This window comes from Symphodus melops (genome assembly GCF_947650265.1).
Source record: "Symphodus melops genome assembly, chromosome: 11".
NCBI classification, from domain to species: domain Eukaryota; kingdom Metazoa; phylum Chordata; class Actinopteri; order Labriformes; family Labridae; genus Symphodus; species Symphodus melops.
Window position 1 is genome coordinate 20,968,139 of NC_136701.1, and position 285,306 is coordinate 21,253,444.

The following is a 285,306-nucleotide window of genomic DNA, read 5'->3' on the forward strand; positions in this document are numbered from 1 at the left end:
ATCTACTGGCAGACAGACTGGGCTGCACTGCTGCACAGCTGGCCATCGGTATAACCCACGCAGATAACAGTCTCCATAAATATACTTGTTCTTTATTTATCCATTCGTTTTATGACTGGAGCTCAGGGTTCAAGATTTTTTTCTATTATGTTTTTGTCTTCTTCTCAAAGTTTGAAAACTATATAAACAGTAGGGAAAGACAAGGCACTCCTCTGTAAAAAAAAAAAAAAAAAAAGTAGAAAGCCTTAGCCTGATAAAATTATCTACTTATTGTGAGCATACTTCAATAAATCTTTCTTTTTTACTCTGGTAATTTGATGTTATCAATTTGTACTTTGATTGTTAAAAAATGGCATGTTATCTGATTCATGCAACGAGACATGAATTAATTTTTGGATGAGTTTTCTGTGGTTTTAATTGATATTCAGTATAAACTGAGATTGACTTTAACTTTCTTTCCTCCTCTTTGTTGCAGCATGGTGCCTGCGCAGTGAGGGAGTCAGCTCAGTACTTCTGGGTGTTTCAAATACAGACCAGCTACTCGAGAACTTGGGTGCACTCCGGGTACTATTTTGTTTCTCTCCTCAGAACTATAGCCCAACATAGTTCGATGCAACTGATGTGCTACTTTGTGCCTAAACATTAACGGTTAAAACTCATCAAATATAAAAGACAAAACAAACTGATGCCATCTTTTCTTCCTCTTTGCAGATTTTATCTCAAATGACCCCTCAAACCGTTACAGAGATTGACGCCCTGCTGGGAAATAAACCACACTCCAAGAAAGAGTTGCGCGCATGAAGATGCAAATCTGAGTGACAGATGATGTTTCAAGAATCTGAGGAAGACAATGACATTGGGAAACATCACTTTATGCTCTGCTGTATACTCAACAATTTGCATGTCCACAGCAACATTATGCTTCCAGTATGTGCGCAGATCCATTTTGCGCAGTACATTTTGTCATGTATGAAAAAAAAGAAAATATCTCAATTGTGTGGAAAAAAAATAGGTCTTATATTGCTCACTGCTGATTGTTCACAGACTAATTATTTTCTTCAGCTGTGGCCAGAGCGACTTATCTCTAACCAAGAGGGAAAGCTTTTCAAAGCAGCTGTCTCAAAGCAGATTTAACTCTTAATTAACTCTAATATTACTGACTGAAACAAGATACCATAAAATCCACCTTTACAGTGTGAACGGTCCTTTCATAGGATATGTGAGTCTCCTCCCCTCGCAGCTGCCTGTTATTCTGTATGATGTGTAGTACCCAGCAGCCAAGGAGCCAAAGGTTAGTACTCATGTGTCTAGCCTTATGTTTCCCATAGTGTGCATGTGACTGGTCTGCCATGCTCACTGCTTTACAGGGTTGGGAACAATGGATCACTTGTGGAGTTGTTAAAGTGATCTGACTTAATCCGGTCTGGTAATAACTTAAAAAAAAGAAGAAAAGAACAGATCACATGCTTTTAAAAAAACAAAACACGCACACATATTTTACAAGTATTGAAATAAAGATAGATTTCTGCACATAAAAACGTGATCTTCATTTAAAAGAATGAATCGTGTTGCATAAATTTAGCCTTTTAAATTAAAGTGCATTATGCAAAATTGGCAATCATGAGTCATTCGTTAGATTTTGAGATTATCTTTCCCAACCCTGCTGCTTTCTCAGCAGTCTCTTCGCCTCCTCTGTTTGTAAACTGTGCGCATGTCCCTTTAAGAGAGAAAAGCCCTAACGGTGTAAATGTGGCATGGCTTTTATGGCTTATGTAGATTTGCAGTGCCCTTGTAAGCCATTTTTTTTACTCTGGCAGTTTGATCCAGGAACTGTGCTAGTGGGCACTCATGCTTTAAAGACTCTCTGCAGTCTGAAGACACGGCTGTGTGTCCGTCTGACGTACTATAATCTTTGTATTGTCCTTGCTAAACTGTATCAAAAGATGTTCATAGAATGATCTGTCAAGATTTCGTTCTTATGAAGAGCATCATTGTTCCTAAATCAAAAGCTTGAGGCTGTTGGACTACGAGGAAAAGTCACTGAGCATCTGACACAAAGATTTGGACACTGTGGTGAACTAGTAGTTTTCAAATGATAGGGCATACATGATTTTGTCTGAGTTTATCTAATGTGATATTACTCTTGCCACGAGTCACTTGGGGTAAGATTTAGCAAATGTAAGTTTTTTTGTGGAAGCCTAAATATAGCTTCTCTGCTCATTTCTCTGGGAGTTTCTCTCTCTGTATCATTTGTTCATGTGATTCTTGCACACGTGCACAAATACTTTTGTGCATTTCATGTTTTTCCCTTTAGTTTTGTATCAATTTCAATAGCCATGGGGGGGATTTGGTCCGTATGTGATTTCCCATGAAAACAGCACTAATCTACAGAGGGGTGTATTTTGATACATGAAGTCATTAAAAGGGGATGCAAGGTCACATGGTACTGTACATATACTAATATGTGTTTGAAGGTTGGATGTATGAACTATGGAAGAAATACTGAAGGAGCAGATGTTGCTCCCCTTTGTGACTCTGTGATTATGTACATTTCAACTGAGTGTAGCTTCTAGTGTACAAAGAAAACTTCAATCAAACCATGAGAAGTGTAACTTTTCCTGCATAACTCATATTTTACTGTCTTGCAACAAAGAGAAACCGTGAGAGAGAACAGACTCCTCACACTGAATGTATCATGTCTGTGGTATCTAACCTAAAGGGACAAAGCACATAACATGTTTAAAGGTAGTTTCTTTTTGTGTAAACAAATGCTGCTGTGCAAACATTTACATTCACAGATACCAGTCAGAGGCAGATAAGAGTCCATATTTACGCTGAACATATAAAATAATCTTGGAAGCTATGTGGAAAGCTACAGTTAGCTAACCTCCCGTCTCAGCTAACCTCTCATGCTAGCTTACATGTCACTCAAGCTTCAGTTACCCGTTAATAAAACTAACCTTTATTTGTGTAAAGCGGCATGGATATTAAACAGAATGCATAATCCCTTTCATTTTAAGATAGTGAATGACATTCACATGGCAGCCATGTGTACAGTGACATCACAGTCAGGGTGGGAAGCTCAAAGCTCATTGGATACTGTAGCTTAAAAATAACAGTGGAACTTGAAGGGAAATAGCCACATTATTAATGTTACACTGTTAGGTTAAAATACACCCAATACGTTTCACCTCAAGTTGGCATTAATGTGTACACATTTTCTATTGTATCTATGATTCTCCGGCATTAATGTTAGCAAAGAAGTGACTGAATGCTAACTTTAGCTGTGGTCTGTTAGCTAATGGGTTATCAAACTCTGAGAGGCGATTCATCTACAGAGGATCAGTATCCATTGTCTTTGTAGTTTATTACTGAGGAGCATTGCATTGAACACTGTTTTTCAGGTTCTTTACATTTACGACTTAAATGATTACATACAGGCTGAAGGTCCTGGAAGAAAGCAGTGCGACATGATGACAACATTTGAGCTTCCCACTCTGAACGTGTCTTCACAGGAACATGGCTGCTGTTTGAATAGTCTATGACTGTGCTCGTATGATGGTTTAAGCTTTCCTACTTATTTCACTAAACATCATGCTGGTCACTCTCCCTATGTGACTTATGAATGGTCTGGAGTTAATCACTACAATCCCTGAAATCCACAACTAAGAGTTTTAATTCAACATTTTTAAGCAGCAGAGCTTTTTCAACTACAGCCTGGTTGTGGTTGAACAGTCTCAGGTAGAAGAAAAAAGGCCAACAAGAATAAAAAACCAGAAAAGAACACTCACACCATAATGCATACTTTAAAAGCTTATCAAATGTTGGATCTGCCTTGAACTTTGGACACGTTTAGCTCCTCCATTTCTGCACAAACTCTGAGAGGCTCTTAATGTGCCTTTATGTCGCTGCTGCAATAACAGACCTGCCTCCTGGTGTCTGGAATAAAAAGATTTTTCTTGCAATTATAGAAAATTGCTGCAGTAGGTACTGAGCCTGGAAGTAGTATAATGATTTTCAGTGGCGTCTGAAATGTATATGAATAAGATAAATGCTCTTTTTGTTGTTCTCCCTTTTTGGTTCTTCAGTCTATTCTGGCAGAGCTGCTTTAGAAAAATCACACTGACAACTGTCTGTTCTTATGAAGTCATAGATAAGGCAGTTTCATTCTTTGTCTTTAGCTTTTATTCCAGCTAACTTTTAGCTTTCTTTCTTGTTGTAAATGTTGGCATTAGTTACAAACAGCCTCATTATGTAACAAAGGCCAACACTTATTAAATATGTGTGGGGCAAAAGCAATTGACCTTTCCTAATAATTATGAAGTTCACAACAAATTTACAACACATAAAAACACAAAGCATACCAAGTTGCCAAATTTTTATTTGAGCGTGACACAGTAAGGGATAATTTGTGGATTTGGTAAGTAGTGACTTGATGCTTCAATCAGAGTATGACCATTTATTGGAACTGGGAACTAATGACTGCTTTACAACAATGTCAAATAATTTGTTCAAGTTTACGTCGGTGGCCAAGCCATGCTATCCTTTCACTGCTTGAAATAACCCAAACTGACTCACTCCACAACTAAGGAGGACTCGTCATCCTCCCAAATGTCTGGCAATCCTCTGCCTTTGGGCCCCGAGGGTCGTTGAAATGGATGGTCCACGAGCAGCCGCGTGTCCAGCACTTTGTGTGTGAGTGTGCTAGTTAAAAGAGCAGAGCCTGCTGGGACACAAACACATGCTTGCCACAAACAGAAAACATCTGTGCCGCCCACACCGATAGCAGCTCTGCTCGGTTACTGGACTCCCGAATGTCATCAGGGTGATAGCTGAAACATATGTGTGTATCACTGCAAAACACCCTGTAATAAAAATTATCTTATGTGCTAGAAAACGTTGGATGTGTCACCGCCAACACAGCCGGGGAAAAACAGGTTTCACCAGATGATTCATCCTTGTTGTGAAGAATCTGGCTAAACAAGGTGATGAAAACAGAAACAAGAAAGAAGCTGGTCAGCAGATAAGCACATTTCAGACTCACGTGCCCCTTATTCAAGTAAAGCACTCTTGAAACCAGGCCTAGTTGTTACTCACTAGCTCAGTCATTACCATATTAGTAAACAGGCATCAGGCTTGAAGCCCCAAGTAGCCCAAAGCTGCTGCTGTGCACCCAATGGCACAGATGTCAACTGAAATTTCCTTACAAGTGTGATTATTCAACCAAACAGGGCAATCTATGTTAGTACCAGATGAGTCATTCATTGTTTGTAATGTGACTTCTAAAGACAGTGAAGTTAAGATCTGAAATTTAAACAGAGATTCGGTTACAAGGCCTAAGATGCTCTTTTATATCGTTTATACTGAGCTAGCAGCAAATTTACATCTGTTGTCAGATGAACAAAAACAACAGAAGATGTACTGCATGAAACAGTTACACCAGTATGAGATTATGATATGCCTAATAGATGTTATTAGTTCCTCTGTGCTGTTTATCTCCATCATCATCCAAATGAGGAAACACATTTTAGCCATTCCCACTGGATGATTATGCTAATGAAAATGTCCTCTGTTGTTAACCCCCTTCACCCTCCTGCTAATGCAAAGACTCACAGGACTGCCAAATGTGTGTTAATAAGCATATAGTCCTCATGAAACACACCTTTTACTCCTCAGGAAAAATTGTGGGGAAAAAAAAAAAAGTAAGCCCTAACAAAAAAATTAAACAATGTACTTAGAAGCTGGTGGAGCATCACATAAGACTCAAAGAGGGGGACAAACTGTCATATTGTTTGGCTTTAATTTATCTTTTCAGTATATTAAAAAAAAGATACATCTGTCTTTCAGATTTTAGGATTTCAGCCATACATGAATACTCACTACAGCAGCTGTCCAGTTGTATTTAGGAACGACTGTTATATTTACAAATGCCCGGATACTTGGACTTCTTGTCATCCTGAAATAGCCTGTTCATATTTGAAAATTGCAGTTCACAAAAAAAAAAAATGCTCCTGTAACAGGAACAAAAATTATTTAGAAAACGTGACAAATCCCTGATAGCTACACTCATCTCTGTCCTGAATTCATCCCCGCTTTCCGCTCAGCTGCTGAATCACCCCCCGAACTCCCCACAGGTCACTTTACAACAAGAGCTCTTCACAACATTGCAACATGGCTTAAGCCTCCTAAGGTGGCTGAGGGAATGAAGTACTCCCATGAAGTGTTTATTTATAGATGCTTTTAAAACCACACCCAAAGTTTACTGACTCTTTTCCCCCTGACCTTGATCTGCAGATGATTATGGCTCACCTCGTCTTTTAAATGCTTCGTGACGTGAAACGGTAAACAACAGTTATTTCAACTGCTCAATGAATTGTGCCCGACAAAAGATGAGTCAAGTGATCACAGGTTACTTTTATTTTCTACTAAAAATACATGTTTCATGCAGGTTTTGTCACTTTCCACAACAGTCAACAAAAACACAATGAAACTAGTGTAGATCCACCTCAAGGCTTTAAGCCACACACTTTTTAGGCAAAAGGAGGATTTCTAAGTCACTCAGTAATGTGTACAAATATAAGTGGCTTTTAAATAGTGAGTCTTCATCTGTCGATACATGCCGTTTCATGCTTTCATGAGAGAAGACAGCCAATCATACCTGACTTCTACAGTAGTTCATGATGCCAGGGGGGAAAGCCTGTTAAAAACAAAATGCTAAATGAAGTGGAAAACAGAACATAAATAAGCAAATAATCTAACTTAAGTAAGATATTGCTTTTTTAAAAGTATTTAAAATCAGTATACAATACAACATATCCTAAATGCTCTAGACAAAGACGTAGCTTGAGAATCTCCCTAAACTGTGTTAAGACTCATGGATGTGGTACAGTTATGTTGGTCTCTTCATCAATACGCTGGATGTTGTGAGAACAAAAAGAATGTCTTTCTCTCTGTACGGTCTTGTTGCAAACTTTGCGGCACGGACAGAAACGTTTGTGGCACAGCTTGAATCTAAACAGTGGAGTTGAAGGCATATGTGAATCAGTTATACTACATGTAAAGGAGAGAGCGAGAGCGTGGAGCAAACTATGCTCTACGACACAAGGCCTGCTATGAACTTTGTATGAAAATAAAAAGGAGGTAGGCAAATTCTCTCCACTGCTCAGGACACACTGACAGTTTTAATAAGAAGCAGGGATGGGCATGAAGAGCTTGTCAAACATGCTACACATACACACACACATCAAGCCAGTGTAAAAGATGACAGTTCAGCACAGCATGCTTGAAATCTGCCTCCTATCCTATTAAAATAGTTTCCTTTCTTACACAGCTGCTTGCATATTAATGCTATTAAGATTTGAAATCACCTTTCATGTAAACAAGGAGACAACAAGACACACGACTCATGCATGCATTATCATCTCCAAAAAGTAGAACAACAGTAAACACAGACAGATGTTACTGCACAGTATATTTAGTGGCTTTTACTTAGAATTTTAGGTTGCCGTATTTTAGAGAGCTTTTGTTAATACATGAATGAAGCAACCACGAATTAACGCATCTTCTTGTCTTTCTTACTTCCCGTCTGCATGACATCATTAAGCGTAAATGACATGAAAGCAATCTGCTCAAGTTCACTTTCTTTCCCACACTCCATCAGGCATGAGAACTGATCTTTGTCTCCATTGTAGGCCAGGTCTGAGTAGCCGCTGGGCCCCCTGTGGATGATCCGGGGCCTGTCCCACCCTGACGAATGCAGAGGGGATCGGTTCAAATACACGCCCATGTCCCTTCTGCTGGACTTGTTGGTTGGGTGGATGAAGAGGAGCCAGGTTTGTGTGTCTGGAGACAAGAGCGAAGTGCCGCAGGCTTTGCTTTCCGCATCATCGTTGGGGACAAATTCAGGGGCGGGGAAGCCAATAACGCTGCCCTGACAGCCCGAAGGTGGTTCCACGAGCTCTGAAGCCATGTGGGGTTTGTCGAAATACACGCCGCTGTTTTCACTCAAGGCCTCACATCTGTGCCCTCCAGAGTTACGAGCATTGCAGTAAAGGTGACTCCTGCCCTCATGGTCTATGATTTCAGCCATTTCACATTCACATGACTTTTTTCTAAGCATCTTTCCTACACGCCATGTCTGTCCAAAGTCCTCACTATATATAGACAAAGCACGTGGGTAAACTGTGAAAGGAATTGGAAAGGAACAGCATCTGTAAGGGACATAATAGGCGTAAGCAGGGATGACCAATCTTCCGTTCTCCAGCTGAACACCGTGGCCTGGACCCACTGCAAATGTGGCCCACTTATGGATAGCTTCCCCAATCACACTTTCTGTTAGGTCTCTTGCTTGAGTCCAGGTTTGCCCGTCGTCGCTGCTGCTAATACAGCAAAGACGGGCCTTGTTCTTACCTGTAAAGATCTGTCGCGCCTCTGTGGTGTTCCCCAAGATACAGATGAAAAATAAAAACAGGGTTTTGCTGTTTTTTTCGTACACAGGGCAGGGATTCATGGTGCGGTGGTCTGGGAGACAAGCTGTCGACAGCTCCTGACTGGATGACCACTGGAAAACAAAGCAAAAGATACAAAAATCCAAAAGATTTGAAGACACGATTTTGGATAATATCCATATTAAAGGGGACATATTATGAAAAATCCACTTTTACAGTGTTTTTGAACATTTATTTGGGTAACCTGAGTGTCTATCTTCCCACAAAATTTTAAATAAATCCATCCAGTCCTTTTTTGTGGCCTGCTTAAGTCTTACCACACAGAGAAAAATGCTCCATTTCAACTTTCTCAGTTTGTGACATCACACGTTGGATTCTGATTATAAAATCCCCTCCCCTGGTATTTCTAGCCATGGACTTCACCTCCAGCCTAGAGAAAACATTTTGTGCAGGTCTGCCATTTTTATTGTCTTTACAGAAGAGTGATGTCTACCAGGAAAACTCAGGACGAGCTCATTGCATTTAAAGAGACACACACACCAAAACAGAGCGTTCTGAGAGAGCTGGTTTCTACAGGGTAAAAAAACCTCCTTTGCTGCTTGATTCATGTTATATTTGGACCAAAGCACAGCACAAAAGTTTCATTTAGAGCACAGGGGACTGTTTAAAAAGGTGAAAAGAGGTATAATATGTCCCCTTTAAATGTTTCTTTGTATGGGAATAATTACCTGAACAGATCCATCATCTTTCAGTGTTCCTCTTCTCATTACGAGAATCTTGGCATCATGGTCACAAGGGGAGGATCTTTTTTCTGCAAAGGCGAGGAAGGTGTGACAGTGCCTCAGATAAATGAGAGCAGGAATTCTGTATGTAATCCCACTTGGCTCCTTTTCAAACAAAGTTGTTTTGACTGGCTCCTCTCCACTGCCACTCTTTGATGGTGTGTTCCCCATAATGGATCACAAGTTCTGCAAATAGACAATGTTAATCTTAATGTAACACAAATCACTGCTTCTTTAGTAGTCTTCTTAACATCTTTGACATAATAATAATAATAATAATAATCATAATCATAGGAAGAGTTTACACTCCACCAGCTCCACATAGACAGACATGTAATTACAGGATGACAAAGAGATTCTTATATGTCCTGTGCATACATAAAAATACTCACCTTTACTTGTCAGTCGTCATTTGCCGCCCTTGATCTTCGCCTGAACGGCATAATATCTTCTAATATCACGCCACAACAAGAAACCCTCTGATGTTCACGACACTGACGCTATAGGTTCACTGGAAACGAAGAAGCCACTGACGCGAGAGGCTACCCTCGCACGTACTTCCGGGTTCGCTTGGACGAGGTTTTGTCAGACAGAAGGACCACGGGTTCAAACCACCTCACTCAAGTAAAACCACACAGTCTGTGAGGTCTACTTTCTTTCACCTTAATAGTTCTATACTGAAAGGCACGGAAGCGTTCAGGTGAAATTGGAACAAAAGTAAATAAACCATCGGGTAGTTCCACGCATGCGCAATTAGGACACTTCAAAGCTAGCCAGCTATTTCTTGTAACCAAACAGAGGTCGCACATAAATTCGTCTGGCCACATATTTAGAAAGCGTTGTTGTGCACGCAAAGTCCACTGCATCCTCGTAATAAAATGTTTATTTACTCTTTTAAAGTTACAACTTGTTAGCGCGGTGGATTATTATCTTGTCATTTAATTTAATCTTTGACCAGCCAGGCTCTCAAGTTGCTTCCGCCTTCGCATGTAAAGAAGCACGCTTGCTTCTTCACCGCCCCCTGCTGGACAGGATGGCAACTAAATAATCGTCTTTTTCAGGTGGTTGCTAGGATACAAAGCACCACAGAGCAGCTCAAGATCAAATTAAATGTTAGAAAGTCGCAGAGCACAGTTTGATAAACCTTTGAATAAAAGTCGTTTCTTGATTAATGGATCACTCAAGACGACAGGATGAGCGCAGCGTCCCATAAACCAGAGGACAGACAGAGATATGCCACCAAAGGTTTCCCATCCCGGACATTACAGCATCGAGGAGTGGAAGGTGGGTTAAATTAAATCAGCATAATTCAAGAAACGTAATGAAAAGAACAAACAGCGCAGTAAATTGTGCAAGCCAATATCGTGCCTTTAGCACTATAAAAGGTTCAGGCCAATTTATTACCTCTTTAATAATAGTGTTAGTTAAAGCTTAAATTCTTTCTTTTCAATCAATCCATATAAAATACAATTGGTTGATTGATTTTCAACTATCATTTTGGTTGGACAAAGTTATTTAAATAAAAGCACATCAGAAGTTATTATTACTTTCTTCTGTTTTTCACTTCATAACAATTTAACCTGAGAATACAATTGGCAGACTATTGTAGGAATCAGATAATTGGTAGCTACAGACATATTTAACATGTGCATGAGTTAATCTGAAAGTAGTGTTTGGCCAACAATATTATTTATTAATTGGACTTTTTCTTGCAGGTGCTGGTCATTGGCTCGTGGCGTACAGAAAGGCAGAGGAGCAGAGATACAGGAGTTTGCACAGAAGAATAAAAGGGATGCATGGAAAATGTGACAACAAGAGGGGAAATGACGCTCACCATGGTAACACACTGGATGCACTTTTTCTGGTAAGTTCCTGTGATATACATACAAAACGTGCGATATCATGAGAACTGTTTTTGTGCAAAAGCTGAGTCATGGCTGATCTATGTATGTTACAGCCTAATCACATTTTCTATTGTAGCTTCAGTCACATTGTGTTGATAGACCGTCTGAACTCTGTACCATCAACATCAGTGAGCGGAAACTGAATTCTGTAAGAATCACTTTTTTCCTCCACATTTTTGTCAAAGTTATTTGTTAAACAGTTAGAATATTAACATTGTGTCTCTGTTGTGCAAAAGGTCAATCCTGACGACCTGAAGGAGTTTGTCAATGTAGCTTACATTGATGCATCGATCAACGCTCTCTCTATAGGTGATTGATTACTAATCAAGCAGGATTCAATAAGATTTCAATGTGTCTTCAAGTCTTAAAGGGTTTGTTTTGTACAGGGCATTTCAGCAGTTTCCTGTCTTTAAAAGAACTCAATCTGTCGTTGAACGGGCTCCGCAACATGACGTTTGATGCTGCTGGTTTCCCTCATCTCGAGGTGAGACGGCCGTCTTTGTCATATCAATTCAAGCTTCTCTGACTGGTTTTATCTTCGGTTATTTATGTTTGGCACCACTGCCTCAGGGTAGACGTCAAGGTGATGAATAACACACTGCTCTTTAAAAATGTTCCATGCCAGAGTTATGGTGAGTTCAGGTAGACATTTAAGATCAATGAGGATGAAATCTTTGATAATAAAACACTGCAAACACAGATACTTGACAATATCTGCAAACAGATAATTCTCTTTTTTGTCCACCAGGGGGCGGTAAAAATCCACACAACCCAAAAGTTTCTCACAGGAGCTTTAAATACACAAGTGTTATTATTACTTTAGATATTACGTTTGAGTTGTCAGTATGTCTAAGGAGTGGCTCATAACTTGACATTTAAATTCCCCTGGAAACTTTGTAATCTTCATGTTGCTGCTTATGTTGCTGTAATAATGGCGAAGCTTTGATATTAATGAGCAACAAACAGAGAAGATATGTGCTGTTTCTTCTTATGTCGACGTTTGGACTTTTCCGGAGCTGTTTAATGTTTGAACAGTGTTGGATGGTTTAGTTAACCTCGATAACTCGTTTGAATCCTTTCAGGTTTTGGATCTTTCCTACAACAATTTGTCAGCTGATTCTATTGTTGACGTTGGTCGGCTTCCTCGCCTAAAAGTCCTTCATCTGACTGGAAATGAACTTCATCATCTCCCTCCTTACATGTGTTCCTCCAACATGAGCCCGGCACAACTGTAAGTAACTAATCGTCTTTGATCTGAATGAATATCTCTTGACTTTCCCTCGGGATCAAAACAGTATCTATCTATCTATGAATTAAAAATAAGCTGTATTGAGCTTGTAGAGCTCTTTTTTAGTCTTATGGCGACTCAAAACACTGATACACCGCAGGTCACACCTACATATTCACACACTGATTGCAGAGGTTGCTCTGTAAAGTGACCATCAAACTAATAATTCGTACGCTCCTGACGAAGCAGTGTCTCGCCCATGGACACGTTGGACATGTTTCTGCAGGAGCTGGGGATCAAACCCTCGAGTGGGAGACCACGACTCTACCAACTGATCCACAGCCGCCCCTGATCACTCAACCTGCTGTGTCATCTCAAGTTCATCAGCATTCAAACACTTCTATCCGCTGCTACATGCTAATACTTTTTAGCCTTTCAACACAAATGAATTCACTTTACTTCACACTGTATTTTCCAAATTGTTCCTGCAAAAAGGCGATGATTTCGGTCTTTTATTCACGGGTCACTTGTGTCAGGCACTTCTTTGTGTAATGGCTGCAGAAGCCAACTTTCCACATGACAGCTTCTCCTGAAAACATTGATGTGAGTCACAGGAATCGGGCAGAATGAGAGACAGCTAATCCATTTAAATACAGGTTTTGGGGAGCAAAATGCTAATTCATTCTTCAGCTACAATCTGATGCTTTCCACAGTCTGCTTCTTCCTGACATTAGTTACTGCATATCACATCTTATTTTATGATTCAACAGCCAGTTATTGCCATGAATTTAAGACTACGCTTCAACATCAGGTTCAGTTGAATCAAATCCCTCGACCTATAGCCATGCAGTTGTTTTTAGCTCACTTCTAAAAATGTCAAATGACACAGCCAATGCTTCCTGACCATGTGTCAGTCATGAGCAGCATGGCTTATTGAGAAGTTACTGAATTATTTCATAAATTGACAAATTCTCTGAGAATATAATGACAAGAAAAGCCATAATATATTCTAAAAAGTGTCAAATTGACCACAAGGGTCACAAAAAAACGTTTTAAATTCATGTCCCCGATTCTGGTGAAGCAAATGTAAAAGTATGGTGTACACCTGCTCTGCAGCCGGAGAGATAAAGAACAGAGTGTTGAGCATGAATGCTGTAGTTACTGATCTTACACTGAAGTGCATTATAAAACACATTGAGTATATTTATAAAGTAGACTTAGCTCATGATGGATCCGTGTTGAGCCTTTGTAGATAAAATAATAAAGAGTACAGTCCAGAGCTGCTCTCTTTGTTCAGTGAGGTAACATTTGGTACAAATACAGACTCACTGACTGACTGACTGACTGTTTAGTCCTGCTGAATGTATTGTTCTTCTTTATGTACAGGCACGCTTCACATGAAGACGCACAGTTTGAAACTCTTGAGGTCCTGATACTGGATGATAACAGACTCAACTCAGGAGTCTTCGAGAGTCTATCACAACTAAAGAGGTGATTTAAAATCTACAAAACAAAGTAGATGAGGAAATGGTGGAAACATGAATTCAGTGTTTTAAAATGTTTTAATTACAGGTTGAGGTATTTAAACCTACAGGGGAACCGCATTTCTAAAATACCATATATGCAACAAGCGGGTTCGATAAAAGCAGCGATCGATGATCTAACCGAAGAAGGGGGACCAGGTAAGTGTTCGCTTTCAAAATGGTGATTTTAAACTGGTACGTTAGTGGCTTCAAGAAAATAGTCATCTTCCCTCCCATCCAGCCCACACTGGGACAAATCCTTTCACTGATGAAAATTTGAAGAGACCATCTCAGGTACTTGATTTTACAGTTGGCTCGTCACTTTGTTTCATTAGTTATTAGTGTCTGTATCAATCACCCTTAGAGTGAACCCACAGAGGAGTCCTGCGGAGGCTCTGCTCTGCCTCTACCTGCGCTGCAGTACCTGAATTTAGCCGACAACAAGGTGAGTCACATAATGTGTACCAAAGAACAATCCACCATGAGCTGTTTGAAGAAAAACGAGCTAACGTGTCTCATCAGTGTTTCATCATCAGATTGCCGAGGAGGACGGAGTGCTGGCTGCCGCCCTTTTCCCAGCGCTCCGAGAAATCGATATCTGCTCCAACCCTCTGACCACACAGAGAAGTGGTAATCCTTCTGTTGTCTCCCACATGAAGCCGAGCGTAAGGATGCTCAGTGAACATGAAAAGTCATGTCATGTCTTTGTTTGAACACAGGAGACCCTCCTTTACTCACATACTACCTCCAGGACAGACTGGGGATTACGATTAGGCGAAAGAAGAAACAAGAAGCCATGAAGGCGTCCACGGATCCAAAATGGAAGGTTTGACTCTCCTTCGCTTCGTGTTGCCATCGAAATTTGACTCTTGATATTTTGCTGTACGAAGCATTGTTTTTTTCTGTCGCAGGTAGAAGAAAGAATCCCCAAGGTGTCAAAGAAGACATCGTTGAGGGACGCACCTTATCCTGTTAAAACTCAGGGGGAGAGAAATGAGATGAGCTTAAAGAAAACAGCAGAATCCCTCCAAGAAGAAACCCAACACTTCTTTGTTACTCAGGTAGTCTTTAACCTGTGACTTTATCAAGGCTGTTCCATGAATACACTCAGAGCGATTCAAATGATTTCTTTCTTTGCATCATGTTCAGGCAACAGATTTTGAGTTGGATCTCCAAGACGACGAGAAAGAAACGGCAGGGAGCAAAGTGGGACAGAAGGCGGACACAGTACCTGCAGGACTCCCGTGTTATGAAATGTTGATGGATGCAAACCCACACCCTGATGTGTTGGAGCCCATTGGTGAGGATTTATATTCTCATCGGCAGCCATTTATTTTTGGACTTTTCCTCCAGCTCTTAAATAAAAAAAGGTCTGGCAATGAAATCAGCCCATAGTGAAGGAGATAGTCAAGGTTTTTTTTGTTTTTTTTTTCATTTCCACAGGAATTCAAACAGCTGTTCGGATGCTGGAGCACACGCTGAAGAATCTCAATGTTTACAGAGACTCCAAACCAAGGCTTGATAGCATCCAGACACCGTACAGAGAAAGAGAGAAAAGGGTTTGTTCGTTCTCGCTGTGTATATTTCCAGTATTACTTTAAAATGAGCGTCGAAGCATTCCTAACTTTAAAAGAGCCTTTCTGTATGCAGATTAGGAAACTTCCACCTATGAGGCCAATAAAGCAGCCGTCCGAGAAGGTCGATGAAATGATCAAGGAAATCAAAGAGAGCACATCGATCAGAGAAGTCCCTTTAAGTAGGAACATTTCTGATTCAGTCCACGTCAGCTCACAGTTTACATTTCTAAATGGTCACTATTTGTTTTCTGTTCAGGCAGCGCTGTACGCAACACAACTTCCACCAAGCAGGATTATAAGGAAGCTCGGTGTTTGCTGAGGGACATGAAGGCAAAGTACAAAGTGCTCCATAAGAAAACCATGGAACAAGTCGCCAGCATTGAGGCTGAGAGAAACACCAGTCACGATGCTGCGGAGCCTGTGAGCTCGGATCTCTAACTGCTGACATTAAAACGTGCTCAGCTAAGCTGCGAACTGTCTTCAGCAACATCTCGTTAGTGTTGGTATGCTATTGGTGTGAGTTGAATTAATAAGAGCAGAAAGCACATGTCTTTAATAAAAAGAAGGTCATTGAACCTTCATGCATTTTATTAAACAGAACTGACACTGATATATGGTGAGAGTGATTGATGATAGAGCAGCTGCAGCTCCATGGATACACCCAGAGCAGCAGTGTGTGTGTGCCACTAAGAGTTCAGATGTGACAATGAAAGTTAAAGTGGAGTTTATCGCTTTATGCTGTGTGTGTGTGTGTGTGTGTGTGTGTGTGTGTGTGTGTGTGTGTACATTCACATCTTCTCAGTCCAAACAGCAATTTTCATAGTTCTCTGGTTCAATCTGTTTTTATCAGCATACCCTTAAATCACAGCCTGTCATTAAACTGATGGCTTTTTATTCTGCTAACATGCCTTTGGTTCAGAGTCATCTTGGATTTATTCTTTTGATACAGTGGTTCATTCAGATAGACTGTTGTTTGTATATATTGAAGCTCTAGTGAGCGTTCATTGCTACATGCTACATGCTGGTTCAGTTGTTTATTCTCAGCATGTTTAGTCCATTTCTACCCGACTGAAGAGTCCGACTCCTCGTCTAAGCTGCTGTGGGACAGCCCGGAGTTCTCCTTTACACTTCTCACTTTTACAGCGTCTGATTGGTTGAAAAGACAACAGAATTGTGGACATGGATAAAACGTAACACATTCTACAACTGACCTGCAAACTGAACATATAATAATGTTTCATTTCATTTTATATAATACAGTCTGCCTTTCATTAACCACAGAGAAACCACAATATGATTTTGATTCAATGTGATAAAAAGCATTGTGTTGTCCGTGCTAACGATAACACAATACATTAGTGTGATTATATACTTATGATCTCATTCAGGGAAGTCAGCTGTGGTCTGGAGCATCAATTAGGTACACATCTCTGCAGCTCAGTATGATTTAAAGTCCACATATTGAAACACGTGGTTTATAAAGTCCAAAGGTTGATACGTCACTTGGGACATTTCCATACATACACACATATATTGGAAGCTTATTTATGTCATCTTCTGTTTGTGCTGTTCACTTCCTTTTTTTTATTTCATGCTCTCGTCCTTCATATGATTTCAATTATTTCCTCTCCAGCACATGTCAGACAGAAAGCACTCTGAGCACGGGTGGAATAAATCAATCAGGTGTACTCTGGAGAGCTTTCATGGGATTCTTCATGATCACATTCATATGAGCACCTTTCTCTGCTTCTGTAAGCACTGAAGGGTAAATAATGTTAAAACAATACTGCATAAACAGTGAATAACATCAAACATGAGACACCATGTGGGTGTCATGTTGCTATTTTAATGACATGCAGCGCTCATCTGAGCCTCAAACCTGATGCTCAATGTCATTGAATTAAAATGGTATCAAACCTCTTTGAAATCCAATTTTCTATCCACCATAATTCATGTCTTACTGCTCTATCCACGCTGAATGTAGCTCAAGTCGAAGACACATGAAGATTTGTTGGTGCTGTCAAAGTCCTGATGGACTTTGTTCTGCAGCCAGTGAGTCCTGGCATGAGTTTTTTTCACCTGCTTCTATCAGGTTTAGATCTACGTTTGCACAAGCGAAAACTTCCAATCTGGAAGTCTTTGCAGTTGGAAAAAAACAATGCACTATTGAGCAAGAAGTTTTTAATGCAGGTATGTTATCAGCAGTCAGTGATCATCCAGAGTCAACACTGTTAGATTGCAGGTAGAATCTGACCCACTCATCAATAAGTCATCAGAATCAATTCACTGTCGTTGTCTGCTCGTGTTTGTGCAAACTGCAAAGAAAACAACATAAACCTGTCAGAAAAGCTTAGAGAAGCTTAAAGAAAGCCCCAAAACACTTCATCGTCTTATTTTATAAGCTAAAAACTATTCACATTTTTATTGAGAACAGCGCATCAACAACGTGATAATAAAAAATAATGTTAGAAGAGAAACAGCAGTGATGTTGCATAAAAGTTGGGGACTAACAAGAAACCCAAAATGGAAAAAAAAAAAAAAAGATATATGTTGATATATGTGTATTTCAATCCTGAATCTCCAGAAAAAAACAGAAGCAAACAAAATTAAACACAATTCAATAAAAAGACATGGACGGTTTGAGACCCCCGACCCACATAGCACAGACTCTCATCCAGCCATGTGAACGCTAAATCATGTTGCACACTGGACTTGGATATTAGTAACTCTAAGTTTGTTTTGAATTTGGCGCTCTCTGTGGACAAAGTAGGTAGTCTCATTTTTGAGCATCAGTAACCAGGATTTAGTAATCCTTTAAAGTCAGTATCTGGATAATGATCCTGGAAAAAAGAGCCTCATAGTGCTCCTTGAACCACAGCTGAAAAAATCTGTTCCTTCACTTGATGTTTAAAATATGTCTAATACTCCTTAAAGAGCCTTCAAGTTAGAAACTAAGACCGACATGTGTGGCTTTTTACAATGTAACTGAGATAAAGTTCATTTTCAAACATACTTTGTTATTCGGCCTCCTATGTTTATTACTTACCCCAACTGACCCTCATTGATGCCAGCATACTGTTTAGTAATGTGACAAATGACTTCAAGGCTGAAGATAATCACCTTATCCATGTGTCTGTAATTTGTTGCAAACAACTGTGTAGAGTTATCCCAGGAGCGTGTCTGCATGAAGCACAAAGAACGTCTGCTTTGTGTTTGTGAAGGAATCAGATAGAAATGATGTCTCTTTGTTTTTATCTCTTCATCACTAAAATTCACATCAACACAGAAAAAACACAGATCATAAATCTCAGTGAAGAAACTTCTTCGTAAATCCTTTTGCTCTCACCAATGAAGAACTGATGAGGTGAGGAATTAAATGAAAACACATTTTCACCCATTCTTTTGGTGATATAACAGAGTCTGGCAGGAGAGTGAGATACTCTGTCCAAACGCAAAAATAACAAAAGACACGGAAAGGCATCCATGTCTTGTGTTTTGGGCAAGCCCCAGGCAGATTCATGTTTATGCGTGTGTGTGTGTGTTTTTATTCCTATATGGCAGCACATCTGGAGCATTCATTGCTGCAATCAGGCCTGAGAAATGTTTGGTTAAGACTTTCCTGACTCTCAAACTGAGGGCCAACAGTTAAACTTTGAGAATAACCCTGTGGAGACTCAGACACCATATTTGGCTCAGGAAGAAAAAGGCCTGAATACCTCATCAACACTCCTCATTATTCAAACGCCAAATGAGTTCACTGCCGACTGGACCTATTCATTATCTTCTTTTGATGGACGATTGAACTGTTAAACACTTAACATGTAATCCTGGAAAGGCTTTGGCCGCTCTGGCTGACATTTGAAAAGAGGTCTTTATTCATTACAGATCATGAAGTTGATGTTTATCGTCTTGATTCTGTGCAACAAAACAACTTGCTGTTCTCCATCTGTAATAGTTAATAGTCATTGCTAGCACGTGTTTAAAAGTCTGACCTTCAAACCGAGCCGCTCAGGATGAGGGCATGAAGTCCAAAGCGTTCATGACATGCATCCTGGTATTGTCTTTGTTTTTTTGGCCGTGCTCCAAACATGAGCTAAAATGATCAGGGCCAACTTAATTACTGAGAGGGTGAGGGTGTAAAAAACAGAGCCCTTGATAGATTTCGGAAGTATTTTGATGAAGCATAAACTCCGGGGTTCTGCTGAGCACCTTAATCAGCTATGAAAGCAAACACATCCATCAGACTGAATTAACTTAACAGAGTTTGGCTCGCTTTGAAACAAAAGGCTGCCTGATTGTGTTGCAATGCTTCAGTTCCTCACAAACACGGTATGCATCACGGAGGAACTCGGAGAAACATTCGATCCTGAAACTTTAGAAATAGGTTCAAAAAACGGTGGTGTCTATATTTGAGGCTAAAAACAAAGTAATCCTCATCTTCAAACATAGTTTGGTATTTTCTAAGTGGGGTTGTATGAGGCACTAGTAGTGAGTATATCAACCACAGGAGATGTCGGTCCCTTTAACAACAGACTGACAGGAGTGCTTTGACGGAAGCTATAGGCAATAATATGGACTGGGTTGTTTTCTCTATGTAGCATATGTCTGTTCACATCTTCAGTTGAAGCATCGTTCCCTGATACCTTCTTCGAACAACCGTCTGTTTACATATAGTTCTTTTACTTCTGTTTACATGCATATAAGTCTGTTTACATCTTAGTCCGATCGCTGTCCTTTGTATCTAACTTTGTCATTTTGTATTTTAACTTTGTACTAACATCTTGACACTTTTGTGACACTTTATTCTTTATGACACTTTATTCTTTGATGAAACTTTAGTCTTTGGTTGATTCTGTATCCTTGGTTACATTTTTTAACATTGCCCTCCGGGGACAAATAAAGTTTTTTGAATTGAATTGAATTGTAGTTTAATTTGAAGAGACACCGAGCTAAGAACAATGTTAAGGCTAGTACAGTTACACATGTTTAGTCATAATAGCGGTTGTGGTTGATTGGACTGACTGACAGTAATAATAATAACCGTTGCCATGAGGCTAGGCTTCACTTTAGCTAATAACTGTTACTGAGCTTTAACTGTCCGCTGTTGTTTTTATAGTTTGGAATAGGCTAGCTAGATAGTAGGCGAGCATGCTAAATTAGCCTGTTTCTGCTACCAAGATATTGATTTGCTCTGACTCAACCCCACCTCTTTGCATGCTTCTTGGTCAGCCTGAAGTTAGTTGGAGTCAGCATTTAAAAAATGGTGACTGCCATTGTTGGGCTTAGTAAGCCCTTTTCAGAATCCAGTGGTAACTCCACTCAGACTATGTCTATGTTTAAAAGCAATAATCTTAACATTAAAAAGTAATCTTTGGAATGTGATAAAATGACACAGTTTGAATGTAATGAAATTAAATGTATTAGTATTGTGGGCAAAGCCAGACCCCAACCCCAAGTCTCAACATCGTCTTTACTTGGTTCTTAATCTGAGTAACATGGGAAGCAGGACACATACACAGAGCTGACCGACTGTATGATTTATACCCACTGACTGCCCCCAGCTGTTACAACTGCCAGAGCCAAGACTGAGCATGCATAGCAGAATTGGCCCGTGAGACAAATTCAAACATCTACAACATTATCCAACATTATGTCTTTGTCCATTAAGAAATGACAAAGACAGACATGGAAACATGCAAAGTGTGCAACAGCACGCTGGCAGAAATCTTTGTTTAAACCTGCATATGTAGTACTCATAAATATATAGTCTGCATGGGAAAATGGCAACGTGAAAATGTTGATCACTAATTTATGTTGGCAGCAATAAAGTAGAACAGCCCCTTTTTTCTACCCTGTAACCATCTCTTTGGACAACCAAGGGAGCGACTGTTGGAAACTGCCAGGTCCAACAGTTTACACAAAGTTATGACGGCCTTTTTGTGAGAGTAATGAAGGCAGAGAGGGGAAGAGCGTCTGTTTCGAAATATTGTTTCATGCCCTCGGTGAGATTCAGACAGGGCTGTCTGGCCCAAAGTGTGAAAGAAACACAATGAGTCATTGTGGAAGGGGAGGGGACACAGAGAGCACATCGGGGAGTTCACAGAGGAGGGAAGCAATATCACTCTGAAGCGCCCACTCAGTCTACTAAATCTGCGGTTGCACACTGACTCATGAGAACCAAAGTGATAATTTGACACCTGTTGATCAAACAGGCCTGCGGACTGCACTGCACACTGCACTGCTGAGCAAAAGGAGTGCTCTCACAGACCCTGCTGATATAGGTGATTACTGTATTTCCATAAGGAAGGGAGGAACTTAGGTTCAAGTTGTTAGCCCTTTTATGACAGATTTGGCACCACCATTACTTACTCTGACATTCAAACTGAAGGGAGGATGTTACAGTGGCATACATATCGCACCTTGGACTAGTAACTGAAAAAGAAGAACTAAAAACATTTTGCTTAAAGGTTCTAAAAAGGTCCAAAGAGCTGAGATAGGTCGACCATCCGGTGAATGTTCTGAGTGGTTGTAATTGTCCTTAGACTTCGCCTACTGACCTTAACCTAGTTATCACTTCTTCTACATTTGGAATTAATTTAGACATGCAAAGTGTGCTGATGCCAGGAAACTGTTAGTATTTGAGCTCAGATGCATATTGCTTCATGGATCTGGAAGAAGGAGAGCTCAGTTTTTTTTTTCCATTGCACATGAGACTGAAGCCATCAGTTGTTTTAAGTGTTATAACTTTTTGGATACATTATAAAGCAGTTTCTGGCCTCTTGTTTTCCAATCTGAATAACTAACCCTTCAGAGGAGAGATTAAAAATGAAAAAAATCTGCACGTGAAACTCATGTTTCCCCTTTATTTTTTAGGAACAATTAGCATGACTACAAAGGGCTTGAGACACAAACAGTGAAGAAAACCTTTTCTTTGTCGAGGAATGATATTATGATATAGTTTGTGTGTGTGAACAAAGAGTGTATGGACTGAAAGGAGTCCAAAACGTATGCTTTTCATTTCCATGCCTATGATAACATTTTATCTCCAGCAGGAAAAAAAGCTGATCTGGACTTCCGGTTGGATGTAATGGAAGCCATGGCACGACAACAGGGTAAGACAGCTCCTCTGAGGCCGACCAGCAGACTATAAATGAATAAGTAAACCACCACGTCACGTAGAAGTTTGAGCTCTTGGCCACATCATAAGAAGCCTGGCTCAACATCTACAGTATCAACATACTTATGTCACCATCTTTCTTTCTTTATGTGGGACATTTGCACATGAAAATTACAGCCAGCAACAAACCGAACAACCATTTATGTGTAAAACTGTAAGCAGAGATACAAAGTGCAACAAGTTATATCAACAATAATCACTTCAAAATTAAATCCTTACTGGTAAGTTTGATGTCATTAGGCTACAATAACAAACTCAATTCTGTGGTTGCATTAAAAATAGCAGCGTTGCGTCTGTATTCTGTTTGCTTTCTTTCACACACACTCTTTTAACTGGCAAAGCGAACAATAAGGCAATGTCTGCTATGTCATGCAAAAACATTCACAGTCACATGTATTTACAGAGAAAACACACAAAAACCAAAACACTTCAAACAAGGCCTGTTTGTCTTTTCAATAAATATGTTAATTATCATTGAAAATCCTTGAAATGTGCTTTTCTTCTAAAAACCTCACGTGGCCCCTTTTCCATCATGTTCCAAAAATATTATTTATTATCATCTGCTTCTAGGCAAGGGATTTTAAAAAGTCCCAAAAGTGCAACTTGTATGAAAAAGACTGTACAGTATACTAACCATGTGGTTCTTGGGAATATTGATATAAAAAGAGACGACTGAGGAAGAACCACTAGGGTGGACACTGGTCTTCTATCTGCTTGGGATTTAGGAAAGTCACCATCTCACGAATGCCGTCTTCACAAATCGTGGTTTGAGAGCCTTGACTCAGATTTCCCCCCTCCTCTTTAAATTTTCTCCATGTCTCTGAAAAACAAGGGAAATGTCACTATCGCTGTGGCTAAAACAAAACGGGTGATAAAATCTAAAGTAAGTTATTAAAATAAATCAGGAAGACTCACAGGGAGCAGTCATGAAACTAACCTTCATCAAGTGTTGTGAGCAATGTGTAATTCTCTGGATGATCCACAATATCTTTTCGTTGAACGTCACCGATATCCATTAACTGTAAAGCACCTGTTTTAATAAAGATTTAAGAAGACAATCATACATTTTATCCAAACATACAGCTTTTAGATCTCTTGTCATTCAAACATGTTTTTTTAGCCTCTTTCACATGTGCTGTAATTTTACACACGCGCTGTATTTTTACCCCGACTGCCTCCAGACAACCAGTTCTCTCTCAGAATTTCTGAAAGAAAACTGGTTGAGCTGATCTGTGAACGTGGCAGGTTACATTTACTGTAAGGGTTTTCACACTTGCAGAAAACTGCTGAAAAAGACACATTTTTCCGCCCGAGTTTTTTCCTGCCAGACCCCTACTATTTTTTTCTGAGTTGGTGTGAGAACGCAGCAGGATATTATCTGCAGAATTCACTTTGAACCTCATATTTTATACTGTGACTGCTACACTGTGCATAGTGTCTCATGCTTATGCAGAGATGCACTAACTCTTTGCAAAAAAAGAAAACAACCTCAATAGAGTCTATCTGTCTGCTGGTTGGTTGAATATACTTGTGGATATTTCCTTTAGTTCTTTTAAAGTTTCAAGCTAAAAGACACACAGCTTTCAAGATGAAACATACTTAACTATAAACTAAATCAGGTACGTGATGATAAGCAGCCCAAAGACATCTTTATATGTTCACTTAACTGCAGAAAAGAGAAGCTTCATTTAAGCTTTTGTTTCTGACACCTCTCTCGTATACGAATAATATGAAGATACAGCCAGAAACCTGGTTGACTTATCTTAGCAAAGAGCTAAAAAAGGAAAGCGGGGCTCTATCTTATATCTCATACTTAACACATCTTTCAACCAAAGCTAACTAAAACATGCACTAAAAATGGTTTCCTGTTCTTACAAAACAAACAAGTGTGGATGTTCTGGTTGTTCAGGGTGTTTGTGCTGCACTTCTTCTTAGCGAGCTGTTTTTCCTTTTTATTCTGCATCCCAAGCTAAGCTCACTGGCAACTGACAGTTTCTCCAATTCAAACAGACAGATATAAGAGTTTTTCAGGCCTATTTTAATTTCAGAAAATGTTTAAATTCAACTTGAATAAAGTTCACACCACTGCCCACAGTACCTTCCACGGTGTTCCAGACTTGCACCTCAACCTCAGCAGTACTTTGTCGTTCTACAACGATGATCCTCACAGCGTTGGGTGAGTCCACTCTCAGCGATGATTCTACTTTATACACCAGGAGATTATTTTTATATCCAAGGTAACACTGGGTCTGGTTATTTTCAGTCTTACTTTCTGAAGAGGAAAAAACGCAGATATGTTTAGTGGATGATGTTTACAGCCAATCAACAACATGTCATAATAAACAGTACAGTTTGTTATGAGACTACCTGGACACGTCTTGCAGCACTTCCCTGCTTGTTTCACAGGATGTTGGCATGGATACTGGCTAGGACACGTGATGCGTTTGCAGTCCTGGAGGCCATCAGTACAAGTGCACAGGATGCATTCCAGGACCCTCCCCAAAACTGGGTGCCATATGTCTCCATGAGAGTACGTCTTTCCGTTGTATAAACAAGCTGTGAGAAATGGAAAACATCTGAGCGATGTGCTACACATGGAAAACATCGTAAAGTTGCGAAGGAACACGTCTATAAAATAAATACCTGTCGGGATCTTTCTGTTTTGACAAAGTCTCACCTCTTTGGTGTTTCCTCTGTAACAATATCTTCACTGTGGTCTCTGACGCTCCTTTGAGGTTCAGTTTACTGAGGCTCAGGCCTCTGGGAGAAGTCCTGGTCCACGGTGGTGTGGCTCGGTCGGACCTCGCCCTGCCCTGCTCCCCAGAACACTGGTCCACTGAGTGTCTCTTTTGAAACAGAAACAATAACAAAATCATCTTTTAAATATTGATATTATTTTCTATATGAAAGAGCATCTGATTTGTCCCTGAATCAAAGGAGGTTTAAGTCTGTCTCTGGATCCCTAAATTGCTGTGACCATCACAATTTCATCCACAATTAAAACAGAAAAATACAACTTGGACTTTTTACCAGGCACAGAATTTCATGAATATTTAATTATGGATGTATTAGATGCGAAAACATGATGTCAAAGCACAAAGAGCCTTTGCCTTCCTCAAGGAGAGTAACTCATTTCCTTGTCCTCTTGCACAACACTAGCTACAAAGAAGATCTCCTGAAGCCTGTAATGACCTCAGTGTCACGTTCAAGGACTCTTCAAACGTCTTCAAGCAATGACTAAGAAATGTTCATTTTCTATGACATCAGCAAGAACGTACAACTCCTCTGTTCAGCTGCTGGTTGCCATCCTCAGTGGATGAGGACCCGCTGGTGCCATGATCTGCAGAGAGAAACAAGTGAGAGGGCGGAGTAATTACCAGGACATCTATAAAAGATGTATATTTGTGCTTAAAAATGAGTGAAATAAGTGGAGCTGTGTCATAATCAGATGATACTGCCATTATTGCAGGGGTTTGTGTGACTAAGTTATGTACAGTATCAGTTCTCTAAGTGTATTTTTGCATCTAGTTCACTAATAATATGTATAATACAATAAGCTCAATATGCCTTGTTATTACTATGCTCCTGTGTAAAATGTCTCCGAGTTTACTGAAGAAGAAAAAGAAAGGAAAAAAGAAATTTTTCGGGTTGAAATGTGGTCACGTGATCAGCCGAGCTTGCAGGAGTTTGACTACCTTTACACACCAAACAGCAGGTGTCGGGAACTGTCACAGGGGAAGAACAGCTGATTGGTTGGCACGTTTTCAGAGCACAGAAGATGTTTCCATTCTGAGAAGGCAAAAAGCAAATTTCAGCAACAAAAAAAATTCACAAAACACATCAATAGCATCTCGACAGAAAAATGAAAAAAAATATATTTTAACAATCCCTTAAACAGGAAATTGATAATCACAGAAAATATTTAATATGACAATATTTTATAACAATTTATTAGAATTAAATTAATTGAAAAATTAACCAAATTTTTAAGTCTTTGTTTGAGTGCACTAAAGTTTAATGTAATAAAATAATGGAGACTGATAAAAACACTGCACTCTTCTCAATAGAGCACTGGTCTTCATTTTCTCATGAACTACATGTTATGTGAATTCACCTTGGCAACAGAAACACCTGCTAACGAACACTACTTAACAAGTCGTAAACTTCTCACATCTTGTCTTTTAGAGGACATCTTCAGGGTGATCTCAATATTGGCTTCACTAACGCTCGCTCCCCTCTGAAATCTGCCTTTGTTCTCTAAACCCCAGTCTTTTGAGCGGATCGTGATGATGCCAAGCCAGCACTCAAACCAATGCAAGATGTTTTCACCAGCTACAGTATTATTGGACAATAGTAATGGGAATTTAAGAAGTGAGGTCTCCACATTCACTGCATGGCATCCGCTGCTGTAAGTTAACTGAGAAGAAATGTTTAAAAAAATGTTGATATACAAGTGGCCTTCGTGTGATACTGTACTACGATAGCTGCTGTTTTGTAATTATTGAAGTGTTTGTAAAGGCTTGTATTCTTCATTGAATATTTGCCCTTTTCAGCGGCGTTTGTTTCACCTTCAAAATGGTGTGAAGTGAGAATGATAAAGTCACAGATGAAGAAGGATTGTAAGGAATTTATTGATATTTATCATAGAAATACTTTCATCGAAACACAGTCCCCACTGGCGAAGATGAACACTTTGTCATTGAAACATCTGAAAATTATTACATTTCTGTTATTCACAAAAGCAAAAAATCCGAGATGGGATTTCACTAAATCATTTCACGGCCCTGTCTTTAAATCTACTCCGCAAGGTCGATATTTGTACTGAACATCAAGCTGCACATTCCTGCACATTTGTACTGTTTTCCATCTATCTAATTGCATGAATGTAACATGCATTATATTTCTTGTTTAATGTTTGCTGCCCTGACAATAGGAGCACTGCTGTTGGCACATTACTTGCATTTGCAAACTGACTTTGAAGCTAATCTGACTCTAATGCAGGATAAATTCACCTAGGGACATAGACCTCTAACTCGTTCCATCATATTCTTTCTATGGATTAATAATGGTGGAGTAAATGAGATGTAACTTACAGAGCATGTGCACATAACACACTGATTGCTTTGCCTGGATGGAAAGAGGTCATGCTTAGTGAAGGTCTCCCCAGGCTGATAAATGGTCCCGTTGTGCCTGCAGGATTTCACTGAGGCTCTGAGTCCTGCAGGGATCCTGGGCTCATCTGAGGAGGAACATCACACAGGGTAGAAGTCACAACCACAAGAATTTCTCTCAAAAAAGTCCTGATTGTAGGACTACTTTCTACCTGTGCATCTGGGACAACACTGCTGAGGCTCAGTCACTGGGTTTTCACAGGGCAGAGGAGGACACCTGATGGTGTTACATTTCACATGGCCTGTCTAAAGAGAAAGCAGAGTTTACAAGCATTGGCCAGCTTCAACTTCCGATCTCTATCTCTTGACTAAGAGCTCAAATGTAAAGGTTGGACAGTTATATTCCTTTAGATCCAGTTTAGAAGTGATACAGTTTGATAAAAGTCACCTCTGTGCAGGCGCAGCGCATGCAGAACATAAATCCAAAGGGCTCCAGATAGGGATGCCAGCTGTCTCCTGGGCTGTACGTCTTGTCTTTAAAAGTACAAACTGACCCGGATCCTGAGTGTCAAAGTAAGAAAGATGAGTGTAATGGATGCATGTGGCGCAGATAAAAGAGACATTAAAACTATGTGAACAAAGGCTTTAAACGTGAGACATTAAGTCACGGCGAAAGTACTAAAATACAAAGAAAAAGATACGAAACTGCAAATGTCACTGACAATACAGTCTATGTAAGCACTGAGACAAACAGAAGTTTTAATACAATACTGTAATAGAGACGTCTGTGGCTGAATAATGTGATTGAAGTTTTCATTGCGCAACAAAGTTTGGTTTCATCCAAAACAGAAATCTTTAATATCCGCCAGCTACCACTGACTTCAGTTTTCCTCTTTGAGACACTCTTCATGTTTTATCAGGACTGAATAAAGCATCAGCAGGGAGTGCTCTTACCTTTCCGGAGTTTCAGCTCTGCATCTGCATACCAAATGATGAAAAAGAACAGCAGCCTGGACTTCATGGTTTTACATGTGCGTGACTGAGTCTGCAGCGCAATAAAGTTGTGATTCTGCGAGACAGAAACTGCAGGACAGTGTGAAACAATAATACAAGAGAAAAAAAAATTCTGATATTTTTCTGTGGGGGCATCTGGCGCCTCCCTGTGGACATAGAGGATAGCGCAGACTCGCACAGACGAATGATAGAGGGAAAAGTAGCCTAACCCCGATAGAATAGATGTGGACTGACCAGACAGCAACGGAGAAAAAACTACGATAAACGTGAACTGAAAGTTTTCTAAAAGTTTATTTTCGGACCTTTATTTGAGTAAGGGACAGTCAGATTTGACGTAAATTAACCACTAGGCCACAATGGCGCCCCTAACTTAATATCAAATTCTATAAAAGTACAAGAACTGAGGTATTTGAAGTCATTGTTATCAATGTTATTTGTGCAAGTGTACAAAGATACACTTAAATGTTTTTGTTAACTGAGTTAAAAGTATTTAAAAGAGTTGCTTAGCTACTAACACCGATGAAAATGCTTATCATCAAGAACAGGCCAAGATGTTGTACTGTTTGAGTCAAAGCCAAAGAATCCTGAGCTGTCTGGAAATTGGTCTGGCAGCTGGAGAAGTGCCAGTTCACTTCCTGAGCTCTGCCCTTAAGCAAGGCATCAAGTCACGTTGGGCAGCCCCCTCACTCTGAATTAGTGTATGTCCAAAGGATCCTGTTAGTGTACGTGAATGTGATTCTTCTGTGTGATCTCAAAAACATTAACAGTGTTACATTGAATTTCCCCTCGCTGGGTCATCAACGCATATCTTCTTTTTACTTCATATTTTGTGTGGTGCTTTTCTTGTACAGGTTGGTACAAAATAAACATTCTGTTGATGTGATCAGTTAAAAAGCAGAAACTGGGCTATTGGGGAACATACACACCAATTTCCTTTATTAACATACATTGGGGATAAAACAGTGCAACCATGTTAAAATAGACATTAAGATGCCTACAAACTTACTGAAGATATGACAAACAAAAAGGAGCTCACAAATACCCAAACATGTTCTGGATCGGCTCCCTATCATGACGCCAAAAGTAAACCAACGCAGGCTTCGTAACGATGCCTTTAAGTTCAGCAGAATACTTGTATTCACAGTCAAACAAACGTTCAGAAAATACACACAACAGGGTTTATTTCCTCTTGCAATGGAGGACATGGCAATGCTCCCAACCGAACGGAGTCTCTGAAACAAGTTCAGACAAAAAAAATGTTTTTAAAACAACAGCTGGTTCATATACATACACATCCCTGATCCCTTTATATCTGCAGTGACCACATGGGTCTTCTCAGCCATGCTTCTGCCTAAAATCTTACTTTCAAAATGAATCCGAAGCTCAAAGTCGCTCATTATTTAATGTTTAAAATGCGATCTAGAAATTTAAAATCGGCAACAAGCTTGCCAAAAACAAAATAAAATCTCTTTAAAATGTGTTTTTTGAATCACTGAACATCTGCCAGACACTTTTAAATCAAAAAGAGATAACTCCTAGTGTCCAATCATGTGTGTAAGAGCAGCTTTCATACGAGACTCAACACCTGCTGTATAAGTTATTCTATCACATGGATGAAGTATAGAATAATGCATTATTAGGATGATTTTGAGTGTTTACTGAAACACTTACACACCCACCCACACACACACATATAGACAGAGAGCGAAACAGGAGGAGACTCAGGAGCTGCTGCTTTGGGCCCCTGTGTCGTCCTCCTGCTTCAGCCGTTTCTTGGCTCTGATTTCGTTCATGGCTTCTTCTATAGAGCGAGTGTCCCTCTTGTTTGCAACCGGTACTGGGAGACAGAAACACAAACATCGTCAGTTTACAAAGAGGGTAAAATATTGGACTAAAAGTCAGCTAATGTTTTCAACAGGCTGAGTCAATAAAACATCATTCACTCACCACAGCCATAGGCGCTGTTGGCCTCGAGTGTGTGCGCTGCGTCTTTTGCAGCCGAGGTGCCGATCAGGTGACTGTACTTGTCTCTGTAGTTGGAGTTGGGACACGCCTCAGACTTCTTCGTCTGACTGGCTGCTGTTTCTTCCAATGCGGCTTGTTCCTTTCATGGGGAGAGACGAGAGAAATGTGAGTGTCATGGAAATTACAGTACACTTCAGTTGGTTTGCTGCTTGTGCAGCTCTGGGGACACAAGATGAAACAGACGAGAGCTTTAAAAACATCTGAATATTACTTTTTATCAGTGGAAAATGGAGTTCATAAGATGTATGGAGAAATGTCCGCTTTGGGCTTCCTTACTTAAGAGACGAGTATGAGAGTCTATTACAGTGGTCAAAGAAGAAATGCGTATCGGCCTCTCTGGACATGTTCTACTTTGAGATCTACTTTAACCATAGCTGTGTTGAAGGTGATCCAGAGATGTTATTTCAGTGATTGAGGAAGATTACGTTATTTTTTCAGACAAAAGACTGAGATGTTTAAGATGAATGTCAAGGTCAGGAGGTTTTTGAATGAAATCAGAAGAGCGTTAAGTCTTACTACCTTTAGTTTGCGCCTTTCCTCTGCCAGCTTTGGATCCCACTCTTCTCCTTTGCGATACGCTTCCAACTCTTCATCTGATGGAGCAAACTCCTGCCAGTCAACAAAGTCGACAGAAGTCAGATTATATTTCATCATTCGAATATCCGACAGTCCAATCAAAACAGAAACAATGAAAGTCGGACCTTCTTGAAGAGCATGACGTAACGGCTCTCCTCGTCCTCCCCGAACGAAAAAGAGGTCAAACCAGCCACCTCTGCGACATCGTGTCTACAACACAGAGGGAAGTGAAAGAAGTGTGAGTGAGGGCTAAAGAAGGCGTCATGATTGCAAATATCTGCGGCGACGATTTCTTACAGTATACTCCTTTCAATCTTCCCCATGGGATTGTATTTCCGTTTCTGCTGTGAGCTGTCCTGTATGAAATCTGAAACCTCCTTCTCCATCTAAGAAAGACAAACAGGACGTTTTCTGTTATTTAACTTTTTTTAAAAAAGGTACAAAGACGTGCAAACTGTAGTGCAGACAGAACACAGTAGCTCACTTTGTAAGTATCACCAGTATGCAAACATCTACAACTGCTTTGTCATAAATACTGCTTTTAACCCCTCCAACCCCCCCAAAGGAGAGAGAGAGAGAGAGAGAGAGAGAGAGAGAGAGAGAGAGAGAGAGAGAGAGAGTGTGGGGGAAGTCTGGCTCCAAGTAGAGTCAAGATCGGGAGACGACCCAGCGCCAAAAAGTGTCGTCTCTGTGGCCACCGCTCTACAAACTGAGGTTAAACATATTTGCTAAACTTGAGATGTCTCCGATTTCTTGACAAAATCACAGAGATTATAAATTGAGGTCATCGGATCATCTCCTAAAATGGCAACAGAAACTCAAAATGATGAACTTTGTGAAGGTTCAGGGTATTGCAGAACAGTTCGCAGTAAGAGTCGGAGGTGTAATTTATAAAGCCGACAGCACATAATCAACGTGTAATAGATGTGACCTTCAGCTTTTCACCTTTTTCCTGAATTCAGCTTTCTTTCTCTTCTCATGCTCCTCCATCTTCTTGAGTCTTGCAGCTTGTTCTGAAATGAACACGAGTCACATTTTTGTGGTGTTAAAAGTTATTTTGGTCATTTTAAAAGTTTCTGCGGTGCAAACAACCGTTTCACTCATATGACTTAAGTCACAAAAAGGTTCCTTTACTCTGAAAAACACTAACACATTTGAAGTTCATTAAGCCTGGAGAACTGTGACACGGGAATCTTTGACATGTTTATGTGCAGAAAAGAGGAAAAGAGTTGTTTATTTGTGCCAAAAGTCAAATCAGCTTTGTCCCAGTTTTACAACTTTATATCTTGACTGTCTTGAGAATTGTGTTTTGAAGGATACACAACAACCTGGAAAAATATTATAACACAGTTCAAACTGTTTTAATGTTGGCTTCAGGTGCTATTTACAGAAAGAGTTTGAATCAGATGTAAGTGTAATGGAAAAGTTGCAGCTCTTCCGATCTAAGAAAGGCGTTGTCATTTAAGTATAAATGTAATACAAGTTTTAGTTATTTACACAACTTATTGACGTCATTCAATTTGAGCAACACAGCAACTACCAAAACCTGTTCTTGAGATCAAGAAGAGCTACTTGTCCTTAAAGGGATACTTCACCCATTTACATGAAGCTGTGTAGAGAAACATATGTTTTTCTTTGCCTGGAAGTTTTCTTCATGTGATGCAATATGACGCTTTTTGCATCACATGAAGAAAACTTTCAAGCAAAGAAAAACACATTTTTCTCGTCTCAGGGCAAAATGAGGGCTGGATTCACTACCATTCAACACTACTACCATGTTTCTAATGATACACAGCTTCATGTAAATGGGTGAAGTATCCCTTTAAAATCTTCGCTTTCCATTCATGGGGAGATAAACCAGCTCAACATGAACACTCACAGATACATCTCTCACCCCTGAAGGCTGCAGGACTTTGAACAGAGGTTTGTGTTCAAGATGTCATTTCTGTTTTTTAGTAAAGTCTCAGCTTTGTATGCACTCTTTTTTTCAGTCTGCTACACAAATATTTGGTCAGCATGTGAGCTCCATTTTCAGGAGCAATTTCCTACATAAAGCTACTTAACAAGGACCCCTCACATCTTTGGTCCAGAGTCCAGAAGGAGGGTGACCCCCTTGTTTTGTTCTCGCGGGACTTGCTAACCACGGGACAACTGCGCTGTACTTGAAAGCTCAGCTGGCCAATGGCAGCCTCAGACATGCTCTATCCGCCTGTCTTTTAAATCGTTGCTGACTCCCTACTCATATCACATATTAACGGTTCTTTTATTGTAACAACACATCAAGTACCTCGTGCTTTTCGTCGGCTTTCTTTGTCCCCGACGGTCGGAGGCTTTTCCATGGAGTTTAAGATTGAACCTAGGAGGTCCGCCATCTTGGAATGAAAAGGGCAGCTCGTCCAATGTGTTGTTGTTTGCAGCTGTAAATGCTGCGCATGCGCAGATGGCAACGTTGTTCCTCGCTGTTTAAAAATCGGCATTTCAAACCTCTATTGCCCCCTTCTGTGGGAGGAAAGTAAATAATGAGCATCATTAAATTATGTGGCAGAATCCCAAGATTGTTCCTCTCTCTCTCTCTGATCTTTCTCATTAATATAAAGTAAAGTATTTGAGGAAGGCTCAGTAAATCTTTGGAAATCAGCCTGACTGTCCACGGATTTGAAGTTGCTGTCGTCAGGTTCAGCTTGCATGTAGGCCAAAGAAAATGAGAAACTCATTGTCTCTGCTGCTATCACCTTTTTAAATGACCAACTGTGTTGCTTAATCTGTTTCTTATCTACTGTATTTATTCATTGTCCATTCTATATTATATGCTGATTGTATGCTGATTGCTATGTATTTATTTTACTACTGACTGCAAAACAAATTGCCCTCTAGCAGGGATGGTAAACCTTTTATTGTTCAAATTCACATGAACCAAAAAGCATTTTTTTTTTATTTTGCATTGAAATGTTCTTGAAAGTGTATATTTATGCAAAAACAAGAAAACCATTTCATGCCATAATTTAACTGACACTGATCCACGTTTTTACAAATTCTCAAAGAAAGAAGTGTGCGTGGTTAGGATTGTCTGCTTGAATACGTTTCTGTTTCTTTCTTCTTTTTTGAAAACTTACATATCAATTAAGAAAGTTCTGACGCCCTCTTTCCTTATGATGTTTTAACATTCCGTTTTCTTCTTTGACCTATGATGGTAAACATTTTGAGTAAAAAAATGTTTTAAAATCACTTTTTATCTGCATTTTTCTTCTTTTTTTTTTAAACATTGATGCATTTCCAGGTTGATTAACCAGAGTTGGAGAGTAAACAGGCATGCACAATGTAGTCTACATCTTTTCATAAGCACTAGGGGGCATGCTGTGCAAGTCAATGTCTCTGTGTCCCTGCCTTCTATTGTTATTTTGTTAACAATCCTCCCCTGTGTCACTGGAGCAGTGTGTTTGTGCACTTTTATTGTAGTTCCACAGCATCAGCAATAACACATGAACTAGTGCTATATTCAGATGTGGGCAGCTCAGTGGCAGAACACAGGGCACCTCTGAAAACACAATACGACAGAAAGAATTGGACCCTTAACTGTGTCGAAAAGAAAAACATCAGCTAGTACTTTATATGTTTGTATCTTTTGGAAGACTTGTTGTTGTGAAGGACAGCTTTTGTGGTCTACAGTATGTGTACTCCTGTATCCAGCTATAGGGGTGTATAGGTAAGAAGGTGTCTTTTTGTATTCAGAATATGGGCTTGGTGTACAGTGCATAACATTTGCTGTACACCTGGAACAACTTGGAAAATAAAGTATTTTATCATTAAATTTTTTTTGTGTATTTGTCTGTGTTCAAAATGCCCCCAAATAACTGGAAATTCTTAAGCTCTAGCTGTTGACTAGGCTGAAAGTTGCTATTCCTGACCTTTATTACTCAGACAGCCATCACTCAGCCATACTTTGTTATTGTGATTTGCACACAGCACGACGGACTCCTCCCCCGTGGTGGAAATGCTGTATAAATGCAGCATCAGCCTGTCCACAGTGTCTGAAAGCTTATTGGTACCCAAACATGAAGGGACTGAGCTTGGTTCTCCTTGTGCTTCTCCTGATGCTCGCAGTTGGGGAGGGTAAGCAAAGAATGGATACAAACATTTTCTTACAGTGTGAGGTCGAGTCAAGCAAACCATGACATTGTTGATACACAAAAAACACTGTGCTGATACTGGTGTCGTGTAAGGTCAATGTTTGTCAGGAACATGAGAACTCATTATGCTAATTTTATTTTTCTAATTGTATACAGGAAATGATCCAGAGATGCAGTACTGGACTTGTGGGTATAGAGGACTCTGCAGACGGTTCTGCTATGCTCAGGAGTACATCGTTGGTCATCATGGTTGCCCAAGAAGATACAGGTGGGCCTGAGAACATCTTGAAAGCGATAAGTGAATCTATTCTGTTGAAGTTAAAGAAAAGAACTTACAACAAGACTCTTTTATGTTGCACTGTGATCATTTCCAGGTGCTGTGCTACGCGGTCTTAGCAACTGTTGTTGTCTGAAGATGTCCCAACACCTTCAGAAAAGGATCCTGGTCACAGACACAACAGTCTTCTGGAGTCTTTGAGTTGCCTTGAGATCTGACTGAATGCTCTTAAAGTTAACTTCTGACATGAGCAGCTTTTATGTGTGAAACTGCAACCCTGTTTTACCTATGGGAGTCATTGCTGCCTGAACACTTGTGAGATCAAGCCTGTATTTGATGATCACATTTAATAATCAACCCTGTGTGAACACTTTCCTCAACTGTGAAATGTAGTGTTTCCAATAAATGCATTCTAAAATACTCATGTTTGCTTTGTTGATATTTGGCACTGTCCACATGAAGTACACTAAACCAAATATAAAGCTATGCAGTTTTTCACTTTACATCAAACATCTACAGTGAGTGTTTACACTTGTTGTAAAGCCTGACCTTATATACGAGCATGGAAAGCAGTCGGAGTGGAGCCTGGCATGCTGTCGTTCAGCCCTGTTCCGATATGAGACAATGATGGTCAAGTGACCAACCCAAATAGCAGTGATGGAACAGAGCTTTTGTGAATGAAGTGTAATGTCTCTTGTCTGTGTTTATGTCATCTCACCATTCTGTCTGTCTGGACAACACCGTCTGGAACAGACAGACAACATCACAACCTGACAGTCACGATTGCAAAGCAAATCTATTGTCATATTGTCTGCCTATCTCTGACAGTGGGGTTGAATGTCTATGTTTGGGAACTTGCTTTGTGGTTTTATTTTTCTAAAAGGAGAGAAAAGCATCAAGCAAATACAATCACATAGGTTTAGTTAAACACCAATAATGCTGGATAAAAACCTGGCATTATTCATTTTAAAATATTAACTAATAGTCAAATCTTTGATTAGGATTCAAACACTTTTGTCAATGTGGTTGTCAGAAACAATACAGAATATTTTTTCCAGAGAGCCCGGACCTGAAGATGGTTGATGACTGGACCAGGCTATGGTAGGTGTTAAAGGCATGGACGCTATTTGTAAACATGAGCCACTGTATTGTGCCCTGCATTGTCATCTGGGTTGAATCTTTGTACTATTCAGACAGCGCAGCATGACCCAACCACAAAAGGCTAACTCCCCCCCCGACAAACCTGTTTACACGAGGCTGTCTGTCTTCACAAAGCTGACAGCTAGCAGCTTAGAACAGAAATGTATCACAGGGTGGAGGATTTTTTTTGAACGTATCCATGTTGACTTTCATTGAAAAGAAAGGAGGGTTGGTAGATGCAGTTGGTTAAAGCAACCAATTCTCACTAAAATAACTTTAACTTTTATTACAGCCCGAAGTAAGAGTCAATTTAATATGGGACCTGGTAAGAGTTTGTCTTGTGCCTGTCCTCATGTCTGACAGATTTGTCTTCGACTTGTTTTCCTGCGACAGATTGTTACTGTGTTGGAGAATCAATGTATAGCTCATAATTCACTGAGCATACATTAAATTGATTGTCTCCATCCTATAATTTCACTATTTCAGCATTTGACCATATAAAACTATCTTGTATGGATGATTTTTAAGATGAACTTGTTCTGTTTCCCATTAGACTTACAGTTTAATGGAAAAGAAAAGCAGCCTATTAAAAGAAAGGTCGGATAGAAAAATGAAGATTAACCCTACACCAAGGATACCCGATGAATGGAAACTACCAACAAGCAAAAGAACTTTTAGAAGACTGGCGTCAGAAGATCCCACGTAACGACCAATATGAAACCACCAATTGAGTGCAAATTGAGGGAGAAACCCCATCTAAGCTTGGAAAAAATAGGAGCTAAGACAATTAAAGCTCAGAGCACCACAGTGCTACAGAGCCCACCGTCATAGATGATGAAATAGAGGACCCACACAAGCTTTCCCAACAGGAAGAGAGGATGAGACAAAGAAATCCTCATGTTGGTAAAGGAATGACAGTTTGACTAGAAAGAAGAAAAGCAAGACCACCACCAGCAGCTGCAGCAGCACATCTGGCGTGCAAGTAGTGAAGCCACAACAGGAGGAACACCAGAAACCAAAATCAATCATCAAGAAATCATGGAGATGATCTGAGCCAAGTATAAACCCAATTCTCCAGAATTTGCTGGCCAGTCAACGCCTTAGGTAATACCATCTAAAAGCTCTCTAGAATCAAATAAAATGCAGATTTGAAATCTGAGGAAAGCAGATTGGACTGTAGAGGCAGGGGGTATGTAAAAGAAGACAGAAGATAACCTTTTCAAGTTTTCAAGATCAGTAAAGGCAGAAGACATTTGGGCTGTTTGGGACAGCTGCAGAGGAGTTGGAGAACAACTCAGTGACAGCAACAAGAATATCCCCCTGAACGGGCAACTTTCATAACATGGGCCAGCATGCGAAAGATCCCCACAGCTAGGCTAAGCTTCCTCATAAGGTCCACTTTAGATACCCTTCCAAGATCCTGAAATGTACAAATCTGGGTTGGCCCAAAACCAAATCTGATAGCTCTGGGATGCCCAGAAGCCCGGCCATGACAACATTTTAACAGGCTGTAATAAGCTCTAATCCAGGGTAGGTACAGATGTCCCCACAGCTGGCACTTAACCGAGCTGGGGCACGAAACATCAGCCGAAAGGAGTGGTGGCTAAACCAACACTTGAAGTTTCCTCTTAAGATCACCAGCACCTCGCCCTCGTCAGATTTGATCCAGTGGTTGATCAGGGCCAAAGTCCATGTCCCATGAGCTGTAGGCACGTAGCCTACCCATGTGAGGAAGGTGAACCGCTTGTGCAGCATAACAAAAGCAGGATGGAAAGCATCCACCTGGCCATGAAGGTCAGAGGTTAATGACAAAGAATGGTCCTTTCGTCCAAGCCTGATAATACTTGAATTTCCCTCAGGATCAATAAAGTATCTATCTATCTAGCTATCTATTAGCTTTGTGAAATGGTTAAGGCTCAATACTACAGGTTATGAAGAGATAGAAGTTTGATTTAAATTGAGGTTGAAACAGAATACCTGCAGGTTAATATGGAATACCACAGCATGATGTCTGACACTGGGCTATTGACATGCTTTAGTAAATGAATCTACTCCTACTGATGGCTGTTGACCCACATTACTTAAGCACCTTTACCAAAAAAAAAAGTAAAATTAACCAACTTTACAAGGTTCCATATAAGCAAATACTGAACAAGGAAATGTTGAAGCACTTTTAATCAATGAAAATGATGAACACAGTAACATTCAGATATATCTTGTTGTTCAGAGGCATAAAAAAAAAATCAAAAGTTCCCTGACAAAGGGAGGATGTTTATTCCAAGTCCCCCCCACCCCCAGAAAAGCTGTTCTACAAACGTTCATGTAAAACATGACAGCAAGAATGTACTCAACTACATTACCTCAATATCAGTGCAAATTCAGCAGGAAGAGGTGATCATACACTCCTTGACTATGTGCATTCGTTGTGCTCCAAGGAAATTTATATTTCATCCAGTTTTCACACAACTGATCCATTTTAAGTAATGTTACTTTAAAAAAAAAAAAAAAAAACCTCTCATGGTTGCTGTCAGAGCTGAATTGTTTCAGGTAAATATCGTCCTGCTAAAGCTGCTCTAACACTAGACGAGGGCTGCAGCTACATTTTACAGTAAAACTTGATTGAAACTGTGTAAAGGTGGGGCATGGACGAGAATGAAAAGCTCTCGTGTGCGGTACTCACACTACTGTCGCACCAAGCAGGACAACATCATTAACTGAAGGATGTTCAACAAGAACAGTTTCTCTCAGACAAACTCACAAAAAACCAAATCATGTCCTTCACTGCACCTACGTTTAACAAGGGTTCCCCCTGCATTAATGTATTTCCATTTAAAGAATGCAGGAAAAATAACTTTAAGGAAATAGTGCATCAGGTAGGGTCGCTTTCACTGCTATTTTACTTACATTTGATTTAAATGTACGTAGCACAATGGACAAGCTGAACTCTATCCTTTATAATCAGACAATGAAGATTATTTTTTGTTTTTTTTGGAGAATTTGGAAAGATCACAATCATCAGGGGCAGATTGTGCCCAAAAAAAAAATACAGTTTTATGATATTAATATCCAAATGCTGTAGATTTGACTATCACAAATTTGAAATAGTTCAAAGTCTGATTTAAATGAAATGCTGCTGAAACGAGGAGTGTTGACTTCTTACTCCTTAAGTCACTATTACATGCCGTACTGCAAATCCCCAAGGAGAGTCCAATATATAAAGCAATTTAGATGACAACAATTACACGTCAAGCAACAACATACTTTAGCTGGGCTACATGGGCTTGTAGTAAGTCCGGCCTGATGAGTTATAATCAGTGAGATTCTGCTTCTGAGCCATTAAGGTGCAGCCTTGAACACACAAAGCTGAGAAAAAAAACTGTTTATCATTTCAGGAGAAATGTGATCTAGGCTAAACGCAACCTGCATAAGGAACTACTTTGCTACTTTTGCATGAAGTTAAAAAGACGGCAGATCTAAGCCTGAGCGGACGATTGTCTGAGCCCGAGGAGTGCTGTGCTTGTTGCCCTGTGACGGATGAGCCACATCAGATTTTCAATGCAAAGTGGAACCTGAAGATTATTCTTATACACTCAGTGATTTTCAACTTGTCAATAAAAAAAAAAAAAAAAAAAAAAAGGATCTTATTTGAAGAATTGTAAAATATCTTTGATTAATCAAATGAAGTGAAATTGACAACAACACTCCTTTCAAACTGTTTATATAAAAATAAAGAGCCAATCTAACAATCCACGTACCCGCCATGAGAGAGCAAATCAAACACAGCAGAGCTTTGAAATGTACATATTCATTTCTCCACACAGAGCTGGATCAGTGGCCCATCTTCGGACAAAAACTCCGACCTGTGATTCACGACTTGGCAGCAAACATCTGAAAACAAGGCAGAAAAAAACAAACAAAAAAAAACAAAACAACAACTGGAAAATAACAAAAAAAGCAGTTATGAACTTAATATTGACAACAGTTAAAGAAAAATTGCCAACATATTTACATTGATCATTTAGTAAAATACAAACACAATACCATCCTTCCTTTATTTTATCATTTCCTATCCTAGAAAGCAAAATGATCTCAATGAAGCAGACGCCAAAACAGGGAAGATTTCATGTTCCAGCCACTGAAGATGAGCAGTGTCAGTGCACAACAGAGATACAATCACAAAGACTGGCTGGCCCAAAAGTGTCCTCTTGAAGACAGAGACGGAGAAGGTGATGGCATATTTTGTCTAATTCAGGAGCAGAAGACCCTCCAAATATTTTGGCTGCACTTTGAAAAACAAACAAACTATTATTAAAACTGAATATGGGTCATGTGGTTACTTTTCAGTCATTTTACACCCAATTCATTTTCTACGCATGGATATGTTTGTTCAGTGTTGTGGGAGTTGATCCAACTGAAGAGCAAGAACATGTGAATGCTGCCGTTTGAATTAGTTCATCATCTGTCCACAAAACAAATGCATGTGATTCACAGAGCACTACAACAGACCCTGTCGTACGGTGTTCTTTTAACTGGACTCTTGGTCAGCACCCAATGAAGGACATTGTATACAACACATTATGAAGGGCTATGGCTTAACTGTCACTAGAACAAAAAACAAACAAAACCATCACTGCATGCTGTGGATCAACTTTTCTAAATAGTCCTCGTCGTCTCCGTGCTGAATTTTTCAGAGCTGAGCTCCCACCTGGCCGTCATCGCAGCTCAAATATGCCCCCTACCCTTAGGATGGAGCATTAGTAAGGCTTAAAGGACCCATGAAGTGATTTGTTGCTTCCCTGACAGCTTTAAAAATTCTCAAACGGTTCTGGACAGTTCAGAGAAAGTTCACCTTCAAAACAGCCTGAAACTCGCTTCTTGAAAAAAAACGTCATGTTTGAGCTTTTACTGGAGGATTCTGGGTGATGGAATTTTAAAGCACCAAACTGTTTACAGAGTTAAAAAATGTGCTCAAGCCGTCCTGAACTTTGACATATAAATATATTTGACATTAGACTAAATGGTCATCTTTGATGGCAGATTTGAAGGAAATGAGAGTTACCAAAAAAGGAAAGGTTAATCATCACCTATGTCACTGAATATTTGTCGTTTGACTGTCTTGGATGGAGCTTTTTATTTTGTGCATTATTTTTTATCATCAGTCAAGACCCTCTTCACTTCATAGGCTCTCAGGTTTGTGCAATTTAAGAGCTTTTCATATCGTCCAATTTCAACATGTGGACTTCTTAATTCTCATAGCTCTGTGACAGATTGGGTTTCCTTCAGCTCTTTGGCCTGTAATGCAAACTGGTGACGGTCAGGGTTGGGAGATGGGAACAAAAACATCAACAATTTGTAATCAAACCGTCTGCTGCGAGTGTGTGTTTGACTTTGTCTTTTATATTCCCCCGAACTATGTGTTCGTGTCTTACTTAAGAGGATTCAAACACAAGTCAGTTTTCTGCTAAAAATAAAATAAAAATCTCAACGTGTCGGGCGTCTGTCATCAGTAGTTTGAACGTAGCGTCCATCTCGAGGCTTCATCGGAGTCATCAAATCACCTGACATCCGCCGTGGCTTTTTATCATGAGGGCCTGATCTGATGACGCCTTTCTTAGTAAGTCACACACTGCAGCTTAGATTAATTTGCCCCATCTCCCATCCCAAACATGTTAAATGTAGGGTGATATGGTGGTCCAGAAAAAAGTTAGGAAAGTGGAGCTATGTGGCCAAAGGGACTCAAAATCATTTATGGCCAAGGTTCAAACGTGGAGCATCGTTAGCACGAGGATAGTCCAAAGAAATGATCAGATCAGATGAGCAGCGCTGCTCACAGTCTGTGATGGTGAGACATTGTGGAGTCAGATCTGAGGGACCTACATAGTTATTTTAAGAATCTGTAGTCCCAGAGGACGACGACAACGTTTGTTTTCTCCACAAGACGTCACATCTTTACAAAATTAAATTCCACTTTTGGTCCTGTTCCCCTTTGTGAATTTCCTCCTCAGCGTCTGAGTAGCTGTAGAAAAGTGTGAAGGAGTGAGTGGGCTCCTTGCAGTCCAGGTCAGCTGGCTGGCTTGTTTGTCTGGTGGTGGTTCAGGCTACTCACATTCAATGATCATCAAGGCAGGAGCGGTCATTTGTGAAACAAGTAGATCGGCCTCTGAAAACCTGCGAGGAAGAACAGGACGGTAAAACATCACGCTGCAGTGTTGAAGAATAAAAGAATGTCTCCATGTGGACAGACAGGCGAGTGAATTACCTCTGATTGAACACTTGGGGGTCTCAAGGTGCTCAAAACTGGAGAAGCCCACTTCGGTTGTAAGGTATGAGGAGAACTGCTCAGGTTTGAGGCGGATGCTGTGATAATTCCTGTTAATGTTATCCTGTCAAGCGGGAAAGAGAAGACAACACATCTCTTATATTTAACCGGCCGAGTTTCAAAAAAGGTGAATCCTCATCTTTACGCTCTTTGTCACGATGTTCACATTTTGCACAAGTTACCGTCAGCTTCTTCCTCCTCACGTAGGACTCCCAGGGCTGCGGCTCCAGGATGAACAGGCCACCAGGACGGAGATGTCGATAGACCCTCTTGAACAGGCGTTTGAGGCCGCTGTCTCCCCAGTTCAGGTGGACCCACTTGCTAACGCTCAGGCACAGGATGACGTCGTACTCCGGCCGCTGAGTCACGAGAAGGTGATCGCTGTCCAGAACGTAATTGGCCTGGAGGAGAGGAGTATGGGCGTGAGTTCTGTGAATGCAAAATGCCTTCTGACGTCTTGACTCACGCATGGCATCAAAGAAGCCGAGTGTGCCGTGTCTGAACATCTTATTTCAGGTTTTATAAACGGCGTGGGCTCTACTGGAGAGCAGAGATGTGCAGCTCTAATCCTCCCTTGCATACCAGACATATCCTGTCCTGTTGGTTAACAACATTTCTTAGAACAACAAAAAACCACAGGAAGTCCTTCCATTCCATCTCAGACAGAGTGCTACTGTAACACCATTACACAAAGACATGAGCTCTCACGGTGGATCAACTTATTCCCTGAACAAATGGAAAAAGATCTTTATGATGCGTGAGTCCTGAAAGGAATCTGTTTTTATCATTGATAATAATATATATATATATATATATTTTTTTTTTAAATCAAGTTTTATACTAAACATTCATCTAATTTGCTCCAACCTAAGTACTAAGACTTCCTCATGTTCAAGATTTTTTCAAGATTTCTCTTTGTCACATGCTCATACAGATGTGCAGTGAAATGTAAGTATGTTCAAATCTCCACTGTTGAGTCAAATCAGCACATTGAAGATGAGTCACTGGGAAGTTGAGACTGGTATTATTCTTTATTATTGTTCTTATTTCGCATGAAAAAAAAAACTCTCTAACACAAAATTATTAATATCGCTTAAAAACAACAAGCGCAACATCAGAGAGCGATCGGCCTAAATTACAAACACCTGATTCGAAGACTGAAGAGGGGAGAAGGCTTCAACAACCGATGTTGCAGGATATAGACATATCCTTGAATTTCCCTCGGGATCAATAAAGTATCTATCTATATATCTATCACATAATGTGTGATATATCTGCAAGGTAAAGCATTAAGGATCAGGCACTCCTTGGTAAAAATGAGTGGAGGTTGATGTGAAAGAGGGTTTAGGAGAACCCCCTCAGGTAATACTGGACTAGGTTCACTCTGGGAAACTTGTTTATCCCAAAGTACCGCTGACAATTATATCAGGATTTGCACAGCTGTAGACACATGCTGGAATTTCTTTTTATCACACAATCCAAGAGAGGCGAGAGAGGCGAGGACGATGTTCCTCGTAACCACTGACAGGAAATGTGGTTTTGATACGTTTGAAATCAGAAAGTGTCTGCTGTTTTTAAATCAAATCAAAAGTCCACAATCTAAAGGAATTCCAAGCAAGGCGAGCGAAACAAATAAAGAAGGCACTCGTGCAACACCCCCCCCTAAATTCATGTTGTATTTTGCAGGCTGCGGGGGCTCAGGCACTCATCTTAAAGCTCTTCACTCACTGACAGGATAAGCTCCGCGCTGCTCTGCCATTAGCTCTAATGCTCCGAGCAGGGAGGAGGCAATTATCGATTTCAATCACAAACAATTCAGTTTCTGCATCCAACCGATTGATGCAGCCGCCCACACGGAGCGTGTAAGGCCCAAAGCCGTGACAGAAAACGGGAGAAATCCAAACTCGACTCTCTCTCTCGAGCTTTTGGAGCATTGGGCAGATTGTGGCCCGAGGGTGGCACTGATAGCAGGATGTCTACAGACACGTCACCGTGTCAAACTGGTGAAAAGAACAGACGGCCTCCTCTTAGCTGCTTCCAGATTTTAATTCCAATACTCACAGGAAGTTTCAGAGAAGAGTAAGCCCCTGGTTGGCAACGGACACAAAGACATGATTATGACACTCGAGTGGAAACTCCGTCCACAGAAAAAGAACGAACTATCACTGGTTGAAGCTGGTACACAAGCTTCCTTATTGGAGGTACCATAAACCAAACCGGCCAACACGACACTACAGATAATTCTTTATAGATCGAGATAAGCTGAACGATGCAACCTGAATACTAGGAAGTGAGAATGACAGAGCTAACAGAGAGCCTTAATGATCCTAAAGATGTTCAAAGGAGAATGAGTGGGTGCACACTTTGTATTAAGTCCTCTTTTGAAGACAGTCAGACCTCAGAGAGTTCTCCATAGCATGCAGCCTCGGAGTGATTGAAATAGATATGAAGGCCAGATTCCTCACATCATGCAGAAGTCTTACATTTAGACAACATGGGAGGTGTTCACTTGTGAGATACAGATTTAATCCCGGCTCCCAAGATGCAATAATGGTCACCTCACACATGCCATTTGTGGCCCAAATGTTCACACGCAGAGGAAGGGGGGGGGGGGGGGTGTCTTACCTTGACGAAGGACACGTTGGAAGGGAACTCCGCGGGCTGTGTGCAGGATGTCTCCGTTAGTGGAGGTGCAGCGATGGGCCCCCTGGAGATCCGCAGGGAGACGGGGAAAGAGCAGCTCAGAGAGCGCTCAGCGGGAGGGGAATCACAATCTCCCTGCTCCATTTCCTCTGTTTTGCTGTCCTGCCTCTGGGTCCCTGCTTCATCTGCGTGACAGCAGCCATTGTCATTTAGAGCCTCTGCAGGGCCACTTTCTTCTTTCACCGCTCTCCCGTTTTCCTCCCCGCTCTCAGCTCCGTTGTGCTTCTTGTCTGTGTGACTCTTGCTTCCATTCCTCTCCTCCTGTTTTGTGCCCTGTACCACCCGTCTGGCATCTTGGGTCTGCATTTCTGACAGATAATGCCTGATGTTCTTACGGGCTGCATTTACAAGACCACTGTCAATGTCCAGGCCTAGTATACGGGCTGGTCTTAGCATTTTGGCAATATAGAGGGTTAAGTGGCCTGAGTTGCAGCCCAAATCCAGAACATCTTTCCCTTCAAACCATTCAGGGCGAAGTATGCGGATTCGGGGGTCTTCGCTGGACCCTGGGTTGCGGTAGCCATAATACTTGTTGTAGTTCCCGTACTGGAACTTCTTCTTCTGGTGCTGATGATTCCCCTGGTTTTGGGGCTGCTGATGTGAGCGACATCCTGGCCCTGTCTTAGGACCACAACTCCTCGGTGTGTGGAAGGACTGAGAATTTCTCGCACTCCCAGTAGAGCAACTCCTGTCTCCAGCTCCCGACTTTCCGATCGGTGTGGAATGGGTGACGGGGGCCTCAGCTTTGCCGGAGTTGCGTCTCCTCTTGCGTCTGCTTGTGTGCTGGTTCGGCCCCCCTGGTACGGAGGAAATGGAATCGTCCAGAGATATGGACGTTATCTCCTCCTTGGAGCTGCCGGAGTTGTCAGCGGAGTGCTCGTGGGAGTCCCCTGTGACACTGGAGAAACTGTTGGACTCTTTGGAGATATCTAGTGCAGAACATGATGCCGGCGTGACTGGAAGCGGTGCAGAACTGCCGGCTTTAAACTCACTTTTTCCAGATTCTGAGAGGTTCATCTGCGTCGTTGAAACCGCCCCACCGCCTCCACTCCCACCTACTCCTCCTCCTCCTGCTGCTCCTCCATGGTGTCTGTTGCGGTGCCTCTTCCTGCCACCACCTTTGAAGGGGGAAACCAAAAAGCTGCTGTCTGCCATCCCGCTTTTCAGGTTGAGTGGATCTGTGATGTCTCTGGGGATGAGGATCTCCACAGGGTCACGGCTCTTCGCTGGCAGTGGGGATGATTTGGGGGTCTCTGCATTCAGCGCCTTGTTGACTTCCTCATCCAGGAGGCTGTTGAGATTCAGCGGGTCGAAAATGTTCCCACCCAGGAGGAAGTTGCTGGGCAGGACTGAGTCACTCTCCGAGTTTGCCCTCCGTCTCCTCTTGCCAGATGTGGGATGCTTGAAGCTCGAATTTGCCGTGTTGCGGCGCTTTGCTAGCTTGGTCTGTTGCTGTTGTTTGGAATGATGAAAGCTGTTCTTGCGATTGAAGTTATTCTCGTTCCCTCTGGCTTGCTGTCCAGCGCCGTCTGAGTGGGTGAGCGTGTCAGTGGTGCCGGTGTGTTTAGGTGAGGTCGCAGTACCCATCACGGGACACGCGGCTGCAAAATCAGGAGTGGCTGCTGTGCCCTCCACCATCATAGATATATTAGTGTAACCTCTGGAGCATTCTGTGAGCTGCAGCGGTGACGTCGAGCTGGCCTGTGGACTGCCAGTCTTTACAGTATCTTCATCAACAGACATCTTTTTTGTTTTGCAAAGCAGATGTAGACATGGGAATCTTTAAGGATCTGGAAATGACAGAAAATATTTGTCAATGAAAAACGACGATTTAGTATACATTTATAAAAAACTATTTAAAATCCTGTTTCAATTTCCCTCAGGATCAATCAAGAATCTATCTATCTATCTATCATCTTAAAATGAAAAGCAATGTTACAATCCACCACATTTAATATGAATTAAAACTCAATAAAACAATTATTTCAGCACAGGGATACAGTAAGTAAATATTATTTTGTTTAAACTAAAAGGCAGATTGCTTTTCTATTAAGTGTAGAATTCAGAAATTAAATATTAAAAAGGTCTCAGATTGACTGATTACAGTCCACGGGCATTAAATTGTTTTATGGCATTCTTTGTCATGCTGAATATTGTATGTACGGCGTCCAAATAAAAAGATGAAACACTTGACTTGCACCCATTTAATTCACATACTCAAAGAGGTGCAGTTAGTAACAAGGCAAATCTATAGCTTAAACACAGGCAAACCTGCAAACACTAAATGACACGTTTTATTATAGCACAGTGTATTTTACTTATATGGTCTTTGTGTTTGTTCATAGTTGCTATTGCAGTTATTGTTCTTAATTCTTACTGAGTCATTATTATCAATCCGCATATCTGTGTGCTTTACTGTTTGTATTTATGGATTCATGTCGCTCTCTGAACAATGTAAACATTAAATATTAATAATATAAACGGGTAATTAAAGACTAATATGTACAAGACAACAGTGCAGAGGTGAGTAGTGCAAATGCATGATGAAGTAAACAAGTTATGTTTTACAGTATTTACATGATAGTGTGCGGAGTTGATCAATCATTAAATAATATATGTACATACAGGGGCAGTTTAGTTCCAGGGTTATTTCACACTATATGACCAGGTTGGACCATGGTTGCACTTTAATCAGATGTAACAATGTTCTTGATAAATAAATAATAAGTAAAGTCTACCTGAATTATAATGTAAAGCCTGAGTCCAGAGAGCCCTCAATATACATTTATCAGGATATGTAGACGATGACGTCACGAGTAATCACTTTGTATTTACATTGGAGGATGAACAACAGTTTACTTTCCTGTTTCATTCACAAACATTCAATCATTTTTAAAATGGTCTAATATTTAAGATGGACACTACAGATAACATTTCGGATCTGAAACGTTACGGCTCCAGAGACAAGGGGGGGTTACTGACCTGAAAAGTTTAGGGGGGAAGGTCTCTCTCTGTGCTGGACTGTTTATCTTCTTAGCATGCTAGCTCTTAGCTGCTGTCTCGCGGGCCATACGTCGACTCCACGTTCAGCTCTACTTAAAAACACACACACATAAACAACATTATTAGGACACAGTCAGTCAAGCACGCACCTAGGTATGCAGTTTGTGTGAACCCCCTCTGATAATCACATCTATGAAGGTGATACTATGCGCCAGATGCCCACCTATATTCGCATACAGTCAACAGTGTAGTCACCATCAAAGTAACAGACTCACCTCTCGGCTCTCCTCGGCTATCTCCGCCTCTGGCCGGACCGTCACCGTCACCGCGCACTCTCCACCACACTCGAGCTAACGTTAGCCTAGCACACGCACACACACACAAGTGTCAACACAACGGTGGCGAGCGACGCAAACACACACACACGTAAACAGTAGCACGGGTGTCGCGTGCAAGTCTGTCCCCCGTTTAAGGCTCCCTTTAAAAACCTCCAAACTGTGTAATTGACTTCTCCAGTCAAGTCCTATCGCCCCATGTCAGGCAGGCTGGGTGAATAGATTATTCCATTTTGCTCGAAGAGTCGGCATGGCGGCGCATCCGGGCTCCGAGCAGCGAGCAGCAGCCTGAGATGATGATGACTGGGGCGGAGATCATCTGTGAATGGAGGAGGAGAAGAACTCCTTCTCTGAGATATTATAATGAGCCTCCCCATGCAGTCTCTCTTAAATCTGCATTATTTTTTCTGATCGATTAATGAATCGATTATAGATACAAAACATGAGTATTGATTCAAACCGAACTTTTAAGGTAATCAAGAAAATAGTTGCTTAAAATTAACCTATAAATTAGCAATTCAAATCAAAGTTGTTTAAAGTCAATTTTAGTTGTTTAATTGGTTTATTTATTAATGGTTCCAATGCTTAACCACATTTCATTATTGGATAATCGTAGGTTATCCCCATGATCTGACTGTGCACATTTAAGTTTGACATGCACCTTAATTCTTAATCAAGGGGAAACTATTGAAAAAAGGGGAATTACATTAAATGCGTTTTGTAGGCTTATAATGTAGCCTAATTGACTTTGAACAATCTTCATATGTTTCACCCCTGTTAGCTGAAATGTTGTGTTGGTGAATGCATGCAATGAACAGAAATTATAAAAGATTACATTTTTCATTTCAGAGTGCATTATGAGTAACCGTCACAGTTTGATCAGGGGAGCTTCATCCCCATCAAAGTTAATCATGTTCCTCCCACTTTGTTTTTGTTTGCATAGATGCAGTAGTGAGTGACCCATGCAATATGGAGGTTTCACAAATATCCAAGCACCTTCAGGCCATGGTGAGGTGGTTATCTTCATCCAAACCATTCTCTTAGTTCAGATTCATGCCATTAAATTCCTCTCTTTCGTTTTAATCCCAGCTCAGAATGAAGACTACAATCCACAAACCTGTTCTTTTGAGGACACTTTCACAGTGACATTCAAGGCCACGAGCTACAAGGTAGGCTTGTCTACCTTATCATTGCTTTCTGACCTGTGTCTAGAGTTAGCCTGAAATTACAGCTCTTGGTGTGAACTAAGAGAGAAGTTTGCGGAGGTAGCAGGCCGCCGTCTTGTTACTTTAATCTCAACATAATTGTGATCGTTCACTCCAAACATGCTGCTGGTAACAGGGTTTGACAAAGGACAGTGTTTAGGCCTCAGAAACATAGGGACCTCAGTTTTGGTCAAAAAATGCTATATAGCTATATTTGGCCCATCTGTTACATGAATTGTCTTTATTATATGGCTCCTTGCTTGCTGCTGAAGAATAACAGTTTTACACATTATTATGGTTAAGAGTTATTGGTGCAAAAATATTTTGTAAAGAGGGAGAGAGAGAGAGAGAGAGAGAGAGAGAGAGAGAGAGAGAGAGAGAGAGAGAGAGAGAGAGAGAGAGAGAGAGCCCGACCTCTGCTGCCTCCTGGGCTTTAGGGACACATTACAACATCAAAGTATTGAATACAATGATTTGTACAGAACACATCTTTCAGTTTAATGCTTTTAAGTGTTTGATCCAGGAAAGTAAATATCAGATAAATTAGATCTTTTCAACTCTCTGTCATGCCAACATGTAATCCATACATTCCCTTTTAGATAGATTTCAGGGCTACAACCAGTTTTCCTCTAATAAGGCTCATACACATATATACACATGTCTTTTTATCTTATTGTTGATTTGGTTTTTGGGACTCAGTAAGTATCTAAATTTAAATTATGCTAAAAAAGTTCGGAACCAGTGGGATGCCTGAACTCACTATAGATGCTGTGCTCATGAAAGCCACTAGGGGGAGACAGAATATGACAAAACTATTTCATACACTACAGTCTTTTGTACCTACTTTAGGAGTGTTTTGTTTCTCTGTCTATGTTTCTACATGTTGTGCCTTATCTTTTCAATCAGTGCGTGTGGTGGCATTTGTGCAGATCTTATTTTGGTTTTGCTGCGATTGCAGCGTACAGTGTTGCAGTTCAGTTTACCAAATGAGTTTGTAGGAAGAAAAGAGGGCATTTAAAGTATTATTATGGTTGTGAAAAATCACAGAAATTTGGTTGGTATGATAAAAGAGCTAAAACAACACAGCGGCCGCTGTCCACCCAGAGAGAGGCTCCAGCACTGTGGAGTCTGCAGCTGCAGCAACAGGACTGTTTGTGTGTTTTAGGTAGAAGACGCCTCCAGTGGCAAGAAAGGAAAACACGTCTAGCTCTCAAGGAATCTGACTAGCTTAATTATAAAGAGCTGGTGAAATCATTTAAAACAATTTTTTATACAATGCAAAGTGTAAACCTAAAGATAGATTACCTTAAGAAAAAGTTGGACAAATAAAAGCTACTTTAATGTCTATTGTCCATTATCTGCACAGCCATGTTTGGTGTTGCGGGAGACCATGCAATTTCCAAACAGAAAGGCCCTCATTTTCTCTATAAGAAGACAGCACAAACCTCTGCACCCCCCACCCAGCTTACTTTACACACTTCATTTTACTCTTTAACAACATGCAGTGAATATTAATTATTACTGTGAAAAAGCAGCCTTCATTCTCGCTTTCTCTTACAAACCATTGAAAAAGGAGTTACTGATTACACCACTTGCCGGCATGAAAACAAATAACTGCAATTATATCATAGAAGTGCAATCATTGGGCCTCTTAGTCACTCAGCAGTTACAGATATCCAGCTGACACCTTTAACACTGGAGCAACTGTAACCACTATTATAAACATTAATGTTTTGGGGGCATAAAAACTTTACTTTCAGACATGTTGTTTATACAAACGTTGTATTGAGTTGGTTACTCTTACAAGCGTATTCGTTAGAAGCAAAATGAACAGTCCTAAATGATGCTGATGAAGCAGATTTCATTTGCTTTAGAAAAAACTGGGATTTTTTTTATTCAACCTTTGTCTACCAGGATCCTCCAATTTGATTTTCTCAGCTGCTCCGTTAACAGCGTGCTTTTAATTGGGTTTCAAATCCGAGCCACAGACTTTGTTGACTGACTGAGTTACCCCCTCTTTAATCTCTACTGAGAGAAAAATAGGAGAGAGGGTACCTGTCTCTCTCCCCCCCCCCCCCCCCCCCGCCTCTGGCCCTCTCTTTTCTCATGGTAATATGGGTGCGGTCCTCGATCCCGGGCACCATCTGCCCTTCCTCGTGGTTTGGGCCCCAAGCGCTCCAGACGTGCACCATTGTTTGTGTGTGTCCAAGCAGAAAGTGGAGGATAGACGTGGTTCTTGAGGCCCTAAAAGGCTCATCCATGGAGAGCACGAGCCTGCTGTTCATTAGCCTGCATGTGACAGAGGGAGGGGGCTGCTCGCGTGCCCCGTGTGCACAAAAATCAGTTGGATCCAGCGTTTGTTCTGCTGGGAGGGCCGCCCAAGGATGACATTGGACATAACTGTTGGTAGAGGGACGACTCGACAGGTCAACATGCTCTTTGTAGGGACTTTTTCATAAGTAAATTATATCTATTATGTGTGATGGATTACAGATAATCCTTTAATTCATTTGCTGTGATTGGAAGACCATGCATAATTCATTTGTTTGTTTTTAATCTAATATAAAGTATGGTGGACAAAAAGTATGGTGGAATAGACATTTCATATTCAGACTCTTTGACAACATAAACTGCTCATTGAATGCATTTTCTTGCTCACAGATTATGAAGTGTACCCTTCATACAGTGCAGAGAGTCAAAGTAGTTTTTTCCTTGATTGCATTTGTTACGCCTTATTGACATGCATCCTCCCCACAAAGCGTCGTCCGAGTGGGGTGTTTGAGATGTGGCAGATGGATGAATGAGCTGAAGGGTGGAGACCAAGCTATTGTGGCCCATTACCAGTGACATTTCAGGGTCGGGACAATAACATAGTAAAATGATGAAGGTGGCATTTGCAATATTGTGAAGAAAAGTTTGGAAAATGCTGCATACATTTTTTATGTAAATTATTTGATCAAAAGGCTCTTTATTCTGGAGGAAAGTTGGAGGTTCAGAATTTAAACATTTGAAATAAAAAATAAAGTAGCCTTAAAAATATGCTCATGTATAGTAAAGAGGCTAAAGTCCTAGAAAGCGGGCAGCCTGGGTTTGAGTCTGACCTGTGGCTCCATTACTACATGTCATGTCCCACTCAGTCTCTCTCCTTGCTCTCTTCTTACTGTCTTGTTTCTTTAAATAAAGGCATGAAAAGCCTTTTTTTTTTTTTTTATGGAAAAACCAAGGACTTACACAAACTCAATCGGAAACATATTGACTGAAATAAAATATGAAAACAGCAACCTTCTGTAACTCAAGGTGTGGTCACTGTTTCTGCCCCACCTTTGAATCCTCGTGTGAACTGTCAAAGTAACCCCCCAGTTACCCGACATAACACAGACAAGCAGATTATGACTTTCCATCGGGCCTGCCCTCCTCATTTTCAAAGCTACACATGCTTCTGGCTGCATCTAGATTAGTTATTGAACTGTCCAAGCAAAGGGAAACAAGGCCGCTTCAGAAGCACGGCACACAATGAGCCAGCTGTCAGGGGGAGGGGCTTGTTCAGACCAGCGTCGTCATGGATAGGACTTTTTTTGTGGGTAATGTTGCCCTCTGAGAGCTGATAGGTGCACCAGTGTGCCGGGTGGCTATGCACTGATTAATATTGACACAATGCTTGATTGAGGACATGCGAGTAAGCAGAGTTGAAGCAGGGTGTTACAACACAGATATGTCAGCAAAGGTGAAGTGGGATACTCTGCTCTGCTTAGGAATGTCCGTGAGGGTTGGATATTTTTGCAGCTGCTTTAGGCCTGCAAAATATTAGAGAAATGTGCAATGTGTGGTAACATTGTTCAATCTTACAATGATGATATGAAGTGTGATGATTATATAACATAAGAGCTATATGTCTGTGTAGATTCTGAGTCATGTCATGGTACATTCAAAGCTTGAGCCAAAAGGAATGTGCTGTATGTGCAATAATCCTCGCTCTCTGTCTATATTTGCTGTTCTTCAAGTTTGACTCAATACCTGAGTTTGCCACGTCTCTCTTGTTACCAAAATAAATCCAGGAAGCCTCTTAATCAGCACAATCTGAGGGTAATTCACTGTCAAGCTCTTTGCTCAATCATGACTGTTTTGAATGTGCTGTGTAAAGAAAGTTGACTTAAAGGTATAGCTGATGGCCAGTTTAGCTTCACCTGACTGTATTAAAGTGGTGCATGATTGTTATACACAAGTCTCCATTCAATGGGTAAAGTATGCTTGGTAAAACAGCACTTCTTTTTTTACATTAAATATATTTTCTTATTATTGTAAGTTCATACTTTTGCAATGTGTTCATTGAAAATGCTCAGTTCCTCCAACAATGAGGAAAGACCAATTCACCATGCAGCCCTAAACTGTTGTATAATGACATGACGAAAAAGGAAAATAAGAATTAAGGCAATGAAAACTCAGATTTTTAAAGAAAAAATAAATGAACAACTCTTTTTTTTTTTTAATCTGCAAAATGATTTTGCAGTTTCACAATGCGTCCAATTCCCCATGACCCCTAACCCGGCATGTCCTCTCTTTAGTACATGTATAACAGCAGAATAGTAACTGACCTTTATAAGCAGCCACACAAACCCCAAAGGACTCTCATTTTCCACCCCCACACCTGCTTTACATTCATCGGTGTCTCCCTGAACATCTTCTCAGCAGCATTGAGAGCTGATGTCCTTGTAGTGTTTGATATCACTTGAGCTCTCACGGCCTGACACTGAATCATACGGAACTAAGGTTGTTTAGAGAATCACTGGCATGTCTTTTTAAAGGTGCTATGGTGGATTTTTGTTTCTCTCAGCTTTTGACGAGACATACTTTTAAACAAGGTGTCTCTAGGGGAATATTACTTATTATGCATGGCTCAAACCTGACGTACTTTCAATCTATAAAATATACAGCGCTAAGCCCGGTCAACTTTGTTTTACATTATGATAATGTTTAACAGTCTGTGCCTCATTTTAAAGTCAAAGATCATGCAGTGAAAGAAGGATTTGTACATTTCTGAAACCTCTTTGAAACACTAATGTCATAATAAAAATCCGCTGATCCCTTTTGAAAACAGATTAAGTGGAATGCTTAACAATCCAGAGATCATCCAGTAGGAAACGCGACATTGTATGACGGCAAAATCTGAGCCAAAAAATAATGAAACTGTGCATCCCTACACAAGAGCAGTTTTGGAAAGTAGATTTTGCAGGAGCCTCGGTTATTTTCACCCTATTTAATTCATCATATTTGTTTAATTATGACTTTAGCATGAATATAGTCCTGCACATTCTTGATAGATTGCAATGGTAAATAAATTACTCCATATGATGGGATTCTACCCTTGGTGCAAGTGAAATAGTTTTTAGCTCACATTTTATCTGCAGGCCATCCTGTATTCGTTTTAAACTGTACTCAGTTCACATAAAACACATCATACCGGCATGACAGCCATCAGAAACCGCAGACTGTAATACTGCCAAATATCAACAAGACCCCCCCTATGGGTGAAATCCCTCACCACTATCATTGTTAGCCTCCACAGATTGATGCTGTGAGGGAAAACGTTCCAAAACATCTGGTGGCAAAAGTTAGAGGAGATGCTCCCATTTAGTCAAAGCCATCCTCTTTTAGTAAGCAGGGCTGAAACATGTAACCTAACCTACATTTCAAATCCTGGCGAAAACAGCCAAGGTGTTAAGTGCACAACACTAAACCGTGCTGTAATCTGTAATTACTGCGCTCAGCTGTCAGCGCTAACGTTGGACTACTGTTGAGCATTTTTTATGGTAAAAAATAAGCACTAGACTTAACGAGTTCTTGCAGGACTGAGGGTAACCCATCAATAGGTTACCCAAAATCAGCAGGATAGAGCCCTACTAACCTCGATTAGATTTCTTTTTTTCTTTTTTTTTTAAGGGGGGGGGGGGGGGGGGGGGGTTGGGGGGGTAATCTCCACCGTGCACACAAAAAGTAGTTCCCTTGTGTTAGAGTGTAGCTGATGCATGGATGAGCGTGACCCATTATCTTTTACATGCCAAGATACAAGTGGAGGGCTTAGAAGTTAATCTGATGTGGTCAAATGTAGAGTATTAATACTTGGTCCATATCAACCATGTTTTTTTTTGTTTATCCACGAACATCAGCACACTAACAAATAATATACTGCTGTATACTCGCTATTTCCTAGAGGATTATTCTTTTTAAAATGTTGTCAAACTGTTGAATCCATCAGATAAGCTGAAGAAGAAATTGTTTTAAAATCCTAAATCCTTCAATGTAGCTTTTTTTTTTACACTGCCTTATTATCAGTATCTTTTGTGTTCTGGTAGAAGTGAGTGGTGAGAGATTTTACTGATTCATCAGAAAGTGAAGTTTGGTTCAGTCGAATTCACCTACACACTTTATGTCATCTCATATATCATCATTTCCTGCGAGGCTGGCACGTCTCTGTGAACTCTTCCTCTGCCTCTACACACTGAGCTCCACCATAATATCATAATCCAAACCATAACTTAATATAGGTTATACAGTTGTGATTGACTGATGCTGTGATTATTTGATTGTCGACTGAAGAACCATTGTCTCAGATTTCATATGTCCGTTTCTCAGAATATGACCTTCTTTTTGGGCTGATGAAGTAATATCATCAGGACACACTGCTAAACTCAAACCATAATGACATAACACACTTAGATTTCATTCATTCATTTTGGAAACAGAAATTGTCTTACGTTTTTGCGGCTGGATTTATGGTTTGCCTTGATGTTTTGGTAAACCCAAAAAGGATTGTGGCAGATTGAACTACATGGCTAAGAAAACTCTGTTTGCTGTTGTAATGACGGATATAACATTTTCCCCAATGAAGCCAACGTGGAAGTGCAAAATCCTGCAGTTCATCAAGTGTCCACTTGAGGCTGCCTGCAGAAGCACTGGAAGTCACATACACACCCATTAAGAAAAGCCTTTTTTTAACTGCAGAAATGAACATGTTTACATCCTGGTTCAAATAATAAAATTGGTGTATTAGCACACACTTCACATGGGGGGAAATTTTGAAAACGTATCTTTAAACTGTTATTCACAATGAGACGCATTAGCTGACATGATTGACAGGTGGGCGCGGTGTAGCTGTTTGTCAGGAGGCCAAAAACCCGCTGCAGCTCTTAGCCTGTTGTTAGGCTGACTGAAAGTTAGATTTTCAGCATGGAGACAGCCATTGATGGGAAACCTAAGTCGCCTGCAATAACAGACGTCACTCAGTCTATGGTTGGGCTGTTATGTGGTGCTTTATACTAAATGCTAATTCAGAATGCTTACATTTGGTTTAGCAGGTAGAAGGTTTATCATGTTAAATATCTAACAATTTAAGGATTGATTTGCCCAACCCCAAGTATGGTGTGTGTGTGCGTGTGTGTGTGTGTGTGTGTGTGTGTGTGTGTGTGTGTGTGTGTGTGTGCGTGTGTCTGTGTGTGCGGCTTGATTTAATAATCCTCAAGTGGGTCGTGTAAATACGATTATTACTCCAGATCATTATATTATGCTTAAATATTTTTCTTTACCTTCAAGTGGCCTGATTGTCTTTTAGATTTTTTTTGGATTTTAAATGTTTTGTGTCGTTTCAGTCTGGACTCAATGAAATTATAACGATTTGACAATTTTCCTCGCTTTTTTCAGACTTGCAACCGAGAACACATCAAAGCAGCGTTTTCCTCCTGATATCATTATTGTAACCCAGAGCTGAAGGTTAAATCACAGCTGTGTGGACAAGAATAATGACAAACATTCAACAGTTATATATATCAGTCTGGACTGGATGATCAACAGATCTATATTTCCGTCCATATAAGATAAACAGCTGCAAACTCATCAAAAAATGACAAAGTGTTCAAAATGACTCTTCAGTGTTGACTTCATAGGTTTCAGGGCATTAAGGTACTGTGAACACGCCTTAGATCACAGGCAGGGGACAAAACATGCTTGGTAATAACATTGAGAGCAGTTAGGGGTATGAAGGTTATGATTTTATTTGAAGTAATTTCCCTGACTCTGTACACAACACAAGGACATTTCACACAGGGCTTATTACAAAATGTCACCACAGAGATGTGCTGTGCCTCCGAGGATATTTATAGGATGCATTACATAAACCTGATCACTGACAGCAGCCTATAGATACAAGTAAATCAGAGCCCTCCTGGCTGCAGCTGCAGGTTGGTCTTTCTGCTGCTGAACTGAGATTTACCCACTAATGTTTGGTAAATGACTCTTTACTTGGCTTGACTGAATATCACACATTTGGTAGTGTGTGAAATGAAATGGTTATTGTGTGTAAATAAGTGTTAAAAGATATCTTCTGATGGTTTCTAATTAAAACTTGTACGTGTTTTGATTTTTTTCTATCCATGCTGCCTGACACTGAGAGGGTTCAGGTCGGCGTCCAGTACTTCTAAAAGGAACATGACAACAGCACACACGGACATGAAAGGACACACACTGGCTGTAGAAAGTGTGTAACCTTTCCAATCACTGTTTTCAGTCTAACAGAGAACAAAAAAGCGTCTCTTCTCAGTGATCAGACGCAGCACATTAATCCAGCTGAAACAAACAACCTGCTAATCTACTTGATTTGACGAAATGGCAAAGAGAAAGGTCAAAGACGACCTAAAGCGCGATGGGGCTACGTCACTGCATTCAAAGCGTGTATGTTTTTGTGAGTTTGTCTTTTCTTGTTCGCAGATTCTGGCCAGCACCACATGAGACGCAGGAGTGACCCTGTTGATTTGCTGAAGGAGACTTTAAGTGCTCAAAGCAACAGATGGGCTACAGTTAGTGAACTTACAACCCTTTATAACTGTGAAAGAAAGCTCATTTTGTCTTGGCATTCACTGTTGATAGCAACACAGTTGGCAAAAAGCACAAAGCTGTGGTTGCTTTGATACAGAGACAAAAAAGCTTGATCAACTCTGGTTCCTGTTTTGGCAGCCCGTTGGCTCATTGTGACCTCACAGTGGTGACTTCCTTCTGCTGGATTCTGTTTCTTGGTTCACCCTGGTTTCCTTTGAATCAATAGTCTTGTGAAATAGGCTAGTGGTAACCATAAGTTGGTCATATGTTTGACTTGTGTGCCAAGCCACATGTTGGATATGTGATGGACAGCCGACATGTTCGGGGTGTTTCCTCTCCGGCAGCCAAATGTCTGCATGGGAATCCATAGTGACAATCCCCATAATTAGTGTCACATGGATTGAAGTCACAAGTATAGAAAACTAATAAAACACTCGCTGAAGTCTTACATCATGGGAGGATTAGATTGGAAAAACAACAACAAAATAATAGCGCATAGATTCCCAGCATAACAACTAAGAAGCCAATATTTGAACGTTGTTCTCTGTCATGCTCTGAAGACGTTATCCCACTGCGTGCGTCAAAGCACGAGCACTGGACACCTTTCTGTATTACCTGTGCCTCTGTGCGTCTCTGCGTAGGTGTACAGTGATCCTAACAGTCTTGCTGACAGAAGTCAGAGCTTCTCCGCTCTTCTCTATCCTACCTGACATTTGAGACAGGTAACGTCGACTGTTGCCATCTTTACTGTAAAATATTTAAAATATCCGTTTAGATGTATATTGTAGAGTTTCCCTTAAAATGTTAATGCAATTATTTAAAACATCACTGAGCCCCAAACCCCCCTATAGATGCGAATAAAGCATCAATAGGAACACCGTCTTCATCAGGTTCTCCATTTGATCGAACGCTCTCGGAGAACAGCCATATTACTGTCCCTTGAGGAATCGACATGAACGGGGTTGTCAGGACAACCAGCCATGATTCAGGGAGCTCGGATAGGCCTACACCTTGAGCTAGAAGCACTAGCCATGAGACTGAGCAGATGCTGAGCCAGTCAGCCAATCCCAGGTGAGCTAGAGGAAAAAGATGACATCATAGGCAAATTAGGACAAACGCAGCGGGTTTTTTGTTTGTTGTCCCCGCCTGCTTCTGAACTCAAAGCTGATTTTATGCTCAGAGAAAAAGAAAACTGGAGGTGTTTGGAAGATAGATCTTAATATCCAGAAAAAATGCTATTTTAACAAATAGGTGTTATTTCCAAATGTGGAAGCTGTGAAAAAAGGAAAAGCATGAAATCCAGAGACTCAACACCAGTGAGTGAGTGTAACGTTTACCAGCCATTTATTTAAAAAAACACAAATAGAACAAACTCATGCCAAGGAGCAAACTGCAGCTAATAGCTAATTATTTAATTCACACCTGTAGCAAACGTGCACATGTGCACACAGGCCACGTTTTCTTTTCCAGTGCAGAAGATACTTACATTATGATCCCACGTGAAAGATTATAAAACGGAGGGCTGAGAATGAACTGAAAGAAAGAAAAGTGTATTTTCTTTGGAATTTACAGAAGAGGCACGAGATGACTCTCCTGAATAACAGCTACACGTTTAACAGGAAATTTCACTAAGGCTGACGTATGTTAATATTCAGTCATTAAGATTCAAATTTAAATTCAGAAAAAAACTTTATTTGTCCCTGGGGGGAAATTCAACAGTTTATGATCAAAGACTCTGTCTTCCTACCCAAACACTCGACACTTAAGTGTTTGTGATGAAGACAGTTGAGTGAGATTTTCATATACGGTACATTTTGTTCTGCTTTTTGTGCTCCCTACATGAGTTGTCAAGATGCCATACCAGACCTCTAAACTTTAAGACAAATCACGGCAACAAAATGTAAAGTATGTATCCAGTATTTCTGTGCAGACATAAATTCAGACACGCAAATACGTCTGGAATTTTCCGGCTCCAATCTGTGCTTTTTTTTAAGGCTTTGTTACTTTTTGATGCCATCAGTTATTTCTGTAATGGAGAATGAATCGTTTTGAAACAAATCAAAATTGTCAAAAATGAAGATACTTGAGAAGTATCTAAACATGTTCACAAGCTAACTCAGTACTTTAATTGTCGAATTACTTAAAAGCTATACTCGGTGATGTGTGTGTGCATTATAAAAGATACAAGCAACCAGTGCTTCAAACATATCCCTTCACAGCTGTAATAGTGTCAACAATAAATGTATTAACACTGTTTCATGCCTGTTCTTGTTATTTATTGCTCTTGTATATTTCTTTTTTTATGTTTTATCAGACTCTGTAAATAGACTTTCGTTAAAGAGAGGACCCTCACTCCCTCCCTCCTTTCTTTTCACTGAGCTGGTTCTGTCTGTGAAACAGGAAACCAAGAGCGTCTGCCTGCTGGCTTCCTCCTCCCCCAGACCTGCTGCCTGCATTAATATTCAGCCTCTCAGCCAATGACAGAGGCAGGGCGGATGACATCATGGGCTAGGGAACAGTGAGCAGCCAGTGAAGCATCCAGCCTGCCGAACAAGCTTGCTTTTAGGGTCAGGAACTGGTCTGACAAGAGAATGGCAATCCTGCCTCTAAACTGTCATTAGGACTGCACGGCTGACGATGAATCCACCCGAGCTCCTGGCTCAAAGGCAAAACACTCAGCAAGAGAATGTGAAGACATATTTCAGGTAATTCCCTCTCTGTGTATGCAATATGGGATGTGGAGGGGGGAGGCTGAGGAGAGGAAAAAGAAGGAGGAGGAGGAGGGGGAAGCTGTGTATGTAGGGTTTGCTTTGTAGCTGTCTTCTTTTTTCCTTCTTCTTCTTCCTCCTCTCTGCATTGTGCCCGGCTAAGGAGGCAGCTGTTTCAGCAGCACTGCCTGTGAGGGCAAGATGGAAATGGATGCCTGCATCACGTATTGTATGATCATATACACCCCCCCCCCCCCCTGCATCACATCATCTCTGTGTGCTCTCCCCTGTGCCTCACAAATAGCATCTTTATTGATGGGGAGGTGTTAGAATCAATGGTGGCGTTTGTACGGGGCCTTGAGAGTGTGTATGTGTGTGTGTGTGTGTGTGTGTGTGTGTGTGTGTGTGTGTGTGTGTGTGTGCATGAGAAATGCAGCAGCTGCAGTGGAACAAAAAAGAAGCAAGGCTATTTTAGGGCTGTAGACCCGAGGCTGACGGAGGGTTTAGAGCGGTGTATGCTGTGGATGGATGGTGTAGCTGATGGATGCTTAATATGCTGATGGATGCTCTTTTGTTTTATCTGCACTGCCTCTCTTAAGGTGGAATTTTTTTCAGAGACATGGCTTTTATTTCCCTTTTCAATGGGCGCACACACATGCAGGGAAGAGCCGAGACGTGCCCAAGTCTCCCGGCTATAACATGGACGTGTGCAGCAGCTTCATGGCGGCTGTAGTGACAGGGAGATATACAACATCTGGTCACCTGACTTCATTGGGGATCGGAGTGGGGGTGGGGGCTGGTGCTGTGAACGCTGAGCTATTCCATCCTTGGATTCTCCCACAGCCATCGCTGGTGGAGGAAAATTGAAGGATTTACTGTCTCTCCATCTCCTGGACATTGGGGTGTCAGAGCTGATGTAGAGGCAGGCGGGGATGGAGGGGGGGGCGGGGGGGGGGGAGGAAAAGATTCCTACCCCAGGAAGCGCAGTCATCCTCCGGTCTGTGAGAAGCAAGGCCTGATGGGAGACCTGTTGTCTGGCTTTCGTGTGAGGGAGGGATGTTAGGGAGTCATGTCAGTGATGGAGGGAGGGTTACATGATTGTAGAGGGGAATTGGGGGATGGGATACTGAAGGTGTTACTCCCTCCAATATTTCCCTTTTATGTTGATGATGGAAATACGAAAACATAAACTGTCATGTCCCCCCTTATTGCCCCTTCACGGTTCTTCAAAATCAATCCAAAGTAAACCTGTAAAATACGAGTACAGTATGCAATGTGCCAAATATTGTTCAATATTGTGAAAATGACATGAAGCGTGCTGAATTAATACAGATTTAAGAATGCATTGTGTTTTTTCCACTGTCCTCCACCTGTGTTTGCAACATGCCTCCCCTCAAGCCACAATAAATCCAACAAGCAGCCAGTCATTTTTCACCACTTCATTGCTTGCTTGAACTCTGAGCTCAGCAGGCAGCTACTTTGGGCTTCATCTCACTGCATCAAAACTTGCGAAAGCTCGGCCTATTACACTCAAGGCCTCCAACCATGAAGTAGAAAGAACACAGGCTAAGTGACAAAGCCTGGCTTGTTTACCAAAAAAAAACAATTATTTATTGCAATTTAGTCAGACTTTTGCTCATACAGTTAAAACAAGGAAATTGCAGTAAATTGCTCAGCTCTACCAGGAATGTTTGGGAGTACTGTTAGTGCATGATAAATATGTGTCTAAAGGTGAAAGGACCGTATTTTACAAAATGGCAAAACTTTTCTGTCATTTAAGTTCAATTCCATAAAGTTTAAAAAGGTTTTCCTGTGTGGATTTTGATTGTCTTCAGTCTCAAGTTCAACAACTGAAACCTAAAGTAATTTTGGCCAATGAGCTTTGTTTAAAAAAAAAACCCAAACAAACTGTATGTGTGATGCCAGTGTTTGGTATTACAGAGCACCTCGCCCAGTAGTAAAGATACGGAGCCTGTCCAGTAGTTAGAGAGACATCCAGACAGAGACGCTGGGAGACATCATTACAGCAGACGTGTTTGGTGTTTAACCGTTGCTGGATTATTGCTCTCTCTTCTCTTAGTCGTCGATGCTCTACATGCATTATATATTTAACACGCCTTTATCTACACACATCTGTTACAGGCAAATGGACAATTAATAGCTCTGTGTGTTTACTGTGTATGTATGTGAATAGAGCTGCATACTGCCACATACAAGTGTTCATAGGTCTTTGTCTCTGATGGTCACATGCACCTCGTGGAAATTATACATTTGCAATGAGAGCTCATAAAGCTACAGTCTGGTCTGATGAACCGCGTTACTTAAAACACAGGTAAAGCTGCACCCGCAGGCCTACAGTTTATAATGTAAACATGACGCGTGCAGGCAGAACTGAAGCTTTAATGAACACTGTTCGATAAAACATCCATAGAGGGGAACAAAGGTAAAACATTGTGCAGGGGAGGTGAGAAGTTAGGCTTTTTTGCATGTTGTGACATTTTGTTGATTGACAATTATTTCATTCTAACGTGAATGCAGCACTTGGAAATGTGGTTGCTAAGCAGCCCGCCTGGACCTCCTTCTCTCTGTGTGTTTATGTTTTGAATGTGATCATCTGTCTTGACCTGTATGACCAAAAAGAACACAGTTTAATATCTAATCTCCTCTCAAGTATGAATTGCCTCTCAGATGTTTTTTTTTCTGTTTTTTTTTTAAGTGATAATGCTGACCGTTATTATATTATATTGCTCTGACACAATGTGTGGTTCTCCAGTATGTTTCCACTGGTTATAGTGTACTGTTTTGGGCTTCCCCATGTTTTCCACTGGCCTGTGTAACCCAACACACACAGCTTCTCTTACTTCACCTCGGCTAACAAAAGCAGGAGACACTGAACCTCGTCTTGGCTCGTCGCCTGCTAACTGGACTGCCTGAAATGTGATAGTAGGACACACAGCACATGCAAGTCGGCCTCCATCTGTTGAGGACTTAGTCAGGATGAGTTATGCTGCTATTGTTCCATGGAGTTGTCAGGACTTTCCGTGGTTGACAGTATATACATGTGCAGTTGCCTCATGAGGAGTTTGTGTGCGTGTGTGTGTGTCTTTGTCTTTTAAGGGCATAGTGGTGTTAAGATGGACTGTAGTCTTGGTGGTAGGTGTGTGAGAGCTACAGTCTGTGTTGTGGATTAGCATGTAGGATTGGAAGCCATCTGGCCATTTTGTCTCAGAAAGGGGAGGGGGAGTAAGAGAGAGAGAGAGAGAGAGAGAGAGAGAGAGATGGATGGAGAGAGAGAGTAACAGAGGAAACACTCACACACTGACACATTGACACAGCTCCCTGCGTAATCTCCCCACTTGATGTGTGTTGCTACTTAGAATAGGGCCGCTTGTCTGTGTGTTTGCGCCTTTGTGAGTGCGTGTGTGTTTTCGTGACACGCGCCGTCCCTGTGTGACTTATAATGTTTCTGATGCATCAAAAAAAAAAAAAAAACGAATGCAAATATGGCTCTGGGTTAGTCAGAGAAATGTCTTGGGAGGATTGAAGATTCTAGATTACAGTAAGATGATTCGATGGGAGGAGACGTCCCAGATGGACGAAATAAAAAGGATAAAATGTTGCAGAGGAGGAGGAGGAAGAGGAGGGTTCAGGTGGTTTAAGAGATTAGCAAGTTTCACTGGGTCGAGAGAGCTGTAGAGGGACGCCTGAGCTTCAATGGGTTTTCAGGCTGCAAAAAAAGTCAGAGGCAGATTTTTCAGATGGTGAAAATGTGACCTTTAACCTCAGATGCAGTTCAAAAGGTGGCAGTGTCTTCTCTTGAGCACAAACATGCTCTGATTGCTCTGAGTGATGTTTTTTCTTGAGGTCTAGCCTTCACATATGTTGCAGCTGCAATAAGCAGGAGGAATCATGAAGTGGAGTAAAACCCAGGCACTGCATTTTTGTACTCCAGGTCGAGGCGCATTACTCATCTTTCACAAATATAAAACAGCATTAAGCTGAAGATCAGCAGAGCAGAGATGATGCGCTTGTTTCTTTGATCCAAATACACCAAGAGGAGCGCTGCTTCTTCCCTCGCTGTGTGGAGGTGTCACCGCTATGTGAGGCACATCGCCTCCCAGTTTGTTCACTCGTTGACACAAATATTCGGCTCATCATAGTAGTATTTTTTATTGCCAAACCTGCTCAGCTTCCTGTGTTTTGCAGGGCAGAAATGATCAGAATGAAATGCATGGCTGCGTGTAGCTCGGAAACAAGGCTTGGCTGTACTTCATGGAGGAGAGCTTTAGTGTTAGAGCCAGCTTTTCAGAATAAAGAGACACGAGGATTTGACACTATATTGAAGAGGATGACATAATGTACAAACGGTTCAAACTGTCTTTACATCGCTCATGTTCTCTGACTTTGGGGGCTTTTTTTTTTTTTAACCCTTTCAGCCTGACTCAGAGGAGGTGCACCAGCTGGCATTGCAGGAGGGACTCCACTCCCCTCTCTGCCTCCAGCTGGCTCTCACTCATGCCCACCCAAGCCACACTAATGCAGAAAACCCACATTTGTGTTACCTTACAGTGGACAAAGCAAGGCAAGCAACCTATGCTGTTCTTTGTGCTCACATTTATGTAAGACAACAACTGTATGTGACACAAAACATGTCTGTGAAGCCAAATCAGGCTTCAAAGCCACAGTTTGTCCTTTTATTTTTTTACTTTGTTGTATCCAAATAAAATGTCCTCCAAACAAAGGAATTAGCAGGAAGTCAAACAATTCAGAAGTTTAAACATAAAGTAATAACATGTTTGTCGTTGTCATCTTCGGTCAGTTTTTGAGTAGCACGAACATGTTGTAACATCTGTAAAGGTCACCGCATACCTTTAACATCATGTCAGTTCTCATATTTGGGCCAGACTTTCTGAGAACTTAGACTTTAGTGTCCCTCGCGTCCCTATAATCTCAACCCTGATCCGCTGCATCCTCGCTGTGTCAGTGTTCAGACGTAGTTTGATTTCTGCGTTTTTGAGCTCATGAAACCAAACCTCGTCCGTCTGTCTGGTTGACTTTACAATCCCTTTCTCCAGTTTGCAATAAAAAAAAAACACATGAAAGCAAAAATTCACTGTATATTATTTCAAACTAATTGATATTTCCTGTGAAGGTTGACGGAGAGCGTGTCAGCGTGAAGGACTGAGGAATCCCTACTGAGACATCAGACTTTGTTGTCAGTTTGAAAACATGGCTTTAAAGTACAGCTTGATACTTAAAATGAAACCCTCCATGAATGTGAAGTTTCTTAACATCTTAACAACTTAATGGTCTTACTATGACGGGTACTTGGAAGATCAAATGTATGACGATAAACAGTTTGATTGAGATCTTTGTGGTCTGGTGATACAAGGCCAAAATTCACAACTCTCTACATGTATTCATGAATTGTATGAAAACCAACTTTAGACAACAGTCAGTCCAAAAACATTAAAGATGCAAATGAAATGATGGTGATGTGAGCATTAAAGTGTCTAACTAGAGTCTGACTCTTTAGACAGCTGTGCAGACGAGAGTCCAAGATCGTCAAGTAACATTAATGTGTCAACACTTCATAAAGATGGACGATCTAATGTTGTGTTGAAATCAGACAGCTCATTTTGTGAGGTATTAATATGTTTTACTAGTATGATTTATGGCCTCTGTCAGACTGGGCACAAATCTCAATAAATGACAGCTATAGAGGTGTGCTTTAAATCCAATGAAGCCTCTCAGTTAGAAAGGAAACATCCCTCTAAATAGACGTCCAGCATTGTGACTGAGCTAAGAAATGAGCTAGCTTACGTTTATCAGCTTTTTAAAAGCTATTGTCCCCTTGGACAACTGAGCTACCTCATTTTAAAACACGTTGGTACGTCTTGTATTACATTTTTCCCACCTGACAAAACAAACCGCTTCACTTCTCTTCTACTTGTAACAGAGACAGCAGCTCAAACTGTCAGAATAAAAATGCACCCCAGTTTGATCAAGTGGGACCGTTGCACTTGTTTATGTCATGCTTTTAATTTAACGTTGATTAAATCTGCTGATTGCATGTTTTGATTAAAAATTGAGTGTGCAAACAGCTTATTTAAGAAAATACCAGAAATCACGTACAAAAAACGTTTGGGTTCTTGAGACAAGAATCTGATAAAAATAAGAAAAACGATCTTGACAGGCTTGAGACAGATGATGAAGTGGAGAAGTGTTTTTTTTCTGTGCGTACACGTGCATGTGTGGATTTGAGAAAAGCAGCACTGGGGGTAGGGAGTTCACTCAAACTAAATATTAAATGACGGGGCGAGCTCTCAAGCCTTCCCAGCAGGGGACTTAGAGAGGATCATGCTGGTAAAATGAGAGTCATGGTGGATTGTAGCCTGTTGTGAATAAATGGGTTTTCTTTGTTTTAAATATGAGGAACATTCTCCCACAACCTGATAGTTAAAAGTAGAAACCCAACCAGGGGGTTTGATGTGGTCGGACCACAAACCAGTTCAAGAGTAATTAGTCTTAGCTTGTTATCGACGTGTTTTTTTTAAATCTAATTTGTGTTTCTGTTGATTAGCATCAGACAAGATCAGTGTCGAATATAAAGAGCCAAACAAAAGGTAATACTTACTGCAGTAATCTTATTTAGATTAGCGGAGGATTGAATCAGTGTGTTTTCTGGATGGGGATCTTGTTGCTGGGAGAAAAAAAAAACATGACATCTCAAACACGCTCAACCTGAGGGACTCGGTTCGTCTGCCATCTTTAAATCCACTGCCACAGAAATCTAGTTTGGTAACTGCTGGATGACCCACTTTCTTTGCTGTGTCATTTTTTACAGGATATTTTGGCACTTTATTGAATTTTGTACTCAAGTCATGGTTTTATTCCTTATTTAAGAGGCTTATGTTTCATGTTATGTGCTTTCACGTATAGTTGTTGATGTTGTGTTTTTTTAATGCTTTTTGTGCAAGGCAGAGGTCAATCATCTAAATGGATTTGTCTTATGTTCAAGTATGATTGTATGAATGCGATATGATATCATCAGTTTCTGCTACAATCTCTCTTGGTACAGTGGCAGACGCAGACATCTGCCTGGTGGCTAATATTAGATCACTGGTTACTGATTATAGATATTAATTCAATTTGTAAGACGTAATTGTTTAAATTGTTAACATTTCTGAGAATGAATCTTCAAGGTCGATGTAGTTTTCTGTCTTAGCTGAAGTCATCCTGGCAGGATTCCTGTATGTGGATCACAGAGGGGTGTAATAGGTCAGCGTGCACGCACATTCAAAGTGTTCTCCCCGTTTGATATTGTGTAATCATGCTCTAGTTAACATGTTATGAACGTGTTTAAACCTTTTATGCCCGCACCATCAAAAGATGTGCACGCTCAACATATTCATGGCTTCCTCCCATGGCGAAGTGTGTCAGCTGAAAATATGGTGGATGTTGATAGAGGACGTTCTGTTTGATGTTGTTTTGTTCCACAATGAAATTTAATTTTACTATCAAACAATTTAACAGTTTCTGACATGTAACTGGAGATAAATGAATATTTGATGCAACTTATTTTAAGCTCTTATTCAGCCATGATTAAAGTCTAACTTATTTCATTTACTTTTTTTTAACATATATAAATCTATTTTGTTGCAGTTTTCTTCATCAACCATTTAGCGGGAACATTTGTACTTACTATGAACCCAAAAAGTTTGAATCCTTGCTGTGAGGTTGAGACTTAGCTCGCACACACTCCTGTCTCACCTGTCACCTGTTTGAAGCGGCTGTGTCTCGTTCCTGTCATGTATGCAAAGCAGAGTTACTGAGTTTTACATCAGAGGAATCAAAGCAGAGAGGTAGAGAAACATCAGACGAGAGCTAAAATGTAAGAGGTTTTATAGAACCCGAATGATGACGTCACAGCGAGCTCGGTGTTCAGCACTGTATTAATGCCCCTTTTTCATGGTGCAATAACATTTAATGTGCAATAACATTTTTGTTCGGTGAAATGATACCAAAAGGTGTTATCCAACAGAAGAAGGAGCACTGAATGCTCTACCTTTCATTTCGTAGCTACATGCATGGTGTTTATGTGATGATGAAAGGCAAGGCAAGTTTATATATATAGCACTGTTCAGACACGAGGCAATTCACAGTGCTTTACAGACACAGTGCTTTACAAACATAAAAGCATGGAAAGCATCCATGAATGTTATGAATGCTTTTTCCCCCACAACATTTAATTGTGTGACATGATAATAAAGACGTTTGTTTCTTTGGGGTTCTGCTGAGCTAAGCTAATCTAAGCTAACTGACGGGCAGTTGTAGTTTCTTACTTATGGATGGAATTTAGAGTTGCTACACACACATAGGCTGACATACACACACTTGCACTCACAGGATCACATGGACAGGCACTAATGGAGAGATGGTCAGAGTGAGGGGGCTGCCCACAGTGAGAGCTCCGGAGCTTGGGGGGTGGGTGGCCTTGACTGGCACCTTAGATTTGCTCCGCACCGGGGCTTGAACCGTCGACCCTCAGGTTCCCAACTGAAGTCCCCACAGACTGAGCGAGTTTAAGTTAGACGTTAGAAGTTTAAGTTCAAGGGTGTTGATTGTGTATATATTAAAACAGCTATTACTCTAGTTACTTTAGTTTAGCTACTTTTGAACAAAGACAAGATTACATATGATTGTCTTCCAAGTTGTAAACTTGGCTTTAAACTTGAAAAAATAAATAAATACATATATGCATTCTTCCTTGAAGACGTTTTGTACACACACACACACACACACACACACACACACACACACACTGTTGTATTCTGTCCTTGAGAGGCCAACCAGGTCACATCTGAGTGGCGCCATCCCCCTGTGCTTCAATGCGTTACATAAAGGTTGTCGTCAGGTGAACTGCTCTCCTCTTCCATTGCTTTAAAAGCAGTGGAATAGTCTGACTATTTTGTACGTACGAAACTGACCATATTGAAATGATGGAGATAAAGGTAAACTGCGGCTGTCGTTTCCCCTCCTTCCTCCTTATCCTTTGAACGTCCTCTAGCTGTCCATCCCATCCAAGTAATCAGCATCCTTCAAAGAAGCACAGCCAAAGCTGAAGCCAAGTCAAACAGAGTAGCGTGTCCTAATCAGGGGCACGAAGAGCCGGGCTTATGGAAGCCCTCCCCCACACTGTGGGGCCATTACTGGCCTGCCATGGGCTCAAGATTAGAGCCTCTTCCTGTGTTAGCCATTCAAATTCAGCATTAATGTTTGAAAGAGCAGAGAAAATGCCTGCTCTTCATGGCCAGATTAATATTTTATGGAAGAGAGATGTGAAAACATCTTCTGTAATATCTGAGAATCGGGGATGGGGGTGTTTGTGGTGGGTCTGTGTGTGTGTTTTGTACATATATATTTAGATGTCAAATCGTTACGTTCTACCAAAGAAATTCAAGATGAATAATTTTGGTTTTTGTCATTTCAGTCAAACTAGTGATTATTACATAAGTGCCACTCCTGCTGTTTTAACCGTGTTTGTCCTTGTTTGTCAGCTAATATTTGTAAGCCTAATAAAAGGATTTATTCATTACAAAGCGAGAGTCAGGCGTAGACTTGATTCATAATGTTTGAGAGACTGGCCTGTGTGTTTCAGAAATAGGAGCTGCTTGTTTCAGGGACAGAGCGCTCCCTGACTGCTTGCCTCCCTGTCAGTCTGAACAGTAAATAGGTCAGTGTTTTATGTGAGTGAAGACTCAGTAATGTCTGGGCCTCCATGAATCTGCCATCCTTAGCCGTCTGAGCGCTCTGCAGAGATGCTGCTGCTGCAGCAGTCAGGTGAGCAGCCGAACAGCCACACAGCAGGGGGGGATCAGAGTTAGAGATTTGTCATAAAAAAATCATTTGGCTACTTGTAGTTTTTCCCGTTTTATTCTTCAGCTGGTGGCACAGACTCTCATCGCTGCCTGATATAGAAACGACAACAGTCAGACGCTGAGGAGTTACGCAGCTACATTATTCATCCACTGTGTTCTCCAATGGCACTTGTGTACTGAAATTATCATATTTATGAGCATGCGCATTCTCTGTCTTATGTAGGTGTACTCTGTTTTGCGTGCCTGAGGACAGCAGGAGTATGGATAAAGCAAATACTAATAAAATATCAATGTTGTGTTTACAGGCTCTAAATCTTCCTTCATCTTTTTAATAATTTGATGTTGCAGACATGGATTTTTTCTCTCTCTCTCTTTCTTTTTTTTTTGCAGACCAAATAGCGACCTGATTGATTAGAACCCAGTTGCTGTCGGCAGATCTTTCTTGTGCCATGCACATGTGAATCCACTTGTGTGCATGACTTATAAAAGCTGTAATACACACTGTAGCTGGCAAAACATGTTCACAAGATTATATTAATGGATTAACAGAGGCATTGGTCACAGCTGCATGCGGCTAAACGGGACAGAGCGGCTTGTATGTGACTAAGTCATGGAAAACATCTCGAGACAAGGTGAACGCAGTTTGGACGGCATTATGCACAACGTCGTGAACAACTTTGATGGGATTTCATGGAGTGGAACCGTTGAAATATGTGTCTTTGTTCAAAATGTTGCCGTTTACCTGGCCTCCATTAAATGCTTTGACGTAGCAGTCCAGCAGAGCTCGCGTGCCAAAGTGGCACATTTGAATGCCAGAGAAAATGTTTTGTCTACAACGATAAGACTTTATTGCGGAAACAAATCTTTAGAAAGCAATAGGGTTTTTTTTTTTCAGAATCAGAAGTCAATGATATCCAACATTGTGGAAAGTAAACTTTAGCTGCAATGCTAACATACCAAGCTATGTTTCAAGTGTAGCAGTGGCACACATGGTGGAGCTTGTTATATCACCACATTTTGTTGTTGGCCTGGCAACCCTCCCTAGCTTTTTTCCTCTTTGGTGTTAAGATGAGCCATGTTGTCAGTGAGTCCATGTTGCTCTTGCTCTGGCACGTCAACATGGTGACGTTCTTTTGTAAACAGCAGAGTAAACAGAGTTTTACTGGGTTTTGTTGATAGTGACACACCTAACCTCCAACCTAAAAGAACCTGTTTGCTGCTGCTGCTGTCTGGATTCAGCTTGCAAGGTAGAAACTGACTGAAGAATCACCCTCACCCCAACCAGTGTATTTATGATCCTACAAATACGTTTTCTGCCCTCAAGCTGAACTGGATCGACATGTAAATTATATTTGTTCAGCAAACCACTCCGTCAGGAGGGACTGGTTTCAGGAAAGGGAAGCATGCTGCTTCTACATGAGTTCAACTGATGTAACCTTCATCCTAAACAGATTGAATCTACATTTTTTAAATATTATACAATTCACTTCTGATTCCTTGTCCAATCCAAATTCATATGTTTCACCACTGCTCAGATGAGACATGAATATTCATCTAACAAGCTCAGATATGAAGGCCAGCAAGTATGGGCAGCTATCTGCCAAATAATTCCCTGCAGTGATGATTTGTCTAATTAAAAGGATCACAGTGCAGTTTCTCTGTTACAATCTTTTGCCAAGGGAAAGCTAATTCTTCTCATTCTCATCACATGGCCAGCAGAGAGGAGCAAAATGACACTGGTTTTCAGGAAACAAGACTTTTGGTTGTCATTTATTTCAGACCCGTGTTTGATCTTTCCGATTTTAAACCTATGAATAAATGTCAATTATCATGTTGTCTATGAATAAACCAAAAGAATCAGCCTAATTATACACAAGGGGACTTTTTTCCCCCCAAGGGCAGAACAGCAGATCATATGAGAGACTTTCACACTCAATAGAGATAAGTTAGCTAGGTGTGTTAAGAACAGGGGATATGTTTTCTAAGGTGTATAAACTGCATCAACTTTTGTCAAAGTTTGGGATTCTAATTAAATACACATCAATAGTAATTTAAGTGCTCGGCAGGAGGGTTGACTAATTGAATTTAATCTGACTAATCAACATCTACAGGCCAGTGAAAGAGTCCCTGCAGAGAAGAGACAGTGAGTGAACTGCATGTATGTTTTTGATAACTCTGGTAATGCTATCTTTACAGATTCCTGAGGAAATTAAACTTTACTTGCACATGTTTTTCACAAGACTTTTAAAGAGGTCTTCTTTTCTAATAGGCCACATGTTCTACAACTGTAATTGTAATTTGTTTTCTAACCAGTCCTTTTAAGACGATAACAAAGAGAAGGGTGTCACCAGTCAGATTTTATCTCGTGCAAGAGACGGTTACATAAAGTTGTATAAAGGCCACTGTGAAGGCACATGTGTTCTTTGTCAGAGTCAGCCAGCGCGGTGTAAGAGCCGAGGAGTGGTCTTTGTTGGCTAATGTAGGTCTCCACTAAGGGGGCGGCCTGGATGGCCCGCTTTTCTGGGACGCTCGTGCAGCACATCACATGATGGGCCTGCCCTCGGGGCGAGGCAGTGAAGGAGTTTAAGATGGAAGTAGGATGTGGGTAGATGGGAGATGAGAGGGTGAGTGATGGGAGCGTTTACTCCTGCCATTTTCTTTTAGAATCAACTCCTGGTTCGTGTTTCTCAGCTGAACGGACTTCACCTCGCTTACACAAATGCTGCATTTACAGAAACACCATTTTTTGCATTGATTTTTTTCAGCACGGTTTCAGGAGTTGTCGTCTTCTAAATCTTAATGATATCTTCCCATTTTGTGCACATAATAGGATGTGTTATCAGAGAAATACGCAGTTTCATAAGAAACGTTCTAATCTGCAGCAGTAACGCAGCTTCTCTTGATGAAAAACTAAGATAGGCTGACACTGAATATGCATCATGTCATCAGAAGTGTTCAGTTAGTGTTTGATGTGTCTGAATTCAGCTATCATGTTATCACAGTTGTAGTACCCTACTTTTTCTAATGCTGCCACAGAGAAGAGAAAGTCTCATACTGTACTCCGCTGATAAATGTGGCCTAATTATAAACCACACTTATCAGCATTCATGTTACAACAGTAATTAGTGTCAGATTAATCAAACAGCAGACTTGAATTCAGCAAAAATTACTATCCAGAAAGAAGGAATAGATCGGAAAATAAATGTCAGTAACCAGTTAGGATGTATTTTTTCTCTTTTTCAGTTTTATTCAATATGAATTTAAGCTGCTTTTCTTTGTTAAATTACTTATTAGGAATGTAACTCAGATTTATCACATTATACGCTCTAATCAATTTCAATTCCTCAAGCCAATTTCTCTAAATGTAATGTCATTTTATAGATGATTTACACTTGTATAACGTTTATGTTATCCATTGATGTATATAAAGATGGACAACATGTGTACACTGTTGTAAAAGAATATAATCAGACAACCCTGTAATGGACACTGACATATTGTTCTAGTGATCTGACACAGAGACGGCACAGCAGGGATCTGACCAGTGGAGCTGTGAAATTCATTTTCTGCACCTTCCATTGAAACTTTTACCAGTAAAAAGATCCCTCAGTTCGATTGTAGTCAGAGCAGGATCCGACAGATTCCTTTGTCCATTTGAAGCAGACACTCAGTGCTTTGGAAAGTCGACTGACTTATGTCTGTGTGTGTCACCGTCTCTGTCACGTTTACTCATACAGTGCACACAGTGCCTCAGGTGCCAAATTCATCAACAGAAGAAGCTGCTCTGTTTGTTAATATTATTGTATTTTAATGCTCGTTGGGGAAGAACAATAAAAATGGATGTATCATCATCATGCTTCATTATCAATGGAGATTTTGTGGCCTTCTTGAAAGTCTAACCGATCCCTACCAGGACTTTTCTAACACTGAACTCTTCCATCTCCCTTCCTCCTAGGACATTGTGAGTGCTACTAAAGATGTCTGATAGTGTCGATATTGAAGAGAAACCACCAGCCCCCCCCTTGAGAATGAACAGTAGTTCCCGAGACTCTTCATCATTAAATCACGCCTCTAAACCTCTTCCAATGGCTCCTGAGGAGAAGAACAAGAAAGTCCGCCTGCGCTCCATCTTCCCAGGGGGAGACAAGAGTGAGTGTCCTCCTTCATACTCGGATAAATGCAATTTACTCATTTCCTGTGTATAAAAATACACCCAATCAGCATGTAATTAACTGTTGTTCGTCTCCTGCAGCAAACAAGAAGAAGGAGAAGGAACGTCCAGAGATATCCCTGCCCTCAGACTTTGAACACACCATTCATGTTGGCTTTGATGCTGTAACAGGAGAATTCACAGTGAGTAAGAGATACTAAAAAAGTGGGACTCGTTCTTCCAAAATTCTCCTTGCACACATTTCTTAAAAGATCCTCGATTCCCTGAGGCGATGGAGTCCACAAAATGATATATTTTTTCTCCGCATGAGTTTGTAATACAAGTGATTTGAACAACAATCACTCTATCTCGCCTCTCAGGTGAAACCTTTTCGAGAACCCGCTGGTGTTATTTTAGTCGATTGCTCCTTAGCAGCAGTTTTACTTTGCAGGTTATTTCCCTTGTTACTAAAAAAAATATAACGTGAAAAAATACAGAGCTTAACACTAAAACAATTCAGTGCTCTGGACAGATTTCTCTGACTATTTGACTTAATGTGTTATCACATCACATTATAACCCCCAGATATGGAACAGATAGTTTGAGGAAGGATTCGGGGGGGGGGGGGGGACAGGCCTGTAGCCTCCACTTAAAAACTCAATGCCATGCAAGCTTTAATGTCTGTCTGACAGAGGGCCCAAGGGGTTAGTGGCTTTAATTTTCAAGGGCACGTAAAGCTGCGTGTTGTCAGCATAGAAATGGAAAGAGACCTTTAAAGCATAAACCCCAGGGGAGGCATATACAGGGAGAATAGGATAGGACCAAGTATGGAGCCTTGGGGAACTAGTCATGGAAGAGGGGCAGTGTGACGTAAAGGCACAAGAAAAGCTGAATCCTCAGAATCAGCAATTAATAAAATATCATTAAAAAGTGCAGTTTCAGTGTTGTGACATTCTTTAAACCCTTATTGGAACACCTCAAGGATGCCATTTGAGTCTAAAAAAGTGTCTAGTTGACTAAAAAAAGCTTTCTTCAATATTTTATACAGAAAGGAAAGTTTGGACATTCAGTATGTATGAATTTGGATGGAACAGAAGGTGTCCTTGGGTTTTTTTTTTCTGTTCATGGTTTTCTGTGAGGAAACAATTATTCATTGTTATTTTTGTCTTTGATCCCTGTTTGAGAAACATCTTTCTCTCAATCCCAAAGACAGTTTACCGAAGACTATTTATACACAGACTGATTGATTGTACAAATATCCTGTTTACAGGGACGTTATGAATGGAACCAATTGTTGAAAGTCATTCAGGCCACTTAAATGATGTAATGACCGTCAATGGGTACTTAAAAACTTAAAACCTTGGTTTAAAATACAGAAAGCCTTACAAAGAATAGTTGAACATCCATGGAAACACATTTACTTGCTTAGAAGAATTCTACTTACCTACATGCTGTGTAAAAGATACTACTCTAATACATGTCAAACAAAGCATAGACTGTTTAAAACGTCTCATTGACATTAACCATCGTTCTCTGAAGTGGCGTTTTGAGGTCCAGTGAACGTGGATGCCATATTGTAAATGTTGAATCCACCGAACTCTCGGTCAATCTGGTAACAGTCAAACAGTCTGAGTCATGGCTGGCCTTAGACATGGACACAGTTTTGTATTTTGTAATATTGGCTGTTCATACCTGTTGTGAAAAGGACGTTTTAATTTGAGCTGTAATCGGGAATCCTTGTTTTTTGCACTTCCCCATTATCTCCCATTATTAACACTGAAGGTTTGTCGCTTCAAAGTAGTAGTAATAGTAGTGCTTATTGTAGGGTTAACACCACAACGTACTGTTCACACATTTACAGTAAAGATACATGAAGACAAACACAATGGACCGTATGGCTGGACTATTGAAAAGTATAAACCATTATCAAACTGTAGGTATCATAGTGCTGGTCCCGAGTTGTTGCAATACAAGCATTTTTTTTGTTTTACATTTGTGCTTGAGAATCTCAGTTCTGCTGGGAATTGTCCAAAGATAATACCCACAGGCAGACAGGAAACCAAACAAAGATAACATCAGATATAGTTTGTATGACCTTTTCACAGAACTGTTTTTATTTTCGTGTAACTGTAAAGACAGTGGAATAATGTGTCTTCTTCTTAACCCCATTTATGTCTGTACTAAATCCATTTACCTAAACCTGGTGTTGATAGTCCGTCCTTGTGCATCACATTCTTGGCCAGCTCTTCCAATCTACTTCAATGATCGCTAAAGACAGAACAGGTTTTTAAACAAACCATACATCTACATTTCCCAGATTATGAACAGCTCACAACTTCCTTTGATTTTGTTCAGGGTATCCCAGAGCAATGGGCCCGGCTCCTTCAGACCTCCAACATCACCAAGCTGGAGCAGAAGAAGAACCCGCAGGCTGTGCTGGACGTCTTAAAGTTCTACGACTCCAAAGAGACCGTCAACAACCAGAAATACATGAGCTTCACCTCAGGAGGTAAGCAAGCTCAACATACTCATCGAATGAAACGTCACCCGTTAATACAACATCTCCTTTTCATACTCGTATCTTATACACCTCTGTTTGATTTCAGACAAGTCGGCACATGGGTACATCGCAGCAAACACTCTGGTGAGTATCAAAGCATGCTTTGGTTAGTTTTCATTACATCCTTAATAACATGTTTTCTGACCATTTCGACTCTTTCAAAGAAAATATTCAAAAGTATGATCTGACAAAATAATTGTCATTTAATAACAGCTAAGTCATATATAAAGCTCCAGTTAAAAGGTTTGTGGTACTGCTGATTGAACACGCCCCTTTTTGATGATGGTGACTTTAATCCTCTTTATACCTATACCATATTTTGGCACCACATTTTTCTCAATATCCTTTATCACTTGTTTGGTTATCATAGCACAAACATTAGCAGTCATCGCAGGTTTTAACTTCCCACCATGCACTTTCTCGGTCATACGTAATTACTTTAGAAATCTCTGAAATCATTGTGATGTTTGGAGGGAAAAATATGTCATGCATGTCGTGGTGTTCTGATTCATGAGGTAAGTTGAAACATCAGGAGGATTTATTTCCTCTTCTTGAATGTGGGAGAAATGATACTTCTCTGTCGGCAGTAAACCTTGTCTCACTTTTTAAGTCTTTGTGGTAATATCTGTGACAGACTGCGTTACTTCCCTGCAGGTCGGCTTCACACACTTCTGCCTCTAATTGGCAAACCATGCTCGTTCTCCTCTAGAGGCTTACTGCGGCGTAGTGCCCTGAATTTTCCATACATGTGGCTCAGTTTGAGGCTCCTGCAGAAAAAAAAATGGAGAGCCGATGCTGCTCATTGTTTATTTTTCCAATCTGCACTACTTAAACTGATTTTGAAACTGCCATAGACGAGCTCCACTGGAGGCTCAGCGGCATCTAGAGGGACTCCCGCTGTGCTGACCTCATTCCTGGCTTTGACCAGAGTAATCTAAGCTTTGAATGCCTCGGCCCTGAACATGCTCAGCTGGGTAAAGGAGTGGAGTCCAAGTCTGTTCAGTGGGATTCACTGCCCCCCCAGGCAAACTACAATAGGCTCACTTAATGCAGGGCTATTGCCTGAAAGAGCTCTTTGCCACTGAAGAGCAGGCGGGTGTGGCAGTGTGTCTAAAAGGTTGAGCTATCCCAGTGAGGGTATTAAGAGCATCTCAGCCTTGGACTGTCACAGCGGTGCATGGCCTGCAGAGGTGACTCAGCTATTGGCTGCTTGTATTGGGCTGTACTGTCGCAAATAAGCAGAACTTTAGGAAGGTCTCAATATTGATCAACAATAGAAGCACTATTACTTTTCAAAGCAAAACGAACCCATCGTGAGCTACCTGATCTGGTAGACTTGCTTTTTGTTCCTATTTTGTCCCGTAGACTCCATAAAAAGATGATCTTTGTCTACAGTCCATGATTTTATCAACCCTGCTGTTTTGGATTTACAATTCCTACAACGTTATTAAGCTGTTTTATGATGAGTCAGAGGAAAACAAGTAGCCCTTCACTGGTGTTATTGTCAGATCTTTTTTAAAGCATGCAGCCAGGTCTGTCTGCCTCACCTTGACCTTAGTACAGCATACATTTATATCTGCAGATAGCAGCGCACTGTTTTGCATCTTAATGCAGTCTTGGCCGGATCACAGTGTAATAATTGAGACTTGAGAAAGTCTAAACTGTCCCTGATTTTGTCACTCTTACAGCCTCAATAATATTCTCTGTATCACTGATGGGCTGCTTGGACCAGACAATAGAGACATTTTTTTGTCATTTTTTTAATACACTGCCCCTGTGTTTGTGCCAATGTGACGTGTGAGGCGTCCCCTTGTTGATTTAAGAGTTTTTCTGGTTATTATATTATTTTATACTTCCTCTACCACCCACGAGGAAATGTTTAACTTAAGTGTCAGCTGTTCAGCCAGGCCGCTCAGCCTCTGGCTGTATAACTCTCTACAGCATGAACCTTTAGGAAATAGGAGTGTGAGGAGTGTGTGTGTGGGCTGTCTCTCTCACTGTACGTAATCTAAGATGAATTATTCCAATAAAGGTTGAATCAGTCTGTATGATTTGTACTTAATCAGTGAGCAGCTAATTAATAATTATCAAAAAGTTTTCTTCAAGTCTGTGCAAGTTGTAACAACACAGTGTGATTTTTTTATTTTGTGAGTTCCACTTGGCATTAAGAGCTGATGACTGATTGTTAGTGTTAATACATTTATGGAAGCATGTTTTTCTGTCTTTGTGGTTGTATCTTTACTATATATCTATAAAAGAAGTAGAAATTGTCCACCACATCTCTGCATTTAAATAAAAGACGATGAAAACACAGTTTTATACTTAAAATCTGAATAGAAATCATGATTAAGAGAGGAGGATTAAAGGAAGGTTGTCTCTTGGCTGGCGTCTTTCATTTCCTCTCCTCATGCTGAGTGTCTGGAGGACATTTACGGGCCCGATGTCCATCCCTCAGTTAGCGAACCCCTGCCCTCCCCCTCTCTCCCCTGAATACTCTTAATCATTGTGTGGGCTTGTCTTAAGTAAAACCTCCCATTCTCAACCTTCACATTCAGAACCGGCTGCTGTCATCCGGGCCTCCTGTCAGCCTTAGAACCTGCAGCGCATTATTTGACAAGGTAACTCCTCCATATTACTTTCCACATGATGTTTCTCTGCATTGGCTTTGGAGCTAAATTTGATCTTCTAATTTGGCAAAAAAAAAAAAGTACAATTCTTTGATTTTCGAGCCATTATCACTCTGTATTGAAATCACATGGGGGCTATGATTGGATCTATTCATTTTTCTATTTTTCAGATGTATTTATTATCTTCCACAAGAGCACCTCCTACCTTTTTTCTAACGGACGCTCTCTGAAATGGCAGGGCTGGGGCGCATGCCATAGAGGGTTGTGATGACTGTCAAACTGCATGTATGAGCTCATAATCCTTACAATTAGAACCACATTCCCAATAATGTGCCTGTCACTTCATCCCCATTGTAGACATTACGGCATGGCTCTGCGATTAAAAAACACATGGCACTGCTTATAGTTAGACTCATTTCTGCACTGCAGTCTTGGCCCAGAACCCCCCCCCCCCCCCCTCTCCCCCCCCAATATTGGAGCAGGTCAGAGGCCCAGTATGTCTGGATAAAGGACTGGGACTTTCCTTCAGCCAGACCCCTTTCCCTTTAATCACTACTACTAAGCTGCACCGCTTCATTTATGCATGACGAGACTGGAAATGGATGGAAGTGTTTCCATTCCAAAAGAGGAAGATGATCCAAGGCTCGCAGAGTTTTGGATGGGGGAAATAAAGGCAGAGCATTAGGCATAATAATTATGCCAGAGGCTTTTTAATAAGACTCGTTGAAAGGTATCTTTCACATACAGAGGAAGTCCATCTTCATATTGCACACAACTGCAATGTGGCTGCATGTTTTCTTCTGCAGCACGGTTACATAAGAAGCAGTTTGTTACTTATACCCTTAGATTAACTGCACTGAATCACACCTCTCTTTTGTTTTTAATGCTTTTCTTTGAAGCTCTAACTGGACTCATTAAACTTCCCTCCACGACTAACAGAAATGTTCCTGATGATTTAATCCCATTCACATGTGCTTTGATGATCTGTTACAGGCTTTACTGTCACAACAGAACTGTATCATGACCTGATGTGCTCGTTTTCTTTTCAATGATTTTGAATTACTTGCTGTCTGAACCTGATTCAGACGATAAAGTAGGAGAAAAAAAACCTTCACTGCAGCTTGAAATGATCGTTTACAACTTCTTCATGTCTGGTGTTTGGTTTGCCGGATGTTTACTCTGGTAACTACTCCAGATAAAGTGTTTATCTTCTTAAGTTTGGGGAAGAATTTCAGGCTCTGCACACACTTTTTTATTCCCTGCTGCTATATGCCACATGCTCCCAGGCTTACTTACATCTCTACCCTCCAGGGAGCCAAAACTTCATCGACAGAGCCCCCAATCGCTCCCCCTGTGTCAGAAGAGGAGGATGAGGAAGAAGAGGAAGAGGAGGAGGAGGAAGAAGAAGAGGATGATGACGATGAGATGCCTCCGGTCATCGCGCCTCGGCCCGAGCACACCAAATCTGTGAGTTTTTTTTTTTTTAAACAGCACGGTTTGGGGGACATCATTTTGCTGAACGTGCAGTCTTGTCTGCATCTATTTCATAATTCAATTTCGCCTGGCAGATCTACACACGCTCTGTCATGGATCCACCAAAGCCCCCCACCCCTGTGAAAGAGGTCGTGACCCCGCCGGAATCGCAGGTCCAGCCGGAGAACACGTCCAACACGATGTACCGCAACACCGACCGCCAGAGGAAGAAGTCCAAAATGACAGATGAGGAGATTCTGGAGAGACTCAGTAAGTGAATTTAAAGAAATGCTCATTTTTTCACATCTTTGAAATACTAAAAAGTCATTTTTCACTCACCAGAATGTATTTTATCTGTTCAGTTATATTTCCCATGAAGCGTGTCTCCATAAATGAACGTCATAATCTCTTTATTTGCTATGAAATCAAATCATGTTCTTAAATGTAGTGTCTCCATGGTAATGAAGCACACTGAAATCAATACTGATATCTGTACATGACCTCAAAAGCAAACACCACCCTCTTGAGTGGAGATTGATCATTTCCTCACGGACACTTTAAAGCCTGTCACCTCTGCTGTGGGGTCGGTGTCAGATGAGGCAATAAACATCCAGCTGGCACACAACCTTTAAAAAAACTTTCCCATGCCAAAGAGTCGTTGTGATTTGCATGTTAAAAAAGAAGGATTACATTTTGTCAGAAAACTTCACCGACTAATAACCAGGACAAGATCAGCAAAGAGATGCATCGTCCTGCTTTTTTCACAGGGGTCCTCAAACGTTCCTCACATGAGCTTAGAGAGTCAAAACAATAATTACATTAAAACAATAGAATGTAAAAGTTCTGGGTTTTTTCGGAGTTTGGGTGCTTATGTTAAATCAGTGTGTGTATGTTTCATGAGACAAGCTGGATACTTGGTGTACAATGTCTGTTTTCACTTCTGGAGCGTGAAATCAGCATATTTAGAAACAAAGATTTTAAAAACTGAGCAAGAAGTACAAATGTAATCAAACTCTGGCAGAACAGAACTTTTCTTATTGATTCTGGACGTCCCTGGACGGCTTGAGATTTGTATCTTGCGCAGCGAACTAGAAATGTAGCTGACCTCAGAGGCAGCGCATGGCTTAAAAAGAAGAGAAGAAAAAGCTTTGCAGTGATTTATTCTGTCTTTGCGTGAAGGTCGTCATGGCGGTTTGTTCCAAACCCAAGCTGGACCTTAATCATTATTTATCTTTATGTGCTTTCTCTCTGACTCAGGGAGTATCGTGAGCGTGGGGGATCCCAAAAAGAAGTACACACGCTTCGAGAAAATAGGACAAGGGTAAGTCCATCTTTGATCGGGAAGAGGTTGTCAAAGTTATTGAAATGGAGCGAAACTAAGGTTCAGTCAGACTCTGCGGGAGAGATGGAGCTGCGGTGACCAGGGAGGGTGAGGTTGGATGACTGAGGAGAAAGTAAAAGGAGAGGAAATGAGAACTGTATCCTGAAATGGCCAAGAGCCAGATTAGCTCAGCCATCTTCCCCCCTCCCTCTCTCTCTCTCTCTCTCTCTCTCCCTGTGTCTCTCCCCCTCTCTTCATGTCTTTCAGTTTTGAAGGCTACTCTCTCTCTCTCTATTTCTCTCTCTCTATTTCTCTCTCTCTATTTCTCTCTCTCTCTCCCTGTGTCTCTCCCCCTCTCTTCATGTCTTTCAGTTTTGAAGGCTACTCTCTCTCTCTCTCTCTCCCTGTGTCTCTCCCCCTCTCTTCATGTCTTTCAGTTTTGAAGGCTACTCTCTCTCTCTCTCTCTCTCTTTCTCTCTCTTTCTCTCTCTCTCTATTTCTCTCTCTCTCTGTCTCTTTCTCTATTTCTATTTCTCTCTCTCTCTTTCTCTCTCTCTCTCTCTCTCTCTCACTCTCTTTCTCTCTCTCTGACTCTTACTCACTCTCACTGTTCACCCCACATCCGCATAGAAGATAAAAACCGTGCACTTCTTATCTGTTCTCGCTCACTGTTTCTATATTTGATCAGGAAGCTGCTATCTGAAACAGTAGATAACTGTCTGCTTATTAGTACCAGGAACTGTGCTCCATTATTCAGCGCCTGTGACAGCACACAGGTGAAGCTGAAAACAGGAGGAAGAGAGAAGATTTTCAGTATCATGAGTTTCACCTCCAAATAAGGACTGCATACCATTCCTTTGAGCAGCGTTGTATGCTCTGAACTCTTCAGGTTTTCTAAATGCAGATATGTTTCTGAGGTACAAATTGCAATAATGTTTGTTAATGAGGAACTAATGAGAACTGAAGTCATTGTGTGCTGTGGCGATTCCTTGTTGGCTCATTATTCTAAGACATCAGTCCATATAGCGTGTGTGACAATTTAAATAGCGTGTTTTTGTATTTGTATTTTGAAAAGACATTAGCAGAGATTTTTTATTTTATTTTTTTTAACTGAACGGTTTCACAAAGTTCCTGTACCTTTGTATTCTTTCACCTCGCAAAGTGATCTTCAGCCGATTCATGCAGGCATTTAGATGGATCTGTGTTTGTCGGAGATATAATGAGCATGCTCCAGCAGATCATGAAGCACAAATCTGGGAGGATTTTTTTCAGTAGTTTAAATCAGGGCCTTTATTTGAGAGAGTGGAGAATGACCGTAAAGGAGCCACAGGTCAGATTTGAATCTGGGCAGCCAGATAGGTAACTAGGTACCAGCTCCCTAAATCAGTGATGATTTTAGATGAGTCATGTTAAAGTGTATTTTCCAGGTTTCTGGTAAATTTAAATGAAAACGAGGTACAGGGGCTTTTGATCCGACCATTTTAGGATAAATTATTCTCCATATTCCTCAATCATCAGTGTCTACAGGATGTGTCATTTATTTATCTGATGTGATTTGATCTTGTGTTTCATTAGAGCATCCGGCACTGTGTACACAGCCATCGACATAGCAACAGGCCAAGAGGTAGGTCAGAGTCTCATGTTTGGAGGACAACATTCACAGGCTGTATGTTGTTTCTTCCACCCTGCTAAGCCAGCAGGCTCACTCGTGCCTTGAGCAACACATTCCTCGTCTGTTTTCTCAGGTGGCCATCAAGCAGATGAACCTGCAGCAGCAGCCTAAGAAGGAGCTGATCATCAACGAGATCCTGGTGATGAGGGAAAACAAAAACTCTAACATAGTGAACTACCTGGACAGGTACGGTTCACATGATCAACCCCAGACCTAAGACTATTCATGCTCATTTAAAAGGATGTTCACCTCAGAATACAATTTGAAGGCCATCGCTGTTTCCTTTGTAACTTTTTTGAAGAGATCGGTTTTTTTTTAAACTGACAGAAAATCCAAAGACATCGATTAGGTTGAAATAAAAGTGAGCAAAATAAACAGATGCTCAAATTGTACACAGAAAATAGAACTTTTGGGGATTTTGGTTTCATTAAGACAAATTATTTGAACGTACATATTTTGGAACGTTTACTAATAGTTTCAACATAATCTAACATTTACATCTGTTTTGCTTCTTCAGTATTTACACAGCAGATCATAGTTTAAACAAAGTTCATTCAAACACTCACCCTTATTCTAGAAATTTGTACGTAAAGCATTTTAGTTTTATTAAAGTTGGCTAAAGGTTGAAAGCGAAATAAACTGCAGCGTTGTGCCTCTATGTGATGTTAATTTGCCTCTAGCGACTGATTTGTGGTCAGAACTCGGAGTTCAAGGTCAATTCATGCTGTTGCCATAGTGACATTGAGGGATCCTCTGAGCCTGCTTCACTGATCCTTTTTCTTTTCTTCTTCCTCATCATCTCTGTCTTCTTCCCCCTCCTGCCATTAATCTGGAGGCAGTAGCCCTCAAAAAGGAACATTACTGCCCCCTACTGTTGGAAAGTTTTTAATTTAAAGTCAGTCTGCGTACAATTTTTAGCATCTGTTCCAATCAGCTCGGCTTTAATGACTTTGATGGCTCCGCTGTTTTTCCACAGCTGCCAGTAACATGCTCGAGCACCTGCTGTGTGCTGTAACTGACTCTGCATCATAAAGCACAACGTGTATCATAACTGTAACTCTGTTCCTTTATGTCTCTATTCCACAGTCACCGCCGCCGTGCTCAGATTATTGATTTGTCGAAGCATTGACAGAAAACTTAAATGAATCACATTAGACTGACTTTACATTTTTTACATTAGAAAACAAATTTCTGTTTTTTTATTCAGTTACTTGGTAGGAGATGAGCTGTGGGTGGTGATGGAGTATTTGGCCGGCGGTTCGTTGACAGATGTAGTGACTGAGACCTGCATGGACGAGGGCCAGATCGCTGCAGTCTGCAGAGAGGTAAGAAGCCAAGTTTAGACATCAGAATGACTCTTAAATTCAGAGCATCACAAAGAGTGAAACAAAATGTTCAGCTCCTCTCCTTGTTGAGAATAAAAGATTACCATATGTGTGTTTGGTACAGGCCGCTCTTATGAGTGTGTGTCATCTTGATATATTGTATATTTATACTTCGGTTGCTCTCTGCAGTGTCTCCAAGCCCTGGACTTCCTGCACTCCAACCAGGTGATCCACAGAGATATCAAAAGTGACAATATTCTCTTGGGTATGGATGGATCTGTCAAGCTCAGTAAGTTGTTTTTTTGGGGGTTTTTTTGAAACATTTTTAATTTGTCTTTTGGATGACAGTCTAGAATTGAAGCACCAACGAATTCAAGACATTTATGGCCTGGTTTAATATGGGTTAAAACAGAGGAGAAGATATGTGACACTGGGGAATATCAAAAAGTAAACTATATCTCTCCCTCTCCCTCTCTCTCTCTCTCTCTCTCTCTCTCTCTCTCTCTCTCTCTCCGTCTACAGCCGACTTTGGCTTCTGCGCTCAAATCACCCCAGAGCAGAACAAGCGCAGCACGATGGTGGGAACGCCCTACTGGATGGCACCTGAAGTGGTTACTCGGAAGGCTTACGGCCCCAAAGTGGATATCTGGTCCCTGGGAATCATGGCGATAGAGATGGTGGAGGGAGAACCACCCTACCTGAATGAGAATCCACTCAGGGTAAGACAACCCACGAGCCATGATTTAATAGGGCCTCATTTGTCACGCTGTTTGACCTAAAGAAATGAAACCTCATTGACTTTGGGGGCTAACGTGAAGGTTTGAATGAACACCGACATCCGTGTTTCCAGGCGCTGTACCTGATCGCTACAAACGGCACTCCGGAGCTGCAGAACCCCGAGAGGCTGTCGTCTGTGTTCAGAGACTTCCTCAACCGCTGTCTGGAGATGGATGTGGACCGCAGAGGCTCTGCTAAAGAGCTGCTCCAGGTAGATTCATGCTCGCACACACTCTTTTGTGACATGTTATATCCCATAAATGTAAAAACAGAAATAGTTAAACACAAGCTAAAATAGGACTACGGTACTGATGCTTTGTCACAGTCCTTTGACCCCCCCAAAAAACCCAAACATGCAGAATTTCTCTTTTTATTTTTATTTTTATTTATTTTTTTATTTTATCAGACAGAGACGAAAAGATCTTAATATTGGGCACAATTCGTGCTGTGTCCTTTGTTATATCATTTAAAGCTTCTATGAGGGACTTTTGGTTTATGTCAATTTGAGCACCCTCTTTGGACTGAGGGGTAAACCTCGTGTTTTCTGACATCCTTTAAGCTTTCTTTTAACCAAATGCATCACTCAGCATGAATCTTTGAGGTGAGAAATTAGCTTCAAAACTCCTCATCGGAGCTCTAAAGGAAACCAACATTACTCCACCATGAACAGGCACATCTTCAGACCTTTGTTTCAGGCTTCATATTAACATCTTCTCTCCTTTTTTCCTCTGCAGCATTCCTTCCTGAAGCTGGCGAAGCCTCTCTCCAGCCTGACGCCTCTGATTGTAGCCGCAAAGGAAGCCATAAAAAACAGCAGTCGCTAGGGTGTGCCCTCTGTCCCCACCTGAGGCTGGAGCCCTGCCTGGGATGCGTGCGTTCATGGGGGCAGGGGCTTGGGTGCGTGCGCGGTGGGTGACGTGACGGTGACAGCACAAGAAGGGCAGGGGGGTTGATTGTGTGACATACAGTGACAGCACAAGGACAAAAGACCCCCAGGCCTCACATGTAGGACTGACATCTGGCCTTGCAGCCTCTCGGCCCCATGCTGCTGAACAGACTTTGCCTCCTTGTTTACTTCTCCAGCACTCTGTACATGTAGAGCAGTCCATCACAAGTGTGTGTGAGCAAGTGTGCGTGTGTGTACAAAAAACGGTGCACATCCCTTTGTGTGAAATGTCCATACAGAAGTGTCTCAGAAAAAAAAAGAAGAAGAAAATACCGTAAAAAATCAGAAGGAAAATGTGTTCAATTCAAGAAGGAACTCCGGGAGTGAACGGAAGAGAGCGATGAAGAGCCTGGTTTGAGAGTTTCTTTCCTCTGGTCCCTCAAAGGAGCACAATCAGGCCACACCTGCACCTGCTTATCTGAGAGAGAGAGCGACTCTGGGACCCCTTCCTGCATGACGCTGGCTCTAAGGAAAACCACGGCTTCTCCGCAGATTGACACATCTCGAGGCGGCATATTTGTGCGTATGTGCGTGTTTGTGTGTGAATGTGTGTGTGCGTGTAAGGGGGGGGGGGGTGCAGCTACAGCAGAAACAGTCAGGTGTGATGTTACATGACCTTTACCAGCTTTAACCATCTTCCATTAATCTGCTTCATATCACAGTAGAGATCCAGGTCTCACATTTATTCTGTAACAGAGTCACTGGAGTTCAGGTTAGCTTTTGTTAATCCGCTGATTTTTCTCTCTCATTGTTTGAAATACCGAAACACTGTTGTGTCACATTTTGCCTGCATAACACCTTGAATCTTACCATAGGCATACATGGCATCCATAAGACCTTTCAACTGAAGGTTACACCTGCTAATATTTAATTCTGGAAAATACGGTCGTTACAAAAAAAGGTACAGGGAATGTGACAGAAGTTATTCAAATGATAGAAAATAGTGCAAGCCTTACCACTAATGTCTGCAAAGTCAGAGGATCATTCATAACTGCTTGCCAACCTTAACTGTAACATTCATAGTGCACAAGAATCTCTTGGAGGATGAATATAAAATAGACACTCGGTATGTGTGCCTCACATTTTGCATTTTTTTTAAATATTGGAAATCAGTCAGAACTCTGAGACAACTTTAACAGCTTTCTTAATGAATATGAATCTCTGTGTGTGTTAATGGATTAACGTGCAAACATGAGGGCGGAATAATATCTCAGTCCAGTGGTTCTCATCTTGTCTAGCCTCAAGACCCATCACGACCTACATCGACAAAATCCACAAAAAGCAACAATTTAAATCTCTCAACGGCACAATTTACACCTGAGATAGAAAAAAAAAAATCAATGTAGCGTACGTAAAATCACTACAGAAAACAGTAAAACACTCAACGTATTTGCCTTTATAAGCTGATCTGTTCGGCTCTGAATGCTGTCTCAGTTTGATGGCTTCATGCTTCCATGCGCCGACACTTTGCTGCACGCTGACACACTGAGGTTTTTGTGCCTTTTATTTCTTAATCCGTTCAGTGTCACATTTGTCTAAACTGGCCCAACGATAGGGCCATATTAAAAATCGTACTTAAACTTACTTCTGGCAAATTTACAAACAAAACCAATTGAAAACGAGCGTCAGTGGGTCATCCTGGTTTATTAAGAATTAGCCTCAAGTGTTAAAAGTCAAAACACAAACTCTCCTTTTTAGTGTTAATATTATTGTTTGGCTTTGAATGGTGGCTGGCAAGCAGAGTGTTGGATTGGAAGAACAACCCTTCAACTGCACGAGAGCTGCTTTATAGAAAGACATGTCCTCACAGATTTTTGACCTGCAGCTTTTCCCCCTGATGCACACATGTCGTACCTGCAGTGATTTGGAGTTCTGGTGCCACACACACGGTTTCTTTGAATGCGCCATGCATCACTGTGACCAACATGTTCAACAGGAGAGATTTCCCTTTGACTAAAACGAAAAGAAAAAAAAAGAATATATTCTGAATTTATATTTAATTCAAAGGTTGTCTTCGATTGCAGAGAGCATGAAATGACTGTGACTTATCCGGAATGAGCGCCACAGATTTCCTCCCTACCTGACAAACACAATACCATCGTTTCTGCAGACGTCTTCTCCTCTGCTTTTTTAAAATGCTGCTCACACATGCTTCCGTGACTTTGAGTATCTTTCTGGTGTCTTATGTTACTTTTTTTTCCATGCAATCCCGATGTTTTGTAGTGAATCCATGGGACAGAGAGGAGGAATGTTGTCCACTGAGCGAGTACTGAGTGCCATTTCATGATTGTACCTTGTCCTGGTGAGCGCTGAAACTGTCGTCGCTGCTCTTTTAGTTCCTTCCTAACTTGTTAGCGTTTAAACTCACTCCTGCGCAGAGGTCGTCCACATTGAGTTGGAACTTCATAGCTTTGTCAGGCTTTTCCCGTGTAGCATCTTTCCATGTGTGTGCGTGTGTTTGTGTGCGTTAGGGGGCTACCTCAGTCTGCACTAGAAGATGCCTCACTCATGTTGTCCACCTTGACTCTGAGGTGCCGGGTAGCTGCTTTAGTCCTATTGTACCTCCATTTGTACAGCTGATGTACAGAAGATGAAGGAGTGATTTAGACAGGAGGATGTGACAGAATTCATGCATGTAAAACAAAAACTATACACTGTATCTCATCTTGGAATAGGTTAAGATTGTTAGGATATGTATGTATGTATGTAAATATGACGGGAAAACACCCCTTTTTCAGAAGTATGTAACTTTAAATGACCATGTGCAGGTTGCTCTATGGTATCAATAAATGTTTTGCACCCTGGATGAAAAGGAAAAAAACCAACACACACACACACACGCCGTTTCTGCACTCCTGGATCTCCTGTTTGGACTTTCTAGTGGACACTCCTTCATCTGGACAGAGAGCCCAAGAACGCAGCACTCTGAGTGTTGGTACATTTGTGTGCGTTGTGCGTTTGTGTGTGTGGCCTGTCAGGAAGCTCCGCTGACCTCCGTGACGTTTTTTTGGCCCCATGTACAGGTCTGAACTATGAGCACAAAGGTGATTTTTTTTTTTTTTTTTTTTTTTTTTTTCCCGAGAGACGCCGCTGCTGTGCCCCTTTTTTTCTGTGGTTGCTCCTGTACATTCCTCTCTTCTGAATGTGTAAACCTGTACATGTGGTGTGAAAATTCCTCTATTAATGTGTATCAAGAGAATGGAACAAAGACAAAAAATGTTGCTTTTTAAATTATTATCATCATTATTATTATTATTACTCTTATTATTGTCTAGCTTTGTAAAAACAACTGCTGATCCATCGGGCATACCTCAGCAGGCCTTTCCCCCATCTCTGAAAAAGGACAACTGAGCAACGGGGAAGTGAGGTTTTGGATAAACTATTTTTAATTGTGGTTGAAGCAATAGACTTTTTGAACTTTGAATTGTGCATGGCTGTGTCTTGAGTGTAAAAAAATATTGCAGTTTGGGAACTGGACTGAAATAAAAAGAGGAAGACCAAGAGTTGTGGTAATGATTGAAAGCTTTTATGATTCATGGGTTGATATTTATGTATACATTTCTTTAACGCTCGAGAGTATATATAAAAAAACAGTAAAATATAAAGCTGAGAAAAATATGATGAAAGTGTTGTATTTGAGGCAAGGTTTGTGATAATGAATGTTAAGACTTGAGTGACATGTTTTTCCTTTTTTTCTCACAGTATCGTGCGTAAAATATTTTAAACAGGAATGATTCTTTCACAAGTAACTTACAAAATATCAATATAAAATATTTTAAGTTATAAAAAATGAATGATAAAAACAATCATTCAGTTTGTCCTATTGTACTCCGCTCCCATCTCAACGAATAATACAAGAAAAATCAACAATGTGCAATTATCTGTGTAAAGGTTTGTTTCTTGTTGTGAGTTGTCCAGCTGACTCCTCCCACTCTGAGGTCACTGATGAGGTTACATGGCGGTTAGCTGCGTTGCCGTGACAATCCTCAGACTGATGTTCCCCGGCATCTCGTCAGCCATCTGTCGCCCTCTTTTCCTCAGCTGAAGCCTCTGAGGCTCGGCCGTGTCCTTCACCGACCCGGCCAGCACCACCTGACCCATGAACTCGTCCTTCACAGCGTTACTGTTCCACACCTGACCAAGACCGCGACATGTGAAATGTAGAGCATGATGAGAATATCATTCATAGAGGTGACTCGATTCAGCATACACAAACTTTACTCAAAGAAAAAAATGGTCCCTGGAACACTGTCAGAAGCTACAAAGCGACCAGGAAGAGTTACGCTTTCACTGTTGAGGGCCCCACACCATAACTTCTCTCGTAGCATTTTGTTTTCAGTGTTACAGGGATCAAATTATCCTCTGATAACAGTTTGTGGATAGGGTTATGAACATTTAACACAGAATCTGTACACTTCTCTTGGCATAAGTGTTGAGTCAGTCAAGAACAGTCACTTGATTTCAGTCTTCAGTTGTTCATGGGACCTCTGGGCTGAATATAATATACAGTATCTAAACACTGTCTTGCACTCTGCCTGTTAGAATTGGTTAGTGCCATTATAATCATGTATTCAGCAAGTAAGAGATCGCTAAGATTGTTCAGGAAATGACAGCAGGACCACCATTTTTTTTTAAACGTGAGCAAGACGCTTATTTTAGCTTTCAACTCCTACTGTATAAAGAGTTCTGTGACAGGTCGTAACGCCAAATGTTACTGGCTTGATCAGTCCTGGTTTATCATGAAACAACTGACTGGTCAATCTATCAAAGCCAGCTGTTGTTTGATGAAATTCTCAGCAAGACAACAAAAACACTAACATGTTTCAAGTCTCTATAATGCAATGTTAAATGAAAATGATTCATCTCCCTTTAAAAGCTGGATATTGAAAATATTTTCAGCCTTCCTGCTTAAAAGAAGGCCGTTTTTCTCAGTCTGGAAAGTCAACGTTTCGATAACAATCCGATTGCAATCTATAATCATTTGTGCCACCTGTCATTAGAGAATAAATAAAAGCCAGCAGGACCAGAGAGGCGCCCTCTTACCTCTATAGTTATTGGCTTTCTGGGCTTTTTTCTGTAGAAGATGGCACTAGTTGCAAACTCCGGTTGCAGGGTGTCCTTCTTGATGGTGGACTGGACTGAGCGGCCCTCACAGGATATGATCACATAGGGGTCTGCACCTGCATGAAAACATGATAAGATCCTTGTTTAGCAAACTTAACTGTGGAGTTTCAGGTAGGTCAAACTGAGCAGCAGATATTTTGGTGAAGTCTGGCTTGTGTGGAGTCCACTTACCTCCTGGACTTTCCTGGTTCTGCAGCCCCTCGGCTCCATGGACGAAGACGTGAGACACAGCTTGTGGATACCCGAGGAATGAACTCCAACATTTCACCTTTGGCTTATCGTCCATCAGCTCCCTGTGAGAGTAGAGGACTGTTAAAGAAGATTTTCTGTATCCTGGTACTCTGGCCTTGCTTAGTGAAAGACACAAGACGTGACATCATTCTTCTGTTTCACAGACAGAAACCTGGTTGGACTCTGACTTGGATGACCTTCATGTGAGCAAACATGATTTGGTTCTGTGTTTAGATCGGCCCAAGAGAAAGTCAGACACAAAACAATTTTTTGTCCAAGAATAGCAGTGTGAGAGATTTGTTACTTTATAAGTAATTTAATATTATGAGTATGATTCCATCATCCCTTTTTCCCCTGAAAACACTCATCTGAGCATTTTCTTTGGATAGCATCCATCCTGCAGAAATGAGCAGTCAAAAACCAGATGTGCTCTTCTCAGACTCTGCAGTCTCTCTTTAGATCTGGGAAAAATTCAGCTGCTCACTAAGTGACACAGAGTTCAACGGTTTGACACCACAGCTGTTCATACCTGCATCCTGAGTCCACGTCAGTGAAAACGCGGATCATGTAGTCCCCCAGTGTCTGAGGCGAGAAGGTGGTCGGGATAATGACGTAACGTCCCTTTGGGAGCACGCTTCTCAAGAACACCGTGCGAGCGTTGATGTAGGTGGACGTCGCAACACCCTTCTGCGTCAGGATGTCGTGCATGCGGTACTTTCTGTTCAGCTCCACCTGTGACGGGGAAAACATGTGGGCGTCATAGATTCTTCATTAAAAACACAGCTGAATTAATCCTTGACTTCATTCGTCAAACATATTGTTTTGGCAGGTGATTCTGACAATGAGCATATATTCACTTTGGGTTCAGGATTGGGTTATCTAATGCCGTGGTTATGTGTTTGCACACTCTAGACCCAGATCTCTCTGTGACATGAAAACACTTTAAGCTGTTGTTGGTAATGAACAATGTAGCTCCAGTGTTTAGACACCGAGACAAAACAGAAGTGTCTATACCGTCAGAACCAGGAGATGAATAATAAGATCAGTCAGGTTCTATGTAAACATCATGTACAGAATATGATCAGAACCAGAAACAAACTAAAACACTGGATTAAACATTTTGGGAGTTGACGTCTTGATTAGACTACATGTTATCATGTGACGCAAAGTCATGTCTCTTAACGCTCCAGGAAGGAAATCTCATTTTGTGCCATATTTGGAAAAAATCTGTATGTCTGATCACTTTGCTTATGTTGTCCTGAACATGTGTAGGGAGGGTTTGTTTTTCTGGAAAATAGCAATAAAAAATATCCTCCAGCAATCTAATGACAGTGTCAAAGGATCACTCAGGATCATCTTCACTTCTGACACCTCCCGTCTGACATTACAGGCGCAAAAAAAGAAAGAAAAAAACTTCAGAGAAATAATCGATATTGATGCTGACAGTTGTGTTTAATTATCCAGCTCAAGAAGAGACTTCAATATTAATTTTAGTCTGTTTTATAATCAGGGAGAAAACTCCTCACATGTGCTTTAAGTCAAGTTTATCAGATGATGTTATATTAATATGTTTTTATGAAACATGTTTGTAATATAGCGATGCAGAATTACACTATAAAGGCGTTAACAGTGTCCAGGACACTACACAGACTAGTCTGCCTCCTGGTGGCAGAACAATGAATTGAAGCTTGAGTTATATGGATGCGCATAGTGTGTTATTTAAGAGTCAGAGTACATATAATTCAGTGCCGTACTACACAGCAGTTCACATTTTTCTTCTCTTTACAACAGACAAATCATAGCTCTGAATAAACTGAAAGGTTTCTCTTGTCAACTGACCAAAAAAAAAAAGTTTGTCAATTGACCTTAACCACTAAAGTGCTAAATTACAGCTGCAGTCTGTAACCTGCAAGGTGCTCCCAAAAAAACCCATAACACTTGAATATAACATTTCAATACCTAAAAAGTAAATGTATTAAAATATACTGCCCTCACATGTCCACTGATTCTTTACTATTTTTATGTTTTTGCTGTCAAGTATTCAGCCTTAATTTTGTCTGACTGAAGTCACAGATGTTGCTGAAACATTTTGCTGTCCAGTCGGCTACTTCCTGAAGTATGAAGAAAATATAAGTGTAGTGAGTGACAACATTACAACAGAGCGCTGACACACTGTCTGGAGTTCGTCAGATGAAGAAGGAGGATTCATCACTTACATGATAACCATACATGACAAAGGTTAAATCCGGGTTCGGGCTCACAGAAGCACGCAGCCTCATTTAATCACATGCTCTTTGTGGCATTTCTGTCCTGTTTGGCAGCACTTACGTTGGCATGATAAGAGCGTGCAGCGTGTTTGTGAACTGAGGCAGATCCATGACGAGTTAATTATGCTACGGGAAATATGACGTCAGTTTCACCACAAAGGTTACAAGGCCTCATTATATAGTGACTATCTAATCCCAGCAGTGGGAAAAGGTCTTGTTTGGCAGGTTTATGCAGCTGCTTTAGCTGACTTCACAGTTTAAGAAAGAGTTTGGGCGTCTTCTAAAACACATGAATAAGTTATCCTGATTCAAATATAATAATGCTTACCATGCTAAACACAAGTATCACTAATATAAAACTTCTCACACTGGAGTAAGTTGAACTTTTTCAGCTTTTTCTGGGAGGTTGTGGTTTAAATATCCACATTGTGTTGTAACTTGGAAGGAATGTAATGGCATGCTTTTTTTTTTTTTTTTTTTTTTTTTACTCCAGCAACCACCAAGTTCACTCATCATTCGTGAGATGTCTGTAATGGCTGCAACAGAACACAGGAACACAAACTCCTCCTGGAAGTTTAACTGACTTTGGTTCCACTGTGTTTTTCCGCTTGAAACAATCAGCAAAGTATGTGCTTATATCTTCTTAAATCATGTATGATTTAGCCTCCTGTTGAAACGGTCTGTTTTAGTTGTGATAAACTTATCAAGACATGTCTGCCTGTCATTACAAACACCCAACAACTGTTAACTCAACAAATGAGGAGTCAAACAAAGCCAAGATCTTTGAACAAAATGAGAGCCAAAACATGATGAAATGACCCTGTTTTCCCTCAAAATAAACTGACCTTTGACAAACCGCTTTGTCCCAGACGAAAACCATTTCCTGTTCACTGAACCTATTGCTTGTTAGTCTCAGAGAGATCTTTTTGCAAACAAACCCTTCAAATATGTTCCTCTGAGAAACCCCTGGTTTAGTCCTTTTTTGATTATAAAGCCAAAGAGCACTTCATATGATCAATTAATGCTTTGATTCTGAGTTTTTAAATGATAAAAAAAATGTCATTTCAATTATTAACAGTATCAAAAAGCAGACCTTCATTCATATCTTCAACCCAAAGCCGTCATGAGAGCAGCGATGGTGTTAAACATCCAGAGGGCAGCACTGATGATGCTGCACAAACACACTGACAGGGGTTGGTTCTGGAAAGTTGCCAGCGTAGTTGTGCAATTAAGACAGTATGCGGGAGATTGGTTGCAATAATTGGGCAATTACCGTTAAAAACAAACCCCATATTAGTGCCTACAGCTTCTATTTTTGTTGCTGTGGTATTGGAAAAGGTTTGGATTTTTACAAGCATACAATCAAAGTTTCTGTTTTAATGTTGAAAGATTGTCACGCTGTGTTACCTGGAAGACAGTGAAGCCGATGCTTAAATTCTCTCCTTGACCAACTTTTCGGTGGATCCTGATGTCTTTCTGTTGCAGGGAGATGAGGACCTCATCCTCCTCTTTTGTAACATCAAACAAGAACTGTGAAAGACGCGGAAAATTTGAGTTAATATGACGAATAAAATATGAAATGAAATGATGTAAACATTTGCAGGAAGACAGGAAACAAGAGCAGAACTGTGTCCACTGTGTCGTACCTGTGGGTTCTGCAGGAATGTCCGTCTGTGGTTAGCACAGCCGCCGCAGCGGTTTAAAAGGGGCTCTGCATTCTTGGTCCAGCTCCCAAAGTGAACTACCTCATGCCATGTTTTATGAAGGCTGATCAAGGAGGTGTTGATGAGACGGCACACATCTGCATCCGTGAAGAACTTGCACCAGTCTGTGAATGACATCCTGTGGGTGTGAGCGCAGAAGGTCAAACACCCATGAGGAGTTTTTATCTGGTTATGAAACTGACCAAAATCAATACTGATGCCTCTTTATGGGCTTGAAAATCAAACCCAACACTCAGTATAATGCCTTTTCATTTTTATTCTTAATGCCCTGAAACCACTGCTACAGGGTTGGCGTCAAACAAAGATTATAACAGCACATTGCGGATCAAATATGTAGAGAACAAGTCAGCAAAGAAATAAGAGGATCCCATAGTTGACTTAAATCAAAAGTTCCTTTGAGCTTTGAGCATTTTAAAACAGGAAATAATTTTACCACACAGGTGTTGTTTTAAGTACACAAACGCGATCACTCACCAGAACTCTCCATCGTCTTCGACTGTGATGCCCAGGTTTCCTCTCTCCATATCACCCACCTTTGACCATTCCTCAGAGCTAAAAAAAAACCAGCAGAAAAAAAGGTAAATAAGATTCTTAAGTTATTGCATACGAGTTGTTTTAAAGTTATAATGACGTGTTTTAAAGTTATATGTCATCCACTCTCAATCCAACAAATGCAAAAAGCCCCAAATAAATCTTAAAACAAAAAGGAAAGACTCTTTTTGAGAGGAATTTGCCCTTTGACCTTTGCCTATTGATGCAGTGATATTAAAACAAGTAGCAGTTGTTGAAAAATGTGGAACGAGTGTCCAGTTGAGAATGGATCAAAAAAAGTAATTAAAAATTAGAGCCCATTTTAAAATTAAATTTTTACAATAGAATGAAAATGTTTACAGTCGGGTAAAACTGTACTTGGTTGAATTTGTTTGGTAATTCTTCTTCTACTTTAACTTTGTGAAATGTTGCTTAGTTCTGTGATTATATAGATTAACGTTTGGTCTTTGTAATAAAGCAGTGAGAAAGGTCTTTTATCTGATCTTTAAAGAGTATCTTCACATAACATATGAATTGTACTACATAAATTCAGATTGGCTGATTAATTTTTTATCATATTAAAGCTGATGGTAATGCATAATTTGGGATGGCCCTGATTTGGCTGACAGGTGGGTTTCATGCCAGCAATCAAGATATCTATTAAGTCCGGCTCATCTTCAACTCTTTGCCTGCGTCCTTGCTATTCTAATGCAGTTACATAACAATGAGTGAAGACTGCTCAAGTTGTGTGCTGTCCTAACCTGTTCTTACCTGTCACTCCAGGCTCCTTTCCACTCTGTCTTGCCCCAGGGGTTCCTCATTCGAATAAGAGGAATGGTTTCGTTTTTGAAGTAGGCTATCAGCCCATGACCCAAACGCACCTTCTTCACTGCAGTCACTGAGTACGCATGACCTTTCACCAACCCGTTAGCCATCCTGGCCTCAATTTCATGAGGCTGTGCCTGAAGACGGAAATCATGAAAAAAAAAAACATAAGTTGCAGTTTCTCTGTAGTGCAGACACAAAGAGGATAACAAGAAGAGCGCAGACCTTAATAGAGCAGCTTATAATTCCTCCACGGTCGTAGACTTTCAGAAGATCCTCAAACAGCTGGTCTTGTTTTTCTTGGTCCTTATAGTACGCATCTGCCTCCAGGTTGATGGCCTCAGCTACAGCCCCACTGAAATCCACCACAGCGTCTCCTGTGTTTCCCCCTTCCATGGACTCATAGCACCCAGACAGTCTGCACGCAGAGTTTAGTTAATATTTGTAGTCAAGGGGATGTGCCAGATTTGATGTACATCAGCCATTGCAAAAAAAAACCAATAACAACACAATGCTGCCGAAACAGTGTCAGCATCAGAATCTGATCAGCTGTGAACATTAGAAAAAGGGAGGGGACATCAAAACTGCTGCAGAGTCAATGATGGTACCAAATGCAACCAATTGCCTAAATGCTAACGTTATGCTCATAGTTAGTAAAGAGTACAGTTGGAGAAGGGAATGAACATGTCAGAATTGTGTTGTTTTGCTGAAAGTGTAAGTATGACGCTACATCAATGTTAATGTTAGCATACTTGGCGTAGGCCTTCTCTAGCAGAGCGCTCCAGAACTCGTTGTTGTCTTTAGAGTGACAGTAAATTAGCTCTCCGTTGATTGTGGGCAGTCGGTCGTCTACCACCACGTCCACCCACTCTCCGAACACCCAGAACTGAAAGTGGAAGATTCCTGCATAACTCTCCGGGTGTTTGGGATCCCACTCTTGATCCTCATGGTCAGGAATTACCTGGAAACATACAACCACACAAAGCCATAGATGTCAGTGAGTTTTTTCCAGTTCAGCTTTGTCAGCTGACCAAAATTGGTGAATATAGCCCATACTTTATATAGCTACTAGTGTGTTTCAACTGGAAGACTTTCAAAAGAAAGTAAGCAGTAACAGTAACCTAATCAGACATACAATTTAACAATTCCCAAATTGTTTTTCATAATAACAATGGATTAGGTGTAGGAAGGAGCATTAAAGCTCTTTAACAATTCCCAGCTAATCACAATGATTGATACGGTCACTATAGCCTAACACTTACTGACATTGCAGATGTAAATTAGCTTTGAGCTAACTAGGCTAATGCCAACATGCAGGTTTATGTTTAACAATATGTACAGTGTCATTAGAAAAGAAGATAATCAAATTGACAGATATTTAACAACAGTTTTTATTGGTCTGAGGATGAGGTGGGCAGGGCAGCATTACATAACAGAAACTGTAATGTAAGTTAGCATGACACAGCGAAAATGACTCATCACTAATAAGGGCTGTAGCGCTACAGTCTACCAACACAGCAAAAGATCATTTGACAGGCTCCATTCATAAAAAGCATTACAATTTTAAAATAAGTTGTGTTTCAAGGAAAAAGTTATTTCAGACACGTGCCCCTTGTTGCTAAACCAGGATGTGATTTTTAGCTAAGTTAGGCCACATAAATATACACTTTTAAAACAATTTTTTTCTTTTTTCCTTTTTTTTGGGGGGGGGGGTGTCTACACAGACCCACCACATGAAAAGTAGCCTATCTTTAGTTCAACAGGAAATGTATAGCTCATTGTATCTTCCTTTAAGACTATAACCGTGGTTGATAAGAACACTTTTCTTTGCTTTCTTTGTATCGCATTATATCTGAGGCTTATTATATATTAAATCAGGTACTGATTTTTAATTTATCTATTTAGTTTTAAACAGGGGACTTTTAACCAGAGGGAACTACTTGAGAGATAAGACTAAAAAATGTGACACTGGAAAGCTTCCAAAGACTCACACTGGCTTTATCTGTTACATTTTTTAATAGACTGATCTCTGAACATGAGACTGAACACCCTGTGCCATTTTTCTCACTAAACTTGCCACACAAAGCTGAACATGAAGTTTGTCACTGGCTTTTGAGTATACAATCTTAGGCCTTTATTTTCTCTCACATTGTTTCCCTTATTACATTGTATTTATGGGTCTTTTAATATTTCAGTTAATCCAGCAACAAATTATTAGTTAATAAAGTTTAGAGCTTTTTCAGTAAAGCATCCACACAAAGTTTAATTGTTATTTTAGGATTTCTAAATTGCTTAGTCGGCTTAGTTTTTAGATTTAAAAGCTCTTCTCGATGTAAATCTGAAATGAAAGCATATAAAATGAATCTATAGAAATGGTGTTAGCTGGTTTCTACCAGCAAAGACCAGTGATGTCATTTTCTCTGACGTTGTCATGTAAATCATGCGTGAACCCCTTAGGGAATTCACATTGAACAATCAGTTCTGCTCTGACTAAAGCAACCATTTAAACGTTCTCTCTTTTAACCAATGTTAATTTCTCCAGCTGCTCGTCTTACACATTTAGAATAAAGTTAACTCACCTTCTTCCAGAGGTTTGGCTTCAAGGCCAGACAGGAGCAAGCTGCAACAAACCAGCAGTTTCCCACCAGTCCTTGGTTCAGGTCGTGAGCGCTGATGCCCTCCACAAACAGACGTGGCTCAGAGCCTATCTCCTACGACAAATAACACAGTGTTATGGTGAAAAGTTTGAGCAAATTTAATTATTTATGGTCTTAGAAAACATATTTTTGAAGACACTATCTACGTCAAGTAGACGCCTCATAGACTCAGCTGCTCTTTCATTGGAGAGTTTGTCACAAAATAGTGCTACACAAATAAAGATTTATTGATTCATTTAATGATTAGATCATTACAACATTTATTATAATATTGATATATATTTTGCACTCTTGTCTTTTAGGCTTTTACAGATGGGTTTAATATTTCCTGTTTTATGATTTGCATGGAGAGCAAATTGACAGACGTCAAACTCCTTTAATATGCAGAATAAAATTTATTTTGATTCTGAATATTTCTTATGAACATTTATTTTGTGAGACAAATGCTATTTATAATAATGTACTAGCAAATTACAGAGTAGTTTTGACTAATGAGCGAAAAATGATCTGCTGTTAAAAATAAAATTGGAGAAAGTTATTTGTTTCCGTTTATCAAAAATGGAAAGTCAATCTCAGATTTTGTGTCACTGAACTCTGTGTTGATTTCAGACTGTCTGCACGTCATCAATACATGTTTGGACCTGCCTTTAAGAAGTGCTCCTGTATAGTAAAATGTAACACAGTTCATAAGCAGCAATAATTGCTTTCCCAGCTGGACCTTGTGCCACTCACCCCGGGTCGTTTCCACTCTACATATCCAGGAATTGCTTTCCTAAAAAACAGCGATGAATTGTTGGCTGGGAACTCTGGGTCCTCGAACAAAGTCTTGTCTCTGATACAGTCCCTCCTCAGGTCACTGTAGTGTTGGTTCTTGTACGGGACAGCAGAGGAGAACATGTTGCACACGCTGACCTCTCACAGCTGCAGAGTGAGGAAAGACAAGAGGCGGTTTCTGACTTTATATAGTGTTTAGTAGAACTTTGTGTGGGCAGGATCTCCCTCTAATCCTGAACATTTTTTGGACAAAGCCTGCAGACTGTACTCAAACTACTTCTTCAGATTTACAGCAGACTGGTCGCACTCCCTTTGGACACTACAGTGCTTGTATGAAAAAATAAAAGTTATTCAAAATTAAAGTTTCCAATGTCTTTTTTTTTTTTATCCCAGACGAGCCCTCAAATTGCTTAGTCCCTTGTGGTCAGCTAGATGATGATGTAAACAACAATTAAAGACTAACCAGGGGAAAGAAGGTGGACTGAGAAAGAACATGTTTACAAGAAGACAGAAACACACACAACATGGATGAAACCCATAAAAGGCAGGTAAAAACAACGTGAAGTTAGATGAAAACATGTGAAGGCACACAACAACACTTTTAAATACATGAAAACAAACTGTTCTTACATCGAAACACAGACGGATACACAGAGACCATACAACGTTCATGCTGGGTTAAAAGCTTTTGAAGCTAAATATGTTTTACGATTTGGTTCGTTTAACAGTTCAGGGGCCACTGATACAAAGCCTGCAACTTTATAGTGTTCAACCTAATCTGAGACATGACAGGAAGACCTTATGGAAAAGTCTCCTTACCAACATCAGGGGAACTTTTAAAAACGGCAGTACAAAATCCCACCCAAATGACACAGTCAGAACATTCATGTACTGTATGCTCAGGTTAATGTGGAGCAATCTACATTTGAAGAGAAATTCCCTGAAGCTGATTGTGTGATGAAAGTGTCTGACCTGGAAATTCACAAAAAAAAAATATATATATATATATATATATAATTTATTTTTTTATTTATTTATTTTAAATAAGACAATCATAAAATGAAAAGAAAAAAACTCTATACAGCTGCATTTCATCCTCAAAGACAAGTTTAACTGATAACTGTATTCACTGTGGAATAATTGATGAACAACACAGCTGTATTCCCAGGAGAATGAGGATGTTTTAACTCTTGATCCTTTGCTCTTCTCACTCTGACCGCTCAGGCCTACGTTTGGACAATATGAGCCAAAATAATTATATCCGATGAATCTTTATTTCATTTTTGCCAAGAATAACACACAGCAGAGCACTGTATTTAATTTACTGGGAGCATGGAGTCCTAACAGAAGGAGGAAGTTATCAAGAAGCCCCCAAAAGATGTTTTTAAAATGATGAATACGTTTAAATGAAAAAATTTATGTGAAAGCAAAACTTGGTGTATCAGAGTTGCAGATACATGTATAGTTAATAGTAAGAGGAGGATATTTACCAGATCAGGCAGTCAGAGAGAAGTGAGACATATAAGTTCAACTGGCACAGCTCCAAATCAGGTCATATCAGAGTTGAATTAAAAGAGAAAAGAAACAGCAACCAGAGAAAAAGAAAGAAGAAGGAACGTGAAAAGTCCTCCGTGCCTCTTTCACTCTGACGCTCACTCCTTCCTGCTCCACAATAAGGAAGTTTCCAGGTGAGTTACCTGCCTGCCTCGCCCTCCCACACACCAGTGGCCGACGTGTATGTGTAAAACAAAAGCCACACCCGTTTGCTCTTGATTTTATTACCTCCATGTATTGTTTAACTCTTGAAATGAACTTAAGGAAGAAGGAGTGAAGCACTTTCAGCAAACACGTTTTGTGATTCGGATAATAAATCATTCTGAGGCTCTGCGTTCAGGGGGAAATAAGGACGTGACTGAACAGTGTGTGTGTGTGTGTGTGTGTGTGTGTGTGTGTGTGTGTGTGTGTGTTTCTGTGTATGTTTTATCTGTCTGAGAATTCTTGCCTCCTGTGATCAGACAGGCTATTTGTGGTTGGATATTTTATCATCACGAGTGGATCATAATGTAACTGTGGAAGTTTCTTCGAGAGTTTTCTTTACCTTCTCATTAATCACTGTAACATATGTTAAGGTGAATTCAGCTCACAGTCCAGATGCTTCCGCCATACATACCAGTTTACAATGGTGACGTTCAGACATTGTTTAGTGTTAAGTGCTTTTCAGCGCTGTTTACAGTAAGGAAATTAATACGTACGATCAGATAAGACTGCTTACAATACCTTGCATGACTGTTCACCTGCCATGAACTTTTATACATGTCACAGTGTCCATATAGGACTGCAATCAGACTCATATGGGCTTTTTACTTTCATTAACAAACAAAGGCAGTTCTTAAACCAAACATCATCAACCAAACAACATTTTAAATAAGAATTTGAGGTTTAAAAAGCCAAGATTACTGATAGACTCTTTACACATGTCAGCACGGCATTTAGGAGACAACTGATTCAATGGTTCCCTCCAAGAAAGGAACCCACAAGGTCTCTGTGAGAAACAATAAATGGCAATCTTACAAAGAAAACATTTATCTAATAAATGACATTACCTGAGAACCATGAAGCCACATGAAATACATACGATTGGGAGAACAAAAAGACAAGCTTATAGTCAAGAAATATAGCAACACTCACCTGTAGCGAATTCTCTTTTCCTTAAAGTGATGAGTTCAAACACATTCAGCGTCCTCTCTGGCTCCTGTGATGTGTGTTCAAGTCAATCCCACATTTCGTTCAAAGAAACTCCTTCATTAACAACAGATGCACAGGAGCAAATCCTGTTTCTCCAGTTTGATCTTCAGTCTGCGAGGGCTTCCCAGGATACTTCACTGTGCACACAAACAATGAGTAAAACTGGTCTGACAAGCACCTCTCTGCAGCTGGAGGTGTTACCCAAAGACTGATACTGTGACTACAGACAGTAAGGAGAGGGGAGACTGAAACAGAACACCTTCACTCCCACCTTTAGAGGTGAAACAAGCACAAACTTGTCCCCTTTAACTGTCTGATCTTTCACAGTTGCAACAGAAAAAATACCATAAAATCCTTTAATAGTCTTTGTTAAATCTTTGTTTTGATTCATCAACAAAAGAAGAAAAACTCTGCAAGTTGACCAGAGGTGTACAGAGGCCCCAAGTTGACACACACCTGTACATTTTCTTTACTCAATGTTCCTTTAACAAATCATTTTGGGTTCATTTCACAAGATAAACTTCTATCAGAATATCAAAGCCGGTTTGCTCGTGATAACTCACTTCAGCTCTGTTCTGTTTATTTCCATTTGCAGTACAAAACCACATTGACCGATACTTTTCTGATGATGTAGAAACAAAAACAATAGGCTGACTCCTGTGGTCAGACCATGACATGCCATGCTGCCATTGCACACTAATGAGTTAAGTTTTGCCTATTTCTTTGATTGTTTTGTGCTTTTGCAACTTTGAACAGGAAATACATAAGTTAAGATTGAGAAACAACCTGAAAATTATTATCATCACAGGAAAACTGAGTAGATACTCTAATGTAAATTTGTCCACTTAGGACTTCTGTAGAGGACAGTCAAATTGAACACATGTGCTCACAAACTGTGGCACTAAGACAACCTGGCAGCCTCCAAGTGGTCCAGATTCTACTTTAAAGGAGCACTTTGTCCCAATAAATCACCTTGATAAATCTTGTCTGGATTATTCCTGCTTTGAAACAGAGGGCAAAGAGGGAGCTGCTGAAGAATGTCACAGAGAGCCAACAGTAATAAGGTAAATCCATGCAAGAGCTAAGTCGACAGGCTGAAGAAAATCCTAATATGAAAGTGCATCATTTGGATTAGTAGTGATTAAAGAGTGAGGACCAATGCAGCGCTTCGGATATGATGATCACAAGTTCATGAGAAACTGAAGGAAAAAGAAGACAGTGTGTGATGTGTAAAAAGAAGCAGCACTTGACTTTCAGTAAGGCCTCAACATGTTGCATTTACTGTTAGCATTGCTCATCATTTATGTGAAGATGAGGTCGAAAGTTCACTTACCCACATAAGACAAAAAATAGTTATGAGTCCTTTTTAAGTGGAGTAAACAAGGTTTCATCTCTGTGAGCCGCAATAATTAGCTTTGATGGATTTCAATTGAATAAGTTTTAAAGTTATTTTTTCCAAATAGTAAGACAAAGCCTTTGGGGAAAACATGCTTGATCACAATGCAACACAGATCTTTTCTTCTTTTATTGGTGAAACAAAAATATTTAACAAAGACTATTAAAAGATTTAATGGTATTTTGTCTTTGGCAGCTGTGAAAGATCAGACAGTCAAAGAGGACGCGTTTGTGCTTGTTTCACCTCTAAAGGTGGGAGTGAAGGTGTTCTGTTTCAGGCTCCCTTCTCCTTACTGTCTGTATTCACCACATTAGCCTTTGGGTAACACCGAGCTGCACTCAGCTATTGTGATTTTGTAGAACGAGGTGGATGGCGAGTGCAGCATCTATGGGTCCCATTTGTGACCCAATTGTTAAAAAATATGCATTAAAGTGTCCTACTGGTTGGCAAAATACAAACGCCTTCTTGGGGGGGAAAAAGCATGCTAATGTGCTACTATACTACTAAAAGTTTGTGCACACCACTGACTGGCGATATACTGCAGCCTGTGCACGTGCTGAGTGACTTGATGAGACCCTGCAAGGGAAACAGCAAACATGGGCAGTCGCAGAAGATTATGGCAAACTACTCACTGAATTATTTTGTGAGACTGAGTGACTTTTTAGCCTCATACGATTTAAATGATGGACTTTTAGCTCTTTTTTGTGTGCCTTGTTTTATCTGACTTGTATTCCTCTCTTTTAGCCAAGACATTACAAGTTTAGGACAATTATTTGTTGAATTTGAATTCAAATTAGGTGCAATTTAAGTGTGTGTGTGTGTGTGTGTGTGTGTGTGTGTGTGTGTGTGTGTGTGTGTGTGTGTGTGTGTGTGTGTGTGTTTCTGTGTATGTTTTATCTGTCTGAGAATTCTTGCCTCCTGTGATCAGACAGGCTATTTGTGGTTGGATATTTTATCATCACGAGTGGATCATAATGTAACTGTGGAAGTTTCTTCGAGAGTTTTCTTTACCTTCTCATTAATCACTGTAACATATGTTAAGGTGAATTCAGCTCACAGTCCAGATGCTTCCGCCATACATACCAGTTTACAATGGTGACGTTCAGACATTGTTTACAAGTAGTGCATTTACAAGTGCTTTTCATTGTGTTTGCAGTAAGGAAATTAATACGTACGATCAGATAAGACTGCTTACAATACCTTGCATGACTGTTCACCTGCCAAGAACTTTTATACATGTCACAGTGTCCATATAGGACTGCAATCAGACTCGTATGGGCTTTTTACTTTCATTAACAAACAAAGGCAGTTCTTAAACCAAACATCACAAGTGAATCTGAAGTTAATGTTCTCTTATTCAAAGCACAATAAAGCATTCAAAACTTCTACTATTTTAAGTTTGTCTGTTCCATAAAATCCTTTTAAAATATTGAAATAGTCAAGGAGGTACTTGATCCAAACTTTGCATGGTTTTAAATATCCTCGGGCTGCAGCTGTGTTTAAATATTTCACATTTTAAATGAGAATTTGACTCACATTAGTGAGGTTTAAAATGCCAAGATTAATGATAGACTCTTTACACATGTCAGCACATGTTAGACATTTTAGGATAATTATTCTTATTTTTTTTATGTGGGTTTTAATATGGTGCAATTTAACGACAACCTGGCTAATAAAAAAATCTATCTTGCACCAACACGTCTCTTGCTTATTGTCAGTGCTGCTCTCACCCTAATAACACAAACAAACACTGCTAATATTCCATTTATTCTTCTTTTGAGACGACCACGTTCGACCCCGTTAACAATACTTTACAGAAGAAGTTATTGAAATGAACACAAAACTCTTATTAATATTGGCAGTTCCTTTCCATCAAAGAAAAAAACATGCATTTGTCTTGATCTGACTAAAATATGTCTTTCAAGCCTGTCGAGGGTTCATTTCCTGGCTCCTGACGCCTCGCGTCTGTGTGGTAGGAAGGTAGGGACGTTTTGCAGCACATTCCCCGTCCACATTGATATCATAATACTATTAATTTTTACTCATTGATAGTGTCAATAATGATGATCCTGTGGATGAATAGTATCATTGCTATAACCAATATAGCCGTTTTTTTATTCCTCTCAGGAGCCCGCCTGCCCCCCACACACATGCTCCCTCTTTCCCTCTACCGGTTTAAAGGGGGGGGGAAATCCTTTTTATAATATCTTTTAAAATATCTGTACAACTGTAAAGTTTCAAAGACTTTTTACTTGTTTGTTTTTAACAGTTCATTTGCTGAACTGAATAGACTGATATTGTCCCCTTGGTGAAATTTGTCTTGGAAGTTGACAGAACTTAGAGTCTAAAATGCACCTCGTACAGTAAACACTGAGTTCTTCTCAGCAACCTTTCCTGCAGCTCAGCACATTGCAGCAAACAAAAGGGGTGAGAATGGCCTGCTGCAGGCCTCTTAATTGCTCAGGTGTGGCCTGATCGGCTAAAGTCAAGAGTATGCTTAAAGGGGCAGTGGGATCTGCAACAGACCTCTAATTGGAAGGAGGTGTTGTCAGGTGATTGTTATGAATGAGGCATGTCAAGTGTGAAATCAGTGCAGCTCGAGTCGGCTGCCTGAAAGGGCTCGAAGGCATCGCCTCATTTCAGAAACCAAAAAGCTCAGTCAATACAATGATTTGACTTGCTAGATCCTTGTCCTCTAGCGCCTCCTTGAGGACGAACTCTGTATCGTCATCATCAAATCTCAGTGTTTAACATTTTACCACATTGCTTTCGCAGTACAGCCTCTTTTTGCCTACAATAGAGTAATGTGAAGGAACAATGATGACATTTGGACTTTTGATTGTTTTTCCTCGTATTCCAGCTGAGACCGACGCTGTTACGTTTCATTATTCCTGTGATCCCCTGCTGAGAGGCGTGACTCATTATCCCTGTGTTGGAATGTAACAATAGAAACAGAGGTCATGGAAAAGATCTTTTCAGTCAATATTATAAACGTGAAACAATTTCTCTCAGACCCAGATGGCAGCAGACTTTAACCGATGATGTTGTCAAGATGTGAAGGCTGAAACTGATTTGGAGGCGGAGATGTGGGTTTATCATGAAAGCAAAGGGTATTTGGACCGAGGGCACATTCTCTGGAACAAAAGGAAATAGCTGGGAGAAAAGAATCCACAATTTTAACTGGTCCGCTCAGGAATATCAGGAGGAGTATTGTTCTCAAATATTGACCGTAGCTTCTGTATCTGACTTTGGGAATTACAAATATGAATCCATAGATAAGGTAACTCTAAGAGCCTGTTTACCAAAGCAGTTCTCCCAAGAAAAAGAAACACAGAATATTTGTTATATTTTGTGATTTAATGTCTTAGCTTTAGTGTCACATTTATATAAATGTTTTTTTTTAACCCTTCAGCATTTTGAATTGCTCTATAAATAGTGTTTCAAATGTGTGTTGTCAATCAATACATTTCTGACACCTGCTGAAACTTTTAAAAGGAGTTACAGAGAAATGACTTTATCTTTGTCTAAACTTTTAGGATCATGACTCTTAAAACACTCGTGACCTCACAGGACCCAGAAGAGTTCATAACAAAGACAGACATTGATCAGTTTGTGCCATGTTAAACATGTACTGAGTACATGGACTGTGTATTTAAGATAACAACTGATAACATTGAAGTTTCTTTTTCAATTAGAGTTCAAATGTTAATCTCCAGGAGCTTCAAATATTATAAGATTTGGGAGAGAAGTAATAATAATCAAAATATATTGTAGACACAATATAACCAGCAGATGGCAGGATATTCATGAAGATAAAAATGTGTTTCTTTATTAGTTCTGCTACACTGTTAAAGGAGTTCTTGTGCCTGTCTTCAATCCATCCTGCATAAACGCAAGAGAAAACACACTAAACACACACACACACACACAATTATATTTGAATTATTATTACTACAAATTTTAAGTTTTAATATATATATTTTTTTAATGTATCTTTTCTTTCCTCTGCCATGATGCTTTTGATGTCTTGTGTAAAGCACTTTGAATTGCCTTGTTGTTGAAATGTGCTATATAAATAAACTTGCCTTGCCTTTGTCCTGTTGTGTGACCCTGCTGGCTGAAAAAGAAAAAAACCCCTTGGGATAATAAAGGAATCCTTGATCATTTCTGAAAAAGGCATGCGTGTCCATACTTGAGTCATACAGTAGAGGCCGCCAGATGAAAACATACTCTATCAGCCTTGGGTGTTAAAAGTCTGAATCTTCTCCTATACTGTAATAACAGTGTTCAATAAGAGAGACCTTCTCCAGCAATGACACAAACATAAAAAACATAATATGCAGCAATGCGTTGCATGTCTCTTAATAAGTCTGCAACAAGAGAAGGCATTTTTTGCCAAACAGTGTGTAAGCTCGTCACCCCTCTCACCCCCTGCATGACACTATGGGGGCTCTGAGCAGCTCCTTTAGCAGCAGACTGAAACATCCACCCGGCAAGAAAGAGCGCTACTAGAGGTCGTTCATCCCATCTGCAGTCAGACTGTTTAACAGCCTCACCACCACCACATGACTCACTCATGCTTCACCTGACTCATAGTGTTCATCTTCATCAATATGCTACAAACTGTGCGAGTTTTTAATTATGACTGTTCTGTCTTTCCACAAGTGAAAGTGTAAATTTCATGATCATTGTTTGCTTGTTTGTTTTTACCTTTTCTGTAACAAAAACAAAGTCTTATCTTATCTTAAAAAGGCCTGAGGTCTATCTGTCAAGCACATAAGATATAAAATTGGGTAAATGAATATGGTCTTATCAATTGATACATGAGTGGATATATATATGTATATATATATATATCTCCCCGCTCACTCAGTCCTCTGGTCCTACCTTCACAAGTCCCTCTGAGCTGTTTGAGCAGCTCAAAATTATTAACCTATGATACGTATTAGTTTAATAGACACTCGAGCTTGACACATCATCCGATAAAACACCGTTTAAAAATGTTGACATTTTGAAACTTTCCTGATTTTTGACCATTGCTAAAAATGTGAGACACTTTTTCTGTTCCCATGGTGATGAAGGTTACGCAGAAATCTCTGAATGATCACAAACTATTTTTAACTCGCACATCTATTTATAGATCTATCAATAGAATCTTAACACATATTAAGAGTAGGTCATTGCACACACACAATCTGCATGCAGCTACATTTTCAGTCTTGATGAATCAGTGAATTAAAACCTGCCTGAGAAGTTTTTGCAGGTACATGAGATGGATAATAGTGTGTGTAATAATGAACTCACAGCTAGATGTGTAGTACAACTGTTTTAATTGCAAAAGGATACCGGTTAATACACTGAATGAAGCACTGAAACAAGCCACTGTGACATTGCAAATTACCACTAAAAAAGACATTGTAATTTCCAAGAAAAAGAATAAGTCATTCATTCGATCAGAAAGGCATACATATGAGAGAGAACAGGAGGGGAGCGTATTTACATCTTGATTAAGTGTCCTGTAACTCTACGAAAACAAAGCGTGTCGGAGGCCTCATCATTCAAGACGTTAAAAATGTTTTACAAACAGCTGTTAACAAAGAGCAAGCCTTCCATTCCCCGTTTAGTTTTTTTGTTTTTTATCAAAAGACGGTAATCTTAAAAAAAGGCACCACTGTAGGTGATGATTTCACACCACCCATCTTCCATGGTGGTGGGCCAGTTAACACAAGACAACAGTTTCTGTTAATGGTTTATATGCTGAATTAAGCTGCATTTAAATCAAGGAAACGAGAGGATTATTAGCATGAACGGTTATACAGAACTGATAGACAACAAATGGGGTTTTTTTGTACAAAATGGGCAGTAAAGTGAAGCGTCCCTGCTGTTGGATTGGCTGATATTATTAGCCGTGTTTGTGCTGCTGAGACAGCACTCCCTGCAGGAGAAACATTTACAGCACCGGGCAATTTTATGATTTTTGTCTTGGGCATTACAAGTATTGTTGAAAAAAATGTCTTATCCTGATCACTCCTAAGACCTACAACTTCCAGACTTTCTTCACATCATCACAATGGAATAATTAAATGGAGACTTCAATTTAAGTTCATTTCTTTTTATGCTATAGGGAATTCAAAATCCCTGCAAACAAAAACATCAGGCTAATTTCTAAATCCAAATGCATAGATTACGATCTAGAGGTTGCTACATGTGCAGCTTTTTTGTTTAGCACGTTAAGAAAATGAATTGCAGTCACGCATTAAATGCTGGCAAGTATTAAATTAAAGTGTCAGTCACCAGGGTGAACAATTATCTCCCTGCGTTGTGCTTCACTGACATCTGATTTAGTGATTCTCTGGCTGGATTCCCTGCACAAATCTGAAAAAAAAAACAAAAATGTTTACAGTAGATTTCCTGGACACACTACACAAGTTGTGATTATAGAGAAAGAAATGTGGCGGTTCAAAGTTGCACACAGAGGCTTGAAAAAAGTGTTCAGAGCTCATGTGAGCGAGATCAAACTAGAAAAAGAATCCTAGACAAGTACCCTTAGATATAAATTAATAGACTTTATAAAAATTTCAAACCCACACATAGATTTAGACAACCGTTGCGTTTCTGTCTCCCCTGTAACTGAGAACTACGCTGAGCCATGCAAAATAGAGGAGACATATCCCACTGCCTTTTTAGCGACCTGATAAACTCTAATGGCTTCTGATTAGCATGATTTCATTTGAATGCTGTTTTTGATCATTGAAAGTAAAATGCATAAATCTCCAAGTGAGCTCCTAAAGAACTTTACAACTGATACATTTACACCCATCTATAGTTCTAGGTTTAAAATCATACTTTGGCTTTGAGACCTTTATTTATTCATCTTAAATGTCACACTATAAAACATTGCTTAAAGGGGAATTATTGAAACAAGACCATGATAAAAACTGTATATTGGCTTTTTTTTAAAAATGGGTCCGATATTTTTCTTCCTTTGGTTGATTTTTTTATGCAAGTAAATCACTAACAACTTACTTGGTTTTTTTATGCACCTTAAGGTCCTTCGAATCAGCTTTTCACACTCCCAAAGTTTCGTTCTCAGTCATTTTTATCATGCACTGCAAATTGTGAAAAATCTATTACACACAGGGTAAACACCATGTGTAGCCTACTGTCTACTGTAGAGGATCAAAATAGAGGAAACACCAACATGGAGGATTCACTGAGGGTCATGTGGGATGTTATTTACTTGTGTCTGATTCGACAGGATAAATCCAAACTTTTGCCAACCATTAGGATTTGGAGGCCCCCCATCGTTAATGTGGTTTAAACGTTTCCTCTTATAGGTGGTTTTATAATCTCTCATATATTTATATATAAACTGTATATATTCAGCTGGGATCATGAATTCTCATTGTGGAGGCATTTTACTTCTGACCAATCATCCTCTTGAGTCAGGAGCGTCAGCCCACACATCCTCACCCTCTGCAGTGGGACTTCATTTTGGTTCTTCCTCTACTTTGACTGAACCCTGTTTCATGTTGAGCAAATGTTGGACAGACACTGTATGGACGTTATGGAAGAACATGAATGGACGTTGGGCTGAGATGCTATGATGGATAGCTATACACAGTATTTACAGCAGGTTAGAAGGACTTGATCTGGCGTTGAAACAGGAACCATTAGCTTTCACACCTTTAACCAAAGAGGGCAGGAGGACATGGAGAAACACCACGAATACAAGTGATACAAAAGTTAAGTGAGATCTGACTAACACCCCTAAAAGTATCCATTTGCTGCTTGGAATTCAGTGACTGAAACATTAAAGTCATAGTGCATCCTTTAAAAAAATGTTAGAGACCAAAGTGACAATTTTTTTTTATACTGTGAAATCTGCTGGTCAGTGAACAAGGTGCCCTTTTTGAGAACTTGTGGCTAACCTCCACATAGAAAGATATTCCTGAAACATAGTGAGCTGATAGTTGCAATGTGGTCAAAACTGACTTTTTAAAAAAGTGGTTTGTGTTATTCTCAAGCAGCAAATGGTGTCATAGCTGTGCTGGCTAAGGCCTTTTAAAAAAGAGACAAAGAGCGGTTCTCCTGGACAATGGGTGGCACTGTGAGTGGAGGTGGAAAGCAGCAGATGTATAAAAACTTCTGTTTTTTTCAGGCCAAATGGGAGGCAGGCTGCAGGATGAGAGTCTACATCGATTCCCCAATTGAATCATCGTCATCCAGAGATAGGGGCAAGTAGAGCTCCTGCAAAACACAGATAAGCAAAATCAAATGTGAAGTCACAGTTAGGTCTAAACCATGGTGAATTTGGAAACAAGAAGCACAGAAAGACTTAACGAAAGGACAGCATTTTTCAACTTACACAAAAATCAGGCACATCTTCCCTCAGCTCCTAAAAGCTGCAGCTCATGTTCCAAATACTAATTTAAAAGGAGGTTATACTCTTGTGATAGCTGTTCTCATCTGGCCCACTTTAAAAACCTTCTTTTTACCCAAAAAGCCCCAAATGGTAGGCACCAACATTTTATTTATTTATTTTAAAGGCGACTAAAATGCTTCTTCACCAGTCTACATCATTGTCCTCCCGGGATAAAAGCTGGCTTGTGGTACGAAACTATTTCAAAAGTAGTATGGGAGGTAGAGCCTTCAGTTCTTAAGCTCCTCTGTTCTCAGGCTCTCCTCATGTTTGGACCACAATCCTAGTTATGCAGCTTTAGATTTAGACTACCAGAGGTAACCTAAAGTGGCAACAACTGGTGTTAAAAAACAAAGATAGTGTGGCAGTGCAATCAGCTGCAGTTCCTCGAGTGTCCACTTGAGGGTGTCTCCAGACCTCAAGCGGACAACTAGCAGAGGATTACAAGCAAGATGGGCATGTTTTAGCAACCAAAGTATTTATTGGGCCTGCCTTGGTTCAAACTACTTGCATGCATCTCAATTAGCCAGAAGTTAGGAGGAGTCAGCATTTCCAATATGGCCAAACTATATAGTCTATTTCTATACTGAGCCCCTTTCTACACCTCCTTCTGCATCTCCCTGAACTCATTCATTTCCTGTTAATTGATGTATATCTACATCTTCGTATCATTACAAGCGACTTTCCTTGATAGTTTTCAAGTGCTTGTTCTCTGGTGTACTTTTGCTAGATCCCACTAAACAAAATTTCAAAAAGCATACTATATTTAAAGTTTCATGTGGACTTTGGTTTGTGGTTTTCCACTACAATAATAAAAATGTGACTGATTAGAAGATGACAGGTGAGGAGAGGGAGAGGTTGAAGTACCTTCTGCTTGTTGTTGAGGCCTGGGCTGTTGGGAGTGGAGGTGGGGGAATGCTGAGTGGAGAGCTGGCTGCTGGAGCCGGTCCCGTTGGCTGAGAGGAGAGAGGTAGGGGTAATGGACGAGGAGGAGGAAGATGAGGCGGAGGAGCGGGGCAGCAACAGGAGAAAAAGAGGGAAAAAAATTGTGGGGTTTAGAAAGAATACAGAGTTTTCTTTTCTTCGGCTCTGAAGAAAAGTCGTCCTGAACTGTGTCCTTGTTTGGCTGCAGTGTAGAGCGACGCCGAAGGTTTCTGTTTGTTAGGTGACATGTTATTCACTCACTCTGCAACCTACCATGTTGCTAGGATTCCTTCTCTTTTTGGGCATTGTGTTTATAGTGCAGGGAGAGGTGATGTAGTTGTGTGTGTGTGTAAAAGTGCTTTAAAAGAGGTTTTGTTTATTAGAGATGAAAAGGATTCTTAAGACTATGAGCCAGATGGTCAGTGTAAGTTTGAGCCAACGAGTGTGGAAAACACAACCCAGATAAAGAAACATTGTTAACAAACTTAATGCTGCTGGCCTCATTTAACCACTCAGACAGATAAACAGAAGTACCTATACACACTTAACGAGCTGTTTGAATACTTTGAAAAGACCTAAAAAAAAACAACACTATCTTGGATCCTAAAATCTAAAAATCTAAACATGAGTAGCTCCCCCCACACACTGAAAAGAGAGTGCAGCTGGTTTATTTAGAGAGCAAACATTCAGCTGCAGCAGAGGCAGCGCCTCCCTCTCTCTCACACACTGCCCAGGTCCTGCCTCTAGATTTCTACTACTGAGAGATTTATTCATCCTTTGTATATAGCACAATTCTAAAGTGACTTTTGAATGATAGATCACTGAGGTTTCAGTCCCAGGACCATGCCAAACACACTTCTCAGTGCATGCACCTCATTAAACCCAGTGAACCCCAAAAAGTTGGGATATTTTTAGAGTCCAGAGGCTGCAGCTAGAGACATGTTGACTGTGAAATACACAAAGAATGTCTGTCCGTGCATATCTATTGTTGAACTGTTGGCCAATAACAAGTCTCCACCGCAGCTCTTAACCAATCAGAGGCAGGAAAAATATGACAGATAGCAGAAGGGGTTCTTGTTTTTAATTCTATTATAAAATTCACATTGAGGTGTTTCAGCCAACACACATTTATAATAATATTGAAATAAAGTATGCTCTGTAAGATCACTAACTCTGTATAATCATCTGATCCATTTGTCAACTAAAATAATCTTTCTGTATTGATGGATTCTGCAGATCATAGTAATGTGACACTTACAATCATGGTAGGACAGATAACAAGAACTCCATGGATAAGCATACTGGTCTTTAATGGTCCCATGCACTTTAATATGTTTTGAAAACACTTAAACATGTCCCTAGATTGTCTATAAATCCCCAAGTGTGAAAAAAAGAGTGTATCCCCTCCGTCTTTTGCCTGCTTCACTTTTCAGAAAACGTGTGCTTAAACAGGTCGTTTGGACACTTTCCCTTTGTGACATCACAAAGGGTAGTAACTCAGGTGGGTGATAGGTGTTTCTTTTGTCCTCAGTCTGCCATGTTAGCAAAAACAGTAGAGCATGGTGCAAGAAAGCCAGAGCCTCCCAAACCCTTCCAGAGAGGGGCGTGGCCAGACACAGCTCATTTGCATTTAAAGCTACAGACATGGAAACAGCCTGTTCTGATCAGGGCTGAAATAGAGGGGTTTATAGGCAGGATTAAATATAGGATCAGAGTGGATTTATAACAAGAAACTTCACAGACATGTTTTTGGGAGCTTTGGGACTTATTTATTTGTGTTGAAAAGGAGAATAATATGTTACCTTTAAATGGCGTCTAATGTATGTTAAGTCGGTCCCGAAAGATTTAGTTGAGCTCCACATAGACTAAAAGCAATAGGTTTAAAGAATGAGCAGTTTAGCATAAATACTTGAAAATAATCCCCCATCCCTGGCACACACACAAAAAATAAAAACAAGGAGGATATATCCATAAAAAGAAAATCTCTGTTTGCACTAAATACTATTAAACCTGTTAATTATTGAAAATGCTCAACAGGATAGTTATGAGACTGATTTAGATTCTGACGCCATAAATAATTGATCTGATAGCTGATTCTGATTTTCATTTTAAATAATGGCCCCAACAGCCTCTTTAGCTGCCGTACAATCACAAATAAGAAGCAATACCTAAAAAACAATTTCTGTTATCACGCGGTCAAACAAAAACCTTCAAAGAACGTGACTCATACAATGTATCGCAACCCTAGTTATAATCTGACTGAGCATAAATCACACACGACCCCTCGACTTCAACCCCATTATCTCCCTGCTGACCTCTTTGGTGTCACAGAATTGTTTTATGTTTGACCCTTTACTGCCATCTATGCATGTAAAACCAGGCTTCTCCCCATTATTGATCAATCTTGATCTTGTTTTAGATCCTGAAGAAAGAAAAAAACAATCTCCTCTCCACCTTTCCCTCCAGATTAAGGTCAAACGTCAAGGTTAGCCACAGCCCAGCACTAACAGATCTTATTGAGATTTAGAGTTTCACAACACAACCCTAGAAGCTAATATTGTTCAACCTGTGGTTGTACGTTATGCTGCATTTGTGTTCACCTTTATTCCAGCAACCGTAATGATGTTAGTCAGTTCCAGCTGTCCTTTAAACAGAGAGTGTTATAAAATAGGTGAGATAGTAAGATGCTTACTTGATTCAGCAGGAGACTTGCTGCGTCTGATTGGACCGGGACTCTTTCCAGAACCACGTTGAGCTTTGGGTCCCTTCATCACCCTGCACTCTGTGAAGACAAGCACAAAGAAATCAGAACTGTTCCCCGAAAATCTTTTTCAGCACATTTGGTACCATGTTGTTCTTGCAAAGTTTATATTTCTTTCACTAAGCACAATGTTGTTGTATTTTATAACAGTATTGTTTGATTTTATATTATTGCTTTCTTTCTTTCTTTTAGCTAATGTACTGACATGTTCTTGATTGACAATAAACCTCCATGGATCAGCTCTCCGTGATGCCACAGGGCTTGTTGCGTGAAACCATGTTTGTTTGATTTGCTATCCTCTGGATTACGATCTTTTGAAAAATGATTCCGGCTGATAGTTGAAAGCCTGATCATAAATTATTATTATTATTTTTTTTTTTACTCAAGTCTGCTCGGTACTTGACGTGTTCATGACTGTATAAAACATGGACGTAGACTCAGTGACATCACCCTTTCGTTTCTGAAGAGGTGTTATGATGCACCATGCTGGCACTTTACAAATCTGAAATGCTGACTCCAACGAGCTGCCAATGACGGTTTAGCTGAATGCCAGACTGGCCTTCCTTTTCTATTAATGGTCAGATAAAATTTAATATTTGTGAATATTTGCTGTCCTTGTGGACTGAAAGAAAAGTAGGTTTGTAGAGATATGTTCTTGAGATTTTGTGCTGTTATAGATCTAATAGGAATCCATGCATTATATTCTGGGTCACTGTATTAATCAAGCTAGACAGACTCCAGACATTGCTTCTCCTCCCTCTGCTTCTCCCCCCCTCTGTTTGTACTGTCAGGCTCCCTCCCTGCTCTCCTCCTCCTTTTGATGCTAATTATACTATCTGTCCTCCCTCCATCTCCTGGGATCGCACCATGTCTGCCTTCTCTCTCTTAACCTTCACACACTGGTGGTTACGGACGCACATTCACACTATTGTTTGCAAGGTGTGTCACCATGGCTTTGACAGAGCTGCAGACTGGCAGCTTGTCGAGACTACTCAGTGGTCTCTGAATAGCCCTGAGTCTCTCTGCACACAGACTCCGTCTCAGCTTCCACTGATGCTGTCGCTGCATAAACAAGAGCTGCAGGTACATGTGTGCTCGTCTCTGTACGCACGTTCATCCGCAAAGTCTTGTGTTTATCATAAGGAGAGGGGAAATAACCACGAGGGATTTAAAGCTATTTTGGTCATTCTGCCAAACCAGGCATAAAAGACAGTTTCAGTATGAGTGAAAGCAAAGAGTAAATACATTTAACGATTATTCTCTGTGCAGATAAAAAGTATGGATGAACACTTCTTTGAACACGGTTTCTGATTTATTTTTTTTACATACTGTACGTTTGCATTGTAAGTTTTGTAACTCCTTGAAAGCAGAACAGATGTTAATATTACCAGTCATCTTTGTAGGGAGAAGGTCCTGAAGGATTGGACAGAAAATAATCCAGAGTGTAAAAAATCTACTTAAATACGTAATTATAGGGCTTTCACACCTTTTGATATTTTCACAAGGAGCAGCACGTTTGAACGCAAACAGCCGTATCTTATGCTCGAACTTAGCCCTCACTTTTTTCTGCAGCAAGTCCGAGTGAGCTGATGTGATAACGCAGCAGGTTATTATTCACCTTGGGAGGAGGGAGTGACAGTTATATCCTGTGACTGGAGTCAGTGCATAGACTGTATGCATGCGGCCGCTATGTTGTCCGTGCACAGCTGTTTTCTGTTCATCACTATGTTGTTCTCTGCTTTTTTGTTGATAGTTCATCTGTTGAACTACAAATTGATATGAAGGCAAATATTCTCATTGTAGCAGTTTAGAAGACTCTGCTGCTTCGTCCACTACGTATGCCCCTCCCGTCCTGTCTGACAGGGATAGTCTCCCGCTGTGAGGTGCATATGTGAACAGCCAGGTCAGGAGAATATCCGGAGCAGTCCTCCTGAAATTATTACTATTTGCTATTTACTATTTGCACTATTTGCTACTCTACAACGCACTACCTCACTTTTTAACTTAATCTGCACTCTGTTTATATTGTTACTACTTTAAATTTATCCACATACTACCTCCATGGTGAAATATTCACAAGTGCCTTGTCTGTCGATTGTCTGTCGTTCGTTATTTGTTGTCCCAAATGTCTTTAGTTAAGTTATTTGTTTTATAGTATCGTTTTTTAGTGCTCTTTTTATGCACTGCAGGTTTGCACTGGGGGTTGGGGGGGATTGCAATTTCATCTGTGCTGTATGTTTAACATGGAGCATATTTGACAAATAAACAACCTTGAACCTTGAACCTTATCGAGATATTTTGTGCATTTGTGAAAATGGCTTTAGAGAGCAACAAAAGCAGTCAAGCACGGAGAGGTGGCTTTACATGTCTGGTACGAGTAATTCTCTTTTTAACACATTCAGTTTTTGAATTTAAAAATTGGCAATTTTCACCCCGGCTTTAATATGGTTATGGTAAAGTTCACTGCTTGTCGAGAGAGAATGTCTAAGATTAATAAAATGTTGCTTCATTTCCAGGATAAATGACGGTGGCATGGTAAAATGACATGTTTGTTTTTAATAAACAACCATGAGGGATTTTTATCTATTTTGCATGTGAGTGAAATAAAAAGAATATTACATTTAAAGATCATCTCTAGCACAGACAAAAGGTAAACAAATTTCATTTCACAATACGTGTGGCTCATGGTTGTTTTTTTTTTTTTTTTTTTTTTTTTTTTAATAAATCAAACCCATCACTCATTTTATCTTCTTTATCGCGATAAGGCTTTAAAACCAACAGGATTTCAATATAAATCATCCAGAGTGTTCAGTGTGTAACCGTAATGTAATGTTCATTTGATGTATCACAGACTCTCTCTCTCTCTCTCTCTCTCTCTCTCTCCTCTGATCCACTCGGGCCAGCTCGCTGATGTCTGGATGCCGTTTCAGATTATTATAGCCTAAATCAAACAATTTACTTTCACTACAATGGAAGGAGTATGCAGGGAAAAAAAATAACCAGATCATTATAAATGAACAGACATCTCTGTCTGTACGACTTGACAATAAACTGGGGAGGAGAAGACATGAAGGGAACATAAAGACAGAATAGGAAAGACATTAATAAGATCCTGAATGATTGGAGGAGGGGGCATTAGGTGGAAGTGGGTTGTTAAAAATAGAGTTTCCAGTTCTGTGGGGAGCACAGAGACTCCATGAGAGAGGATTGGGGTTTTTACATTTTTCTCTCCTCTACTTCTCAGCAGTATCAGCACTCACATATCAACTGGCCTAAACCAGTCACCGGACAGATTAATGACTCCTGGTCCGCTCTACCTTTTTCTATCCCTGCTGCCTGCTGCTGATAACAGACTCCTCTCTTTGCCTCCATCTTTCTCTCTGCCTCAGGCTCACATACATCATGTTTCAGTCTATGTGAACATGTTCATGTTATATACACACACAACACCTTTGAGATACTTTAGTTTAATTATGAAGAGCAGGAACAGTGTTGAAAAACTTCGCAGCACTAATGCACCTGTGGAGTAAAGATTTACAGATAACTACGGTGTCCTGCCGGTGGAGTCAGGCTCACCGTTATCATCCAGGGAGAAGTCATCCTGGGCGTAGCGGAATTTTTCTGGTCCACAAGCGATGAAGACGTCGTCTTCACCGAAGAAATCCTGAAGGCAGGTCACCTGTGAGGTCACAAGAGAGAACACGTCAGACCCTTTCATAAACTAGAATCAGTCACAGGCATGCTAACAACGTCAGAAAGCTAACACACTCAAGTTCAGTGATTCCTTCAGTAAAAATCTGTGTTTTAACCCATGAAGGATCCTGTGGTGTCAAAAGATGTGCAGATAACGTGCGCAAATGTAAATAGTTTCCAGTTCTGTATTAAAACGACATGAACCCCAGGCTCGTGTGAAATCAGCTACTGTCTTGACTGTGTTTTTTCTGTCTGCCAGCCAAAGGATTTAGCCTTTGTGTTTAACTTGTCATGTTAACAGGCCTCCAGCTACAGTAGCTGCATGTAACAAAACAACACAAAGGGCACAAAAAAAACCAAACATGGAGTATAATGTTACACCTTTGCTGAACTGTTTAAGTAAATCAACTTCCTTCCTCAGGGTCTTTTCACTCTATAGCAGCTGTTGACACAATATGGCCTCAGTGGACAGATGTCTGCGGGATGCACCTCCTCCTCTGCTCTCCATTATACAGGCCTTGTTACCAGCTCAGGCACGCCTATTAAAGCCTTTTCAAACAGTAAGCACTGATTCCCCTCCTTTTTTTCATTCCCCCTGCAGATGAGATAATTTGTGTGAAAGCATCTCTGTCTCATTTACAGTTTGTCTGTCAGCACCAATTGAAATGAATTCTTCCTCTCAGGAAACATTGGATCAAGATACATTTACAGATTAAACTGGTGCACAAAAGACTCCAGTGCAGTCAATGTTATTTATATTGAGGCGAATAAAGTTCTATCATGGTAATTCTCACATGTAGCATGGTTAGACTTCTTTCACGTGGATCATTTTGGAGGTAGCTTTCTGCAAAACAACCAAAGACACTCACTTATTAAGACTTTCCGCTGTGTTCATGGGAGGGCTATCGCCTGAAAGTCCATCCCACGTTGGGATGTTTGCCAGAAAAGTCAAGATGCATCATGGTTTCCTTTGTGATACGCATCCAAACTATGAGCTGCAGATAATTTGGGACCACCGCACCCCAGCAGCTGCCATGTTGGTCCTCAGCCCTGCTAGACAAGCTAAAAGTGTGTGGTGGTGGTGGTGACACGCTGGCGAGGCATCCAACAGCTGTACCCTGTCTCTGCGTCCCACAAGATTCCCTGGATACAGGCCTGAAAGATCGGAGATGGTGCTCTGACTCCAGGGATCAGACAATAATTGGTTTTTCAGCCAGGGCTAACACACACTGCTAATTCAGTTTTTTTTCCCTCTGTCCATTATCAAGAGATTAGATACATGTAGCTTTCATTAGGTTTAACTGTTGTGAGCAACAAGGGCACCTTACAGTTAATCATAAGATGAAGGCATTAAGAGCGTTCTTGTTCCCACAAGACCGGCGGGTGGAGAGGAGGCGGTGGAAAATGGACTACAACAAGGCTGGAGTTTAAAGGCTAGTCCATGTTTTAATAGGTTTATGAAAAGAGCTGATTAAGGGGATAAAGTGTTTATCCAAATGACTGCTACTTTAATCTCTCCTAACAGAACCTGCGCTGGAAATGAAGACTCTTTCCTCTCTGCAGGTGTCTGTCTGTCGACATAGAAACTCATCCTGCCAGTCAGACTGCCGCTCAATATGCAATATTTAAATTCCTCCCACAGTGAAAGACATGGCAGGTTCGTTATGTCAAGGTTTACAAGTCCAGAAACAAAAAAAACACACCTGTTTGGTTTTCAGGACAACCATCCTCCTTAAGAGTCCTTAGACAAAACATTGAATCCTTTTAAGCAGTCCTACTAATCCTATTCCCTACAGGGGTCACTTAAGATCCACAGTCTGTTAAGTAACGGTGCCGGTCTGATCGTCTTCACATCTACAGGCCCACAAATAATGTATTATAGTACAAATGTCCAAGACACTACAAAACCTGCATGTACAGCCTTTTGACTCGCAATGTTATCATGCAGCATTTTTTCCCTCCCATGAGGGATGATTTAGTCCCTTTAAAGGTTCTGTGTCACTCAGTGAGTGTTGGCTCGTCTCCTCTCTGCATGTGACGGACACGTTGCTGACAACCGCTCTGTTTGAATGTGAACAGATCAAATGTAAAATGTCAGGGTCCCTTTCAAGTCTGCAGTGAGCCGGCTCGAGAACGTTTGGATGCAAGTTTTAAAAGGGCAATCAACTGCGTCATCCAGATCCGCCTGGCAACAACACATCCAACTTCAGGATGACCAGAACCCTGTCAAATTGAAGGTGGGAGGGGTTTCCTGAAAAACTGGCTCCTTCCAGACTCCAGGTGCCCACCACTCTCTGTCCCACCAAGCCCATCCCTAATCTGTGCCTCACCAGCTGTCAGGACCACATGACTCCACCACAAGACCACCACCACCAGCACCAGCAGCAGCTACGCAGGGATCCCCCGACTACAACTACTGAATTATTCAGAGTTCCTTTAGTCGGACTTCGGCCAATCAGGCCCAGGCTGTCATGAGGTCATGTAGTGTTGTGTAACTGTGAACTCTCTGCTAAGAAGAAGTTAGTGGACATGTTTGCAATTATTGAAAAGCTATAAGGAGAGTTGTTCAGCTGTTCTAGACTTTATTCATTAAATAAGTTATCTGAGACACAACAAAATAGAAATAGAGGTCGGACAAAATATCAAAATAAATCACCGTCCTGACTCCTGTGAATATTAAAATGTTTAAACCGACTTATTCACATCTGTTCATAATTTGGTCTGCATAGCAGAATCAATATCTGTAGTCTATAAGGTTTGATCAATGAACATTTGGTTTCTGTCGGATTTGTGTGAAGCAGCAGGAAACTCCTCCAAACAAAGCTCCTGCATCCTTTGTCTCTTACAAGCAGCTGCCTGCCTTCAGCTCATCCTGCCAGCAGCACAGTCAGAGTTCTTTCCAATGTACGGCCTCATCTCCGACTCTGCACAGCCATGTTAATTGATCTCTGACCAGATGCAAAGCTGTTACATGATGTTGCTGTTTTCACTCTGTCGTGATTCATGATCTGATTGGCTGAAAGGCTAACCCTCAGTGTGAATGAGGCAGCACATGGCCGTTCAGTAGAATCAAATTTAAACAATTACTCTGCTGGGAGATTACGGCAGATGAATTTACGTACGAATTGCGTTATCTTCTGCTTCCATACAAACTCTGCAGCAATTTCTGTACACAGTAAACGTGTTTTCTATATTTAAGCAGATCATCCTTGGAATAAAAGAGAAGGAATTCAACTAATAGTTACCAGCAAACAATAAATAAGTTAAGTTTGTTAGGTTCCATTAAATATTATATTGTGAAGTGAAGGATGACTGAGCTATGTGAGAGACAGTGAAGCCTAAAAAAAGATTTTAAAAAGGGCTGAAAAAGAGCCGGTAAAGACCGTGCTTTGCAGCCCATGGGGAAACTCCTACACAGTTTCTTTCACTGTAGGCAAACAGACCTGATCAATATCTGCTCTGCTGCACCTCACTGAGCAGAATATTCCTCCAAAACACAGTCTCCATTTTGCACCTTTCACCAGAGGGTGTCCACAGACAACACAAGGTAGGAAAAGAAGACACAACTAAAAGTGCTGTCAGGTTGTCTGTGTCTGTAACAACAGATCAGTTGATGGAAAGAAAACATTATATATCATTGAAAGAAAATACAAAAAAGGCTATTTCTTTAAAATCAAAGCTGTTACTATGGGAGATGTCCTGCACTGAGACGAACATCGCCATTGCAACTTGCCTCTTTGACCCGTCTCCGACCTTCATGCTCTGGCACAGTGTCTGTTTTTCGAGGTGCTCTGGGTGCATTTGGAGCACAGATGAGCCAGTCAGGCAGCGTTATATCTGCACAGTCATGGGGAGCAGCTGGTGTATGATGTTGTTTTAACCCCACCCCTCCCCAACTCAGAGGAAGCAGGCTTTCCATTTGTCTGACTGATGTGGCCTTAGCATTATTAAATCCTGCTTCCTCCTTTTTTCTCCCCCCTCAGGTCATGCTCACTTGTTGATGTGGTACAGGGGGGAGGGTGTGTGGGTGTGTGTGTGTGTGTGTGTGTGTGTGTGTGTGTGTGAGAGAGGATTTAAGCCCAGACGATACACTCATGTTTCCTCGAGATGCTTCACCATGAGGGACCACGCCCCTCTGTCAGCCTGATCGTGTGTCTCTGTTTAACAGTGTGTGTGTGTGAGTGTGGGGGTGTGTGGAGGTGTGTGTGTGTGTGCGTGTGTGTTTGTGTGGGGATGATATGTGGCTGCAGTGTTAAAGGCAGAGAGCAAGCAGGTAAGACCCTGTGTAAAGAGCACACTCAGCGTATTACAGCCATTGTCACACTCTGAATCCATCACGGCAGAGCTTATTGCCATGACAACTGCTTCTGCAGCATGGCAAGGGGCAGGCAGACTGTGAGAGTGCTGATAACGGAAGGAAAAAGCAGGATTTTGTTCCCTATTATGGATGATTTGAGTCGCTTAGAAGCCCTGAATCCACCCCTGTATCTATAGCCGATTGTTCAAATTATTTCTGTCAATGAGTTTTTAACTTTTATAGCAAACTGGAATCTTTTGTTCTCCGACAATAACAGTGTGACCTTGTGCCTGAAGCATCCACTTCTTTCTTTAGTTGCTCTCTGTCGGCACATTGAAAAAAACACAAGACTCCATTGACAGCCTCTTATCTAACCCAGGTCAGAATAATAGGCACTCAAATCCATTAAAGAGCCTGCATGTCTGCAGCAGACTCATCAAGACAATTTAAAAGGACAAATCACACATCACCACCTACAACATATTCCACACATGACATTTGGATTCAACTGTTAGACGAAGAATCTTCCCAAAGCGTGATCCAGAAAATCAAGCATTAGATCTTTAATGCAAATCAGACCTATTTCCCTCTGCAGACGCCTCTAACAAAAAGAAATTATACAAAATGGCTGCCAGCAATTAAATAAACTCTGATTTAAAGTGGACTTTAGAAGCAGTCAGAGCAACACATACATAGGGAGTAATTATTACCATCGGTGGAAACAAAATGATCCTAATTTGCTCTTAAAATGGAAAATGCCTCCTGAATCGACTGGCCCCACCCTTCCCCGATTGAAGTGAAAAGCAGCAGCATTTGAAGGGAAAATGGGAGTGATTTTGTTCACAACACTGACAAAGAGAAGAGGCAGGCTGTCTTTACAGTCGACAAAGCGCTACAGAAAAAAAAGGGACATTTAACATCAGCATGTGCAAAAACACTGAAAAAGCAAACCTGGAAAACATCACAGAGCCAATACTTAAAAACTATACATTCAATAATCCGCTGTGATTATAAATTAAAGAAAACAAAGGTAATAAAAACCCTGACGTGATGAATTTAATAACCAAACGGATTATATGGATAGTAAACTCTCACACCCACTACAGGATGTGGTTTTCTGACAGACCGGTCCACACCAGCTGGGCTCTCTTTGTGCCTGGGATGTGGTCTCCTAGCAACCAGTCCCAGCAGCTATCGCAATGGAATGGGAAGAGGAGGATCGGTGCAGAGTGAGGGAGGGGCGGGCACTGCATCAATATTACTTCTACCACCATATCACCTCCACCACAGAGCATCTGCAGTGTGCCTGCACACAAAGGCCCCGCAATAACGCATGCAACGATTGCCACTCTTCTGTGCACTGTAATGCAATGCAACAGCGAGTCCCCAGAGCATAAGATCAGAGGACACTAATCATGGGGTAATTAATCTGTATCCAGAGTGATGACAAAATAATCAATATGATCTTATTTGGGAAGGCAGCCATATGGTGGATATTGGATTTATTTAGGTGTAACACATTAATAAAAATGCATGCATGGGCATAAAGATCCTCAGTAAAGAATAAAATAAAACGTAACCAAAGAGATGACATTTAAAAAAAAATAGATATATCCATGCTAAGAACATTATTCCGAGCAAGTGTTTCTGTAGGAAAACCAGTCTAAGACCTGAGGCAGCCAGACTGCATCCCTGAGAGGGAGAATTAAAATCAAATTCCCCCATCCATCATCTCAGCACCCCTCCCCTCCTCCAAGACACGTGTGATTCAGGCCATTTTAATTCAGGGGGGGCGGGGGTGGGACTGAAGAAGCCCAACAGGGTACGATCCGTGGCCCATCTGTAATGAATAATACAGAATAAAAATGTCCCCACAGGAGAATTAGTGAACACTTAAGCATATCAAAGAGAGGACTGAGAAACAGATGTCCGTGTTCAAATCCACACGTGCTTTCACGCCCGCTCCACGTCCAAGCCTCTGTTAATTACACTGTGATTCAAAACAGTGAGGGAAGCACAAGTATCTGATCTACACACACAGTTACAGGTGTGAGAACTGAGATTTATCAAGAAAAATGCTTGATCAGTACAAGGCCTGCACCAGGGACAGCTGGTACAGTATATATGGGATCGCATAGATGAGAACTGTATTCTTCAGATAACCTATAACAGATTGTTTAACCATTCAATAGTCACAAGAAAACAACTCATTATGGGACCACTTTTTACAGCCCACTAACTGTAGCATCCTCTTTCATTCATATAGTGTGAATGAGTGACAGGTGTTAGGGCACATCCACTTGTTTTGGGCTCAAGTTTATTTAGTCCACAAGCCACCGACTTTGCTGCAGTGACAGGACTGTAGCATACAGACTGAAGAAATGCTAACTTAAGGATCTCTAAGCTTAAGAATCAATCTATATGCTTAACATTCCTCATTAAAATAGATGGTTAAAGTAAATTCTGAGATTGTGATGTTTTATCAGCCCATTAACAGCAATTTCTATTATGTGTTAACATCAAGCCAACAAACCTAATTGTATATCTTGACCCACAAAGGCCCGGAAAAATAAGAATATGTGACACGGGACAACATACCCTGCATTGGCCCAAAGTTATCTGTGGTTAGCTGATAGCTAGCTTAAACTTAGTCCATGAAAATGGTGTTACATCATGGCTATTATACTTGGGTGTGTTTATTTTAAACCACTTTGTAATCATCTTTTTTGTTATGAAAAGGTGACTACCTACTTCTAGTGGCTGCGGTCATCCCTCAAACTTTCTCTGATGGAGCATGATCATGAATTAAACATCCTCCCTTTTAGCTTCGCCACTGTGTTAAGTAAACAAAAGTCTGCCCAAGGGAGATAATGTTAGGCAAGATTTATTCATGTGTTGTTCTTCATATGGATGGATTGATGAGCTGTCAACATTTTAGTGCTTTACTATTGGCTGAATTAATCGCTGTGAGCAAATAATATTCTACATATTACCTTTGTGCAGTACACAGATCCCATGGTAATCATTTACTAGAGTAGGCCAACTAGAGTGTTTTCAGTGACACCATGGAATAAACCAACATCCCTGTTTGCATATCAACCTTCAGTATAGTTCAGATTAAAATCTGCTTTTTATTGTCTCAAAATCTTAACATGTAAATATTTACATCTGGCCTTTTAGAGAGGCCCGTCGCTACAGATGGACAGGCATTGCATTCCATCTGTTTTTTGGAAAACCTTAAAACAACACTGGACAGAAGTCAGAGAATAAAGAGAGAAGAGAACAATCTCGAAATCTCTTGCATGTAAATAAAAGGAATTCTCTGTTAGCTGACTTTAACAGCTGGCAAAAAGGGATGTTTGTCTTATCAGTTACAGTATTTTTTTTAATATTTATTTTTGGGCATTTGATGCCTTCATAGAAAGCACAGTGGATATAGTCAGAGACCAAGGGTGAGAGTGACTTAGGAATAACATGCGGGAGACGAGCCACAGGTCAGATTCCAAAAGGGTTGCCCTCTGTACATGTGGCATTCGCACTAACCACTAGGCTACTTGCAGCCAACTCTTTCACAGTCTTATGTTAACGTCTGATAAGTAATAATAGACCATAGAAGGTCTATTAATTTCTTTCTTACTTAATAACACACAAGATTGGTCAGTGGTACGAATACACTTGTTCCTCTATTTTGGAGCTTCTGTTTTATAACCAAGAAATGTGTACGTTTTAAAAAAGGGATTCATGCAGATGTTCCAGTGTCATTCATAGATTGAACGTCATATACACAGCAATGACGAGGATCTGATTTGGTCTTTTGTCAAGTATTAGACCTGAGGAATCTCGTCCAACTAAAAGCGACAGTGTCCTAGTTGACATTTGTTCCTCCAGATGTTGACTCAAATACTCTCTGCTTCATTAAAACACCCAAGTGCCCAATCCCAGGAAGAATCACAACAATGATTAAACACAACAATACAGGGCTTGGCCTTTTTGTTCACTACCATAAAGACAGAACATCCCAGGACTTTGATTCTTTTCAGTCACAGATGAACTCAGAAATTACCACTGACCTAAAAAGTAACCTGACAACAAAGGCTGGTGGACAGGAGGATCCTAATGACAGGAGAGTAGGTTGCTTCACACTGAAAGTCAGATAAAGAGGGCATACAATAATAGTCATTGTGTACACAGGCTGTTCTCATGGAGACTCACGGTTCTCATGAGCTTGCGTGTCATCTCTGACCGAGTATAGTGATGGACAATGACTTTTTTTTTTCTCGGTTACAATCAAAGTAAACATTTCAGTTTCCTGTTTTACTTTGATCCTGATACCTGATGGGATGTGGGTAGATGTATGAATGTCCATCTGTGTTCAATCCTGACCACAAATGTTCCTATTGTGTTGTTTTGTTTACTTACTGCTGTACCACTTTGCATGCCAGAGAGCCTTACAACAGACAGAGTTGTCCATTAACCAAAGAAGACAGTCCAAAACACTGCAGGCTTCGGTGCATTTAGTGGAGATGAAAAAGGTGGAGAATTTTCAATGTGCATTTAAAGGTTAGACATACCTGCTTGCCATCGAGCGTGTAGATCCTCTTGACCACGCCACTTTCAAGTTTAATGGCCTCTGTGATGTCGGTGAGCACCTGCTCAAAGGAGTGTGCCGTTTTCTTATTGAGCAGGACGCGCACAGCCTTGCGTGGCTTCACACCGCTGCGCATCACCGTCACCAGCTTGGGTCGAACAAAGTCCTTGGTCTCTCTGTTTTCACCGGCAGCCTTGGCAGCCAAGGATTGCATGTTCTTCTGGCTCGCTGAGGCCTTTACATTCACAGACCAGTTTGGGTTGACGTTCTTTGTGTAGTCGACCTTCTTGTAGAAGTTCTCCGATGCACACACGTAGCTTTCCCCTGTGAAGACAAAGAGAAGTGGGTTAGTGTGTTGTAACACACTTAGCTTTGATACCAGGGAGTCCCAGAGGTGTCTATAGAAAACATCTGAACCTGCCAAGCTCAAATACAGACCATCTCCAATTTCCTTTACCATTGATTGATTGTTACAGATTGATACAGCAACCAGTTTGCATTCATGTGAAATGTGTTTATTTTGAGTGGTTTGGAAAAATCAATGAAGTAGTGTGTAAAATTTTTGTTAACAAGGAAATCGCTGAGTCACTTTTTGATTCTTGTGATGTTGTTCAGGATTGCATGTCGCTGCTTGGTATTCAAGAAATACAAATAAGAGCTTCAACTTCGAGCTATCCCCTGAGACCACCTAAGGGATCAGTGTAACAATACTTAAAGCACCCACTGAGAATAAGTGCAGTACTGTCAAGTTACATCCTCAACCATTAAAGATTCATTGTGTTTGGATTTTAAAGCATGTTTCCCTTGGCTTGGTTTGACTTACACTGTATCAGCTATCCTCAGAGAGGGCTGGTATTCTGAAAGACTTCCTTGTTGGACATTAATGGAGGGCTCAAGCCTTTTAAGGATAATCTTTAACCATTTCTCTCAGTCTGTCAGAGTGTTAAAATATTCTACTGCCTCCCCCCAAAATGCACCTTCACAAAACTGGCTCATCTACCTTCCAAGTCTCAAATTAATCTTCCATTTTCACGACCTCCAGTCTTTACAGCAGACTGTGCTGCTCTGGCTCAGACAGGGAGATAATTTAAAGTCAAAATTATCAAGGAGGTCTAGGGAGGGAGGGAAAGTGAAATTTGAACAATAGGGGAATCCATAAGGCAACAATTAGGCCAAATGTGGAGAATTACGGCAAAGACAAAGGCACAAAAACGGGATAACAGTGCGCAGGAGATGGAGCAATTAATTATATCCTGCAAAAGAAAGCACAATGAATCCCCCCCACCACCACCCACAGTGCTGACTGTGCTGCTCCATCTTTACTGCACACACACATACATGCATGTAGAACAGCACAAAAGGACACACACACACACACACACACACACACACACACACACACACACACACACACACACACACACACACACACACACACATGCAGGCGCAACTCCTATCTTCCCTAAGCAGCTCAGAAAGCAGAGCTAATGATCTAATTTTGACAAAAAATTAAGCTGCAGTTTATCTTCTGGCTTCACCCCAAGTTCACCTTCTTCAACTCAACCCACTTTAGTAGAAGTACCTTGTGGTGGACCAAGAAAAACGGGGTCTAAACCAAGGTCAGCATCAATGCTACTAAACTAATTTCTCATAGAAACACTCCCTCCACTTCTTTGATAAACGATTTATATTGCTGAATCTTGGCAAAGATTTAACTGAAAAATGGTTTTCCTCAGGCAGATAAACGCGTCTCATCTTCTTTGGTGCCAAATAAAAACTACTTCATTTGATTTAAACCAAAAAAAAAAAAAGATTCCAAATCATCTTTGGCAACTTTTACAACATGACTCTGAAAGCACATTAATCACTTCTGATCAGCTTACTGATGCCAAATGTAGACTGCAGCAGACACAACAGGCATGATGGCAGCTGCTCATGAAGCGGTCCATCATTTGTACCACTGAAGCTTTCAGACACACAGACGAACTGATGAGTAACAGTGTGGAATATGTGGTAATACACCGTGAGAGTTTAATCAGTTCACCTGAAATTGAAATACAAAAAAAGCGCCATTTAAAAACTGGAATTTACATTCACAAATATAATACTATAGACACTGATGGAGAGGTTTGATGGTAAAAAAAAAAAAAAAACCTTGATCACAAGTCAAGGCTGACTCAAATATTAGATGCACATGTTCTCTATAATACAACCATTCATCCAGGCTGCAGCAAGCTGACATCACAGCTCTGTACGAAGGAGTAGGAGTCTAAAGCATAGAAGAAACAAGAAATGTCTCATACAACCTAAAATGGTAGACTGCTGCAGCATATCCATTATTCACCTTTTAAAAACAGTTGATGTTTATGCAAATGATGCCATGTTAGTAAATCTAACTTGTATAGTTTTAAGCTTTCTTGTTAAAAACAAAAATGTGACAAGATTTGCTTTTTTATCTTAATAACAAATAAAATGTGGACAAAGCAGCCCGTCACATCAAAAGCAGAAACATCATGCGAAAAGATTACAGGAGTCCAGACAATGAAGATACAACTTCTTAGAACTGGAAAAATTGCCATCTGAATCTTTTCAGCACAGAAACTGACCTGAACCTGCTGATTGTTTTTGGCATTACAGCTATGAGTGTCTCAATTAGACTTTCAGCTCAGCTTGGGAACAAAGAACAGTGTTCAATGCATCCTGGTACTTAAACTGCTTACCTTCCTCCAGCTCATCCAAGGTGCAGATCTTCTGTGAGCCGTCAATGGTGAAGATGAAGCGGACACCTTGTGGTAGGTTGATGTGGTCAGAAAGCGAGCGTGTGAGGTCAGCCAGGAGCGAGTCAAAGGTGCGAAACCGGTCATTGGCCACCGCATACACAATGCCCTTGAAGTAGCGGTCTCCGTTGCGGTAGAAACGCACCTTTTTGGCCTTCTTCTCGTTGGTGAGGGCCTGCAGAGTGCGTGTGCGGTAGAAGCTGCAGTGGGCGCTGTGAGTAGGGCTGGGGAGTCCATTCATGCGCCCACCCCTCGGGGTGCGGGTTGACTTGTCTCGCTCGTCAAAGTGTCCAAAGTCTAGCTCCATGATGACTGACAGCTGTGATGGTTGTGACAGATGTGTGGTGGTGGTGACCGGCTCTGGAGAGTCTACGAACAGGAAGAAAACAGTGTGTAAACTATTGCAAAGTCACATCCTGTAATCTGCTGATAACCAACAAGAACAATCTGTTTTACATTTTCCGGCTCACTCCAAAATGATGACCAAGACAATCTGCTTTATAACAGACAGGTAGAAGGTAGCCAATGGACAAATGATGTGCTCTTTCTGTATAGTTTATTGGCTATTTAGCGATCAGATGTATGTCTTCACTGCAACATGAGTCATCTAAACACTCTCAGCTACTTTTTCCTTCCCTACCAAGTCGGAATTTGATGTGAAACTACTGTTACTAATCATGAGTATTAGATCAAACACAGAGACGTGGTGAATGATGTCATTGTAAGCAGAAGACATCTGAAGTCTGTTATTTAGACATGGGAACTGACCTGTGTAAATCTACAGTGATGTAATGATATCGTCTGCATACAAGAGAACAATGAAGGTAACCCATAATGGTTTTTAGTGAGACCAAAGAACTGGTTTTGATTATCCTTCTTCAAACAAATGATGGCCACTTCAAAGAGCGCTGTGCTTGAATACCTGGATTCATGATTAATGCATACTTATTGTGTGTTCAATATCACTGTACCTCAATCCTTTGTTTTATTTAAAAAGCTTGAAAACCCACAATTAATATTTATCTTTAAACAGCACTTGGTGCTAAACTCTTAAGAGTACTAATGTCAAACAAGTTCCCACATTTCAAAAATCACAAATGTAGACTGAGGGATTCAATGTCATAGATTAACACATTTCAAATTCGTAGGGATAAGATAAACATGGCTAACACAGTCAAAATATATGGCAAACCTTCATTTGTTTTTTCTCTCTTTAAGGGACAGTCTGGCTTTAAATAACAGTATAATCCAATGTCCTATCTGCTTTGGTTGTATTTAGCATGGAGCACACCCATGTGAAGTCTCCGTCTCCCGCCTACATTCACCTGTGAGCAGTTTAACTTGCTCAGATGAATCAGTAATTGGCACATGGTTGCTAAAGAAGATCAAGGAAACAGATCTAAATGAACCGCTGATAATAATAACTGGTAACAGGTTGAAAGTGGGTCTAGACATCCGAGTGGACATTTTCAACAACCAACTGATGACAGTAACATACAAGCAACATTTCTTCAGCAATTTTGTTTCAGTGATTAAAACTGGACGGGTTGATGCGCTCAGATTAATCTTATCATCGTGTGTTTTTGGCCCAAAATGATGTCATTTGTATCGTATCATGAATATTTGTTTTAGTTTGAGGCACTATAATCTTAAAGATGGAGACAGGTGTGTGGACAACCCAGGAGAGAGTTGGGTGATATCCAAAGTGTACATTGCGCCTATGTTTCATAAACTACAAGAGAAAAGATGTGAATTATAAAAAAAATTAAAAAAAATTAATTTGAAGTCTTTAATTCATATTTAAGTAAGGATACATTTTATTGATCCCCCAATGGGGGAAATTCGATTAAACTGTTAAGAAAGAGTGATATTAAATTGGTTCTTAAAGTCCATCTTTCATCACTTGACAACTGAATATGAAGCGTAGTTGAAGCTTTATCGGGTAAAACAAATAGTCACCTTGTTTTTTGTCCTCATTTGGGATTTAAATGTTACAGGAGATTCCAGTACTTCCTGCTGCTTAGAAATTATGCTAACGATGCATCTGCTCAGCTAATAAACAATAAACCACTTATGCTACAAGGATGGATTGGCCAAAGGATGGAGCAGCCTTTCCGTTCGAGGACTAGTCTCTTCCTGTGAACTTCCCCATGACCACAATCAGTCTTAAAAAGCCACAAAAACTCATTTAACCATATCCTTCAAACTGAACACTGATTGGCTCACATTAAAGAAGCTATCTGTGTCCTGTTGCACTGACATAATCTAATTTTAAATATAAAGCTCTTTCTTAGAGAGTGGCTCAATTTCTATCCATTTAATTTTGCATGTTTATCTGTTTAGCAGTTGGCCAAATGAAGAGCAAAGCCTTTAAAACCTTTGACAACTGCCCACTGAGCATACAGGCTTTCACAATATTGACTCTCAGGTCACTGAAGGTCTCATATCCAAGTTACGACAATATGTGTTTCAAGATCTTTAACTTTCTATTATATTCATAATAACATACTGGACCAGAAGACTTTGCACCATTGTGTTGCAAATTTCAGCAGAAACCTTCAATGGAGAAGTGCATCCACTTGGAGAAGGACAACATTTATTATGTTCGTCTATCAATTTTAAATGAGAGCACAATTTGGATTTTCTATCAGTTGCAAATACTCTGAAGACTGAAACTCAAATGTCTCAAGAGTGTGTAGGCTGCAAAATGAATCATTTTTATTTCCTTATATAGAACTGATTGGATAAGTGGATTAACAATCTAATAAAGAGAAGACATACTTGCAACGACCTAACAACAGATGAATCGCTTCAATTGCTTTTCCAGCAAACATTTCCACCACCCTCAGAATGTGTCAATGTCAAGGCTTGTTCCTTCTCTCTTTCATATAGAAACATAAACTTGAGTCTCTTAAGTTTTTTGAGATCTGGGTCAAACATGAAGAAATTAGGAGATGTCAGCTCGGACTTTGTTTGCATTTTGTTGTGATATTGCCCAAATTTATCAATTGGCCAATGGATTAAACGATAGATGAGAAATGCTCCTGTCTTTGAATGCTGAAAGAGTATTTTACTGAGATAATAATTTCAAACATATAATGCATGATTGATTGTAACAATTATCTCCTGTGAAACTTGTAATGCCAGTTTTACCCTAAATTAACCAATAAATAAGAAAGGGTTCATTCGAGTATTTCCCCTTTTTCTTCTTCACTGTTTAAGGCCCTTCATGGTGCACACTCATACATTCATAATACTGTATGGAGGACCACATTGACAAACAGATGCTATTCAAATGGAATAGAAAGAACCATGCTGCTGCCGCCACCCATCCATGTGGCCAGGCCCCTCCAATCCCTTGCTAACCCCTGGCTGTGCTGCTGACTTGGGTTTTATGACAGGCATATACACACGCACACACACACAGTGACAGGGGTGGGACTTGAGTGGGATGGGTGCTCCTCAGCTGACAAAGGCCAGGTTTCAAGCCCATCTGCCGCACTAATGGGCAGAGCTAACAGTCACCCTTCCCCAGTGGAGCATCAACTAGGACGGTCCATTGTCTAAAACAGGGGGCCTGCATTCAGAGTGACATCACCATTTACTGCTCCTCATTCTGCTGCAGCCCCAGAAAGTAGATCTTCCAAAAGATCTGAGGACCCTACCTCAGCAGTTCAGGCTTAAAATACATGACATGTAGCTTTACATTATTATCACACATCTTTATGGTTCATCATACTCTGTAGACTTTGCCAATGTTTAAAAAGGAGCAGCAGAGACACATGTATTGGTTTAACAAAAAAAAGAAGAGCGTCTTCTGTTCTGACTATTAAGAAGCACTGCAGTGAAATTATTCAGCATCACTGACATTTCTTACCGGCTCTGTGTTCCTGAGCCACCCACACAACAGCCCGATGATTACACACTCCTGACTAACCAGCACCACATTGTGACCACCAGTCATCCTTATCAGAGCCAATCCACACCGATAAAACAGACAAACCATGCAGTCAGTTTTTTAAATTACACTAAGAAAAGGAGTAAAAAAAAAAAATTAAAAAAAAGTTTCAGGGAGCAACACATCTCATGTATGATGAATGAATGCGACCACATGGCATTGCAGTGGCAGAAAATGCAAGTTTGTCTTTAAGGAAAAACAGGCCGGTTGTGCGCACACCTTCTAACAATCCACCTGCTCAAATCTGAAAACCTAAAATAATCTCCTCCAAACATTTACAAAGTACAATGTCACCTTTACTTGCCCAGACAAGATCTAAACTACGATAAATCAAATCCTCCTATAATTAGTATTAAGTGTGTGGATAATCTCATTTAGAAGCGGACTCACCTGCGTCGCTGCTTGCGGAGTGAAGGGAGTGTGTGTGCGTGTGTGGGTGTGTGTGCTAGAGAGGGGGAGTGTATGTGAATGTGTGAGTCTATGCTGCAGGATAGCGGCACGCCGTCTCTCCCCTTGCCTTTGTCTGCTTGCTTCAGTCTGAGAGCCGAGCCACTGCCTTCCCTCGTTGGAGGAACCACTGGGTCCTAAAGCCAACGAGCACCGGACCCGCCCACTGCGCGTGGAGATAGTACTACCTACAGCAGTGCATGAAGGGCAGGAGTGGAGCTGCTATCAGCCTCACCCAAAGTATAAAACAGTGATCCCCAAAACCAAGCTGTTATTCAGGGAAGTTGGTGAAAGAGATGGGGATTAAAAAGATATGAAAGGAAGAGAGCCAAAACTGCAGTTCCTCAAGTGTCCACTTGAGGCTGACTCCAAAAAAACTAAATTCCCACTTTGGCCCTTATTGAAATATTCAATTTAACAGCAGAAATAAACAGCTTTCCAGCATGGTACAAAATTGTGGGGGTGGATTTATCAAGGCTAAGAATTATACATAATAAGGGATGTGGCTGATTTGACTGACAGGTGGGCACCAACAACAGGGCTTGAAGTGCTGTCTGTTCTTCCAAGTCGTCTGTGCCCAAGTTTTCCCACAAATGAAATTCTCCAGTTATCATATGTAGACTATATTACGACACTAGTTATAAGGTACACTGTGCCATTGCCACATACTGTACCTGGCTTGTTCAGTTATTGGGTCATGAGTTGTAAGTCTACAAGCTTTCCTTAGTTTCTGTTTTGTTAATATAAATAAACAGCTAAGATTTGTAATTATCACAGAATAAATTCTATGGGACTTAAAATATCTATTAAGACAGCTAATGAATAAATAGAAAAAATGGCCACTTGTTGATACTAAAAACCAACATAGGTGCAGCTGGCATCCCAAACTTGGGTGATGCCATGGTTGATATGTGCATTATGAATGCAGTCCATGGTCAAGAGGTGAAAGAAAATGTTCGGCTCTTACTCTCTTTGTGATGGTCCGTGGATTGTGTTGTTTTATCATCCTGAAAGATTGTGGCTTTTCACATGTGTGCTTAACAGTCAACTGAGTCCCTTTGAGACAAACCAGTTTGATGCACTCGGTCTGGTGGAGTTCTTTGTGGGCAGAAGATAAAAGCTTCAATGCCACACTGCTTTAGTCTGACCTTCCTTTCTGCTCCCCTTAAAAGAGTTTGTCTTTTCCAGGGATCCACATCCAAACTGCTTTAACTCTGGAAGTCAACACGTTTATACAAGTGGCACATTATCCTACTTTTTTTTTATTAGCTTCAAAGACCAGAGTATCAAAGAAAATATACTGCATTCTTTGTTAAATCCTACCTTTTTAAAAAGCACTCTGTAGGCTTGAGCTTAATGATAAAAGGAATCACAACAAGACAACCAATCTCCAAGGACAAATGTCAGTGGTTGATTTTGCGAGGACATGTGTGTAGTTATGTGATAGATTAAGCAAAGTGATCTGTCAGGATCATTCTCACAAATGGGGAACATTTTTCAGATTGAGGAAAACAAAACACCTCGCGCTCTAAAGTTCACTCTGGTCATTAGTTCATATTAAATTACAAGCTTAGGGATTCAAACTCCTCTTAACCTCATGGCTATGGACTGGTTGTGATAAAAAAGGCTTTGTGTTAGTTATTGTAGTGAGGTATTGATTTCACTGACAGCTCTGTCAGGTTTGCGGACACGCTGCAGGGAGCGTCATATCAGGGGAAAGGTGAGAAGTAGAGCTTCAGAGGCGTTACATGATACCCCCAACAGGCTCAATAATAGCAATAGAAACACTAATGTAACATCCCCAAACAAATGAAGTCCATTGTTATGAAATAACGTACACAGTGATGACTGCTGGGCGTCACAACTAGGCCACAGAGGTAATGTGTAAGGTTTCCCAAAGTTCATCTTGTTCTAATGCTTGAACAGTAATGTCTTCAGGAAAAATAATACATGATAATGTATTTCAAAATCCTCACTATCCCTATTTTCTACTCTGACATATTTCTAATCATAAACGTTTTATATAAATCGAACAAAGCTTTTATTCAGAAAAGTGAAGACAATGTCGAAAATTACAAAAGCTGCAGTCTTTCAATAAGCAGGAAGGTCTTTACTTGTTGCAAAAAGTCTGTTTTTTTTGGAAGTCTATTCATACAGCGCTGCTTTCACTATTACACATCCAAGACATTCATATCAAAGGTGAAACGCCACAGAGACACCTTGCTTGGACTGTCAGAGGTAGGGGAAGGATCAATGGAGAGGAAGGAAGCACTGTCTTATCCACATTAAAACAGACCTGAGATCACCAAATCGAGGGACTTTAAATACACTTTCTTTTTAAGAAGTCTTTACTCCACAATATATTTAAATTATGGATGTATGATTATTGTATTATTAAACATTTCAATTCATTTGTTTCAAATTAAAATATCAACCAATACTAATACTAAAAGTTTGAGTGCAGCTGTTGAGGTTGCTTGGCAACAGGGTCTGTTCTTAGAGATGAAAGGGTGAGGGCAGGGACAGCAAGTGACCAAAACGGATAATCCTTTGTAGATTTCAAACTGAGCGGACGGCATAGGCTGGACCCTCTGAATGAGACATAGTTTATATGTTGATTTAAAAACATGAGCAAGCAGACAATGCGTTGGAGCCTCCTGAACTGCACCAATACAACTTAAAGAGGGTTAGTTCTTCTACCAGTTATGTTAGCTGTATTTTTTTTCTAAGTACATTTTAGTTAAGCATGTTTTTGACTACCTTAGCTGCCAAATGATGAAAGTTACAGATCCCTATTGCTAGCTGAGGAAGCTCCAGCATTAGCTTGAAACTAAACACTCCTAAAGCTAACCCCTGAGCTTCCAACGTTGCAACATGCAATTTTATTTAGCAGACACTTAAAATCACACACGTCTGAGAGTAAGGATTTAGAAAGTATGAGCATCTTGAAAACTTTACCGTATATCACCTAAAAAAGCTTCTAAGGAACAGGTTAAAAAGTATTTGTTGCCCATTATGTCTTTATGGAATTCAACTGTTTAAGGTGTGAGAGTGTGAACAAGAGCATTGACCAGAGTTGATTTATATACTGTGGCAAACATGTTCATTATTTAGACGTTTTTTACTTTGAAGCCAAAGACAAGTCTGAATAGACCGCTGCTTCAAACCAGGAGACCGGTAGATAACAGGTCTGTGTTTTATAAGAGGCAACAAAAGGAGTTGACTCTTTTCAAAACAGGCTGCGCTCCCTTTGTCATCTATTCCTCTCCCCTCGAGCGGAAAAGCTTCACTTTAAAAAGTCAGCTGTTGTCACATTCTGGAGCCTCTCCTTTGCATGTCACACATAACTCTAATTCACTCTGATCACTGGCTGCTCTGCATCTCCCTCACTGGGCTCCCTGAGGAGCTTCTGCCCGCTGCCTGCAGTGTGCCAGAGAGGACGGGGAAGAAAGTTTCGATGTAGGAGGTAGTTTAACAGTCTGGGGGCATATGGGCAGGAAGGCAGATTTGGATATTAGGCTCTCGGGGGGGCTTCGGTGTCACATAATGTTTCTTGCCAAAACTGAACATGTACTCAGACTTTACAAATCTGGTCACATAAGTCCTTGTGTGTCCGTGTAATCACTGTAAAATTCTTTGGTAGAGTTAGACTGTCTGACTTGAACAGAATGTATACATGTTCACGTAAAAGTTGTTATGTTACCATATAAAGAAAAAGAGAGGGGCCGTTTCTGTAAGAGTGCTGCGCTGGCCGTCGACACGACAGGGCTGAGCGGGGTGGACTGCAGAATAAGCATAAGTGGTTCACAGCTGGTGTCTGGGGGAAACACGAGAGAGGGGCGGGGGAAGACCGGCCGGCGATGGGGAGGGGAGGGTGAGGAGAAGTCTGGTGGATGTAGTGAGAGGGTTTTGCACCCATGACGACTGATGGAGGAGGAAGTAAACAGATGTCCACAAGCTGGCAGACTGGCCCTGAGTGGCCAAGCCGCTGAGAGACAGGTGGACATCCAGGGACACAGTGGGACTGCAGAGACACTGTGAAACCAAGCAAAATATAAATCCCCAACACTCATAAATGCATCTGTCAATGCACTAAGTTAGAAAATTAACTAATTAAAGCCCACGTTTTACTTTTTAAATTAAATGTTAAACGTTACAAGTTACTCCATCTGCTCCGACAATATAACAGGTCAAATACAACACCTAACTGTCTCCTCAAATCTCTCCTAAGCCAAAATCATGACATAATGAGACAGTGATGATGATGCAGCGAGAGAGCCTTCATCTCCGCAGTCCACATTAATCCATCAGACTCCTTCTTATAACCCACTTCAGCATTTTGCAGAGTCACTGCACCAGCAGCAGAAGTCTTCAGAGTACACTTTAAACTGGAAAGCCATGAGTTTAAATCCCCTGTCAAGCTGCTGAATCAAAGTGCAGGGGATAAAAGGTTCACCCAGTCGCCTCTCTTGACACGAACTGTCAACGTGACCTTGAGCCAGACTCTTCAAACCCAGCTGCTAAGATATAAACTCATATGCTGGACAGACTTGGAGTTTGTGCTGAAGGACTAACAGAAGGGGAGAAAATTCAACTGTTGTGGCTGCTTCTAGGCAGGTTGAGGTCCCAACACGAAAACCATGTGATATTAAACCTATGATGTTTAGGAGACAATATTAACTATCCTACACATCGTGACCTATACTGCAGCCAGTCAGTAGGGGGCGCTCAAAATGTTTTGGCTTTACTTGTGAGAAGATGTCATGTCGTCCATCATTTTTCATACAGTATACATAAGCTCAAAAAACAGAGAAGTACATTTATGAATAATTAATATTATTGTAATGCTTATGTGCAAACGGTAAAGCACATACATGCATTTGGCAAAGAGGGGCTTGATGTGTTCATTTGATTAATGCGTTAACAAGATGTATCAAAATGAACAAGTAGGGTTGAACAGAATGTTGGCTGAGAAGCACTTTGCAATAAAAACCTGTTTAATATGAGTGTAGCTTTGATATATAAGACAACAGGTGCAGACCTGCCGACACCCACATAAAAAAGTGTTATAACAATGCATCTGTTGTGCTCTAGTTTTATTTTCATAAATGTTAAACACAAATAAACTATCCAGTATATTAAAAATTTCAAGTAGATTTTGTGGAAAAAGTACATGAATTGCATTGGGTTCGATATTAGAAGATGGGAAAGGCAATAAAGTCGCCTACTGCTAATTGTACTGACGTTTTATCAAAAAAAATCAATCACCTGTAGTCTCAGATGTTGAACATAGAAAAAATACAAAATGAAGCCTGTTATGTTGGTCAACACACCTGCTTTATGCAGGCTTGTTTTGTTCACATTAATTGAAGTAGTTTTCAGCTGTTTGACATTTATATTATTTGTAATTTAAGGGGATACCTTAATCAGTAACATCAAAAAATAAAAACGTGATGTTTATTTCACAATACACAATTAAGTTGATACATAAAGGAAAGAGATTCATGAGGATTTTTAAAGGTAGGATTTTTTAAAACTGGGTCATCGTGCTCACACAGTCTGACCACAGCATGACTCGTGCCCGAGGTGATATTGTTGTTGCAATCCAAAGGGAGATGAGCAGGACAGACTTCTGTAGTATTGACAGCATTGTTAAACAAGGCCTCATCAGTTACCATGGACGCTTATTCACAGCCGGAAAAAAAGCTTGAGAGGCTTATTGTGAGCCTAATCAGTTGCACACACTCCAGGAAAGCGAGCATGAGCAATAGAGGATGATGTCATGTGATGAGTAGTGTGTGAGGAAGCTTTTTCCTCCTCTGACACAATAAAACCTTCATCATACTCGTAAAATATGCTGAATCATAGATGTGAGTCATCTGCGTATGTATTTACCTTTCAAATACTTTTAAAGACCTTTTCCTCTGTACCTCTTTGTTAAGTTCTGTCATCTTTATTATAGAAAAAATACATCAGTGAGGCCTTTTAGTCCATGCGTCGGCATGTGTGAGTCTGAATAATACCAGAATATTTAAAACATGGCTGATAATACGAAACAGAAGGCTTTGCAGGTGGGCAGTTCAGCAGATAAGTGAAAAACTGAGGGGAAAAGGATCCAAAAAAGTCAAACCTGACCTGGATTCCCTTTATGCTGTTTTAAAACCACCATGTGGGGAGTCACTATTGTGCCGTCTCAAGTAGCTTTGTGTGCACGGCAGATTTTCTAATGAGGGGCTTTTGGAGGAGGATGACAGAGCGCTCTGCCCGCTCTGTCAGGGGAGGAGGGGGAGTTTAAAGGAAATGAGCAATGCTCAGTCCATGGATACGCCTAATACTAGAGTCCCCCTACTCAGATGCCCTGCTGGCAGCTTGGCAGATCCATTAGGAAAGAGAAGGGTGGCATTAGTCTGAAACTCTCATCATGTCAGACAAACTGAAAACCTCTAATCTCGGCTCCAAATGATAGGGGGGGAATTAAACCAAACTGGGCAAGAAGGCAGCAGAATAGGGCTGATTCAAAGTGCTGTTTTGTTTGTGTTTAATGGACAAACTTTATTTAGAGAGAAACCTCTCTGCTCAGAATATACTTCTTTGGAGTATTTTGAAGTATATTCCTGCATGTTACAGAAAACTGAACATTCAGATCTCTCTGAAATTAAAGGAAAATAAACTGATCCCAAATTAGCAGGTAATTCCTCCACTTTGCCCGTGAGCTCCTGTTCACAACTTCAGTTCCTGCAGTTTTTTATTTCACCAGAAGATGGACGTATATGACAAGAAATGACGTTTGAATGAAGGTTTAACCACAATGTCATTTCATTTTGAGGATTACAGAGGTGTGTCTAAAATCCTGCGGCTGTTTTTGGGGAGATATTAAACGCAAACTATGTTTCAATTGGATCAAAGCATTATTTCCCAAATGGATTAAATATACCAGCTAGTTCGGCCTACACACTGGCTGTGTAAAGAAGCCAAAACAGGATTAAGAGAAAATCCAACAAGCTCATAGACAGCTCTATTCTTATCGTGTCATAGTAATTTTCAAGGGATTCTCAGATTTTCTACATCTTTTGTTTTCTAAAATGTCCATACAGATGCTGCTGCTGCTGCTCATCAAATGTCATCAATCACACATCATTTCAAGCCATGGTGCACAGTATGTAGTGGCAGGCCCGCCCACTGAAATGGCTGGCCCTCTGAAAGGGCCAAGTGAATAGTCACTGTGCAGATGTCATTCAATAATGTAAATAGGTGTGTATTGGTAAGCGCTCCTTTTGAGGCTGTCTCAGACCAGCTGACTGAAAAATGCTTCTCAACAAGTTCTTGAGGTCAAATGATCCTTTCCTGTCAAGCATCAGACTGTTCTGCAGCTTGTGGACTGAGATAGCTGTAGACAGTCGGATGTTACTGGCCTAATGTTTCAGTTCAGTTATATTAACACAGCAAAGGAAAAAGGGTCAGGTTCAAATTATTCTAAGAAGAGGAGATTATGATACAGTCTCTTGGTTGTTGGTCATCACTGCTTTCTTGTTTTTATTGGTGGCCTTGTGTAGTGACACAAAGTTGTAAAAGCATGAACAGTAGTTTTTGTCATCATCAAAAATGGCACATGTCTGCCACCTGCTGGACCATCACCGCATTACAACGTTGAAAATAACCTCAAGATTCGGTTGATGTTTTTTGACCTTATTTGTTGTTATCAGTTATAACGAGTGGAAAGGTTTTGAGTGCTTTTGAATCTGATACAAAGGTGTGTGTGTGTGTGTGTGTGTGTGTGTGTGTGTGTGTGTGTGTGTGTGTGTGTGTGTGTGTGTGTGTGTGTGTGTGCTCATTGTATCGGGGTCTACAACACACGGAGCCTCTGGGACTGTAAGGTGTACTTTTGCAAACTGTGGTCATTTTAAACTCAACCTGAAACAGTGTTTTAAAGAGGACTCGGTCTTTAAGTCATGTATGATCTTGTGCTGTCTGTTTCTCAGTCTTTCATTCAGATGGTTTTATATTTTAAACTTAAAGGCTGTAATTGCTGAAATGTGTGACACCAGCTTACATGCTTCATACGTTTCCCTAGAAATATTGTTTTATAAATCAATGAAAAAATAAATGAAGATAAAATAGTAATTGATGTCCTTCTCTTTTTTATTGTATCTGTCTGCATCACCTGACTGTGTTTGAATAACTTTGATGAAGGTTTGCCTCTTTAAAGTACTTTGACTGACTCTCTTCTGATCCTCTGAAAGACGCTGATGCTCTGTAGAGCATAACAAGCCCTTTTCTAAATTGGCCTTCAAAATAAAAGCACAGAAATGGAAGACAAGGTCAGAAAGTTCAGTTCTGAACTGAGATTATCACACTAGAAAATAATGACTGAAATTATACATGTTAAAATCCCCATGTTTTTTTTTTTTTTTTAGTCCTCTGAGTGTCAAACATACAGACAATATTATTGACATCATGGCCAGAAATTAAAAATAGAGTGAAAGGAATCTAGGATAGGGGCTTTTTCTTCTTCTTCTTTTTTAAATTGTTTTATTTATTGGTCTTACTTCTGTTCTGAATAATTGCAGTTGCAAATATTTGCAAACAAATAATAATGGAAAACAACAAAAACAACAAAAATACACAATTTTTATATCCATTAAAGCTCCTTTGAGGAGTTTTTCACCAGTTACGAAACAGACTGGAATGAACTGTGATGCCTCTTTATGAGCAACCAAATCAAACAATACCATCACAGGTGTGACACACCTGACTATTTCTGTCCTGTCCTTACACTTACAGACATCTGAACACGCTGCCACCTTCTCTAAATCTCCCCTTTATCACAACAAAGATAGTGTGATGTTTTGAACAGGATGAGATTTATTTTGTCAGGAAGAAAAAAAGCATACTAATGTACAGCTCTGTGGTTGCCAGAAAAACAAAACAACTTCCCAAAAAACTTTAACTTAAAGACTAAGCTTACATTGTGTACTGTTTTCTTACATCTTAAGAAACCAATGTCAGTATAGCCTTTTGGATTATTGATGTAAATAATTCAAACAAAGAAAAGGAAAATCCCTTGAAATTCTTACTAGATACTAAAAGAATCTACTTTTTAAAATAAATGATATTCGTACAAAAGGGAGGAGGATAGTAATAAGGAGAAACGTTTTTCCAAGCTGAGCTTCAATTTATTTCTTAAATTGTCCGACAGAAGCGCAATTTATTTTGAAAAGCCACTCCTGTGACAGGATGTGTCTCGTGAACTTTTCCCAGCTGGGCACGCGCAGAGTAGTGAGGGCTCTGGTTGTTGGGGACGCACAGGGAGCTTCAGTTCGCTCTCTCTCAGCCCGTGCCCGACCTGCTGCCGCCGTGCTCTGTGCTATGAAAACATGTCTGTGAACGAGGTGCACGTGTTCCGGCCCTTCAAGCTCATCGCGCTGCTCTGCGTCTTCCTCGCGCTCTGTTTGGACTTGGTGGCTCTGCTGAGTCCTGCCTGGGTCACCGCCGACCACTTCTCCCTGTCCCTATGGGAGTCCTGCTCCCAGTCCGAGGCACGGCACCCGGCAGAGGAGGAGGAGGCTGTGTGGAGCTGCTTCTCCACCCTCACATCTGGTACGGATCAATGTTTGTTTTTGCACCTTTTGGTTGCTTTTACTGTTTTCTTTGTTGTTTTTAACTTTCTCCACTGATGATGCTGGACATAAGACCCAGGGTTTAAAGAGTTCAGAAGGCTACTTTTAAAATAAAGAAAACGTGTTATAATTCTAGACCAGCAATGTAACTCAGAATAAGTGTTTGTGTTACATTAAAGCTGCACATAAAGAGGGCTCGATGTGTTGGAACAGTAGAAACATCATCCTTCATTTCGAGTGTTTTTACATTGACAGGCGAGTAAAGTTCATACTTCTAATGTAATATGTGACATCTAAAAATAATGCTAAAAGATATCAATATCATATCAGCTGTTTTACCAGAAACATCGACTCAAAGTTTTTTATGGCTGCAGCATGATTAAAGAGCCCCAGACACATTCCTATCCATGTGGGACAAATAAAGTTAGAGTCTTTAATCTTGTATCCATAAACATTGGCTTCATAATGTAAAGAGATGACTCTGGGTGGATGGCCTTAAAATAACCAACAACAAACAAAGAGAAAGTTTTCAAAGTGAATGTGTGCAAAAGTTAAACAAATAGTAAAACCTGCAGAGATTTGGCCTCACGTGTTTGCAGCTACTTGAAGTGATTGATGTATTTAGTGAAAAGACTTATTATATTACTATTACTATTGCACATTCCTTAAACGTATTATTTATTTTCTTTAACAAGTTTTCACATTTGGCCATCGTCTCTGATGCATTGTTTGTTTTAGTTGGCTTATTGTTTCTCTGCAGCAGCTGAGGCATTCAGGGCTTCCTGTGTTCATACCAGAGCTGTGACGAGGACTCCCTGCGACTAACATAGCGTGATGATGATGATGCTCACAAGAATGCCTTTATTTTCAGTTTATCCTTGCAGGAATATTGACTCAGTATCACATACTGCTTCCACGTGCAAAGGAAATTCTTAGCGTCCCTGCTCATAGGATAACGGATGAGGATGAGCACAATACTGAACAAAGAGCTCCAATCCCTTTGGCACACAAAGGGTTAATCCACTTCAACCACCACAGTGGGTTTGAAGAGACACATTAAGCATCCTCCTCAGCAGGCCTGGACCCACCAGGTTGTCTTTTGTTCAGGAAAGAAACCACATGACAGGAGTGTGTGCTTCTCCAAACCCTTTAAACCCACCAGGGAGGGAGCTCGGCATTAATACAGCCGAGTTAACCTCCCTTCACTTCAGTACATCTGCATATTGCCTCAATTGAACATTCACTATATGACTCAATAAAAAAGGTGGTAAGATGCTGTTAGCATGCAGGATCAAATGAAATCTAAATGTTGTTATTTGGGCCTAATTGGCTTCCAACATACTTTGATTTGGTGGTGAGTTTTTGGCGCCACCATCACAGAAACCTGAACCTAAACAGAGGGCACCCCAGCCGTGTTGTAACCGAGTGCTCTGTGATGTCGAGGAATGTGTTGGCTGAATAGGAGGCGTGTTTGTTGCTTTGAGTGTCTGCGGACCTCATTAAAGCACCAGGGGAGGGGCGTGGTGAGGTTAAAGGGGAAGTTCACCCAAAGGAGAAGCAGATTTATTCTGCACACATCGTCATTCCTAACCCTGGATTCTCCTCTTTCATACCATCTCAGCAAGATGGTTTTATTTGCAGGAGCATGCGTGCAATATCATAGACGAGTAAAAAAAAAAACAATGTTTGATGTTTAATATTCTTTGAGGAAAGTCTTTCTCTCAAAATTCGAACCACATGAGGGACCAAAGATGTTTGAAATCAAATATTTCCTGATGGCTGAATGAAATCCAGTTCAGATGTGTTTTGGCAAAAACTATTCTTTTTTATCACCCTGGGGACAAATAATCAGAGAGAGAGAGCGAGCGAGAGAGAGAGAGAGAGAGAGCTTGTTCATCAAATGCAAATTCTTCTTTTGAGGTGAATCTTTAGTCTTTGGTTATCAAGCCCGATGAGAACAGTCACGTTGAGTGAATATATTCTCCTGACACAGATGAGTGGGACATCAAAGAGGGAAAACACAAAGCAGACAAGAGAAAGAAACACGTATTTCAGAATACAGGCTGTGAATGAATACTCCACTGAAGAGAGAGTTCTTCCAGGGAAGAATCCTGTGACGCAGAGGACGTCATGCCTTTTACTTTTCCAACATGAGTTTGTTTGGAGTGAAAGAATAAATGTTCTGTTCAGAAGCCACCACGTCTGAGCGGGCATGGAAAACCCTGACAGCCACAGTCACTCAGGCACAACCTCCAGCGATGTCATCCAAACACACTGACAGACACTTTTCATCTGCTGTGAACAAAAAAAACCCAAAACAAAATAAACTCTCTTTATAAAGTAGACCGTTCATCAACCTTAATGCAGATCTATGACAATTGAAGAGTGTTTTTCAAATTCCTAACACAATTTAAGAAAAGATAAACCGCTTCTAAAGATATTATTCATGTTTGTTTGTTTGTGTGAGGGATGAACATTTCTGGTTTATGTCCCAGACCTCCAGCCTCCTCCCACCGCCAAAACACATGACCGTCAGGTTAATGGTTTTGTCTTAATCCTACGTAGGTGTGAGCATGAGTGGCTGTATGTCTTAATCTGTGGTCCACTGGTGTATCTCGCCCTCTTGACGAGGGATTAGCTTCGGTGTAATGTAAGTTTAGGATCGAACCATCTGTCAGTTTAGAGCCTTGTTGCATTAATGTGTTATTTCCTAACCAGGAGACGAGGACTGCAACTGAACCATGTGTAGAAGTCCCATGTACATGGTTCCACTTTAATTCGATCTAACAATGCCTACATGGTCCCTGATAAATAAAATGGATAAATAACATACTTGACAACAGAGCTGTTCTGATATTGATGTCAGTGTTGGTATGTGCTGAAAATACAGGATCTTAATGTAATAACTTAAAGTCATTGGTGACATTTAAACGTCTGAGTCACTGGTCATGTTGTTGTTTTCCCTGATGGAGCCTGTCCTCTCGTGCAGCCGTCTCTTCTGCTTCACTCTCCTCACTCTGTGGGATTAGCGCTTGTGTTTGTGTTTGTCAACACAGCGCTTCCATTCAACAGTGCCGTCCTGTGAACTGTGCTTTTGTCGAGCCGTAGCTCCTCTCTAACCTGCGTGCGTGTCGTCCTGCAGACTGGCAGATTGCCACCCTGGTGCTGCTGGTGGCCGGAGCTGTGGCGACGCTGGTGGCCTTTTTAGTGGCCCTGATTTCCCTCTGCAGGGGGACTCACAGACAGCATTACCGCACCGTGGCTGTGTTTCTCTTCACTGCAGGTACGTGATTCCACTTCTCTTCATTTCTTGTCCACCGGCACTTAAAGAGTCTGCCAATCCTATTTTCCAACATATCATACTCATGCACATTTAGGAACAGAGAGAGAGAGAGCGTACATATACATTTACAGAAACCACAACAATTTCCATACAGACTTTTTTTTTTTTTTTTTTTTTCCAGTGCTCATATTAAATAGAAGGGTGCAGAAGAAAAGCTGCTGGTTGAGCTCATTTTTTCTGTGGTGAGGAGTTTGAGGAATTGCCGGCTCAGGAGCCAAGAAAAAGCAGCCGCGGAATTTGCAGACTTACCAACAAAGTGAAGTCAGTGAGGGAAAATAAGCAACCACAGACCCCTCAGCCAGCAGCACTGCCTCATACTTGGACTGGCTTTCTCATGCATGCTCTGTGAGAGGGACCTTTGGGTGAAAAAAACCCCAAACAGATTTGAACACAAATAAGGGATCTATCCATAGAAGAAACTAAATGTAAAGGTTTAGCAGTCACCGTACATCACTGCACAGGCGTTGTCATAACTTAGTCATAGCTCGTGCTTATTTATTTTAAAAACAGTGATGTAACACTAACCACTTACCGCTACTAAACTTGGACCCAGCTCCAATTTTCCCAAAATAAAGGCTCATTATATAAGAAAGAAATTTCCTGTTCTGCGTCAGTTCTAACAATCCTCCTCCAGCGGTTAAACACTGAGCCGGTAAGTTGAACATAAAGTTACAATTTTACACCACAGAGTAAACAATTCTTTGATTTGAATTCTTCAGCTCCTTCCACACATGAACTGAACACGTGAACATTTCTGTCCTGTGTGAATACAAATGTCATGGGGGGGGGGGGGGGACTGGAGACTTTTTCCTGCCAGTCTCCAAGTAAAACCCTCAACAAGAAGTCTGCGTGTGAACGCAGTAAGGGCACGGTGCAAGTCGAACAAGGGGTGTGGTTGAACATTTAAAGCTACAGACACAATAAACAGCCTGTTCTGAGCAGGGCTGAAATAGAGGGGTTCATAAACATGTTCAAATACAGAATTTTGAGCAAACTAACTTCACAGACATGTTTTTTGGCGCTCTCAGACTTATTTTATCGTGTTGAAAAGGAAATTATTATGTGACCTTTAGAATCTACTTAAAATCTCAACCTCTTCGCTGATGCTGTAAATGTCTAACAGCATAAATGAAAGCACTGACAATAGATAACATGTAGTATTTTTTAAATGTAAGTTTTAAATGTATTTAAGAGATTAAATATACCGTAAATTCCGGACTATAAACCGCTACTTTTTTCTCACACTTCGAGCACTGCGACTTCTACTCCGGTGCGGCTAATGCACGGATTTTTTATGGGGGACAATGAGCTTGTGCCGCAAAAACATTTGACTTCGTCACGTCGGATCTTAATATCAGTCATTTTGCGCTTCATGCACGCACCCTCATGATGGAAAACACACGGAGAAATACATATGATGCAGCTTTCAAGTTAAAGGCGATCGACCTGGCTGTCAAAGAAGCTAACAGAGCTGCTGCACGTTAAGATGACACTGACAGCGACAACAGAGACTGAGGAAGTGAGTAATGAAGTCATTCTGAGGCAGTGAATGGATGGACTTTTTCTTGTGAAATATATTACGGCCATCTTTTTCATCAGCCGTGTTACAGACACCGTCGGCTAGGCTTCGTGTTGTAACGGTTCATGTTGTAAAGTCAGTAGTTGATAATGTGTTCATAATTCCGATTATGTGGAGAGTCAGTGAATGCACCAGCGAGAACGTGTTGAGTGGCTGTATGAGAGAACGCTGGGGGAGAGAGTTGGATTGTTGCGGTAAGTTATGTGTTGCTCTCTGCTGTAAACGGCGTGGTCACGGCCGACAGTGATCGGGTTATTAAAAGTTATTATTTGAACGCTCTCGTCGTCCTTTAACGTCCGTACGGACGCTACGGTATTTGCGGATGTTACCGGTAGCCTACGTCTGTGTAAATAGCTCTTGTTATAGCGTGGACACCTGCGGCTTATAATCAAGTGCGGCTTATATATGTACAAATACATTTATTTACTTATTTTTAGCCGGTGCGGCTTATATCCAGGTGCGCTCAATAGTACGGAATTTACGGTACATCAAATGTTTGTCGTTCTGTAAACGTAATGTTTTTTTTGTCTTGATCTGTTTCTGAAAACATCTGTCACAAAGGACCAGTGTGTTCAGCCGTCTTATTGGCCGTGGTTTTGACTGTTAGCCATTTGGTAAAAAGCGTGGGAATGCAGTGTTATCCTTTCCTGTGTGTAATTGCTTTAAGAGCCCTGCGAGCATAAGGCCTCCTCACAGGCTCACAGTCCTCAGCCGAGCAGCAGCACAGGGTCTGGACTGTTAAACGCCCCTCGGCAGGACTGTGGCTGCATGGTATTTATTTTCTGTCCGGAAATATGACCTCAGCGGGCTGCGAGCTCGGTCTGGGCTCCATCATCACGGCCACATTCTTGGGCTGCCGTCGATCCTCCTGCACGCCCACTGCTCCGTCCTGTAGGAAGGAAAGGCGGAGTGGAAGTTACACACACACACACGGTCCCTTCCCCGAGTCATCAAGCATGCACTGAAAGGAAATAAAGTAGCTGGTGTGAGAGTCGACCACAGTGAGCCTTTGATCGGGCACACGAGACGAGAAATCACAGTGACGCCAAGATGTTTAGCGCCGCTACTTCATGGTCCTGAGTGATTCAAAGGGAAATATGATTCACAAAGATGTCAAGGTCGGAAGAGTAATGAGGATTGTTTGACAACTTTCCAGATTTTAAAGAAACAAAGAATCTGCAGAAGTTTTACTTTGCGGTGCTGAAATGTTCGCTTAAATTCAACAGCAGGGCGGAAAAAAAACAGGCGGGTTCACTTTCCAGTCAACAAGAAAGCCACAGTGAGGTGTGACACACAACGATGGGTTTTTTATGGAGTACTCGCACTGGATGAGAAAAATAAAGTGTGGTACAAAGAAGTCACGCTTAAAGTAAATAGTACAAGGCTGAATGGAAGCGGATGGAAATGACATGAGACTATTTAACACATGGCTGCTTTCATCCACAGGCTCCATGGCTTTGGGGGGGCGGGGGGGGGGGGGGGGGGGGGGGTTTAGACTAAGTGATCAACAGCCTTGTTACCATGTGCACAGCAAAAACTCTGAACTAGTGATACATTAAGCTGTTTAAATATAGCAGGGGGTACACAGAGGTACTGCTTTGTCCACTGGAGGCTCAGAATTCAATGCAAACCTTAAGTCGATCATTTTCACGACTAATTCTTCATTTCTGTAAATGCCACAAAGAAGTGGAGTTTGCCTACATCAAGTTCCTAAAGCACAAGATGACCGCTTCACATGGCTTGTCTTTTTCCAAAAACATCCCAAATCATGCTCAGACGAGACAAAGCTCTAAATCAGAATCAGAGATACTTTATAAATCGCACAGGAACATTCGGTGAAGCATATATGACCGAGAGATGTTTGAAAAGTTTGCCTGAATAAATGACTTTAAAACAGATGGATTTTTTTTAAACAGATTTTTTTTCTGCACATTGAGTCGTCAATAAAACAGAGTCGGAACAATTTTTTTAAATTCTGTTGTTTTTTTTCCCCCAGTGGTCCTGCAGGCCTGCGCTCTGGTCCTGTACCCGATCAAGTTCATCGACGGGACTGTTCTTCAGACGTATCATGAGTTTAATTGGGGCTACGGTCTCGGCTGGGGAGCCACAATCTTCATGTTGGGCGCAGGGATCCTCTTCTGCCTGAGGACGGACGTTTACGAGGATGCAATGTACTGACTTTTCTAACTCCTCCAACATACACAAACACACACAGACAAATCCCCTTTCCAGGAGGTGCGCTGCTTTTCTTCTTTGCCCCCAGCAGATGTGTATCCAAGCACACACTCTCGCTCTCTCACTCTTTTGCTGTCTCGGTTATTTTTAGTGCGGTTGTAAAGGCCTAATTTAGGCCAGAGCCCACAAGCACCCCTCCTCTTGTGCAGCCAGCAGGTCCCTCAGCCCTGCCGGTATCAGGGATGAGGCGTCAAAACAGCTAAAGCGCACAGAGCTTTCTGGACTGGCACGAGCTGCAGATGCTGGACGTTTCCACTTCATGTTGATGTGGCTCTCTATTGTGAGAGAAACAGGACGTGAATGAGCAGTGGCATGAACATTTAAAGGGATCCACTTCTCTCCACATTTCCTTTTCATTCTTTTTGTATCAGCTAAAGCGTGTTGTTAATGTATTTATGACATTTCCCCCCCTTCCCCCCATCTCTTTGAATAGTTAAAAAATTGAGGTTATCTTTTGTGTGTGTTCTAGCTGAAACATATCTAGTTTATTCGAAGCCTTTTAAAAGTAGAAGTGTCGATTACACAGCTTCTATATATGCTAGAGCTATGAAGTGTTTTTAGCTTGTTAAGAAACTCATGCAAGCTTCTTTCAAGAGAAAAATGTAAATGTGTATAAAGTATTTCTACATGAAGGAAAATAAATCATTGTAGTTTTGGGAGTATTGGGAGTGTGACTTCTTGTTGCATCAAGGTGCTTTAGGTTCTTTAATGTGGCATTCTGCAGCTCAAGAGCTTCACATAGACTCACCTTTGAGTTTTCAGATGGAAAACAACAGCTGAGCTCCTTCTTTGCACCCCAAAATACACACACTGACAACCTTACGGCCACTGAACGATGGAGGGATAGGATGCAGTTTGATAATCTATAAAGATTCACTCTTGGAGCTTAAAGGAAAAACGTGTGACATTATATACAACTATATCAGAAACCAAGTAAATCTTCTAGAAATGACTCTCTAAGTCATGACTGTCTACAATGAGTGAGAAGAGTGAGTCCAGCTGGAGTTGTGTTTACATGGAAGGAACGGACTTAGCTGTAAAGCTTTTTTAGTCAAGGACTAGAGAAAAGAAAAACATGATCACTGCTTATTTAGATTTCACATAAGTGTCTTTAGATCGTGGTCATTCCGTGTTTATTTATGTGCAACATGAAGCGATGAGTTTACCAACAGTGCAGGCCGGCGGGAAATTGCAGCTTGAGCAAACAACAATTTTGTCCGTCATTCGCATTTAAAGGTGTGTGTTAATTCTAATTGATAACTCCTTTATGCAGAGGTGAGTGACGACAGGTTGGAGGTGTGTTGCTGGAGGAGAGCGGAGGCTTCACAACAGCGGTTTGATTTGATTTAATGTTGGTGCTCAAGGGCGACACCTACTGGATCAAAACATCACACCACACATTCTTCCTTTAAATGTCTATTAGGAAACACAATACAGTGAAACTTCAGAATTAGAGTTTCTGTACTTATCTGGGATGTTTTGCAACCTGCTGACATGATTTACTCATCTTAATATCTTACAGCTGCTATTTATTTCAAACAACAGTTATGTGCAGAAAATGAGAAGTTTAAAATGTGTTTTTACGTGTGGCAAGTTTAGTTGATTTGTATTATTTTCCTGGTTGTGGGTTTAGAACAGAAGGTGCATCCACACCTGAGCAGCCTGCTGTCAAGTCTTTCTGCACACACCTCCCTTTTAGATGAAAGTTTAACAGCTGGTAAAAGAAGCTCTGAAAGAAAAGGAACAAATAAACATTTGAGCAGTGTGAAAACTCTCCAGCTGTGTTTCAGTTTAAAGAGAGGGAAAGACCGTAAAGACTGTTCCTTCATGGGAACCTGTAGCCGGCCTCCTGTGAGAAGCTAAACGCAGTGTGTTGAGTTTGTGAAGTGGCTGTCTTATAATAGCAGTGACCTCTGGGGAATCTTTGAAATGTGACTTATGGTGTTGAAGGTGCCGCGGTTACATGACAGGCTGAGGAGAGGGCACAAACTTCACAGTTTCCAAAGTCGTGCACAGGTGTCATCGTGTGTCTTTCTGCTCTCAAATAGATGTAAAATCATGTTTTAGTTAATCAGTGGTCAAAACATAAAGGGAGAGTTTGCCTTGGCAGTGAGGAAACTTTGGTAAAGTAAACATTTAAGGGACCATAGTCAACCATATCAATCAACCATAGATATATGCAATATGTTAAAATAATGTTTTCCCAAAGCAATTTTTTATCTTTTTATTTAAATGTTTTTATGATTTTTATTTTTTTTGTATGATTAGGGAGCAATTTCCTTTACAAAAAGTAGCATAATAAGTTAACTATAAAAATATAAAGAGAAAAATAAGTGAACAAAAATAATGTACGATGTGGTAAGGTATGCTCGTTACATTTGTTCATGTCTTGGAAAGGAAAAGGAAAAAATCTCAATATGTATTTTGCCTCTTTATGTCCATATAGGCTACATATAGGCTACAGTGCTGGTACACTGTCAAACATCTGTCCAAACACACAAATATGTCTAAGCACACATAACAAACTCCATATTTAGAAACATTTCAATGAAGATAAAAGCTGAAAAACAAAGGAAAAAATGCAAATATTACTGTTTCTCTTATTCTTGGAAGACAACGCTCTAATCCATGAGCACATTAATGTGATTCCATATTTCTTAAAACAGCATGCAGCACATTTGTTCTTAACTTGGTAATCTTACTGTGTCCATGATTTCTTTTTTATATTGTTCAAATATTTTGAATCTTCTGATGAGTCATCAGACATCGCACGTGTGCCTGTAGGAGCTGGGGATCAAACCCCCAACCTTCCAGTTGGGTAACTACTGACTCTACCGCTGAGCTACAGTTGCCCCATTATTATTAGTAATCCTTCAGTTTATCACAATGATTATTTGGGGCAGTCATAATTTTATCCCATGCTGACATTTTCTTATATTTTATCATCCACATGATCTAAAAAATAGATAAACTGTAAGTTATGGAGGGCAGGCAAGACAGTTCAGCACTCTCTATGTTTGTTAGTGTCAAAGGTCAACATGCCAGTATTATTTTTGTTCTGACACTCCACTGCATCTACACAGTTACTCTTCCTCTTGCATTGCATGCTTCAGAGTAAAAAGGAGAATGCACCGAAGTTGTCTCAGAAAGATGCTGTTCATGTTTGATAAAAAAAATCTAAAAAGCTTTTTTCTCCTCCCGTGTAATCTGACCCTGTTTTCTTTTCTTTGTTTGCAACTTTTACAAACGGCCAAACCGCCACCATTACAGAACATATTACTTTAACTATCAGCCAAACAGCCGAAATCAAGGTTATGATTCTTCTCCGGGCTTCGTGTAGTTTCATGGTCATCTTGTTTGTCCATGCTCAACAAAAACATCAGGTTGAACAACAAAGATCATGTTTTAAATGATTAGTATAGTTTTGGTTTGCTGTTTTAGCAACATGTTCTTTGTCTGCCTTCAAGTATGGCTGGGAATGAGAGTTTGATGCAAAAAGTCACAAAACAACCACCAAACTTCAGTTACACTTACCATCAACAACAATGTTTGAAATGTGATATCCATGGTACTCTTCCTCCTGATAAATATCTATTTGACTTATTCTAATAACGATGCAGCTGCTGTTTCATGCTCTCATTGCTGAATACTTTAGACATGACAAAATGCTGCAGAGTATCTGCTCAGCTCGGACTTGTACGTCAGCAGCAGAGATGAAGCCAATAAAAACTAAATCTTTATCCGCAGCTGTTAAGGAAGATAACATGTAGTCATATTTGGGTGTAAATCTCAAACACTGAACTGAATCCGTAGTGAAGAAAGTATTGCAGAGAAGCCCGGCCCCTGGGTGCAGTAACCAGCCAGGCCCTGCACTCATTCACTCTGCAGGGACAGATTCCAGTTACTGACCCCGGGGGACGGATACAAAAACAAGGGCTCCGACACTCTGGTGGCAAAAAGAGGACAGACATGATTGTTCAGAGAAATGGGATTGGTGTGTTAAAATTCAAGAACATTCTGAATGCAAACCTGATACCGCTCCATTTCCTCCTCTGATGTTCAGCCACTGAAGTCCTCTGCAGACTAGTGAGACAAGTAACTGGACAGATCAGTAACACACCTGGGCTGTACATTAGCTTCCAACCAATCATCTGTCAAGCTTGGCTCAACCAAAATTACATATTAACCTGAAAAAAGTTATCAGTCATCTAGTATCACTGGGTCATATTCAACCTCCATGCTGCAGCTGAGCTGAACATTGTGCACAAAGCTTTGAACATAACAGTCTATTACTTCAATGTGTGCCTCCTCACAATAATACTATACTTCAATATCAATATTATGAATATTATCAGTCAGAGGTTACACCACAATCATCTGACAGAAATTGGGTAAAAGTGTGCATGCTTGACTTTTTGTTTTCTACTGAATCCTCATTTATGGTTGCTGTTTGGCAAATAAGTCAAATGATCACACGTTGTACCTGCTGTGGGAAGCAGACAGCTGCCGGCCTGACCTTGTGGATGTCAATGAATGTTGGATGAGACACTAACAAACACGCTCAGGCTGGAGCCAGATGGTTGCTTTCCCAACATGAGAGAAAGCGTAATGCAGCAGAAAACCTTTTTTTTCATGTGGTTGTACTTTAAAGATGAGCTACTTTATTTAAAAGTGTCATCATAAAAACACGTGTTATTAAAAGCAAGATGAAGTCATGTTGCTGCACAGAGGATTAGAGATTTCAAACTCTTATTGGGGGCTGGCTAAATTGTTTTTTTTGTCAGGGCTTAATAAGAGTTACATAGAAATTAAACATTTAGTCATAACCAAATATCCTGATCATGTGTTTAATTAAATATATCAGAGTGAAAAAGATGCATTTGAATGTATTTTACACAGGAATTCATGCATCAGTATATCGAATATGTATATCATTTAATGACTGTGTGCTATAACTTGTCTGAACACTAGAGGGCAGTGTGAGCTCTGATAATAAAAATAAAGTTCCTTCTATTTCAAAATAAGTAACAAAGCAGTTGTACCAATTATACTGGTTAATGAGTCATGTAGCAGAAATATTAATCAAAAAAAGGGAACATTAAAGAGACCTTTTGTGTCAGAAGAAAAAAATCCCATTAAAAAAGTCTGAGAAAGTTGTTGTCCTCATTTAACCTTCTTGGAACATCCTGGATTTTAACTCATCACACATTCATTTCTATATCTCACTTGAAAGAAAGATTTCATATCCATTTGTATCATGTTTTTACAACAACCACTTTTCTGGGCCTTAAATGCTGGACAGAAAATTCACACGTGTTAATGGTGAACTTGTGTGGAAACAAAAAAGCAATTTTGGCAGGTAACCACTGGTGTAATGCAGGGTGTACACTGTTATACAATATATACCTATTTGTATACTTGTCCTTTTCTCCGTAAGGTTTACCACACTTATTCTAAATCTGCTCGGATTCAAACCATTGATTGACGGTATTCAGTCATCTGGACAATTTGTTTCCTAGGATGGTGAAGGGATGACCCTCCCTACCTTTGTATCTAATCGGTTAGTAAAAGTCTTCCATGTCACTGTTTATAAAGTGTTTATCCTCTGCTGGACGGACCACTTCAAGGAAAACATTTGTAAGAACAATTTAGAGGCCTCGGGGTCGACCCAGGACACGCTGGAGAGACTATGTCTCTCGGCTGGCTTGGGAACGCCTCGGGGTCCCACCGGAAGAGCTGGAGGAGGTGTCTGGGGTGAGGGAAGTCTTGGCGTCTCTGCTTAGACTGCTGCCCCCGCGACCCGACTCCGGATAAGCGGTAGAAAATGGATGGATAGATGGATGTAATTTAGAGTATACTCACTTCTGCAGGCACCTCTACACTACAGCAGGAAACTAAACAACCCAACAGGCACATATTCAGCCTTTCACACATCAGACACTGATGAGTTTAACATGTTTTTGTTATTAAGTGCTTCACTGGATTGAGATACCGGTAACTGAGGTTGACTTCTGGGAAGTCAAAATTGTGTGACAAAACATCCAGTGATTTTTTTCTGTCTTTATGGTCACAGTAGATAGAACAGTCAGATTACGAATCTGTCAAGATATTTCTGGTCCAATGCTTCTCATATGTTCAATACTGAATTGTTTTGACTCCAGTCAGTAAATTACCCGTGATGAATGAAAACTGTCTGTTTTGTGAGTGATGAAAGCTCACCCTGATACTGTAGTTCTCCTGCAGTTTGTTGTTTTAACAAAAAAGGCTTCAGACAAAGTGGGAATTCAGTACCTTCAGGTAATATTGTCATAATCATTCGTAGCTGAGAAAGACACTTTAATAACATAATTATGATTCCCTTGATGATGTTGTCTAATGCTGATATAGTTAGGAAAAAATTATAGGAAGAGGTCAGGATTCAAATATTGACTGACTAACTTTCATATTTTGGGTCCACACGGGGACGTGAACAGGCAACCCTCCAGTTTCCAACCCAAGTCTCCACAGACTGACCGACAGCTGCCTGACATATGGATGACCTGTTGTGTTAGTTTTATTTACTCCATATTTAACGATTTAATGAAATCACAAATGTTAAAATTAAATTGAGGTTTGCTTTTATTTTCTGTGGTTTTTGACAACATTGAAAAAACATTCATTGATAGTTTCACAATCCTAGTTTAGTCAGTCATGGGAAACACACATTTCAAATAAAAAACAGCAGAGTTCATGTTATAAAAAGCAGGCTGTGTAACCAATAAAAAAAAAACCCTTTCAGTTTAGTTCCCCTGTACGGGATGAAAGACTTTACACATTCAAAGTGTGCAAAAACCACTTAACAAAAAGCGTTTGCATTTGCTTTGTGTTTTTATCGTAGTAATAAAATACATGTTAAATGAGCAAACTGGCAAGAGATGAGGCAGGAAGGTAAACAATAAAAAAAACATACAGAAATAATACAGGACATGGTGTTACCTTCACATAAAATCAAGGAGATTGTTTTCTGATAGAAATCCTGGCAAGAGACTTGGTAATACTAAAGCATCAAAACAAAATCCAGAGTTAACGTATGTAGCCAATTCTAAAGGCATTTCTTCTCGCATGACCAGCTGGCAAGTTTGGCAGAAAATCATTTAAAAAAGCGTGTAGAAACATCATTTTCTCCAGTTAACATCCCATTGATGGTTATATCAATTCAAGCATTGGTATAATAGGTAGTCAGTACAATATGTGGGGATAATGTAATACTGGTGTTGTTGTGACATTAAGCATAATGATTCACACCTTCAGAAATGTGCTCGCCGCGGTTACAATTTCAGGTGAGGACTGTGTGGCACTGTGGGAGCGCTGAGGGTGCAGGTTTCCTTATGTTTTTACTTCTCCTGCGAAAATGTTGAATTTCCGGCAAACAGGTAGGTGAGAGAGTTGGGCCTCTTCTTTTGCCTCGACCTCCTCCTGCAATGAAAAACAGTTTGGAACTCCTCTTTTTCCTTACATGTAAAACGTCTTAGTGTAATTGTTGAATAACTCACATGTTGAGCCCCGCCCCCACACACAGCGACAGCACCACCACAGCGATGATGGCGACAGCGATACACACGTAGACTGGTGTGACGTCCCATTCTGGATCAGGTGACTCTTGGATAACTTCTGAAACAACAGGCAGTAGAGACGCACACGCACACACAATGTTGAGTTTAATAACAGTTATTTTCATATTCCTCAAAAAACATTTAGCAATGAATAAAATAAAGAGAATTCCACGAAAGTATAAATAAATAACAAATAAGCAGGAATACAATGTGCTTACAAAGCAGAAAATAATGTGTATTTTAACATATTTGAGTGATTTATGAATAAGGTTTTTCAATAATCTCTCATTGATTAATACTGACTTTCTTGATTGACTCAAAGATAATATCCCTGCTGCTGTTCTCCTGCACTGCCAGAAACATACACATACTTAAGAGGGCAAACAGGACTTCATAAACATCTTAGACTTATTCAATAATTGAAAGGATTAACAATAATTGTTTATTTATTAAAAAAAAGACTCCTGAAGGTCATCAAAAGCAACTTAAAGAAAAACCAGTTTGCTGTAGAATAGATGAAACACACAATGTCACCAGCGTAATGATTGATGCAATGTTTAATTTAAAAAATGCTCTTAGTAAAGGAGGAGCAGGAGGCTAATAATATAAATGCTTAAGGGACACTATTACCAACCATCTGAAGTGCAATAACGGAGATATAAACTAGTCTGTAGTTTGATCAACTCTTTTATTCATTCTGTGAAAACATTATGACGCTAAAAAGTGGAGCAACAATGACACCCATTTATCAATCTGAAGTAACATGGATTTTATGTCAGTGTTGGTATTCACATTTTAACATAAATATCATCAGGAAAGTGGCAAGACATCCAGCAAGTAATCAACCATTACACTGAAATATACCATTCAACATATACCATTCAAGATGTTTCAGAAAATGTGGACATGCAACAAGAAGTTGACTTCAACAGGAAAGGAGGCAGGAATATCTGAGGCTAATTTCAACACAAGTTAACAAAGGTTAATGGTGCAATGTGTGTCCCTGTGCAATGTTAGGACATGGTTGCCGTCAAGTATAAAGAAGTGTGGTGACAAGAACAGCATAGTATTCTGAAACCGACAATTTAACATGAGAATTGTTTATTGCAGGGGTGTCAAACTCCAGTCCTGGAGGGCAGGCTTCCTCAGGCTGTTAAATGTCTCCCTGCTCCAACACAGCTGAATCCAGTGAGCGACTTGTTATCAGGCTTCTGCAGCGCTTGGTGACAACACATTGGTTTGAAGCATGTGTGTTAGAGCAGGGAGACATCTAAAAGTCTCAGGTGTCTGGTTCTCGAGGACTGGAGTTTGACACCCCTGGTTTATCAAGAACCTTCATAAGTACAGCTATACACCTGAAATAACAAAAATGTCCCTTTAACAAACCCCCCCCCCCCCCAAAAAAAGAAAAAAAAAATCAGGCATAAAAATCACTTTTTTCTCAGAAATCAATCACAATTAAAGGACTGTAATTTCCTCGATGTGGATACAAGAAAACATGGCAGTAATACAGACAGCTGTAGAAAATGATTTCTTCTAACACCTGGGCGCCAAAGTAAATCTATTAACAAGCAAAATTCAAATGAATAAAAACAAACAGAACAGTGAACCATGGGCCTTTTGGGAGTCTGAATGCCCCTGTCTTTAAACTTTTTTTTAATACATTCTATTTACATCCCCTTATTGTCCGGTGAGTTAGCCACACCCTCTAAAGCCTTAACAGGGATCATCTTTAGTCCGTCCCGTCTCAATTAGCAGACCTTGGCATTACTATAAAAAGGAGGACAAATAAAATATTAGCACAAACAATGGTGTATGTCTTATAGTTTATTTTGTTATTGTATTTGTTTAAAAGGTCACATATTATCCTCCTTTTCAAATTGATTAAGTTTTTTGCTCAGTATCAACTCTGATCCTGTGTTTGATCATGTCTATAAACCCCTCTATTTCAGCCCTGCACAGAATAGGCTGTTTCTGTGTCTGTAGCTTTAAATGCAAAAGAGCTGTGTATGACCACGCCCCTCTCTTGAAGAGCTTGGGTGGTTCGACTTCCGTGCACGGTAAGTAGACAGATTCAAGGGACAGAACAATCAACCTGGGGGAGGGGTTACTGCCCTTTGTGATGTCATGGGGGGAAAATCTCTTAGCAACCTGTTTGAGCACACATTTTCTGAAAAGTGGAGCAGGCAAAAGACAGAGGATGGATTTTTTTCTTATAATTGTGGGGTTTGAATACAGTCTAAAGACACGTTAGTTTTCAAAAAACATGGTTACGCATATTTTGCATAACATGTGACCTTTTGTGTTGCTATTGACAAACTGGCTGCAGTTGTGTAAATAAGATGATTAACTGAACATCACATTAAAATAATATCTCATTGTAAATACAGTACGGATTGTTGTTTTGCAGCTTTCAGGATTTTAACATCTTAGTTGTTCGCTTGATGAAAAAGATCCTGTTTAGCTTTAAATATTAAAAAACAAGATGAACTTAAATCCCTTCTGATATTAGAAAAAAAGACAGACCCTTTAAAAACATTGTTGCCATATATAGGCATTATTTGTTCCATTATCAAATAAAGAATTATGCCAGAAGAGAAAAATCTCATTTACTCTTTGATGGCCCTCCTGCTGGTGATCCACAAAGATAATGTTTCTGATGAGTGCTGGTTGATGTGGCTTTAAACAAATAAAGCTGCTCTATGTCTTAGTTTTCAAATCATTTACCCTTTGGAACAAACATTAAAAGATCCTTCAGCTGTTCAAAAGCACTGAATTATTAGAGAATAGATCTCATGGGAATCTCCAGAAGAGACTTGTTAAGTGTCTATGATTGATTGTCAGTTCCATGTCGGGCTTTGTCTCTGACTTACGTAAACAAACTTCTTGCTTTAATTGTTATAGGTCACATATCATCCTCCTTTTTAACAAGTTTAAATAAGTCCCAGAGCTCATAAAAACATGTTTGTGAAGTTTCTTGCTCAAAATTCACTCTCATGTCTATAAACCCCTGTATATCAGCCCTGCTCAGACCAGGCTGTGTCTGTAGCTTTAAATGCAAATGAGCTGTTCTTGACCACGCCCCCTCTAAAAGGGCTTGGCTGGCTATGACTTTCTCGCTACTCGGTAAGAAGACAGACTTTGTAAGAGTTTGTAAACAAACTAGGAACACAAATTGGAGTTTGAAAACCATGGTAAAGTGTATTTTGCATAATATGTGAACCTATTGAACACGTTTTTACTATATACATAATTTTAAGGTGTTAGTTAATTGTTAAACTACCGTATTACCTGGATGGCATGTCTGGAGACTCCACTCACTCCAAAATCCTTTTTCTGCACAATATGTATTCACTTTGGATCGAACCCTGAAGCAGTTTCTCTTGTTATTGTGGCTGGAGAGCGGACTGAGATTCATATGTGTGGTGAAAATCTTCTCCTGCCGAAGGTAAACAGAAGGGTGGAAGGCTTTTAAATAACATCAAAGTTATGACTCCATATTCAGAATATCAGACATTTCCTCATTAATATAGTCCTGATACTTTGTTGTCTGGGAACAAAGTAAATTGAAAAGAGCATCTCAGTGTCATGAAAAGAAATGTTCTTTCAAATCTCCACTAATTTAAGTGATCACTTCTTCAAAGACGGTTATACTGAGGTGTTTAAACACCGCTCTTCTGGTATTTACATTCTGAATTTTTCCACTGCTTCGGGATATACTGTATAATTATTGTAATTGTAACTCATTACATGTAGGTGTGAAATCATGTGTTGGTTCAAGTTTACGTCTTCCCAAAATGCCAACAGCTTTTGTCTGACAGGCATTATTGTTATTATTATTGACATATTTGTCTTGCACTATAATTAGACTACTTAAAAAGGTGGCGCAGGAACATTTTCTGACGGGAATGATATGTTCCTAACAAATTGGGTAACATGACTCATTTAAACACAAAATCAATTATTAACTGATAAGATTAATGAAACCCTTAATTATAAAGAAAAGATTTACATGTTGGGCGATGCATACCAACGTAATTTTCCCATCACGCCCCTCTTGACTGTGCTCCACCTCCCATTCAAGGCACTGTCCGGGAATCCGACCAACAGGACGCTTCCATTGTAGCTCCAGCTGCGTGTCTGGACCTGTTTCTAGATGCAGTCTTTCTGTGGTTTCAGGCTTCACTGCAGGATGCATTTTAAGAACAGTTTCAGGACCATGGCCACAGAGAGGAAAACATGCAGCATGTTCTGATAAGACGATAGTGAAGCTAAGCTTAAGACCTAAAAGGCGTGATTAGGACTCATAATGTAAAGAGGCAGGTACCGTGGTTTTGGACTTGCAGGGAGATGTATGATGTCTTCAGAGGACCGCCGTCTGGGGAGGAGCCGTTTACACAGAAGATGATATCCGTGAAATCAGGGAGAGCAATCCCTGTGAAATTACAGCCGTTCCTAAATCCTTTTGTGATGAGATAATTGGGGCATTCCACCACCTGCTCCAGTTCCTTGTACCTGGGAAAGAGACAAACACAAATAATGCACAGCCAATAATTGATGACCTATAAAGATAATTCCTGAGAATAGAATTTCAAGTCTTGATGCTTTTTTTTTTTTTTTTTTTTTGGGGTTCCAGTTCTCTCAGTTTACTAATTATCTCGGCATCAGAAGTAGGGAGAGGTTCATTCTGTGTTGTCCTATTGTTTGGAAGGATGTGGAGGAGGCCCATAGAGAGCAATCTGTTGTGCTGTTTTTTTCTTCAATCCAGCTATCTTTTGTTTTATTTCAGGGCAGGTCATGTAGTCATTTTGTTTCAGTTGAGGAGTGTTTCCTCAGCCTTCCCATATGATCATGTTCTATTCAGCTGCTCAAATGCAGTGCTCTGGTGTCCCCTAAAGGAGCTCTGAGGTAGCTCAGAGGAATTGTTTGCCTGTCAACTAGAGGGACAAGCCCCAGCAGACACATGTCGAAGTGTCCTATGGGCAAGAAACTGAACTGCTGCTCTTCTCCTGCTGCTACGCTGGGGGCTTGTGCATTTGTACCAAGATTTGTCAGAGGTCAGAGGTACTGACCATTGCAGATGAGTTGGAGATGTTCTGACCCTGTCATCTAGTCATCACTTTAAAAGTCGCTCACATCTTGACCCACAAAATATAGTCAGATATGACACATCATTGTAAAGAGATAACCAATGTTATTCACTTCACCTGTTCGTTGGCAGTCAGTATGTGCTGACAGATGGTCCTTCTGAGTACCGTAAACTTATTGAAAACTTTTTAGGGAATAAATCTAAACGACACTTTGCACCTCAGCTGCCACAGCTTAATATCGTCTTGTCCACTCACCAGAAATATAAGTTCTGCTTTGAGTTGGTCGCTGTCTTTGGGCCTCTTTTCCACTTGCACTCCATGTAATTCATGTTGTGGTTCACACAGACAAAGTTTTGGACTGCTGTACCCGCAGCACCTTGAAGTATAAAGGTAAAGAGAAAAATCATTGTTTTTACAAATCCATTACAGATCATTTCACTCCTCCTGTAAATGGACAGAAAATGGACAGTCTGACCCTGACAGCTTTCCGAGTTCTACTTTCACACATGTCCCTCACAGCTGGAGGAAACTCACGATGTTCAAAGTTTGTCAGTGTTTTTGTTTTAGCAGGCCATGTAGGAGAGTATCCTCAGGTATGGGTTGTCAGCATGATATGGTCTCCCTGTTCAGTTAAACTCAAAGCTTGCTCGGCTGGTGTGAACTGCCATGAAGGTCATGCGGTGGACCACAAACCTCTCCCTCCAGTTAATATGTGAGCAGTCTGTTCTCAGGCAAGCACAAAGGGCTTCACTCGTATCGTATGGTATCAGATTGTGTTGTGTCAAAGTGTAGCGGCTCTTTGCTTTAGCACATGCAGCCAAACTTTTGGGACCCTTTTAAAATGTTTGCACATGTGTGAAAGTCCCCCTCCCCTTAAAGACCAACCTGTGCCAGCAGGTTTCTGGACCCTTTCAGTGTAGTTCATGCTCTTGACCGTGGTGCCATTGGTGCAAGATCCACTCAGCAAGGTGTACACTCTTACTCTAACGTCTTTCATCAGATCGAACTGGGCCATGTACTTCTTCTTAGGTGTCCTGACGGCCTGCCAATTCAGACACACAAACCTGTTATTCAGATTACATGCCACACACTGTTTTCATGTGATTCGATCTCGATTGTGTTCCTGACTAAAATGGAAACTGACACTGGGCTTTTACTGGGCGTGATGTGCAGTAATTGTCGGCTAGTTTCGTTAGAATCAATCAATCTGTCACCTCAGTTTGTAAAGCCATAACCTCATATCCTGAGGCATTTAAGTGTAATGTAAAGTTACACTGTTTTTGGATTGAGTAAAGCATCAACTCTGATAGCTGCTGTGTTTCATAATCATGACTTCTATAAATCAAAGTGTCTGGGAGACAGTGAAGCAAGAGTTTTGATTTTTCCTTTAAAAGTCTTTAAAAGTCATCGAGACGTTTTCGTCACCACCGTCACATTCACAGCCATCATCATCGTCTCTGTCATCACTAAAGTCACGGAGATGATCTTTGGGATGATTATTGCTTAATCATACCTGTCACCAGACATCACCATCATTATCAAGTCACACCCGTGTCTGTGCAGACGCATTGAGCCTGACCTGAGCATTTAGCAGTTTGTTCAGTCAGGCTCAGAAGTTTTTAAGGTCCAGACATCTTGCCTTTTGGCGTATAAAAAAAAATCACACTCTGGAGAAAGGACCTGTCAGAGCTAGAGGAAAAATGCGAAAAGTTTACTTTGATCACAAAGATTATCAACTGTGATGAAAGGCTTATTAAGGGGTTAACTAAGGAACTGTTGAAGGATCAAAAAGTCTTCAGGCTGCATGAAGTCACACCTATTTTTCTCATTTAGATAATCAGATTTTTATGATGACAAATTAAACATGAATTATTTTTATGTTTTTGATTTACTTAACAGCAGCCTACTGAAATAAATCCTACTGTTACAGATGTACAACCCAACACATACATCACTCATGTTTATCATGATATATTATTATTCCAATAATAAAAAGAACTACTGTATTTTCCCAATGAAATAGTCTGAATGCATGACCTTGTATCAGTCAGATTTGCAAATGGAATAGAAATGGAACAACAAAAGTGACTTGGTGTCCTTAACTGTGCAGATAAAGTGTCAAATCTGCAGGAATATACTTATAAATCTTCCAAATCAATTGCTAAATCACAGAGTTTTTATTCATAAAGTAAAGTCAATTAATTTATAAAGCACATTTAAAAACAGCAGCAGCTGACAAAAGTGCAGATTGTTATTGTTCCTTTGCTGCTATCTCAAAGTTTGCTCTTTCAGCCACACAAAATACACATTTTAAAAGTTAACTCTGTGGAATCTGCATCTCAGTCTTTTAAGGTAAGAGAGAAGTAGTCATGATCAGGAAAGAGGGCGTGTTAAACTGTAAAAACTACTATTTTTAGAGAATTTGTGATTATTAATAAATAGTCTTGACTTGCCATGAAAGTTATCTTTAGCAGGTTACATACTGAGTTAAAATAAAATGGTGACACTTACACTCCAGCTGCCCTTGTAGGTGTTGAAGTACTCCAGCTGATAAAGTTTTGAGCACTCTGTTATGTTAATCAAGTTGGCTGGGGGGCTCCATGTAATCTCGAGGTGTCCAAGGTGACCTGGATCTTTTATCATGAGGTTTTCAGGAGGGTCCACTGCATGAAAAATAGAGAGATTATTTGCACACTGGTGCCTGATCTTGTAACTCTAACCTGTGTCTGCAGAACATTTGATTTATTGTGAGTCCCATTTAAATTGTGGCATTTCTTTCTAGCCAACTTCTTACATCAGGGTCAGGATAGACAGGTGAGGATGGGCATGCAACTTTTTTTTTTTGTCGTGCAACTCACACATTATCAGCAGTCAAAAAAAATCTGGACCAACCTGAGAATCCATCACAATGCAAGTTCTCCCTCCCGGTTAAAAGAAGCAGCAATAATGTGGCTTGATGTGCCGTCCAGGATTTACTCGCCATCTCGCTGCTGGAAAAGAGACCAAAAAAAAGACTGAACGAAGGGATCTCGCTTTTACTTCTGGCTGCTATAAAAACCCGATCTTTTTTTATAAGATCAATAAAAGTATAAAAATAAAATAATGACCTCACAAAAAAAGGAACAATGCGCAAAGTATCACTATTACTGTACTGCCCACCCCTTGGCACAAAATACAGCCACAACATAATACCAGGTACTTACATGGATGTGGAGCAAGTTCAGGCAGAGTTTAAGTCACGTGAAGAAATGAAGCTCCTCCTGAGTACTGAGCCATTTAAATGCTGGAGTCGGTGAGTAATGGCATCATCGATCATTGTTTTCATTTGAGTAATAGCATGACGAGGAAGATGGATCTAGCCACAGGCGTCGCCACCATACAGTAAAACAATAAACACAAGTGCAGAACTGGTCTACTAGTTGCGCGGAGCGCGCGCTTGCACTCTCTCGCGTGCTCTGTCTGTCAGTCAGTCAGTCAGTCTGTCTGTCTGTCTGTCTGTCTGTCTGTCTGTCTGTCTGTCTGTCTTTCGCCCACAGTTTTACAGCAGTTTTATAAATAAATGAAATATTAATGAAAATATGTCGGAAATAAACTTGTGTTGTGCAGTGCGATATGGTATGTATTTATTTTCCACTGTAGCCTATTTATTTTTTCTTATTTTCTTTGTGATTGTTTAAATAGTCATCTTTTGATCTAATGATGTAAAGAATGACGTTTCAAAAAGAGTTGTCAGTGCCCAGTCTTCCCAGTGCGGTGGTTGCAGACCGTGCCGGTTGGAAACACAAATATGGAGACAGGAAACCTCTGAAAAAAAGTCTAAAAGCATGTTAGAATGCACCAGAATCTGGGAAATTGCAGCTTTCATTCAGACATTTTTAGGAGAGGACCTCCAGAATCCCCACCAAAAACGGTCCCCCCCAATGCTGCTGATGCCCTTGCAGGGGGCTGGAATTACAATAATGGGCTCCATAGGGGATTCCTTGTTTGATTGTTTTTTGTAGCCATGCAGCCAAGTGTTCACCTGAAAAACTGCATTTTTCTGCACTTCTGCATTGGCTTTAAATGGCAGTGGAAGCTGCTTGTTCATTACACAAAGGCGAACAGTAACAACAGCTTATATTGGCTTTCAATTATAATCAGGGGAACATACAGTATACTTCTGTAGCCTATATTAACATCTTTCCAACAGTTTCATTTCACACTCACTTTTGTGTCACACTGAAAATCTCCCCTGCTGCAAAAACTCTGGAAGTCGCATTCAAAGCCAGATCCTTTCAGATTCATACCCCCCTTTCTGACTTTTGATGTGACATCAAAGAGAAATGGCTGCCACGTGAATTTGGATTGTCCACTGCATATTAAAGCTGTGGACATCATTCATGACGTCTTTTCTGACTGAAGCTCACATATTTCCAATTCAGGTGTTTGATTTCCAAACATTACAGCCTTTCAATTGCTCACTTGAAAACGTAGTTTGTGTACTATAATGTTAACAATAAAGTTATAAGAAAGTATACCTTCTTCCCACAACGTGTTTGATGTTGCCAACTGAGCTGACAACACAGTAATAAAGTCCAGGATAATCACCAATCCCAGTTTTCCATATAAAGAGCTGCTGTAGTTTAAATTTAACCCATGGTGTTATTAGACCTCGATATGCACAGAGAGACAAGTCAGACTGAGAAGCAAAGAATTTGACTTTATTTTATATTGTCCATGTTTGTTTTTAAGAAATCCCTAGAATATATACAGATGATATGTACACAGAGGTTCAGCCGCAGCTGTTCAGACGTCTTGCATGCATTTGACTTGTTTTAAAATACACACAAAAAAAGCGTATTTACACAAGTTTGAATTACATCAGTTTGAACTTCTTGGCAGTGTAGTACTTAGACATGACTCACTGTTAGCTGTTTCTCTTTGGATGACATGACAAGTGTGAAATCATAATGTAACATAAGAAACATTATGGGGTGTTGATAATACGATAAAGCAGGAAACAATTTCATTGGATATATCGCAGACACATCCCAACATGTAGATCAGAACTTTGAGAGAAACTGCAGGTGTTTGTTGTTAACATGTTTGAACGATCATGAAGTGTTGTTGCACGTGTAAAGGGAGTATCACCTTTACACATATATGAAGAACAACATGTTCATTCAGCTTCATCTTTGACACACTTACACCAGCATCCAGGACTCATCGACAGCGAACAAAAAAATCTGTAAAACCAACGAGAAGACATTTGAACCGCTGAAAACACACTTATGTTTCAAATTAAAAACATCAATTTCACTTTGGTCAAAGTTTTTTTTTTTTAAACTCAGATTTCCAAACAAAGCAAACATTTTCAAGGACAGACTCATATTTTCCAAGTCTGATAGAAGTGTAAGTAAACGGTGAGAAATCACTATAAATATTTTCCTTGTCCAGACCGGCCCTAACAAACAGGGTGCTTGTTGAATTGATTCATGTTTAAAAAATCTCCAGTACTTTATTCCACAGTCTCAGTAAGACTAAATCAAGTGGGATCTTCAAGAGTTAGAATCTTTTAATTCCTTCATTGTGTTACGTTTTCTCTCTGCTGACGTTCAACAACGAAACACAATAAATCCTCAGATCAGCTTTGACTGAACATACATTGTTAAAATGATGTCTGTAGAGCTAGTATGAACAAAAGGAATACTTAAAGCCACAAAAAAAACACATCATTGTTGATATCAGCATGTGACTATTGCTTGATGATCAAATACAATAAACTCTGCATAACATCCAATCACATTAATAGCAAAATTCAGTTTGAAAATCACCAACAGTCGGATTATTCTTGATTCAAGCACGAGCAATGCTTTAGCTCAATGCTGTGAGATCAGCGAGGTTAACAGTAGCGGCCAAAGTGATGCTTTTCTTCAAACACAGAGGGCTGAGGTGGAAGAGAGCCTTCAGGGTTTGGCACTTGGTTAGTTTACAGTAATAAAAATCAAAGTAAAGGTAACCCGAGCTGCTTTCACACATGCACTGCAGTCCTGATTATTTCCTGAAATGAGCCAGTCCAGGTGAGCTGCATGTCTAAATACATGGTTGAATGTCTCACCTGGACCTTGTATGAAAATGTTCCTGTTAGCAGTCTACTGAAAAGTGCATCAGATAAATAAAAATGTAAAAAAAAAAAAAAAACAAGTACACAATAGTGAGGGAGCTGATGCAAGAATGCAGCAGGTAATATTCAAGGAACTACAACAGACTGAGCGGCTGAGTGTTTTGTTTCACAAAACAAATGCAAAACAAATTGGATCTTCATACTTTTTTTTTTTAGCCTACAACCATTTCTATTTTTTGTACACCTTTTTGTTTATACAGTGAAAATGTTCCATTAAACGTAACACTGATATAAAGGCAAAAACTGTTATCATAATGTCAGACTGTTACTGTGTCCACCATCTTGGATGTGTTGTAAACATTATTACACTGAGGGTGCGTTCGGATTGTCCCTCCTATCCACTTTCACTCGCGTTTTTTTCCTTAACCCCGGAAGCAGTTAAGTGGCGGCCAAGATAAGAGCCGTTCGAATTCTCTAAAAGTTCAGGAAAGGTGGCTCTATGCTTCCTTTATAACCTCCTTTAGCATAGGAAACACTGGACCATCCTTTACGAAAGGAGATAAGAAAGTGCCGCCCCACAATTCATTGCAGCCGCAACTTTTAAAGCGACTCGCGCATCCGACCCATATCCGAGCGTTCACGAAAACTAACGATCTGTCAGAGGAGAAATGTGGAGATAATCTGCATATTGATTTGACTTATCATTAGTCACAGCCTTTGTATTTATTTCATTTCTTTGTGTGTGTGTGAAGAAGGTAAACATTGCTTTTATACATTCTTGTATCATGTTTGTCGAGATTATTTGCTGTTATTTGATGATTTTAATACGTGAAATTGTAATAGGTCTATAAAACCATGTTTATAAAAAAAGGAAAAGAGACGCAGATCATAGAGGCTAGCACTGTAATAATTTACCTTAACTTTAAACTATCTTAAATCCAGAGTTAAACTCTGAACGTGATGTTATAAAACCATCAAAGTGAAGTTTCCTGTTATCTAATAAAGCCTTTTATTTTTATTCACACCCCGTGGTTTTTAGGATTATTTCACCGGTAAGAAGGCACAAGGGAAACATTTTTAGATGAGCTTTTTGTAGTCCATTTTTTGAAAACTGTAGTTCCACCAAGGCAGACTCGCGTCACCAACCTCAGCCGCCGCTACATTATTATGACGTCACCTAGTGTCGGATTGTCAAAACATCGCAATCGCCTTTTCCTACGTCCTTTATGAATTCTCCTAACACCTTACCTTAACCCCGTGACGTTTTCACGGGGTTAAGGTAAAGTGGATAGTGAAAGTAGATAGGAGGGACAATCCGAATGCACCCTATGACTTCAGTAGTGTCCTTTTTACAGCAAGCCCTGCCTCCTGAAACCACCTCTGGCCCGTCAAACGTGGTTAAATATAGGACCTTCGGAAAATGTCAGACACGGCAGGCTCTCCTGAAATGTTCAGGACTGCATGTGTGAAAGGGGCTATAGAGTCGATTTTTGCAGGTAAAATAAGAATAAGGCATCAGCGTGGAAACATATGAGAGCATAGATGTGTTGCATTTAAACAGAAAAGAAAGAGAAAGAGACACCGGTGTTTTGTTCCACTTTGCACAAATGTGAATGACTCAATGACTCAACACTTTTTTGGGAGTACACTTACAAAGAAGTGAGGGAAACTGCACACATATTCCAGTGAGACACTGGCACGCACAGATGTCAAAGGAAGGAGCAGGAGTTAGCCCCTCAGTTACTTCTCTATACATTTAAGTTATTTTTTAAAGTTGGCATGTTCAGGCAGACTGTTATAGATTCTTTTGAATTTTCAAACTTGCTCAGCTCCATTATCCATGTACCGGCATGTACATCGATTGATGAATAGGTAAGCAATATGAAATCAGATGATACTGTACGTAGGACGATGCCCAGGCTTGCACAGCTTATTTAATAACTCCTTTGAAATGCCCCTGGTACATGGACAAAGGATTAGGGTGTTGGTCTGAATATTTTCATTCTCACCTTACTAAACCTCCACTCCTTTGCCGTGCCAAAACAGTTGCATAGAAACAACTTTTTTATTTTTGTTAAATAATTTCCAACTTTATAATTTATAGTTATTGAGGCTTAGAAAGATGGTTTATCTCGGTTGCAAGGATGTGGCCTGTTAATGTCCATTGGTCTGTGTGGACTCTACCTTACAATTTTGTTCACATACATTATATCTAAAAGTCTGCAATCCAGCTAAACACAACAAGCTGTCTTTTATGTACCCTTCAATAAACCCACTAAGCTCCACTGATGAATGATGGATCCAGCTTAGTGGTACTCATGTTACACCGTGTCAACCACTTTGAGATTAAAGCGTGACATCTGTAAACGCTCTGTTGATTTATGATCAACTGTGAGTCATGAAGTGGGCCACACAAAGCATCAACATATAATAAATATAAAACAAATACATACATAAATACATAAATAAGTTAATTTCCCTGAAATATTCAAACGTTTGAGAAACACGATGCAGCACAGTGGCCTGGCAGTAAGAGAAGCTTTTTCATGTGTGAAAGGTCTCTAAGCAGCTTTCTGAGACGGCCCTCAGTTCAAAAACACAAGCAGTATAAAAGTGTTTCATTTGAGGATGTGACATCAAATCCAAACTGCACTGTGTCTTACTACATGGCTAACCACATGATCAAAGATGATTGGCAATGACTGGAGAAAGTATAAAAGCTTTACCAAAGTTAGAACATAGGAAACTTTTCCAAAAGAGGAAACAAAGGAAATGCTACACCACTTAATCCTTGTGCGTGTGGCCACAGCCGAGCACGTAATCAGTGGTTCAACGTTGCGTCACACAAGTTTGTGTAGTACTCGATAGCACTGGAAAATATTTCCATTTTACTTAAACTGGGCAGAAAGTCCACTGTAGCATGACTTCATCATTTGAAAAAAAAGATCAAATGATTCTCTCGCTGGAAAAGCTTGAGTCCAATGTTAAGAATGACGGTTTAAATTAAACACTTTAGACAAAATTAAACAAAACCAGAACATCAATAGATTCAAAAGGGATTTCGGGCAAAATGAATTGAAAGATAAAGTCAAAGAGCGTATGAACCTCTTGAGGTCACAGTCAGGTGTTTGTGATCGTGAGGTCAGCGCGCAGCTGAGGTCTCGCCAGTAAAAAATGAGTCACGAGTCTGTCACTTTCACATTGCCCGCATCTCCCACACCAGCATGGAAATACTCAGTACTGGAACTCGCAGGCTCAATAATCACTGAGCATGTAAAGAGGGATGTGCAAACTGTGCAGAAAACACACAGTCAGGTCAGTAGTCCACGCACACACAGGAAGAGTTCAGTCACGAGGAACAAGATACTAATGAAGATATGAGGCATGGGAAGATTGCGACAGCTGACATCATATCAAGAGACAGAGGTTTCTCTCCCTCACGTCTCCTGTTTCAGTCAGGCAGAAGAAGACACCCGAAGAACCAGCAGTCCACCGGGTCCTCGTCCAAAGGGGGCTCTCTGGTCCCCGGTGGTTTGGGGGCGTGGGGATTTGCTCCGCGTAGAGGTTTCATTGAGGCTTTTGTCAAACAGCTGACAGCTGTGAGGGCTTCGATGACGGAAGGTCGAGCAGAGCTTGGACCGTCACACCGACCTTCACCAGACCACGCTCCTCCAGGATGTGATGGGGCAGACACAGGTTTTCCTGCAGGGCAGAATGGAGTTCTTATCGGTTACACTCATCTCAAGAAAGATCCCAATGACTCCACTCGAGGTCTCACAGTGTTTAAGTTCCTCTTAGTCGTGTGTTGTCCCACAGCCAGAATCAAAATCAGCTTTATTGGCCAGGTATGATTAACACACGAGGAATTTAACCTGTGCTGTCTTTGTACAAATGAAAACATTAAATATTATGTAATCAAGCCAAGCATTTGACAGCTCTAATGTTGATTTCCTAACATCAAAATCCACTGTATTTCTGCAGATTTTTCTGTGGGAGCTACTCAGAGTTTTAGAATTGCAAACTTGATGACATGAAGGACGCCCGCCCCTCTAAAAGTCAACAATGTTCATGTTTTAAAATAGTATTCAATAAAAATGAAACGGGTACAATCTACAAAGCATGCCTGAATGTCAAAGATAAAAAGTGACAACATGTAGTTCATCAGTGTTGTGATTATTAAAAGCACACTCATAAGAGTTGTTTGTGTTTATCAGTCAAATATATATCTAAAGGGCTTCCCTGTTTCAACACGTTTCAATGATTGCTCCGTGTTCTCGAGAATCGTGTGTTGTATTACGACGTTATGTACAAGAGGTAACTGTGCTCAGACCCAGTTAGTCCTGGAGCAGTGTGAATGCAGGCCAGTGCAGGAATGATGACGAGGGATAGTCGTGCTTAAGAGTGCCGGAGAGGGTGCCAAAATCAACTACAGTAAGAGTTCCTAAGAGGAGCTTTTGGTTACGTCCAAACCCAAACTTCCAGAACACTGAGGAACAACAATGACGCCTGGACACAGAAAGATTGTTTCAGTGGAAAGACTTCAAGATAAAAACGTTTAGATTTCTTTCAATGAAAATATTTCAATGCAATTCATGTATCCACATTTCATTACCTACTTGTGGTTAAACTTCACATAAGAAATCCAGCTATCAAAACATAACATAATATTGTGTCCTTTTTGTGGTCATGTACCTTAACATTGTGTTTGGACTGAAACCTTTCAGAATTAGAGTTTATGCTTTCTCGTCATCTGGATGGAGCGATTGCTTGCTCCTTTTCTGCACGTTTGTCATTTTTGACTTGAGCCGGCTTTCCTTCATTCTCCATTGAGGCTTATCAGCTAAATGGAACAATATAGCAGACCAGCTAGTGTTCATGAGAGCACTTGAGGAGCCATTAACTATGTAGCTCAACAGTCAATTTCAGCAAACCACAAAAACATGAATTAAATACAATGTGGTGAGTTAGTGTGAGGTTATTACCTGAGGCACACCAAGCTTCTTACACGCATCCAGGAAGTTCTCCACATTCCTACGACATTTAGCCATGCTAAGCTTTGGCTGGGGGCCAAAATATCAAAAATGTTAGCCGTGAAAAGCAGAAGGAACAACATAGCTTCTCCCAGCTTTTAACTACATACACCATACTGTTACGAGAAAAAAAAACGTATAAGAAATTAAGAAGGTAATATCTTTAATTCTACGGCCTTGTCATTTTAAATACAAACATCAAACTGTTGTGGTGTCACTTTGCTTACCACTGCAGGAGACGGGACATGGATGCTGGAGACAGACCGAGGACAAATGTGATTGGCTAAATGACAAAGGACGACCCCGTCCATAAGAGCAGCTCCGACATCGTCAGGGAGCAACACCTTCAGTCTGGACTCGATGTTCTGCAAACACATTAACAATGAGCTCATGGCATCCCTGTTCCCTTTGATAAAAAGTGTGTGTGTGTGTGTGTGTGTGTGTGTGTGTATGTGTTCCTATTTTCAGAGTGTCTACACCTGAACTTTACTGCATGAGCCACACATTGGCTCTTATAAGAAACACAGTCCATACTGTTTATATATTGAAAAAGCTGTTTATTTGATGACATGCTGCTTCAAGTCATTGTCCTGAACACACATGGATGATTTTCAAAGTAAAACAGTGACTGCAGTGTTTTGCCAGAAGATTTTCTATTTCTGGCCAGCAGTTGTGATTTTTATTCTTAAATGCAAGGGTTTGTTAAGGTTGAATTAAAATTGAAAAAGTACTATGGCTAGTTACTATCACTGTGAAAACATACACAGATAGTTACGAATCAAGCTAGGACTTGCTACTAGAAAACAGTGATATGATAGCTTAACAGATATGAATGACAGAATGATTTGCACAGTTAAATCTTGTTATTGTTCTTGTGTAAGGGAGGGTCTGCATTCTTCCTCATCATTCAGTATGGTAAACGCTGCCAGTGCACACCTTGTCTTTCTTTGAATGCTATTGTTGCTTCTAGACTTTAAAACAGAGTCCTTCTTTGTGTCCTACCCTGCTATCTATATCATCTATCTATTATCTCATCTTTGATATTCAGGCATTTCGAAATGTCCTATACGGACAAATGAAAACAATGTTGGGAACTCCACATCCACTTCATGATTTCTTCATCCTTCGTCTTTAAGATGGATCTTTAATGCTAAACTGTTTAAGGCATATACACTCAGTCAAGCATCCTTATTTCCTTTTTTTCCCTCCCATTTTTGTATTCATGCTTGACATCTAGGACTCTGAGTCATCTAGGACTTTTCACTCTGTCTCTTGGAAATAGAGTAAATATAATTTCATAAGTGAAGACTCATGTGAACAAGATGCAATGTGGTCCACATTAATACTAAACAGCACACAGTCCTGCCTTTGGCGTTCCACTGACAGACACTTGGCAGCAATGTACCAACAAGATCTGCAGAAAGGCACCGACACAGACAAAGAAAAGAAGTCTAGCAGCTTGATTTAGGGATGTTCACGACCCTCTACCTGTGATTTTCTGTCCAGGGAGTTTCTTGTCTGTTATATGTATGTAAGCTAGTTCAGGCAGTCGACTCGAGCTGCACTGATTTCACACCTCACATGAGTCATTCTCTACAATCACCTGACAACACCTCCTTCTAATTAGAGGCCTATTCAAGCTGCAAAATCACCAGTCCTTTCATCTCCAGCCCTGATCTGCACTAGTACTGCACTTACCCCATTACCTCTCCAGCATCCACCTGAAGCCTCCGATTGGTTTAGGATAACGTCCTCGGGCCACGCCAAATACAAACTAATGTCTGCATCAATGTTATTAGTTTCATTTTTTATTTTACATACTTTATTAATTATATTATATTTATTTCAACACTACATTATGAGAACCAATGAAACCAGAGACTTTTCATGTAAAATCACTTTAGTGTTTAGTACCAAATAAAATATTTTACAACTGTATTTAAATGACTCTCAACACTGACAACTATCGCTCCTGATGTTTACGGTATGAGTCCTCTTCTTATAAACAAGTTATGAAACATGGACATATAATTTAAAGCAGGAGCAGGATCTGGCAGAGCTTTATCCTCTGTGTAACTCACGTCTTTGTGAAAAGTAAAAAACAGGCTGTGAGACTTCTGACCTGTCGTAACAATCCAATCTGCTCCATTTCCTCTCTCAAGTGCTCCATCTTCCTCCTCATTGTGAAACTGGGGTCTGTGGAGTTGTACTCCTGTCGGCTTCCTCTGGTAAAGGCTGAAAAATACATGGAAACAGCAAAGATCTCACTTCCAGGTAACACACTGGGAGATTCAAGGAAAAAAGTCAACACATCTATTACGGTCTATATAGCAAGCCAAACACACAAAGCCGCCCTGAGGTCATTTTCAGGCCAGCTGTGGAAACATCTGCTCAGCTCACTGGTTCTGTCCTGGGTGGGCTACAATGAAATGTAATCTAAACAGCAAGAATCAAAGTCTCATGTCCGATGATGATCAGGGGGATTCATATTTGTAAAGAATCTTTCTCTAGAAGAAAAATACCTTCCTATGTGGGAAATGTGTTGAGGTATGAAAACACTTCTGACGTGTTGTACTAAAGATGGGATGGACAAGAGTTTCTTATCAGTCTTAATGACCCCGTTCTTTTCTTTCTGCACCTCATTCAACTCTGACAGCTCAGCTGGTTGTGTTTTACCATATCAAGATTTTACACACATGCACTTCATGATAAAATCCAACAGATTAGGTGACAATCGACTAAAAGTTGATATTTACTCGTGAGTCATTATATTTAACACTCATCTCCCCCTATCGCTTTTTGCATGCCCGGCGCAGTCTTGGCTCGAGGGCTGTTTTGTCAGGAGCCTGGGAACTGCCCAAGATCTCAGCCTGTTAAAAAGCTGAAGTAGTCTACTGTTTGAGAAGAGAGCAACAGTTCCTAAGAAAACTTTCCCCACTTCTAGAGAAAAGCTGGCAAGACATTCCTAAAAGATTGTTTGGCTTCAGGAAAAAGGTAAAGTGTTCACATTATATTTGATATGAGCCAAGGGTAAAAGTGGAGCACAGGCTTCATTTGTGTTTCTTTTGAACCAAAGCCAAATGCATGATATATTTAACAAGTCTCTGTCTCTGTACCATTTCTACGTTTCATTTTATTGGATTTTAAGTGACAGCTAGACCTTTTGATTGTAATGTGTTGTTATTCTAGAGACAGGACTGTGGACAGTTAGAAATAAGGTAAAAAGAGAGGCGGGAGTGACATGCGGGACAGGAGCCACAGGTCACAAGCAGTTCAGCACACCCTTCTCGTGTATTTCCCTGTTTTCTTTGGAAGAGGATATTCAAATGCAAATGAACTCTGTCACGCTTGACCAGTCCATGCATGCATGATACGAGTCATGTGAAATACAAGGTGCACTGTTTCAGGGACACGTCTCAGGAAAAAACAACAGTGGACCAGTTTACCTCCTCTGAGCCAAATCAACACATAAGCCAGAACCTTTGATTTACCTGATCTCGGCTTGAGTCCAAACACTGTCAGAGTGGTGCTGAAATCGCTGCTGCGCAAGCCCTCCTGGAAAAGAAGAAAAAAAATAAACATTCAAAGGTATTGTCTAAAACTGGAAGACGTTCAGAGCTCATAAAATGCGAAGATTTTTATCAGGATGTTTATTACACTCACATCGCAGTCGTCGTTGGAGTTTTTCCGAGCACTCTGACACTTGTACTAAGGGGAAAAGAGAAATAAACACGCTTTTCAGGATTGATTTTTTTCTTATTATAACATATTGTCACATCCTGTTTTAAGGATCTTTGGGATTAAATGATGCACAAACAAAAACAACTGTATATCCCACTTTAATGGTGTCTAGCAGTGAAGATAGAAGTGGCCCAGATTCTAAGATACATGCTTCAGAAATGTTTCACCCAAGTAACGAGAAGTTGAATGACCTGAACAACAGCATCTATTTTCAGACAGAGTGTCCCAGTTAGTCTGCAGCTAAAACACACCTCTCTGATTAGAGGGAGAGACTTTATCCTCAGGCAACTTTTGAGGTATGTTCTACAGAATTTCCCTTCAGCAAGCCACAAACTAGACAGCTTCTTTTCAAATGTATTTATTTTTTTCATTATAACAAACACCAGACAGACAAACAAAACACAAGAGATTTATTGTGCCTCACCATGAAACTAACAATAATAACAAAAAAACACAGTGGTTCATGCCTCCATCAGACCAAATGTTTTGAATTAGACAGCTCAGGTTACTGAGAGGTTTGTGCACACCTTGAGATAGTCTTTCCTCAGGTACTTGTTCCTCCTGCGGTCTTCGTTCTGATTGAGGACAGGTGGGACCTCAGGCCACTTTGGTTCTGAATCTGAGAGATCTGTTTTCAGGCTGCCATCGAAGGAGCAGGAAGAAGAGGGCTGTAAAAGCAGAAAGCTTAAGTTTAAAGTATTCTCCCTGAATACTGCTTCCAGATGAAGACATCACCGGGGTACACATCAGCAGATTGATTGGCTGGTAAAATATCACTTGGGACATCTTATTAAAAGTGCCTGTACCTGTCCGATCAGCATTGATGCTCCACTACTTCCTTCATCCAGAGAAGCACTAGAAGAAAGACGGAGGTGTTACCACATTGAAACAATCTTTGAGACAACATTCACATAATGCTAGAAATCTTTGGGTGTCTCACGATTCGATTGAGAATCCATTTTCGATTCAAAACGATTCTGGATTTAAGATTCAAAGTCTAATTTTGAATAAGTACATAAGATCCTCAATGTCTCTTTCAGGGAGCACTTTCAGGTTCAGAAGTAACCTGAAACCTCGAGCAGGTGTGCTTACTGTTGGAATACTAGAATGTCCAAGAGAGTTTTGTCTTTTAATGCAAAGAAAGGAACAACGCTCTGACTCCAAAAAAAAGTTTGGGATGTTCTTGAATTGGGACACATGCAGTCATAAGTCGGGGAGTTAATTCTCTCTTGTCAACTTACAAAAAGAAATAAGAATCAAATCGAGCACTGTGGCGGGGGGAGAGTGGATCGTACACAGGATCAAATAAACGTTGATGTCTAGGTCATTGGTGTCCTTCAATTTCTTTTTGTGTCCTGGTAAAAAAAAAACAAATAAACGTCACCTTCCCCAGTGACCTGCCCATCACGTCTACCTGCTGATCTATATACTGTATGTATGCATAAGCTAACTTTAAGGCTGTCAGAGGTAATATCAAAGTTGTATTTAATGTTCTCAGACAAAATAACGTAAAAATAAATAAATATAATATGTCTTAATGTTCAGTAATGAGTGTAGCGTGATGCGTGTGAAATTTTTCAGGTTGCCACGGTGATCCTGTAAGAAGGTACCTGCGTGCCGCCTGAGGTGGGGGCCTGGGTTTGTTGCTGGAGCTGCCAGAGTGACTCAAGAACCTGGGAACATAAAAACAGATGCAGATTCAGTCACAGACCTGTCATGATGAATGTTACCACGGACTCATGTGACACTCATTCATCAACAGCAGTGATTAAACTATTGTGATGTCAGAAAGGCATTTCCAGTCATGCTCCTGTGGCTTTATTTTAATGGGAATTTGAACAGTTGAGCAACACATACCGATTTGTCTACTAATGGATTATAAGGCATTATTATTTCAATCTTTTTTTTCTTTTACAACCACTTAATCCCACAACAGCTTTGGGAAAAAGAAGGCTGATATCTACCTCTGACTTGGAAATATACATACTACATACTGTATTATACATTATAGTGTACATGTTACAGCAAAGAAACAGTCTAGATTCTATTGTGCATGTTCATAGTACTTTCATAGAAACATTCATTGTTTCGCACGCTATCTGTAAATCATGATCATTAAAATCCACCTACCTGTGTGCTCGGCCGGTAACTCTCCGTCGGTGGATGAGACTCTCTGCTCTGCAAATTAAGGATCGTCGCCTAGAGGCCGAACATCAAATGGAAACAAGACCAGACCAGCATGTAAGTAGGGAGTTTGGTTATTCACTCCAGCAGTATCAGTCGGTGAAAGCAACAAAAAAATAATTAAAATAAAAACATCCAATTCCATCTTGGCTGTTACCATTGGGGGACAAATATCAGATTAAACAAGGAACAGGGTACGGAGAAGCTACCAGAAACTAACCGACAGCTTTCTCACAGACCTGTTCTGCTGCTCCTGCTGCAAGAGCTGAACTGCAATCTTCCTCAGATCCAGAACCTCCTTCAGCTCATCATCCTCTTCTTCAACCAGCTGCTCCTTATCGGAACTGGGAAAAGATCACAATTAGGTCAATCCTGCAGGAACTGCACACAGTCGGACACACAAGTTAATAAATACAACTTCAACCAATCAGAACCTAACACGGGGTCCAGTCTAGACCTTTTCTTTTATTTCTTTAAATCACTGTTGTAATGAATGGGGATTATTTAAAGATGTTTTATCAAATGAAACGTTTTGTGCATATTAACTGAAATATCTATTTAAAAAAGTACCCTGGGTGTCAGCTGTTTTTTGTCTGCTCGCAGCGCTCCCCTCTTTCTGTGATGGTTTGTGGTAGTCGATCAAATACTTTTTTTGCCATCGGTTGACTCGAGGACTTTAGTTTTCAAAAATGCATGCTACCTAAAGCAAATGCTTAATATACTCATTCCCTCTGATATAATGGAGGATGTAAAGCACAGAATTATTTCTCAGTTTCACTGTGCTGGCATGGCATCACTTTGCTCTAACTTTGAAAAACAGCAACTTTAATCAGCTCTTTGCGTGCTTGTTTGTGTTGTAAACCTCTGCAGCTGCCTAACAAACAACTAACTAGGTTGTTACTGTTTTACAGCCCAGTGACTCATCACTGAAACATGTCATCGAGAAACTAGGTAAATATCACATTTCTTTTTTTGTTTTGCAATCTTGGTGAAGGAAATTTTATGATTCAAGACTTAAGACTAAGAAAGAAGTTGTTTATCTGACTGCAGTGATGAGCCAGAAACTTACTTAGACTCCTCTTTCCAGCTGTCTTTATCTTTGCTTTGGTGAGACATGTTAAGAACTTTCTCCAGTTCCTGAAACACACAAACACACACATACACACACCATGTAGAACCAGCAAGCATTTACTGATCTATGTCCGGGGGAATGGTTTCTTTCTCCGCCTTTGTGACCATCCTATTGATACACAGATTGAGCCATACCTTTATACAAGACACATGAGTGCTCTGCTGCCCATCACACTCTGACAGAGCAGGATCCTCGTCCGGGTTGGGCTCTATAAAGTCATAGAGATCCTGATCTGATAGAGGGAGGAAGCATCCGCGTTCATCACATAAACTCCAACATTTTAGGCACTTCATTCAACCACCCCCGTGTCTCTCTTATTGCTTTCATAGGGAATATGTGATACTTATTTTCGGTAACCTTTGCAAGAATCCATTTTGGAGAGGAGTGAGAGGGCGTCAGCACGGGCTGTCTCTGAAATCTGGGAGTGCAGGCTGACAGTGTCATCGTCTGAAGGCTGCAGGAGAGAAGAAGAAGAACAGAGAGCGGTTTGAATGAGTCATTCGAAGGTTCATTCACTTTGGCCCATTTTTAAATCAATGGTAGAGCTGCAGAATTTGGCTCACAGTCACCTCTACTTCAAATATTTCTCAATACGAGGGATACAAAGTTCTTGGAATTTTTAAAGTTGGAAACGTTCCATGACAATAAACAAGGAATTTACAAAATTGAAGCTTGGCCCTTAACAGATCTCATGCAAGTACACTTGATGTACACTATTGAGGCCACGCCCCCTCCATGCACAGACGCATGATATTATGGTATGATATTATACATGTTTATAAATATAATGTATGGTGTTAATGTGTGCAAAATATCACATTAAATGTATTCATACAGTAGATAGCTAGCTGATAAGTTAAATGTTAAATAAGCTCTAGCTAGCATCACTTCATTTACCATCTATGATCTTAACATGATGCTAGCTTCCTCAAATGTTTTTTTTTCCCCATTAATTCCCATGGAAAGTTTACAATTCAGAATATTTCCAAAATTGCCCGAGCTTAACTTCCCCTGGGTAGTTAAATAAAAGAGTAGTTAAAACATAATACACAACATCTAAAAGCGAATATGAGCAGAAGATAGGGAGCCCTACACCTACCTACTGTACAGTATGTGTCTAAAAGTCGTTGGCTCCCAGGACAACCTCTCCTGTTTTTTTTCTACCATGGCAGCCACAAACCAATCAATTAGGCTTCAATTCTTGCCAGACATTCTACTTTCAGTGACAAGAAGCTGAATCATGACCAGAACACAACTACAATCTGCAGAAAGGGTGTGGACATGACACTGGTGGCTTTATTCCACCTTTGTTGAATCTATTTGAAGCGTTTTATTGTTGGTGGTTTTCATCGTCTATCCTATTAAAACAGACAGTAAAATAATTGGCACTCAGCAGCTTTCCTTGTCAGATATTTGGAACAGACAAATTGTGAGGAAAGAAAAGTAAATCTTGGCCAGCTCTGATCATCCTCTCTGGGAAGAATTTATTCTTTCCCTTCCCATTGGAGGTAAAAGAGGTAATTATCACTGCTATCATTCCAATTGTTAATAAACACTTACATTTTCTTTTCTTGGTTAAATTAGGATATGTCGCGTTGTCCTTTCTCTTTTAATGTGTTGTGTTTCTACTTACTGCTGTAAATCAAGTTTCCCCTCGAGGGACAACAACAGTCTGAACTGAACTGAAAACAGATATCTGAAAAGGCTGCACGCTGCGTAGAAAGAATTCTGACCTCAGTCGTAGACAGCCTCTTGTCGCCATTGTCACTACCGATTCCAGAGTCAGGCCCGTGGTTCTTACTGGGATAAAAATCTTCCATGCTGGAAAAAAATGAAAACAAACTTCTCAGTAGGGCGAACAGGAAATGATCCAATTGATGCACGAGTTAGAATCAAGGCAGCATGTGTACGTGCAAGAGACCTTTTTAAAACCAACAGACTTTAAGTAAGTACATTATGTTTCACATCATGATGAAACAGTAACTATGATGGTTTTTCTACCTATCTGTCAGCGGCTGTGGAAGGCAGCGCTTGCCGAGGGAGGGAAGGTCCAGGGTGTCTGGCTTCTTGTCCATCCTACACGCCTGGATGTTCAGGTACTTAAATATGTGCACTTTGCCCTTGAGACAAATCTGAAAAACACAAATGCAGGCTACAGTAAGTGTCTCTTGGGTCTGTGTTGTTTTGACAACGACAGAGGAAAATGGTCAGTTATCCACTAGATGGTGCAACTGGACGAGGAACATGACAGGGTGAGGGGTGTGACTAATAAAAGACAAAAACCATAAGTGCTTTACATCCACATGGTTAACATAAACACAATGACACAACGGATGTACCTGAGCGGGTGGAGACTGCATAGGATTGTTGTCGAGGATGATGTGCTGCAGCTGCCTGAGTTTTCTGTACGCTGCAGGTATCTCTGTGATCTTATTGCAGGAGAAGTCGAGTCGGATGAGAGGCAGATCAGCCAACTCTGCAAGTACAGACCAAAAACAAAACAAAAGAAGCTTTTGTTAAATCCAACATGCAAATGAGGGGGAAAAAATTCTACTATGTAATTCCTGTGGGTTACACCCTGTCAGTTTACTGCACCACCCTCAAGACTGAGCCAAGTGCATGGTCTAATCTCTGGGCTGATCTGCTTTAAGCAGTAACGTTCATGTAGTTTCATAAACATCTGCACTCCTCACTCCACAGAAGTGAAGAAGCAGAGATATCCTTACTGTTGGTGTCATCCAAACTTAACACCACAGTTCAGATTATGTAACTCAGAAGCATATTCACACAAAACCTCTGCTTGAGTGGGAAACGCCCACTTTTCACAAAACATTTGAGATGCATGCAAATCAATCATCAAACTTTTTTTGGTTCTCCAATGTAAAGGAAAGGTACATGTTTGATTTAATGTATTCAAATTCAAACCAGTGCAAAGAAAGGCAGAAACTTCGACATGACAGCCAACACAAGTCGAACACTGCATAGGTGTTATTCTTGGGTGTTAAGAACGGGTTCACTTGCCAACAAGTCAAAATAAATCAAAGACTGGAGGTTTTAGAGAGAAAAACAAACAAAGCATCTCGAGTGCTGATCTGACCCTCAGGCAGCATGTGGAGACAGTTCTTCCTGATGTTGAGTTCTCGTAAGGCATGAAGCCTCCCGACCTGAGCCGGCAGCACCTGGATCTCATTACAGCTAACGTCCTGCGGGAGGAGACATAGTGCAAGGAATAAGGTGAAAAAAGGCAGGATGATATGCACAAGATGATGTTCACCAACAAACGGGCTGCTCACCAGCTCCATCAACTCTTTCGCCTTCCCAATCTCCTCAGGGATGGACACCAGCTTGTTGTTGCTCACAAGCAGAACTTTGAGGGGGAGGCTGAACAAGTATTTTGGCAGAACTGACAAGAGATTTCGGCTGCAGAGAGAGAAAAAAAAAAGCACTGACCTAAATTTCAAATAGTAAACAGAAGCATGCAAGAGTGAGTATCTGTGACTGGGAATTGAGGAACTGCCTCTCTTTCATGTATGCATTTTTGACCTGTCAGTGAAGAGGAACAAGCTCCTCTAAAAACTGAGCCTACTGAGCCCATGAGACAGGAACAGGAACAAACAGAAAGTAGAGTTTTAGCCATGACCCACCTGATGTCAAGATAAGTCAGAATCTGCAGGTTGATAATGGCTTCTGGGATGCACTTGATGCAGTTGTGGTAGAGGTTGAGCGACTCCAGGGGGGCGAACAGACACACCTCAGGAGGGACTTCTGTCAGGCGATTCTTGGATAAATCTGCAGAGGAAAAAGAGCGGATGAAACAGGTGCACATTAAACATACATGTGATATAAATGATACACTCTGAAGATCTGGGCCCTGTCTGATATGTTTACTGTCAGCAGAGAGATCAATACTTCTCTTTGATTGAGCGATGGGCACCACGCCTTTACATTTAACACTTGTCTAAGATTACACCAGAGTCTTAGGTCTGGAAGGTTGGAGTGCGACTGGCAGAGTGATATCGCAGTATTTCTACTATCGATTTCTCTGTGAGAGGCGCTGTAATGGCTTTACTTTATTATGACTCGGTGGAAAATCTTTGAAGTCACTGCACGTCTTTTCTTTCTATTCAAGACGTTTTTTATGTCCAATGATAGTCTGGAATAATCCATTGAAGATATTTAGAGTTTTAATAAGATTCATATCTCTGAGCTTGATCACTTTGACTCATCTTAGATCTAAAATATTTTCTACACAATGTGATGCATTAAGTACAATTGTTCTGTAAAGAAGAATGGGCCATTTAATTCTAGGTATTTCTTGGCATGCAAACTGCTTTGTTTTGTTTTCGTTCTTTGAAAATCCTGTGACGAACTTTCGGTCCTTTCCGACCTTTGGTCTGAAATGATCCAGCTTTCGTTTAACAGTCAATTTATCACTCACTGAAAAATCATTGTTGGTGGGCGACCTGGTGCCCGAGCAGTGGTTAGTGCTTCCACCCCATGTGCACCTCAAATCCCACCTGTGGCACCTTTCCTCATTCCTCTCTCTCTCTCGCCTGGATTTCTGACTCTATCCACCCTCCTATCTCTAATAATTGAGGCATAACTGCTGATGCTGACAGGCAGTGGCTGCAGGCAGCATGCTGTTAAAGTGTGTTTGTCTGACACCTGTCCTGCAGCAGCTGTGTTCAGACATTCAGTAATAAAATGTAGTAATAATCCAACGATCAGATGTGTCACTGGTGGTTTTTGTTTGCTTGTGTGGGTCATATAGAGACATCAGTGTAAATGAAATGAACAAAATGTTTAACATGTAGTGAGGGGGAGCTTTTTGGTGTTAGAGAGAAAGAGGATTCCCAAAGATAGAATATTTCATCTGTGGGCCTATTCACTTTATGTAGTAATATGTTTCCATTTTCTTGTGTATCTTAAGTTATTATTAACGTATTATTTGGATATGTTTGGATATTTTGATTTCATAAATTACAAATGTGTTTTTATTTGGATGCTGATTGTATAAAAGGACACACTGCAATCAAGAGTGTAACCTGGATAGTACTGACCTTTCACAAGAGATCATGTGCTTAAACACTGAAGCCAATTGTGCCGCAACAGAATATTAATGTAATCTCTGCCAGAGTCAATGAATATGCATGCAGCTTTTCTCTCTCTCTCTCTCTCTCTCTCTCTCTGTCTCGCCCAAGAAAGTCAAAGCAAAAGAGGACACACAGACAGATAGTGGTGGCTCGGCTCATTACTCAACTGTCAACATTCAGACCTTTCTCATACCAATACATCATATTTAAAATCTCCATATCGGCCTACATCACATCAACGGGACTGGCGCTCCCTCTGGAGGCCTATAATTCATGCATGCCTTTTGATCACGCACAGAGCTTGGGTTAGGCACTTTATTCCTCAAGGTTGCTGAATCACTCACACAGCACTCACTGTCCCAAGCACGCACACTTGAATACACACACACATTTCTTTCTTTCCCTACCACTCTTTGTTTCTTTATTGAATAGATCTCACACACAACAAACAGCATCCATTTTAACAGCAAACATGAGGATACATGGTAATCTATGAGAACCGCACATATAAAGACAGCCGGATATTGCGTAGAATTTACCTTCAGACACATATTGATTAAGCAGCCTGTGTGTGTGTGTGTGTGTGTGTGTGTGTCTGTGTGTGAATGATCTTGTCTTCTGAATTATCTCGGGGTGACACGATAATTAGAGACCTATGTGGGAAGCTGCGCAGCCACAGATAAAACAGCTTTCAATTATTCAGTCCCACCTCGCTTAAGTGCTACATTTGTGATGCTGGGAAAGAAAACACAACCTCCATCTCCTTAATGCATGCAACTGCATATAGCTACAACCCATTATTAAACAATTAAGCTTTATACTAACCTACTGTTAAGAGGTTTCTGTTTGCATGGATGGTAAAGCATAGAGAATTTACAGAATGACATATCAGCTTTTATTCACGCAGAATTTTAACTTGTACGTTTTTGCAAGCGATAATCCCGTCTCTGTAAGGTTATAAGGCGTCATGGAGCGAGCAGAACCATGTGTCACAGTTGTGTCAGTCTTTAAATAAGCTCTTTTATGACAGGCCATGCATGAGCAACAGCAGAGCAGATAGACTCTGTAGTCATGTCTCTGAGCTCAGACAGCAGCAAATAAGCAGAAGTGAGGAGCAGACCATGAGACAGTCAGCAGCACAAAAGGCAAAAGATGGCCAGAGGTTAAGGGAAGCAGAAATTACCACATGGGGACAAACCAAAGCTGAGGTCACAGGCTTTGCTTGTTTTCCATTAAGAGAAAATTGTGTCGCCCCCTGAGGGTTAGACCTTGATGTTGTAACCCAGCTGCATGTGGACCACCTCAATTCCTCCCTCTATCCACACCACAACTGGGAATTCTTCTGGAGCAGTGGAATCATTTAGGTCGATTGGAGATGAAGGGAGGTGGGTGGAGGCAGCTTTGAGAGCCTTTCTATCTCTATCCCCTTGCTCCCTCCTCCATCACAGGCAGTGCACCATCTGCAGCCCACAGTAGGCCCCTTATCCACCTGCTGGTCGCCCAGAGCTCCCGCAGGACAGGCACCACCAGTCAGACAAGACCACAACCTTGGCACCATTTCTAAACTGCACCCTCCTAAGAAATCAGTAAATCCATTTATTAATGTTGCTTGTGCAGACAGTGGGTCTGTCCTACCGTGACACAGCAAACTCTGTATACAGTATATTCTCCCCAGTGCAAATAGCAGAGCAGTCCCTCTCTCTCTCTTTCTATCTTTGTGCTGAGAGTTTATACATTTAAAGAGACATTTGTTTAAATTGCATTAAAAATGCACAAAAATATGTTAAAAAAATGGAGCAGAAATGATCACATATGGTTTACAAATTCCAGCATCAAATGCAAAGAAATGATAAAAATCTTTAACTAGAAGGTTCAATTAAATGACAAATAGGAAAGGAACCTGACAGAAACGTGATTAATTGGGGTTAATTATGTGTGCCCTGCTGCAGACGTGACCACTGTGTGTCTTGCTGGCAAGGTTTGGGGGTGTGGTCTGGAGCACAGCTGGGTGTTCAGAGCCAGACAGGTACCTTCTGTGAGCATAATGTACCCCATGTGATTTAAATGAGGAATTTGATAGCCAGGCAGATAAATCCTTCTACAATCAATCTAGACTAGCAGAGTCTAATTTCAGCCAGAAATCAGGTCATTGTAGTCAGAGGTCATGCTAAGCCTGCAACATAAAAGGTTTAATAATGTTGCATGCTTCCATCATCAGTGAATTAAACTGAAGATGTAGAGAGAATCAAAGGATCATTATCATTTCAAATAATCATTCATATTTGAAAGGGCCATGTAGAGTGAAAACTGAAAGCTAACAATTGCTCCCTTGCTAACATGACCATAAGCCATGGACTTACATTGTCTAACATCTTTTAGGATTATTAAACTTAACTTGTTAAGCACTCAACTACTTTCAAGCTAAATATTTTCTAACATAGAAGCGTTTGACTTTATTATCTAATACTATGTAATTTATTGTGAGATTATGGGAAATTAAATGCCTAAATAGTTAGCTAAAAGCTGTCATTCCTATCTTTTAATATACAAAAAGCAAGCTTTTGGTTATTTTTTAGCTAACTAAAAAATAAGCTAAGTGGTTTAAACCTAGCATTAGCTAATGTTTGGTGCAGTTGTCAGGTTATCAAATATGTTGCCTTAACTTAGAATATGACTTCATTATTATTCATTATTATTTTCATTTTTATCTAGAAATAAATTGAGCATTCAAATAAATTAACAGTTAGCTGAGAGTTACAGCCTATCTTTCTGTTTACCAATAGCAACCTGAGCGTTAGCTTTTGCTCATATTTTAGATGACAGAATTATTAGCAGGCAGATGTTTTTATTTCCCCTTATCTTGCCTCAATGCTAACAACATAAGCTGCTGCTGACGTAGTTATAAATTAATCAAATGCGTAGTTTTTACTTTGAATAAAGTCCTGCTGGATTTTCTTCCTTCATTGTCTTTTAATTTATATTCAAATGTAGAGAAGAGGAAATCAAAACGTTTTTAAGATTACCTTCATTTAACAACTTTCAACCTGGAACATTACAACATGATGAAAAAAAAAACATTTGAGCTTCCTGCCCTGTAACATGAGAGGCAAATTGCTTTTGTGTAAATATGGTGAATTTGCATTCTGTTTCAGAAAAAAGGGCGTAGTTATACTCACATGACGTAGCTGCAGGGCAGTGCAAAAACTGAGAAAGAAGATCATTCTGACCTCTGTTCAAAACAACGTGACTGTAATAGAATAAACTTTTTGTGACCTTTAAGCAAGTGTGCGGACATATCTTCTTCCTCATGATTCTATGTCAACAATGATAAGGCAATGAGGCCACTTTTGAGCATTTACTATTCAGGTTGGTATCCTGGGTGGCTCAGGACCGACCGCTTTTCATCCAAAGATGCCCAGAGCCCTCTTCAAATGAACTGCTAGATAATTATGTCGTTTTTGGGCCGCGCATTTACTTCTGTTTGAGGTTTGGCCCGAGGGAGTCCTCTCGGCTGTATTTGCACAGCTTCTGTGTGGGGGGTTGTCAGCTGGTGCTTTTATGGGGCAATTCATTTGAACTCTTGTGTTCAAGGTCAGGCACAAAGTTTGTCCGTATCTAGGCCAAGCTTCACCCTTACACAGAGTCTTTACTTCCCCTCAAGCCTTTTCATCAGTGCATGCGAAGCAGCCACATACTGACACACAAAAACACACAGACAGATTCATTCATAAACAATTGTACATTCACATACACAGACAAAATATATCTTTACTTTGCTGCCCACAATGAAGGCCAACAAAAAAAGAGTAATGTGTTAATTACAAATGCCAAACACACGATTCAATGTGTAAAACTCCATTTTTATGTTTATATGGTGTGATCCATGTTTCACAAAACATCTTTAAGTGCAAGGGGGCCTTCTGAATCCAAAAAAGCTTTTTTCTTCTCAACTTAAATTGGTACCAACTAATGTGAAAGTCACTGATAGCTTCATCTGACTGCATCAAAACAGTTGTGTGAAAGGAATGGTCTGTTTTTTGGATGTGTTTATCTAAATACTAATTTCTCAAATTCACAGCAACTATGAAATTGTGATTCATTTCTAAGTCTTAGTACCGGTAATTAAATATATATTTTGCCATTATGTCCAATATAGTGTTGCTTGGTTATAAAAAGAATAACTCATAAATAAATAATGATACAAATGTCATGCTGCCTGATTAATGAAGTCCACCAAAACACACTCTGGAAGAAAGATGGATAGATTTAGACAATCAAAAAAACTTTTTCATGAACATTTCAAACACAGCGTTATTATGGGCTGCACCCACTCCAACTGGTTCCCTGTTCACTCTGGAGTGACACAAGGGTGTATCATCTGTTCCATCCTCTTTCTGGTTACCACTGACTGAATCATCACCACCACTGCAGCAAACAACAACCTGTTCTCTGACTTGGAAGATCTTCACTTTGCAGACAATCTTGCTCTCCGCTCAACCAACAAATGCCAACATGCTGACCAAAAACTGACATGCTCAAAACTTTGCACGACAGGTGGGGCTTTAACACTTCTGAAAAACAAGTGATACATGTTAACACCCCTACATGGCCTTTCCTTGTGAATGAGGCGCCACTAGAGTTTGTGAAACACTTGACCATCCTCATTAATAAGGACAGAAGGCCCAAAAAGACAACAAATCTAGACTAGCAAAGGTTCAAGCTGCCCTTTCTAAACTCCTCAATATCTGGAGATCCAGTCAAAAAGCCGTAAAACTAAGATGCTCTTCAATTACAGCAATGTCACAACTCTGGGTGGTTAAGTCTGACAGGATTACCATTTCAAAACAGATGCATCAGATGAACCTGCATGATCTTCTGCGCAAAGAAAATATCCAACAATCTACTCCAAAAGAAAACAGGTCGCCAGAGCATAATCAGGGAAAGCACATGCAAACATTTGGGATGGCTAGGTGTGTCCTAAATGTAATGGGAAGGGATCACTTAAGTCGCCTTAAGATGGACACCACTGAGAAAAAGTATACCTGAGAGGCACAAAAAAATATGACCCAAGAGCTTGAAAAGATAAAACTGTTATGAGGAGATGCACAACATGCTGCCAAGGTGAGAGCTCAATGAATGTCCCATAGGGCATGAAGAAGAGTATAATAAAGCACTAAAATAACCAGTATAGTTAGCATTTAAAACTACCATTAATATTTTCTTGATGTTGTGTAGCACCATACCCCAGCGTATTTGACTCAAAGCTCTTTCAACTCTTGTCGGGAAGAAGTCACTCTTTGTTCTCTCTCTAGCGCTTAAAATACCAACAATTGTGCAAATTTCTTTTTAACGTCTAAAGATGATTGAAAGAAAAGTGAGGTTCAGCAGGCTTTAACAGGCTCTCCCTGTCAAAGACAATAAGTGTCATATTTTTCAAAAGTTCCGGTCATCTTTGTTAGGAAAAGTATCTCAGCTCACCTGCACAAATCACTGTGCATATACTGAATTCTTCATTCAATTTACAGTTATAAGTGTATGTTGTTGGTTCAGTAGCATTACATATGTTGCTATATGTATTTAGCAACATGACATGGGATAGCTGAGGCATTGTGTCCCTGCTGACAGGTATGCATATGTCTTGTCTAGACATGCAGAAGCACATGAAAAAAGGAGCCCTGAGGGAAGAAGCTCCAGTTGGGAATGTAGATTTTTTTTCAGGCTATTTTCATGTTCCTTTTCTTTATGTGCCATGTGACAAAATCTGTTTCTCGGGGGCAGTTCTTTTCAGTTACCACCCAGCATCTCTCTTTGTTCACAGAGTCTCCATGACACAAGAAAAGACAGGACAGGCAACCAGAGTATTTGAATGGATTTCAAGTACAAGAGTACAAAGTTTGCATAGCACAAAGCAGCGTGCGTCGTTTATCTTTATTGTAATGCCTCCTGTTGGAGACGTTGGGCTGCAATGTGAGTATTCTTTAATGAGCCGTGACATTTAGGGTATTGACTCAAGTCAGTTATTAAGTTCAGAAATGCCAGCGTCCTTGTAGAGAACGTCCTTCACAGGTTTCCTTGGAGGACTTCTTAGGAATGTAGCAGGAAAGAAGCATTCTTCAGATGTAAAATGCACTTTGTGTTTCAACTCAAAACATGGAACTGGAATTAATTTCACCACCTGTTCAACGAGCTGGTACACTTCAGAGGTTTGGACATGAAACGCTGCACACTCACAGGGCAGCTTGAAGCTTTTTGATTCTTTTTTCGCATAGATCCTTGGTTGGCGACGAAAATAAATCACACTTTCTTATCTTTTCTATGACCTCACATTTGGATTTTATTTGGTTGTTAAATATCAAACCGAATTCTTCATGGCTGATGCAAGAATGTGCAAGAAGGCAGTGGATGAAGTGTGAAGAGATTTTCTGTCAGTCTCCATTTTGGTCCACACAGTGTGATAAAAATGAGAACAGAAATAAAACTAATATTGTGCATGACCTACATTTTTTAAATATACTGTAAATAAGTCATTATCTCCCCGAGAAAGCCAACAAAGTTTTGGGTATAAAATATTAGTCTTATTCCTCATAGTTAAGCACATACAGTAAAGCACAGTGTCAGTGAACACACTGCATGGTGCTGCTGTGTCTCACGCTGCATGTGTTTGTACCCTCTGGGGCAGGGTAATGGCAGGCTGAGGCATGCTGGGATATGAACCTGAGCATCTGCCCAGGTTGATGCCCCTCTCCTTAGACCCCTCTCCAAGGTCGGGGCAGCAGCTCGGAGCTCTTTCACTCCCCCATGGGAAAAACAAACTGAATGGAGACAAACTGCCAGTAAGCACATTGCAAACAGACACCCATGTGTGAGACGGCCTCTCCCTTTTTCTCTGTGCACACACTGCAGCCTTCTGCTGCTCATTAGTCAGGTGGGGGTCTCTTAAAGCCGTTGTCAGCTGGACCCCTCTGCTCTATAAAAAAACATTTAACTCAAAATAAAAAAACAGCGAAGGTCTGGATTCAATTCATAATCACACCCAACTCATCGGTAGGATAAAATGCTATTACTTCAAATACTGAACAGACAAACAGCTTAAGATTTAACAAGAAAATAAGAGGGCTATGACATTAGTTATTAAAATAGTTTTCAGATAAAAGGTCATTTCTTCTCTATTAATAAAACTTGCTGTTCCGGAGAGGAGATGAAGAATAGAACAGATGAAGCACTGATCAACATTACAAAAATCTCCAGAGACTGCAAAATACATCTAAAACACAGACTGGATCAGAATATCATTTAAGTTGAATAAAATTGACTGATATTCAAGTTGAAAGGCTTCTGATTGGATGAATATGGTGAAATGTGAAGGCAGCACGCAGCATTGTAAAGCTGATAGGGTGGTGCTGGCAGGCGTTGTTCTCTCTTTGCACGTTTGAAAGTGAGACTTCCCTCAAGCACACCTTTTATTCAAGATGTCCAAATGAAGATTTGAAAAAAACCAAAAAAAACCCAAGAAAAGACAGTTGCATTCACTGAGAAGGGATTAGTTACAGTGTTAGCTGGACATGAAAGGTGTGACAGAAATGTGTCATATATACTTTGATCACCATTATATTAAGTGCATTCATGTCCTGCTTTAAGAGAACGACGTGCTGATCATTAAAACAAAAAGCTGTTGTAAATTCAGCCCAGCAGTCCAGAAATAGTGCACACTAACTTCCTGTTCTATGTATCTCTCCTCTGAAAGGAAACCTGTGCAGTGCATAAAATGTAGCACTTCAGCTCTTCACAGCATTTGCACCTCAGGTTTTTCCACACTTGTCAGGCACAAGCAATTTAAACTTACATCACTCTGTCCAAACAGATGTGTGTGTGTGTGTGTGTGTGTGTGTGTGTGTGTGTGTGTGTCTGCTTTAGGATGCCTTGCATTATTTTTTTTAACATGAATAGTAAAGGCATTATTTAAATAGTGTTTAACAAAACCTGCTATGAGTCCTCATCTTGACAGCTTTCAAAAAGGTTGAGAGCAAAATCTTTGAGCAGAAAAATTGAAACCCCTTGGGGAAAGGGCTCAAATCAGAGGCTTGCCATAAGCTGCAAATGGTGGAGAAACACCAGATGGTATATGTGGACATCTCAGAGGCAGAAACCATCACTGTGAAATCTTGTATAATTGAGATGTCAACGGTAATGACAAAGAGTGATTTATTATAATTACGACATAAGCCCTTCCTTAAACCACCATGTCTAACACAAATGAGTACATACAGAGTAGTAGCCTTCATGAGAGGTGAGACTGACTGACCTACTGACTATGTGCAGAAGATGCACCACAAAGGAAATGACACAAAGGTATCAGTCTGCACGTGAAACCAAAAGCAGACCTATGCCTTGCTCCTCTTTGATGCATTATGGGCTGTATGGGGGAATGGCAACCCAGGCAGGCGTGCAGGCAAGCAGGGGGGTGAGGCTGCAAGTACTGCATCTTTTGTCTGGTTGTGCCGGGAGAGAAAAAAAAAAAAGGCAGAGCATGAAGGTGTAGCCTATCACATGCTCAGCGCAAATGATATTCAATGAGCGAGATCTACAACCAAGCCTCTCGGGTTCATTCATATTCTGCTCTAGCACGGCAGCAGCCCTGGTGCCAAATCAACTGCGGCTCGGTCGGCAAAAAAACCGCTGCACAGCTCCTGGCTTTGGGTGCGCCTGCCGTCTCATTCATGTGTCTCCAGGGGGGAGAGACTGAGAGCTGCTGGCGTCGACCAAAACAACCACACAAACAGCAGCCGAGCCCCCTCGTGCATGATGAGACTGAGTGGACAGTAATTAGACTACTACCAGGGTGTGTATGTACATTCACAGAAGCCAGCCCATTGGACGCTATATCCCTTTAAGTTGTGACACCTATATATATTAACGCGCTCAAATCAGACCCAAACGCACGCACAATGCGGACGCGCAGCTTCCAAAAGACGCACTGTAAATTCTAATACAGGCATATTGTCTTGGACTGACTCGTGGTTTCCTTTGGGTCCACGCATGCACAGCCACCCCACCTGCTTGTGTTGTGTCCGTCAGATCGTAGCTCATCCCCGGGTACTCCCTCAGCTTCCTGCCGCTCAGGTTGAGAATCCCGGAGCAGACCGCATCCTCCAGAGCCCGGTCCAGGCTGCGAGCCGTGTGGTGCTGCTGCTGCTGGTACTGGCTGATGCCCGGGCTCCAGTGAGGTCCGCTGGGGCAGTGATGGCTTTGTAGAGCCGTGACAGCTCCCACACCTCCCTGACTAGACGCCATTTTCGTAAAAAAGAAATTACTCTTGCTATAATAACAGCGCACAGCGGCAGTTTCTCCGCCCATGCGCATACGGGGTACATGCCCGGGACGGACGCTAGGGGATGGGCTAATTCGGAGGTGGTGCTGCTGCTGCTGCTGCTGCTGCTGTTGGTGGTTGTGATGGTGATGATGATGAGGATGATGATGAGGATGATGATGGGGATGGTGATCAAGATTTGGTGGCCATTTTAGGCTCTACTCTTCCTCCACCTGACATGCTTAACTCCCAGCAAGGGACCCAGGATACAAAACAGGGGGCCTGGGGTCCTACTGATAACATTAAGATTTCTTTATATAGCATATAGCCCAAATTATGATTAAGAACTATGATAAAAACAAAATCAGAGGCCTAATACTTCAAAAAAGTTTCCTAATACATCACATTTTACAATGAATTGCAGTCAAAGAGATATGGAGATTGTAGATGTTGATTTAATTTCAGCTGTTTATCAGCTATAACAGGATTATTCAATAACTTTTTTACAAATGCCAAAGTTTATTGCACTTCGGTGCCTTTGACATTACAGTCACAGCATTGATCATTAGTTAACCAATGATTGTGAAATGTAGTTGTTTCAAGCCTGAAAACATAAATGGATAACATGTCAAAAGAAACTTAAGTTGTAGGTTCAGAAGACTCTCAGATACAGCAGGATGAAGTCCAGTTAGATGAATGCATGGAGGCGAGGATGCATTGATCATGTCTGTTTTAATTCAGGTTTTTTTTCGTTTTTTTGTTTGTTTTATCTACTGAAAATTAGGATTTTTTTTAAAAATTAGGCCTTGTGTTCCCACAGCCCGGTCCCACAGAATTAGGTTAGGTAGTATCTTTGAATATTTTGTGACTCCATCCTACTGAGGTGGTGCGGTCAGGAGCAAAAGTCATGTCAATGCTAGCGATATAAAGCTGAAATAAATATCTCCAGTGAACTGAATCCAAACACCACGGTCCATCTTTGGGTAAAGATTGATGATGTTTTGAACGCTTTGCTCACAGAGGTGACAGTAATGTATGAAACTGAACACGTCGGCATGACAACAACTCACCAGTGCTAACCTGCATATTCCCCCTTTTTTAATAGCAGGAAAGACTCTGGGCTTTTGGAGAACAAGGCATGACTTGTCTGCAGCTTTTCTCTTTTGGCTTTACTCGGCTCATGTTGGCTGTTTTTCTAAACGGATTTTAAGTCGTGCTTATCATTCTTAAATTCTAAAAAGTCATCGCTCCGATAGATAATGCTGATAAGTTCACCAAAGAAAGCCAACCAGTCCTGCTTTAGGATGGAGTTGAGATAAACATCCTCAATTTATATAAATACTTCTCTTTTACAACCTGGATACAGAATAACAAAAAAACATTTAGAATTCATTGACAAAATGGAACTAAAGACAAAAAGATTTGAAAAAATGTGAAAATATCTAAATAAATAAATGAGTAAATGTTGAAATACAAAAATAAACCATTCAGTAACTTACGTCACAGGGGGGTTGGTTGTGATTTTTAGTGTCCGACTTTTATGTAAGATGTCCTTGTGTGTTAAGGCTCTCGTTAATCTTTAATAAAAAGCAAGGACTTGAAATGAAGCCTTTATAGACTGACAATGCTGTAATAAAAAAATAATCAGAGCTAAATTCATGGATTTATTTTTATTTTTTAATTTATTTTTTATTGCACATGTTTTGTCATTGTTTTTAAATGATACACGAGTTAAGCAGGCTCTAAAGCAGGGGTAGCCAACCCTGGTCCTCAAGGGCTACTATCCTGCATGTTTTAGATGTCTCCCTCTTCCAACACACCTGATTCAAATGATTATCTCATCATCAAGCTCTGCAGAAGCCTGATAACAATCCTGATCATTTGAATCAGGTGTGTTGGAAATGGGAGACATCTAAAACATGCAGGATAGTAGCCCTCGAGGACCAGGGTTGGCTACCCCTGCTCTAAAGTATCATATCATCATCAGTAGCTCCTGACCCAGCCCAAGCTCTTGTGTGTTTTCCTCCTGTCTGATTGCCCTGATTTTCCTCACCTCACAAGTTTCACCTGTGTTTGATCACCCCTGTGTCTATTTAGTATCTGTCTTTCTTACCATCTGTGTCAGGTCATTGTGTTGTGATATGTGTAGTCCGTAGTCCGTAGTCCGTAGTCCGTAGTCTGTAGTCCGTCGTCCGTCGTCCGTCGTCCGTAGTCCGTAGTCCGTCTCCCTCTGCCCCCTGAATTTACTTCGTTTTTCTGCTTATGGCTGTTTTTGGACGTTTTGCATTTAGTTATCAATCAATCAATCAATCTTTATTTATATAGCGTCAATTCATAACAGGCGTTATCTCGAGACACTTTACAAAAGCAGGTAGAGGACCTTACTGTTTGTCTGTTAACATTAACAAAAGAGCAGGTAACAAGACCATGCTCATTGTTATGTTTACAAAAAGCAGGTAAAGGACCTTACTGATGGCTATATTACAAGAGCCCAGCTGAATCCGTCATAGCGTGGCATAGAAAAAACTTCCTTTTAACAGGCAGAAATCTTCAGCAGACCCGGGCTCATGACGGAACAGCCATCTGCTAAACTGTGCTGGGCTTGAAAATGGGATGGGGGAGATGGGACAAGATGCAGAAAGAAGAATAGGATGGGATAGGTTGGGGGGGGGGTCTGGGCAGGCCATTCTCGGGGGGGGGGGGGGTTGTTTGGGCAGGCCATCCTCACCAACAGTCCCAAGGAACCTAAGAGAGCTCAAGCAACCTAAAAGAGCTCAAAAGGAGAGGTTAGAATACAAAGATAGTGACAAGCTACTGCTTGTCACTATAGACATATCTTATTACTATAAGATAAGAAAGCTGGGAGAGAGAGAGGGAAAGAGAGATAAGAGATCTTGGTGCCAGTTCCCCCGGTAGTCTAGGCCTATAGCAGCATAACTATGAGCTGGTCCTAAGCCAGCCCTAACTATAAGATTTATCAAAAAGAAAAGTTTTAAGTCTATTCTTAAAAGTACCTAGTGTGTCTGCCTCTGCCTGTTTTTGCCATTTGTTTAAACCTTTTGTTCTTTTTAGTGTTCCTTCTTTTTATGGAATATGAACATACAACATACCCACTGTGGCTGAGTGGGTAGAGTCATTGTCTTGCAACCGGATAGCAAGGGTTCGATCCCCAGCCCCTGCGAGCAACATGTACGACGTGTCCTTGGGCAAGACACTTTACCCCAAATTGCTCCCCCTGCTCTGTCAGGGTGTATGTGGGTTGCTGCTCCTGTGGTCGACCGCTTGGTGTGTTAATTACCCCACAGGGATAAATAGAGTTTTCATAAAGTTTTATGACCTTATACGATAGTTGGGTTGTAATTATAACGTCAATATTCCAACTAATTCACTTCTGAACTATTCTTAATTATTTGTAATTACCGTACTTGGAATTCATTTTTTAATTGTCATTATTAGTATTTTTTAAGTTAATGAAATGTTCCTTTGAACAAATGTTCCCTGCTTAACAGCATTTTTTCTATTTTGTTACTTTTAAATGTTAAAAGTAAATGCAATTAAGGAGTACACTCGAGAGTGTACATGACTTTTCTCTTTCTTACTTTTACACGATGCCAATTCAAATTATTGTTCACAAAAGGTCAATTTAAGCAATTTAGGTTGATATGTACTTTTTCTATTTGGACTTTTTTAGATTAGCAAATTAGAATCCTATTGAAATTGAAATATGGGAAATTAAGTCCAAATTAATGAGCCGTGTGTGTTTGTGTGTGTTTGTTTGTGTGTGTGCGATGGTTTATCTTAACCAAGGGTGAAGCTTCAGTTCCTCCAACGTTGGGCGCTCCTCTGGGGCCTTGGTCAAACACGTGTGTAGGAAATCCTGGCAATCTGGAGAGAAAGATGGAAAATAAAGATGAGCATGACAGCTTCACTCACAATGAAAATATGAACTATCTTGAGCAGATTGTTTAATTCTTGTGACATGTGATTATGAGTGTGATTTACTTACCTTTAGAAAGTCTTCTGCTGATCCTCAGCCGTTTTCCCAGGAACTTTTGGGTCTCAAAGGATGCCCTTTTGTGTAGACAGTCATACAGGACTACACCAAGCTGCCACACTGTAGTGGGGCCTGCCTTGTACGTGCAGCGTTCATACCACTCTGGAGGCACGTGATCAGGAGTTCCTACAAAATAGAAAAAGAAATGTTAAGTTGAGGAAAAGGCAATACTTATTAAATATAAGAGTAACAGACAGGTTATTTAAAGCAGAGCATGAATGAAAGGTTGACAGCTTACCATAGAAAACTCGAAATGACGATCTTTCTTTGAAGAAGCAGCTCATTCCAAAGTCGATGAGTCGAACACGAGGAACATCCGATCCAGACTCAATCAGGATATTTTCCACTTTGATGTCACGGTGAAAGATCATCTTATCCTTCAGTTCTTTTGCTGCATCCACAAGCTGTGTCATTATAATCTGTCAGAGAGAAAGAAAGAGAGAGGGTTAGGCACACAAGATGGTAATGCTTAGATGTAGTAATTAATTTGTTTTCAATTTTCATATCAGCTCCACTGCAGGTTTCCCACAGTGAAACAAAACATATACAAGTAACTTACCTTTGCCTCCTCTTCCTGCAGGGCCCCTCCTTTGTCCCAGGTGTAATTTAAAAGATCTTTTGAGGGGACTGGTCTCTCCAGCACCAGTAGCAGCTCCTCGTCCAGATCATACCAGTCCAGCAGTGACACGTATGCCGACGTCCCCACAGATCCAGGATTTTCTGACGCAAGCTTCTCCATTACCGCCACTTCAATTGAAACCTGCTTCCCACTTGGATCTGTATGTTTGCAGAAAACATTGTCCTTCGGGATGTGTTTGATTGCGACCTACAAGACAAAAGCAGAAAAGGAAAGTTGTTAGCACTTCCTGATCATATTTTATCTGCCTACTTATGTATGAATGTGTTTTTGTGCTAAAGTATACATTTGTTTATGTTCGTGAGTAACACTTACAGGTAAATTATCTGCTTTGCGATGGCCGGCAAACACAGATCCACAGCCTCCTGCGCCAAGCTTTTCCCCTTGCTCATATTTGGTCTGGAATTGAGCAAAGAAATCCTCTGTGGTGTCTAGCTTTGTCTCAGCCCTCTTCTTTCCGCTTGGCCCTTCTCCGTCAGCCTCCGACTTTCTTTTGGAGCCCCTCTTGCTAACATCATCGAAAGCTGTTTCACTGCTGCTGTCTGTAAAATAAAATAAAAAACAGGAATGTTAGTTTGTTGACGAGATAATCTTCTAAACTAAATAGCACTGAAGTTTGTTGGTTAAAATGTAAATCAATATACAACAGTAACATACCTTTGTCTGTAGAGGTGGATGCTGACTCCTGGTCTTCTTGGCTAACATCTATTCTCGTCTTCTTTGTCACCGTCTCTGAGTGTCCCTCTCCATCTTCAAGGATTTTCCTCTTCGAAACCCTCACCCTTAAATCCTCCTCCTTTGTGTTTTTGGACTCAGAACTGCAGTACTTTGTCCTTTTTTGGGGGGCCTTGGTGTCAGAACTGGCCCTTCTTTTAGTTGGCTTCAGTGAGCTGTAAATTGCAGATGCTGCCACCTGTGGATCGCTCCTTGGGCCAGAAGGTCTGGGAGCCTTCATTTTCTGAGCTGAGTCGTTTTTCATCGTTGTGTTTTTAACAATGTAAAATGATGCACTTCTGATCATTGAGTGATTGTGAATGAAACACTTGTGAAGTAATGGTCTTGTCTATCTGGACTGGCTTTAAAGGTCAATGTTCCAACAAGTGTCTTTGATCTATGACATCACAATTCAGAAAACAAAAACAAAAAAAAGTTGTTATGAAGTAGCCATAGTAACAAGAGGGCCAATTTTCAGTGATGTGTTGTTCTCATGGACTGTTGTTCCAGGTTGCAACTGACGCTCTGATTGGTCCGCTGACCACCAATCAGAACTCTCTTTCATATCGATTGTCATTGCACTATACATTTAAGGTTAGAAATAAATAGATAGAGAATAAATAGAGACAAAATTTGTCTTGAACTTAAAGTTTGGCACCAGTGACTTGAGATTTTTCACCTCTTTGGAACCATTAAAAAAAACAAAATTAAAACATAGGTCGGAATGCTACAGTCACTGCAGTTTCATTGTTATCCCAATAATAGGATTTGCAGCAAACACAGTAGTTCAGATATTAGTCAGAATTTATCACAAACTGTAATAGTTTTTGATAAGGACAAGCAATGCCTGAATTTAGAGTTAAGTGTCTAGATAAATGTCCGCCTGTCTGGCTTGGCCTTATTGTACAATAATATTTTTATTTTGATAGTTTTCTCCTATTTTATAAAGTTTTAAATTGAATAGAACAAAGCTTTTGCATTAAAAAGGAACACAAAACAGGATATACAGGTGTCTAACTTAAAGGTCACCTTTGTAAAATACACATTTCCATAATGTTCTTACTCTATTATGTGTCCCTATAATCTTTCAACAAACCCACTCAGATCATTTGAAAAAATAATTCTAAATATTTACACAAATATAAACATTTAAAGATATTTTACTTACTTGTTTTAACAGTGCAGTTGCTTTATAAGCTTAGATATTACACTCAGGTGTGTATTTACCCATGCTTGAACACAAACTTCATACAGTCCTATATTACCTCTTTAATGTTAGTGCGATCACGAAAAACTGAATATTCCAGAGAAGCATTTTGTATTTTTCATTTAGCGTGTGACGTGTATGATAGCCTTGCAAGTCAATAATCACAGATTCAATTATTTGTCAACAAACCCCCCAGTTATTAGAAAAGTCCATCCTCTCCGTCTTCTGCTTGCTAAGTCTGTAAGAAAGAGAAGTCAACCAAGTCTAAATAATAAAAATATACTTTAAAAAATTGAAGAAAGAAATGCATCCAAACAAAGTTAATTATCTGTTCTCATGCAAAGCTTCTCTGAAGGATCTGATGACGAGAGAAGATATTAGCTGTTTTCATCTGTTGGGAAACAAAAGAAAAACAAAAACCACTGACTATTTCAAAACTTGCATCATTATCTTGAGTAGTTACTTGGAAGGCAAGGAAGAAAAAGGTAGCATGACTTAATTAATCCTTAAAATAGGAGTTTCTTGGTGTGGAGATCTTGTTTTGCTTTACTTAACTATTTATTTTTGATCCAACACTCACTGATAGATGTGTCTTTCTTGATCTTTCATCAGTATCAAACAGCACGTCAAAAATAAAACATATCCACCTTTATGGGTTCTCACAAATGCCATAAACAAAATAAATGTTATCCCGAAATCAGAAAGAGTAAATATGCATGTATTTATTTAATGCATGCCAGAGCCATTTAGCACTGTAATAAATGTTAATTTTATACCATGTTTATTTTTGTCTGGACGGGACAGAAAACTAAAGATGCATTCAGAGTGTAACAAACAGTCATCGAGGGCAGGGATTGTATTTGCAGTGAGTTGAATTTGAAAAATCATAAAGCTTTATGTTAACTTCAGAACAGCATCGTGAAAATCACACATCACAGTTCTTTAAAAGGATCTGTACAAATACCTGACACATGTCTTGTTTGATCAATGTAATCATCTTCATGCTGCTTCTGTCTGGGCTGTGAAACAGATATTTTATCATCATTTGAGACCCATTCCTCCACATAAATCACAGATAGTATGCTTTAAAACACTGATACATGCGCCACCATGGAGGCAGAGCCGCACTCCGTGGAGAGTTCATGAACAACCAGATCAGGCCAATAGTGAATTATGACAAGGTCCCAAAGACTCAGGGTATCAGAAGAAAAGACAACAACAAAAAAGGCTTGAATACTTGTCTAGATGTGTATCACAGGTTCAAGTGAGAGTCAGTGTTGCCAAGTCCACTCATTATAAGCGACTTTGGGCTTGTTTTTCTGTAAAGTCGCTTGAAAGTGTCTTCAGTCGCAGGTTGCATTTTTTTGGGCATGTTTTCTAAAGTGTAGTTGCTTATTTGGGCTTGCTTTTCTCCCTGTATGAACTCCTACTGATTCTCTCCCAACATGTGGCGGTTGTCAGCCGCAGCCAGGGCATTCATTCCTATGATAATTCAACAAGTTGGAGAGGGGGAAGAAACTTTTTGACTGCAGTTTGAGAGCAGAGATGACTCGGAGTGAAAATATAGATAACATTTCAATTTTTATTTTCATTTTAAAATGTGCTTCAATGCATAACAGCAAAAAAAAAAATACAATATGATTAAGTCACCTACATATGTACACACACTAGAAAACATATTTAATAGTCCCATAGACTGTTAAATACGTTTCCTGGTGTGAGTATTTAGATTTACAGTTTATGGGACACACACATTGTTGCCTCTTTGAACTCAGAAGAACACTAGAACACTTTTTTTCTAAATGTGGAGCCACTGTTTATGGACTCTTGTACCAATAAATAAACAGTTGCAATGTAACTGTAAATATTAAGGTTGCAATGTCTTACAAATGAGTTGTGACTTAACTTAAAAAGATAGCATTGTTTGTTGATTGTTTAATAATCTTTTTTTTTTTTTTGCTTTGGCAAAAACAACTGTTACCATTCATGTCAACGTGTGGATTTTTTTTGGTTCAACACACAGTGCTTGGATGTGTTAAAAAATATGATGAGAGCAGCAAACCCTGTACAAAGAAAAATAAGGCTGCATTTGAGTCTGTTCTTCATGTTAACCACAGTAGAGGAGCTATCACATTTACCATAGCATTTGTGTCATTGGTTGGACTGAAAGCAACTGAATTTTGAACTGAGAGCTATACCATTCCCTGTTGTAGACTGAACAGGTTTAAAGGGTCATTTATCCTAGTTTCTTTAAAACATTTTAACAGAGACAAATAAGACAGGTGCTGTAATATAATCTGGAAAAAACATGTTCATTATTGCAGAGTTCTAAATCAAATCTGGGAGTAAATCTAAAGATGCCTCGTACTAAAGATGAACATTTACGCACATTATATGCAGAATCTCTGAAGACTGAATTGAAGATCAGGCCTGGCCTACCTTTGTTCACACCTTACAGTTGAAAGAAAGGCAGTAAAACAATTCTGTGTTTTTGTTCAATTATCTATTTATTTATTAAAATTAAAATGGTTGGAGAAACCGGAGCACCCGGAGGAAACCAAAACCGGAATTCAATCCTGACCTTTGCTGTGAAGCCACAATGTCACCACTGAGCAGCTGAGTTCAGTGGTGACATTATTTATCCACGCCAACATTAAATCTACACGTGTAGTTTACGACACATCTAAATCAAGTGTGTCGACTGTCAAAACACAAATGATGAAATTACACAGCAAAGAGAAAGGTTTGGAATCCTGTTTACGAGGGGAAGGGACTGTGGGGTTGAAGGGGGAGAAATTCATTATTCAGCGGTCGTGCCGAAAGGTTTTACGATCGCTTTTCCTATTGCTGCAAAAAAACTGTACACTCCATTCTCCTTTGAGCCATTTTGAAGGCTGTACAGGTGGATTTTTAGATATGTCAGGACAACATCATCAAAAGATGATTCATCTGATAATGCTGCCTTCAATGCCTTTTCTGGAGAGCCAAACTCTATATAGAGGTCTTTTAACACAGCCTTGATGAATCGCTTGTTATCCTTGATTTGACTGACAGCAGAGAAGTTGATATCGTCAGATAATTTGTCACCCAGACGCCTGATGATGATATCGATATTTCCCATCTCAAAGGATTTTTTGAATTTCCTTGGGGCTTTGGACCGGAGCTTCAAAATCAGAGCAGTGATGAGGCTATAATACTTTTTTGTGCATTGAGAACATGTGACAGAAGGCATTGAAAAGTCTGTATTTGTCGTAATTTCAGAGCAGGTTGCATAATTGTTGAACGATGACAGATGGTCTGAAGATATCTGTGATTGCTCCGACGGTATCTCAGTTGATTTTGAAGACACCGAAAGTCTTTGTTTGGTCAAAAGGACATGTGGATTGTAACTGCAGCGGGACGAGTTATCTGACTCATTGTCATTAGACGACTGCTGAACTGGCAGAGAGGATTTGGTCTGCCTGTCGCTATAGTTCTTTCTAATGCATTTAGGAGATGTGACGGATGGCACTGTAATTACTGTATTTTTCAACTTTTTAGAGCCTGTCGCGTGATTATTTTGCACTGATAGATGACCCAAAGATTTCATTTTTGGTATCTCAGCGGATTCCTTTTCTCTCGGTTTGGTCAAAATGTAACTATCAATGTGAATTTGGACTCGTGGATTGTCACCGCACCAGAATGAGTTCTCTGATTGTCCCTGAGTGTCATCATATGACAGCTGACTTGGCAGAGCGGATGTGGTCTGCCTGTAGCTCTCTTCTACAGGTGGATTCAGCAAAGCTGGGATCAGATTTTCTATGTCTGTTAGGGCACCAGACAATTTGTTATTTTCTATGGTATTAGTGGATGGCTCCTTCTCCAACCAGACTAAGACCTTCTGCAAGAATTTTCTCACTGCATCCTCTGTCATTGCATATTGGACTTCAGGAGAAGTTTGGAAATGATCGGCACCCATCCTTTTCGTGGAAATGACAGAGTCATAGAGACATTTTCCGCACGGGGGCAGGGGAAGCTGATATGTTTGGCTGGAAGTCAAGTGATCGTACACTTTATCAGTCAGCTCCTTTGAAAACGCATTGATCCCATAAACGGATATGATGTCTTCCAGTGATTCGTTTGCATGTGCTGCAGATATCCGTGATGAGCTTACCTTTTTAAACAACTTGTCAACATCTTCTTTCATGTCGACATATTCTAGTGACGAAGAACACTTTCTCACAGTTAACATTTTTGTGTTCTGGTCCTGAAAGTGAACCTTATGTTTGGGCCTATGCTCTGGAACCATTCCTGGTAACACTGCAGGTTCAGTATCTAAAGAATCTAAATCCTTTTTTAGACTGACCACAAAGTTTGTGTTCTGTTTCTCAAATGAATTCCTAAGTTCTCCCATCATTTTCTCAAACTGGTTTAACACAACTTTCTGGAATTTGACTTTGCTAACTTTTTTCTTATCGCTGGTGTTTTTAGTAGGTGTGGCCATTGAAGAAAAGAAGGTTCGCACTGTGTCGTATATTGATCCCATATTCACACCTTTGTTTGTAGGGTTACTTGGGTTTTCAGCTACATCCATAAAGTCAGGATCCTGCAAATCACCAAAAATGTGATTGACAATATCAGTCGCTGCAAAATGAGCATCAAAAGAGGTGTCAGGAGCTGATATAGCATTGCCAGTCACTTCAGTGATGTCTGATGTCTGATCTGACCATTTTTGCAGGATCTCACTCACAGATACGACTGCGGAGGCTAAAGAGATCTTTGATTGTTTGATCTGAGATGATTCATATCTCTCTTCTCCCTCTTTTGCCAAAGAATATACTTTTGATTCACAGCTTTTGTTGTTGATAATCTTAGCACTTTTTGGCCGCATAGATGTTCCAAGGAACTTAAATTTCTGCCCAATTAGGAAGTTCTTCAGACATTTAGTAGCATACGTCAACATGTGGTCAAGAGACGAGATTTTGGACATGGAGCCGTTGACATAAACGGCAGGATCTTCTGGCCAAACTTGGCTGTTTGCAGCCACAGACAGAAGATATTTTACCTTCTGTGTGACTTCACTCTCAATCAGATCTGTCAGTTTTTCTGCATTCACACATTTGTTCTGTGGGACCTGAAGAGCACCAGCAAAGCTGTCTAAGAGGGATTCTCCTAAGCTGGCTGTGACATTAAAGTCCTCAAGAACTGAATTTGTTTTATCCTCATTCAAGTTCTCAATGATCAGGCACTCTTGAAAACTTGGTAAGACAATCCTCAAGACATCTGCAGATAGTGCCTGTACAATTTCAATTAACATGTCAGCCAGAGTGGCATCTAAAGCTGAATCCCAAGTCCCTGCAGCTAACATGCTCCACTGTGCTGCTGTAATTTTTTCAAAATATTTGTCCACCAGGGGCAGAAGAGCTTCTGATGGGATCATGATAGTGTGTTTCATCTTGATCCTAGATAGGATGATTTTGCAAAAATCTTTCAAAATGCTAGGACATAAATCCTGTTTTTAGCTGCTGTGTACAAGTAGCTAGTAGTATAAGTCGCCCTGATCTGTGACGTCACGGTTAAGATCTAAACAAACTTTTTAAATGAAAACATTCATCACCCAATCGCAAGCACGCACGTCATAAACACATCTTAATTCACGCATGCGTACACAAGTTTTGGTAGACGCCAATGGCATATCATTATTTATTTTAATATATTTTTGTAATTGGCGATGTTTTTCTCCAAAAAGTAACACGAATCATTATGATCAAATCCAAGAAAACGTTATTTTTTGTTTGTTTTGTTGCTCTAAAATTGGGCTTGTATCAGAGTAAATGCAATGAATATTTTTAATATAATGTAATAATTAATACAATAAATGTGTGTGACCGCGGTGAAGTCAGTGTTATGTTGGATGTTTAATAGGTTTCTCAGGAGCGCAGCAGAGCGGAAGTCTGTCAAATATCCAACTTCAAACTAACTTTCTGCGGAGGCAAAAAAAAAAAAAAACACTTGCGGAAGAAAGATACGATGTCTTTATTGTCATTGTATAAGTACAATAAAATACTGTTAGAGCAGTCCAATAGGTGCCACATCAAAAATATACAAAACACTAAAATTTACAAATAAGAATACAAGAATATTAATATGCATCAATAAGAAGCCCTTACGGTCACAGTGAGTTACCATGGTGACGTTAAACAACGACGTTTGGATTGGGCACGGGGCAGATTGGACACAACATTTGAATATTTATATTTGTCTCGGTCTGTATTTTATTGCGTTTTGGTCCAGATCCGGACCGGAGTCTAGATCGACGTTTAATTTTAAGAAAACACTCCAGGATAAAACGTAACATTTTGGTTTCCTTCTTTCGCCTACTGTTTTCCATGGTCAAAACCCATTTACCCTTAGAGCACAACACCTGCTGCTAATCAGTGTCCTTAAATAAAGTTCATCTGCCTGGGTTCATAGTGCCACCCAGTGTTCAGCTCAAACAAAATCACCCAAAAAATGTCTCTAAGTAAAGGGGGAAGGTCAGAGCACAGAACTCACCTCACTGTAGGCCTCAGGGACATTTTCCTCCAACACTGTCTTTTTCACTCCTTTAAAGCAAACACAGACAGGGACAATATTCAACAAGCGTGACACAATCTTTTCCAACAGGCTTCACAACTTTGTGCAACATTGTGTTTCTAATTTTAACTTTAGCTTTTATGCATTAGCTTTGTCTGAAGAGCACCAAAAAACCATGTGTGAACGCAAAGGGCCACAGTTTTCAGTCAGTCTTCACCTGGATTTTTTTCCTCCAGACCCCTCGTATTTTTTTTTGGCAGCAAGTGGGAGTAAATTAATGTGAGATCGCAGCAAGATATTATCCGCAGAATTCATCTCAAATTATGTACTGTACTTGTAAACAAGAGCTGACTGAAATTATTGCCATCACTGACAGAGTGAGCGATACGCATCTGAGGGTCAGAACTTTCTCACCCTGTGAGAGAACAGTGTTACACCAATTTTCAATCTGTCCAACATTTCTAAGAAAGATTGTACTTAAAAACATACATTTAAATTTATGTATTTTAATTTCAGAAAAAAATGCAACATTGTGGCTCTTCTCACTTATTGAAGACATTTAAAGAGACTTTGATTTCTGCTGCTTTGTGTAAAATGTTTCACTTGCTCCTTTATCAAAACACTTTGTTTTTACTGTCAGCTGGCATACATATTCATTTGGCTTACATGTGTTGATTTGAAGAATATATAAACCCTTAATGAAACGTCTGTGCTGTGCTTTGGTCCAAATATAACATGAATGAAGCCCCAGAGGATATATGTATAAACCAGCTCGCTCAGAACGCTCCGTTTTGGTGTGTGTGTCTCTTTAATTGCAATGATCACCCCTGAGTTTTCCTGGTAGACATCACTCCTCTGTAGAGACAACAAAAAATGGCAGACCTGTTCAAAATATTAGCTCTAGGCTGGAGGTGAAGTCCATGGGTGGAGATACCAGGGGAGGAGATTTTCTTACCCAGAATTTAATTTGTGATGTCACAAACTGAAATGTTGTGTAAGATTAAGGCAGACCACAAACAAAGGATTGGATTGATTTATTTCAAATTGTGTGGGTCTATAGACACTCAGGTTAGCCAAATAAATGTTCAAAAACACAGTCAAAGTGGATTTTTCATAATAATGTCCCCTTTGAAATACGCCCATGATGATGAACAAATGACTTTGTTCGAGTGAATGTCCCGGAGAGAAAAGGGATATTTCTTGATCATCAATATGCAGAAGTAGCACAGTGACAGACTCATTTGTTATGGTGCAGACTGAGTGAGCTGAGCAGGCGTCCTCCTCCTCCTCCTCCTCCTCCACAGCTCCTCCAGCCGGATAATAACTCCTCTCCTGGTAGCATGTTGTGATAGAAAACAATCGCCGTCGCAAGCAAAATGCAGAAGCAATAGCATGCCACTCATTGTGAGTCCCACTTTAAACGAATGCACGAAGTTATTGGCATGCATGACTTGTGATTTAAAAAAAAGACCTGTCGATGATTTGTGGAAGAAAATGTGAGACTGTTAAGGATAGCTAGCATAGAGTAGTGTATGCACTGTAAAAGAGCAGGACTTAAAAGGTGTTAGTAATAGATTTCATTTGTTTTGGTTTTGGGGTTTTTTTTAGCAGGAAGGTCGACAGAGGAATGTTAGCTTTATGATGCATTTACAGGTTAATCTTTGTTTGCTCACTTTGAATGAAGCTACAGTTAAGCTAAGCTACACTTCACTGTTAGCAATCGTTAGCAAATTGTAGTGATAGCTGTGTGAGGTCTGGGCCTTGCAAGTAAAAAACAACTCTTTGGTCATTTCTGCAAAAGATGACAACCGGGAATATGTTGAAAAGAGTTATGGGTTTGAAACTGCTTCATTTGCCCACCATGTTTATCTGCTAGGCTAGGGTAAGCAGCTAGCACCATGTGTGGCTTGTATTTACAATATTTTATTTGTATGTTGCTCAAATGTTTACATCTACTGTCAGACCAAACAAAGCCTAACATATGTGAATAAAGTGTGGCCTGCATACATACATGCTGCTGCAGCTGCACATGGTCACTGACAATTTCTCTTACTATTCTGTCCCTCAAAGTAATACACAAGTGATAAGTAATACACTGAGTGAAGGACAAATTAAACAAGAATATTGCTATTAGAGCAGTGGTTTTCAAGTGGCTGGTCGGTACCCAGAGGTGGGTCACAGAGCCATTTACAGTTTTTATAGTCTGTGAATCACTTTCCAAACATGTTTGTTTTGTTCAGTGTCTTGCTACATGTTTTGTACCGACTGGAGGTCCAAACTGTACAATTTTTTTTTTCATCAGGATAAATCTGAGGGAATTGAGTGAGAGGTTGCCAGTGAGTCCTTTAAGTATCGTTTCTATCTTTATTGCAGTTTGAGCATGGCAGATAAAAAGGGAAAACCTCTGACTCCAGTCAAAACACTCACAAAGAAACAACAACAAGAGCTCAAGAAAAAGGTAAACGTATATTGAAGAATTCATATTGTGCTGTGTGGATTCATTGATAATCGGAGTATGTAATGTGGGAGTCAACAGTGAACCTGCAGAGTCGATTAAAGTGTTCCCTTTTGACTTTGTAGGAGGAAGAAAAAGCAGCAGATGTTTTTGAAGAATTCTTGGCATCATTTGAGTCCAACAAGAAAAGCAGAGTGAAAACGTTTGTCCATGGGGGCATCGTGAACGCAACTAAAGGTAAACAGTCCGAACTTTGTCACTCTTATTCAAACAATACGAGCAGATGAAGCTCAATAAGAATTCTCTTCCATCATTGTGAACAATAACGAATCAAGAATTATCCATGAAAACGCTGTTACACTGATAACCTTGACATCTTACGGGGTTTTAAGAACTTCAGAGAGAGCAGGCAATTACGATCAAAGAAAATTGTTGACTCAGCAGCAGTTCACCTTCTTCATTGTCAGAGCCCATATCTTTTGACAGGTTAATTAAAGTCATCCTCTCTCGGGAGTCCAAAAATGAAGCCAAATCTTTTTACTTCTATTTTTAACAGGAATTTCTTAACTGCAAACACTGCAGCTACACTGAGAGTAAACGTATTCATGCCGGTTGTTTCTAGAACAAATCTGTGTACATAGAAGCAGGAGGAAGTTTCCTGCTGACCAACACAAGAACAACTTCAAAGAGCTGCTTCCTGTTTTTACAGATCCTAATTTGCTGCTGCTACCTCTGAATGTAAAGTTGTGTGGTCAGTGTTGAGTGATTGCTTTGTGTTCTGCAGAGGAGGAAGCAGCGGAGCTCAACAGAAGTAAACTGTATCAACCAGCCTCCAAGTTCAGCCCTGTGTCCAGGCATGTCTCAGCGGTATCAGCTGTTGACAGCAAAAAGGCTGTAAGTCTGTCCTCTCACGTTTTCAGTGACCGCAAACCTATTACTCAAACTTCTCTTTTGTTTTTCTACGACCTCTAACTGTGCTCAGCATGTTTTAAATCCGATTGTGTTTGATCAACAGTCTTATAAAAGAAAGGCAGACGAAAAGAAGAAAAGTAATCTGGAACTCTTCAAAGAAGAACTCAAGATGTGAGTCATTTTGCAGATATGTATATTGTTCTTAAGTTCAGGTTTTTTTTTTTCTCATTCAAATATCCATATCCTGTTTCCATGTTATAAAAAATGCAGAATACAAGAAGAGCGGGAGGAAAGGTTTAGGAGGAAGAGGTATGACCCCGACAGTGGAGGAGGAGGAAGAGGAGGAAAAGGAGGAGATCTGGACATACCATTAACAGCACGATCAAGTGAGTGTTTCGCTTTAATGTTCAAAAAGCAATATCTAAGATATCTACTCAATTAAATCAAAGTATGACCTTACTATATGATCCGACATGAAAGAAGCATGCTGAGTTGAAGTGTTGGCTTCTCTGACAACAATGCAGCAGCCAGTATGTCCTCCTTCTATATTTAGTCTGGTTTTTAATGGTTTCTTTTTGTTTCGACCAGAGAGGGTAGGCGGTTTCAAGGCACCCCCAAACAGCCGATTTCGACGGCCTTCAATTTGCCAGATATTGTAACAAACAAACAGGTGTTGTAGCGACTGGTTCAGATCAAGCTGATACTACCAGACCTGAAAAGCCTCTGTATTTTTTTAATAAGCTTCATGAGCAGAAACGTGGCGAAATTAGGACAAATATTGGTGATGCTTTTGAAAAAACGGAGAGAGGTTAAAACGCAGAAAGGTTTCCAGTGGGATTCAGAGCTGGCTAAACACTGAAGCTTCCATGTCTGCAACATGGCAACCTGTGTGTGCATCGACTTTAGGGAGGAGAGGGCGGGGGGGGGGGGGGGGCTCTCCAATGTTTTGAACTTGGACTGCAGTACCCACTTTAAACACTAGATGACAGAGTTACGAAGTGCTCATTTAATGCGTAATGATTCGAAAATGCTAATTCCTTCGCTCACCTGAATCCTGTTTGTTCTTTCAGCTTTATATGATGACCTGATGACACCAACCACCACCAACCTCTACATCAGCTGCATCAGCCAGAAGGTGAAGAAGACACGCACATTAAAAAGCTTAGCACACTTATGCATCCGTGTTAATTTTTTCTCAATTCTCAGATGAACGAGGAGATGCTGTGCCAAGAGTTTTGTAAGTATGGCCCTCTGGCCAGTGTGAAGATAATGTGGCCACGAACAGAGGAAGAGCGCTGCCGGACCTCCAACAGAGCCTTTGTGGCTTTCATGACACGGAAAGATGCAGAAAGAGCCTTGGCTGCACTTGATGGTACAGAGCAGATCATGTTTAATCGTTGTACTAAGATGTTTCTCAGTGACTATCATTGTCAGATTTTACTGTTTTGGTTCTTTTTTTTTTCAGGAAAAGTAATCATGGGGTTTGAGATGAAGCTGGGATGGGGTAAACCAGCTCGCATTCCACCTCAGCCTCTCTACACACCAGTCGGGGTGAGGGCCACACCGCCACCTCCATCTGGTCTGCCTTTCAATGCTCAGCCAAGAGATCGATTCCGCAATGACTTCACCAAGCCGCTGGGCATGTCCAAGGGGGAGCTGGACAAGGTAAAACTGAGGGCCCAAGCATCTTCTGTTTCTGTCTAACTGACGTGTTTGCATGATCATTTTTTATGTCTAAGTCTTTTACTACATATACAAGAGCCTGCCTTGGATTGGTATTGCAATTAGAAATACAGTCTTTAAAGAAACCCAAAAATGAATGAAAGATGAGCCTTCAAATTCTTCATATACGGCGCACCAGTCTGGTGGGGGGGGGGGGGGGGTTCCATTGCCCAAAACATGCAGTGTCTGTGCAGCTGGTTAGCTATTTCTAATGCCATCTGTTTTCTCCACATGGAGTTTGCTATTCTTCATGCTATTTGTATGTAGTTGAGATCCAAGTCTACTAAAACTAGATTGATGTGGCGTGAGTACTCACAGCCCCGGACCAACAGGAAAATTGTATTTACAAGTTGTATTTACTGAACAGTGTACCATCGTTTTCCTATAATGCAGGATTATAACTTGAGGAGAGAAACAAGCTGTTCATGAAGTGCACTGGTGCGCAGGAGGCAGACACATTTCTAGATGAAAACAAGGTGTTATAAATTTATTCACCAAATATAATGGTAGTTCACATTAAACTATGTGTAAGTAGTAGGGCTGCACTACACCAGTTGAACGTTGATACCAGACCTGTTGACACTGATCAGCCCATTGGCAAATGAACCCGACTCTATATGACCTTCACCAACGTCAGTAGCTGATGTGTCTCTGTCGTGTTTCATCGTGTTAATGATGGAAAGCTAGTTCACGTGACTGCTGATTCAAAGATTGAGTTTTTTATTTATCAGAATCAGTGACGTGTTGGACAAACTGAGCTGTTTTCATCAAACATGAAAGAAGTCCTACACAGATGGGTTAAGACGAGGAGGGACTAAAAACAACCATGTGAACACGCGGAGTCACACAACTCATGAGAGAAACACGCACGGAGGAAAAACCTAGATGTAACAAACAAACTAAAGGTTTGTTTCCCCCGAGCCGCGATCTTCACAGTCCGTGCCTCTCCACTAAATAATCTCTCCAAAAGCTTGAGGCCATGTTCTCTTGTTGCATGTGATCATATAACCGATCGCCTTGTCTGTGTGCTGCAGGATTATAGCAGTTCAATGAAGCACAACAGTTTGACTGAGTCTATTAAATGTTCCAACTTCTGTTTAGCTTGTATTTATATTCAGGCATGTTCGAAACAAGTGTCCACTGTTGTATCATCCTCCTCTTGTTTCATGCTGACTGAATGCTGTCGTGGTTTTCTGTGCTGTATGTATGCTGCAGTGTGCTCACTTTTTTTAATGAAATCTTCACTATTTGGTTTGACTTCACAAACAGACTCTGTCCGAAGCCGTAGTCAAAGTGGTTATCCCGACAGACAGGTACACACACTCTTCTTCCTACGATCAAAACGCTGCTCTTACACAAGTGTTGTACGACAGAGGCTGTGGTGCACTGTGTGCGTGTCACAACTGTATATGTTATTAAAGTTTGAAAATTCAAGGCTGATGATGCTTTTTGATATCAGGTATATATAACAAAAGAAAAGGATGTTTGAGTGTCGTTATGAATGCGGCAATTTAAGACTTAGAACTCTGATTGCAGAAGTTAAAGGTCCTCACGGCCAAACAGTCAGTGCAATGATTTCTCCCTCGAGTTATTTAAATATCTCCTGTTTGTCCCTTTATTGTATTAAGTATTTCAAAGTGTGACCCTTAAGTAGTTTTTGTATGTCTATGGCCGTGCTGATTATACTTACTATGTTATTACTTAAAAGCCATGGATGTTTGTCTCTCTGTTCGTGGGTTGGCTGAGACACTGCAGACTGATACAGCGAGGAGGCAGATGGACTTTTTCATTGTACAGTTAGATGAGTTGAGTAATGCCAGTGCAGCGCCGTAAACACAAGCAGACAGTGAGTCATATGAAAGTCTGACTGCAGCTGTAGTTATAACAGAAAAAAAAACAGCAACACTGCATAAACAGATTATGAAAAATGTTATGAAAAATACATGTTCCTGGTTTCAACCCAGTGTTCCTGTTTTTAATGTTCATTTATCTGCCAAATATATTCCAAATGGTCTGCTCATTTTTTGATTAATTAAAAAGCTTTGTTGAAGCTAACCATCCCAAGGTCATGTCCCGCCTTCTATCTTGTGATTGGTTCTTTCTCATTTCAGTTAGAAATACAGCTAGAGTCTCAGTCGCACTAAGATCACAGCGTCACTCTGGATTCTTTGAAGTGCGTTTATTGGGACTTTAAATTCATCAGTGCATGATTTATGTAGGCCTCTAAAATCCCATTGGAGTTAGTTACTTTGTCATTTTTCGACTGTGAAGGAGAAATTTAAGAAGAAGGCTTTCAGATCTTTTCATCAGTGTTTGAGAATAGATGTTGTCAGTTGTGTGATTTTTTTTTTTTTTTTTAAACCTGTTCATGGACACACTGAGCAAGGAGTACAGCTGTCGCATGCTTATGACACTGACTCTCATCCTTATTATGATTAGCGTCTTTAATGTCATAAACTACATGAATGATACTACCAGAGGCCAAATAACTGTTTATAGTCGGTCGGCCTGCAGTTTGCATGAGCCACTAGCTCAGTTTAAAGATGTGTAAGAGATGTCATGCTATAACTGACTGATGCTCTAAAACATTTTTCTCCCCAACAGGAATCTATTATTACTCATTCACAGGATGATAGAGTTTGTGGTGCGCGAAGGCCACGTGTTTGAAGCCGTGATAATGAGCAAGGAGCTAAACAATCCAGATTACAGGTGAGAACCGTTCCGCCTGTTGAGCAGCGTGTCGTTCTTGAAAGTGATTTTGATGAGTGAATGTTTAATTTGCTCTTTTTTTTTTTTTTTACTGCCTCAGGTTCCTTTTCAACAACAAAAGTCAAGACCATGTGTACTACCGCTGGAAACTCTTCTCCATCCTCCAGGTTTGTGCTGTGAAAACCCGCCTCATTAAAAGCTCTTGTGAGGAACTTCCAGGTTGTGTGAATGTTGGCGCCCCCTGTGGACAAAACAGGAAAATTGTCACATTTGCTGATTTTGGACACGTTTTGTATTTCTCATCCTTCTTCACTTTAAATAACTTTTATTGAAAGCACAACGAAATGTTGGCACACTTAGACTTAAAACCGTCTGTTTCATTAGTGTGCTGCTAATGACTTCATCTGGCATCCAACCAGGGGTGACAGGCATAACAAAAAAAAATATATATATAAAGTTATGATAGATCGCTCTCGTAGGTCATTAAGAGGCTTCAGTATTAATGACAGTCTGTATTATAACCAGATGTAAACTCTTCACCGAAGGAATTTATCATGTGCTTGTGACTTCTACTTCATGGGGACAAACTTCACAAGTCATTTTGACTTGAATACCTTTCTCCTTCCAACAGGGAGAGTCCCCGACGGAGTGGAGGACCACAGATTTCCGTATGTTCCGTGGTGGCTCCATATGGAGGCCGCCTGTCCTAAACAGCTACTCTCAGAGAGAGGAAGATCGAGAAGTGAGGGAAGAGGCTCCGCCTGAGGAGGAGGTGAAGAAAGGCCAGCTCAGGGCTGAGTAAGTATGGCATGTAGTATGTTTTTAGAGCTTTTCATCAGTGAATTTAAACCGTTTGTTTGTCACACAGGCACAGAAAGAGACTGCACACATTGCTCACAGAGCTCATTCCAAGCAGAGAAGATATCGCCAAAGCCATGCTGTTCTGTCTCGAGCGAGCAGATGCAGCCGAGGAAGTCGTGACACACGTCACTGAATCTTTTTCTCTGCTTCACACACCTCTTCAGAAGAAGGCCAGTGCTCCTCCTTTAAGTCTTTATAGGAGCACAAATGTACAGGCTGTTAACAATGAGTTTAGGGATTTTTTACATTTGATTATTTTTTATTTTTTTGCATAATTTTTGTTTGTCTTCATTCTTACAGGTCGCCAGATTGTACCTCGTGTCAGACATCTTGCACAACTCCTGCGCCAAAGTGGCTGGTGCATCATATTATCGTAAATAGTAAGAGACTTTCTCTCAGGTCAGCTTCCAAAATGTTCTTTTGCAGTTCTTCTTCCTCCTGCAGTGTGTCACCGTGTTTGTCTCTTTTCAGCTTTGAAACAAAGCTTGCACAGATATTTGGAGACCTTAATGCAGTGCACAAAAACATACAGGCCAGGCTGCAGGCTGAGCAGTTCAAGGTAATTGAGATCTTTTTTTTCTTTTTTTTAGTGAAATAATTTTGTCAGGCAAACTAATAAAAAAAAAAATAAAAAAAAAATAGAAAAAATAATTGACTTCTTTAATCTTAACAGCAAAAAGTCATGAGTTGTTTCCGAGCATGGGAAGACTGGGCCATCTACCCCGAGTCTTACCTTATTCACCTTCAAAACATCTTTCTGGGCTTTGCCAAGGTAGAGGAGGTCTCCAAAGAGCCGGCCGAGGTGAGCTGAATAATAATCTGCTCATTCAGGAGTTTATCACCCTTTTTCTAATGGCTCTTCAGCTCTTCATGTTGGAAAAATATTTAAACACATTCTGACCGCTTCGACACATGTTCACTTGTCTCTCACCTTCAGGACGCGTCTTTCGATCTCGATGGTGCGCCGATGGACGGTGAGACTGTTGGTTTGAACTCGGCTCTCGTGGATGACATCGACGGCTGCCCCATGGGCTGGGATCCTCTGGATGGAGTCCCTGTCGACGACATTGACGGCGTTCCCCTCGGAGTCGCTGTTGATGACATTAATGGGATGCCGTGTAAGTTCACCAAGGAGTTTTTTTTTTACTGGTTATGTACAGAGGGGCCTCTGAATGAGCAAACAACAGGTTTACTATTTTTTTATTCTTTATAATACCTTTAAACGCTGCTGTATGCTTGATATCAGAAAGACAGCCTTTCTTTTTTGTCCAGTGATACATTTGTTGCCTGAAATACATTTTTGTATTTGTTGTGTTCATTTGCTTTTTTCACGTCGTCCTGACTCGGTTGTCTCTTTTCTTACTTTAGTGGAGGAGAGCCGTGTCTCGTTGTCTAAGTGGGAACGGACAGGTGACAATGGGACTTTCTCTCGAGGTACCAGAGCTCAACATACAAACAGTCTTAATCATATCAGTATTCCCTCTATGATCCTGCTCATCTTTCTCCTCTCCCTCCGAAGCCAAGATGGAGTCCAAGTGGGACATGGTGGTGGAGCAAAACAATGAAGACGAGGTGAATGTGAGGTAAGGTCTGAAGACATGCACACTTTGTTTAAACAGTCGAATGCTACAGAGATACACGAGTCTCTCTCTCTCCCTCTCCCTCTCCCTCCCTCCCTCCACTGGTGACAGTGTCGACTCCCAGGAGGGGAATAAAGACTCGGAAAGCGACAGCAGTGACGACTCCAGCAGCTCGCCCAAATACGACGGTGCAGCCTTCCAGAGCTCCCTCCGAAGCTTTCAGATGTCTGAGAGCAAAAGGAAAAGGCTGAGAGAGCTGGAGGTAAATGTACGAAAAAAGAGGAGGGACAAGCATGTGCTGATGAGGGATTCACGGTTGTTCTCTGGAGATTTCGTATCGATCTCAATTTTTCTAGTTTTTCCATAATGAATAAATTACCGTTTTCTTGCGGTATTCCCTTGGGATAACTCTTCCCATTACAACAGTTTAATTGATCTCGTTATCTCGAGATAACGAAAGCTTGTTTTTGGCTTGTGATAACGGGATCATTGTCCGGTGATCTACTAAACAAACTGTTCACTGTGATAGGCCAGACTGTGACACGCCTTGTTGCCATCACCCGCCGATAAGTCTTTTTCTATTTTGTGCTTTTGTAACTCAGCACATATGAGATATGTGGAGATCTCCAGAGAACAAACCTCAATTACTCGTTATCTCATGAAACTGAGCAAACACATTGTGTAGAAACATGTTGGCTTCTGTTGCAAACGCAGAAATAAGGTTTTATATTCGACTCAAACTGCCTCGCTTTAGTGACTGTTCAAATGTGTCTGATGAAGGTTAAGGTCATGAAGATCCAGGATGAGCTCGAGTCCGGCAAGAGGTCGAGGAAATCTGGACTGAGCATACAGCAACAGGTGGATCACTACAGGAACAAGCTGCTGCAGACGGTGAGCTAACGGGCCTTTTTTTAAACGTACCTCTCAGTTTCCACTTAGAAGCCTGGAAACAGTTTGTGACGAGGACATAAGAGATCACCCAGCTCGCCGCTCGCCGGGCGTACGCCCAACGAAAAGAGAGCTTGTTCCGATGTTCTACATGTTTTTCACTGTAGGTTAATGAAGAGGTGACGTAGCCTCAATGAATGCATCTGATTGGTTAAACGGGCGGCTTGTCTGGGGCTTTGCAGAGCCACTCCCGCTGCAACAATCCCACCATGCACTGCTTGTCCGGCTCCCCATCGCAAATCAATGAGAGTTGAGACGACCTGTTATCAGTAGCAGTGCAGCTGTACGGGGAGAGACTGACACTTTCTTCGTTTCCGGATACATTTTTAAATTTGAGAGGACTTAAAAAGACGATTTTCTAACAAATAGTAAAATGGGAAGCAGTTGACTGTGCATTTCTAGTTTTCTAAATTAGCATAAAGCTTCATGTCACTTTCATACATTTATACAGCTGTGCAGGTCACAACCCACTCATTAGACCACTCTCATAATGCATGAGTGACAAAGCTGCAAAACAAGGGACCAGTTTGTTCATAACCTACATTTGAATTGAACTTCAGCCAAATTCAGATATCACAGGTTTAAAATGTGTGAAGATCATTTACCTGAACGACAAAAGTGTCATTAGGTGCAACTATAGCTGGTCACACCTAGTGCATCTCTGCAACAATACGACAAAAATCATACTCAGAGCCGCACTTTGTTTCTTGTGCAGACGAGTCCCTGAAGAAAAAAAAGCACAGCGATCACAGACGTTTCATAGAAATATTTATTTAATCACAAACAGCATGGGGCTAAATATACAAAAGTGCTTGTTATAAGTACATTAAAATTACACCATGAAATTAGTTGGCACAGTTAAAAACAGAGCACTCAAACCCAGACAGTCTCTAGTCCAGAGTGCACCGTCCGCTCTACAGGGATTACATCTAGCTACAGTTTCTCTAACTGCTGTGTGTGAGACTGACAGCTCCCCCTGGTGGAGACCTGGCAGCCTGTAAGGCGTTGATTAGTGGGTGTGTTTTCAGCCATGACATGTTGACATTTAATGTGTTTAAATGAGACATTGATGGGATGCTTTACCCTTTCTGTTACAGGAGTTTGAAAAAGACGAAGCCAAGAACGAGAGGCCGACGACAAAATGTAAAGACAAGTCGAAGGACGACAGAAGGAACAAAGAGAGGAGCAGGAGAAGTGAAAACGGCGAGCGAAGAAGAGAACGAAGTAAAGATCACGACGACCAGACCCGACCGGCGAGGAGCATTTCTCCTTTAAAGCAAGTGACATGTTTCAGCTCCGATGCAGTTATGCTAATTGTCATTTTCAAAGTTGATCTAATCCCAAATGTACTTTTTTTTCTTTTTTTAAAACAGGACAAAGTCTCCTAAACAGTCCAAACGTTCCCGATCCCCAACACCAGACAGGAAGACGGGGAAGTCCAGGTCTCGGTCACCACATCGCTCCCGCAAGAAGACAAAGAAGAGCAAACATTGACTCTCTGGACTTTGTCCTCCACGAGCCCGCTGGTTTCCTCTCTGTACAGACCAGCATGTCTGTGTCATTGGTCCCCACTCACACTATCCCTGCAAGATCCAGCACTCTTTTGTAAGAAGACGTTTGAACACTGTATCTAATTCTATCTATTTTTGTTTTTATGCTTGTTTTAAAAATGATAACCTTCAACAGTTCAGAAACTAAATAAACCACTCTTGGTGATGTGAGTGTGTGTGTGTGTGTGTGTGTGTGGAGAGGGCCAGGTATCTACATATTTGTTCTGCTGAATTGTAGCCTTTGAAAGGTCAAAAGGTCATTCACACGTCATCTTCCAGTTTGTGAGGATTATTTATTGAGGGAGTTAATAGTGCATCGTTTGGTTTACAAAAGCAGTGAGTATGTAACGTCACACACCACATTTACAGTACTGATTCATAGAAGTCAATGTGCTTTCTTTGAAAATATATCAAAAGTATTAAAGCGCCAGGATTGGTTGAGGGAAAAGTGAAAGATACCCAGCCCTGTTTGTAACCATCTCAGTTGTCCTGTACCGTAGATTCGCTGTCCTCCTTGAAATGTTTGATAGTTTTTCAGAGGAAAGCTCCAACCTGAATTTAGAAAAGCGATCTAAATGTTTTAGGCACAAATTATCCGAGTCTTGTTTCTCTGTAACATCCTTGCTTCCAGGCAAATGCACATGAAAGATTGAAAGTTGTGACGTACATCAGGACAGTGTGTTTTTGCACTTGAAAGAGTTGACTTTATATTTTTTTGAAATGTGTTGTCCAGTAAGGTGCCTGTACTGTTCCCAGTAGCCGTGTTACTATGCTCAGTCCTGAAGATACTACAGTGATTACTCACATACCAGAACAGATGTCATTTCTGCTCAAATCACACACTTGGCATATCTGGCTTTTTTTTTTCTTTTTTTTTTTCTTTATCTTTACGCCAAACCCTTCACAGTTGCTTGGTATTCAACATAAAAAATAGAAACGTGACAGGGAATCTAACCTTGTCTGATTTGTTTTACAGTCTAGTTCTTCCATCCCGCTCCCTCGTTATCAGGGTCCCCGTTGGCTGAAAAAGCTACAAACAGCTTTTTGTCTTACATCTGAAAGCCTGTCCATCTTGACGCCTGATATCCAACAGACGGCTGTGAATACCAGTGACTGTTAACCGCTGAAGTTCTCAGTACTTTTTGACATTGATGAAAACCTTGATGGCTCCAGTAAAGTCTGCTGAGAGTAGAACCTCGGTGTGATCCGTCTTTAGGGCTCCTGCAAAGGAAAGGACTTGTTAAGAGTAATTTCATGACAGCTTGGATGTCAAAAAAAAAAAAAAAAGGCCCATAAATACTTTGAGCACACACACACACACACACACCTGAGGGTATGGTTTCAGAATCATTGGAGTCCAGGCTCTTGCACTCTGCTTCTGGTTTCTCTGCTCCAGCTTCTTGGGGAACAATAAGGCCTGGGTGGGGTGCGAAGATGGCTGAGGTGACCACTGCATTGTGTGCTGAAATGTAAATAAAGATTTAGCATCAGTTGAATCAAGAGGAGGACTTTAATTTGAAAGACACACATGGCTCGGTTACCTTTAATCCCTTCCCAGAAGTCATTGCGGTCCCGTCGTACAGACGTGAATTTGCTCAGGTCGTGGTACGTGCTCCAGATGTACACGTATTTATCCTCCGAGCCGCTGACTATGAAAGAATAGTCATGACTGTAGGAAGATAAACCCACAGTGAGTCAGCTTTGACATCGGAGGTCCATTTGAGAAAAAGAAAACGTATCGTGACGTCTGGACAGTTTTGAATCGTACTGAAGAGCAGGAATGGGAACAGCAGCAGTAACCATGAAACATTTGATCTTTGGCAAGAAAATCAGATGGTAACATCTCAATATCAGATGAGCTGATCAATATAAATGTCCACTTAAAACTATCTGAATGTCAGGGTGCTGTTGACCCCACACACACAGGCTGCCGTCTACAATGTGGACACCAACTTGTGGCTCCTTTCCCACAATTCACTGTCCATTATTGTCCTCTCTATCCACAGTCTTAAGTCTTAAAAAAAAGAATGCTGATTTTGGTCTCAGTTTCGCCTCTTACCAAGTTTCCTCACTTCACTCTTTTCTCCTCTGACATTATCCTGCCGTCAACTTCTAGAGCCAACTAACTTCACGATAACTTTGTCTGTGTGCCCAGCACCACCGTGAGGAAAAGTGAGTCCAACTGGCAGAGTGAAGAAATTGCATCCCGCTCGTCAGGGTGACGATATATTGCTCCACCCTTACTCAAGAGTTCAACTGGAAACCACAGAAACTGTTCATGAAATACAGAGTTGGATGTAACAACGCTACGTTCAGCTGCCCTTCATGGAGATTAAAATACGTCTTCCTTGTTTTAAATGCGTCTTCACACGACTTGAGTCCAAATTACGCAGAGTGCAAAGCTTCCCTCACCTGAAGCTTGCTTTGATCTGGCTGCTGCTGTTGACGTAACCTTTATATTTCATGGATAATGACAAGTCCCTCAGGTCGTAAAGGCGAATGCGAGAGTCGTTTGATGTCACCAAAATCTATCAGGGAGGAAAAGGAGGGAATCTGTTATTTAGAACGTCTGGGTTGTGCATCATTTACGGGACATCAAACATGCTGGGCGATATTTGAAGTGCAGATCAGGTGTCACCTTATTCTCTCCAGGAAGAGGCTCGATGCCGGTGATTTTACGTCCAACTTTGTTCCTGCCTCTGGTGGACCTCACGTGAATTTGGGTGTGGTACTTCAGACGCTGAGAAAACGTGTGAAAAAGTCGTGATTTAACAGCGTCAGGATGAAACGGATACTTTCTGGAGATCGTGAAATCAGGGAGCTCCTCTTTGTACCTCCGTGTCGTAGAAGATGCATCGCCCGTCATAGGTGCCGATGACAGCGTACTTCCCATTTTGGCAGAAGTTGGCGGCAGTGATGAGGCGCGTCTGGCCGTCCACCTCGTTCCACAGCGCCACCTTCTTATCTGGAATGTTCCAAAGCCGAAGCTTTCCGTCTAGAGAGCCACTTAAAAAATATCTGTCGTCCTGAGAAACGAGGAGAAAAAAAACTATAAATACAGTCGATGGGGTCAAAATGAATAAATGTATGATGAGTGCTGAGAGAGGTGTTGCATGATGACACAACTTACTCTGGGATGGAAAGCAATGGCTGTGACAAAATCAATGTGCTGAAAGCAACACAGACACTCTCTCCTGGATATGTGCCACAGTCTGACCGTTTTATCCATCGAAGAGGACAGCAGGAAGAAGTTCTAGACAGAGACACATTTTTAAAACGTAAGACGGGAAGGGGGGGATATTGCAGGGAAGACATGAGCTCATTAAAAAAAAAAAAGCCAGAGTCCATTAGACAACACTATAATGAGAATATCTCGTTTTTTTTTAGCAAGGCTGCGTGTCGTTCAAAGGAAGGAAAACAACAACAAAGAAGCAGAGAACAACATCCTGAAGAACAGAAAACGTGATGCAGCTGTTTTCAGAACATCACGTTTTCCAGTCACAGGATATAAATGTCACGTGCGACATGTGTGAAAGCCTTATTACTGACAACAATGAAGTGCAATAAGACAGATAGTCATTTTATTTATTAATACGTTCACTTGTGGAGGGCTACAACATTTGACTGTTACACTGAAAGACTCTTTTAGGAGGCATCATCACGTAGAAAAAAAGAGTCCGAGTAAAATCTTACCTTTGACCAGGACAAGTCTAGAAGATCCGCAGTATGACCTTTATACTTGCAGAAGGGAATTTGCCGGAAAGGGGCGTTCCTGTCTTCTGTCTCGGGGTCTTCTGCTGCACAACTGGCCTGACATGAGAGCACGTACTGTTAGCCGAACATGCAGACGCAAAAATGTGAAATATGGAGCACTGCGTAACCAAATTAGCCTCAAAGTATCCGGTTCTTCTGCTATTTCTGGAAAAGTCAGATAGCCCAAAATAGAAGAAGTGATTGCTTTCACTCACCCCGGGGTCATTGTCAGATTTAGAGGAGCATAAACTTTCCTGAGACGGAGAAGGTGAGACTCGACCTGATGGAGCGGAAACAGAAAGAAGCCAAACTGAGCGTCTCGACTTCGACAATCAAAGAAATGTGCCGCGCAGACGAGGTTACCTTCAGTGTTGTACTTTATTCTCATGTTATTGAAGTAGTCAAAGGCGGTCTTCAGGACCCAGATGCGGACCACGTTATCTTGTCCTGCAGTCGCCAGCAGCCTCCCGCAGTGAGAGAACTTCATGGTCCACACGGCACCCTGAGGAGAAGACAAAGAAGTCATGGATGGATCCTTTCTATCCAATATGAATAATACAAGAGGGAAAAGCCTCTTACCATGTGCTCTCCGCTCAGGTCCTGCACAACCTTTATCTGATCAAAGTCAAAGGGACCCTTGAAGCTATGTGCTGCCTTGAACTTGGCGGGTCTGGTGTAAGGCATTCCCTCGTCATCGCTCGACGATGGGTCATCCTGATCCGTATGGAAAACTGAGGCCAAAACAGACGCAAAGTCTTTACAGCCCACACGAGAATCAACACTTCAGAAGCAAGAGTGACAATCTTTGAATTTATGCTCACCAGATGAAAAAAAGAAAAAGAAAAAGGAGTTATCAAAATGTAATAACTTGTCAGTCGCAGCACGTGTTTTAATGTTCCTCACTTGAACTTCAAAGTCGTCCTCTTCTTAACTTATTTAAAAAAACAATTAAGCGCCCACAAAGTGAAAACATGCAGGACAGATGAGACAACAGCATGAGCTCTCTCCTTCAGTGGGATTCAGAGATTCGGTGCCTGCGCTCGATTGCTGCTTTCGTGGATGTGACGATAAAAGTGACGTCTGCGACTGTTAGAACTCAAGTGTCTACGTCCATTTACAAACACGATCTCTGCCAGCACTTATCTGCGCTCTGCAGCTCATGGACTTCCACTTGAACTACTACTTCATAATAAATAAATCAACACTGTGAGGAAGTGTACCTCGGCGTGTTTTTTTTAGAGGAGTTCTAGGAAGAGCAGAGAATAGAAACAACCCATTGTACGAGAACACACGGTCACATTTAAGTCGTCCTCTGATTGGTTCAAATCACGAGTTCCCTCACCTTCGTCTCGTACACTTTTCACCTTGTTGACCGCCTTCTCTCCATATTCCTCAGCAAGGTGCTTGGCCTTCTTCACGGACTTGCCCAAGAACTTTTTAAACTGGGTCCTGGTCGGGAACACAACGATTAAATACTACATTTGAGTATGTGTTAGTGATTGTTGGAAGGAGCGAGAAGAAGTCAAGTGTCTTTACGTTTTCTGTTTCAGTTTCCCTCCGTCTGTGTCTGCCAGTGGAACCTGTGACTTTTCATCGTCATCCGACTGCGCTGCATCGTTCCTGAGAGGACAAAACAGAACAGAGCAACTTCCTCATCTGCTTTCACAAAGTCGGGCTTTCAATGCGCTTTTTTCATGGTGGATGATAAGAGGGGAGTAAAGACCCACTCAAACCCTGATACGAGTCGACTGAAGATAAATGACCGAAAAAAGATGCCTTACATTTTTTTTAATGAAAACGCCCGTGCACCTCTTCATCTCTTACACTCGTTTTTGGGTGACAGCAACACAACTGCTGCTTGTTCGGATAGTTTGGCAGCCGCTTATTTTTTTTTTCTTCACAAGAAACCACCTCTGCTCTGCAGCTGCTGACGCTCACAATATTACCGAGTACCGATGTGAAGCTGGACGACATTAAATGGATTTATAACTGCCCCATGATTAATCTTTACATCCCCATGGATTAATGTTGGGAATGTACATGTGCAAAGTTGAACAAAGGAAAGATATTTTCCTGGGAATTTGGTGGAAAGGTCAAGCGTGCGACTTTGTCCATTCTGACCACCTCTGAAGTTTGTTTTCTTGTGTTGTAAAATGAGACAAAGTCACAATAAACCTCAATCTCTTTATCAGAACGTCGAGAACAATATGCATGATGCTGGTTTCCTGAGCTGCTTGAATATCACAGCGCTGGTCCAGCTAACAGAGACGACTACATTTCTGCTTACGTGATGTACTCCTTTGTCCTCCTCATGATGTGCAGGGTGAGAGGATTGATCCCAGCAGGGAGTTTCTCTTCTGCCTGGATTAGAGGGATCTCTTCCCCAGTGTCCAGATTCTTGATCATCACACTCGCCAGGATTTCCTGTTTTTTTTTTTTTTTTTTTTTTTAAGATAAGACCAAAGTACAGATTTGCTGTATGAAGGGTTGCTGGAAGGAATGTGCAGGAGGCCGAGTTATGGCTTAGATTCAAGCATAATAAAAGGCAAAAAAAAACAAGCACAGAAGGACTCTTACTTCATCAGTCAGTTCTCTACCAGAGTCAGAGCGTGGTCGTTGGGGGCCTGGCGTTTGTTCACCACTTTGAGACGAGGACTGTTCATCCTCATTTTCCTGAAGAGCAAAAGAAAAGTATCACGCAGCAGATGAGCAAGCTGTAACACCACGTTTGTTTCATGTTGTGTGCTCTCTTTAATCCGCACCAGAGAGCGTGGTCAGGTCTGAAGCCTCACTCACCTGTGCCGTCACCACTTTGTCCCCACTGGTGGCGCTGGCTAAATCCAAGGAATGCTGCAGCTCTTTGGTTAGACTCCTGACGGTGCTGCTGGGAGACACCAGGCCAGAGGGCTCCAGAGCCTCGTCGTTGACTGAACACATCGCAGACACTGGACAATCGAACAACAATACACAACACTTAATCTAAAAACTAAAAGATCAATAACATTTGCTTCACGCTTGTGTGCAATAGTTGGTAGTGGGTGTTCATTATATTACTAAACGCAAAGGTCAAGATGCTTTTCCTATGTTAAGAAATAAACATAGGAACTTGTTAGGAACATAGGAACAGTTCTGAGCTGCTCTTCCTTTTTTTTTTTTTTTTTTTTAAAGGCGCTCACATATCTGAGTTTTTAGTCTATGTTCAGAGGAGATTTTAACATTTCATATCACAGCAGGGCATCCGAAGGACCATATTTATTTTATTTTTTTAAATTCATATTTAGAAAAATACTTGCACAATGTTAAACTTAAAAGTCCTCTTTTTGATTATCTTCTGCCCACTTGCTATGTTTTATTGGTTCAGACATATTTCCACTGTATGAGAAACTATTCTTAGTTGGTTGCAACAGACCTTCCATTCATTCAATCACGTTTTGTAATCCAAACAGAAGAAACCTCTGGACTTGTGCTCACTAAACAAAAACGTGGAAACAGCTATTGCTCTTAAGCGTCTACCATGCAGCGACGTTAAACCCTTTAAATAATCTGTTGACGCCTTATGAGCTCCAGATTAAAGTTTGAAAACACACCGAGGAACAATGTGGGACTTGAATAATAAATGTGCAGAGTTTTCTCTACCTTCTAGACCACTTGGTCTCAGACAGTCCTGAGACTTCCTGGAAGGCAGACTCTGCCATGATGGCGGAGGCGGTCTGGGAGGAGGACCTCCACTGGGAGGGGGAGGGCGTGACGGCGGAGGCTTCTTGGTGCTGGCGACAATGTCTGGTTCCACTGTGAATTGCCGTGGGGGTTTACAAGGCCCAGAGTCTGAGTCAGCCTGTCTGTCTGCGAATGGGACCTGGTCTAAGATATCAGCAGGTCTCTGCTCCTGCCCTCCATCTGTAGCCCTGCCAGCACCACCGGGCTGACTCTGTCCGACTGTGCTGGTAATGTCTGGGGGCTGAACTCCTTCTTGCGAGCCGACTGGTGGTCCGGGGAAATCCACGAGCTCTGGGGCAGGTAAAGAGCATGCTCCGTTTGTTGCTGGACTTTCCTGTTGTTCCTCCGGCCTCTCGACAGGCTGAGGTGCGACAGCTGCGGCCTCTGCTCGCTCCACAGGAACTTCCTGAGCAGCACTGCCTTCCTTTGAGTCCGGTTCTGCCCTCACATCGACATGTAGCTGATCCAACAGCTGAGCCACCTCACCGACATCCTCAGCACTTCCTTTCTGACTCTCCTCAATGATGCTATCAATGATCTATGAGAAAGAAATGATAACAGACATTTTACAATGCTGCAGCTGTGACGCTGTTATTCTGTACATGTTATACATGTTCAGTTACACTACACCATATGTACAGGTTATTTTCCCCTCTCGTTTAGTTTAATAGTTTATTATTTCGTGGACAAACCCCTTTTACATTTAAAGGAACAGCTTTAGCCTTTGTGGCTAATTTCCAGTATATGCATCCCTTTCTCACATTATACCATCACAAATACTTTTCAATTTGACTTCGACAGATCAGGTATAACTTTTTCATATACGAAATACAAATATGAGCGTATGATGAAAACAACTTCAATCGTCTCATGCAGTAAACTGTAATAAAAGAAAATCCAACCTGTAGGGAATCATCTTGTTGAGTCGCAGACGCCGCCACTCCACAGCTAGCATCTTGTGCAGCGTTTAATGGCCTCTGTGAAAGCTGTTGACGAGAAGATGCAACACTTTTTTGAGAACGTTTGAGATAACAACAGATGGGCTTCTGCCTTGTTTTACATCGAGGCCAACAGAGAACCACTGATTATTGAGACGTTCCAAAAGAAAGACCTGTAAATGAGAAGATTTGAAGATTTCCAGCTGACTCTAAATTCCCTTTTTTTCGATTGATGCAAAGAGAGAGACACACAGTGACTGACCGCTCTACGCTGCAATCTTCTCTGCAGCAAAGTCAACACTTTGCTGGTTTAAGGTGCGGAGATAATTCTGGTCTGTGATCAAGATTCACTCCTGGCAGCATGCAAACATCGGTTCAGTCTGTGTCCTGCAGTCATGGTTCTTATTTGCAAACGTATTTAAATTTCAGTTATAACTGTGTGGGAAGTGCCGGCAGAGCAACAAAACCAGATGAGTCATTTACATATATATTTTATGTCGCAGACTCTAACCGCTAAAGAAATACAGACCAGTAGCAAGAGGTTGAATATTTAACAACCTGTGTTACTCACGCAGCATAACAATGACTTACCTTAAGTTAACTTAAGTTACCTGTAAACCTGACTAGTTCAACACGTCACATTACAACTGTGTTATATCAGGCCTTCAGATTAAGAGATGATCTCTTGGCACCTGAAACAGGTTAAAAACCCACATTCGTGAAAGTTGAGGTCTAAACAATATTGTCTGGTTTAAAAGAGCAAAGTACAAACATGACAAAAGCACGTAGTCATTAAGGCAGCTTACAACCACTCACAAGACGCAGATACAATCTACCTCGAGAAACAGTGACTGAGCTGGCTTTCTTTAAAATGGTGGCTGAGTGAAGGTAAACATACCTGAGGTGAAGGAATGACAAACTTGGCAGGTGACCTGAAAAAAAATACAAGGGTTAAACATATGTCAGTAAGCAAACACACACACACACACACACACACACACACACACACACACACGTTTCCCTAAAAAAGAATCAGGATTAATGCACTGCATGTAAAACAGAAACACCTGATGATTAATCTCAGGGTGTCTACTACGTGCAATTGTCCAGAGTAATTTGCGTAATTCCATCACAAACTAGTAAGATCCCACCACACCTTTTTTTTTGTTGTTGATGGAAATAATATATTAAAAAGGTGTTTATTCTAACAAGTCTAAACTGTAATAATCTCTCTATGTCTGCCTGTAAAAACAAAGAGTTGTTGATAATGGTCTAGTGTCATCATCATGTGACTTAGGGGAAACAGCTGCTGACATGAAGTACATTTTATACATATATATATATACAAACGCGCGCGCACACATATATACCAGGAAGTATGTGTACTTGACTACAGTGGATGTTAATTCAACAATAAAAGCTTGACATGTGCTAATTCAACTGTGCAGACCTTACAAAGTTGGGTGGGTGATAATAACACATCCATGAGTAATCAAAGAGGTGTCTTCTTTAACGTGAAGTCATAAATAAAGCTTGGTTTTGCTTACACTTTTGGAGACGGGGTGAAATTCACGTCCTCGGGAGCATCATAGAACTCCTCCGTGTCGCTCGTATCTGACGCCATGCTAACATCTATTTCACTCGATGTTCACAGTGAGTCTCCAGGCAGCGGTCGGGAAGCCTAAAACATGTTGAAACAAAACATGCGCCCGACTCTACAAATGTCGCCTCTTTTATTGTACGAGATGTGGTATGTTAAAATTCAGAAAAATTGGTCTTTTTTAGCTCTGGCTCCGTCAATCAGCCATTTTTTTTTCTATCACCAACGTCATACGTCATGACGTCACGCTCTGCTAGCCACATGCTCGGCTAACAAATGCATCCTAGTTGTGACAGTCTATGACCAACGCCTTCAGCTGAAACAGCTTTCTATTCCCTTGTTATTGTCATTTTCGTTCACAATACAGTATCTTCAACGTGTATAAATAGGTGCATGCTTGTAAAAAGAGAAAGCCCTCAGACAGCTGTCATCATTCTAACGGGGCCGGTGACCCGCTTCGTAAACAAACCAGAAAAACACACACACACACACACACACCCACACACACAGATCTGGAGCGAGGTGAGTCAAAGGGCGGGGCTCATGTGTCTATCTTCTTCTACTTCACTGTGAAAGACCGCTTGAAGCGGATTTGTTTGGCACTTTACTGCCCTCTTCAGGACTAAATTGTGCAAGACAGCGTGTATGAGTGTGTGTGAGTGACAGATTCATGAAAGGACTGGACTGTGTATGGTATAAGATTTAACACGAGCAAAAAATAATAGTGTTATGGGTTTATGTGCAATAGAACGAGCTTATGCAAAAAGTGTGAATGAAGTGATGTGTGTATTCTGTGCTGTAAGGAAGTCTATGTTACATGTATACAGACAGACAGTGTTGTGCTGTGTTTCTTTGTGTTTGTGCTATATGTTGCGTTCTCTTGTACCCAAGGCGAATTTCTCCCAAGGGAAACAATTAAAAAAAAAAAAAAAAAAGCAACTGACTAACTAATTGACTATTTGAGAGCAACAAGCAAGAGTCATCAGCTCAACACAGGAGGTGCTGTCATATGTCATTAGATGCTGCTGACCTGTGACGATTCAGTCTGTTGGGGACTCTCACCGAAAACATTATTGTGGGCTGCACCAACTACTAGTGTGATATCAGCCAGTGATACAACATTTTCACGTTTATTTTTTTTCACTCCCAGACAGAAAATTCCTCTTTTCGTTTTCCTTTAGCGGTTTTAATTTTAATGATGGAATAAAACATGAGATGCTAAGCAGGGCAACAAGAGTGGTGCTGTCAAATGTGGCCCTATATTGTTTCCGACTGTCTCTGCATTTTGAGCTACTGCTGCGGTTTCAAGTTTGTCAGCCTGTATTAGTGGCGAAACTGTCTAAGGATGAGAAGCTGCAAATTTGAATCTTATCTGTACACCGACCCTAAGATAAACAGACGTTTTTTTCATTAAAGAATAAGCGATATGTTGTATAACCTACCTTTATGAGAATATGATGAAAAATAAAATGTGTCCATGGACAATCTTACTTACAAAATTTAAACATCTTATACATGTAGGCTACACTGAATTTTTGTTTACCTCTTTTAATCCTTTTTCTCTGTTGACCTACACCTTCTGCACAGATATGGTATGTCTATTTACCCTGTTATTGTGAATATTTGTATTTACTCATTCTTTGCCTTAGAAGCCACCTGAATCATCGGCAGGGTCCTTACTTCTGTACATTTGTCTTCCTGTATTCTTCTTCGCCCTCCTTTTGATCTTGAATGATTATTCATTTCACTGTTCAAACAATTCTACTTTCACTGCCAGGAACCATTTTTTCTTATGTTTATGCTTCTCTTATATATTCAGCCTATCTTATATATTCAGCCTATCCTTATAAAGCTTTACTCTGCCTCCTTGTACCCCTGTTATCTGAGATCTGCAAATTATGCAAAAGAACAGATATTGAAAAGGAAGAGGGAATCTTTAATTATAAACCTTAATTATAATAGACAATGTAATTACATGACACTGTTGGTCGCTTCTGAAGTGCAATCCATGATGTGAGAATTAAAACATGCACATAAATTAGCACCCATAGTTCCCATTCATTCACATGATGAAGGCAGGCTCTCTAAAATTAACGTTAAATTTACAGTCTGGTTAAAAGTGTTCATTGTTCCAGATGTATGCCTCTGTTGATTAAGCTTGAGCTGCCAATTAAACTGATGGTTTGAGAAGACAAAAAGGTGAAGGTGGCAGAGGAGTGATTATTGGAAGCGCCTTGGTACATGTTAATGAATGCATATGCTTGTTTGTTTTGCTCATTTTGTTGTGCAGTTTCATTATTGTTTTCAAGACGGGACCAAATATTGCAAACATAAATCAATGTCAGGTTTTCATTATTAAATATTGGATAATTATCACTCCTGTTTAGATGTGGGTACACTATCTCACCATGTGTTTTGTCAAATTTCAGATCAACCTTTCACTGCTAAATAACAAATGGCTGTTGGGCCATCTTTTTTTTATAAAGAAGATTTAAGAAGACAGATTGGGATTTTATGGCACAACTTCACCAACTGACAAGGTACATGAAGAGTGAAAGGCTTGAAGAGGTCAAAATGCTGCAACACTTGAAGATGAAGATCAACTGTATTAACAAATGAGTACTGTAATTCATGAAGTCCCGTGGATATTGTCATGATGGCCCAGTCAATATGTATGTGATGGCTGCTAGAAATGACTGACTGAACTAATATAACATTTATTTACGTGTTCCATCATTACTATTACATGTATTACTTTCTTTATCCTAAATAAAGGTTGGCTCTTTTGCAACTCATTGCTTGTTTTAAATATATTAATTGTAAAAAATTAAATATGTTGAAGAAGCAGTTCTCGATGTGTAGCACATGTCCTCCATATTGTTTGACCTTCTCTGAAAACTGCTTTTCAAATGATCCTCCAAATGATTCTCTATTCAGGAGTTGATGGCTTTGGGTATTTTAATACAGAAAACTAACTGAGAAAAATAAACAGTAGCATCTAATGTACCCTACTGTTCAAGTTCTCCAGGCAACACCCACTTTTTCAAAAATACTGTAGTGTCCTGTAATTTAAAACATCATCATACTGTTCAGGGCCTTTGTCCTGTTGCTTCAAGGTTAGCATCACACAATGCATTACTAGCTACAGTTCTTAACTGTTTTAGATCAAAACAATATTTTAGTGTTGAAAATTGGCCATAATTAACAGCAATTGCTTACAGTGCAGACATAATAGAAATCATTTTATAATTGCAATGTAGACATGTTTTATGACTTCTGGCTGACATAAACCACATCCTATATGCTGTTGTTTGTGTAGAACAGAACAGATAGAGCTCCCAATTCAACAGGCACATGTATTAATAAAGTGAGATGTAAACTTCTGTCATGAAAATAATGTTGTATTTGTCTTCCATATTTGATCCTTTTTTATTTCATTGTATGGTTTAAACACAGTAAAACACAACAAAACACTGTCCATGAGCAACCAGGAGCAGGAGAAGGAAAATGTAAAATCCTTTTTTCACAACACAAGATTGAAAACAGAATAGGATGGCTTACCTGTTGTTTTCTTTCTTTCTTTCTTTCTTTCTTTCTTTCTTTCTTTCTTTCTTTCTTTCTTTCTTTCTTTCTTTCTTTCTTTCAAGATATATTCAATCTGATCATTCCCTTCCGGTCTCATAAATCCATTACATCCTGCAGCAAATGTGTCTTTCTCATGTTAATTTTATCAGTGTAATTGTAACTTTTCTGTTTTTATCTTTGCTTTGTAAGGTGACCTTGACAGTTTTGAAAGGCGCCTTTAAATAAATTAAATGTATTTTTTTTACTATTATTAATATAGTCATAATTACACATAATTGCACTTAAATTCTCAGTATATCTGTATATCTTCCCTGAAAGATATTGAGCTTAATTTTCCTTACAACCACAGATGAGCAACTCAGGACACAGTCAAACTTTCACACAAAAAACTGTTGTTTCTCAAATCAATACACTCGTGTGTGTGCGTTTGTGTCGCTGTGTGTGTGTGTGTGTGTGTGTGTGTGTGTGTGTGTGTGTGTGTGTGTGTGTGTGTGTGTGTGTGTGTCAAGGCTTCACAGAAAGAAAGACGACTCCTCTTTAAGAGAGCCACTTTATTTAGTAACGGAAGTTTTGAGCCAATGAGAAAAGATTGCCATACTCTCCCACCAATGAAAAGTGTGGATGCTCCAGCCCCTTGTAAGTAAGCGTTAACCTGATTGGATAAAAAATAAGTAAAGGAGGCTCCAGCGGTGTAAGTGGATTTGAGGGCTTGGGGAGGAAAAAACAAGGACGCTTGTTAACGTTTTTCCTCGTTGTTCAAGGTATGAAATCTGCTTTTTTTAAGTTTACACAGCCTATTTAAGATGTATACTGTTATTTAAATACCATATATATCGGGCAGTGAACTGAACAGGTTGACAGATAGTCATAAACATTTGTTGGTGGTTGGCAAATCTACCATCCAACAAGACCAACTAATAAGTCACCCAAGTAACTCGTGCTTCGTCTCTGGTGGGTTCAAACCGTCGGCAGTTACTCCAACATAGTGACCGGATAGTGAACAGGGACTTAAATGACAGCCAGACTGTTAAACTGTCCTCAGGTAAAAACCTTAATTTAAGCTAGCCACTGTAAATGTGAATGGGTTAGCTCGGCTAGTTAGCCTGTTATCCAGTGTTGATGTGCAGACTGTGCTCAGGAAACATGGAAATTCAGAAAACTTCAATTCTGACAGCGTCTCCTTTCTACGACGAGACAAAGGGTGAAGTCTGGATGAATTAATACTTAAATTAAATAATAATAGTAACGATAGATCCATGTCGTTGCTAGCAGGCAGGTCGGCTACCTTTTAGTGGAGGCAGGTTTTCATCACATGTCAGTCTTTAAGCTTTTATATTTAAGTCAACCTCTGAGTCTGTGAGGGGGAAAACTGTCGTTTACTGTCCTTTTTTTATTACTTTAAGAAGGTTTAACAAACAGCAAAAAAAGCAGTGAAACTTAAGGGATCTTAACTGTGTATGTAGGAGTCTTTCTTTAAAATAAATAAACAGAGAGGTCGATGTTAGGAGTGCACTTTAAAATGTACACGACTCGAAGAAAGATAAGGCTTTATTAACATATAAGGGACATTGTTCTGTGCACAAGGCGGATATTTTTAGCATTCATTAGCCCAGTTCTTTGTAAAGCAACAAGTTAAGACTTCTCATGCAGCTGTCACATTTCAGTGTGATCAACCTCTGTTTAAAATTAATGCACTTTTCATCACTTAACAATAATAACACTATTAATTAATTAATAATTAATTAATTCTGACTATCAGAAAACATAACAACAGTGTAAACAAGATTTGTGTAATTACTGATGAAACCATTATAAATACTTACTCAGACTTCTGTCATTGTATTTGGAAAATGAATTATAAAATGTTGATCTTGGTTGCAACGTGACTAAAATTTGATTTGATTGAAATCAAACTGTAAACAGCTGGAAGAAAGTTTCCCTTCTGGTATTTTGCACAAGACTGAATGTGTTTTCTGTTTTTTATTTAACCTATATTTGACCAGGAAGAAAGACAGATAAAAAATGTCTTTTTTTTACAGAGTGTCCTGGACACAACAAGCAGCAACACAAGGAAAAGAGTTTCAGAGACTCAACGAGCAGCCAAACATAGAAATACAAAAATTTTGTTCTGCATATTTTTGCAATGAAGCGGTAGATTTAGAAACTATCATTACTTTCCAATTATTTGCTCTATTACAGCCCTTAGATATTTTCCCCTTCAGGCTACACTTTGTGTTTTAACACATTGCCTGCAAACTGTAAGTTCATAAAAGAACATGTTGTTTGTGCAGACATGAGTGAGTTACTACAACTTCATGTGTCAGTGGTGCGTCTTTTTCTTTGCTCAAACTGAATGTTTTGTCTTTGTGATACGTCAAACATGATAAGAGTGTTTACAGGACTGTGTTTGTGTTTTTGAGGAGTGGTTTCGGCGAGGGTATGGAGCACCCTGTACTCAGAGGGGAGACGATGCCCGTTGGACTACATGACAGGTAATGGCCGGCTGTTATTCTTATATTAATGTGTTAGCCACGGTGTATTTTGTATGTTCATGTAGCGCTGTAATATAACACATTTCACTTTTCTTCTCACAAACCCATGCCAACAATTCGGAGCGTTATTGGATCTTTTACGCATTAAACGTTATCCTTCCTCAACATTTAGATAACTACTTCATTAAAAAAAACAAAAACTTTTTTTTTACTCAGCTCAACTTTGAATAGTAAAGAGTGCACCAGTTGTCAGTCCTGGTTGGGAAACAGTTTCCACCTGGAGTAGGAGGTGTTAATGAAGTAATCCTAGATAAGATTATAAGGAAGAAAAGCAGGAAGGCTCTGGTGCTCAATGACGAGTCCCGAGAAAGTCTTTAATCTAAAGCTGCTTCCCCGCATGAACTCAGGACAGTGTCTGCAGAATCAGATCCCCACGCTGAGTCTCAGTTACACGTTGGTACTACACAACAGGAGATGGGAATGCTCCTTTTGGTTTAGGAGAAACGGGGAGCTTGTGTAAACTGTGCAGGGGTATTGGTTCATGTCTGTCAAGTCTGTTAGTTCAGCACAACATGTATTTGGAGGTACCCATCAGTAAAAGAGCAGAGCGTAGTAACCAGGCGACGATGCAGGTAACCTCTGTGTAACGACATCAATATACCGTCTTGTTTGAATGTTATAGATGATTACTTGCTCTGTTGTCAAATAGTATCAACATTACTCGACATTTGTATAAAGCAGGTGAAAGTCTGGTCCAACTGATTTGGGCATTTGTGTTCTGGACTTCTGTGTAAACTGGGCTCAGTGTTGATGTGTGAATGGAAGTTAAAAGTAATGCAGACTAGGTCAGTATCATTAATGCATCAAGATTTCTATCAACATCCCAAACATGCCATTCAATGGCACTGACTATCTTTGGCTAATGTGTGGCCCATGACTTCAGTGATGATGGGAAATGACAGATGTGTGTGTGTGTGTAGTTTGGGGGGGGGGGGGGGGGGGGGACGCCTTTGGACATTTTCATTCTTGACTCTGCTGCAGACACACACATTACTCAGAGAAGCTGCAGGGGATCTGAGAGTGAAAGGATTGGAGAAGAATGTGCAGACCCTCACAGCACAACATACCAGTTTGTTTAAGTGAATACAGGAAACTACTGCAACTCGAGTGTTATTTAAAAATAGATATCTTTATGGTGTGGTGACTTTGATAGCAGAGTGAAAAACACAGAGCTGAGAGTAACAGGTGTAGCGTTGAGCCCATAGGCTTTAACAGGAGAGACAGCGTGACCGCTGCCCTTCCAGTAGAGTCAAGGTCACTCTGGCATTTACAGTGCAAGCTGGGAGGGAGACTGGTCTGTCTGGGAAATGATCACATGGTTAAAAAGAGGATGGAGTTGGTAGAAGAAGGGACGGGGTCAAACCAAAGTGTTGATAATCTAGTTTCCCCGGGGGCTTCATAAACTTATTCTGTTTCTTCAAATGTTGTACAAACAACCATGTACGGCATTCATGGTGTCAGCTGGTTCAATGTTTTCTTGTTTTTTTTTATGACCCTCAAGGACAGAGAACTATCAGTGCAGCCTCATGTCATGGTTTGCATGCGGTTTGGTTCGAGAGGTCAGGTGTGTGTCATATGCAGAAATATCCTGAGCAGACCGGCAGTTGTACACAGACGGAGCATATTTCAAATATCACGGAAACGACACAAGCGAGACGAATGCTGCTTTTTAAAAAAAAAAAAAAAATGTAAACAGAGTTGTATGATGGTTGAAATTGTATAGCCTGCTTTAAATGTATACACAGTAGTGCTACACATGTTTTAACATCATGTCAACAGGCGGCAAAGAAAGGGTGTTGTGCCCAAGTTGTAAGGCTCTTAAATACAGTTTAAAGCTTGACTTCTACCTCACATGACCTCGCATATTTCATAGAATTATAAATCACATCAAGAGGCTGCTGCTTCATAATCTCCAGCACAATAATCCAACAAATCTAATTGATTTGATTAAAGTGGGGCGAGACAATAGCCATGACAACTTCTGTTTTCGGTGAGATATGAATTATTTTTTTTCCCCCCCTCGTTCTCCGTTTAGTTTAATGTATGATAGGGGGGTTTAATGAGAAGGTTAATGAAGCAAACCTTTGGGTCAAGGCATCTGTATTCTTCTCCCTAGAAGGTCAGAGTCTTTCTTGAGACCTTTTCTCCGTCAGCTTTGACGGGCGCTGTGCCTGAGAGTGTCGATGCTGCCAGAAAACCAACAATCTGATATTTACAGCCGCTCCATCCTGCGATTTGCCAGCTTTGTGGAGGTTGAACAGTAGCCTTTGAAGTTTTTGCTCTAGCACTTTCTAAAGGGGGGGGGGGGGGGAATTTAACCCTTTTATATATACAGCTTTGATTCGACCGAAAACATGTTGAAAGGATTCTCCCCTTTAAGAATAACACAGCCGGTAAGGTGTTTATGAACACCAGCATCCCTTTTGTTGTATTCTCCTGATTCCTGTCATTTTCTCTCCTCCATGTTGGGGACTTATTGATGAAGAAACTTGAGAATTGATTGTACCACTGCAGGAAGTCTTGGTTAGACCAGGGGCTGATTTTAGATGTTCAGCACATGTGGCGCCAAAATCTCGTTGTTGACTCTTATTGGTGGTTTTGTCTCTTATCGGTCGCATTTCAAAAATGTTTTTGTTCAAGTTCATTAACGGCAGATTCACTAGGTTTTTTTTGTATTTGTTTGAATAAATAAACTCATGGGCCTCCATAAGTGTGTGGTGGTGATTGTGTCTGTAGAGAGCCTGCATTCTGGGTGGGGAGCTGGTCTGTTTCCCCCCCATGGTCCCGTTTCAAGGTTCAACAAACTCTCAGACGAACCAGAGTTGCCCGTCCTCTCACAGGACGGACAACTCTGGTACCTGATGTGAGTTTGTTCAGTCTACTCTGAGTAGGTCGACTTGGTGTTCAGCGAGTGCACCACGACTATCAAAAGCTAACCTTAATGGAGCCTTGATACTATGAATCACCATGGCAACAGGTGACAAAAAAAGTAAAACAGTCTGCTTTTCCCCTTTCAAACTAGACATCCTCATCCAGGCATACGGAAAAAATAAAAAGTAACTCTGCCTCAGCAGCAAAGTAGAGAGAAGTGTTGTGGGAGAAAATTGCTGCACGAGTCAGTGAGTCAGTTTGAATGTAATATATTTAATCAGATTTGTATGCAGGTAAAAACTGGTGGTGGTGAACCTAAAATGTATTTTTATTTAGGTGCAATCAGGCGGGACTTGAATCAGCTCAAATTGAAATAGAAAACGAAATTAGACCCATGGGTGGAACCTTAGTTTAATCATATTTGACATAGGCGATTGAATAAAATAATATTGTTAAATGGCTATTTCAATGTGCCTTCATCATGCTGGTTTCACACACATACATTTCCTCTCACTTATATCCTGTTTAGTGATTCAATTTGGCCTAATTACATTAACATCTCCTGACGTAAATGCAACTCCCTGCAAAATGAATATTAATATATATATTATGAATATACTCCACATGTCTCCAAGCCCTTCTTGAGTGACCTCCCTTACTGATCCAGTGTTTGCACATAACCTCCTCTCTGAAACGGGCCTCTGGTTAAATGTTTCCTTTCTTGTGTTGGCATGTTGAACAACTCAACATGCTCGCTATGCGTGAGTGTTATTATGGCGCTTACAGATTGCCAGTGTAATGTGGGATATTTACGCCCCTCACGCCTCCCAATGCAATGGAACACACTCGCAGTGTGTTCATATAGGAGAGAGTGTGTATCTGAGCCTTGAACCTTCCTCAGTTCAGTGGGAATATTTTGACGTGATTAGAGCAGGACTTGATAACAGTGCTGTCGTGGAGTCACAGTCTTGAAAGGCCATGTAGAGGGTTTCATATCGTTGCTTTGGGGTTGGAGCAGCATGTTGTAGTGCCGGCTACTGGTTGGATAGTTTGACACTAATAATTGAAAGTTATTAGCAGTTGTCCAGGTAGATTAATGAGGACACAGCTTACAGATATGTCCAGATAAGGGATGGACACTGAGTTTCCACAGGGACACATTTTGTTTTGTACTTATTACTGATATTCAGTTCTGAGCATTATAGTCTTTATGTTTGGCTGCACCAATGAAAACTGTAAAATAATGATCTGAATTAGAAGTACAAAGCACATCTATGTCCAGAAATGACAGGGCCATGTATTTTAATGAAAGTAGAAATTAATTAACAATAATCTTAACAAAATCTTTTTTTTTGGTGTAATTTGAACACTGTGAATTTTCTTCTACTATCCTGCTTTGCTGCTGTAACACTGTAAATTCCTCAGTTTGTGAGATGAATAAAGGATTTTCTTATCTTAAATTATTTTTTATTCCTATTAAATGAGTGAGTTGAAACATATTTTCAGGTAGTTTTTTTTTTTTTTTATTGGATTATTACCACTGACTGAAATCCCATTTTGACTCCCATAAAGATCAGAACCTGAGTATAGCAGATATATTTTATCACAAAAAATAAAATGTTATGACTTTTTTTGATTTGTATTTTCTCTTTCTCCCTGATCTCCCTTTCCAGTCTTTTCATAGCAAGCCCAGAACTGTAATCACAGCTCCGTTAACAAGGTGGCACTGTTGCTTAGCTACTGAGCCACACACAAACGCTGAAAGGTTGATGGGAAGGCTGGGCTTCCTCCCCCTCCTTTCACAAGACACCCATGAATGCAGCAGGGCAAGTAGTCGCTTGGATGCAATCTATTGGCTTCCCAGCGCTGCTGCTAAAGTCACAACCCTGACTGTAGCCTGCACTGCCTCTGCCAGTGTATTTCTGTAGCTGCCGCTGTCACTGCTGCTCTCCCTCCCTCTTAAATGGTGTGGGCAGAGTGGGATGGAAGACTGCATTGGAAACCTTTTCATGGACATGGTCTTTGCTGTTGGTGTTGCTGTAGCACCATTCTGGTGACAACAACATGCCGTTAAAATGGAAAAGCGGTTCTCCTGTCAGCTGGAAATTCCCAGTGCCAGTTCTTAAGACATCCAGGTCCTCACCCCTTTCGCCTGCCTACATGTGAGTAAGACCTGAATTTCATTCAGATGAATGCTCGTCTCGATGCGTATAGAGAAGGATGTTTGCTTTCTTTCTAGTTTTTGACATTTGTCTTTATTTTGTGACTATTTATTTTTTCCCGTTTCATGAGCCCTAATTGGGCAACTCGTTTTGTGCATTGTAGTGTGTCAAGAGATTTGCCCTGTCCAGCATGCATTTCATGGTTCGCTGGCAGAATGCTTTGCTCTTGAGCAGAGAGCTTCATTTTGCCGCTGGTCTGGACATGGCTAGCAGCACATCCCCGGCTCATGCTCTCTCCCTGTGGCTGTGTTTATTTGGGAACAGGGACTCAGCAGCTTGGGAGGAGCCTGCCTTTGTCAGGATGTCTGGCGTGCCCTGGTTTAGAAGCTATTGTCATCCGCTACTGTTCAGTCGGGGGGGGAGGGTAGCATGGAAGTGCTTTTCACAGCCTCTCGCCATCCTCCCTCTTTCCCCCCTTTTCTTTTTTCCTGAGCTTCGCTGAAATGAACAAATGTCGGGGTTGACTTTTGAGCAGTAACATGACCTACAAGGTGTGAGAACCAAAACAACAACACCAAAAAAAAACCCCACAGTAACACTTTTCATACCAAGCTCGACTAGCCTAAAGGTAATATCATCATCTAACAATGCTTACAAAGATGTTTTTATTTTATTGGATCATCGCAGTCTCCACTTATTGTGAGCTTAAGAAATTAATTTTTGTAAGCTGAACTAGTTTGTTGTGCACGTTATGGCATCACACATCAACTCTATACTTCCATATCCATTTTCAACATTTTCCTATAAATGTAAACCGTATGAAGGGTCCAACATGACATATTGTAATTGAAAAAAAAAAACCAGTCTGTACGTTGTCTTATAGTCTTAACCGTTCAGGTAGCTTTAACAGAAATCTTGACTAAATGCTGTCCCGGTGAGAGCCCTTTGCAAAAGGACGCAGCGAATGCTTCAGTATTGGCACCATTGATGAGTAATCATTATTTTAATCTTAATTTAATCATGGTCGTTTGGCTGGACCAACCTACACACACACACACACACACACACACACACACACACCACACACACCACACACCACACACACACGCAGAAACGCACACACAGAAACGCACACACACTGACACATGGAAGCCGTCCAGTGCACCCACAGCCTTATCTGCTGCCCACAGAAGCTCCACTGGAGCAGATTCGGGGTTAAGGGCTTGCTCAAGGGCACCTTAATAGCAGCGTGTGAGCTAGCTCAGATTTTTCCCTCTCTAACCTGGTTTTAAGCACACAGTCCAAACAACACGCAGGCAATCATTCAATCAGCCCAACATGCTCAGATACCAGGAAGCTATACGTGAACTGATTTCCCCATATAAATCTCCATCATGTCCATGAATACAGAATATTGAAACCTGCACTCTGCATGTATGTGGATTGTGTGCCTCATTGTTGGTGACTTGTTTGGAGCTGGGGTGCGTTATTAAAGCTCTTTGAATTACACAGCACATGATTAACTGAACAGAGAGAATCGATGCAATCAACTGTTTCATAAATAAATGTTTGATTGTCAAGGGCCATTAGGAATATTTTAGCCATAGTTTAGTATGTGTACAGTAACTGTATGTTTACCACTGTCTAAAGTTGTAATTGTAAAGCCATTGTATTCCACTTCAAGATCTTTAGTCTTCATTGATCATTCTTTATTTTCATTTTGGATGAGGGCCTTTTATTAAAGACTGTAGTTTAGAAAAAAGAAGAGAAAAAACCTGACTCAACTGTTGTATTTTATCATTATAGTAAGTGCTTCTACATAAATGGAGAGCAAGCCAGAGACTGTATGCTTTGGTTACGCTGAGCCTTGCTTTATTTGAACGCTCCCTATTGTTTAAAAGAAATAAAGGAATCTTCACACAAGTATTGTCATCACGATTGCTGGAGGACTAAATTTAGTCGTCCTGTGAAAGTGCACGGACAAGAGTGCAGCGAGTGTGCGTGTGCTTGCGGAAAGATTGTCTGCGCACACTGGCAACTGAAGCTTATTCCAGCCTTTTGACTCCAGCTCACTTTGCCCAGTGTGGCTGTGCCCCACCTTACCACTTACTATTTTGAAACGTGTATATTGTAAGCTGTGTTTTTAGGCAGGCTGATATTGGGCCCCCAATTATAGGTTACTCTGTGGTCAGGGAGAAGTCGCTCTTTATAGGCCCTTTGACTGGTGCCTCCGTCTGTTTGGCTTGAGACATTTTTAACTTGGTGTGCTGATGGAGTAATCCGGGTATCCAAAGCAGCAGAATGATGGAGGATACAGTGGCGAAGGTTTCGGATGAATAATTAGAACTGTTTTACACATTGTGAATAGAAAAACACCCGAATCTATATATAGACCGGAGCGCTGCATGTGGTGCAGATTTCATGCTACCAAGGAATGGTTAAAGTTCACACTCGATGTGGTCCATTGAATAATCTTCACACAAGTATGAAGGATTATCTTCCTTTTTTTTTTTACAAGATGTCTTAAAAATAAACGTCCTCATCTTATCATCTTACACCCCTCTCTTCATGTGTGTGACTGCTGTCTTCAGTTATCACCTTTAGGAGGCGGAGTCACTGCAAGCCAGCAGCCTTAACTGCAGCAAAGCCTGTTCGATTCACGTGACTGTCAGGGACCTTTAGCATTATGTGATGCCCCTTTCTCCCCTCCCCATGTCCACTATCGTTATACTGCTGTCTGCAGCTGTCCCGCTTTTAATACTATTTTCTATTTTATTTGTGTGAAATTCAGTTTTAATACATTCTGCTTTAATCTTAAAACAAAGCCGTCAAGTCTTTTAAAGTGTCCATGTGTGCAGCTGGTGTTGATGCTGTATTTGAACTTCTTCACAGACTTGTACAGCTTTAAGTCAAAGGAACGCTTTAAAACTCAACGCTTTTTGGGACTGTACATTTTTCACACGTCCTATGTTGACGTGAAATTTTTCTGCTGCTGCTGAACTGCCTCCTGCACTTATCCTGTGAGATCATTCCTGCGGCCTCTGAGGAAAAATGGCCCATTAGTCTACATACATTTCTTGGAAAACGACTTAATTAGCAACCTAAATGAATCCGATCGATCAATTCAACAGTTCATCTATTTTAAACCAAACGGCACAGAGTTCATTTGACAGCATCAAAGTGAGTAAGAGCTGGGTGTATGCTGGAGGATTTTCATTTATGTTGACTTTGAACATCCTTTTCCTCTGACAGAAAAAAATTTTCATGGTTAAAAATACATTAAATAATTCTCCTGGGTCCCACCAGATATCACGGTGTGATTTGTGTTAATTGGACCCAGTCAGGGATGATGTGCCAGCAGAGATGTTAAAACTACAGCGGCGCGTTCTCACCCAGCATATTGTATGATTGTACTCCAAAGTGTAACTAAAGCTGAATCCCTAATTCACACCTTAATGAATCACAACAGGGAAGTTACATCCTGAATGTGTGTCTCTGAGAGTGGCTGTCACACTGGTGACGGATTGGTTGTTTTTGTGTTGTGTTGTTTCTCTCTCTGTGTTAAAGGGATTAAACAATCTGGTGTACAACATTGACTAAATATAGCTAAAGCAAAACTCTGTAATAGGAGGGTCAGAAGGACTTGACCAATATTGTTTTTTCGGTGTCGATAGTGAAACAAATTATTAGTAGATTTTTAATATCGACAACCAATATTTGGAACAAATGTGAATTTGCAGTAAATGTGAATTTGGTTAAAAATAAAAAAGGTGGAGTATAACCAACTCCAACAAGACTTTTTTTTTTTTTTTTATGTTCCTGAGGAGACTCTCCAGGCTGCTTTTTTCTCTGGCTCGTTGTCACAAGAATAATTGCCAATCAACACTGAAGACTGGGTGCCACTGACATGCAGACAGACCCAGAGGTGGAGACACACCTACTGTACATCGGAGCCAAAGTAGTGCACTTTTTTACTTCATTAATTTTTATTGCCAATCTGTAAAATATCGTCCTCCGATAATCGGCCAGGCCGATAATGGGTGGAGGCCACAGTTCATGAGTTTTCATTTCAAAGCATGAAACAAATCTATGACTTCCGTTTACAAATCATCCATGTAAAGATTTATCATTATTGAAATTTCAATGTGATGATGCTTACAACAAATGTCATGGATGTTTACTTCTGAACAGACTCAAGGTGAATCTATAGTTCACTTTCAACAATTTCATCTGCATTAAACAATCCTTTGCTCCTTTGGCGGCTTGTCTGTTTTCAGAATATTTTCTTCATGACTTTATAAATGAGCTTGATGTAATGTTTGCTGTACAAAGACTCTTGACTGTGTTTTAAATGAAGCTGCTGTGTGTTATTATTATGGCCTTCAGTGGTGTATGATGATTATGTGGGAAATACACAATTCAGCGCTCAATGTTGACATGTGCTCAGCTGCTGGCAAAATCCAAAACTAAAGAGCACTGTAGTGGGGCTTTTAATTTAACCTGCCCTGCTAAATGGACGTTTAGTTCTTGCTGACTTGTGACCATGTTGTACTGAATGCAACAGCTACCCAAGGATCATTTATTTTTACTGAAAGGCTGGAGGAGAGGCAGGCAGGGCAGGCGGTCTGGCAGGGCATCAAGTCAGTTCAGTCAGGTGAAACTGTCATGTCTGAACTCACAAACGCACACTTGCCCAGTCAAAGGTAAACATCATTAAAGTTGGGTTAAGTTTCAGCACGCAGAGGAGAGCAATATTTCAAGAAAAACAAAACCTCCTTCATGTACGGCAGAAACTTGATTGAACTCCCTCGTCGAACACATCAAATCTTTGCTGCTGTCGAGCTGTCAGAAGCCGTCTGGAATAAGAACAGACTTCAAAAATACCCCAAAATAAGCGTGACTTGTAAAATTAATAATAGCCCACTGCTTGCCTTGAAGGATTCCGCGGGGCAGCTGCACAAATCTGGACAACTGTTACAGTGCGAGCCTTAAAGAGGACACTTGACCAAGACGATCTGTTCCTGCAGGTTGAGGGACTGGATTTAAAAAAATAAAACTGTATCCAGTCTGCAGCTGAGGTTCCCCAAAGTCTCATCTGAGGAAATCATTTTGAATTGTGACCCTTTGAGCAGGTCAGGTCAGAGCGACTTAACATTTCAACAGATGCATCCATTTACAATTTGATGCCTTTTTTTGTTTTGTTTTGTTCATAGACTTTTTCAGACTGATCCCTCCCGAACATCTTTCCTCTGCATGCACGGTTGAATGGTTGTATTTGCTGTACTGAGCGTGCTCTTGTTTGGGCTCTGTATTCTGTCCTTGGGTATGTCCCCTGCTAAACCCACATATGCTGAATATCTCCACAAGCCTCCATCTAGCACAGTGTTCAGCTGTTTCTGTTGACATTTCAATAAAATAAAACGTTCCTCACATGAGTCTTTTTGTGGCTGCTGTCGTCGTTCTTCGACACGGACTCAGCTGGCTCGTGTTCCTTCTTACAGCATCCTTCAGGTTGATGAAGCATTTGGTTCATGTTGACAGATTGTCTGCTCCACCCACATGCAAACACTTTATGAAGCTTGTTTGCCGAACCACTTGTGGTGAGCATTCTGTGCTTTAAAACCCCCCCCCAAAAAAACATCAACTTAATTTAAATTATTCATTTATTCCCCAGCCTGTTTTAATTGAAACCTTGACCTTAAAGTGCTCTTTGATTACAAAGTGTAATTACAGACTCATTATTGGCATATACAATGTTGAGATTATTAGCAGTGATTGGAGTAATTATCCAGATTTTGTGTAGTTTGTTCTGGACACGGTGAGCAACACAGTGGGGGTTTTTTTTTTGGGGGGGGGTGGGTGGGTTTCCAGCTGGAAACGAAGGCGACTGCTGCAGTTTGAACAGATGCAAACAGTGAAACGTGATCACAACAACAGGAGCTTCACTTAAATCTCGTATCCGTCAGAATGTACTTAGTGTTGTCTCGTTTGGCGAGAACATTACAGACTTTCATCACACCTCTACTGGAGCTCGTAAAGACACCCTCTATTCCAGATTGTCGTATACAGTAGCTCCTGAGACTCCTCTTTTTCCGCTCTGTGAACATTAAATACAAATAAGCATATTTCAGTGGAATGAAACCTTCTCTTTCCTTGATAATTCAGAAGCATGTGATCCCCTGCGTTATATAAAAAAAGAGTGACCTTTGAATCTGTGAGTGCTTTGTAACTATTCACTCATTTAGTTTATCCAGAGTATTAATTAGGGAAGTGCCAATTTCATGTGAAAGGGCAGAGCACACAACATTTGTCAGACACGTGGGCCACAGATGTTTGAAACGGTCTGAATAGAGATGCAGCTTCCTTTTGCCTGAAACCCTATGAATGGAAGGAAAAAGGGAGCGTCTCCACTGAATAGATCATGGTTCACTTTAGTATTTTGGTGCATTAGCAATGTCTCTATATATTATTGCAACCGATCCACCAGACCCATCTTTACATTACAGATGCACCAAAGTCTGTTTGATGGAAGGAGACGGTGTGAGAGATGAATTTTAAGACTCAACATCTAACTCTTTTTATTTTTTTTATTATTTTTTTTGCCTCTCTTCTACTGCCTCTCACCATGTTTGGTGGTTTAGGGGGGTGAAATGGAGGGGAAAAAAAGAAAAAACAGCGGCACCAAAATCTGTGAAGTGTTGCTAGAATTTCTTTTTCTTCCACTCGGTTGTAAATGTTTGCTTTCTTTTGAAATGGAAAGCATGTTGATGTCTCAGGGAAAAGGGAGAAATGAAACAACAATGCAGTCGCTATATCTGAGCATGTTTTGGAGACGGTGAACCATGTAATGATCATGAAGCAGCAAGCCTCTTTCAGAATCTTGGATTCATGCGTTTGTTATAACTTTAGGCACAAAGGGCCCTTGATTGGAAATTGGTTTTGGAATTTGCACTCGCACGTGGTCAGGTGGCCGAGACCATCAGGGGCAGCGAAAGCCGTGTTCAGACTTGAGATTAATGTTGATATGAAAACCCATTTAATGTTGCAGCAGTTGACTGTTGAGTTCAGGGATGGGAATTGCTGGCTAACTAAAGATATGATGCACCTGGGATGTGCAGCACCAGGATTATGGGAATTTTGCAAGACAGTTGTATAACTTATATATCACAATATCTGATTAATGAATATAAAACATGTGAAGGAAGGGAAGAATGTTTTTCTTCACTGTGATTTGGTGTCAGTTTCTCCTCTGATCATGCTTCAGCTCTTCTTCTCTGGACATGGACGTCTGTGTAGAGCGCTCTTATTTTGAAAAATAAAAAAGTCCATATTTGGAACCAGAGATTCAATAATTGTATCACACGAATCAGAACAACAACACAAAGCTGTTTTCATACTTTGCATCACACAATGTTGAGACGCTGATGGTGCGTCATGCAGCTTGTCTTGATTCGACAGCCAATCAGCTTCAAGCAAAATCAGCTGAAACTAAATTACAGCAACAGGAAGAGAAGGGTACCATCAAATGACTAATATTATAATGTTGTTTTCCATCAAATTTCTTTAAAATTATTTCTCATAACATGATTTCCATTTCATGATAGTTGTGTATTTATCATAGATACTACTACAACATGATTTTCATACTCATGAAGCAGAATCTGTTCAACATGTTTGATCAGATCTGAGGGGCCCTTCAGTGAATACGCTGTTAAATAAAACCTCTGTCATATTACAAACCGGTTATACAATGAATTAGAAACTCATTATAAAACAGATTTTTTTTTTTCAGTCATGCTGCACCTACAGTGCTGTGGAGTTTTTAATAGCATGGTTGCTATAGTAACATGTGATTATATACATTGCCTTATAAATATGAACTATTTCAAAAGTCGATTTAATCTGTTCTACTCGACGACGGTGGAATCCTTTGCTGTGCGTATTTGCATCGCATCTTGTAGGGGTTTCTATTTTCTGCATTTCTACAAACTACCCGAGTGGTGGCATTCGAAGATATCTCGTCTTTTCCCCGGAGTAGATGCTGTTAACATGCAGCTTTATTTCATTGCTGCACTCGGTGATTGAAAACACTCCTCTGCTTTAAGTATTTCCCTCCTGACTCCACCTGCCTCTCTTCAGAGAGGTGCCTGTTGTTGTTGTTGTTTGTTTGTTTGTTTGTCTTTGTCAGAGTACCTGGTCACTTTTTCTCGTGCCTTTCTATTTAATGTAAGACATTCTGAAGCTGAGGTGCTCTGAGCGCTTCAGCCAGACCGTTGGAGTCTTTTGATCTTTCTGTCAATGGGGCAGAGGTATCTTTTTTTTTTTCCTTTCTTTTTTTTCCCTTCATGTATAAAATGTTGATGCTGCTGTTTTCTTGCTGCTCTGCCAAATGCTGCCTCATTGTCCGTCTTTTTTGCTCCCCGGCTCTTCCTGTGCTCATGTGTAAACAGTGTCACGTTAGTCCACTGTAGCTTTAAGCTACTCGAAAATGCAGTGGAACTTTTAGTTGCCTATGTTTGCACAAAACAAGTCCGGGATAAAATGCTACACACTCTTTATTTTGAATTTGTAGCATTTTTGATGTAGATCATTTTGTCTGTCTTGAGAATAAGCTTTTGTTGGACGCAGGGACCAGGGCTGGACATGTGACATGACCCAGTTTTGATCATAGGCTGTATGTATTAACGTGGACGCAGTCTGAGTGTTGATGTCACCCTTTGGTTTCTGAAGGGATGTTTTGTCAGCCCATCAATGACGGCTGCCATATCGGAAGTGCTGACTCTGTCGGACTCTAAGGTCAGCTTCACAACAGGCAAAGAGCAGGAGTTGAGGCGGGCCTTAATCCCCCAGAACAGTGTATTCAGATAAAGATAAACTCATCAGACCAACATGGTTTGTTTAACCAGGCTGTAAACACACTACATTTATGTTATCAAAAGGGACATTTTAATGGGCTGTATCTGGGGCCTCAGAGCCATCATTAAATGGACATTTGAGAGACGGCCGTATGTTGCAGCTCCACATTGGCTTCATTTTTGTTCGTTTTATCTTCGTAATTTGTAACTATCTTGTTGAATAAGAAGAGCCACGTGTGAGGGGTGGACTTTAATAAACGATAAACGTATCCTTCAATCGACATGGCTGTAAACTTATTTTGCAGTGAAAGTGTCACTACAGAAATTCGTAGCTTTTTAGCTCCGGAAACCGTGACACAGGTTCTTTTTTAGATGTTCAGAGCCTGAAGAAGATGAGATTATTCAAGTTTCTATCAATGCACGGCTAAGCATGACGAAGCAGCAAAGCTATATAGTCATTATTAATCTTTTAAGACCCTTCCACTGTCATCGGAGGGAAAAAGCCAAGTTGACTTCAGCTTCCTCAACTGTCACTGGCGGAAGGATGTTTTTAAGCTTCGCACTGACATGAAGAGACTGTTTAAAAACTGCCACGCTCGTTTCTTTTATCTTTAATGCTTCTCTTTTTCAAGCCTCCAACTTCCTCCTCTGCCTCTTACGATGTCCTTCAAACCATTTATTATATCCTTCTTAGAAAAACTAGATGAAATACAAACCAATAAGACTGAGTACTGATCTAAAGTGGCCTTTATTCTTGATCTAAATGAACCGTTTAAACCTGTGGAGATGTAAAGATTTACAGTGAGAGATCTTTTCATTGTGGTGTTGAGTAAATGATGCATCATGTTGGTTGTGCTTTTTTAAATTCCGATACCGATATTGCAGCCTTGATTATTGGCTGATATCGATCTGATACAATATCAGCAGGAATCAAACATACTTTTTTTGACTTATTTTGTGGTGCTGAATGTTAGAAAAGGCTTCAAACAGAAAACAAAAGTCAGTAACAGTGAGTGCGAGAAAAACTGACCCCTTTATAATTAACCAATCTGTTACATACATTTAAACCTTCAACATATCTCCAGTATTCTACAATTGAATAAGATAAATTAAAAAAAATAAAATAAAAACAAATGATACTTTTAAAGTCTGTTAAATCGTCTGCCTATCAGTCTGATAAAATCAGATATTCATTTTCTGGCTGATATCGGACTGATATCAATATCAGATCAGGACATTCCTATTTGCAATATATGCACACACTTTTTTTCTTTTCTTGTCTGTTATCTTCTGACCTTAATTTCTTTCTTGGTAAGAAAATAATGCTTCGACTGCCATGATAACACAACCAGCCACCTCTGCTCTACAGCTGCTGACACTCAACAAATTAATACGATTCATTTTTCAGTCTACACATTTGAAATTTGACACCTTTTTTTTTTTTTTAATCGATTTTGGGTTTTTTGGGTTTTTTTTTTAACTGCCTCACGATGAATCTTTACATCCCTACTGTGGACTGTGATGTTGATTGCAACTGGTGTATGTAATGGAAAACAGATGAATGTCTTTTAATATTCCCAATTTAAAGTTGTAAACACAATAACTGTATACTGTTGGAGGAAAACGTATCGTATCTCGGAGAGAAAGGGAACTGTTATATAACGCTGAGTAACCAGTCGAACATTCAAACACAGTATAAAGATGAAACAGGAGGATAATGAATGAGTACTCGGAACAAAAACAACCATAACGATCTGATGACTGGCATTATTTTCGACAGGATAAAAGTTGGTGAGATTTCCCTCTGAAGTTCCCCGACAGATGTTTGCATCAGTCAGAGCTGAGCCACACTAATGCTTTAGACACAATTATCTTCAAACATGATGCCATGGGGGCAGACGGAGATGTAGTCTCTCTGCTGCCAAACTTGTATGTGGGATGCTGTAGCTGTTGTCTTCTTTGTTTCATCCCGGCAGCCACCAACACTCCTTTGTGGTTTGGACAACCCACTCTCTCCTCGCTGCCTGTCCGACTTACCACCTGATGGGGTAAATGTACCAGTACATTGCCTGTGCTCTGTGTCAGTGTTATTTGTGACCGCTGTTTAAGCCCTGCCAGTTTCTCAGCATCCCGTGGTGGTGTTCACAAATTTCCCGGTAGATGTGGTCCATGTCCATTCCCTTGTAAAATATACCTTGCATCAATTCCTTCCTCATCGTAGTTTCAGAAATATTTAGAGCATCATTAAGACGTGTATGTAGTAGATGAGCATGTGTAGCCTCGATCATAGTTTTTCCATACCTCTTGTGGTAGCAGAGACATCCATTTGTCTTCATCGCTGTTCCTAGCTTCTCTTCAGTCGTTGTTCAGCATGTTAAACAAATGACAATGCTGACCTTCTCTTAATGTTATTACCTTCATTTACCTGCAGAATATGTTTGGTTTAATACTTAAACTTTGCAAATGAGACTGCAGGTGACTGTTTTTTTCTGCTGAAATCTTCATGTTGCGTCCAGTAACAAAGATGGGAGGTGATTCGATGAGTGTCAGAGGTCTAAAGAGAAGTAAAGCACTCGCCCCATGACGCAGTAATGTTGCTTTTACAAGTGCACAAAACACTGAAAAACATCCTGATATTTTCATGTTGAGCTGCACGTGTGACCGCAAACGCATATTCTTTAATTTTCAGCCGATTTGAGGAGTCGGCAGTAACATCTCTATTATGAATGTGTCAAACTACACGTAGCGTTTATATTAAAGCAGGAGCTGCCATCATAGCGTTCGACTCTGTCGCTCTGACAGTCCCTCCTGAGACGGCCCGTCCTGTCCACAGTCTGAAGATGTCAGGAGCAGCCTGCGTGACATTTCACGGCTCAAGACTAAAGCCAAACTCACATGCGCTGCACTCCTTATCCTCGGTTGCCTCTCAGATCAGACCATGCGGCCAAAGCAATGTTAAAATGATGAATTAACATGCATATGCAAGTGTTTAGACCGAGAACAATCTCAAATACGACGACACTTCTCTCAACTTTGCGTTGAATGTCGTTTAAAATCTTGTTGGGGGCACACTTTAGTGTTGACCTTGTTTTCTTTTTGACCGTCACTGAAGTGAACATGCTGCTGTGCTCACAAGTTTACACACCCTCTGCAGAACTTGTGATTTGTCGGTAAAGTTTCAGAGAATATAAATGATAATACAAAAAACAGTTTACAGATACTGTTTGACAATAAATGGCTTCACCCAATCACTGACCATGAATGAAATAAACATGTTTGTATTATCATTTCCATTCTGTCAGCGTATGTAAACTTGTGAGCACAGCTGTCACTACATTTCATTCACATATGAAAAGCACAGGGCTTCAGCTGCATATGTCAATGAAAGGCTTGTTTGTGTGATGGAGAGTAGTATTAGACTACTGTGTTAATGTTGTTGCCAGCTCGTGTGTCCTCTTTGATCGCTGTTGTTAATCTCATTGCTTAAATGAAAGAGGTCAGCACTTGGGTATAAAGGACGTATAAATCCTGTTGCAGGTTATTGATTTCACCATAAACGTAACCTTGTTCTTAGCCTTCATGACTGAACCCATCAGTCTAACTGTCCTGATGTCACAACACCAGTTTAACATCAAATCTCCTCGAACCATTATCAAATTGAAAACAGATCGAGCTTCCGTTTTCATGTTCAGTCTCATATTTCTAGCAGGATACTTCGGAGCTCTGCCACAATCGTCCCATTAATAACGAGTAGATCCAAAAATCTGTTTTTATGTAGAAATGTTTTAAATGTCCCTTCAAAGCTCCCGTAGGACATTAATCTGTGAGCGATAAATCCCCTCTGCTAACCACATGATCTTCAATGCCTTAGAGTTGCTTCATTATATTAATGGGCCTAAAAACCATCCGTGTCTGAGATGAGACATGAGACAGTCTGCTCGTTACGTACGTTTTAACGATACACATTTACAGCTGAGCTGAGCCACACATTTTATGTCAAAGAATATTTTACTCAACCAGACTAAACTTCATCTAAAACCCACCGGCTTTCAAGTCTGACAGCCACCTTTTTGACCCCGTCCCTTGTCCCCCGTCCCCCGTCCCCCATCCCATTCTAATCAGTCACAATAAGTCTTTCGTTTGAATGTTACCTCACCATTTCGCTTCAAAAAAACAACCCTATATTTTTCTGAACTCAGGTAAAGGATTGGTTGTTTCATCGTCTTTTGTTCAACTAATTACACTCCTCTTTACCTGAGCTGTTATTTTTTCTTTTCCGAGAGGCATCACTTTCAGAGAAGGTACACAGGAGCAAAGCGTGTAAATCAACAATGTTCGCTTTAAAAGAGATAACACCTCAGAGACAGTTATCGTGTTTCACAGCCAATGACTAATGCCTGTCGGATTTCTGTTGATTCACAGACTGTGATTTAGTTTATTTTTTTCCCAAATGAGATCAATTCTCCAGTGTCACGAAATGTACCAATATCCCCAGAGTGTTCCCCGTGGGGGCTCTGAGTCACACTTCTCTCCACGGTCTTTCTCTGTGGAGCGGTTAAGGACTTTGCTTTAGATTTTGAAGTCAGGTTGTCCTCGAGCACAGGAGCGTCACAGGAATCGAACGTCACAGAACAGAAACACTTGGATCGTGTTGAGTCTTTTACAGTCTGAGGACACAGAGCTCTGCTCAACTGTAGAGTCCAAGGTGATTATCAATCAATCACACATTTTTAAAAAGACTTCCGTTCGCTTCAGTCGTTCTAAATGTTTTGTCTCAGATTCAGAGATCAGAAGATTGAATGTTTGTTTTCATACTTTAGTTTCATCCTTGTCAGCCTTTTCTGAAACTTATGATCATTGACCTCCTGAATTTCAGAATGTGTCTTTTGAGGCTCATTTAAATCGGTTACATGATGCACGTTTTCTGGTGGATTATTAAAAAAAAAAAACAGCTCCTATGTGTCCTTCTTGATCTGAAAAGACAGAACTGTCCGTACATTTTTAAACTCCCAGTCCAGTCGTAATTCACTACAAAAGCACTGAGCTTGCATTCATTCCTTTTTGAAGTAACAATCTCAAAAACATCAGTTTAATGGTCTTTAAACCTCGCTGAAGCCCCCTAGAGGCCAACATGTGTATTACACATGCAATACACAATACACATAGTTTGTCTGGTGCAGGACAAAGGGCAATGATTTCATCCAAATTGTTGGCTTGTTGTGATGTGGTTTCCATCCAAGTTCACGGAGCGTGTATTTCTTTACTTTTTAAACATTGATGTTACCTTTTGTCTGTTTATTCAATATGCACTGCTTTTATCCAAACGTTCCTCCTTATTATCTCCCATTCACATACAAACTTATTTATCTATGGCAGAGATCTTCAATGCGGTGCGATGGTCTCTAAGTCCAGAGCAGTTTGGAGCTCACTGTTTTTCAAAAACCAAACATTGAGTGGAAAGTTGAAGATGCGCTCTACTTCCAGAGTCATCGCTGCTCAAATGGGATTTATAAACGAGAACTAAACTGGAGGTTAAAATACCAAGACTGGTTCTGGTGGGTAGATAAAACATGAAGATATTCTGACACCGCTGTCATCGGGATCGACTATCTTCCAAGTCTATGAACAGTCATGTACGACTGCAAGACAGCTGTCCGAGTTATTCAAAGGATGGCTAAAGGATTGAAATGGCTATAAGCTAGTCTTCAGCGTATTGATCCCATTTTTCTGATACCCAATATTACAAGCAGCTCTACGAGTAAGATGTGACGCATCCTTTCCTCGGGATGAATATGATCTTTAAGGTGACACAGAAAATCTAATCCGACCTCGATCTCTGGGTGACGAACAGTTCAGCTAGCACCACCTGACGTCTCCTTCAGTAGAGTCACTTTAAAAACGTATTTGTCCTACTTTCTGTGAGCTGAAATTAGATGGCTGCATGGTGTTTTTTTCTTTCTACCTTTTCGTGAAGTAAAAACTTTTTCCCTTTTTCCTAATAGATCCCTCGTGGAGGACGACGACGCTCACATGAAAGTGGCTCTGGGCTATGGTGATATGGGCATCTCTGCTCACCTTCAGGCATCAAAGACAGGAAACACACGATTTTTCACAAGCAACACACACAGCTCCGTCGTTCTTCAGGTGAGTTCTCGGATAAGTCGTTTTTTTTTTAACCTGGTTTTCTGCACTGCTCCTTTAGAGATCCTGTTAATAATGTAGACATGATAGCTCCATCCCTAAAATAGTGCTGACTGCACACTGGTGAGACTTATTCAGATTCCTTAGCATCACTTTTTAAATGAGATAAAGCTCTATCTAAGTTAATCTATGCCTTCAACAAGACTACAAAATGGGAAATTTGTCCTTATTGGATTTCTCTGTAGTTTTAAAACCCTCAGCACAGCAAAAAAGCTCCTAGCATGTGTTGTAGGACACAAGTTAATAGACTCCATGATATTGGGATAATTAAGTGAAAGCACTTGGGAGATGGTTTCTGTGTAATTTTATATAAAGGGTGGGCACAACAAGGTCATAATGCCACTCCGTTGATCAAAAATAATTGATGTAACCTACCCCCCCTTCAAAAATGTACATGAAGCAGTTTGAGCATGTTTAAAAGTTACGACTCTCGCTCTCTCAGAGAAGCAGGTAGAAGACGATTTCAGTTCACTTCATCATCCTAAACTCGTTGGACCAGATGTCGGCATCCGACTTCAACTCTTTCAAGTTTCTCCTCTTATCGCGTCTCGTCCTTCGTCTTCTTTTCATCGCTGTCCAACATTGTCCTGCTGTCGTCGTCTTTTATCCCGCCGTCAACTTTTTCTTCGGCCGATCGACTTCTGGTCGTGTAACCGTCGTAATGATTGCAATGAAATCACACGAATCAGGGCGATGATATATTGTTGTATTGATATTTTCTCCCACCATAAGTGCTGCCTAAGCTGTTATAGGTAAGGACACGGGCATAAAGGATGGGTTACTTGAATATTCCTTCACATTTAAAAAGTGCGAGATGTGGTCGTCTATGAAGTCAGAAGTCACACCGGTCATCAAGAATGTGGTGCGAGTATACATTGTCGGCATGTGGATAGGATTTCTTTGTTATGAAGCACATGCCTCCAATGCTGCACAAGACCCGACTTTGTTGCTTTGCCAAGACGGGGACAATACACTGTAGCTCTGAGCTCCGAGCATGTAATCCTGTGCCAGTTACATGAAAACCGTCAAGCAAAAGCAGGTTGCAATCAGTCAGATGGCTCAAGCAGACCACAGCTGACAGCTCAAGACTAAACGCTAATCATGATTGATCCTGCTGAAAACATTGAAGTTTGAGATTTTTTTTTTTTTCCCTCCAAGCTGAGACACGGTGTGCCTTGACAGATTTGGAAGTGTTTTATTACTGCAGTGTTCCAGCCAGCTAAGCCTCCTCAGTAATCTCTCACCTTTCTGCTCCTGTCTCAGGGATTTGACCAGCTGAGGATAGAAGGTTTATTATGTGACGTCACGCTGGTAGCTGGGGACGGCGACGAAGCCTTCCCTGTACACCGCGCCATGATGGCCTCCTCCTCCGACTATTTCAAAGCCATGTTCACAGGTGGGTCAACATACCTCACCCCGATGAAGAAAAACAAAAAAAACTAGTGGGTGTGTTGTCATCTTTTGTGTGGGATGTTTTCCCTGTTGCTTTGGCAAACTCAATGAATGCTCTCCAGTATTACTTGTTCCTACATGCATTGAATTACCAGAAGAAATCATGTTGTGTTCATTAACATTTCGATGACATCAGAGTCGCTTTGCCTCCTTTTAAAATGACTCAAATCGACCTCGTGCCCACCACAACTTCTGTGCACTGTAGGGAGAAGTGGAAGCACCTGAACTACTTTATATACAAAGTGTCTGCTGGAGGAGTAGCCTATAAACTGTAAAAACCTTTACTTGATGCAAACCTGTTATTGGACTAAAAAAACACAATTTAAAAGTTTCAAGGTTTCCTGAGAGTGCAGCCTGTTGCAGTGACAAAAAAAACAAAGAAATGCCCGAGGGAAAAACTCCTCCCAGGAGCTTTATGACTCATTCTATATGTTAGTAAACGTTGAAGGGTTATTTATACAGAGAAGTGGAAGTACGTTTGAGTTTGGTATCTTAAGTATATATTGAAGAGGAAGGTCCTGCATTGAAAACAGAAGTGTTAAAAGTAGGTGTGAGGGGACGGTGTACTTAGAGCGAGGGATAGCATTAGTGACAAGAAAGCCGTCTGAGCACAGATGCTGAGCAATGAGATTCCCTCTAAGACCTTCAATCCTTCCTCTAAACACAAGTCCTTTGACACTGCAAACATTTCATTAACATTTACACATTATGGCAAAAAGCATCGAAATTGAACGTTACATTTCATTTGCGGCTAAATTGAATTTGTTCAGCTGTAATCCTCGTTCTACAACTCCTTTAAAACATCAAATAGTCGCAGCTCACCGACCTGTCAGTTAAACGAGATTATGTAGGTGTTGAACCACGTGTGAGCCTCTGCTTTTCTCATCCTCTCCCGTCTCCTGATGCAGGTGGAATGAAAGAACAGGATTTAATGTGCATCAAGCTTCACGGAGTAAACCGAATAGGCCTGAAGAAGATCATCGATTTTATCTACACTGCTAAATTGTCGCTCAACATGGAGAATCTGCAAGACACGCTCGAGGCAGCCAGCTTCTTACAAATCCTGCCTGTGCTGGACTTCTGCAAGGTTTTTCTCATATCTGGGGTAAGAAGGCAGACGCATGGATACACATGAGTGCACAGTATGGAGCTTTCCACCAGTCTGCTACGGCTGTAAAATCACTTGAATGTCTGCTGGAGAAAATAACTGGCTATAAGAATTTTTAAAGTCACTTTTCATAAAAAATGTTTTTTGGTTTTTTTTTTATTCTTAGTCTGCTTTTAAAGGACTTTAGGTTTCATTCAAGAGTCTTAGTTCAAAAAGCAGGCAAGCTTGTTGACTCGGTTTTGTTCAGTCTGATTAGTTGAGAAATGAAAGAAAAGGAGTTGGCCTTCATTCGTTTGTTTTGGATTTTTGTTTAAACCAAAAAACGGATGGCTTTCAATATCTAAAGGGAAGAAAAGCAAGTGTCGGGAGAACGCTTAGTGCACTTAGACAGACGACAGGTGAGCAGTTACTCCAGGTTCAAGAACAGGCTTCTGGTTTAGCAGGGCACGCAAACAATTATTAGTTGGTTTTTGTTTTTTTTCATTTCAAATTTCAGGGATTTGAATTAGTAAATTGATATGTGGGAAAAGTATGAAAGCGATTGATGGACTTTGGTAAGTAAAAAATGCATGATGAGCTTGTTTTTAATTAAACTGCCGAAATGTTAGTAAAACTATTATTTGTTGTAATGAATGGTTTTCAGTAATGATGAACTTAGGCCTCTTTTTTTTCTTCTTTTTTTTTGAAAGAATCCCCACATGGACAACAATTTTTAATTCGATCTTTGCCGCTCTCTAAAATCTCAAAGGTGATACATTTACGGTGAAAAACAAACAGCGCCCTCTCTGCTGCAGTACTTGTGTTCAAAGTGTAGCCTCAACAGCAGGTTGCTTCTGATTGCAGCATCCTTCAGTGCTAAGTCATTGATATTTTGTAATTAAAGTGTCTAAGGAGGCGTTTCTCTATTCAAGTTGGGAAGATGGAGTCTTTTATGTCCTGATGAGTTGTCACTCTTGATTGCAGCTGTCAGAGATTAAGATTTATTTATTTTTTCTTCATCTCCGCAGGTTTCTCTTGACAACTGTGTGGAGGTGGGACGCATCGCTAACACGTATAACCTCACAGAGGTGGACAAATATGTCAACAACTTCATTCTGAAGAACTTCCCCTCGCTGCTGGGCACGGGAGAGTTTGTCAAGCTTCCGTTTGAACGGTTGGCTTTTGTACTGTCAAGCAACAGCTTAAAACACTGCACTGAATTAGACCTGTTTAAGGCTGCGTGCCGCTGGCTACGCTATGAAGACGGCCGTATGGACTTTGCCCCTAAACTCATGAAGAACATCCGCTTCCCCCTCATGAACCCACAGGAGCTCATCAATCATGTGCAGACGGTGGACTTTATGCGCACTGACAACACCTGTGTCAACCTTCTTCTGGAAGCTAGCAACTACCAAATGATGCCCTATATGCAGCCAGTTATGCAGTCGGAACGGACAGCCATCCGCTCAGACAGCGCCCACCTGGTGACGCTGGGCGGTGTCCTGCGCCAGCAGCTCGTCGTGAGCAAAGAGCTGCGTCTCTTTGACGAGAAGGCTCATGAGTGGAAGGCGCTGGCACCCATGGACGCACCCCGCTACCAACACGGCATTGCAGTCATCGGCAACTTCCTGTACGTGGTGGGAGGCCAAAGCAACTACGACACCAAAGGCAAGACGGCAGTGGACACGGTGTTCCGGTACGATCCGCGCTACAACAAGTGGATGCAGGTGGCATGCCTTAACGAAAAACGTACCTTCTTCCACCTGAGCGCACTCAAGGGACACCTCTACGCTGTGGGTGGAAGGAACGCTGCCGGGGAGCTTGGTGAGTTTATTTCTCAGCTTGTTTGTTTTTAACTTTCCGTTTCAGCAGCAACATAAGCTGTTTATTAATATTGTACGAGCGTATACTCTTAAATATGAAGGAGCACTGGAAGAAAGAACAGGCCGTTTAATAAGGCTGCCAGCATGCTGACGCTGGAATTCAAGAGTTGTGCCTACACATCACGTCGCACTCGTAATCTCTGTGTAATTTAATTAAAGGTAGAGAAGCGGTGCATTGTCATGGACACTTTTTACAATCACATGCTTGTCCTTTTGTAAGATTAAATGTTCAATGTCGGGAATCTTTGAGTCTTTGCTCCACTTCTGACGCTGCGTTTCAGGAGAGGTATTTTTTCAGCTGTAAGTAGGTTTCTTTGTCACTTTAGGTTTTTAATTAAGTTGAATACATTACTGATAGCTCCTGAGACATGAACTATACCGTGGTGGAACGGAGGATTTAAAGTGAACATTTCATTCCATTTGTGGGAAGTCTAAACGGGCAGTATGAGATCATCTTCAGTCACAAATCAAAATGTTTTTCTCAACTAATCGTCCATCCATCCCCTGAGAAGATATAAGCTCTACAGTACAGTGAAAGACATTTTTGACTGTTGGAATTAGCTTCCTTGTTGCTGCCGAATAACGAATGTGGAATTTTTTTGCACCCGTAACTGTCGACCACAGAAAGGTGCCACCCAGTACTTAAACTGGGCTCTGTAAAGGCAGCCCACGGAGAGAGGCCACAGTGTGAGCAGTCGCCTCTTCTGGGTTATAATTAGACCAAAGAACACGGCCTCGCTTCGCTGTCTACACACACAACTCCCTTTTTTTTCTGCTTTACGTTCCACTGCCCTTCTCCTGCTGCATGTGGCTAAGCCTCGGCGTTATTCTCAATGTGCCCTGCGTCTGCATTATGTGCGTTTACTCTGGGGACGACACATGGGTGTGGTTTTTATTGTTGCATATGAAACGCAAGGATTATTAAAGAAGAGCTTAACGGCGTCTGTAAGGATATTTACTGGAAGAAGCTTAAATCTTCACTGGAACATGTAGCATTAATTTTGCACATGTACAAAGTCTATTCCCTCTAAAGACCCTGGTTTTCTGTTGTTGTTTTGTTTTGTTTTTTTAACCATCTGATGGGATTGAAAGGCAGGTCCACTTTTTACATTTGATTTTGGTGTTTTTTGGGTTTTTTTTAATGAAAGTGCAAGAAGCAATTTCATATGAACATGTAAACACTATAGGAAGTCTAAACCCTGCCTTGGTCAGTGTGAGTCTTGTTTCTGTTTTGGCTCTCACACATTCCCACAGAATAACATGTTTGGCATTTGTTGAAGACTAAAGAACAGCAGAGGTTAGTATTTTAAAAAATAAAATAAAAGTCTTCCTTCCTACCTTCTTTATAATCTGAGGGTATTTCGGCCAATCACACTACCTTTCCATCCCAGTACGGGGTCCGGTCCCTCGTGTTGCTCGAGGTCACCGAAGGATGCTGAACAGTGATTATTACCAGATGTCAGCAGCTGCAGGCCTGGCCCTGAGAGCATTCAGTGACTTTGTGAACGTAAAGTACAGGAGAGATAGTCGGGCTAATTAGAAACCTTTACCAGAGATCATAAGTTAGAGTACGGCATCATCCTCTAGTTTCTATGGGTAAGTCAAAGACATTATTCAGGAGAGAATGTTTCTATAGATCACTTTTCAATATGGAACAGTCTTCATCCATGCACTGCATTCATGTAAAACAAGCTCCCGTATTTTCAGATTGGCTCAGTGCAGCACTTGTCTTATGATATTTCTTGCACTGAGCCACTGAGAGATTTTCTTCCCCGCTCAAGGTCACTTTGATCAGAGTTGTCGAGCAAACAAAGGAAGGTTTTTTTGGGGGGGTTTTTTACTCATTTTCCCTGCTGAGATTTCCCGAGGCTGGCCCAATGGTGGCTCGCTCTCCTTTGTGGTCGTGAGCTTATTGCTGTATTTAATCTTTTTTTTTTTTTCCAACTCATTGATTAAACCATTTATTTAACCAAAGCCTTTTAGAAAGTGTCCAATCTTATGCTGTGTGTTCGGCTGAGACCACTCGGTGTGTTAAATCACCGTTAATCAGTCCTCCTCCTTCTTTAACATCAGCTCTTTAAGCTCATTTGTTGTGTTTCATGGGGACATCAACATATAAAGTTAAAATTAATATTTTATATACAGAAGAGACTGTCATTATCTGGAACAATAACTTATCCATGGCCCATGATGCTCTGGTAAAACGTACACTTGTGTAACATGATAGCATTCAATGATGAGGCCGATATGCACAAAGCACACGTTCTTGTTGTGCTCTTTAATTAAAACAGTCCTTCATAGATTATATCTAGAAGCTGAACACTGCTCGATGTGTAAGCCTCCATCTCTCCTGTTGGCTCATCTGATGGTCCCAGTCTCACCTATGAATCCCAGCGACCCTTTTCCAGTCTCTCCTAGATTTCTGCAGAAACCCCCTCCGGCGCCTTCAGATAAAGGATCTCACAATCTCCTTATTTCCTGTGCAGTCAGCGCTGGTGGGGTTTTTTGGGATGTGTACTCTGTATTTAAATCCGTGTTTTAGCTCCCACGCTGAGACCCTCCAAGGCCTCATTTGCTGCCGTTTGTCCTCCTTAGTTGCGTCTTGACCTACTTTCAACTAATACGTTCTTCTTCTTCTTTTTTTTCCCCCCTTTAAGCTACCGTGGAGTGCTACAACCCAAGGACAAATGAATGGACATACGTTGCCAAAATGAATGAGCCACATTACGGTCATGCTGGGACGGTGTATGGGGGTTATATGTATATTTCAGGTAAGCTCAAACATTTTGAGTGTAATGTTGTGTGACTGTGAAGTGAGATTAAAACCGGATTTCATGTCTTGCAGCCATTAATGAAATTAATTTCACTGCTCTGTGGTTTCCAATTAGAGTTGTTTTGGTTTTTTTATTCCCGAACATTTCCGTGGCAGCAAACAACTGATAATATCTCACAACGTTTAAAGCCACGACGTCTGTCTGCGCTCACCTCATGTGATACCTTTCCTCAAAAACTCTGCTGCATGTATAATTCATCACTGTGAGTCATAGACACAGAGCCGTGTTTCCTCTTCATGTTCAATGGAAACAATCAAATGAACCAGATTCAGTGTGTGTGCGAGTGTGTCAGCAAACAACGGTGCAAGTCGGGTAACAGTCGCTGCACATGATTCTGTATTAAAATCATTCTGCTTTGAATTTGTGATTCAAAAATAAAGGCAATTAGCACATCCAGGATCCTAACTTGGCACGCTAGTTCGAAGAAAAAAAAAGGTGTTTTACCAATCATATCTCACACACTCAATCCTCCTACTGAACACAGGTGGCGTTAGATCAAGTCTCCAAGAGCTCAGCGCTTCAGGCAGAGGCTTGTTCACTCCGAGGTCTTGCCTTTGGCCAGCAACGACCGGCTCTTCAGTGTCACATCAGTTTTTATTCACTCCATAGGATTGAAAACAAATCCCGCGTTATGGAGATGAGCCCTAGTTTCCCAGTGTGACTAATCCAGAGCAGTTTGAGAGTGGAGGGAGGGGAGCGCAGAGGTAGAAGAGGAAAATTAGGAAAGATGGAGCAAAGTGGAGGAGTGAAGCCTGTGTAGGAGGTGTAACACTGTTAATCCCTCCCTGGCTGTGGGTACGATCGTCAGTCCTACAACATGTGAAAAAAACACATTCATCAACATGAAACATGGAGATCACTGAAGGGGTCAAAGTGAAGTGGTTTTATATCCATACAGAGAAGAAAGGAAAGTAAAGGGGGAGTAAAATGTCCTACTTGAAATACTAAGTCAATATTCCAACGAGAGCTGCAGGATGATCATGAACTATCAGAGAGGTGGTTTGTGGGTATGGGCAATAGATTTCATCTCTATTGCTCAGGTAAATGAATCAGCATTTGCTACATTAACATTTCTGAACGTATGTGCAGGACTTGTAAACAGCAGTAGTATTTAGTTTACCTTAGGCGTACAATGTAAGGGTGAGTAGCATGCACTCACTGATCTCGATTACTGCTCTCAACATGCGTTTAAATGGATAATCCACAGACGTGTCATTACTCCTGCAAAGCTTTAGAAATATTATGTCGTTGCCCACAACACCATACCGAACTTAAAGGTACCTTTTTTTTTTTTCTTTCTTTCTTTCTTTCTTTCAAGGTAAATTTCACAGTAGACAGATAACATTCGGCTGCTTGTCTCTATTGGATCGTGCTGTTTTACACGCAGCAGAGAGCTGCAAGACTTCCATGTGTGCATGCATGTGGAAGAGTCAACAGTGCGTGGAGTCCCTTTTTAATTTGATTTCACTTTAACTAACTGCAACTTTCTGGAAACAGTCCAGCAATGAACAACTCACTTCATACATGATTACGATCGTTGTTTTTATCAACAAACAGCTCAACTTTTTTCCAACGTTGTTTAATTAGTCAGTATTTCCCTTGGCAAGCGGAGGAACTGGGGCATGTTTGGGACCACACGAAGCATATGATTTGGCAGGCCGAATGTTACAGTGGATTGAAGATGAAAGACACATTTTCCCCTTTTTTTGAAATAAATGAACTAAATGATGAATAATGACATTGTCAGGGACTGAGCTAATCTGCGGCTAACCGGCTGTTTTTCAGTCTTTTTGCCCGAGGCGGTACTCTTCAGTACAAAGTATTTAATGCTCACCCTTTTTAATATTCAAATGGGTTCTTTTAGTGTTGATTTCATGTTCCAGTGGTGCAGGGTGACTCTACTACACAATAGACAATAACACAGTGCCATGCTTTGCACCTGCATCAGTTAAACTTCATGTTGGGGGGGGGGGGGGAACACGTGCGTGTTACAGGGTAACGCTGGTCCAGCAGTTTTAGGGAAAAGGTCACGTGAAAGCCGTCTGTACTCGGCTGTAGGGCTTTTAAAGCAGGAGGTAAATGTAAAAGGTACAGGTAACCGAGCGTTACCCGTTTAAAGAATTTAGTTGCACTGAGGCTCTACTGTAGCGCCCGTGGTCTCCGGGTTGGAGTCTCGCTGTGCAAGGTGACCCATGCTGAAGTGCAGTTCTGTGTCCGTCTGTCACAGCAGATCAGGTCACTTTCTCCAGCTGCGGTGCTGCGCTGTCTGAAGACATTCTGTCAGCTGGCTGAACCTGACAAATCCACTCAGCCCACAGACCGTCACAGCTCAAGTGGTGTGGCAGAGTTCAGACACGAGTACTGAACCAGCACGGAGCCACTCTGCTTCTGTTCTTACATGAGAGATTCATATATCTGTGTCGATGCTGCAGACTCTGAATCTCTGATCGTTTTATTACTTCTTTACTGACTCATCTACAACAAGGACACTGAGCCATCGCTGAGTAATTTACACAGAGGTGTCAGGACTGCAGACAGTCTCATAGTCTACAATTGCTCATTTTTGTAAATTATTTTGTAATCATTTCTTGTTATTATAAATTTTTTTAGGCTAGCATTAAGGTAACATTTGGGAGTATTTCAGATGCATATGGGACATTTCACATCAATTAAAAAAACTTGTTTTGGCTCTTTGTTGAACAAACTGTATATTTGAGACCACGTTCAGAAACTCCATTTTTAGAGGGAGTTCCCCAAGGTTCAATCTTAGGACCTATTTTATTTGTTTTTATTATCAATAGCCTGTGTGAGAATGTGTTGAAATGTCTAATTTAATAAGCTGATGAGACCATTTATTATTTTTCTACATCTGTTGCACAAGCTTTGAGTTTCTGTCTGCTGTAAGCGTCTCGTCTGAGGGAACTAAAGTTGGTCCTAAACAACAATAAAGCAAAGCTCATGTTTTCTCATTCAAGTGAAGCTCCTGCTAATGTCCCATTAATTTTAAAGAAATCAGAACTGTCTTTTAAAGCAGGTTAGCCTTAAAGCGAGCGTTGCATTATAGAAATACATCCTGCTTTGTTTCGGACGCAGGAGACCGTCACATGTACAAATATAGCACATTACAAAAACATAAAACCTTTTTTCTTCAGCCTTTCTCCTTTTGTCGGATTATGGAGATGGGCTGTATATTAGTGTCTCGATGTATCATTGTGCACTCATCACTGTGATCTGATTGGCCGTCCTTGAAGGTACGCAGGGATATAGTCTCTATAGTCTGGCTGAGTCTTATTTCTAAAGCTCGTCATGGTTTAGTATCCAAAGAAGCCAAAGCCACTATGCGTTGCCTTCCTGTCTGTTTCTCGTGTCTGCAATGAGCTCGGGAAAAAGAGCGTTTAGTTCTGCTGCCCCCTCAGCAGGGAACTTTCTCCAAAAGGACTTGAAACTGGTAAATCTCATTTCACTTTAAGCCTTATGCTCAATTTCTAAAAGATAAAAAACACAAATCCTTTGGACAGCGATTTTAGTTTTTGAATTGTAATCTGTAATCCAGACTCGCACGTTGCGTTTGTTGCCTTTAACTTATTGTTTGTGAACTGTTTCTTAATCATGCTGCAGGTCACCACCACTTGTGGTCCATCCAATCACCTGGGAGAGATTTAAAATTCAAGGTTTAAATTAAGGATATTGGCCTGAGTAAAACTGTCCTTGGCATGCAATGTGTTTCATCCTGATGTCATTTAAATGTGCTGCTGGGCTGTAAGAGTCTCATCTATTACAAAAAGAAGTAGAGAATGATTTGTAAGACCTGATAGTGTCAGAACTAAATGTCATAAAGATGTAAGATTACTTTTTATGGTTCATTATGTGTTCTAGTCGGAAGAGAACTGAGTGTATCTCGCCTGAACAGGACTACGAATAAAAAGAAACTTTTTTTCTTTCTTTTTTTTAACTTTATCTTAAAAGTGAAATGAGGCCATCTACTTCCACATACAGTAGCTTACTGTGCAGTATAGATCCATATGTTCCCACTCATCCTACACAAAAATGGATCAGTCCACCCAATGCCACCTTCAGTGAACATCATGTACCATCTGTTTTTAAGTGAAGACTGCCTTCATCCTTATCGGGTATTTTTGGATAACACTGAGCCCCTTTTTTTGTTCTATTCTTCATCATCTCTTTGCATCCCACTTTGTCACTGCCTCTGGACTTTACAGTTGTGTCATATTTACAGGACTCAACAGTCAAATGTTGTATCTGATAATACAAACAATAAGGCCGTCGCTCTTGTGCTTTCTATGAAAAGGTAAAAAGCTGACTCTGAGATTGGCTCAGATTAGCAAAAACTTGTCTCTCTGATGACTCTGATGAGACGTGAGGACTACGGGGTTCTGATCACACATTATTGTATGAGGGAAGGCCAAAGCCCTTGAACTGGATCAGAGTAGAGGCAGGGCCTCTTGAGAGGAATTATGAGGACCTGACGCATTGTTCCCCTGTCTGGATTTTTACAGCGGGCTCGCCCCATGAACTTCATGGATTTAAAAAAAAAAAAGGGAGGGGGGGGGGGAGTTGGGGTATCACAGGATTTGATCAGTTAAGGAGGTCACAGATCTGATTCATGGCAGCTGAATAAAGAGCTTAGACAATAAACAATAAAGCGCGCACACGATCACCGGGCAGCAGCAGAGGAGGGATTCTGCCTCTATTCGCCATGCTCTGCAAGTCTTTGCATTTGCTCCTAGTCACTCTGCCTGCGGGGGGGAGGGGTGGGCTGGCTCCCACCCAAATGCATGCTGGGATTGTGTTTCTCTTTATTTTAAGCCTTCCCTGTAGACATGTCCTGTTTTTTTTTTTTTGTTTTTTTTTTTCCTCCCCACTTTCCCTCAGCTTTTTGTGTCCCGGCATCTACAGTGTGATGTAGCGCGTTTTGTAACGGTTCACCTTTTCATGCTTTGAGTGCTCATCACCAGATCTTTTCTTCACACTAGAAAAGATGCTGGATGTCACTTTGTATACGCACTTCACTCGGTTGTTGAGGTAAAGTTAAGAGTTGACTCGTAGAGATGGGCGAGCGGGGAGATTTTCATTTTAAGCACTTATCCTGATTCTTGTTTTGTTTTGTTTTTTTCTTCACAAAGCTACTGAGACAAATGTGACAATTTCCTGTGTTACAGACAGTCCTGCACATGGCCTACATACTGGGAATGTAGGTTGGTGTGGTCCAATGAGTCACCGATCTGTCTGACTGATGTCTGTAAAGCTGTTTTCTTCACCAAAATGATCTCGGACGCAGCTAATTTATGCTCTTTTTCTGTCTTGGCTACAGGGGGAATCACTCATGACACTTTTCAGAAGGAGCTGATGTGCTTCGACCCTGATGCGGATAAATGGACTCAAAAAGCACCCATGACAACGGTGCGTGGCCTCCACTGCATGTGCACAGTGGGCGACCGTCTCTACGTCATCGGTGGAAATCACTTCCGGGGTACCAGCGACTACGACGACGTGCTGAGCTGCGAGTACTACTCCCCTGCCCTCGACTTATGGACACCTATCGCTGCCATGCTACGAGGCCAGAGTGACGTGGGCGTGGCCGTGTTTGAAAATAAGATCTACGTGGTGGGCGGTTACTCGTGGAACAATCGCTGCATGGTGGAAATAGTACAGAAGTACGACCCGGAGAAAGACGAATGGCACAAAGTGTTTGACTTACCCGAGTCGCTGGGCGGGATCCGAGCCTGCACACTCACAGTTTTCCCCCCTGAGGATATTTCGGGCTCACCCTCCAGAGAGTCGCCCCTCTCAGCACCTTGATGAGTAAAGGGGGGGGAGCTGCATTCTGCTCACACCCCCGTAACCTGTCGCCAACCTACCCTCCCAGAACAAACACTCCTTATAGACATTGTTTGCACTTCCTCCTCGGACTAAATCTGTACTGCACCCCGAAGTCCCCCAAGCCCCCCCTCCCTTGAAGCTGTGCAGTACCCACTCCCTAAGTGATTACACCTACGTACCGATACGGTTTGGCAACCTAATTACATGTTAATGTTGCATACTCGGTATATATTTTGGCAGGAAATACCTTGACTTGAAAAGTGACTTTGCAAATCAACTTTTCTACCTGATGTCTACAGAGTTTTCTTATGTCTCGTTTCTTTAGGCGTTCTACCTTGAAATGTTCACTCCCACACTGACTCTATCTCTTCTAGTCTATGCCAGGTTAGATGCAGGTGACTCCACAGAGAGCAGATGCGTAGGGACGGATGAGCTCCAAAACACTGCTGGTTTTTAACTCAGGGGTTGGCCAAGGCCCCATCCAAGTCTCTCTCTTACAGTTTCACTTTTTTTTTTTCCTGCTATTGCTATGAAACTGTTAACAAAATGGTGTTTTCTAAATTTAATAAACATGATTTTGAAAGTAAGGAACAATATTGTTGTCATTTTAGGGCTGCGCATTCAATCACAATTTCATCGTTTATGCATTAATGAATCAGAATGATTTTCTGTAGGCAAACAAAGCTGTCCTGCTTGGTATGCAAATGGAGGCCTGAGTATATTGGTCATGTCTTCATACCATTTTGATGCATTCAGATGAAGCCCAAGCTATCTATTAGCTACCTTTAGATTAATTGGGGTCAGTTTAATGCAACATTTAATTTTGGACTGGACGGTGTCGGTCTGCTGTGCATTTTAAAAAGGCTCTGTGTGGTCAATGTTGGTGATTTGAGGTAAGCTCTGTGATTCTGGTGAGAGATGTGGAGCTTCAGTCGGCTCAGTGAAGCTGCGTCGACCTTCTGGCCTTATTAAAAAAAAAAAAAAAAAAAAAAAAAAGCCTTTCAAAATAAAGTTCTCATCGTAACCAGTAACATAAGGTGCTTTTTAATCTCTACGGTTAGTGGGTAAATGTCGGCGTCCTGCCATCCTCCGAACTCATGTCATCTCAGAGAACTTTTTCAAAGCTGTACTTGCCTTCCAGTGATGTAAACATTATGCAGCTGACCATTATCAACGTCCACGCCGTCTCCTCTCGGCACCAGGACAGACGGTGATATCGCCCACAATCTGCCCACCTGCACCGACACCATTAAAGCCTTAATAGCAGCATATGGTGTCCGAGACGGCTGCCTCATGCCGAACAAAAGGTTTGTGTAACCATCAGGTGAGTTTGATCCGCAGCTTTAAATCCTCATTATATTCTCATTATATCCCCTTAATGAGATTCTGCAGCGGCGCCTGTGATTTCAGATTGTAATGCCTGCTGCTGTGTTGTTCATGGTAACAACAGTTCAGCTGTCGTGCTTCTACTTGAACAGGGTTTTTTATTTTATTTTATTTTTTTTAATAAAATGTCTCGGGCTGCCTCAGACCTGGACATTTCATTTTGGTGCCAGTGAATGAAATACTTTCAGCCGTGTGCGACCATCCCCTCGTCTCGTCCAAACTATCATTCTGTGTTGTTTTTGTTGTTGTTGTTGTTGTCCTGTCCTCATTTATGCTGAGGGCTGTTATTTTTAGTTTGTGATGCATTTATCACAGTCTAAAGAACTCGATTTTAATACTTTTTTTTTTCTGTAGTGTTTTGGAGGATGGGGGTTTCAAAAGCTCTTTTTTTGCAGCAGCTTATTGTTAAGTCCTTCTGATGGAACCATTTGCATTATTCGTCTAAATTTAGGAGAGGCCAATTTGTAATCCTTTAATAGACAGAGGGAGAATGAAAAGAGGAGTCCAAACGTAACGGACCCTCCTGTGGCAAAGACATACATGATAGAATATTTCACTTACAATCAATAACACAGCTTACCATCGATCCTCTACATCACCTGGATCTGAGGTTTTTACAGTCAAAGGAGGAGATATCCATCCTGTAGATAAAAGCGTTAAATACAAATCAATGAGTTCGGCTCCTATGCCAACCTAACTGACAGGTTAAGGTAGATCCTCATGACTTTTGTTGGAGAATTTAATTGAACTTGCCCCACAGGATAAATCATGTCCCTTTTACATGTGCGCTCTTTAAAATATCCAGAAATGAAAGTTGCCCATTCACCTCTTCACAGCAGGAGTTATTCCTTCAGAGGTTGGTGCAGGTGGGCCATGATGGCAGTTTTTGACTTTATATGATTGTTTTGTGAAATTGAACATATTGATTTTTTTTTTGGTCATTTTTGCAGTTTGGTGCATGTGTGAAAACGGCTTTAAAAACGTACAATATGTGTTAAGTGGCTAATGTTAGCATGCATGTCATGCTGAATTAAGATTTTTAACATGGTGAAAAATATTCCTGTGAAACATCGAGATGCTCCCATTATCAATGTGAGCTTGTCGGCATTTGGCTTAAAGAACCAATGTGTTTAATTACAGCCTCACACAGCTGCTAGAACAGCTGCAGACTGTCAGACTTGTTATGTTATATGAGTCGCATCAATGTATTGAAACATCTTGTTTTATCCTGCTTTAGCACCGTCTCTCAGCTCATTTTCCCCCAAAAAAATATTTCTTCATTTTTAACATCACTTCTATCGTAAATGAAATTACGCCTCAGTCTGAGCGTTGTTGCAACAATCAAATCTAAGAGAGTGGAGTCTCATTTTTTTAAAATGATAGTCTGCTGTTCTCAGACCTGTTATAAAACACTGGACTGATTTTTACTGTGATTTGAAAGAGGGCATTCAGGAACATTCACTGACACTTAAATACTCTTTATGGGATTTTTTTCTTTAAAGGGCAGATTTGAGATTGAACACATGAAAATAACCCTGACCCATAGCATTTGCACTATCTCTGTGTCAATGCAGGACATGATGTCCCAGATCCTGTAATTCCTGCTTCATGGTTGTGTTGTGTCTTTAAGTGAGCCAGTGTCAATATTACATGATGCAGGGCTTTGTGTATCCTGAAGACCGAGGGCTTGGATTTTTAATGAACAATGTGTCCTCAGTGCTAAAGCAGGGAGAACTGGAGCAAGAAATTACATGCGTTCACCCCTCCTCCTCCTCTTCCTCCTCCTCCTCCCCTCCGCTCCACTACCTGTGTTTCTCTGTGTATTTCATCACCACTGGAGGTACATTCGCTTGATTCATGAAGCAGATAAAAGAGGTGCGTGTGGATTACAGCCCTGACTCCTGACACATGAACGCAGCGCACTTTTGTGTCTCCAGACGGCTCCTCCTCTCATCTCATCCCTGCCAGAAAATGACCCAGATTCTCGGGGCTGCTGGATGTGTTTACATACACAGCACACTGGTGACATTGTCAGTCAGAAGCATCGCTCTCAGCAGCTCTAACTGTAACTAAAGCGCCAATCCACCTCCCATCATGATGAAATGCTCTGCAGAACCACACATCCCCGCTGTGCTCCAACTGCATGCCTGATGGTGTTAATGGCTATTGATCCTCCTGGCTGGCAGACGGCCAACATATCCTGATGCTACTCCTGCTACATGTTTTTATTTTCACGCTGAATCACAAGCTGCTCCTCTGTTATTAGGCTCCACAAAGGTTTCTGGTGTCGGAAAAGGTTTATGTCTCAGTCCTCTGAATCTGAATCTCCGTCATGAATATTCAGAAAAGGTCAAGTCCTTGCGCTCCGCTCGCGCTCCCTCTCCCTTGTGACTGTGTCCTGGATAATCTGTCCCTGATTCCTCTCTTGTTCCTGTGCTTGTTCCTGCCCCATCTGTACAGATTTTTTTTTAAACAGAGATGGGAGGGGTGATTTGGGTTTGTTTTGTTCATAATCGGGCCATGAGTCGAGCCTCAGTTTTAATTCTAAAGTCATGGCATCTCATATCTTAATGAATGGCCTCATTATTTTCCACATTAAATCTCTGAAAGTTGTATTAAACAGAAAACGCAACATGACCCACCTGAACTTAACACAAGACAGTTTAACCACCAATCAATTATTACCAAAGTAAACTCCAGTACACTTTATAACTTGCAAAACAAGTTATACAGTGTGCTGTACAGTGTGTTTATCAGGCAAACAGTTTGTTAAAATGTGCGGGACATCTGAAATAGGAAGTGGCTACAAGCCTTCAGCTAATCATCATTATGACATCCGCTCAGATTCAACAAATTAACAAAGAAAAGCACAGAAATGTAAAAGTCAACTTCAGTAATTTTACATAAACCCTTTTCACACATGCACACGTGCTCCTGACAAAGTGGAAAAAAAATGCTGAAGAAATCAATGTACAAAGTTTGAAATGTATTCAAGATGGCTGAAAAGACAAACAATTTAATGGCATTTTTTTTACCTTTATATCAATTCTACATGTAATCGATGTATCAAGCGGCAGAACACGGTATGAAGCAGCTCCATTACGTTCACAAAGATCCCACCAGTGTCTCACCGCTTTTATGATATCAAAGTCTTCAAATCCTCCTGAATCTTAACAATTTTGTTCCCACATGGGGTGACGTGTGAGAGGACAAACATTCAGCTGCTTGTTTTCACACAACCAGCTCAGTCTGAAAATCTCTAGATTTTTTAGGAGTGCAGTGCATGTGTGAAAGGGGCTAAACAGAGCAGGTCTATGCTAATAGCTACATTGTTTTCAGATAAACTGCAGACAAATGTACTGCTGTGCTCGATCTTAGCGACAGTGAAAAGAAAGAACTTCCTTTGAACAGAGTTATTGATGGATAGCCCTTTGCCAAAAACCAGGATCAGGATCAGGATATGTCATGATACTCTTTTTGCATATTAAACTGAAAAGCTCCTTGTCAGAGTCTTGTTGTCGTTGTGGTGATGCTGATGAGTTCGCCAACTTCCTCTCTGTGTAGTTTTCTCCATCTTTCTCGTGTGAGTTTTCTCCTGCACTTCAAATGAGATTGGAGACTCTGTGATAGACTGACAGCTTGTCCAAAGTGTCTCTCTATCTTCAACCCAATGCATGCTGGGATATGCTTCAATGCTTTCTTCACTAGGAAAAAAAAAAACGGATAAAAAAGAAGCAGGTGAGGAATATAAATGGGGCCTCGGGGAGGTACAGACAGAGCAATGCAGCTTGCACACTCTGGGATTTAAACAGTGAGATTCTCCACTGAGGCCACTGAGAACATGTTATTTTATAAAGTGCATTAACAGCCGCTGACTTCTGATCTGCTGAGAGGAGTGAGGTTGTGTAACAGTGCAGCAGCTCAGGGGAAACTACTTAACCTCACAGGGTTAAATACAGCTCTGGCTGCATGTCCCTCCAGGTTTCCTCAAGTCTTACAGATTCAGCTCAAACACCTGCAAACTTCAGAAACACACGTTTAGAGAGTAGAGGAAGCACACAAGGATTTAACATATGACAAAGACACGCTGATCATATCCAGTGAGGAAGTGCTAACTAAGGGGAAAAACAATTTGATGAAATCACGATGGAAACACACATCACTGTTATACAACAACTTCCTGTGACATGTCCTATTTGAAGGATTATTATGATGTGCAGCTGCTGTTACATGGATCAATATCAAGACTCCCCCCCCCCCCCCCCCCCCCCCCCCGAGGTGTTTTAAAAAAACAACACTCGTATTATTTCAAAGAATTTAATTTTAGACATTTTTGAGGAAAGCAATTAATTTGTTTGCACAATGATTGGTGTTTAAGTGCTTTGATCACGAAAACGAGGATAAATTATGCGAGGAAAAAGTTAATGCAAAAATAATATGATCAGTAGCTTCTGAATGGCAACTGTAATCAATCACTGTTTGCAAAGCGGCAATTCATTTCAATATCTCGAGGCGCTTTTACAAAAGGTCATATGGGATAATACAGTATGCAGGAAGGATTTCTCCTTTGTATTCCTGACACTTTTTTTGTTGTTTACACTTCCTTTGCTGCTGAGGTGGAGGTCGGAGCAGGCCGTGCATGAATGAGGACGCCGGTGGTAACATTGTAGGTCAACTCTCAAACTCTTTATCTTTTATTATATTATTCATTTAAAGGCCCCACTATGTAGAAGAGTTGAAAATCATCCAAAGCTTTAACACACTCAGTGCCATAATTTTCAGGCTCTATATTTGAACGGTGTTTAAATTCTATAGACCCTATGAAATGATATTTATTCACTGAAATGTTATCGCGTGTGCGTGTGTGTGTGTGCGTGTGTGTGTGTGTGTGTGTGTGTGTGTGTGTGTGTGTGTGTGGGGCTGGGATGCCAAAGTGATTGATAACTCTCCTCTCCCAGCTCAGTTTCAACCTCCTCATCTCTGTCCTGTATAATGCCAGGTTGCCATGGTTACCATTGCTCTTCATACAAGGAAATGGAAAAGGGAGGAGAGAAAAAAAAAAAAGGAAAGATTTTCTCGTCCCTCGTCTCTTTTTTTATGAATCGCTCTTGAGGAGCTCTCCTGGGGAGTTTAGAGGAGGGCGCTGACCTGCCTGTCGAGCACTGGATGCCAGTAATTTGGTAAAAAAAAGAAATTGTGGCAGAAAGCAAACATTTATCTGCTTCCTCTTCAAACACAAACCTTTCCTCTCCTCTGTGATGCAGAAATGTGGTTGAGCTGATTACAACTGCAAACTCATTTTCATCCCCATTAGAGCAACTAATTTCCATTTCCACTACATTATCACTGAGCGCATGCCAGAGGTGGCTTTCATTCCTTCAGTGCTCTTTGCAATAATGACCTCTAGTGGATCCTGTGAAAATAAATGAGAGAGGCTCTGGATTACACCGAACCTGTTTGGAAAGATATTCGCATGATGAAACATGTCACACACTTGTTTTTTTTGTTTTTTTTGTCCACAGTGATGCAAAGAGAAGAAATATAATCTTACACATGCCATCTTGCTTTTGCATAAACCTCCATCATCCATCGAGTTACTCAGAGACAGAAGTTAATCCTTTTATTTACAGAGTTGTGGTTTTTGAGTCAAAACAGACGGACATAGTCTAAAGAGAAAACCAAAGTAAACAGGATGAGACGCCTGCAGCAGGGGGGATCAGCTTCTACAAACACCCACTTAGACCCAGAGTTTCATCGGATCGAGGCCACAACATGCACCACACATCCTCTGGAAAAATACAGGTTTTAGCGCTGAAAGACACACAGCTGTTTTGGTGGGGAGTCCTTTTAATGATTTAATTCATGAAGCACCTTTCACATAAACATGCAGTACAAACATACTCCACATAGGAACAAACTACAAACAAAATAAGAGCAGTAATAAAAAATAACAGATACAATCTAAAGCCTTAGAAAAGGACAATGTAATAACCTAGAACATATGTCAATAAATACCAGAGGTAAGCTACTGTGTAAACAATGACACTTTGACTGATACGCTTTATATGCAACTACTCCAAATCAACATTTTCATATTCAGAGGCAATGAGTTCCACATTTTGGGACGTGAAAACAAATTTTAGAGGAACAGACTCCAAAACAAAGAATCAGTTTTGAGAGACCCGAGGCAAGACAAAGTACAACCATGTTATTTTTATGATTTACTACGTGTATTTTCTTTTTGGAGGGCCATTTTGAGTGATGTAGTGTGGCTGTTAAAAAGAGACAATGATAAGACTATTTGTAAGAAAACTCAACTGAAACATAAAGGATCATATTAGCAAAGAGATAAGACGTAGTAGTAGTGCTTTGATGACAGGGGGAGCCAAAATCAGCACAAACTGAACGTTTCTTACAGGAGCTTTAACACTTTGCGCCTGTTTCTCTGGAAAACAAAATCACTATGTCACTGAATGTGGACTGGACACTTATTACTTATTATGAACATCATCTTGACACTGATCATAAAAAATGTTTGATGATGATTTTTTGTTTGTTTTTGCAGCAATAACTTGCGAGGAAATAATTCATGTTTTTAATGACCTGACGAATTAAAGTCCATTATTCACTCTCATATTACCTGTCATTTAATGCCTGCAAAAAATATTTTCGGGACATTTTTGACTCTTTAGCAGCTCCCTTCATTACCGGACTCTATCTCTGTCTTTCTGTAGTTTGGTGCAGATTTGTGGGATCAAGTGTACAGTATGGAAGAAAACAGATAACTTCTGTGACTTCTGCAGGAGGCTGAGATCAGTGAGATGAGCGTCATTTAAAGAGTTAAGTGGTGTCATAAAAACAAGTGGGCTTAAAGACATCAAATCCACAGAGACAGGGACCGCAGAGCCGCGTGCTAATCCTCTGTGACTTTGTTTGTGTGTGACACTTTCTCTGCACATCGTTCTCTTGATTCATAAAAACTAGAAACACTGTAATAAGGCAGCTTGAACAGCTTGAACTAAAGGACCTGAATATCTTTCACGTGTATTTTTATAATTGTAGAGTTCAGGCGACCTTGCACTGAAGATCTAATCTTTCTCATGGAGCCTTTAAACCTCGTGCTGTGACGTCTCCTCGATATTCTCTATGATTATTTATTCAAACACACCCATCATTGTGTGCTTCATCCTAAGGTTTAAGGGTTTGTTTGGTATATTTCTAAACCATCCCATGTCTGTCGTTTAACATCAGCGTGTTGGCCAACCAGCACAGTAAATATCCAGTGCAAGACTTGTTTTTATTATGCTTTTATTCATTAATGCCATATGACATAAAATATTAACTTTATTGATTTCTTTACAACAAGTGCTGAAGGTCTTGTTAATTGACATTGCAGGTAGTATGACCAAGCGTATTAAATGTAATAATTATTATGAAACGTTGAAGTCATTTACTGCAGTCCTCTCCTCACAGGACTAAATGTGACCAGCAGAGGGCAACAAAGCTACTTTCCTCCTTTAACCCTGAGGGCAATAAAGAGGGCATTAGAAAATAAATGCCCTTTTTATGTCATAGACTTTTTATTGGCTCTTGACTTCATGGATGTGTGCTGTTATTAAAAACACATTTGGATGTGTTGAGAAAATAGTCCTGAAAGCCTCTGATAAAAGTCCTGGATTACTTCACACTCCTTCAAAGTGTCTCACATGCTTACGTGACA

At 40.6% G+C, this 285,306-nt stretch overlaps 16 protein-coding genes across 29 annotated transcripts in view; 6 read left to right on the forward strand and 10 right to left on the reverse strand.

Moving 5' to 3' along the window:
• Window positions 1-5,682, forward strand: part of LOC306831923 (voltage-gated potassium channel subunit beta-2) — a 27,791-nt gene extending 22,109 nt beyond the window's left edge. For both annotated transcript variants that reach the window (XM_079356222.1, XM_079356221.1), the window contains exons 12-14: window positions 1-48; window positions 476-564; window positions 712-5,682. The exon at window positions 1-48 is cut by the window's left edge and continues 73 nt beyond it. In XM_079356222.1, coding sequence (XP_079212348.1) covers window positions 1-48; window positions 476-564; window positions 712-801 — 227 coding nt within the window. In that variant the 3' untranslated portion in view covers window positions 802-5,682. The remainder of the gene's footprint in view (window positions 49-475; window positions 565-711) is intronic.
• Window positions 5,683-6,394: 712 nt separating this feature from the next.
• On the reverse strand, window positions 6,395-10,182 carry LOC306831925 (sialidase-3-like). Its single transcript, XM_079356228.1, has 3 exons — window positions 9,622-10,182; window positions 9,176-9,415; window positions 6,395-8,560 (listed from the first exon to the last, which is right to left on the reverse strand). The coding sequence occupies exons 2-3, from the start codon at window positions 9,398-9,400 to the stop codon at window positions 7,553-7,555; spliced, it is 1,233 nt and encodes a 410-aa protein (XP_079212354.1). The 5' UTR covers window positions 9,401-9,415; window positions 9,622-10,182; the 3' UTR covers window positions 6,395-7,552.
• Window positions 10,183-10,303: 121 nt separating this feature from the next.
• Window positions 10,304-16,073, forward strand: xrra1 (X-ray radiation resistance associated 1). The gene is made up of 17 exons (XM_079356215.1): window positions 10,304-10,513; window positions 10,945-11,093; window positions 11,210-11,281; window positions 11,370-11,442; window positions 11,520-11,617; window positions 12,216-12,364; window positions 13,748-13,852; window positions 13,934-14,043; window positions 14,126-14,178; window positions 14,249-14,329; window positions 14,421-14,514; window positions 14,604-14,710; window positions 14,796-14,945; window positions 15,049-15,184; window positions 15,328-15,443; window positions 15,535-15,640; window positions 15,718-16,073. The coding sequence occupies exons 1-17, from the start codon at window positions 10,423-10,425 to the stop codon at window positions 15,897-15,899; spliced, it is 1,872 nt and encodes a 623-aa protein (XP_079212341.1). The 5' UTR covers window positions 10,304-10,422; the 3' UTR covers window positions 15,900-16,073.
• Window positions 16,074-21,795: 5,722 nt separating this feature from the next.
• On the reverse strand, window positions 21,796-28,844 carry chrdl2 (chordin-like 2). Its single transcript, XM_079355244.1, has 11 exons — window positions 28,704-28,844; window positions 28,198-28,310; window positions 27,962-28,055; window positions 27,732-27,877; window positions 26,334-26,427; window positions 25,917-25,978; window positions 25,316-25,484; window positions 25,006-25,194; window positions 24,737-24,910; window positions 23,576-23,668; window positions 21,796-23,458 (listed from the first exon to the last, which is right to left on the reverse strand). The coding sequence occupies exons 1-11, from the start codon at window positions 28,768-28,770 to the stop codon at window positions 23,325-23,327; spliced, it is 1,335 nt and encodes a 444-aa protein (XP_079211370.1). The 5' UTR covers window positions 28,771-28,844; the 3' UTR covers window positions 21,796-23,324.
• Window positions 28,845-29,677: 833 nt separating this feature from the next.
• On the reverse strand, window positions 29,678-33,754 carry spag7 (sperm associated antigen 7). Its single transcript, XM_079355245.1, has 7 exons — window positions 33,652-33,754; window positions 32,310-32,377; window positions 31,662-31,750; window positions 31,490-31,574; window positions 31,308-31,397; window positions 30,711-30,867; window positions 29,678-30,600 (listed from the first exon to the last, which is right to left on the reverse strand). Exons 1-7 carry the CDS (start codon window positions 33,734-33,736, stop codon window positions 30,485-30,487), a joined length of 690 nt encoding a protein of 229 aa, XP_079211371.1. The 5' UTR covers window positions 33,737-33,754; the 3' UTR covers window positions 29,678-30,484.
• Window positions 33,755-39,065: 5,311 nt separating this feature from the next.
• Window positions 39,066-49,641, reverse strand: mepcea (methylphosphate capping enzyme a). 4 transcript variants are annotated; one of them, XM_079355248.1, is made up of 7 exons: window positions 49,422-49,641; window positions 49,209-49,294; window positions 48,913-49,022; window positions 45,853-47,720; window positions 43,410-43,628; window positions 43,168-43,291; window positions 39,066-43,076 (listed from the first exon to the last, which is right to left on the reverse strand). In XM_079355248.1, the coding sequence occupies exons 4-7, from the start codon at window positions 47,671-47,673 to the stop codon at window positions 43,042-43,044; spliced, it is 2,199 nt and encodes a 732-aa protein (XP_079211374.1). In that variant the 5' UTR covers window positions 47,674-47,720; window positions 48,913-49,022; window positions 49,209-49,294; window positions 49,422-49,641; the 3' UTR covers window positions 39,066-43,041. The 4 variants fall into 4 exon arrangements, with proteins under 4 accessions (XP_079211374.1, XP_079211373.1, XP_079211372.1 ...); XM_079355247.1 differs by having other exon boundaries at window positions 48,913-49,025; window positions 49,209-49,641; XM_079355246.1 differs by having other exon boundaries at window positions 49,157-49,641.
• A 53-nt stretch (window positions 49,642-49,694) lies between these two features.
• LOC306831272 (serine/threonine-protein kinase PAK 3) lies at window positions 49,695-92,281 on the forward strand. Of its 3 annotated transcripts, XM_079355253.1 has the most exons (18): window positions 49,695-49,740; window positions 50,212-50,276; window positions 50,358-50,437; window positions 75,883-76,076; window positions 76,180-76,280; window positions 78,433-78,586; window positions 78,684-78,721; window positions 81,193-81,255; window positions 82,576-82,731; window positions 82,833-83,007; window positions 83,995-84,058; window positions 85,634-85,682; window positions 85,804-85,916; window positions 86,938-87,055; window positions 87,245-87,344; window positions 87,578-87,774; window positions 87,906-88,043; window positions 88,567-92,281. In XM_079355253.1, the coding sequence occupies exons 4-18, from the start codon at window positions 75,905-75,907 to the stop codon at window positions 88,654-88,656; spliced, it is 1,728 nt and encodes a 575-aa protein (XP_079211379.1). In that variant the 5' UTR covers window positions 49,695-49,740; window positions 50,212-50,276; window positions 50,358-50,437; window positions 75,883-75,904; the 3' UTR covers window positions 88,657-92,281. The 3 variants fall into 3 exon arrangements, with proteins under 3 accessions (XP_079211379.1, XP_079211378.1, XP_079211380.1); XM_079355252.1 differs by lacking the exons at window positions 49,695-49,740; window positions 50,212-50,276; window positions 50,358-50,437 and adding an exon at window positions 61,814-62,043; XM_079355254.1 differs by lacking the exons at window positions 49,695-49,740; window positions 50,212-50,276; window positions 50,358-50,437; window positions 81,193-81,255 and adding an exon at window positions 61,815-62,043.
• Window positions 92,282-92,375: 94 nt separating this feature from the next.
• LOC306831271 (calpain-5-like) lies at window positions 92,376-105,708 on the reverse strand. 2 transcript variants are annotated; one of them, XM_079355251.1, is made up of 13 exons: window positions 105,600-105,708; window positions 102,870-103,058; window positions 102,060-102,191; window positions 100,233-100,441; window positions 99,706-99,898; window positions 99,427-99,617; window positions 98,599-98,676; window positions 98,047-98,242; window positions 97,808-97,930; window positions 94,663-94,865; window positions 94,074-94,195; window positions 93,822-93,958; window positions 92,376-92,912 (listed from the first exon to the last, which is right to left on the reverse strand). In XM_079355251.1, exons 2-13 carry the CDS (start codon window positions 103,032-103,034, stop codon window positions 92,730-92,732), a joined length of 1,932 nt encoding a protein of 643 aa, XP_079211377.1. In that variant the 5' UTR covers window positions 103,035-103,058; window positions 105,600-105,708; the 3' UTR covers window positions 92,376-92,729. The 2 variants fall into 2 exon arrangements, with proteins under 2 accessions (XP_079211377.1, XP_079211376.1); XM_079355250.1 differs by lacking the exon at window positions 105,600-105,708 and adding an exon at window positions 104,402-104,534.
• A 6,657-nt stretch (window positions 105,709-112,365) lies between these two features.
• On the reverse strand, window positions 112,366-139,038 carry LOC306831682 (neuronal migration protein doublecortin-like). The gene is made up of 7 exons (XM_079355890.1): window positions 138,863-139,038; window positions 134,458-134,883; window positions 131,721-132,061; window positions 122,736-122,838; window positions 119,091-119,180; window positions 116,342-116,430; window positions 112,366-115,302 (listed from the first exon to the last, which is right to left on the reverse strand). Exons 2-7 carry the CDS (start codon window positions 134,819-134,821, stop codon window positions 115,246-115,248), a joined length of 1,044 nt encoding a protein of 347 aa, XP_079212016.1. The 5' UTR covers window positions 134,822-134,883; window positions 138,863-139,038; the 3' UTR covers window positions 112,366-115,245.
• Window positions 139,039-148,157: 9,119 nt separating this feature from the next.
• LOC306831683 (transmembrane protein 47-like) lies at window positions 148,158-156,355 on the forward strand. Its single transcript, XM_079355891.1, has 3 exons — window positions 148,158-148,516; window positions 151,679-151,819; window positions 155,455-156,355. The coding sequence occupies exons 1-3, from the start codon at window positions 148,294-148,296 to the stop codon at window positions 155,634-155,636; spliced, it is 546 nt and encodes a 181-aa protein (XP_079212017.1). The 5' UTR covers window positions 148,158-148,293; the 3' UTR covers window positions 155,637-156,355.
• Window positions 156,356-162,299: 5,944 nt separating this feature from the next.
• il13ra2 (interleukin 13 receptor, alpha 2) lies at window positions 162,300-171,777 on the reverse strand. Of its 3 annotated transcripts, none has more exons than XM_079355927.1 (10): window positions 171,579-171,777; window positions 171,268-171,365; window positions 170,887-171,038; window positions 169,261-169,417; window positions 168,631-168,751; window positions 167,613-167,800; window positions 167,316-167,470; window positions 166,577-166,724; window positions 163,226-163,340; window positions 162,300-163,148 (listed from the first exon to the last, which is right to left on the reverse strand). In XM_079355927.1, the coding sequence occupies exons 2-10, from the start codon at window positions 171,356-171,358 to the stop codon at window positions 163,067-163,069; spliced, it is 1,209 nt and encodes a 402-aa protein (XP_079212053.1). In that variant the 5' UTR covers window positions 171,359-171,365; window positions 171,579-171,777; the 3' UTR covers window positions 162,300-163,066. The 3 variants fall into 3 exon arrangements, with proteins under 3 accessions (XP_079212053.1, XP_079212052.1, XP_079212054.1); XM_079355926.1 differs by having other exon boundaries at window positions 163,226-163,343; XM_079355928.1 differs by lacking the exons at window positions 162,300-163,148; window positions 163,226-163,340 and adding an exon at window positions 164,515-165,055.
• A 2,946-nt stretch (window positions 171,778-174,723) lies between these two features.
• lrch2 (leucine-rich repeats and calponin homology (CH) domain containing 2) lies at window positions 174,724-201,163 on the reverse strand. Its single transcript, XM_079355615.1, is given in 22 exon segments — window positions 174,724-178,180; window positions 179,461-179,538; window positions 179,736-179,873; window positions 181,631-181,743; window positions 183,000-183,063; window positions 183,172-183,216; window positions 183,777-183,917; window positions 184,056-184,104; window positions 184,860-184,922; window positions 185,380-185,448; window positions 185,673-185,777; window positions 186,503-186,570; window positions 186,700-186,797; window positions 186,923-187,019; window positions 188,299-188,386; window positions 188,567-188,697; window positions 188,905-189,041; window positions 189,663-189,768; window positions 189,859-189,985; window positions 190,210-190,354; window positions 200,712-200,960; window positions 200,963-201,163. Coding segments are annotated over 22 exon segments (2,298 nt in total). The 5' UTR covers window positions 201,030-201,163; the 3' UTR covers window positions 174,724-178,060.
• A 3,566-nt stretch (window positions 201,164-204,729) lies between these two features.
• Window positions 204,730-207,282, reverse strand: LOC306831362 (serine/threonine-protein kinase pim-1-like). Its single transcript, XM_079355430.1, has 6 exons — window positions 206,314-207,282; window positions 205,972-206,198; window positions 205,579-205,845; window positions 205,258-205,438; window positions 204,972-205,145; window positions 204,730-204,850 (listed from the first exon to the last, which is right to left on the reverse strand). The coding sequence occupies exons 1-6, from the start codon at window positions 206,675-206,677 to the stop codon at window positions 204,759-204,761; spliced, it is 1,305 nt and encodes a 434-aa protein (XP_079211556.1). The 5' UTR covers window positions 206,678-207,282; the 3' UTR covers window positions 204,730-204,758.
• An 8,078-nt stretch (window positions 207,283-215,360) lies between these two features.
• Window positions 215,361-227,040, forward strand: LOC306831930 (U2 snRNP-associated SURP motif-containing protein). Of its 2 annotated transcripts, none has more exons than XM_079356234.1 (24): window positions 215,361-215,536; window positions 216,506-216,590; window positions 216,713-216,824; window positions 217,372-217,481; window positions 217,603-217,670; window positions 217,770-217,885; window positions 218,570-218,634; window positions 218,706-218,871; window positions 218,965-219,164; window positions 220,491-220,534; window positions 221,826-221,930; window positions 222,031-222,097; window positions 222,562-222,728; window positions 222,799-222,961; window positions 223,092-223,171; window positions 223,263-223,350; window positions 223,465-223,593; window positions 223,729-223,909; window positions 224,160-224,225; window positions 224,311-224,374; window positions 224,483-224,633; window positions 225,152-225,262; window positions 226,417-226,595; window positions 226,693-227,040. In XM_079356234.1, the coding sequence occupies exons 2-24, from the start codon at window positions 216,513-216,515 to the stop codon at window positions 226,811-226,813; spliced, it is 2,631 nt and encodes an 876-aa protein (XP_079212360.1). In that variant the 5' UTR covers window positions 215,361-215,536; window positions 216,506-216,512; the 3' UTR covers window positions 226,814-227,040. The 2 variants fall into 2 exon arrangements, with proteins under 2 accessions (XP_079212360.1, XP_079212359.1); XM_079356233.1 differs by lacking the exon at window positions 215,361-215,536 and adding an exon at window positions 215,545-215,628.
• Window positions 227,041-227,142: 102 nt separating this feature from the next.
• wdr44 (WD repeat domain 44) lies at window positions 227,143-237,393 on the reverse strand. The gene is made up of 20 exons (XM_079356232.1): window positions 236,825-237,393; window positions 236,176-236,209; window positions 235,242-235,325; window positions 234,259-234,877; window positions 233,419-233,567; window positions 233,200-233,295; window positions 232,910-233,046; window positions 232,159-232,242; window positions 231,965-232,071; window positions 231,202-231,353; window positions 230,986-231,124; window positions 230,838-230,902; window positions 230,563-230,679; window positions 230,000-230,122; window positions 229,704-229,895; window positions 229,508-229,609; window positions 229,282-229,397; window positions 228,411-228,538; window positions 228,197-228,331; window positions 227,143-228,090 (listed from the first exon to the last, which is right to left on the reverse strand). Exons 1-20 carry the CDS (start codon window positions 236,899-236,901, stop codon window positions 228,002-228,004), a joined length of 2,745 nt encoding a protein of 914 aa, XP_079212358.1. The 5' UTR covers window positions 236,902-237,393; the 3' UTR covers window positions 227,143-228,001.
• Window positions 237,394-241,113: 3,720 nt separating this feature from the next.
• Window positions 241,114-276,787, forward strand: klhl13 (kelch-like family member 13). 4 transcript variants are annotated; one of them, XM_079355349.1, is made up of 8 exons: window positions 241,114-241,223; window positions 242,883-242,954; window positions 262,905-263,046; window positions 264,367-264,499; window positions 265,464-265,660; window positions 266,671-267,466; window positions 270,183-270,296; window positions 275,692-276,787. In XM_079355349.1, exons 2-8 carry the CDS (start codon window positions 242,902-242,904, stop codon window positions 276,177-276,179), a joined length of 1,923 nt encoding a protein of 640 aa, XP_079211475.1. In that variant the 5' UTR covers window positions 241,114-241,223; window positions 242,883-242,901; the 3' UTR covers window positions 276,180-276,787. The 4 variants fall into 4 exon arrangements, with proteins under 4 accessions (XP_079211475.1, XP_079211477.1, XP_079211476.1 ...); XM_079355351.1 differs by having other exon boundaries at window positions 241,120-241,223; window positions 242,886-242,954; XM_079355350.1 differs by lacking the exon at window positions 241,114-241,223 and adding an exon at window positions 241,310-241,504.
• Window positions 276,788-285,306: the final 8,519 nt, after the last annotated feature.

Bases quoted from the DNA above. Each gene is read 5' to 3' on its own strand.
- LOC306831925 (XM_079356228.1), bottom strand. From the start codon at position 9,400: ATGGGGAACACACCATCAAAGAGTGGCAGTGGAGAGGAGCCAGTCAAA. The intron at 8,561-9,175 runs GTAATTATTCCC...TTTGTTTTCCAG, and splicing joins AAGATGATGGATCTGTTCAG to TGGTCATCCAGTCAGGAGCT.
- xrra1 (XM_079356215.1), top strand. From the start codon at position 10,423: ATGAGCGCAGCGTCCCATAAACCAGAGGACAGACAGAGATATGCCACC. The intron at 10,514-10,944 runs GTGGGTTAAATT...TTTTTCTTGCAG, and splicing joins ACAGCATCGAGGAGTGGAAG to GTGCTGGTCATTGGCTCGTG. The intron at 11,094-11,209 runs GTAAGTTCCTGT...TTTCTATTGTAG, and splicing joins CACTGGATGCACTTTTTCTG to CTTCAGTCACATTGTGTTGA.
- chrdl2 (XM_079355244.1), bottom strand. From the start codon at position 28,770: ATGAAGTCCAGGCTGCTGTTCTTTTTCATCATTTGGTATGCAGATGCA. The intron at 28,056-28,197 runs GTGACTTTTATC...CTTTCTCTTTAG, and splicing joins TGCGCTGCGCCTGCACAGAG to ACAGGCCATGTGAAATGTAA. The intron at 25,485-25,916 runs GTACGTTCTTGC...CTGTTTCAAAAG, and splicing joins AGCAGCTGAACAGAGGAGTT to AGACACTCAGTGGACCAGTG.
- spag7 (XM_079355245.1), bottom strand. From the start codon at position 33,736: ATGGCGGACCTCCTAGGTTCAATCTTAAACTCCATGGAAAAGCCTCCG. The intron at 32,378-33,651 runs GTACTTGATGTG...TGTTCATTTCAG, and splicing joins AAGCCGACGAAAAGCACGAG to AACAAGCTGCAAGACTCAAG. The intron at 31,398-31,489 runs GTCCGACTTTCA...GTTGACTGGCAG, and splicing joins ACGTCATGCTCTTCAAGAAG to GAGTTTGCTCCATCAGATGA.
- mepcea (XM_079355248.1), bottom strand. From the start codon at position 47,673: ATGTCTGTTGATGAAGATACTGTAAAGACTGGCAGTCCACAGGCCAGC. The intron at 43,292-43,409 runs GTAACTTGTGCA...CCCGCTTGACAG, and splicing joins TGAGGAGGAAGAAGCTGACG to GATAACATTAACAGGAATTA. The intron at 43,077-43,167 runs GTAATTCACTCG...TCTTCCTCGCAG, and splicing joins CCCCAAGTGTTCAATCAGAG to GTTTTCAGAGGCCGATCTAC.
- LOC306831272 (XM_079355253.1), top strand. From the start codon at position 75,905: ATGTCTGATAGTGTCGATATTGAAGAGAAACCACCAGCCCCCCCCTTG. The intron at 83,008-83,994 runs GTAAGTGAATTT...TCTCTGACTCAG, and splicing joins GGAGATTCTGGAGAGACTCA to GGAGTATCGTGAGCGTGGGG. The intron at 87,775-87,905 runs GTAAGACAACCC...CCGTGTTTCCAG, and splicing joins TGAATGAGAATCCACTCAGG to GCGCTGTACCTGATCGCTAC.
- LOC306831271 (XM_079355251.1), bottom strand. From the start codon at position 103,034: ATGTTCTCCTCTGCTGTCCCGTACAAGAACCAACACTACAGTGACCTG. The intron at 102,192-102,869 runs GTGAGTGGCACA...TATTTGTCGTAG, and splicing joins TAGAGTGGAAACGACCCGGG to GAGATAGGCTCTGAGCCACG. The intron at 97,931-98,046 runs GTACGACACAGT...CGTCTTTCACAG, and splicing joins CATTCCTGCAGAACCCACAG to TTCTTGTTTGATGTTACAAA.
- LOC306831682 (XM_079355890.1), bottom strand. From the start codon at position 134,821: ATGGAGCTAGACTTTGGACACTTTGACGAGCGAGACAAGTCAACCCGC. The intron at 122,839-131,720 runs GTATGTCTAACC...GTGACCTCACAG, and splicing joins ACACGCTCGATGGCAAGCAG to GTGACCTGCCTTCAGGATTT. The intron at 119,181-122,735 runs GTGAGCCTGACT...TTGTCTTCACAG, and splicing joins CTTCTCCCTGGATGATAACG to AGTGCAGGGTGATGAAGGGA.
- LOC306831683 (XM_079355891.1), top strand. From the start codon at position 148,294: ATGTCTGTGAACGAGGTGCACGTGTTCCGGCCCTTCAAGCTCATCGCG. The intron at 148,517-151,678 runs GTACGGATCAAT...GTCGTCCTGCAG, and splicing joins CTTCTCCACCCTCACATCTG to ACTGGCAGATTGCCACCCTG. The intron at 151,820-155,454 runs GTACGTGATTCC...TTTTTCCCCCAG, and splicing joins TGTGTTTCTCTTCACTGCAG to TGGTCCTGCAGGCCTGCGCT.
- il13ra2 (XM_079355926.1), bottom strand. From the start codon at position 171,358: ATGGCGAGTAAATCCTGGACGGCACATCAAGCCACATTATTGCTGCTT. The intron at 169,418-170,886 runs GTAAGTGTCACC...CTGAATTGGCAG, and splicing joins CCTACAAGGGCAGCTGGAGT to GCCGTCAGGACACCTAAGAA. The intron at 163,149-163,225 runs GTGAGTTATTCA...TTTTCATTGCAG, and splicing joins GTGGGGGCGGGGCTCAACAT to GAGGAGGTCGAGGCAAAAGA.
- LOC306831362 (XM_079355430.1), bottom strand. From the start codon at position 206,677: ATGATCAGAAGTGCATCATTTTACATTGTTAAAAACACAACGATGAAA. The intron at 205,146-205,257 runs GTAAGCTGTCAA...TCTATTTTGTAG, and splicing joins GTCATTTCGAGTTTTCTATG to GAACTCCTGATCACGTGCCT. The intron at 204,851-204,971 runs GTAAGTAAATCA...CTTTCTCTCCAG, and splicing joins CAGCAGAAGACTTTCTAAAG to ATTGCCAGGATTTCCTACAC.
- LOC306831930 (XM_079356233.1), top strand. From the start codon at position 215,579: ATGACTTGTGATTTAAAAAAAAGACCTGTCGATGATTTGTGGAAGAAA. The intron at 215,629-216,505 runs GTGAGACTGTTA...TCTTTATTGCAG, and splicing joins GATGATTTGTGGAAGAAAAT to TTTGAGCATGGCAGATAAAA. The intron at 223,172-223,262 runs GTAAGAGACTTT...GTCTCTTTTCAG, and splicing joins GCATCATATTATCGTAAATA to CTTTGAAACAAAGCTTGCAC.
- wdr44 (XM_079356232.1), bottom strand. From the start codon at position 236,901: ATGGCGTCAGATACGAGCGACACGGAGGAGTTCTATGATGCTCCCGAG. The intron at 233,047-233,199 runs GTAAGAGTCCTT...AAAAAAAAACAG, and splicing joins GTAGAGAACTGACTGATGAA to GAAATCCTGGCGAGTGTGAT. The intron at 231,125-231,201 runs GTAAGAGGCTTT...TCTTCTCCTCAG, and splicing joins ACCTGAGCGGAGAGCACATG to GGTGCCGTGTGGACCATGAA.
- klhl13 (XM_079355348.1), top strand. From the start codon at position 247,950: ATGCCGTTAAAATGGAAAAGCGGTTCTCCTGTCAGCTGGAAATTCCCA. The intron at 264,500-265,463 runs GTGGGTCAACAT...CTCCTGATGCAG, and splicing joins TTTCAAAGCCATGTTCACAG to GTGGAATGAAAGAACAGGAT. The intron at 265,661-266,670 runs GTAAGAAGGCAG...TCATCTCCGCAG, and splicing joins AGGTTTTTCTCATATCTGGG to GTTTCTCTTGACAACTGTGT.